The sequence below is a fragment of the Cheilinus undulatus genome, linkage group 3 (assembly GCF_018320785.1).
Source record: "Cheilinus undulatus linkage group 3, ASM1832078v1, whole genome shotgun sequence".
Taxonomy (NCBI): domain Eukaryota; kingdom Metazoa; phylum Chordata; class Actinopteri; order Labriformes; family Labridae; genus Cheilinus; species Cheilinus undulatus.
The window spans coordinates 51,935,793-52,224,150 of NC_054867.1; the positions used below are offsets into that span (position 1 = coordinate 51,935,793).

The following is a 288,358-nucleotide window of genomic DNA, read 5'->3' on the forward strand; positions in this document are numbered from 1 at the left end:
ACAAGTCTTGTCTTGAAATTTCCTCACCCCTACATATTCCACAGTCAACTGTCAGTGGTATTATAACAAATTAGAAGCGATTGGGAACAACAACAACTCAGCCACCAAGTGGTAGGCCACGTAAAATGATGGAGTGGGGTCAGCGGATGCTGAGGCGTATAGTGCGCAGAGGTTGCCAACTTTCTGCAGAGTCAATAACTACAGACCTCCAAACTTCATGTGGTCTTCAAATTAGTTCAAGAACAGTGCGTAGAGAGCTTCATGGAATGGGTTTCCATGGCCGAGCAGCTGCATCCAAGCCATACATTACCAAGTGCAATGCAACTGGTGTAAAGCACGCCGCCACTGGACTCAAGAGCAGTGGAGACGCGTTCTCAGGAGTGACGAATCGCACTTCTCCATCTGGCAATCTGATAGACGAGTCTGGGTTTGGCAGTTGCCATGAGAATGGTACTTGTCTGACTGCATTGTGCCAAGTGTAAAGTTTGGTGGAGGGGGGATTATGGTGTGGGGTTGTTTTTCAGGAGCTGGGCTTGGCCCCTTAGTTCCAGTGAAAGGAACTCTGACTGCTTCAGCATACCAGGAGACTTTGGACAATTTCATGCTCCCAACTTTGTGGGAACAGTTTGGGGATGGCCCCTTCCTGTTCCAACATGACTGTGCACCAGTGCACAAAGCAAGGTCCATAAAGACATGGATGAGAGAGTTTGGTGTGGATGAACTTGACTGGCCTGCACAGAGTCCTGACCTCAACCCGATAGAACACCTTTGGGATGAATTAGAGGGGAGACTGAGAGCCAGGTCTTCTTGTCCAACATCAGTGTGTGACCTCACACATCTGCTTCTGGAAGAATGGTCAAAGATTCCCATAAACACACTCCTAAACCTTGTGGAAAGCCTTCCCAGGAGAGTTGAAGCTGTTATAGCTGCAGAGGGTGGACCAACGTCATATTAAACCCTATGGATTAAGAATGGGATGCCACTTGAGTTCATATGTAAGTCAGGGCAGGTGAGCGAATACTTTTGGCAATATAGTGTATCAAAAAAATGATTTTTTCTTAGGGCAGGGGGAGAAACGCCATCCTCATCTGTGGTTCTGGATACAATGTGGATATTCTAAGCTGCTCTTGCAGACATCCTAAGCCCACCTTTTAACCAAGCTATCACCATGATGCATTGAACAAACCTGAACAAACTTTTGTCTAACTGGAAGTAGCCCTGAATGGCCCATGAGAGGTGGTTCTGATTTGAGTGTTAATGGACAAATCAGCTGCCACAAAGGGTCAATTGCATTAAAGCAAAGATGCAGAATCTGTCCTAAATATCACAGTTTCCACATTTAATACAACAAATTCTGAATTCTTATTTGGATTACGTCAGCATGTAAATAAGAAGACAATGCTATATGAATTTAAAAATGCATAAATTGCAAGAACACAACTGAAGACATCACCTCATATATGTCTTACGTCTCACATACAATACATTCATTTTCAGAATGTGGACAATAAAATAGAGCACAAAATGAGAGTAAATTATGTTGACTAAATCCATTGAATACCCCTTTTTAAGTATCAGTAACAATCTGAATATTTTTCTGTATTAATCTTTTATAAAACTGGCTAAAATTTCCATTAAAAATAATTTATATTGCTAATTGGTAAACATTTAGTGCGCAGTATGCATTCTGGTTGTTTTTATCAGTATTAGATAAAATATGATCTCTCTAAGGATGTAGAGGTCTCAGAAATCGTCTATCAAATATAATTTATTTTGCTTTATTCAGTTCAGCTGATGTAGCATCCAGAATAAGCCTGAAACAGACTTAAATTGTAAGTGACAACAACAAACGTTACTGTTATACAACACGTGCAGAATCAGCTGCACAGACTCCTCACACTGTGTTCCTTTATTCCCAACGTCTCGTGCACGGCTGATCGTGTGCACACGCGCGTTTTAGGGGGAGGTGGAGGGGGAGGGTGTGCGATGGAGAAGGGAATGAGGAGGGTATACGTTGCCGAGAGCGCGCCTGAGAATCTGTGCGTGTGCCCGTCAGGATCGGTTAAGATACCAACCAACCAACTCGTGAAATGGGTGAGTGGGGGGGGACTGCCACTTTAATGCTCCTTAATGCTGCATTCAGGGACTCCTCGTAGATCTCCACATTCATCATGCTACACAGAAATATTGCACTGAGTCTTGGAGGGCTATTACTAGAAAGTGTTTGGAAATAAGGGGGCTGGAAATGTGTTGTTTTTGCAGAAGAAGGATTACAGGATACATATGTTGTGATACATTCAAATACAGTCTGGAATAAGAATATAGGATATAATATATACATTGAAAAATACATTGAATATGATGGGATACAGTCTGGTATGATGCCACAGTACAATAAGTTAAAAAACATGTACTATAGTACTATATGAAACAGTAAGATATGAGGCGATATAATATTAGAAGATACAATATAATAGAAAAATATAATAAACTATAATACAATATGGAATGATGCAAGTTCAACTCATCTTTATTGTATCTTTATTTGTTCCTCTGCTGCGTGATATGATTATATAAATGGATTAAAAATACATAAAAGAGCTGAGGGTGTGATATAAGTTGATTCTTTTTAATACAGTGCGGTTATATTTGAAATTATAGGTTATGACACATCATATATACAATACATTATTACTCAGTATGTCAGACATTATGCCATACGATACCATTGCATAAAATCTGAAACAATAGCATCAATATGATACAATTTTTACAACACGACGGGATAAATAAGATCTGAAACAACACAACATCACAAGTTTGTTAGGATACAAAATTGATACAGTACTATTTAACACCGTACAATACAATAGGATGCAATATGATACAATAAGATCCAAACGAAGTAGAGTTTGATAAGATACAATGTTAAACAATAAAATAAGAAAGGAGGCAATATGATAGGATACAATAATAATACAATAAGATATGAAATGAAACAAGATGTGATGAAATGGGTTACAATATGATATGGTATTATGACCTGTGCTGCTGACCTCTTGGCCAGGTCACCCTTGTGAAAGAGATCTTGATCTCAGTGGGTTTTATCTGGTTAAAAAAAAGGTTAAATAAATATGGTAGGGTATGATAAGATATGATGCAATGCAATATGATATGATATGATACGGTGCAATGTGATAGCCCTGTTGCCTAACAGCACAAAGGTTGCTGGTTTGCTTCTGGTCAGGGCCTTTCTGTGCGGAATTTGCATGTTCTCCCTGTGCACACGTGGGTTCTCTCCAGGTACTCCAGTTTCCTCCTACCACCAAAAACATGCTCATTAGGTTAACTGGTGACTTTAAATTGCCCATAGGTGTGCCTGGTTGTCTGTCTCTATATGTCAGCCCTGCGATTGACTGGGGACCAGTCCAGGGTGTACCCCGCCTGTCACCCGATGACAGCTGGGATAGGCTCCAGTCCCCCCATGACCCGGAACGGAATAAGCGGTATAGAAAATGGATGGATAGATGGACCATAATTTCCCCTTTTATGAGCAATATTTTTGACTTTGGTTGAATTGAATTTACTTGCATTATTTTGCAGTGCTGAATAAAAACACACCTTTCATTGCAGGCCTCTCAAGGACCCCTCCCTACTGTGGGCCAGGGTAATCAGTACCCCCCCCCGAGCTACACCCATGGCCATACCAGATGATACAATTTTAAAAAAATTTGATACTACAGGATACAATAAAACAGGGGTCATCAACTCCATTTTCACAAGGGACAGCGTTTTTCTGACCAATGCTGTGGGGGCCAGGCGTTGACATAAACATAAATATAGATATAATAAAAAATAAATAAATTCAACATTTTTGTCCAATTATATTCTTGTAAAAATATCCTTCCAAAATTAATGGAACTTAAAGCCTTTAACAGTGAGATCAGTCTCTATCACCTTTACTGCAGCCAGCAACAAGAGGGCGATTGAGACATTTTAGCTACATATTTCTGGAGCCATCTTGATGTCTGTCACTGAGTTTGATACTGATATGCTGTGTTATGATTGGCTAAAAACATGTGCAGGAAACAGATTGTCCGTGAAGGTTCTAAGATAGGAAAATGGCACTTTTAAAGAGCTTTTTGTGGAAAACTGATGCCAAAAACTGCAACTTTAATCAAGATAACAATGATAAGTATGTTTACTGTGCAAGATTACCGAAATACTATTGTGCTACTTGTCTGATAAGCCACTAGGTTAGAGGTTGTATTTAAACAAAAGCATGGCATATTTTGCCCTCTGAGGGCCAGATGGGAAGCGTGAGGGGCCTGATGTGGCCCCCGGGCCTTCAGTTGATGATCACTGCAATAAACCATGAAACAATATGTTATTTAGGATACAATAGGACACAATGCAAGAGACCATATAACACAATCAATACTTCATGGTAAAATACAAAACCGTCCAGTAGCACAAGTTATGACATAATATGATACAATATAAGACATCATAGAAAAATACATATAATATGATACAATAGTATTCAGCATAATGTGGAAATACCTGAAACTACTCACAATGCCACCAAAAACCAAGGTAACCCTCACTTCTTTGCAGCATCATCCACCTTTCCCAATTTTGCACAAAGTATTCATGCACTCTAGACAGTGCACAGCAGTTTAAGGGTAATTTTCATTTTTTGAAAACAATAAATTATCTACTATTTGATGTTTAGGACTTCTACTTTTGTTGCAGTGGTATCAGCATGTGTTCATATGATTTGATTTTTCTAATAATATCAATGCTCCTAATTAATAAGTTAAAAATCTTGACAGAGAAAACAAAGAGTCTAAGTCAAACGTTATGTTTAAGAGAAATACTAAAGCGTGAGAAAGTACCAAGAAACAAGGTCAATTTATTTTGGTGTTGTGGTGACATAATTTTGATTTTGTGATTGGAATTCTAATTTATGAGCTGGTATTAGGATTTGAGCAGCTGTCTTGGCCTTTTTTATCATGCATGTACAGTGCTAAACAAATTTATTAGACCACCTGTCATAAAACAAGAAAACATAAATATTATAGAAATATTTCAAAAACTTGTTTAAAACTAAAAATGTTATTTTTATTTATTTGGCAAATAACAAACTGAAACAACTAAATAGTCCTTTTTCCACACATAATAACCAAAAAACTTCACATTTTGTATGGCCTCCTTTGGCCTTGATAACAGCTTGCATTCCTGCTGGTATTGTTTTTATGGACTTTTCCACAGTCTCTTTTGTTTTTGAGTTCCAAATAGTTTCTAGCTGTTCCCACAGACTTTCTTTAGATGAAACTTCTGTGCCATCAATCTTTGAATCCACTAAATCCCAAATTTGTTCAGTAGGATTCAAATCTGGACTTTGACTTGGCCAGTCCATCAGTTCCAGTACTCCAGATTCCTTTTTCTTGGTCAAATAGTCTCTGCACAGCTTTGAAGTATGCTTGGGGTCATTGTCTTGTTGGTATATGAACCCACAACCAATCAGATTCAGTCCAGAAGGGATTCCATGATGCACTAAGATGTTGTGGTAGACGTTCTTGTTCATGATACCGTGGATTTGCACTCATTTGCCCACGCCGTATCCACAAATGGAACCCCATACCATAATGGAATCTCCACCGTGTTTCACTGTGGGTGCAATGCATCTGGCATCAAAATGTTCTCCAGCTTTTCTGTGGACATAAACACGACCATGCTGACCTAACAGTTCAAACTTGGACTGGTCCGTCCAGACTACCTTCTTCCAGTCATCAACAGTCCAGTGTTTGTGCTCCCTGGCAAATCTGAGGCATTTCTGGATGTTTGCAGGCCTCAATAATGGCTTCTTAGCAGCTATTCTTCCCTTTAAGCCTTGTTCCGTCAGTCGCCTGCTTATGGTCATTCTGGAGACTTTCTCAGACTCTGATCTAGAAGCATTCATCTCTGCCTGGACATCAGCAGTGGTCTTCCTCCTGTCTCTAGTACTTCAAATCTGCTTCAGTTAACTTTGGTTTCCTGCCTCTTCCTTGGCTCACTAAGTACCAGTCTCTGCAATTGACTCCAAAGCATACTTGACCACACTGTGAGAACACTTTATGTCTTTCCCTATTTGTCTCAGAGACCATCCAGCATCATGAAGTGCTTTAATGTGGACTCTTTCATTTTCAGTAAGCTCTCCACGTTTTACCATTTTGAACAGGAATGAGGAATTTCAAACTGAATTCACCCAAATTTGAGCCGGCTCACTGGGCTTCTCTGAGAAGTCAGAAATGAATCAAGCATAACGTCCAACCACTAAAACTCATTTTTCTGTTCGGGATTGCAAGTACATAACTATAATTTGACATATTAATCAAGAAATAATAATGTGCTTTACTATTTTTTCAGTTTTTTTTTGTAAATCAGTAAATTTGCAAATTGATATATAACAATAATAATTATATTTTAACATTAAAAATATCATTTGGGTTAAAGAGCTTCTACATATTGGTGTATTAACCATTGCAGAAACATAAAAAGTGGTTTTGGTGATTACCAACTCTGTTAATTGAGGGCAGCCTTACTTTGGGTGGTGGTCTAATAAATTTGTTAAGCACTATATATGATTTGCTACTTAATGTTTTGTGAAAATGGGGCAGACATTGTAAGATTACTCTTCATTCTAACTCCTTTTCATTCAGAGTTGAATAATTTATGTTTGATATGAATTGTTTTGTTTTATTGAATGGCTTTTATTTTTTTGAATCTCTGCTGGCATAAAACATATCGATATGAAAAATAATGTCTTACCCAATATTTCTTTAGAAAATATTTGAGGTAATCAACCTGATAAGCCAACATCCTCTGTTTGCATAGTTTGCACCCTCACTAAACCAAGTACGGTCTAACGGTGCTCTTTGAGAAAAATCCGAGCTTTTCTTGAGTCCTTGAACGCGTCAGACACACAGCTCTCCTGTTGCTCTGAGGGGAGGCAAGCCGGTGATTTTCCACTGCCGCTGATGTCTGTGTTCTCCCCGTTTTAAGAGACAAAGGTCAGAAAGAGAAGCTTATAAGCAAGCTGAAATCTAGACTACCGACGCGTCCAGCCCTCAGTCTCTCTCACGGACACCGGAGGACACGGACAAGACGGAACGGACAAGGGACCGAGCGATAAGGACATTAAAAGGACAAAATAAAAGAAAAAATCACATCAACAGAACAGGTAACGGGAAACAAATCGACATCTTTACGCACACCTTGAACGCATGGCACAGGGGGTGGATTCGCTTCCTTTTGGCGTTTTGTCCCTCTTTGTTGATTTTAATTTCTATATTAACGTCTTTATTTTTGTCTCTATTGTGCATGAATGACACGTCCGTTATTTTAATCATTTTTGCAAAGAAAAAAAAGGCTAATTTGCAAAACTTTAAGAGAGATTCACAAACAAATGCTAAGTATTAAGCCGTATTTTGCTGCCTTTTCTGGTGCTGCTGGAGGTGTGGATGCGAGGATGTTTGGTGTGGAAGCTGCGATCTTCTTTAGGATAAAGGCTCTTTCTCTGTGCCGTAGACGCGCTCTGGACAGATCACTGATGGATTTGCTATTTTTTTAACAGCTTCAAACGCAACATGATTAGATTTGAGATGTTTAGTTTACCTTATTTCTTTATTGACAAGTGTTTCCACGCGCAAGGTGCAAGTGATTTGCTGTTGCGCGCATCTTTGATTCCAAATTGACCTTTTTGGTCAGCTTTTCAGTCTTTATGTAAGGTGTGGGGCAGTCCAGATGAGACTTTTGTGTCTTTAAATTGTTGTTTTCTTTCCAAGGAGTAGTTTTGCAAATGTAGATCTTTCTGATACGGAAGCTGTAGCGGTGTATGAGATGTCTTGCCGCTTTAAATGCTGGTTTCCTTTATTTAATTCCGTTTTTAAACTCTGGGAGAAAAGGGAAGTGAGGCGCTCAGCAGTGAGAAGGTGGTGATGCTCGTCAGCCGCACGTTGCACATCGTGCGCTGCTTCCTCTCTCTCTCTCTCTCTCTCTCTCTCTCTCTCTACCTTTGTCTCGGTTACTCTCCCTGGCGTTCAGTCTCTGATGTGCAGCTTTAGTGACGAAACAGTGAGAAAAGCAGTTTCTCACTGTTAAAATGTTTACAGATGAGCTGATATGTGCAGTTATCTTAACCTTTGTGCCCTCCTTGGGCATTTTTGGCCATTTTTCTCAAGTTTTTTTTTTTTTTTAATTTGTCATCATTTTGTCAATTTTACAGCTTGTGGCATGAATTTTTACGGGAACTTTTCTTTCTAGTTAAATTTTTGAAATCCAACATGTTTTACTCGTAAATGTCATTCATACTCTCTCGATGAATTTTGTACCTTCTGGACACCTTCAAGGCCAAAAATGTACACATACAAAAACTGCTATTAAATTTAGCATATGTCAATATTTTGTTCTACTTTTTTTTTTTTTTTCAAAAATCTCTTTAACAACTTCAGACCTGCACAAAACTACCAAACATTCAACAATTTTCAAGATTTTAACCATTTAAATATATGATAATAATTTGAAATATTTCATTTTTTACAGCAAAAACACAAAACGTGAATTATTTTCCATAAAATTAATATTGGAAAGAAGAGGCATTGGTGCTGATGAGAGTCTTGGATGGGTCAAAGATTAGCAACAAAATTGATTTCATTGCCCTTGTATTTTTTTGATAATATTTCATAATATAACAGGCAAAAATACAAGAATTTCGTGCATGGTCCTACAGTGGGTAAATGGTTCAATCTGGTTGAATACGGTAAAAATGTCAAATTTCACTAGACTTCTTCACCTTGGAATGCTGACATTAAAGAATGCATGATTTTATACAGAAATGACAGTGAGATTAAAAAATGTGGTTTTAATGGAAGTCAATGGGGGCATTTTTGCATCGAAGGTGTCAGGAAGGTATTTCTGATATTACGTAAAAAATATTAATGCAATCAAATCAGTTTTGTTGCTAATCTTTGACCCATCCAAGACTCTTATCACACCCAAAGCCCCATCTTTCTACCATTTGTTATATGGAAAATAATTCACTTTTTGTGTTTTTTTTTTTTTTTTTTTTTTTTGCTGTAAAAATGAAATATTACAAATAATCAAACTGGCATTAAAAGGGTTAAAATTCTGAGAATTATAATTTTTTTTGTAGTTTTGAGCAAGTCTGATGTTGTTAAAAAGATTTATGAATAAAAGGTAGAAAAAATATTGATGTATGCTGATTCAATGGCAGTTTTTTTTAACATGTACATTTTTGCCTCGGAGGTGTAAGTAAGGTAGTAAATTTGAGGAGGGCGCACCTGTTTACCTTTTAACAGTTCAGTGCATTTATCATGTGTATCTTGGCTGAGATTAAAACAGGTTTAGGAAGAAAACACAGCTACCCAGCTTGTAGAGGTGTTGCTTTTTGCTGCCCGTCAGGTTGATTTTGGATGATTTTCAACCTTGGAAAATTACAGACTTGTTATCTCTTGGAGCTAAGCTTCCAAGGTATTTGTTCTCTACATGGAAACACTGAGTTCAGCTCTGAAACGGTCACGTTTTCTACTTCTTAATGGTTATTTTAATGATTTGTCTTTGAAGTAGATGAAAGCAAAGCCTAAAAAGAGTCTAATGGCACCAATCGCTGATCCCAGATGAACCTGCTTATTGTTGAACGTGCTGCAGAGTTGCACTGATGTTGGTGTTAAACTGCCTGATGTGTGATGGTGGAGAAATTTGGTGACCAACCACACTTAGTCAGCATTGTGGCAGTTCTCAGAGTTATCAGCACATTTAGTGGCCTAACATCACGGAATCTACAGTCATTTTTTGACTGTGTGCCCCTAAGCTGGCAACACCCAGATCCTAACTGGACATAAGGAGAGTTTCAAGTCTATCAGAGGTACCTTGACCTGGACATGCATGAAATTTATTATCCTAAATCAGGAGACTCCAACACGATATAAAGCCATAAAATAATCATATTGGCACCAGCAACTTCAGATTATTTGGACAAATAATTGTTTGCAGTAAGCCTCTATCAGGACTTGGCCTTATGGTTTGGGAGGGGGGGCTATGTGGATATGTCAGTGCACAAGTATGTACATCGCGTTCCACATTATTATGCAAATGATATTTTTCTCTGATTTTCCTAAATATTAATGCAAAGACAGAATATTTTTCAAGTCATCAGCCATTAGAGCATAATTCAAATGTTTTTAAACAAACTTCCTGACAAAAATAATTTTTAAAAAAATAAAAACCTCAAAATGCGCTGTTCCACATTATTAAGCACAACAGCTTTTTAAAACATTTTATAGGTTGTAAAGAACTGAAAATGGTCATTTGTAGAAATTGTAGCATCAGGGGGTCATATTTACTGAAATCAAAGCTATTTCAATCACAAGCATCTTAACAGGCCAAGTTCCATGTTAACATAGGAGCCCTTCTTTGATATCACCTTCACTATTCTTGCATCCATTGAACTTGTGAGTTTTTGGAGAGTTTCTGCTTGAATTTTTTTTGCAGGATGTCAGAATATCCTCCCAGAGCTGCTGTTTTGATGTGAACTGCCTCCCACCCTCATAGATCTTTAGCTTGAGGATGCTCCAAAGGTTCTCAGTAGGGTTGAGGTCAGGGGAGGATGGGGGCCACACCATGAGTTTCTCTCCTTTTATGCCCATAGCAGCCAATGACACAGAGGGATTCTTTGCAGCATGAGATGGAGCATTGTCATGCTTGAAGAAAATTTTGCTACAGAAGGCCCGATTCTCTTTTTGTACCATGGAAGAAAGTGGTCATTCAGAAACTCTATATACTTTTCCAAGGTCATTTTCACACCTTCAGGGACCCTAAAGGGGCCTATCAGCTCTCTCCTCATGATTCCGGCCCAAACATGACTCCACCCCCTCCTTGTTGACGTCCTGGCCTCACTGGGACATGGTGGCCATCCACCAACCATCCACTACTCCTCCATCTGGACCATCCAGGGTTGCATGGCACTCATCAGTCAACAAGACTGTTTGAAAATGAGTCTTCATGTATTTCGGGGCCCACTGCAACCATTTCTGCTTGTAAGCATTGGTTAGGGGTGGCTGAATAGTAGGTTTGTACACGACTGCAAGCCTCTGGAGGATCCTACACCTTGAGGTTGGTGGGACTCCAGAGGCACCAGCAGCTTCGATACTTGTTTGCTGCTTTGTAATGGCATTTTAGCATCTGCTCTCTTAATCTGATGAATTTGTCCATCAGAAACCTTCCTCATTATGTCTTTGTCTGCACAAACCCGTCTGTGCTCTGAATCAGCCACAAATTTCTTCACAGTACGATGATCATGCTTAATTTTTCCTGAAATATCGAATGTTTTCATTCCTTGTCCAAGGCATTACACTGACACTTTACAGCAGCAGAGATCCTTTTTCTTTCCCATATTGCTGAAACCTGTGGCCTGCTTAATAATGTGGAACATGTGGAAAAGTGCATTTTTAGGTTTTTATTTTAAAAAAATAATAGTTATCATTATGAAGTTTGTTCAACAACATTTGAATTATACTCTAACTGTTGATGACTTGAAAAATATGACTGTCATTTGCATTGCTATTTAGAAAATCAGAGAAAAACGTCATTTGCATAATAATGTGGAACGCGGTGTAGTGCCCCTGGTTGTGCAGCCCACTAAGTTGTACAGTCAATGCAAAGTTTAAGCCAAGATTTATCATTTTGTTTTGGTGTCACAGATGTGTTTCAGTTTGCAGAAGTTGCATGCCTTGTGTAATATTTTTTAAATGCATTGCTAAGAAGTAAACACATGCATAGGTAGCCTGTATCAATTTTGGAGACACGTCTCTACATTTGTCTTGTCCTGTGGTTGCAGAGAAAGAAAAAATAAAGCTACAGAGGGCTGAGTTTAACGGCTGTCAGCTGGTTGATTTTGGACCAAATTTACTGTGGAAAATTACCCAAATCGGAGCCAAACCTCCAAGGATGTATTTATCAGTACTCACTATAGAAGTCTTAAGACTTCTATAGTGAGTAGTTGGTAGAGCACATTTCATTGCAGGTGAGCTTTTGCTTTAATTTGTGAATATAACGTAATCTCTGAAATCCTGAAGAATATCTTGATATCTAATCCATTAATCATTAATGCAGCAGTCATCAAATCCACTGCAAACTAGACAGAAACAAACAACTGTAGGGGCTGCAGCACTTAGAAGTAGGGTTTCCATTATAGCCTGAAAACATTGTGTCTTTTATCCTGTTATCATCTTCTTTGGCTTGCTTCTGTTCACATGAACTCATGCCTTCATGAGTCATGAAGTAGGGACACGTTTGGTCCAGTCAGGCCCCGTATTTGCAAACTAAACTCAAGATACTTGGCACTACTGATTGGATAATTATCACATGAGTCAGGATGAAAATATTTGACCCAGCCCTGCTAGAAAAACAAAAGCAAAAAGTTTTTAATGTGGTTTTTTGGCCTTTAGTCTAATCTTATCTTGGCTACTTTTAAGTCCGATGTGTGACACTCTTTTTAACCACAACCATCACATCCAGAGGACACACCCCACAAACACGGCTAATTGACTGTGCGGAGTTGTTTCACTTGGTTAATTCTGATTTATCATTCTGCTTTGTATCTATAACATATGCTGTAGATTCCCATAGCTGTGAGTCTGCACACGTAGCCTGATGTGCACCTCTTTAAGAAAGTATCTTTGCATTGAAACGGGGCAGGCAGCATGCCAAAGATCTGATTATGAGGACATGAAATGCATCACTTCCATGGGAAGTGTATCCACTTGGAAGTGAACACAGTGCATATAGATTCCACCACCAGGGAGCTCTCATTGAACCAATAACAGAAATGACTGCAAGGTGGGTCTACCTGCTACTCCACCCAGTGGTAGAGAATAATCGCAGTTTGTGACAAGCAGAGATGCACGATGTTATTGGCATGATTTCTGCTGATACTTCTTTTTCCTTCCTTAAATCTGATTCCCCCAAATCCTGACCAGTGATTGGCTATTTGCCTTTTTAAAAGGCGGTGATATAGGCTTCTTTTTTCTTGTGGCATATTCAGGTCTTAAGCATACCTTGTGCTTTTAGTTTGACTATCAAAGTGGCCCCAATACTCTAACGTTTTTCCATATGTGGTTCTCAGTGAGTAAAGTTAAGACATTCCTGAGATACAGCAACAGAATGGCAGCAATCTGTGACATAACATTCTACATTTCCACTCTGGAAATTATATCAAATAGAAGTAGTAACTTTTGAAATTGCTCAGAAATTTCCATGCAAAAATTCTGAAACCGAACCTTAAAAGTTGTTGATTCAACCGTTTTCGCTGATTTTAACCCATGTGCCCTCAAATTTACTACCCCCTGGACACCTTTGAGGCAAAAATGTACGCATACAGAAAAATTGCCATTAAATCACCGTACGTCAATATTTTTTCTCCTTTTTTTCATAAATCTCTTTAACAACTTCAGACCTGATCAAAACTACCAAACATTCAATAATTTTCAAGATTTTAACCCTTTAAATGCCAGTTTGATTATTTGAATTATTTAAATTATTTTATTTTTTACTAAAAAACAGAAAAGTGAATTATTTTCTATATAATAGACGAAAGAAGGGACTTTGGGGGTGATAAGAGTCTTGGGTGGGTCAAAGATTAGCAACAAAATTGATTTGATTGCATTAGTATTTTTTATGTTATGTCAGAAATACCCTCCTGACATCTTAGAGGCAAAAATGCCCTTATTGACTTCCATTAATACCACATTTTTTAAATCTCACTGTCATTGCAGTATAAAATCATGCATTCTTTAATGTCAGCATTTCAATGTAAAGAAACCTAGAGATATTTGACATATTTTCTGTATTTCACCAGATTCAACCATTTACTTATTGTAGGACCATGCACCAAATTCTTGTATTTTTGCCAGTTATATTATGGAGAGTTTTATGTAAGTTTAAAAGGGTTACAATTCTGAGAATTACTGAATGTTTGGTAGTTTTGAACAAGTCTGAAGTTGTTTTTTTGTGTGGTGATTTAATAGCAGTTTTTTTTTTTTTTTGTACATGTACCTTTTTGCCTCGAAGGTGTCCAGAAGGTGCCCTAATGTTAAAGCTTGCACTACATAAAAAATACAAGTGCAATGAAATCAATTTTTTAGGCAATCTTTGACCTATCCAAGACTCTCATCAGCACCAAAGCCCCATCTTTCCACTACTAATTTTATGGAAAATAATTCACTTTTTGTGTTTTTTTTTTTTTTTTTTAGTACAAAAAAAATAAAAAATCAAATCATCAAACTGGCATTTAAAGGGTTAAAATCTTGAAAATTATTGAAGTTCTGAAGTTGTTAAAGAGATTTGTGAAAAAAAGTAGAAAAATATATTGATGTATGCTGATTTAATAGCAGTTTTTTTTGCAAGTGTACATTTTTGCCAACACGGTGTCCAGAGGGTGCCAAAATTCATTGAGAGAGTATGAATGACATTTAAGAGTAAAACATGTTGGATTTCAAAAATTTAACTAGAAAGAAAAGTTCATGCAAAAATTCATGCCATAAGCTATAAAACTGACAAAATGATCAAAAATTAAAAAAAAAAAAAGAGTTGAGAAAAATGGCCAAAAATGCCGAGGAGGGCACAAGGGTTAAAGTTGTTAGTGAATATAGTCCTGCTTTTAGGTCTTCCTGTCAGTTCATCAGAGCAGCTCTGGGGTTTCAGGAAGAGCAGCAGGCTTATTTGCTGGTAAATCATTTAGTGAGTAACCTGAGGTTATTGGAATGTGTTGGGGAAATCTCAGCCAGGGTCACAGCCACCGTCCCAGAGTGGTTTCTACAAATGAAAGCCGATCGAGTGACACAGTGAATAGAAACATCACCCAGTTACACGGCTGGAGCTGCTTTTGAACTTTTATGACTGCGTGTCCTTGACTTCAGCTCTGGCTGAACCTTCACTGTTACTTTACATATTAACCAGCCTGAGCCACTGACCCACATACAAGCCTCCCAGTATCGAACAGATAATTATAGTCAACAGCTTTTAGAGATTTCCTATGTCTTGCCAGCTGGAGGTGAAAGGTGTTAAAAAGCTGATTTATTGGCGGCTCTCTACTCAGGGTCAGGCTTCATGTTATGGAGAAGAATATGATTTAATTCTGCAGCAGGGTGCCAAGAGAACATCAACATGCACCGTCAGGATGATGGACGCCGATCACTGGGATGGAAAGTGAATGACAGATGGAAATGTCAGAGCGGCATCCCCTTGTGGCCGATGGACCCAGTTACCAAAGGATGATGGGATTGTTTGATGACTTTCAATCAGGAAAATCATCAGAGCATCTTAGGAAAAGGTGAGCGACTTTTATGTGGGAAAACAATCAAGAAAAAATCCTTGAAAGTGCTGCAGAAGAGGATGGATAATTTAACCCTGCTTTGCTGATGGATTGTCCAGATTCCGTATCGGTCATCAAGGAGATCCATCTTGCAAAGCTTCAATCTCATATGTTTGCTCCTAATCAGAGAACGCCCAGACCAATCAGCATCCATTTAGGAGAAAGAGGCGGTAGCTACAGGCAAGGTTTGCGACTTCAAACATAAAAAAAGGTGGTGGTGGAGAGATGAGCATGGATGCAGATAGAGCAGCCGTTTGATCAGAACTGGATTAGCATTTTTATTAGAAGAAAAGCAAAGAACCACACTGAAAGATTTTTGAAGATATTTTTGCTCTTATGTGACCAGCTTCAGCAAGAGTCTAATTCACCAGTTGGCTCCATTAATAGTGAAAAATCCTGGATTGACATTGCATTTTGTGGTTTACTCCTCTGTGGTGCCCATGTTTGCCCAATCACCCTCATCCGGATGGATGTGAAATATATCCTAGGCGATAAATATGTAAAGAAGTCTGTCTGGCTGTCAGGTTTAAGGAAATATTAAACATCCACAAATTGATGATGATTGAGAAAACTCAATCTGCTGGTTTAGACCTAGTATAGTTGGAAAGCTCCACAATAAGCTCAAATGTAGGTTTGGGGTGGCAGTAGCTCTTTCTGTAAGGGCTTGGGTTGGACCACATTCAAAGTCCTGGTTTGACCCTGTCTAGGAACTGTTCTGGTAGCTGGAGAAGTGCCAGTTCACTTCCCATGTATTGCCAAGGTGCTCTTGAACAATGAATCAAACTCCTGCTGCAGTAGCCCCTATCTCTCCATCAGTGCGTGTCCATAGGCTCCTGGTTGGGTAAGTGCATGCATTTCAGCCTATGTGTGCAGCACAGTCAATAACAGATTATAAAACATTGGATTTGTATGTTGAGGATGAATAACTGGAGTATGCATTTAGAGAAAAAGTTACTCTTTTAAAGTCATTACAGGAGGAAAACTCTAAAGATTCTAAAAGATGGAGCGAGATGTACACCTTATTCGGTTAGCCAAATGCTAACACATAATGGAAAATGTCTTTTTAGGGCTAGGAGGTTTAGCATTACTTTGTGCTTGTCCACATGAAAACACCTAGTGTTTAAGCTATCATTAATTTCATAATCAAACTCATGTAAAATACTGTTTTACACTTACACTGTTTTACACTCACTGCAAGTTTTACAAACGAGCCCATGCATTTCACTCTACATGCTAAAGAGACTACCTGATGCGCAAAACTCCATCATGAGACTAAATACTGGGGAGCCAAAACGGCTCATTAGCTGTGTCATGATTGAGCTGGACCTCGCTGATATCTCTCTTTGCCATTCCATGGAACCTCCCAGTCTAGCAGGAACAGAGATAAACTACATATCAAAAACATGTGAACTCAAATGAAAGCAGAGTCCAAATTTAGGACAGCATGACCAAAAAAAAGTTTTTTTATTGATGCATATTGACGGTTTGATGGAGTTATAGTTGACCTACTTCTCCTTTAATGTTCAAAGCTAAATGAGTCACACTTACAGGAAGCCGAGTATTTTGTGATCTGACTCCACAATGTTCATGTACTTCCCACGTATCTGATACGACATGAATGCAGGGTTATATGCAGGGATAAAAGCTGGCATTTTCTCTCAGCGAGCACATAATTCATGATAAGCCCCGGCTTAGTGCTAAACTGACTCACTTAGGATAAGAGCTGAAACCTCTGTCGGGGCAAACCTCCTCTCAACAGCCAATGAAACGCTGGATTTTCAGACAGATTTAGACCCGAGAGTGAATCAACAGCTACTATACTGTTAGTTATTGCTAATTTACTAAAAAAAATTCTTGGCTGAGCAACATTTTTAGTTAATAAAAGGTCATAAAGTATCCTCCTGAAAAAAAAAAAAAAATTATAGAACATTTATATTAGTAAACATCTGTCTGGTACAACAGCAACAAAGTGCAATTCCAGACGCCCAGTATTGGGCAATTTAATGTTTATTATGATGGAATAAATTGCAGACAAATTTCTACACACTGTCTTAATTAAGCAAAAACAAAAACGTTGTCAACATTTGGAAAAATGCATGGAACTTGAAGAGAGCAAGGGTTCTTCCCACTCCTTACCAGGTCCTGCTATTTTACCAAAAGTTGCTAATGCTTTTGTGCAATTTACAGCGCCCTCTATCAGAAGAACATTAAGTTTCTGTACTCGGTGATACCACGGATCATTAACCTTGCAAAGCAGATGAATATGCCAAGATCAGCTGGTTTATGCTGATTTAATTTTAATAAAGTGGGATTAGTGTTATGATGGAAATAATTAGCCCACAGTGATTACCTTTGAGAAAAAGACAGAAATAAAAATACTGTTCTTTATTATTGCACCAAGGAATATGATCATTAAAAGCAATGACCATTTTTGTGACTTTTTCAGATAAAAATGAGTTTTGCTGACAGACACAGGTCTGCGGTAGTTTTTTGGTATGTTACCCCTGATGATGACTCAATTACAACTAAGAACTGTGTCTTTTATATGCAACTAACTCAGGCTGAATTTGTGTTAATTATTAAATATTAATTATTATTGTAATAATATTTCATTTAGCTGGATATTTTGGGGAGATGGTGGTCTGGGGGGGGGGTGCCTCATATCCGAGTCTACTTAGGGCCTTACTTTGGCTAGGCGTGGCCCTGCCTGATATAAACAATAGTGACCTGACAGCATTTAAAGCATCTCATAGGAATTGCACTCTTTAGTCCTACTTTGCTCTAGAAAATTGGGATAAAGTTGTAAGTAGAACTGGCCACCCATTTTCCAAAAGCTGACAACATATTTGTGCAACTTAACTTTCTCCTTTGATGACACAAGATCTTGTCGTTTCTGTACATTTTATAACCACCACAAGTTAAAGTAAAGGTAAGTTTATCATTGGAAATACGAGCTGTAAATGAGCACATAAAATTCCTGTACAAATTAGAGAGTGAATAATTGTTTTTCTGCAACTTCTGATGAGTTTTAGGTGAGTAGGACTTCTATTTTTGCTGCCATAATGGAGTTTCGGTATTGTTTTATTTCTGCTAGAATCATATGAAAGTTAATAATTCTGGTAATTTGACAAACATTTATTTCTTTGCTGAAAAAGATAGATATAGTGTATCACTATTCAGTATCAAGCTCTGATTCTTGTTTCCTATCGCCTAGCCCTACATACACTACTCTAAATCGAGGCTAAGAAGCATGACGTGGTTGGTCGTGTGTGGAAAAAAAAAGGCACTTAAACCCACTGACCTGATTTGACCTGATGTTCATGAATGCAAAGAAACAAAGACTTCCTGTGAATCAACAGTGGCTGTTGACTTTAGTTAGATAAGACTGAAACCTCCGCTGTGTGGTTTCTTAACTTTTGCTACATGCTGGTGACTCTGTTTGAGTCTCTGTTTGCCACATTCAGTCTTGTTTCTTCTGACATTTCTTTCTGGAATTCTTTGCTGTCTCTAGCCTTCCCGGTTTCTTTTTACCTCACATCTATTTTTGTCTTTATCTGCATGTGATTTGCTTTGCTACAAGTTTGACATTTACTCTCCTCCTCCCTTTACATTTCCCTCTGTTTTGTCTTGATGCTCTCTCTCCCTCTCTCTCGTTGCTTTCCTTGTCAACTCTTCCCTCACACAATTATACGCTCTATAACTTCTGTCACTCTCTGTTTCTCTAAAATGAAAGTGAGAGGTGCAGGGAGTGATGTGGAATGATGCCGAGAGTATGATGAGGTCGGAGAAACAGGTCGGAGGAGAAGGAAGATAGAGAGCAAAGGGAATGTAGGAGAAATGAAAATATAAAGATAGAGAGGTCAAAATGAAAGCAATGATGGGAAAAAGTGAGGGCAGAAGGGATTGAAACCCCAGTGGAAAGAGGTAACAAGATCACAAAAACAAGTGAAAGTGGAGGAGGTGGAGTAATTGAGATCATGCTGAGTTGAAAGAGGAGATACAAGACATCACACAAGTACCAGCCATTAAACGCATGAAGCCTCAGTAGCATAGAGCATATGGCATCACTTCCTGTTTTTCTGTTTTTCTCTGTATGATTTCTTGTGTTGCTAGAGCTAGGGCTAAATTGCTTTATCTTCTTCACTTTTGAAACATGCAGTTTCATAAATGCATGACAGTTCCATATATCAGTTATCAGTCTCGTGAAGCCAGTTAATTGGTATCAGCACTGAAAAAGCTTTATTGGTCAACCTCTAGCATATACGTGCACAATTCACTTGCCTACGCATAGTGTGTGTTACTGGCAAAAAAAACCTTGAGGGCAAACCAGAGAATTTAGACCATGCACAACTACCTGACATGTGGGACGTAAACTACATTCATAAAAACTCTCTATGGGGTTACTATTAGGCTAATTCTGAGATCAAAACTCAACATTATATTAACATCAAAAATCAATAGTAACATCAGATCAGCTTAGACCAGTGACTAATGGTTTCTTTCTTACAACATGTTCTGCTGTGCATGGACATAACAGTCATAGTGTTTCGGTGCAATTGGTTTCTGTGTTACCTGGTGACCTTGAGCTGACTGTCATTAGATGCTATCAGTACAGAAATGATGACAGAGACAGGCATCCTTTGGATTTTTCTTTGTTTGCTTTTTCTTGATAATGTCAAAATATTTTCAGCAGATAGTTATTTAATGAAAAGCTACACAAATACAGACAATGACAGATGCAATCAGCTTAAAGATCATCAAAGAATTAATTTTTTTCACAGGCTTAACTGATAGACCTATCAAGGACCCTTTTGAAATGTAAGGAGTTACTATCGTTATTTTTGTTCCCATTTAGAGTTCTAGAGTTTTATTAAGTAAAAAAGCAAAACATGATCTTTTCAGATCATTTCCAGGGGTCCAAAAAAGATGAACTCCTCCAAGGGGGTTGGTCCAATCCAGCTGATATTTGGTAAACAGCTTCAGAAGACCTCAATAAAGGAGAACTTTAAATCATCAGTCACTTGTGTACTGCATTGCTTGTCTATGTTGCATTAAATTGTTGAGAATGTGCACAGCTAATGCATCAAACGCGGCCAGAGGAACTTTAAAAGGGACCCCCATTGAGGTAATTTTCATGTATCTCTTTGAAATCTGGTGAGATTGTGTGGCTTGATGAGATCTCCAAAAAAGCATCTTGGATCCATACTTTTACTTCAACAGGAAGTCTGCCATTTTGAGTAACTTTGCAAAAATGAGTCTTTTTAGATCTTTCCCAGGGGTCCAAAAAAGATGAACTCCTCCAAGGGGGTTCATTGAACACAGGTGATATTTGGTAAACAGCTTCAGAAGACCTTAGTGACAAAAAGTTATTAATCATTGGGAATGTTTGTCCTGCATCTCATGTCTTTATTGCGTTAATTCTTGAGGACGTGCACAGCTGAGTTGGCGAACAGAACTGAACTGTTCCATCCATGTTCCACAAGTGTAGCAAGTATATCTCTAGCCTTAGTCCACCTTTCACTTCATTAATAATTTTGACAAATTACACAAATTATTTTGGTCTGGCTCTAATAATGACATGCATTGTTGAAATCTGGACTTTCTGCTCTTGTTGGCCTTAATGGGAGTGTCCATTTTCATCACTGTCATGGTGTAGCTCCATTACTCTTTACCTAGGACACAAAAATTAAGAGTGAAGGTCTGTTGCTTGTTTGCTCTTGGTATTTAAGAGCCTCAATCAGCAAGCAGAAGACTGGTTTGATGTTGAACAGCAGAAATTTGTACAAATTTGTAGCTCTATACATTGCTTACACTTCGTATGTTTTCCTTTTAGTATAAATACTATGCAGGTTATCCCTTCATATTATGGTTAGCAGAATTTATTGCTGTGTGTCTTTGCTTATTTGGGTCAAAAATCCAGTATGGAAACTGTGGAACATGCTCAGAATGTCCAGTCTAGTTTTGGTTCAGTTGGGATGTAATTATGCAGGAGTTAATCCGTCTCCAGCCATGTTATCTGGTTGTGTTAGTCCAACTTTAAGGATATTGACTTAGGACAATGCCAGTCAGTTTAATATACTTCTGTGTTTTCTTTTGCATCATATTAATGTACTGAATGAAGAAGAGCAGATGAAGAAACTAAGCAAGAAAACAAGTCTGTTAAAAGAGCAGAGAATATAAGTGAAGTCAAAGATGGAGATGTCGGTGGAAAATCAAGGTTAGAAACACACTGATGGATGGGTATTTAGGACATTTTTAGGAGAACATGGAGAGTGAATGTTTATAGATGAGATAATGAGGCTAAATGGGAGTAAAGAGGAATGTGAGGTCATGAGAACATCGGGGGAGAAGGATAGGACAAAATGGGAAGGTAAAGGAGAGGATGGAAAAAAGAGGAGCAGGAGTGAAAGAAATATGGAGCAGAGGGGGAGGGGGGAGCAGGATTTAATAGGCGGTCAGCCCAGTGGAAATGTACATGGTCTTAAAATAGGAGAGTGTGTTATGTAAGCGGTTAGTGAGTGTGTAAATGGTGGCTGGGGTCTGAAGTCACTACATGAATCTTGGCGAGGCGATCACCGAACACAGAAATACTCACAGAGCGCTGAACAATGAGTCTCTATGTTTGACACCGAGCCTTTTGGCCTGAGTTTAGATCGGCCCACAGTTCCTGGAGGTTCCCATGGCTAGTCTTGATCTCTGGAGGTTGCTTTGTGGTTAGCAAAAACATTTCACTTTAATGCATCACCGACATGTCAACTCAGAGTTCAGATCAGTCAGTTAGAGGATGACTTCATGACTCCCTGAAGACCAAGGAGGCATTAATATCACTTCTTTGGACCAAGATTAACTGAGATACATTTGGGCTTTTTTGAATACCGATATGGCTTTTTAATGGTACCATTAAAACTAGAACTACTGGCTGGCTGTTGTATGCCTCTGGGAAGTGTTTACAGCCAATATGTTAGCTGTAAATATTGACAGTATATACACTATACGGACAAAAGTATTCAGCCATATGATTATTACACCAGCAGGTATTGAATTTTGGAGTGTTTGTGTGGGAATATATGCCCATTCATTCAGTAGAGCATTAATGAGGGCAGGCTTTGATGCTGGACCAGAAGGCCTGGCTCACAATCCCCATTCCAGTTCACCCCAAAGGTGCTTGCTGGGGTTTAGGACAGGACTCCATGTGGGCCAGTCAAGTTCTTCCACACTGAATCATGTTTTTATGGTCCCTGCATTGTGCATTGAGGCACATTGACGTTGGAACAGAAAAGGGCCTTTCCCAAACTGTTGCCACACAGTTGGAAGCATAGCATTGTCCAAAATATCTTGGTATGCTGAAGCATTAAGATTGGCCTTTACTGATAAGGGGTCTAGCCCAGACCCTGAAAAACAGTCCCATATCCCTTCTCCACCAAACTTCACAGTTGGAACGATGCAGTCAGGCATGTAATGTTCTCCTAGCATCCGCCAAACCCAGACTCACTCATCTGACTGCCAAACAGAGAAATGCAATTGATCACGCCACAGAGCACGTTTCCACTGCTCCACAGTCCGATGTCGATGTGCTACTCCATCCCATCTGTACTTGGCATTGGATTTGGTGATGTGAGTATTGCATGGTGCTGCTCAGCCATTAATGAAGCTCCTGTTGCATGATTTTAGTATTGAGATTAATGCCAGTAGAAGATCAGAGCTCTTCAACTCTGGAATCAGCTGAGCTTTGGAGACTTTTTCACACCATGCACCTTAGTGGTCGTTGACCCCTCTCTGTAATTTTACGTGGTCTTCAAATTCATGGCTGAGTTGCTGTTGTTCCTAAATGCTTCCCCTTCTAGTACTTCTCTTACAGCTAACTGGAATATCCAGCAGAGAGGAAATTTCACAAACCATCTTATTGCAAAGGTGGCATCCATCACAGCACCTTGCTTGAAGTCACTGAGCTCTCCAGAGTGAGGATCTCAAATGTTTGTAAATGGAGCCCACATGGTTAGGTGATGATTTTATACCACACCTGTGGCATCGGCTCTGATTGAAACACCTGAAGTCAGTCATTTACAGGTGTGGCCAAATATTTTTGTCCATATCACATATTGGCCTTGAATGTCAGTAGGAATATACAAGCGTACCATCAGTTGTAGGTGGTTGCCTAGGTCACCACATATTAAAGGAAGCACGTTGTGAGCCCTGAAAATTTTGAATGAAGCCTCAAATGCAAAGCAACCACCAGACTGTCTTCTTTTCTCCATCCTGCCTGACTCAGACACTCTTTGTAATAAAAAAAGTGAATATATATCAGTATCAGTAAAAATGAGATTAGAAATATTGGCACATTGGGTAGCTGCAGAAATCCAATATCTAGAGACATTTGTGCCAAGATGAAATTAACTCCTTATAAGCATTCTTGATTGCATTCATAGGCAGGAGATGCACACAAGACGATGGCCTCTGACTTTCAAAACAAAGTCAGTTCATCATGGGTTGAGGTTAACATTTGTGCAAAGTTTAAAGACAATCCCTTAAAGCATTCTTAAGATATTGTCTTACACTGGAAAGGTGGTTAGACGAACCAAAATCATAATGTTTTGATGCCGGTACTTAGGCAGAAATGTCATGAATTTCATGCATAACTCACTGGCTGTTGGATTTGGACTCTTACTAACTGTTTAACAGTACAGCTTTTGATTTTTTAAGTTTTAACCCAATCGTAAGATTCCATCTTTCTCATTTTACAACATTCATTTTGATTGAATTCCTTTAGTCTGAAAGGGGATTGGCATCTTTGGGCAAAGGACCCAAAGATGGTTGCTCTTATCAATGAATTCAAGCACAGTTATGATGACAGGTGAAAACATCTTAGCCAAAGCAATAAATGGTCTGGATCTAGATTTGCCAGTCTGTTAGACAACACAGGACTAGATCTCTGCTACTCAGTATAGTCTTATCTGGCCTTAAACCAGTGTTTCACTGTTTTTTTTCTGATCTTTTAGTTAACTTTTTACCATCTATATGTCAGTTCTCTCATACTGGAAGGAACAGAAGTATCACTGATACCCTCATCTTTTGTTAACAGTTTGTCTCAGACATAATGGAGTCCATTGTCTCTCAAGCAGGAAATACTTTCACACACCCACAGAGACACACTGAGAAAGAGGAGCTCATTCGGTTTCCTCTAATGTTATTAATTAACTATAGAGGACGTTGGTCATGAAGAGAAATGTCCCTGTGTTTGAGAAATCATTAACTTGTTGGAGGGATCATTAGAAATGACTGATAAATGCGAGATAAACTGCACATATGCACAGGAAAATTTGGCAAACAATCCTACTTTGGGGGTGGATTGGTACAAAACCCCACAAAATAGCAAATAAAGCTTCCATTGTACGGTTAAAGTAGCTTATGCTTTTCCTCTCTTCCTTTTTCTATACATGCATTCACTAGAAAAAGCCCAAATTCAACATCCCATTTTAGAAACAACAACAAAAAGCTGTTTCAGTAGGAGCAACAGAAAAAGCCAAAGGTAGTTGAAGATGTTTTGTTTGTCCCCATTGCCATCCTGTTTCACATCTTTCAGGAAGTCAGATAGGGATTGAGAGAGGCAGACAAAGAGTGAAGATGAAGGCGCAGCAGCCTGGCAGATGGAGAGAGATAAGGACATGACATTTTCCACCATGACAGACATCTGCTGACTACCAAGTATCTCTCTCTTCTCGCTCTCTCTCGCTCTCTCTTGGCCATTGTTGGGTGGAAATTTACAGCTCTGCATGTGTCATTGTGGCAGCGATAACAACGGCTAAATGTGCGACCAATTACAGAGCTGCTTTAAAAGACAAGAGATAGAGAAGAGGCTCATTTTTAAATTCAGCTTTCTGTTAGGCCAGTAGAAAGTTACAGATTCAGCAGACGCAGAAAGAAGGCTGAATTTGGGAGATAATTCTGGAAACCAAGTCGACTGATCACCCCAGACGCTCTGGCGTCGTTAGACAATGCATCATTGTAGATAAACTGTCTGTTTTGTGTTTTCAGATGAAAGGCAAAGGCACATTAGTATGTGCATCCATACAGTGATGACCCGATATCACTGTCCCTTCTTTTATTCAGCCCATACATCATTTTTGTGGCTGTCTTACCTCTGCTTGGTATCCCTACATGCTGTGTGCAGGGAAGCTGCTTCTGAATGGAGGTGAATCAGCCACAACCTTAAAGGTTAGCAGTGCCTCTTTAGCTGCTTTTCTCCCTCTTGTTGTCATAAAGGCTGTAGTAATGTATTATTTAGATACACTGATAGTTACAATCCAAGATGCTAGTACAGTGGGGACCAACCTCAACTTTGCAAGGATGATAATCTAACTAGCTTACTTTTTGTAGTGTTGGATGTTTTTTAATGGGTCACAGATCCCAAAAACACATTAAAAAATCACAGACTCAGTCTGAAAAAGGGTGGCCTAATTTTGCTAACAACTGGAGCCAGGGTTTCCCCCCCATTGTTGTTATTTTGAGTACATAAAAACCAAAATGGCACCAAATGAAGAGCCATTTGGAAGCCTGAAGACCAACTTTTAAAACTGAGCTGGACAAATAATCCATATCTCTAAAATGAGCCCTGATTCTCTTCACTTTGAGCAAGACTAGACAGACACAAGTCTATGCTTTTTGTTTCCTAGTGCAAAACCAAAAAATACAATAGTTCAGTCCTGCTCAGAACAAGCTGTTTCTGTGTCTGTGGCTTTAAATGTTACTGAGCTGTCTGACTCTGCCCCTCTCAGGAAATGGATGTGGCTCTCCTGATCCTCCTCTCAGCTGGCATCTGAGAGGAGGATCGGGGGGGGGGGGTTCCTTCCAAGCGGGGAGGGCCAACCAAACCTGGGGGTGGGGTTGACACCCCATATGACATCATCAGGGGAAAATCTGAGAATGGCTTGTTTCATTTTCTGAAAGTTCGGGGGGGTTCTGTTACTTGTGGACAGGCCAAGGGTACGTATTTTTGTTAGAATGGCCTGAAAAGAGATTTTTGCATATGTCCCCTTTAACCCTTTTTCAGTCCACACTGAGGTGGGTTCACTAAAAGCATTAAGCATTACCACTTGGGATTTGAATCTAGCCTGTATCCCTGTTGATGTGTTGTCTAAACAGTTTCTGCTAGCTACTCTGGTGTCTATACAAGGATATCAGTGTGTGAACATTTCTTTGAGCTGAGATGCATGCATGAAAACAAATGGCAAAATATTCCACCCTGCTTTTATCCAAACTGTTTAATCCATTGTAAAAGTTTTGTGTGAAGGCTAAGCCTCATCGTTGAAACCATGAGTAGTTCCATCTACACAAATCACACAAAAGCTGACTGTTTTCAAAGTGTCAGCTACCGTTTCTTTCACGTTGTCGTTTTGATGTTCTGTCTTGCTTTCTAAGACCTCCTAGTGTAAAACTAACGGTGAAAGTGTCCCACCATGAGTGGCATATCTACAGGCAGATATTTTGGAGCAGCTTGCCCTGAAATTCCCCCCAAAATTTCCAGGAGTGCATGTGTGAAACTAGCTTATATAACTTTGTGTATACACAGTTCTCCCACTTCTATTTCTCAATAAGCATGTTGGGTGGCTCTGAATGATTTAATAAAGTTTATTTGACTGTATTTGTAAATAAAGAATGCTGACAGTTATTTCGAGTGAGGGAAACCCTCCACTACAGTGGTTGTTTGAATTATGGAACAAAAGCAAAAGGCCTGTGTGTAGGTGGAGGCTTCAGCATGTTTTCTACCTCCTGAAATAAACTCTTTGATAAGAGATGTTTTTAAAAATCTGACATGAAGCCAACTCTGCCTAATGTTCAGAACCAAGCCTTCATCTGGTGCCATTTTTACAAACTGGGAACTGGGATGACTTTTTTGGGCCCCTTCTTTTGTTGAATGCAGACGGAAATGAAGCCATATGATCTCTTGGGGCATAAAATAACACCAAAACAATAAAAAAAAACAAAAAAACACAAAGTCAGCTTTCCTGACTCGGTCGACAGCCCCAGAATGGTGTAATTGTGTCCTGAGTGAGTACTGGTTGTTTTAGAGTCGATGTTGGAGCTGAGGATGTTGGCTGATTTGTTATGAGTTTGGCTTTGCGGTCGGATAATGATGTCGTGAAGGCTTGTAAAAGCCAGTTTACATGATTGAGAGAAGCCTGATGAATTCATGTGTGTGTTGCTGCTTGCACAATAAAAACTTGCAGGTATAAATCATGAGCCGGGCAAAGAACCAGCTTTCACACGGCCTGCTTAGAAGACTGTCATGAACGACTCACAGAGAGGACTAATTATAATGTGTGGAAGTCATTTAAAAACTACATTTACTGTGTTAAATATATCTTTATGCCAAATTAAGTCAAGCTTTGTTTATGCTTTGCATGCCAGGAGCCCTTTTCCCAAGAGGTCGAACATTTTGCAGTTTCTCCCCTTGTTTCTAAATGTAGTTTGAGATTCATGTGATATGCAGCTGTATTGCACACTTTGTCACATGCACAATCATTTAAATCCAGTCCAGACCATAGATCCACTATGAAACTGGTTGAAACTTGCAAGTCCTTGCAGTGGCTCGATCCGTGACGCTCTGAAAGCCTGTCAGTTCTCACCACTGCAACTGAGAGAGATGATGCTTTGTTTCTATTCTCCCTGTCACTTTATTGAAAGTGATTGAAGGTACTCTGCAAAAACTCTGTCCCTACAAGAAGAGCAGTACTGCAAATTCAGTTTTTTCTGTATTTTTGTCATGACAGGGCTGCATCAGTCCTGATTCACCACTATTTCCTCTTATGCTGCTTGCATGCTTTTCACCATCACCCTCATAGTGTGGCAGTTTTTACAGCAGGTATGAACCGAAAAAAAATCCTGATTGGCTGAAAAGAATAGTTTTTCCACTGCTGTCTAGTTATTTGAAAATATTTATTTGCCAGTGATCTGATGATTTCTGCTGCCTACCAAAATGTGCTACTTAGCATTTCTGCACGAGTAATGGGTTAGGGCAGTGTTACTCAACCCTGCTCAACCAAAGAGCCAAATTGTTGAAAAATACTTTTGCAATAGCCACAATCTAAGTGGTGAAAAGTAGCAGAAATGGCTTGAAGTACAAATGAAAATAAGTTAAAGATGGCAAAAATGGTCAAAAAGCAGCAAAAATGTGTAAAAGGGACAAAAATGGGGAGGAAAATGAGGAAAAGGGGTCAGAAAATAGCAAAAATGGGTGAGAAGTGAGTAAAAAAAATGAGTTACAGGTAGCAAAAATGGTCCAAAAGTGGAAAACGATTATTTGTCTGAGTAGTCTGCATGTGTGTGGTGTCAACACGATTAATTCACTGCTCCAACTAAAATACTAACCCTGAATCATAAATATCAAACACATTTGATATTTACCATTCTAGGTCGTAGTGCCGCTGATGGAGTACCCACAAAAAACAATGAGAGCGAGCACACCAGGTAGCGTCACCAGATGAATCATACAAACTTTCACTGCTCACACCCATAAACACAACAGTAACTTAATTCCAGCCAGGATTTCGTCCTAAGTCTTTCCCTTGTTTTATGATTGCTGCTGCACCTGTAACGCATGCCAGGACACTGTTGTGGAGAGACAGCAAGACGGTATCGACATTCATCTGTTTTTTTTTTCTTTCTGTAGTCAGGTGATCATGCGAGGTCGTAGGGAGGTTGGCAGGTGTGTGGTCTCTAGTGATCTGACAGTCTGGCTGAGTCATCTAGTGTGTGCGTTGAGAGGATTAAAGATGAAAAATCTTTGGAAATTGTCCTGAAGTCTGTGGTCTCTCACTGTTTTAAAATCGTTTCAGATTAAAAAATCGTCTAGTGTGTGGCTGGCCTAAGTGTGAACATTTTTCTTAAAAGTCTTTGTTTTTCTCTTGTTTCTGCAGAATGGCTCAAAAAGAGAAACTTCAGTGCCTGAAGGACTTCCACAAGGACACGCTGAAGCCGTCTCCTGGAAAAAGCCCTGGCACCAGGCCTGAAGACGAGGCCGAGGGCAAACACCCGCAGCGGGAGAAGTGGGCCAGCAAGCTGGACTTTGTTCTGTCTGTTGCTGGCGGATTTGTAGGTTTAGGGAATGTCTGGCGTTTCCCGTACCTCTGCTATAAGAATGGTGGAGGTGAGACATTCAGAGATTACAGCTTCTATTTCACATAAAGGATAAATATTAAGTATAAAAGTAATGGCTTTTAACTTTATTTTTCTTTAAAAACCTAGGTGCATTTCTCATCCCCTACTTCATTTTCCTGTTTGGCGGAGGTCTGCCAGTCTTCTTCCTGGAGGTTGCCTTGGGGCAGTTCACCTCTGAGGGTGGCATCACCTGCTGGGAGAAGCTCTGCCCCATCTTTACTGGTATGTAAATCCTAATCAAACCCTTTACTGAGTAGCATTACAGCCTGGGCAAAAATAACTCATCTGCTCGAAAAGCAATCTTGCAAAGTCAGTGGATTGGCCAGATCAGGTGGCTCCATCTTGCAAAGCCGTTTGCCCCTTTTCTGTCATGACTAGGAGGGAGTAGTGGGGAGTAGAGCATCAGCCTGATTCACCAGGAAAAGAGTTCTTGCATGGTAAACTGGTGTTAATACCATCACTGGTACAATGGATTTTTGCAACACCTTCATCACTGGTTTAAACACATGCATTGTGTTGCCGTGCATACACGAGGCTTAAAAAATGCTATAGATAGCTCAAACTATCAGTCACAGGAGTGGGTAAATAAAAATATCAAAGCAGAGTGAAAAATTTTAGACAAAAAAGTTCCCTTTAATTCCAGGCATCAATGTGTGTAATAACAGCAAGATGTAGTGAGTGTACTCACTTTGCAAAGCGTCTCAGTCAGCCTGTCAGGGGGCTTTAACATGATCTATGAGCTACAATGGATCAACTCGGTTTGACTTATCCCAGGCTAAACAACTGTTTAAAGGTGTGTTTAAACTGAGCAATCACTTGTTTTAGTTTCAGTGTTTCAGAAAAGAAAACTGTGGCATTAAAAAGAGGCAGAGAATCAGCTGTTAATGCTACCACTCTACACATCCTGTGCCGCTGCTAAAGCTAAGTTAAATCATTGAGAAACATGCTGACAACTGTCACATGAAAAGTCTATAGTTATTATTTTGCTGGAGTGCTTTTATCGTGAAAACCAATATCAGGAAATGTTGTGTTGCCTGTAGCAGCTTGGCACACCTCAGCAGGAGAGAAATGAAGTATTAGGTATTTTACTATCCTTTCATAATACCATTTCTGCAAAAAGCAAAAACATACCATGATATAAAGTTTAGGGCCACATTACTCAGCTCGACAGCTCCTTTAGACTAGGGTCAAACTGGGACTAACTGAATAAAACACCAGCAAAGGGAAAGTCTTAGGGACAACCGTAGTTTAAAGGCAGGCTTTTTGCTGCCCATCAGCCTGCAAGGTTAACTTGTGGGGGCCAATATTGAGGGCATGACTTGTTAACAAATGGTGCTAGCAAACAGCTTTCAGGGACAATACATCTAACATTCGGTGGTAGTACTGCATTGCACCTATTGAATATTCAGAAATCATTGCTTCCCTTATGTTTATATCATAGACTGTAGAAAGAATTGGACAAACCCTGTGAGACGTCAGTCGTCTGCTTACAGTAGGCGGGCCAGAACGGCTTTTGAAGCCCATTTGTGGAGGCTTCCATATTGAAATCGCAGTCTCAGCCGATTGTAACGCCCACTAAGCATAACTTCCTGTCAGCCTGCGAGCTAGCATTCCGGTTGACAGAAATGGAGCCTCTGCCTGCCGAGCTATCTGTCATTCAAATGAGACGCGCCAATCAGCTTTCATCCTAAATATCAGCCAAACGATCGTGGTACAAAAAAAATCCCCCGATACAGTGGGAGCTCAATAAGACACTAGCTAATGAGACACTTTTGATGTTTTGAACCAGGCTGTAAACCAGTTTATTTTGTGTCTCAAAACTGGCTGTTTAACATATGTTCAGACGGAACTTCTGGTTTTCTTGCAGCCAGCCTCAAGCGGACATTTCAGTGTAGCAATTTTTGGCACTTCTGCATTGGCTTCATTTTTTAGGACCGGAGGTTGCCGCTTGGTTTATATCCCTTTTTGTCCTATACTACCAAACTTAAAGACCCTATAAAGTGAAATCCAAACTTTGTGTCTTAACACTTTAGATATGTTGGATTATGGCTGAAGCTTCATGTGACTGAATTTTGGACTGACACCTTTACAAAGTTTTCCACCTCTTTCCTGGCTTGGTTTTATGTTGGTGGGGTCAATATGTGGGTTCATGATGTCACAAGCCCACAGTGGGGAATGGCTCCGCCCCTCTATCACTACAATATAAAATCACAGAGCAGTTCATCTCAGTACGATCTGTTGTTAGCTGATGTCACGGCCTTTACTGAAAGTTAACAGTCAGTTAAATGCTGTTTGTCTGTTCATTGTGAGGTAAATTTACCAAATCTGTCAGCCAGGGGGGTCTATAACAGAGATTTGAGCCAGAATTTGGACTTTGTCTCTTTGTCTGAGAGACAGGCTAATAGCACGAGTGCTTTCCTTCATTCAGATTGTAACATTTTTTCATTTGAGAGGACCACATTTCTCCAGAGTGGGCGTGGCTTCAGCTCATTCAACAGACACACCCCGCTCCCATTCTGGAGCAGCTTTTACTGCCTCATTTCTCATGATTTTGAAGCTTTATTTTATAAGCTTAGAGATGCTGTAGTTGACTGAAACTTGATTTGGGGTTCATAACAGTGATCTGTCAAACAACAAACCTAAATACAGATTTATTTTCACTTTACAGAGTCTTTAATATACCTAAAAGTCCTGGTGGCATAAACCTATTTTGTAACACCCAATACTGTTGGTGATTCTCTAATTTACTGCCTATGCTTCACTTTAAAGACAGCAAACCTACTTTATCGAACTGTGTGCATACTCACGTGTGCTAAGGCACAGAACAGTGGTCCTAATGTAAAAGTGGACAAACAGGGGCCATTGCTGGGCTGAAAGTGTTGGCATGATGGATTGATGCATTGAGGGGGGTGACACTGGGACCCTAACCCACTAACTAAAGAAAACACTGGCTTTTTTGCTGCTAGGTTTGCTAATGGGTTTAGATATTGCTTCACTCAGCATACATCCTTCAGTAAGGGACAGGGATCTTGTGTTAACTTTCAAATTCCAGGCATTACTGATTTCTTCTTCTCTCGTGAATTAATGGCAGCTAGCAAACAGCTTTGAGTTGCACCATCTGATGGTAACACTGCAACACAATCACGAGCTATATCATAACCTTACATCCTTACAATTCTACTTTTCCTCCGATACCACCAAACTTTAAACACCTAAAGCCCTGGTGAAGTCCTGGTTACATAAACCTATTATGTAACATCCCATACCTGTGGAAATTCTCTTATTTACTGCCCATGCTTCACCTTAAGGACAGCACAGCTGTGTCATAAACAATAGGAGAGTTAGAAGGCTGTACTCGTGACATTTGACTGATTCTATTCAGCCATGAGCACGGAGCGAGCCGTGTTCTCCTGCCCAGCTACCAGCTTTAAATTTTTCCAGACCTCTGTTGTTTTTCACAGAGGAATGGCTGTGCAACATAAGGCTGAGTCACACCAGACTCTCCTCCAATCACACGACTCAGACTTTACCCCGCAACTGTTACCAGGCAACCAGGCCCGCTCTAGTACACCAACACACTGAGGCCTCTATTCTGCTCCAACCTTCTGGAGCTCCCATCTCGTCTCCTGTGGAAACCTTCTCTTAATACCCAGGAAGAGTGTTTGGATTCTTAGACGCCTTTTTCTACTTTCATCCCTGCTTGTCTCTCGAAAATGTGCCCTTATTTTTCCTTCTTTACCTCCTCCATCGTTTCCCCTCTCCTTCTGCTCACTACCAGCTGAATCAGGTTAATGCATTCATCTTCATCTATTCATCTTTAAAGCTGCTCTTACTCCCTTTCTGTCCTTTTCTCTATCTTAATATTTATTTTTGAATCTTTAGTCGTTCTTTCTTTCTTTCTTTCAGACACACCCCCCTCTCTGTCTCGACTCGCCCACACGTACGCACACAAAAACGCACACCCAAGACGGTGTACAGAGTGTCCCAAATCACAGGTTGCTACGGCAACAGCGCGGCAACACATCAGAGACACAGAGATGGAGCGAGAGAGAATGAGAACAGAGATCAGACACAGAGAGATGATAAAATGCTGATAAAAACGAGAGAAAGTGGAGGAAATGAAGGCTGAGATGGAGAGAATGTGAAGGGGGTGAGGCGGAGAAGAAAGAAAAGAGAAGATGAGTGGACATAACAAAAAAAAGGAGAGTATTGTGGAGGGGAGAGGCAAATAAAAATTAAAGCATGAAATTAAAAGAAAGATGGAGCTGAAAGAGAGACCTTCGTGCCATTGTTTTACAGCTTTTAGTGGTTTTAAATGATATTTGCATTTTTTGCCATGCAAATTTACTTCAAATGTGCAGACTCAAATGAGGTAGGGCCTTTTCTGTGCATTTGAATACAGTAAAGGGAAGCCAATCTAATCTGCACATTTAAAGAGACACGAGACCATAAAAACTGGTCTAACTAAGACATTTTTGCTTTTGTAGTCATCACAAATCAATCATTATGCCCTTCAGCATGGGGAACCTGTATGGGCTGGATAATGGGGCGGGTCATAGGAGCAGGAAAATGTGGAGGTGATGTCCAGATCTGGGCTTTGCTGATGATGCTGTGATCCTTGTGGAGACTCTAGATATCCTTGAGGGGGCTCCTAACTTGCTGAGTGAGGAGGCTGAAGCGTTGGGAATGCACTTCTCCTGGGATTCCTTGGATGATCAAATCTGTGTCTATAAATGACAAGAGCAGACTTGGACTTGTGCATGGAGTGATGGGTTTGCTGAACAGGAGAGTGTGGCTTTCCCGGTATCTGAGCATGCAGAGGAAAGTTTAAGTCCTTGGTTCTTTTTGTTCTTACTATACCAGTGGTTCTCAACCTTTCAGCCTGCGACCCCCAAAATAAAGGTGCCAGTGACCGGGGACCCCCACTGTACCTCAAGGTGGTTGAACAGCCATGAACATTCTAGAATAGTCATGTGTAGACAAGGCTGTCCAATGGGGGGGGGGGCTTTCTGGGGCCAGCCAAATCATGGACCATTGTGAAGTTAAGCTGTGGTAACTTATATTTAAGCTGAATATAAAAAAAAAACAAATTTTAATTCATTTGTGTAGTAAGTAGCCCTTTTAAAAATGTAAATCCTTTTGTTAAAAACCAAGTTAAAATATGTTAAAAATAGCTAAAATGGGTTTATAATGGCAAGAAATGGTGGGAAAAGTGGTGAAATTAGATTTTAAAAGGAGAAGAAATGGGTTAGAAATGCCAAGAATTAGACCAAAGTGACAAAAAATGGCAAAAATGGGTGAAAGTGGCAAAAGAGGCATATTAAGTGTTAAAAGGGGATTTGAAAGTGGCCGAAATGCCATTAAATTGGCAAAAATAGGTGAAATTTGGTGAAATGGGATGAAAATCGATATAAACTGGCAAAAAAGGGTTAGTGGAGGCAGAATTAGTCAGAAACTGGCAAAAATGGGCATATCAAATTGTGAAATGTGGCTTAAAAAGTAGCAAAAGGGGTTAATATTGACGATTATGTGCCAACAATAGGCAGAGAGTTGCAAGATATATTTTAGAAGTCTCAAAAACAGGCAGAAAAAAGTGGTGGAAAGGGTTTTGAATAGACATAAAAATGTGTTTTAAGTTGCAAAAATGTGTTAAAATTAGGCCAAATTGGTGGGAAAACGTGATGAAAATTGGTTAAAATTAAATTAAATTAAATTGGTTCAAAAATGTTCTTAGTTTTTTTTAAGGCCTCTGGAGACCCTCTCTCAATGTCTCGTGACCCCCAGTGGGGTCCCGACCCCAAGATTGAGAACCCCTGTACTTTACTCTTGTGAGGCCTGGACGCTGTCCAATGGCCTGAGGCGATGGCTGGACTCCTTTGAGACGACTTCTCTGCGGCACATCTTTGGGTAGTGTTGGCACGCCCATGAGTCTGATGCTGACGTGGATAAAAAGGTGTTCAATTTTGAGTTTACTGGTGTGGATTTAATCATTAAAGTCCCCAAAAGTCACACGAGTTCCAGGCTCGCTGAAAATGCTGCCCACGGGATACAAAGGCATCAATAGCATCAATAGGAGGGCACAACAGCTAGCTTCAAGAGGAAAAACAAGTAAGAGGCAACGATTTATGGTTCAGAAGTTATTTAGCTTTTGATAAACTGTGTCACTTCTGGTTGAGTACGAGAGCGCCAGTCTGGAAGGCATCCAGAGAAAATTGTCACGCAGCCCCGTGCGTAGCACAGGGGGAAAAGGGTTTACCTGCAATGAAAAGTGTGTTTTTATTTATTTTTCCTTAGTTATTAGTGTCATTATTGAATCAAAAGTAGCTAAATGAATCAGTCAACAAACTGATATTTATATCAGATATTATGGTGTAGTCTGCACAGACTGCAAAAAAATGCAAGTACATTTTAAGAGGCTGATGCAGATGATGCACCCTGAGTTGATGCACTGTCTCATCCATTACCATATACACTCAGGAAGTGACCGACTTAGTGGACGACATTACTCATGGTGCAGAAGGGTTTAACACAGAAACAACACTAATTCAACAAAAAGCAAAGGAATGGCTACAATGATAGCTGTAGAACACACAACATCGAAACAACTCACCAAAAGCACAATGGGAAAACTCCGCCCACCAAAATATGACATGGCAGTGTCCCTCCCCCAATCTCCCGCTCTTTAAGAGACCCATTTTTCTGGAGTTTTAATCCAACATGATTATCTTACCTTCTAAACATGTTAAAAATGGTCAAAATTTTGGCCAAAGCTACATTTTTATTTCACATTTTTGAATGTTTTTATTTTCCATTTTCCATATTTATCATAACAAATATTTCACTTTCCAGTAAATTTATACAAACTGAATGTCATTTTTTGCACAGATTTTTACATATTGCATCCTTTTTTTTATAATATTGCATATTAAAAATTGTCTTTTTGGGGGTGAAAGCTACATTTTTCTTTTTTGTTTGGTTGTCTTTATCAAGATTCTCTTTATTTCCTTAAAATTTCAAAGCAAATATTTCACTAATTAGTGGATTTATGCAAACTAACTCACATTTTGAAATATGTTTTCACAAATTCTGCTCTTATTTTATTGTTTTGCAGATGGCAAATGGTCAGTTTGTGGGAAAAAATCCAAATTTATGCATTACTTTAAGCCTGTAATTTAAGTAAATTTAATTTAACCAAAGTAAAAAAACATTGCTCATTAATTTGTAAATTATGGTTCAAAAAACATCAAAATGCATAGATATTTCTAAAAATGATGCAACATTTGTTGCTTGGCTAGCCAGGTAAGGGGGCCTAGTGTAATATTCTTTCTAGGGGCCCTTAATCCCCAGCTACGCCCCTGCACGCAGCCACCAGTCTTTCCTGCTGCAGTGGATCCTTTAGTTCTGTGGGTCGTGTGTGCAGTGCTTTCAGGCAGCAAAGAGGAATTGATTTCCAGTTTATAGTGCTAACATTTAGCATAGCTGAACAATGCAAAATATAAATCTAAACCAAAAGGTATTGGATCGGTGCATAAACTTGTGTACTCACCAATACCAATACCTGCGTTTTAAGCAGTATTGGATATATTTCCGATACTGGTATTGGAATTGGAACAACCCTAATATGAATCAGTGTAATCAAGCAGCTTTTGTCACTGGCCCTTGCTTATGTCCAGCTGCACTGTTAAGACACCATTGGAAGAGCAATTTTTAAAGCTTTACTGTTAAAAATAAAAATAAAAATATAATAACATTAGGAATATTAAAACAGTTTTGACAGATGTAAAAGCTCACAGAGGTCATGGTTTAGTTTGTACCTGGGTTTTGGGGTCATGCATGGGCTGTAAATATCGACCTATATCACCTGAATATCACTGGAGTCTGGAATACACTTTGAAACTCACAGCTGTTTTTTGTGCAGGGATTAAATCCCATGTACTGCAGGGTTTTTCAACAGCTGTAGCCAAATGGCAAGAGTTGAACTTAAATTATGTTTTTAGTTTGGACTTTTTGGTAGATTTGTGATCCCTGAATGACCCCATAAGTGCATTAGGGTTGTGTTAGAGTGTACTGTGAGGAGACACACAAAGCCGGCAGAGACCACTCATCCAAATTAATGCCCTTCGACGTCATTGGCCATCTGTAGATGTGTCTGAGTGTGATGTCTTCTCATCGGTTTGAGCGTTGTTTTTTTTGCACGTGTTTAAAACTGTGAGAACAATTTAACAAATTCTCCTCGTCCCTCAGCTCCACCGTCTCCATCTTCCAAACACACACTCACTAACACACTCGTTTGCTCCGATGACATGGTACAGTGCTGATCAAACAAACAGATGAGACCTCCTCCATGATGTCATTTCTTGTTCTCGTTTGCTGACCTCAGCTGACCTCTCTCTATGTGTTTACATTCGCCATCGATCATTTCATAAAAGTCACGTGAGAAATGTGATTTTCACATGAGCTCATGACATGACTCCCACTGGAAGGATAAAGTCTGTTTGTGCTTCGGAAAAGTGACATAACGAGAGCGGCTGGGAGAACGAATTAGAAAAAACAAAAGTGAATGATAGACTGCAATGTCATTTAGGAGAGAGAGGCATTTATTCTATAATCCCCTTCATCAGGGTTTAAACCCGTCAGCCAGCACCCAAACACTTCTTCTCCAAATGGACCGCAGTGTTTAGGACAAGGACAAAGTGGTCTGGATTTCTACTTATGTTCAGTGAGAGTGTGACATCTGAAGCTGCAGTAGGAAAAGACTTAAAACAGATATTTTAGTCCTGCAAATGTATACGACTTTGCCTATAGCCACATGCCTGTTCATTTAAACTGGTCCTTCATCCTTTAGCTTATACACCTTTGCAGGGGGGTTTCCAGGCCAGCTTAGGGAAACTGTGAGCCTAAAACATCGAAGAACACATTCATTATCAGTTTCAATCAAGCAAGATCAGTAGCTGAATGTCTGAAAAGGTTCAAAGCAATATGACACCGGTAGACACATGCATATTTCAGCTTACAGCCAGCTGATCCCAATTGTCAGCTCCCACAGCCAATCACAGCTCTTTCTCTCAACATAGCAGTGTATCTAAATATGAATACTTCTCACTAATCCCTGCTTGCATTAATGTTGATACACCATGCTCCCACTGCTGTCAAAGCTTAACCTCCTCCACCCCAGCCTCCTCCTTTATAGCATAAGGCTTGTAGCACCCTCATATTCAGATTTATTAATTAATGTACTTCTGAACTAATTTTATTTTATTTATTATGCACTGAAATAAATGTATCTAGCCATATATGGGTTTCTAGCCATGCATGCTGCGGCTTGAAGAAAAGTTAAAAGTAGGTTTTCTGGGGGAATGTTATTTCAAATGTTATTTCAAATTAGGATATAAAAGAGCCACAGATCATCCCACATGTGGCTCTAGAGCCACACGTTGAGTATCACAGCTTTAAAATCTTCGATCTACCCATAAAAGCAGGTTGATATCCAAACAGGAAGTCAGTTAAACTTAGTTTCTCAGTAGGAAAATTCAAATTTCAACCACAGAAATTTGAGATTAATCCATATTTTTAGAGAATGTAATCGTTTGACAGCCCTAAAGCTGTTCGAGCCTTGTCCTGTGTTTATGTGAACCCGTTAAATGTTTGTTATTGGCTCATATGAGCGGTGATTTGGCACCAATAACCCCGGCACATGCTGTTCTTTAACAACTATGTGACCGCACACTTGGTAGATCATAAACACATTGATCCAGATTGTGGTTTTTCGTTTAGCTTTTTCTGATTTATTCCTTTTTATAATTTTGTTTTGCTCTTATTTTATTTAATGTTTAATCCTCTACACAGTGTATCGACTATCACATGGAGTTTGAAACAACACAAGATGGAACAAACTGGAACTGTCTCTACTTCCAGTTTAAACAACTCAATAAGACCAACCTAGAAATATGCAACCAGGACTTCTTCTAAGGTCTTTGAAGAAAGCCCACTGAACCATTTTTTAGGCTGGTATAGGCCAATATTTACTAACTGTAACTCAAATGCCGTAAGAAGGCTTTCTGTGGTAAAATGCCCCACCTACTGTCTTACCTCCCTTGTGTAAATCTTCCCACATCCTTGCATGTTTTATCCTCTGTAAAAAGAAGAACAAAGAACAGCAGGGAGTTGTTTTCTTTTCAAAAAACGACTACAGTCATGTACTGACATGTCTACAGTCGCCATGGTTCGCGTTATGCAGCTCTAATAGTGTTTTCTCCTTCGATAGGGGCTACGTCACGTGCTTTGTTGCTCTGATTGGCCCGTAAAGATGTGACAGACAAAACGTTCATCCGGTCACCCTCTGAGTTTTTTTTTCAAAGGCTCTGCCCTTTCCCAAACATTGTCTATGAGAGGTTTACCAGATGGATGAGTGAAACAAATCCATCTGGCGTGCCAGGTTATGCATCACATAACATGCTAGAGGGCCTTGATTTTTGCAGATTTATAGGAGATACCACTGAGCCATTTGGCCATGTCCACTGGAACAAAAAGGAATTGCTTACTCCTGCATGTCTGCCTGATTGGAGAAATGATAGGTAATTGAAGCCCTTTATATACTACTTCCTGTTTCATGGCAAGTATCATGCTACAGTAACGTTAGCTTCAGGCCATTGAACTTTACAGAGCTTGCTGCCAATGTCACCTACACAAAATCCTGTTCAGATATGATGATGCACAGCCAAGCTTTAGAGTTTTTATAGCAAATCAAGAATGTTGATTCATACACCTAACCCATTTTTATGGTATTTTTTATCTTATCTTCGTCCTTGTGTCAGAAACGAGGAATGTAAATGCATTCACACATTTCTGATCCCGTGTTTACCATCAGATTCGCCTCAAGGCCGGTACTGACGCAGTGAAATTCAGCTCATCACTCTCTAAACGTGTCAAATGAGATTCAAGAGCAGGGCAACGGCACTGAAGGTTAAAAAAGCTGAAACCTGATTACTGTAGACCTTGACGGAGCTAAATATACTGCAGGGGTGTTTATGATCTGAGCCCTTGGATCAACATGGATACCATAGCTCCTCTTCATGCCAGCTTTTAAGGAGAAGGAATTTGGATTGAAGCTGGGTTGAAGTAGATTAAGAGCAGTGTTTTACAAAGCAAACAGTGGAATAAATGTTTTGTTTTGCTGAAATCCACCGAGACAGCTGCACAGCTGTATTAGATGGAGGTTGTCCACAACTTTTGCATGATTTTATGCACATTTCCTTGTGATGTAGAATGCATGCTTGAGATGTTTGGACATCATTAACTGGTTTTGACATTTTGCAGTCATATGTGCTACTCTCAGACAATTAAGGCTCACTCTGACCTTTTAACGTTTACCCCTACCCCTCAGTCTTTAAGGGAGGACGAGGGATAGTGGTGAAATCTTGGCCTATGAAATGGGATGACGCTTAAAGTTCCTGATGCGTCATCAATAGTCACTGTTAACAGACTCATCTCGACAAAGTTTGACCATGCAGCGATCACTTCAGTCCATTTCTACTGATCTTTTGAAGTTGTTCTTGACCTCCACCCTCTCTCTCCTCCAGGTATTGGTTACGCCTCCATTGTGATCGTGTCCCTGCTGAATATCTACTACATCGTCATCCTGGCCTGGGGTCTCTACTATCTGTTCCAGGTATGTTTAAGTAAAAGACAATTATTAGGATAAATAGATCTACAAATCCAACCAAAGATGGCTGACATGAACAAGATTTTATCCAAAGAGCTTGATGGTAACACTGGCCCTTCCAACTTAGCCCGCGATCAAACTTAAATCCATCTTTTATTCTGGATTTCAGTGTTTTCAGCCGGAGCTGCCCTGGGCCAAGTGCAATCAGCCCTGGAACACCAACCGCTGCATTGAGGACACCTACCGCAAGAACAAAACCCTCTGGCTGGCCGCCAACACCTCCAACTTCACCTCCCCCGTCACCGAGTTCTGGGAGTGAGTTACATAAAAGCACACCTACATGCTTACTTGTTTAACCACGCACCCTTTTTCAGGTGGCTTAGTTTGGTTAAGGTTGGGACATCTTTGACTAATGGTCTGCAGTAGAGTTGACAACTCGAACAGTGCAGTGGCGGATCAAAACACAAAGAGGTGAATGTGTTTCTTTAGTTTATCCCACTGCCAGTTTAAGAGAAAGTAAAGGATCCTGTGCACATTTGTAAAATAAGATAAACCACAAACGGTAGGATTATGAGAGTTTATACTCTAGAGCTTAGAAAAGGCCCACATAATTCCAGCCCTATCCTACCTGCCCCCATGCACATTCTTGATGGACTCTGATTTTAAAGCCAACATTTAAAATCTGTCCAGATGAGATCTGAATAAAGCATGCATTACAGGCCTGGCCTTTGTTTATGATGATCAAAGCAGTGAGGATGAGGAGCAGACACACAGACATCACTGTGCACAGCATGCACAGAGCTTTTTGGCAATCACTGATCTGTTAACAAAGACTACAGTGTGCACTGTTCTTCACTCCATTGGCAAACTAAATTGCATTAAAAAGATCATCAGCTGAATTATTGTCCTGTCTCTCCTCTACCTGTGCACATTTGGACACCACGCCCCCTCTCTTACACAGTACCACTTTTTAACAGCTTTTCTCCCCTATCATGTAAAAAACATACATTTAAAGAAAGCATTGATATTATGTCTAGTAAATAAACCACTTTGAGTGTAGTTTTTCTGAGGGATGCACAGTTTAATGTCAGTATCAGCAGATATAAAAACTTCTGCAGATATTTACAGCCACTATATCGGCTGTAAATATAGGCCCATAACAGCTATTTGTAAAGTTTTAGGCCAGACCAATAGACCTACATCAGCTGTTCATCTTTATTCCTTAAGCTTGCTTCAAGGACTGACCTTTATAGTCTGCATTGCTATAAAATATTGGTATCTTTATCGGTGAAAAGAATCTTTAGATATCTGCAAATTGGCAAAAATCTAACATCATGCAATCCACAATTATTATTGAAAGACTATTTTTATGGAAGCATGGCCAGCAGAGCTGAGACGCATCTCTCTATCCATTATTTGTGCCGTTGGTCTGCATTGGAGGAAGTTTTCCAAAGTTTTTACAAGAAAATAAGACAAAATCTCAAAATTCTAAGGTAAAATAAATTTAAGCTGTTTCATCTGAAGGGGCATATTTGACTCCCCTCCAGCCCGACCTGGCCTGGGCCAGAAAGGAGGAGTAGGAATCCTGGCTCAACGCAGATCCAGGCCACGTGCCAGGTCAGGCTGGTTTCTGACTTGGGCAGTAAATCTGACTTCTAATAGTTACCAGGCAGTGAGACTGGTGCCCAGGAAAGGTCTAGTTTACATGCAGAATGTTGTCTTGAAATTCATGAAATGCCTTTGTCGGGGCAGAGCCAACATTCAAGGCTTTGGATGGTGCAGACACACACTGCACTGGGAAATTTCTGCTTTGCAGTCAGTTTTATGCATCATTTTTCACACCATCTTCAATACAAATGTAGATTTTAAATGCCAAACCAAAAATCATCCTTTACAGCTAAAGTCATTTTTTATATCTAACTGTTTTTCATCAGTGTGAAACCAACATATTTTCACTTCTGCCTTTTATAACGTTAAAAAAAGGTAGCTAAATTGTGTGATTTGGTCAGCATAGCAACAAGAATGAAATCATGCAGTTTCATTCGTTCTTGTCTTTTGTATTAACCCACCAAGACTGTCAGCACATATCTATGTTTTTAACCCAACTAAAGACTCTGGGCTTCGAATATTTAGGGCTTAAGCCCTGAAGCTCCCTACTGGCATCACCTATTGCCATTTACTGCTTTGACTTAGCGCACATTTAAGGGTTTCAGGTGAAAAAGGTGACCCTTTGATGTGTTTTGGCTGTGTGTTTACACATGAATAGAATTCTACGTGCCTGAAAAAGGCACAATTTCTGTCGTCATTTAAACTGGAAATCTGGAGTCCCTCTGAAAATGGAGACCAACGGAGAACTAGTTGGAGAATAGAGAATAGGTTCAATGACACTAATATGGGATACTGGAGCAAACATGGGCATTTAAAGTATTGCAAAGGGGTTAAAAAGTAGCAGAAACTGACTTAAGGTGGCAAAAATAGATTAAACGTGATGAAAAGCAATGAAAAGTGACCAGAATAAATAACATCAGAATCCAATAATAGCTCGACACACCTCATTGACATTCAACATTTTCTCCAAGTTTACTCTCGCTGTACTCTAGGCTGTCTATGAACCTCATCAACTTTCCATTCAAACTTTTATGTTAGTCATTTTTCTATGTTTAAATCTCACTGATCTGAAGAGGAAGAGTAAGTGTGCATGCCCTTGTCATGTTGTTACCAAAATACCAAACAGTTTATTTCCAGTCAGTCATTTCCACGTTAAAGTGTCCTTAGTTGGTCTATGTTGACCAGACCCACTGACGGCCCTTCCTCTCTGTGTTTCAGACATAATGTGCTGGGTATCACCAATGGTATAGAGCAGATTGGTACCATCAAATGGGACCTGGCTCTGTGTTTACTGCTTGTTTGGGTCATCTGTTTCTTCTGCATCTGGAAGGGCGTCAAGTCCACCGGCAAGGTAAATATTTGTTTCTGTCTCATGCCGTCCTGTATTTTTTGTTTTTCAAGGTTGATCCTGTCCAAGCGTTTCTTTGTTTGCCTCAAACGTGCTTAACTTCCTCTTATCTATTCATCATTTTATCATTGCTTAATCAAAATGCCTGCCAGATATCGTGACAGGCTGATGGTCGTATGATGTTTTCACTGCGGTCTGGCCATGAGAACAATAGGGGTAATGTTGAATGGGTGAGCAGAGGAAGCAGCGAGATAATGTGCTAGCAATGTAATGGGTTTAAATCTTTTTTAATGTGACTTAAATGTGAAAAAAAAATCAAGACCAAGCTTTCAGATCTAAATAAGGGAATAAAACAGACCAACAGAATCTGCACAACCATTCATGACGTGTCAACGCTGATGTGCTTCAAGTGCTCTTAAATAGAGCAGTTAGGTAAGACGTGGTGTGTTTGGTTGTGCAAATATTTCTTTAGCAGGGAATAATAAAATACTGTCAGGGCAACATCTGGTTTTACTTTGGTGTTGTTCTTCCTCCAGAGATACTTCGCTTGGCAGCAGCACTTCCTTATATAAATAAAGGATCATCAGCTCATGCATGTGTAAGACTTTTTAACAGTAAGAAAGGCTTTACAGATGGATGCAAGTTGAACAGTAGTGTGATAATGTAAAGCTGACTTTTGAATAGATTCCTGTAAAATTAAATGATTTGGCCAAATTCATCAACCTAAGATTTAGTTTTGTTGGATCAAAATATAATTTCCTCATAATTTCATTCATCTTTTATCATGACTGATTTATTACATCACAAATGTTATGTTGCTTTGGCAATCTTCAGCCTGATCTATTTTTCTTATTAAAATCCGTGCCTTAGCAAATGCTGTAGGTTTAACCTTATGCAAATGTTTAAGAGTGCCGCCACAGTGACACTACTCCAAAAAATAAATATACAAGAAAACAGTGCAGACCACAGGCTCTCTGAGTGGTCTGCTGGGTTGCATTAGTGCCCTCCGTCCTTGAATAATCTTCACAAAAAAGCCAGTTCTATCAGCCAGCTCTTATAAATGAAAGGAGCTGGCTCCTGTTTGGATCCCAGGTTTACTTCTGCCCATTTCTGTTATCGTTTGATTCACATTAAAATGCCAAACTGGTACCAAATGAAGAGCTGTTTGTGAGCCAAAAGACTGGCTCTGTGACGTTAATATACTGTAAGCTGTTCTTTATGATAGAGCCAGTTCTTTTAAATAATTGAGAGCAGCTGGCTCCCATTTGAGAGCCAGTTCCTTAAGCTAATAATGAAAAAACTGTTACAAATTAACCTTGTTGGGTTAACCAAGGTATGATGTGTTGTTCTGTTGAGTCTGTTGTACAAAACTGCCCTTTAATATGAATGACAGGAGCTGGCTCCTGTTTGAGAGCCAGTTTACTTCTGTCCACTTTTGTTATTTTTTAATACATATTAAAGAACCACACTGGTATCAAATAAAGCATTCTTTGAGATCCAAAAGACTGGCTCTGTGATGTTAATATACTGTGAGGTGTTCATGATAGAGCCAGTTCTTTTAAATGAATGACAGCAGCTGGCTCCCATTTGAGAGCCAGTTCCTTAAGCTAATAATGGAAACGCTGTTACAAAGAGTCACTACTTTTAGGACTCAAAAGTAGCTCAGGATTGTCTTTACCAATTTACCAGTTGGTGCAGCTATAAGTGGCACCAAACTTTGGTATTTTGATAGCACCTCTCTGTGCAGAAATCACTTCTTGACACCATACTTTGTCTGCTAACAACCAGTGCAACCACAGTATTCTGTTTTCTTTCTGACTTCTTCAGGTAGCAAAATTAGGTTTCTCAAAACAAGATAAGGACATATCTTAGTTTCTGATAGGATGTTTACATGCCTAAACACATAGTGGATACTCGGAAAAACCTGATCAAAACAGAGAGACACACAGGCCCATGCAAATGCACCATCAATAAACCGTATGTAAAAGCCACACTGTTAACAACCTCCCAAACATATTTAGACGTCAAATTCTTCTGATTTATTGCCTGACAGTGCAAGTTGTAATGGATTAGCCTCAAACAGGCTGATAAGTTGAGGATTGCAGCTTTATTTAAATTCTTCTCACCTGAGATCTGGTGGAGACGATTCTGTTCTGCTATTCTGCTACCTTGTTTGGTCTTTTTATAACAGCTGAAGCTTTGGATGAATGTACAGAGAGAATACTTAAGACCTTGTTCAATTGCTGGTCCAACAACAACATCTCCCACCAAGACCAGAGGCAGCTCAATCAATCCCAGACAGCTCATTTTATAGCCCCAGCACTCACTTATTGATTGGCCTGGCCTGATTTATGCTCTCTTGCTGCTCCAAGCTGTAACTCTTGTAATAAAGTTGCTCCTACAAGGCCAAGTGCTGTCACCGTTCTCTAAATAACACCGACTGATACTCTGCTATTGATTCCAGGAGCATGCTGTGGTCTTTTTTTGGTCATAATCGACAAATAATGCTCAGAGTTAACTCACTTACCACGCATTATCACTGCTTAGAAAGAAAGGCTGAATGCTGCTCTGTTTGTTGTCTCCTTCAGGTGGTCTACATCACCGCCACGTTCCCATTCGTCATGCTCATCGTCTTGTTGATTCGTGGTGTGACACTGCCAGGTGCTTATGAGGGCATCAAGTTCTACTTGTACCCTGATCTCGCTCGCCTGAAGGACCCAGAGGTAGGTACCATTGGACCGTCCCAGATCTGGCCCTGTTGTTAGGTCCTTGTCAGGGTCCCTCAGTATGTTTACAGGGTGTTTAAAGAAGGGGATTTAACCCGACTGTAACCAGACTTTTATATATTTTAAACATATGGTCTGACTGAAACGGTTTGAATTACTTCATGTTTATACCTTGTTTGACCCTTTGTTGAGTTCCGCCCTCCTTGGTTTCTATTGCGTGGTTAGACAAAATCTCCTGATGATGGGCTTCTTTCAGTTTTAAAGTCTGGAAAAATTAGTGCATTTAAAAAAGTTTTATCATAATTAATTGATTTGATTCTCTGACCTTGGTGAAAGAATTAAACAGCTATACAGTAGATTGTATAACCACATCTCAGAATCTCTAAAAACATACTTAAGTTGTGTAAAATAATACTGATGTCTTATTATAGTGATGCAGGTTAACATCAGCTGTCCTCTTGTGGTACATCAGTGCAGTGCTAATTTTGAAAACAAGGCAAGATATCTTAGATATCTTATACATTCTGGTCTGCCTTATTAGAGCAGTATTAACATTAACCCTCAAATTCCACATACTCCACCTGCACAGCCTTCAAATTCACCACACTTTCTGGAGCTAAATGCTTGTCAACCTTTGCAATTCTAGAGTATGCCCCACGATCCATCTCTGGTGTGTGCTAGAATCACAAATTCTCTCTGCTTTGCTCGAGAATTGCACCAATATCTGTAGCATTTGTAGCCATGTTTTTAGATAGACCTCTTTGCAAAGTATTTTCTTTTTTTTCAAAGACATCTCGCCAATAATCCTTTTTTTTTTTAATTTAACCTTTATTTAGCAAGGTTAGCCCCATTGAAATCAGAGATATCTTTTTTTTTGTATTCAAGACCTTCTAGCAAGCGTTTAAAAACATTCTGGTTAACTGAGTTTTGCAGCCTAAAATCCCTCTGTTCCAAGCAAATGTGCAGGGAAACTATAAACCTCTTTCCTAACTCTTCTCAGACCTTGGGAACAAGTTGTGCCAAGTCCTTAGAATGCAGGTCGTGCAATCCATCCTTCAAAATTAAAAGAGAGGCAAGGTGTTCTGAAGTTTAACCAAGATTGCCTTTATAAATTGGGATATACTTATGATGACGTGTACTTAAAGCAGTCTGGCTGACTGTAGGATATAGAGAACAACTATACGTATGAAATCCACAATTATTGTCAAATCTCCGAGCTCCATGGTGAACACTCTTCAACATGCAAAGACAACACATCACCATAATCTAGGACAGGGAATATAGTGGACTCTACTATCTTAACAACAAAGACGATACCAACTCAGTTTCTTGAGCGTCTTTAGTAACAATTCATCCAGAAAATGTTGTTTTTCTGCACTTAAGAAGTAAAGAATATGATTTTATTTTTATTTACATTTAGAACAAGTTGCAGTTGACAAAGCTGATCTAGGATGAAACCAAAATATGCTGAAGTTTGCAGACGTAGCTGCACAGCAGTAACTACCCATATCATCAGCATAAAAATGAAAAGAAGCATGTGGTTTATTTTGTCTAGCAATTGATACAAATGGTAAATAAGAGAGGTCCCAAACCAAACCTTAAGTACCCCCTTCTGGATTTGTAGTACCTCTGATGTATCACCTTGTAAATGGGCAGCCAGGATTCTCTTACTCAAACAGTTGGCAAACCACCCAACAGCATAGAGACACCTTTAACATACTTTTAAACGAGGGGTTCTCAACATTTTCAGCCCGCAACCCCCAAAATAAAGGTTCCAGAGACCGGGGACCCCCACTTTACCTGAAGGTGGTTGAACACAGCTATGCACATTGAAGAATAGTCATGTGCAGACAAGGCAGCCCATTAGGAGGGAAAATGGGAGAGTTTTCTGGGGCACAGCCAAACTGGGGGCCAGCCAAATCATTGTCCATTGTAAAGTTAAGCTGTGGTTTATGCTTATCAAAGAAACAAAGCTTTTTAATTCATTTGTGCAGTAAGTAGCCCTCTTAAAATGTTGATTATTTTGATAAAAACAGAATGAAAATATGTTAACAATAGCTAAAATGGGTTTATAATGGAAAAAACAGTGGAAAAGGTGGTGAAATTCAATTTTAAAAGTAGCATAAATGGGTTAGAAGTGCCAAAAATTAGATGAAATTGGCAAAAATAACGAAAAGATTGGCAAAAATGGGTTAAAGTGGCAAAACAGGCATATTCAGCGGTTAAAGTGGATTAAAAAAGTGGCTGAAATTGTGTAAAGTGGCAAAAATAGGTGGAAATCTGGTGAAATGGGATAAAAAATTGATATAAATGGGCAAAAAGGGATAGCTGAGGCGGAAATTGGAAGAAATGGGTGAAACTAGCAAAATGTGCATATCAAATTGTGAAATGTGGTGTAAAAAGTGGTAAATAGGGGTTAAAGTGGCAATAATGGTTCAACAGAGCCAACAATAGGTGGAGAGTATAAAGATTTGGTTTAGAAGTAGAAAAAAACAGGCAGAAAAAGGTGGTGGAAAGCATTTAACACAGACAAAAATGGGGTTTAAGTGGCAAAAATGTGTTCAAATTTGACAAAATTGGTGTATAGTGGCAACAGTGTAATTTTAAAAGTATTCTTTGTTTTTTAAGGCATCTGAAGACCCCATCTCAGTGTCTCACGACCCCAATGGGGTCCCGACCCCAACGTTGAGAACTCCTGCTTTAGACCATATTGAAGGAACTAGATCAAGGTCAAAATTTCACCAAAATGTGCTGAAAAGACTGCAGAGCTGAAGGTAGCCCAGCAACAGTTGCAATAAGAGAAGTTTCAATTGGAGAGCCAACAAAGGGTCAGTTGGTAAAGCCCACCAAGACACCAATTTTGGTGATAATTGACACCTTGGTTGGAATCATTCTGCACTTGATCTATACATTTATTTAAGAATCTCTCAAATGTTTTGGTTTTCTAACCCAATATATGACTTTTAGATTGTGCTAGACTTAAATAGACCCTCTATCTCGTGGAAGGGTTGCCCATGATTGTAACTCCCCAACAAGTTTCCCACCCATTTCTGTGTGAGTCATGCCATCAGCAGGCCTCAGCCTTTCTGTCCCATTTTATCCCCCCCACTCGGCAGGTCTGGATTGATGCCGGCACTCAGATCTTCTTCTCCTACGCCATCTGTTTGGGCGCCATGACGTCCTTGGGGAGCTACAACAAGTACAAATACAACTGCTACAGGTGAGGCGTCAGTTTTCAGTGAGGGGGTTAGCTACAGTGAAGGGATCCTTGTGTGTTCATTAACAAATCCTCCTCATGACATATGTGTGACATAGGGACTGTTTGCTGCTGGGAGCCCTCAACAGTGGTACCAGTTTTGTGTCTGGCTTCGCAATATTTTCCGTCCTGGGCTTCATGGCACAAGAGCAAGGGGTGGACATTGCTGATGTGGCAGAGTCAGGTACGAGGGTCCTGTAAGGGCGGCAGTGATGGTGGGCGCTGCTTCCTGGTTAAAAACTAAAAACAACAGTAATTACAAAGAAAAACAGCAACCGAAACCGAACAAAGCGATTAAGCAATGAATTGAATTGAATCACATAAAATGGATTCCTTTATTTTTCAAATGACGGCATCGCAATATGGAAGTTTCCGCAATCAAACACACCTTGACAAAAGCAGCATGAGAGAAAATAGTTGGCTTGTTAAAGAGCAGCAGTTTGAGGAAAGTCGGCTGAATAAATGCGAGGAGAAGACGATTTAAAAACAAGCCAGAGTTTACTCTTAGAGCTAACTAAACGGAGGTACACAGTGCATCTTGTGCCAGCTTTGCGATAGGAGTGTTGGTCCTGAGAGGCTCCTTTTGGCTTCCTTAGTGGTTACACCATTGGTGTGGGTTGAATGCATTATTGTGAAATATTGGCGCATGGTGCTATACATTGTTTCTGTTCTCTCAAAGAATGTTTTCTGGAGCTTTCATGCAAACTTGATGCTGCAATCTTTCCCATAGATCTACCTACCTACCAGTCTACCTCCTAGCATGCAAATGCTGCCTTGTTATTTAGAGGCAAGTCAGTTGAAAGTGAAAGTTAAGCATAGTGTTTAGATGGAACAACTCAAGGATTTCATTTATGCTTCTTGTTTAAATCCCTAAGATGAAGAGAGTACCGTTTACACTGAGATAAAAGATGCAAACAGAGAGCCGGAGGCTTTTTGGGGCTTGTTTGGAAAAACTTTTTTGGGATTTAACTTCTACATTTTAAGACATCTTGTTTCACAACTAGACAAACCTGAAAGTCATTGGGTTTTTCTCTGTGATTACAAGTGTAGATTTAGCATCAAATTCCACTGAGAACCTTCATCTTCTACCCCAAGATAAAGCAGTGTTGCAAAAGCATCAAGCATAGGCACTCTCCACTAAATTGAACCAGTGTTTCTGCTGCCAGCCCAGTTCTGCAGCCTACTTCAAAATACATGTTAGCCACTATTGCACAATGTAAGTATTTTTTGGGTAAGTAGGAAGATGCAAAAAAAAAGTGAATGAAGGACGTAGAGAACGCAACATTTGACTGTCCACGGCATGCAGAGGATCAGTCAACACAATGTTTGAAGAGCCTTACATGTAAGTCCAAACTCTGGCTCAGTAGTCTGCCAGTTTAGGACGCTATCAAAATGTCGAAAAGTCACAAGTCTGCCTCAGCTCTGACTGCTGGATTTTAGCGTAGCAGGCAGATGGATGCATGTTATTTGTGTTCAAGATTATGTGGACTTACTGTGCATAGATCACAGTTTGGTTTTCTCACTGCAGAATTAGCACTAAAGGCTTCTGCTGACACAACAAGTGTGCTTACAGGAAAGAAGAACAGTTCTACTTGTAAATTTCGGCTTAAAATGATTTCTACAGTCAAAGAAAGAGACTTCTCACACTCTGTGTGGATTCCACGATACTCCAAGTTTGGAAAAAAAGGTTTGGTCAAAAGAGAATCCTAGTATTTTTAAACCTGGGTCCTATTTTTTACACATTTATGGATCTAAATGATAAATTGGTACAGCTTTTTTTTTTTTTGGAATTGCTCCTCTGGTTTGCTCCAGACAGCAGCCAGGAACTGGCTATGTAAACGTTTGCATATGATGTTACATAATCCGTCCCAGTGTTTTCTTTTTAGTCCAGAAATTCCCCATTGTAGTCAGTGTAGTGCACATTCGAACATGGAAAGTTCAATAGAACCACAGAATGGGGGTAACACTTGCTTAAAAAAGGTATTTTTGTGGATGGCTACATAGGCATTTTACATTTCTGTGTGTTTTTAAAAACAACAATAATAGGAAAAAGATAATGGTGGCCCCAGCTCTCAGAACCGTTTTGCTGTTGTTACTTAATAAACATGACTACTTGCTCACTACAAGCTCCAAGAACAGGCTAAAAACCATGCTTGCACAAAACCCCTGGTCCTCATTTGATTAGTCGAGCATTTCCTAAAGAAGGGGTGTCAAACTCAAGGCCCAGGGGCCAAATCCAGCCCGTGGAACAGTTAAATCCGGCCCGCAAGATGATCTCATATTTCTGTTATAACTGGCCCATCAGTATGAGGTCTGCAGATATCCTCAAGTATAAAAATGTAAACTTATCCTTGATGATTTAAGATATCTTTGTTAAGTCATAAAATCTGAAAAAGTAAGAAGTCAGGAATATGGGAAAAGAAATAAATTTGTGTTTTAATTTCACATTTTCAATTTGGAACTCACAATTAGGACTCAAACTTAGGATTTTGACTTTTTTTCATACTTTGAGCATTTCAACTCATAATTTGGACTTCTTATATAATATTTTGAGCTGTAAGATTCATAACTCTAAATTTCAAGTCATATTTTAACCTTTTTAACCATATATTTTGTATTTTACTTCATATTTTCAACTCCAAACTTTTACTTCATAATCCCATAGTGTGACCTTTCAGACTCACAATTTAAAATTTTGAATCATATCTTGACTTTTAATTTCATGATTGGAAATATTACTTTAGACTTTGACCTTTTAAACTCATGATTTTTAATTCTTTCTAATATAGTTGCCTTTAAAACACATTATTTTTCAATTTCAATTTCATATTTTGACCCTTTGAACTTATAAATGTACTTTTCTCGGATTATGAGCCTTCAAACTTATCTTTTTTACATTTTAAATGTCAAAATCATTTATCATCAATTTTTTTTTTATATTTTATTACTGGTGAAAAGAGGTCGATGGTTTCTGGTTAAAAAGGTGACCCTGATAGGCCCTCAGGTTAGACCTGAATCCAGAATTCGGCCCCTGCTGTGATTGAGTTTGACACCTTTCTCCTAAAGGAATTGAGTCGTCATTTTAATCCAGCCTGTCCTCCATAAAGTTTATCTGCCGGTCAGATAACTGCAAACATAAGCAAGTAAGTACATTTACTATGTTTAGCCTCAGTGAAATGAGTTTGGACTCTTGTTTGCATCAGAAGCAGGATTATGAATGAGAGGTTGTTTTTGTAGATGCACAAGCTATGTGCAATCATCTTAGTATCTGAATGCCAGAAATGCATGTAATGTAAAACATTGATGACTCCATATGGATGGAAGACACTTAGATGAATAATCTGGGCCAATATCTTCAGAAACGAACACTCATCGATGTTCTTGATCGGGTGCACTCGAGGATAACATTTCTACCAACATTGCACGTTTCATAGCTGACCACTGAAGCAATCTGCTGTAGCAATTCCAAGAGTAACGGCACTTTTAAGCCACTTAGATGATAGAAATGATGAAATAGGCACAGGTTTAAATCTGTAAGATGCTGTCCTGTAACGCTCTGCTGGCTTTCCAGTCCAAAGGAAATGGAAGTTGTTACTATTTCTGAGTCAACGCGGTGTTTGGTTGGATGCCTCGTCATAATTTGCTACAAAACTGAACTTATTTACATATCTTCATACCAGCTGTGATGCTTTCTTGTATCTTGACCTCTTTTTCTCAGTTCCCAATGTAGCATCAATGTCAAATAAGACCTTTAAAACAGAGACCCTAGTTTTATTTGACATCTCAGACTCCATCTGCTGCTGTTTTGTTACGGCCATTTTGCATTTCTCATGGAAAGGATCATGCTCAGTTCAACTAGGGATGCAAAATGGCTGGAGTGATGAAATTAGTCTAAATTTCCTCTCTCTTTAAATTGGCTGATATAACACATAACTGTTTCATTGATTTAGATGTTTGGGTAACTTCACAAACACATAGACTAGCTTCATTCACCACACTTTTTATGCTTCCACTGATAAAATGTTTAACTTTTTCTTTCATGATTTCTCCTACAGAGATGCAGTTACTCTCAGAGTAATTTCCTATCATTACTTCTTCTTCGCTACTGTTAATTTAATCCTGATTGTTGTTTCCTTCAATTTAGAGCTCCCTCTTAACATGTTTTTGAAAATGTTTTGGATTTGTACCATGCATAAGAGCTAAAGTTAACATGTCTTAAATTGATTAAGTTAAAGGTAAGTAAAGATGTATTATAGAAATATTTGGAATCTTTTACTCATCAGCTTCATCCGATTACATAACATGCACACAAACATCTATTTTAGGATGTTCTATCATGCATGCACATCTGGTTCTGTACCTCCGCTGTTTGGGACCGTTTCCTCCCACAGGGATGCAGATCAGATGGAGCTTATCATGATACTAATGTTGCTTCCCCCCACCCCCTTCTCTCTCTCTCTCTCCCCCATCCCCCCTCCTCTGCAGGTCCAGGCCTGGCGTTCATTGCCTACCCCAAGGCTGTAACCATGATGCCTTTTCCTACAGTCTGGGCAATTCTCTTCTTCATTATGCTGCTGCTGCTTGGCCTCGACAGTCAGGTTAGTGGAAAGAAGAAATAACGTTGACACCAGACCCTGGCGGGGTTCTGATGAGAATAAGAGCTGTCAAATGAAATGCCAGAATGCATACAGGCAGTGAAAGCATGTGCACAGACTTCACGGGTTTTAAAGGATTGCAGTTAAAACAAAGTAAGCATTTCAATAAATTAGAGAATACCTGTTGACAACAGTATCAGCCATTTTAAAAGACATCAGCCCATCAGCAAATAATCTTGCATGAACCTGGCATGAACCGATGTCAGGAGCAGATGTTTGTCTGCTGTGTTGCATCAATTTAAAGCTGCCATCTGGCACGACTAACTCCTGATTCAGAGAGGAGGCTTTATATCAGGCAGAAGAAGTGACCTGTTGGACAAACTGATCTGTTTTAGTGGTCAAACATGACAGAAAAGGTTGTCATTATCGAAGATTTACATGAAATAAAAAAAAAATGATAAAAGCATCGGTATCAGCAGTCGGACCTGCCACAGTCAGAACTTCTGCATCGTGAACACAAAGGTTAATTGACATAAATATATAACAAAGTATTGAAAGATTAGGAATGCTTAGACCAGGGATGTCAAACTCAAACACAGCAGGGGCCGGATTCTGGATTCAGGTCTAACCTGAGGGTCTAACAGGGTTACCTTTCTCTGCGGAAACCAATGACAGCCCTCTTCTGGAGTTCTTTACTGCAAACTGATATTTATGCAAACAAGGTGTGTTTAAAAAAAAAAAAAAAAAATCAGTAAAATAGCAGATTAAAGAAATAGCCTGTACTTGCTGTCCTGGAGAAAAGAGAAAATCTCCATAGAAGCATTTATCATATATAAATGCCTCTTTTATTTTCACAAGCATGCCAGTAAAGACCTTAGAAATAAACCTTTTGTGTTTCATTATCAAGCCTTCATCAGGAAGTCAAAGCTTAAAGCCCAAAAAAGTAATTTCAAATGTTCCAATTAGTGATTTGTAGTTTTTTTCTAGTTTTTCTTTTTTTTTTTCAATGGCTTTCATTTTTGACTTCGGGAACCTCTCCTTCCTCTATTTCTGTCCAATCGTATTGCCTGAATTGGGCTTAGGGATGGGCTTTTATTCAGGCAAATCTGTGTGTTTTTTATTATACCATTCTTCAGGAAGGGAAAGTATAGAAGTATTGGGTGCCAGGCATATAAAAACATTTATTAGAGTGTTAAATACTTCAGTAGCTTATACTGTGGCCCAGACAAGTCTGGTCTCCAAGTCTGCCAATAATCCTCTGCTACAGTCTGCACGTGCGGTCATTAGCATGAGCGCTGACCCTCACGTGCCCCTGTGGGTAAAGAAAAGATATATTCAATGAAAATTTGCATTATCAACCTGGCTAAGATGAATCAGACCTCTGCATTGACCCTCAGATAGTGTAAAAGAAATTGTTACACTGAGGGTGCCAGTGACCCAGAATGGCAGCATACATGAATATGATGTAAAATAATAAACATTATTAATTTTCCAACTTCTTTTGCATTCATTTTTTAAATCAAGATCAGACCTGATCCAAAATATCAAATATTTGTCATTTTTTTGAGAATTTATCCCTTTAAATGCCATTTGAGTTGTAATGTAAAAAACACCTTTTTTAATTACTACGTGCAAATTGGATTTTTTTTAAGGGGATTATCACAGCCTTGAATTTTCAAATATAAAGCAACAGCTTACACAGCTCAGTGTGTAAGTGGCAGAAAATAAACACCATATATAAACATTCATTAAAAAATACCATTAATTCTAAAAAAAAAAAAAAAAAAAAAAAAAAAAATCCACTTTTTTGCATGATTCCTTTAAATCAAGATCAGACCTGGTCATAAATTTAAAATAGAGGTTTTTTTTTTTTTTTTTTAAAGAAATGAAACCCTTTCTTTGCAAGTTTAAGTGCAAAAGCCCTGATATGTGTACTGTAAAAAACACAAACATGAAATATCTTTTATATACAGCATGCAAATAAAAAATCCCTGTAAGGGATTATAGCAGCCTTGAAAATGTTAATAATGAACAACAACTTTTATTTCTATGTATTATTTATCATTAATTGTAAGATTTTAACAAATTGCTACACTCAGGGTGTTGGTGGACGTATATATATTAATAGGAATACAACTGTTAGAAATTTTAAATAAAATATCCACTTCTTGCATTAATTTTCACTCAAGATTAGATCTGATCATAACAATCAAATATTGGTAAATCTATGGAAATTTAACCCTTTTAATGCCAATCATACTGCAAAAAAAATCCTGACTAATTGTAATTTTAAAAAGAAATATATGCATGTTTTTCATACGCTACATGCAAATTGGCTTTTCGCAAGGGTGATATCACTGCCTAGACTATGTTAATGATGAGCTACAACTTTAATTTTTATTCATTGTTTTTTTATTATTTTATTTTTGGGCATTTTTTGTGCCTTTATTGGATAGAGGAGGACAGTGGATAGAGTCGGAAACAGGGTCAAGAGTGGGGGAGAGACATGTGGTGAAGGGCCTCAGGCCGGTTTTGAACCCGGGCCACCCGTGTACATGGGGAGCGCCTTTAACCACTAGGCCACCTGCTCCCGTTTTTTGTTGTTGTTGTTGTTGTTGTTGTTGTTGTTGTTGTTGTTGTTGTTGTTGTTGTTTTGTTTTTTTGTTTGTTTTTTTTGTTTGTTTTAAGAAATAAAAAAAAAAAAAAAAAAGTTACAACAGTGCCCCTACAGGGGAAAAAAATCCTTTTCCCCTCATGCCATATATTGAAAATGGCAACCATTTGATGCATTTTTTTCCTGGTTGTAATTAGGTGACAACCAGGAAAAACTGCAAATTTGAAGCAATGCCTCCAGAATGAAAGCCTTATATCATAAAATGCAGTTTGTTTGTTTTTTATTCAGATTGTTGGAGGATCAAAAGTTGTGGTTTTAATGGGTTTTGACATTTTTGGTCACCAACAGCCTGAGTGGATACAAAAAGTCTACTGAGCTTATTCTTGACCTGTTTACAAGTTCTCACATTAAATTTAAAAATTCTGTTGAAATTAAATGTACCCTCAAAATGTGCATTGCTTGCATTAACCCTCCAGACCCAACTGGATTGCAAACGAGGCTCAGCCTCCATAGTCATCTGAAGCTTCCTTTTTTGCAAATGTACAGAGGACTACTAGCATTTACATCAACTCTAGGACATTTTTAATCCAGGCAGAAAGTGCAGTATTTATTCAGAGCTTAAAAACTAAAACTTTAATTGCTTAATCCATGACAATATGACTTTTAAATATGTTTTTACGATGCAAATTTTAGCAGTTTTGCCAATCAGGGCCAGCAACACCCTCAGAGGTATAAAAGCAGATATGACATCATAGGCTTTGCTCCCACTGATGAAATTTAAAGGGTTGTAGCCAACAGATGTAAGCTTTAACTTTACTTTCTAGTAACCCTGCTGTGTTTCTCTCCCCAGTTTGTGGAGGTGGAAGGGCAGATCACATCACTGGTGGATCTGTATCCGTCCTTCCTAAGGAAGGGTTACCGCAGAGAGGTCTTCATCGCTATCATCTGCTGCATCAGCTACCTGCTTGGACTCACCATGGTTACCAAGGTAACAGCAGCATCACTAAATCTGAAATTAGAGAGGACTAGAACCAGCTGACCTGGTTTCAGGCTCTGGCTCCGAGTTCAGTGCAGTGGGAACAACAGCAGTGTTCAGACCGCTATTAGTGTTGCTCCCTGGGGAGAAGACGGGAGGATATTTATACAATCAAGTCATGAGAACTTCCTCTCCCTCCTCTGGTATTAATAGATACTCTAGACCTGACTTAGCTTTTCCAAATCATCCTCTTCCTCCTCTTCTGCTGCTATTCCTGTCTCTTGTCTGTTTTCCTTCATCTCTCATCAGTTTTACTCCTCTCCTTCATCTCCTTTTATTTGTCTCCTCTCTTTCTTCATCTTCTCTCTCTGTCCAAGTGTTGCTGTTTCCTACATCACCATAAAATCTCAAAAATTCAGCTGCTAACAATTTGTACTCTCTTGATTTATACAAACAAGCAACTTTAAGAATCAAACCACATGTCCTATGTAAAGAGGCGATAAGGCTAAAGGCTAACCATCTGCCATCACCTTGACTCAGGGCGTTGTGTGGGCCAGTCCAGTTCTTCCATACTGAACTCCAACTGTGTCTTTATAGTCCTTGCTTTGTGTGCTGGGGCACAGTCATGTTGGAATACAAAAGGTCATATAGTTGGAAGCATAGCAATGTCCAAGATGTCTTGGTATGATGAAGCATTAAGACTGGCCTTCACTGGAGATAAGGGGCTTAGCCCAAACCCTGACAAACATACTACTACTACAAACATACATACTATTATCCCTTCTCCACCAAACGTCACACTTGGAGCAATGCAGTCAGGAAGGCAGGTACTCCACAGAAGACATTTCCGCTGCTCCACAGTCCAATGCTTGGCATTGGATTTTGTGCTGCAAGGCTTGCAAGCAGCTCATCCATGGAAACCCATTCATGAAGCTCCTGCAACACGGCTTATGTGAACGCCAGTGCATGTTTAGAGCTCTTTTCTGAGTAGCTGTTGTTCCTAAACTCTTCCTCTACTAATAATATCACTCACAGCTAGGGGTGGGAATCACTAGTGGCCCCCCAATACGATATTACCGCGATACTAGGGTCAGGATTCAATATTATTGCAATTTTAAACATTTTGCAATACAGTGAGTATTGCGATACAATATATTGCAATCTATACCATTTTTCAACTGTTTAACTGATTTAGCATTAGTCTTGCCCTCATGTTTGTCGTATTTCTGCCGTATTTTATTTTCATGCAGCACTTCTTGCAAACCTCGTGTGTCATGTCAATCTTATTTGTGCCAAGCTAGCATTCCTAATGTCCTTTCCATGGTGCTGCCATTTTTGTTGTACTTTCTCCTGTTCTATGACTGTTACCTCTGCCAACCTCACTGGACAAAAAAATTGTTTTACTTTCCATTATCATAGATTTCAGTTCATATTAATTAATTTGAAAAAATTGATACTTGGTGGATGAGACGATACAATAAATCACCAGACAAAATATCACGATACTATACTGTATTGATTTTTTTCTCCCACCCTTACTTACAGCTGACTGTGGAATATCCAGCAGGGATGAAATTCCACAAACCTTTTGACAAAAGTAGCATCCATCACAGAACCATGCTTGAAGTCACTGAGCTCTGCAGAACGACTTTATAACAGTTATATACTCCTGTGGACACAGGTCTGATTAAAACACCTGAATTCAATAATTAACAAGTGTGGCCAAATACTTTTGTCCATATAGGGTATATCTGCCTGCTGTCAAACATAGAATTTTGACAGTCTAGCATCACTTTCCAAATGTTATTTTAAATAAAGCTTCCTTTTCTTCTTACTCTAAATAAGAATATCTAGAGGTTCAGTTGGTTGTTGGCAGTGATTTGCTCTAAATTTCCCCGTCTGATCACCGATCACCACTTCTTACCCCCTACCCCCACTGACCCTCCTTCCTGTTCTCACACAGCCTTCAACCTTCTCACCGTCTTTCTATTTTCTGCCCTGCCTGCCTTCTTCACCCTCTGTCGTTCCCATGGCAACATCTTTTTATGGCAGTAGTGGCCTGGTTCGAGTTTAGGATTCCCATGATTGTTAAAACAGTTTTTACACTGGACGCACACGTGAGCATTGCCACGTGTGAACGTGTCAGCTGCTCATGCCTGCATATTTTCAGCCTTAGAATAAACTTCCTAGGTCTCTTTATAAACATGACGATCGAAATATCTGCTAAATAATCACCACAATACTTTCATAGTTAAAGGAGAAGTCCCTGTAGGAAAACTACCTTTCTCTGCTTTAAGGTTTGAGTCTAGAGACTCAGTGTCTTAAATGTAATTGGATTAGCTGATTTGTTTTTTATCTGTTTGTCTCTGCAGGGTGGCATGTATGTTTTCCAGCTGTTTGACTACTATGCAGCGAGCGGTGTGTGCCTTCTGTGGGTGGCATTCTTTGAATGTATAGCTGTTGCCTGGGTTTATGGTGAGTATCATCCTTCTAGAAAAGACAAACATTGCAAAGCTTTAAGATTAACCACAAGTGCTTTCTGTTACTTTTCATGTACAAAACTAATAAGTTGTGTTCCTGTCTTCCAGGCGTTGATAATTTCTATGATGCTCTTGAGGACATGATGGGCTACAGACCAAATCCTTGGATGAAATGGAGCTGGACTGTTATCACTCCTTTACTGTGCATGGTGAGGCACCATTTTAGTGTAACAAGGCTTCAGCATAATCACCAGTGTGACTTCTTCTTCCTCTTTTTATTTAAACACTTCTGCTTCTAAGCTTGAACGCATGCCATCATGGCCTGTGGTTTGCCTTTTCTTCATGCTAAATAGACATGCCACCATTTTCATTATTAAACATTTTTGTCTCTGCAGCAGGCAAATGCAAATGGTGCACTGCCTAAAAAAGTATTAACTTGCTTAGATGTTTTAGTTGAGTCAGCTTTAACTGCAATCACAGCACTGAGTCTGTGTGGATGGGACTCAGTCAGGATCAAACATCTGAACGCTGCTATTTTATGCCATTCTTCTTCGCTAAACTGCTCAAGCTCTGTCAGGTTGCATAAGGACCAGGCGTAATAAGCCCTTTTCAAGTCCAGCCACATATTCTCTATTGGATTGAGTTCTTGGCTTTGACTCAACAACCCCAGAACAGTCACCTTGTTGTCTTTCAAACATTTCTGTGCAGCTTTCTCTGTAGGCTTCGGCTCATTGTCTTGCTGGAAATAAATCTGCTCCCAAGCTGTAGTATTCTTGCAGACTGAATAAGATTGTCCTCCAGGATGTTCCTATATTTTACTGCTTTGAGAAGCATCCTCACAGAATGATGCTGCCACCACCGTGCTCCACAGTGGGGGTTGGCGTGCTTGGCTTCTTGTCTGATAGCCAAAAAGCACCATTTTGGCCTCATCAGACCAAAGAACTTTCTTCCTCTTGAACATGGAGTCTCCCACATACCTTTTGGTGAACCCTAGTCCAGATTGAATCTAAGTTTTCTTCAGCAGTGTTTTTCTCTTTGCCACTCTCCCATAAAGCTTTGACTGGTGAAGAACCCAGCCAACAGATGTTGTCTGCAGAGTCTCTCCCATCTCAGCTGCTGAAGCTTGGAACTCCTTCAGAGTTAGGTGTCTTGGTGGCCTCTCTCACTAGTCTCCTTCTTGGACGCTCACACAGTTTGTGAGGATGGCCTGATCTAGGCAGATTTACACGTGATGGATTTCACTGAACTCTGAGCCTCGGAAATACATTTTCTCTGAGTTGCCTGGAGTGTGCTTTTGCCTTCATGGTTTAATGGTAGCCAGGATTACTGATTAACCAGTGACTGGACCTTCCAGACACAGGTGTCTTTATACTTCAGTCACTGAGACACATTTCAAATTGTGAGACTGCTAGCACCAATTGGCTGGACCTCTGTTGAATTAGGACAGCCACTTTAAAGGGGTGAACATTTATGCAGCCACTTATTTTACATTACATATTTTTATTCAATTGACATTACTGTGTAGAAATCTGTTTTCGCTTTGACATTAAAGATCAATTTTTGTCATAAAGGCCGAATCATATTAACCATTATCCAAGGTGGGAAATACTTTAAAGGCACTGTATACGGTTAAAAAAGTGTAACAGCTAGAAAGTCTCATTCTGAATGGACATCTTTGATTTAACATGTCTTCCTTTGTCTCTGCAGGGCTGCTTTATCTTCTCCTTGGTCAAATACAAGCCATTGACGTACAACAAGATCTACGAGTATCCTGACTGGGCCATTGGAATAGGTTGGACTCTGGCCTTGGCCTCCATGATCTGCATCCCCATGGTGGTCGTCATCAAGATCATCCGATCTGATGGGCCGCTCATTGAGGTGAAGAGCCAAGTCTGCATCCAGCACTTAAATCGTCTAGCTTGATGATCCCCACTAAGATATTAATTTTTCTTGCAGAGGATTAAGGCGGTGGCAGCCCCGGTTCGCGGCGGAGCCAGCTCCCGTCCCGCAGACCATCGTGGCCTCAAGGAGCTCTCCTGCCCCTTGGACCCCAACGGGAACAAGGGCCTGCTGATGAAGGCCCCCACCCACACCATCGTAGAAACCATGATGTAAAGGAGTGAGGCGGAGGCTCTCCATGAGATCGCTCTCCTCTCCTCTCCTGTCCTCTGAAATGCTTCTAAAGCTAGCTAGCTTTCTGTCTCTCTGTCTGTCTGGTGGACTGAAAAGGGTTTTAAGGAAAAAAATGTTCCCATTCAAATCTTTTAGGAATACTTTGGAAGTTGTTTGCTCTTGGTGGTTTTCTTCAAAGGGCCGCATTACATTTAAAATCTATTTCTGATTTACTCCCAGGCTGTTTGCTTTTCCCTTTTTTGAGACACAACGGGAAAAGCATTCCTCCATAAATCACTGACACTTGTTTATTTTGGCTGTTCTTGGAACATGTTCGCTCTTTGGAGAGGGTGTACAGATCTGAGGGTACTTGCCATAGGGGTCAACTTGGCTTAATCTGTTCCACTTTGCTCAGCTGATGCTTTCAAAGAAACAAGTGAAAGCATTATTTTATCCTTGTCAAAATTAAGGAACTTCAGACCAGCAGTAGAGCAAATATTTTATAAATGTCACATGCTAGCTTGACTGCAGAATCATCACTCAAAAGTGAAGTTAATGTATCTTGCACATTTCATTTGACAAGCATAGACTTATTGTGCTTTGCAAATAAAAGTAGGCGGCATGCATGTTAAAAACTTAGTGCATATCTGACTAGATGGGGCAAAATTCGAGAACATTTGCACCCCAAGATATTTCACCAATCAAAAGACAAACTAGTAAGTACATTTGCATCATCTTAGAAAAGGTTAAGCCATTGTCTGAATCCAAACTAAATTGGACTTTTAAAATGCATAGCAACATGTAAGTCCAGCTGAAATTGCACCAAAATGAATTTCTCAAAGCTGGACTAAGACATCCTGATATTGTACTAGGAGATCAATATTTTCCTGCAGATATACACCTGCAGACCCAAACTGGACTTTGTATTCTGGGTGTTCCCCATAGCCTCTGCACCAGGCAAAAATGCCAACTATTGCAAAAGTGGTATTGTGGTCTGCCTTTGCTTATCACAAGATAGGCACATGACAAGCATTGGAATTGTACTGAAATTAAAGCACAGGCCATGCAAGTAATTCACAGAGCTGTTACATTTTCCATATTTTCACCATTTCATATAGAACCAGTGAGGTGCTTGCACAATCAACTAGAAAATGGTTGAGTTTTAAGCTTAAAGGGAGCATGACATCCCCTACTAGAACATGCATTTTTCACCAATGCATGTGTACTTGAATAAGGACAGGAGTCCAAATACATTTTATTGAATAGAATTGGTTTTAAAGATTTTGAAAAACGACATCATGATTTAGATTTTAAAAGTTATTGGCCAGGCTTCATCTGGTCCGTCCACAAGGACAAGGTTACAAATTCCAAAACGTTTGTTTTATGGCCTAAATGTAAAGGAATGTTTTAGGACCCAGCTTCATGTAGACTTTCTTATTTTCTATGAATACCCAAAGAAGAAAGTGACTAAAGTTTTCTGTTGACTCTTCTGGTTAACTCGGAAACTTGCTTTGCTTCTGGTCTGACTCCCACCAAGCCCCTAATGGAACATTAACTGGAAGAATTAGAACAAGCTTCTTGTCAAGACTAGAAACTACCCAATGCTTACTGGAAAGTTTCTAGAGCATATGAGAAAGTTTCTGGTATGCATGAGTTAGTTTTGTGTGCAAGCACCATGTAGTTTCTAGTTGTCATGAGAAACTTTTAAGGGTGCAAAAGAAAGTGTTTTCTAATTATTGATCCCTTAAGTGCTCTGCAAAACTCACCTTTAGACATGTAAAGCAGCATGTCATCAGCAAAAACCATCCTGAAATTCATTTTATTGTTTTTCAACTGCACTTGACTATATTCTCAGTGAGCAAACTTGAACAGATTTGCCATTTTCTTTTTCTCAAATGCAACTTTTAATTGTCCGAAACCCTGGTTAGTTACAACAGGTTGATTTTAACAGCCCAACCAACCAAACTAGACGAATCACCCAAAGTAAGTCCCTACTCCTTCGCCGCTGCCTTCTCCCTTTTAATCACTGAACAGCCAGGATGGTAAAACAAGTGAAAAGCATCCATTATCTGACACAGCCATGATAACCTACCCCCCTTACCAAACCAGAATCCTGGTTCTTAAACGCACCTTAGCTTGAGTATCCCCATCGTCCGTAGTCGTGAGCTACGGGTCAAAGAGAAAACGAGCACTGAGACTGTGTCAGGGGAAACGGGCTCCTGCACAAAGAACGAGGTATCTGAAAGGATTTGAATTGTGGAGGTTGAACCCTTGAGTGTTGTCTGTGGCGTACTGTACAGTAGTAGCTAATCAGTCTATCTATATCTATCTATCTTTCTCTGTCCTAGACCAGTTTACAGTACATTAGTGACTGCACTAGGCACTCTTGGCTTACATTTTTGGATTGGATTTGTTTTATTTTCTACAGAGGAAGTTACATTATTACTAGTTTTTCCTCTGTCGATGTTTAGATTTTTTTTTTATTAAGACTATAATGTTATTGGTATTCACTATTGGTGATAATTGCTGTAGTTTTACATAGAAGAAGGAACACTTCTTTCATCTGGTGAAAATACTAAGCTATTATACAAATCATACATTTACAGTGGCAGCCATTGTAGTAAGAGACCTTTCACGCATTTGTCCTGCCAATTATTCTGTCTTTAGGCAAACAAGCAATGCAACAGAGTTTTCTCAAATACTTTCTCTTGTGGGGATGTGGGTCAAAGTTCAACAGGCAGTTCAATGTACAGTCAAAAATGGGAATTCTACAATGGCTCCATGTGTAAGTTTGTAGGTATTTGGGGGTTTATAGCTTTCTCTCTTTTGTAAATACCAGGGGACAGTATTTAATTTGGTTAAACTCAGCCTGGCACGGTGCTGTCAATGGTTAAACTACATCTCGATGACTCACTGACTCAAAGACACCAATGGTTGGGTCGCACTCCCAACGAATCAGTCGATGTAGACCGTCCACTCGTCTGAGAGTCAAGCTGCTCTCCAGTCACTGTGAAATGTGGCAGCTGGCTGCAGACGGGCCAGAGCCAATGAATGACTGAGTTTGGAAATGCAACAGACACCATGTTACCTTGGAAACAGAGCTAAAGAGATTCATTTCAACAAAGGAACCCCAGCCAAGTAGAGTTGTAGCGCTTAATCAATCACAAAGAATGCAGCATCATATTTTGTGATAATCATTTGACCAAAATGTGGATATTTTCAAGCAAAACGTCAAACTTCTGCTGGATCCTGCATATCAAGTCTGACAAATTTGCTCCAGTTTTTAGATTTTGAATTGTTGGTTTGAACATCATATCTCAACAGCATGCAAACGACAGATATTGCTTCATATCACTGTCAAAATTGCAACCCATAGTTCTCTTACCGGTTAAATTACAGTCTCCCCTTAAAGTATGACATCTACTGCTGTTTTTTCCAAAGATGGAGAAATAGAAGCATGGTGCTTTGTTCAACTGCATTCTCCAAGGCCAAGTTTTTTCTGCTGCCACCAGTGAATCTCAGTGAAAGAAGTTAAAATTAGAACCTGGAAAATCAGCTATAGGCATCCATGCTCATTTGGCCTTTGCGGGACATCGAGTCCAGTCTTGAGCCCTAAAGACCCCCAAGCCTGGTCATGTTTATCAAGTTCAAACTTTTTATTTTGTATATCATCACTGGCAACATGATTTGGAATCCAGTTCACTCTGTGCTAAAATTTTGCACAAGCACAGTGGGGGCCAATATGTAAAACCGCGACACTGCAGCTTGCACCACTGTTCATACGTAAAGCAAACCACTGTCCTATTTTGACATGTGTTGGTACCATCTTAACTGCCACTGCGAGTGCTGACGTTCAGGCCAGGTATGTTTAATTCACCAATCAGCTGGTCTTGGCACCATAGAGACCTACCTGTGTTTTCCTTACACGCCATACAATCCAAAAGAAAATAAAAATAGCTTCCCTATTTCTGTTTACAACCAGCTCATATTTGCAAGATAAAAAGAAATGATGAGAAAAGAAAGACCTGACGCTAACGCCATAAAACAGGAAGTAGGAGAGAAAGACGAATGCATTAGAGATTGATTGGTGTGAGCATCCCTTTTTGGTCAGTCAGAAAACAGCAACAAAAATAATTCTTCTAAGTCTCTGCTGTTTTCTGACCCCCTTCTGATGCTAGAAAAGGAAAGTAAGAACCAGGTGTCGGAGTAAAAATGGGACATTACATCTTGCTGCATGGCATCCGAACACGCCAATGGGAAACAATAATTTTGCCACCAATGCTTGTTTGCATTGCCAAGTTTCTCCTGACTTTATTTCTACAAGAGCTCTTGAATTTGTTGGCATCAAAAGGTTGCTTTTAAAGAAAAGCCTTGTCCAAACTCTATCAGTCATTGGTCCTCTGAGAAAACCCTCGTATGATACTTAAACAAGACATGTATCAACTCTGGCTGACTTTTTTAAATGAAACAAGACAACCAAACTCCATTTCCTTCTCCATGACTAAAGAGGGCCATAATACTGACCATGTGAACCATCGACAACAGAGCAAAGCAGACTATCTGAGAAGTACAATTACAGCTGTTAACTTCATTTTAATATGTCTGTGTAACAAGGGGTATCCCACGTGTATGTGTCACCAGCGACCATCCACTCAGGACCTTCTCTGTAGTGCTTTTTATCTACTGTAAAGCTGCATAAACCCAGCGTCCAAAAAATCAGACTCATAACTGTGGGTGACAAAGAGCTGACGTTAAACGGTAGCAATCAAAACTGATGTTTCTGCGCAGCTCGAAAAGCCACTAGATTGGTTCTTTGTCACGCTGAATGGAAAATCACACACCTTAACTGCCTAAGTTACCCACAATCGGAGGCAAAAACGTAGAGAGAGTGAGTCAAAGTGAGTTTTTATTGCACCTTATTTGTATAATTTGGACTTCATATCAAATCACGAGGCCAAAAATCAACAAAATAACACTGCCATCTTTTATTCAGGGTCCTCATTGGCCTCAATGGTGAAAAAATCTGAATGTTGTTTCAACTTTTTAGCTTTTGGTGCTTCTGTTCTCCCAAAAGCAGACATATTAAAATAGATCAAACCTCAATAAACATCAACCCACATCAAGTACACAACAATACAGACACATTTCAGGAATTTGACTAACAGCATCACATCAGTAGTAATTGTGAGACCAGGGCCTCATTTTGTGTGACGTGTAAGCTTTTTGTCTGTTTCTTTTCGTAGAACAATCTAGTTCATATCATTAAAAGGGATTTGTGAAACCAAATCCACAGCAGACATCTATTTTCATACAGTAACAAACTTTTCCTATATAAGTCGTCTTTGTACAGTTACGCTCCCATTGCAGACCTCCCATTTTAATACAAAGCTTGGTTTTAATCGTAAACTTTTGTACAGAGTCTGGTTCTCGGGTTTCCAGAATGATCTTTGCTCTGAGGTTTGAGAATGCATGAAAGCTAAAAGATGTGTCTTTACCCTCATTGATGGAAGAATGACAATAGACCATACTCCCATGGAAGCTCCTGTTGAGCGTCTTTATCTATGTTTGCTTTGGATCCAGAACCTTCTAAGGGGCGTTCATGTCCTATTTTGATTTGTTAGAAAAATAAACTTGGAGGTTGACTGGATGATCATTCTGCCACTGGCCAATCAGAGCCAAAAAACATATGATATAGTCGGTGTCCACCACCCTCAGGACTGCGGTGAACGAGTTTGACCAGTTGGTGAATGAACCAAACCATTGCTGAAGTCAGTCAGGAGAGGAGGAGAACATCTTTTCCACCCCCCCCACACACACACACACACAAAAAAAAATCATCCAGTGGGGTTCTTTGCTCTTCTTTTACTAAAGAAATGCTCAGATCAAACTGCTGCTGTAGCTGCATCCATGATGATCCCTTCACAGGTGGGGATTGTTTGCAAGCTTGCAGTCATTTCAACCAAACCACACCTGTAGCAACTGCTGCTTTCTCCTTGAATGATGTAGCCAGGACAAGTGGATCAGCTGAAACCCTTGCAAGATGGATCTGCCTGATGAAAGATTTGGAATTGGGCCAATCCATCAGCTTTGCAATTCTAGTTTGATATATAAACATCAAGATTCTGGCAACTTTATTCCATTGCTTCCTGTGACAATTGGAATGACATTGGAATCTCAAAATTCAAAGAGGGATTGGACCAGAGCTACCTGAGCTAATCAAGCTACAATATGGCACAAAGGTCAGCAATCTCATAATAGAGGCTGCAATGAGCTTTGACTTCAAGATTCGTTCACCGTTCACCTTTAAGTCCAAGTGTGGGTTTGCACCAAACTTGAGGAAAATCCATCAGTGCATTCTTGAAGTATTGTGTGCACAAAATTTTGAGCTCATGGTGACCTTAGACATCCCTCAAATGAAAGAAAAAGTGCTCTTGAGGTATCACATTCAGAAGCAGGGGATGAATATGAGGTGTAGTGACCTCCACATTTTGACTGGTTCATCCTGGAGTCGGAGTGAATAGTTGGGCAAAGTTTGTAGAAAGTGTAGAAAGTTCTTTAGATATGTCTCAGGGACATGTCTGCTGTGGGAATATGGTCTGTTTTGTAAAACAAATGAAAACCTGCCATCTGATTTGTTCATGCCGGTTTTCTAATTTGTTGCATCAATGAAATTTGAAGTTTTTCCTCTGGAAATTCTAGAATAATGACTATCGCATGGTCCTAAACCAAAAACTGGAAACTGCAATGTCTGAAATTAGAAATATGATTGCAAAAAGTGAACACAAAATATTTTGTTCAGCCGTATCAATGATGTTTTCAACCCTTGGACTGAATGCAATCTTTCCCTCGTGCAAAGATCCTTCTTTAGTTGGGGAAACATGGACCAGAAATAACTAATGCAGTCATTTATCAGATTATTCTGCCTCTTTGTGTGTATTCCCACCGTGTACCAGTCCTTCTGCCTTCTTACACTCCCCATCAGTTAGCCTACGTAACCCCTCCGTCACCCTAAGCTAACCCTTTTTTCTCAGAGATGATGAATTTGCAAGAGAATTGAAGCATTACCCATGCACAAGTTTTTACCGCCGAATGTTGAAATGTGAAAGCCACTCCCGGGGTGGATGTAAAAGTCTCTGAAGATTTACCTTTTTAGGGTGAAAAAAAGAGATGATTTCTTTTTATTTTCATGATCTTGTTTTATTGAATTCAGCAGTTTTCTTGTCTTATTTTGTTTTTGATTGTCTGTCACATTGCCTTTTGTATTCCAAATATTTGAACCTCTGTCATTGGAGTAACATGTACAACTATCAATCAAAAAGCAAACAAAAAAAAGCTACAATTTGTTACGTGCAATACTTTGTAGGATACTTTTATTTTTCATGCTGAGGTAATTTTTGAAGGATGACGATAGCCTGTGAATTCTTGAAGAAGAAAATTTGAATCTTCAGGGTCCAGTTCGATTAAAAGCTGCCACAAAATGCTCCGCAGTGTGGGACGAAACCAAACTAGACCACTATTCCATCAAAGATCGTGTGGTTTGAAATGCACTGAGAATAAAATGATTTGTAAACTTTGTCACATTAAACTAAATTGCTTTTGAAGTGAAGTTTTTTTGATTTTTGTGACAGACTTTGTGGAGGGGGATGAAACACAGTAACACTGCCAATAAGCCCACCATCTTTCTACCTGCTGATGCTGATCTCAGTACTGCTGTTGTGCTAAAAATTCAGGCAGCTTTCTATGAGCATGTGTTCACCAAAGTTCACATATTTCAACCAAAATTTCAGAGATTTGTGCAAATGATCCAAAGCCAGGTTCAGACCAAAGATCTGCTGTAGCTGTAGCTCCAATCAGGCTAGATGATGGTGAAGCATGCAAATCCGTTTGTCAAGTCCCTGTCTGCTGGTATTAGGATTTAAGGGATACATCTTATGCAGTATATATTTATCAGTAGTTAAGGTCACCTTTTACCAAGAAACTTGGTGATATAATCAGCCAGTAAAATAGTCTCCATCGTCAGTGTCTGCTCTGCTTGTTTTTGATGACACCAGTGCCTCTAAATCAGAGGTTTCTTGTCACGAACCAACACTGCCATCTTAATAAAAATTTGCATCCCAAATTTCTTCAAATTTCTTCAATCATATCAAATGTTTTAATGTAAAATGTTGCAGTTTGGACTTGAGATGTAACAAAAGGTCTGATGGAACAAAGAGATAGAGACAAATCCTTCAAAATAAGAGCACGTAATAGACCTTTTGTCATATATTTTCATCCTGATCAAACAGTTAAGAACAAAGGATCTAAATGATGAAACTGCTGCAGGAAGAACCAGAGGAATTCAGCTATATTAGCCTCCAGCTCATGGCATAAATTTGCATAAGCTACCTTGGTAGAAACCCTAAAACCCTCTGGATCCTCTCGTTCTTAACACTAGAACCACTGTGGATCTCTATATATTTAAAACAGCCAACGGGCCAAGCTTACCTGTCATTGAAGTGCCTTGATTTTCATATATAGCACTGATCAAGGACTGTTAATTAACTCCTGACATTGAACAGCTTATTAACCACAGATAGCGAACTAGATCACTGTTGGAAGATGGTCCGTCACGTAGAAAATCGTCTTTGGACCGATTGCCAATCCCGAAACTTCTTCATCACCGGATTCGTATTTGTTAAAAACACTGAGATTACCTTTTGACATTTATCAATGGTAAATTTATTTTTTCCCTGTTGTATCCACGGTGAAGGTTGATTTATTGACTTCTGATCGTGCATTGCTGCAATAGAGAGATGGTATTTCCATTACGCCATCTATTTATTGCTGGTGGGAAATAAAACTGGGAAAATCAAGGCTTTCTTCTAGGGTAAAATTGACCTGCATGGTGGTTCTAGATGTAAATGTCCATTGACAAAATTTGGGTTTGGGCAAAGATTTTTTTTTATGACACCAGGTGCTCTAAAACAAACTTTTAGGAAAAGTCAAAGACTGACAGTCTTTAAAATTGTATACACATCAAGTAAGATCCAATTAAAGAACAGCCTTAGGTAAATTTTACCTATTGGCAGTTCTAGTGTTAAATGTTTTCACTTTTCTGACAAAAGCAGAATTTCAGTCACAGTAGGAAACTCTGTATTGTTGTCTACATTCATATCATACTCTACAAGTTATATGTAGCCACAAAACAGGCATGAAAATCAGAGGTGAAGTCAAGCTCTGCTGCAGTGTGAAATGACAGACTTTCAGGATGTTGCAGAGAAACCTGTTGCAAGCAGTTGCATGTTTCACCTCGTCTTGTTGCAATCTTTGGTCTGAACCAAGCTCTTAATAAAGTCTTATTTCCCTGTTTATGCAAGCTGCTTTGAAGAAGCCTGCCCCTTAGTAACAATGCAGTTAAACCCAATACAAATCAGATGACACCATATCGAACGTGGGCTTTGCTTTAAAACCTTGTATGCTATTTCGACATTCTGCTTATTCAGACATTCTTATAGAAGTTCAACCTGACTCTGCCAAACCATGCAACCTTTGTGCTTTACCAAACAAGAAACCAAACTATATCTTCACAGGAACAGACAGCCTGCTGTTAGGCCTCATGCAGCCTACATCATGCTCTTTAAAATGCCGACATGCAGGATTCACTGTCAGACTGTCTCTTTCTGTGATGCAGGTACAACAGATCATACAGATGTGATCTTTGGGCTAAGTAGAGGTGATACAAAACCTCTCCTATCGCTCACTATGTTTACATGCAGCAAGAAAAGGTTGAGTTATTGTCTCAGATGTAAAAAACTGGACATTTTAAATCAGTAGTGTAACTCAATTTATACTTGATCCAGTTTCTCAAAGTCTGATCTAGACAAAAGGGTGGGAGATTGATTTATTCTAGAATAATTACACTCAAATCTGACCCAAAGTGGACAAGACTGTGCGTGCTCTGCAGTTTCTGTGCCGGGCTTTGACCAGGAAGTTAAGTAGAATAAATGCTAAGCATAAGTGATGCCTATCACATAAGGTGAAGGCACAGTATGCATCGATTTAGCACTGAAAGTAAAGCATGGAGTTTTGAATAAAATACAAGAAGCTGCAGAGTCAGCAGATGTTTTCATGGCTCAATTTACAAGCCGCTCGCTGTTTATGGCCAATTACCGTTGCACTGTTGGACATATTCACATCAATTAATCTCCCACGTTGCAGAAATGCTAGGACAAAGACAGTAGAGCTGTAACTCTGACCTATCTTTGCATGTAAACTTACTGGCTGGCATTGCTCTCACTCTCCATAGCTGCAAAGGAAAATGACCGGGGCTCCATTTCCTCAACCATCTTTGGTTTGACATTCAAAGAAAGCCGTCCTAACTCAGAGAAACAGAGTTACAACGTGACCACAATTACATTTTCTGTTTTGATTCAAGGTTTAACCTTCAAGGACACTCTTCAGCATCAGAAAACAGCTGCAAAAATCACCTTGACTTTTCTCTGAGCATTCTGGGAAATGGAGTCCCGCTCTTCTTCCCCATCCCGTCTCATGTCAGACTCTCTGGTCATGGTCTCCAATGACATTGCCTCTGTCTTTCCTGCATTATACTGTATACCAGCCCTTCCTTTTTGAGAATGTACATGGGAAAATGTTTTTTAATTCTTGTTGAAGAAAAAAACATTTTTAAAACGAATTTGAAAGCTTTTATTTTTTATTTCTATTGCCAACCTGTAAGCTAGAAAAAAGAGAAAAAAAAATATGTGTTTGAACAGGTTTTACAAAGTGTAAAACTTTTTTTATTTCTTAATAAAAAATTTGTCTTCAGAAGTGTGTTCTGGGTCTTTATTTGATGTTTTAAAGGTAATATAACTGAGTAAAGTGTACAGACAGAAGCAGCTGAAACATTTCAGACATCCCTTCATTCAAGTTCAATTTCCCAACTGGCAGGACTCCTGTACCTAAATCCCCTCGACAACATAATAAAGTCTAATCCTACAAAGCCTGTAATACAAGATTTAAAGTATTCAAACAACACAGGAGGCTACATTCCTGCACGTTCAACGCTGCAGGCTTCCCTAGAATATGGGAAAGCAATCAAAGATCTGCTCCACAGGAGTCTGAATAAAAGATTTAATGTCCACTGCAGTGTGTGCCTTTATCCTTAGTAATACTTAATGTGGACTGTAAGTACAATAAGAATCAAGGCTGCAAGCAGTGATAATGGGCTCTTGCAACCCCCTGCATGTCGAGGTGTTACGTGAAAGCAGGTATGTGGCAACCATTGCATGCCAGCAACAAATATGAAAATGGTCTCCAGCAGCAAAGATTATCACTCATGGAGATGTGCAGCTCTAGTATGAAAATGGTCTTCGGCAGCAAAGATTGATGGTCGTAGAGATGTTCTACTCAAGTATGAATAAAGTTTTCAGTAGCAAAGACTACCACTCATGGAGATGTGCAACTCAAGTTTGAAAATGTCTTCAGCAGCAAAGATTATCACTCATGGAGATGTGCAACTCAAGTTTGAATATGTCTTCAGCAGCAAAGATTATCACTCATGGAGATGTGCAACTCAAGATGGGAAAATGGTCTCCAGCAGCAAAGATTATCACTCATGGAGATGTGCAACTCAAGATGGGAAAATGGTCTTCAGCAGCAAAGATTATCACTCATGGAGATGTGCAACTCAAGATGGGAAAATGGTCTTCAGCAGCAAAGATTATCACTCATGGAGATGTGCAACTCAAGATGGGAAAATGGTCTCCAGCAGCAAAGATTTTCACTCATGGAGATGTGCAACTCAAGATGTGAAAATGGTCTTTGGCAGAAAAGATTGTGGATCATAGAGATGTTCTACTCCAGATGTGAAGCCTTAGAGAAAGTGCAGCTAGCTTTAGCCTGTGTGTTAACTCAGTTGGACAGGTATCTGCCCTGGAGTCATGAGGTTGTTGGTTCAAATTTGTGGATTTTTGAAGCTGCTGGTGTAAATCGCTGACTCAGGAGTAAAGAGGACGTAAAGAGGAAGGTTGTGGGTTTGATTCTTGGTGCATTTTTAAGTCCAGTCCCCAAAAGCAGAGATCAGATCCCCTGAGAAGCATGAACAGCTGTGTGTCTCAGTGGATTAGTGGAAAAGCCAACTGACTGTGAATCAGGAGGTCACAGGTTCAAATCTCACCATGGGTTCATCTATTTTAAAAGTCTGAGACCAAATCTAGACTTCAGGAGACCTGGACAGGAGGTGGCCTTTCAAATCCAACCAATGTCTTTAAGTTTTCAAGATTTGAGTCCAAACAAAGAAAAAGAAGCCCCTCTGAGACTTTGCTGCATGTCTGGCTCTGTAGCCTAGAGAGATAGTAGACTAACCCACAGTCTGGAGGTTGCCAGTTCAACTCCCATCTTGGTCTCAGTGAATTTTAAAACCACATCCTGAACAAAAAGGATAAATGCGCCAGGAGAAGAGCTGGTAGTGTGAAAGGTATGGCGGCGGTGGCACAGAGGACTGGACTAGACCAGTTCTGCAGGGGATGCTGGGGTTCAAACCCCACTGTGGCCGGTACCTGGATCAAGGCATGCCTGATGGAGGAGGGGGGACGCGGCGCGGCGCCCCCCTGGGGAGCCGTCAGGGATGTAAGTAGGGGGTTATGCAACAAAAACGCAGACACAGCTGGAGTTTTACAGGATGGAGTCTTTATTTGCATGCATGATCGATCACTGAGCCCCTCATGGGGACTTCATCTCCTCTGCTGTAGAAACAGGAAATACTTACCTTATCCTCCAGGGTCAGGGTACCAAAGTATCATTTATTTTGAAAGGGCATTTGAACGTACGGAAATCAAGAAAACGGCCAACTTCACTCGTTTTTTGATTCGTGTCCAGAATCGAAAAACAAGTGAAGTTGTCCGTTTTCTTGATTTCCGTACGTTCAAATGCCCTTTCAAAATAAATGATACTTTGGTACCCTGACCCTCCAGGCCCTTCAGGTCCTCTCTGGCCTGCTCCCTCTGCTCATTCAGCAGCCTGCAAACAAAAAACACATGAACTTACATCCTGCATAAATAAACGTACGGATGAGTCCTTTACTCACATGAGTTTCTGCAGCTTGGCGTCCTTCTCCTGCTCTTCAGTCTTCAGGTTGTCGTAGTCTGACATCAGCCTCTCCTGCTCCAGCAGCAGACCCTGGTTCAGATTGAGAGGAGACGCTTGCTAAGCTCTGATTGGGCGCTTTTTAACGGCAGAATAACTGTCTGGAGAAATGTCAACAAACCACATCAACAAAGATTCATGTTGTTCATCTGCTTTCTGGAAATTTCTCCAAACAGTAATTTGGCTTCAAAAATGGTACAAAGCAGAACATTTCTGAAATGACAGACCTTTACATCAGTGGGTCCTAACCTTTTTTTGTGGTCCCTCTACTCTAAACACTCTAAAGCCCCCCAGGACAATCTCTGAGAAATTAAACATCATTTTTATTGTTTTACTGACAGAATCCCAGCATAACAGGCCTGCATTAACAAGTTCTTCATAAATATCTGCATATAAACTATCCATCATTACAACAGCATTTAGAGCCACCATAAGAATACCAAAATGAGAGGGTTTAGTCCATTTTTAAGTAAAATCTTAAAAATTTCTAATTTAACAAGTCATTAATTTACTAGAAAAAGAAAACTGGAAATTTATGTCAACTAAAAGGTAGAATTTTTTGACATTATTAAATCCAAAAGAGCCGTGGAAAAAGAAAATGACAAGAGATGAAGCTGTTGTCCTTCCATAAGTCCTACAGTTGGTGGCCTAATCAGGAGATTTTTCTTAGTAGGATTGATCAGAGAGGAAATGATCCAAGAATGATCACATGATCATTATTCCCCAGACTCTGAAGAGACATTTCTATTCACTGTTTTCAGTTTGGATCCTTGTAAATTCACTAGTTTAGGATGTTCAGTTCTGACATTACAAACTTGAAATTTTAAAGTGGATGATGTAATAATTTAGGACTTTGGACTAGAAAATTCTGAGTTCAGGTTCTTGAAAAAATACGACTTTATCATCTCAAAAATGTACTTTTAAATGTCACCTTTTTCCAAGAAATCTAGAAATGTACAGATCCTCTTTATTTTGTTGGACCTTTTAGAGGGCTCTAATACTTCCTCTTACATTACATTTTCAAACATGACTATAAATAAATGTTCATATAGGCGCCCCCACTAGGGGTGCCCGGACTCCAGGTAGGGAACCTTCACATGACAACAATGTAACAGGTGTGTGTCGACTTTTAGAGCCAGTGTAAAGCCAGACTACAGTCGTATGCAGCTAAAAGTTCCTGGCTCAGTAAAGAGGAGTGGTATGAGGATTTTACATCCTCCCTCATGAGGATCACACACAGTAGACAGGCGTAATGACTGTCACTACTTTGGTTTGAAAAAACAATAAAAAACAAACTTTAGGATCATTTAAACCAGCATAAAGTGGTTCCATGAGAACCAATCAAATCTGTGGAAATATCCTAGATCTAAATCCTAGATCTGCTTCATTCGTCTCTGTGGACTTAAAGTCAAAATTTTAGGCCCAGTTTAGACAGTTTTAGACTAAATTCCAGATCCAGTTCAAGTCTTGTCACAAACAGCTATTAGTCAAAATAAGTAAAACTCAATGTGTGACTTCATTTGGATGGTTTGTGGCTCTTTTTGTCAACTTTTACTTTTTCTCTTAGTTTTTTTTTTCATTATCCTTATTTCTAATTCTTCTCCCTTTTTTTTGACACTTTTAATCCATTTTTGCCTCTTTTAGCCCATTTGTGCCACTTCTTCTTGCCAGTTTTGTAGTTTTTGCCACTTTCATCCTTCTTTTTGCTATTTGCAATTCTTTCCCCTTTTTAGCAATTTTTTGGCCACTTTTCACCCAATTTACTGTAAGCAGCTTCTTGCCATTAAATTACATTTTTTACGTTTTTGTCACTCTTTGTAGCATTTTGCCCATTTAGTCACTTTTCACCAATAATTTACCACATTTTTGCCACTTTTTGCCCCTTTCAGTCACTTTTCACCATTATTTCACCCATTTTTTGCCACTTTCTAACGGTTTTTATCATCCGTAACTCCTTTTTATGTCAATTCTCACCCATTGTTGCTACTGTTCGCATAGTTTTTGCCATTTCCAGTTTTGCACCTTTTCACCATTTTTTGCTGCTTTTGGTCATTGTAATCACTATTCATTCATTTTTACCATATTTCTGCATCTTTTTGCCCATTTAAGTCACCATCCACAATTTTTTAACCACATGCTTTTTAGCTTTTGCCATTTCAGTCACTTTTCACTATTTAAGACCACATTTTTGCAGCTTTTTGACCATTTTAGTCACTTTTCAGTCATTTTTACCACATTTTTTGCCGCTTTTTGCCCGTTTTGCCCGTTCACTTGTTACTATTTTTTACCACATTTTGACAGCTTCTGATTATTTTTATCATCCATGACTCCTTTTTTTTTTATATCACTTTCCCCTATTTTAGCTACTTGTCACCTAGTTGTTGCCATTTAATGACTATTTTTTGCCTTTTCACTAATTCTGTTTCCACTTTTTGGCCATTTTAGTCACTTTCACTATTTTTAGCACATTTTTTGCTGCTTTCTTACCATTTTTGTTATCTGTAACTCCTTTTTTTGACACTTTTCACCCAGTTTTTGCCATTTTATTCCAATTTTGAACCTTTATACCATTTTTTTCTGCTTTTTGACCATTTATGTCTCTTTTAAACCATTTTTGCAACTTTTCACTACTTTAAATGTGGGTATTGCAAAGGTATTTTTCAACAATTTGGCTCTTTGGTTGAGCAGTTTTCAGTAACACTGGTCTAAATAATTAGTGTACTTATTTTACTGCAGACTTTGATTCAAATATCTCATGCCATGTGTTTCTTCTTATGTCTGTGCTCTCTAACGTCTTTAAAAATGTAGTTGGATTTAAAACAGTCAGACTTACTCTGTGCCACACAGACAGAAAAACAGCTTTTTCACATTTGTGTAACAGAGATTCTCAGTGACGTGTTTCCTCCTCACCTTTATGTCCCCGTCCCCATTGTGTCTGCCAATACCCTCCTTCTCCTTCTCTTCTCCTGACATCTCATGTGTCTTCTCTGATGAAAAACAAAGAGGAAAATTCCTTAAAGTTTACCTGTTTTTACTTGAGCTAAGATCTTTAAATGGTTCATTTAAACCGTGAGCCTGCAGCTTACCGAGGTCCTCGGTCAGAGCGTCCTGGCTCTCCTCCAGCTGTCTCTTCTTCTGCTCCATGTTCTGCATGTAGTCCATCAGAGACTTGATCTTGGCCTGGTGCTGCACAGACCACACAAAAATGTGCTGTTTGTTTATGCTGCTCACTTCCTGCCAACGTTTATATCTTCCCATTTTTTAAATATCTATTTATTTTGAGGTTGACTGTCACTAGGAAGCAACCCAACTTCATCTGTCCACACAAACATTTCTGTGTCAGCCATGTTTGTCTGTTGACACCACCATGAGGAAGGAAAGGTGTGCATGCATGTGTTTCATTGTCAGTCACACTGCCAACTACTGGCCTGGCATGCATACTACAGCAGTTTCAGGCATATTAGTGGATCTGATTGACATTTAAACACCAAACCTTAAAAAACAAGAAGACAAGGGATTCTGTTCTCAGAGGATAGTTTTTGTGTAAAAATGGCTGTAGTGATAATCATGCTAAATGTGCTGTTTTTTGACCACAAAAATAAAAATGGCTGACTTCCTGCTTGTTTTACAGCATGGGTCCAAAAGGCTTTTTTGTAGAACTTAAAATAATGTATAAGCTCAAGAATTTTCAAAATCCTGGGACAATCCTGCTGCAGGGGCTGAATTTTCAAACTACTGTAGGGAGTGTTACTGAGCCAAAAAGCCATGCCCACCGACAATCACCCTATCGTTCATCTCATTTTACTACTGGGTGTTTTTCTGCCAAATTTCATGGCTTTACAAATTTTGTAAGCACCAGATAATTCTTCTTCCTGTTAAATGGCGAATGAAAAATTGTCACCGCCACACCATTTTAGGTAAGGACTCCTGACCTTCAAATTTGAGAAAAATAAACCCTGAGGAATGTGCCTGGGTGGATTTCAGCAGGATCTGGCCAATCTTGTAATAAATGGAAATTTTTTAGTGAGCACCAGCCACTTTTATCACATGATGAAGCATTTCAATTTAAGGGGCCACCATGGCCTTTCGACTGATAAGAAAATCCTGAATAACTTTGGACCTAAGAAATCTCTTCTTGCTCTGCACCAAAGATCAAGTAGTTTGGATGAAAACCCTATTTGAACCATATTTGAACGAACACTAGTTTGTTCAAATATGACCCCTAAAATATGGCTTGTTTTACCAAAAAATTCAAAATGGCCAACTTCCTGTTTGACTTACGATAAGGGTCCAAAAGGATTTTTTTTTTTTTTTGCGTCCTGCTATGACACATCTGCCCACACATGTTCAAAATCCTAGGCCAAACCTGCTGGGGGGGCTGAATTTTTGAAATGTTCTAGGGGGCGCCATTGAGCCAATAGGCCATGCCCACCTACAAAATGAACATCAATCATCTAAGAATGCCAATGAGATTTTTTTTTTTTGCCAAGTTTCATTGCTCTAGATGTCTTATAACCATTTTAAAAAATGTACTTCCTGTTTCATGGCAAACAAAGTATCACCATGGCCACGCCTTTAAACATAGACATTTGACCTTTGCATATGTGTAAGGCCAACTCCTTGAGAACCGCCTGAATGAATTTCAGAATGATTTGCCCAACCATGTAGGTGCGGCGATGTGAAATTCAGGAGTAGTGACTTTCTGTTGCCAGAGGGTGGCGCTGTACAATTTTTCAAAATTTCAAGTATGGATGTGTTCTGGCCTTGACTGCTATCAAACACATGAAATCTGTCTCAGATATGACCATGTATACTAGATTTATGACTGTTTTAACATTTTCGGTGAGACAAAATGGCGACTCTTGACTTTGTCGCCCCGCCGAGGCCACGCCCTGTGACGAAAAGTCAGTTTATTTTTCCACAAAGCTAAATCCACTTCTTTAGTCCTTCCTGACACAAATTTGAAGTGGATATCTTGGATAATTTTTTAACTGTAGCTTGCTCCATAAACCTTGACATTTCCCGTCACCACTAGGTGGCGCTTTGATCTGTAATAAATCTGACCATATGAATGGGTGCAGGCCATGACGTCAATATTCCTGAGCAATATTAGTCCAATTGGACAATACACAGCTGAGCTATAAACTACTTCCTGTTTACCAAAGAAATATGCAAATTTAAGGGCTCACCATGGCCACACCTTTCAACTAATGAGAAAACCCCGAATAGCTTTTCATCATCCATGTCTCATGTAGCTCCGTGCCGAAGTACAAGTCGATCGGATGAAATCCCTCAGAGGAGTTAATCCATATATGACCCCTGGAAAAGGCCAAAAACAGCCCCTTTTTTGCATATTTATTTAAAATGGTGGATTTCCTGTTGGAGATAGAGTGTAGGCCTAAGAGGCTTTTTTGTAGATCTCCCAAAGCCACAACTGCACACAAAATTTCATAAATCTACGACAAAGTCAAAGGAGGGGGTTCTCACTTTGAAAACTGTTAGGGGGCGCTGATGTTGCAAATCTGAATTTTCATGTTGGAGACCCAAAAAATATCAAAATTTTCACAAGACCGGATGTACGTCCAAAGTTTCCCGTGAATTCAGAAATGTTAAGGGTCTCAAAAGTCCATGCAATGGTGGCAAATGCGTAAGTAAAATAATCTTAGCAAATACAGTTAGGTCCTCGCACCACTCGGTGCTCGAGCCCTAACTAGAAAAGTACTCAGAGAGCGCAGACCTCCGCCATTAGCTCTACCTCCCAATAGTAAAGAATCCTTTAAAAAATATTCAGTATGACCCAAACTTTGTAGTAAATTTGTTTGAGTTTGAGTAAATTCAGTCATGTAATTTGCATATTCTGACATCACCAGGCAGCCTCCACCACCATTAGCTGTGCGTTGGCTCCCATGGCTTCTACTGTAGGCTTCTACCATGTCTCTACCTCCGCAGTGTTTGTCATTCCTGATCTCCATCACTATTTGCAGTGTTTTGAACATGGATCCAGACTGTGATCTGGATCAGGCTAATGGAGTGACTGCTTTCCTTCATTCAGATTGTAGCATTTTTTTTTTTTTTTTTTTTTTTTTTTGAGAGAATCATTTTTCTCCTGAGTGGGTGTGGCTTCAGCTCTTTCAACAGACATGCCCACACCATCCTGGAGCAGATTTTACTTCCTCATTTTTCATGATTTTGAAGCTTAATTTCATAAACTTTGAGATGTTTTATTTGACTGAAGTTTGATTTAGGGGTTCATAACACAGTAAACTGTCATACAACAAACATAAGTAAAGATTAATTTTTACTTTACTGGGTCTTTAACTGACTGTTAACTTTCAATAAAGGCAGTGACATCAGCTAACAACAGACTGTACTGAGATGAACTGCTCTGTGATTTTATATTGTAGTGTTAGAGGGGCCAATATTTGGGCTCATGACAGTGGAGGATGGCCCCGCCCAAATTAAACCCAGCCAGGAAAGGTGAAAAACTCTCTAACAGTCTAAATCCATAATTCAGTCACATGTAGATCTCAGTGTTTTCACATGTTTACAGCAGCCATATTTCAACATTTCTAGGGTATTAAGACAAAAACTTTGGATTTCATTTTACAGGGTCTTTAAGCCCTGGTGGGCTCATGCACTGCACATCTGATGCAGTAGGGGTTCGGCGTTCAGGCTTTAGGGTGGAGAACAGGATTAGCCTGATGGAGAAAAAGAAGACTGGGGTTGATGTTTAAGTTGTGTTTGCTGGAAATAATCTGATTTACAGGTCTCTGCAGCCTTGCCAACTTTCTGGATGAGTAGGGTGTTTTTCACTCCTTTAGGAATGTGTTTTTCTAATGTTTAGAGCTCCTGTTGGCATTATGGCAGCACTGCAACCCACAGAAAATCCAACCTATGCTTACCTAACCAAACAGAAATAAACCCAAAGAGAAACCACTTAGTTTAAGCTCCTAACTCCTAAAAAACAGCATAAAAACAAGACCCAAACCCTGCTAAGGTAAGCTGCGTGCTCTGAAATAAAGACCCAGTAATGCTGCAGGATATCTGCTGAATATTTTGACCCAAACATCCGTTCACAACATGGAAATAAGAGGCTCAGACGTACAGATGGGTACTGAGCACAGCTAATTTTCCCACACTGTTATTTCCTTCAATTGCTGTACTTACATATGACTTAAATCAGCTACATCCCATTAAAATGTTGACAAAAATCCTGCACAAAACAGTCATTTATGAGACTTTGTTTATACATAACAGTTAGTAAAGATGGACGGCACTTTAATGGACAACAATCAGTCATGTCCTCGTTTAGTTTGGATTCATAATTTCCTCGGTAAAGCCCTCCATGATTATCATCATCACTAGGATTGTTCTGTTTCTGTGAGCTGACAATGCCATCTTTATTAAAGATGTTAGTGTTTGAACCTGCTGTTGGATGATAAACGTTAATTTTCTGTTTCACTGCCATCACGATCGGAGCTTTAAATAACTCAAAAAAAAAAAAAAAAAAAAAAAGAAAGAGGAAAAACAACGCTGACAAAAATAGACTTCAGTGCTGAGAATTTTTCTCTGCTCCATCCTCCTGACAGTTTTTTGGCCTTCACACAACAAAAATGTGAAAAAAGCATGTTTTTGAGATATCATGGGACATTTGCTTTTGTTCTGTAGTCCAAAATAGAAATGAACAGGAAGTAGCGGGATGTCAAAGAAAGAGGGATGATGTGAAAAGCTGATGTTTTGATTCCAGGATGTTGTGGTTTCTCAGACCGGGCCACGGGGATGGAGTTTTTCCACTTGTTTTTTTGAGATTTTTCCCTCTTTACCCCCAAGTCACCAGATCCCGTCCCTCTGCACTAAGGGCATATTTAGTCCTTACTACTGTTTTTATTTTCCAGTAGATGTAGGCTGCCCTTTTTTTTTGTTTTTTTTTTTTTATACCAAAGATGTGCCCTAATGGACTACAGAGGCTTACAGCAGTACCGATGGCATTTTAGGGGCAGAACCAGTAGTAGCCAGGGCTGACCTGGGCCTCCTGAAATCTGACTGGAAATCCTTTAAATGACTGGCTATTTTCCTTGTCAGCCATTAACTACTCATTTAAGACAATCACTGAGCAAATCTGAACCATCATAACATTGCTTTTACGTGAAGAATGAGGCTCTTTGTCGTCCTTGTTTGCCTGTATATACCTGAAGAGTCATTTCTCTGTGAAGAATTTGGGCCGAATTTTCTGCAAAATCTCAACAGAAGTGACGTCAGGTACTACGTAATGCGCGCACCCCCTTGCTCTGTTTATACCTGACAACAGCGTGTTGAATGGAGAAGGCTGCTTCCGCGAGTAAACGACCGGCTAGCTCAGCCCAAACACCCACACAAACTCAGCGAAAAGCTTAAAAAAAAAAACCAAGATAGTTTTATCTGCTGAAGCCCATCAAGCTAAAAGAGAGTGTGACCGATGCTGGGGGAAATCAAGGATAAATATCGGTGGAGCATTGAGAAATGGCGGGAGCTTCGCTTGGCGCTCAGGATAAATACCGATCCAGAGATGGCCATCTTTCTGTTGAAAAGGTAAGGCATCACCATGAAATACAATGTAGTGTTTTATGTTGTATAAACCATATGCTACATCACGTTAGCTTGCTTATGAAGATGCTATCCAAACAACGCCAATGTCACGTTGCTCATTTAGTGTTTTCCGGATAATATTTCATCTTTTTCTTGCTTCTTGGCACTGGACTTAACTTACTGAGTTTATTTTTTGATACTTAGTTCTTAAAATATCTTCAACACATAATTTCAGCTATCTGATATCCACGGTTGAGGCACCATTATCAGAGCAATGTTTGCCCTGTTGCTTCGCTCTAAAATGCGTCCCATTCAATACACATTACACACGTAAAGAGACATTAAAATTGGTCAATGCTGCACTAAGTAGCGAAGTTGTTCATTCATAGAAATGGTTGCAAAAATATCCTCCTTTTTTAATCGCCTCATACGAACCAATATTTAATTTTGTGCCGTATCTGCACTAGAGGTTCAAATATACTTTATTCATTTTCATTTTTAGTTTGTGGAACTAAGTAAAGTGTTATTTCACTTACCTCCTCTGTATACATGATGTTGGTAAATCACCTTGGCCTGCGTGTGTATCAGCTGATAAACTGGAAGCTCCTTCATGAGCAAGGAGCGCGCCTTCGTGGAGAGCAACACAATGTTGTTGTAGTTCACCTAATGGCCGGCGGTGTCGCTACACTGATATTTTTCTAAATCTTGCATAGAGCCCCTTTAAGGTAGCCACATAAACATTAGAAATAACTAAAATGTTGCTTACCCTTTTCTCCAATAAGTTAATATTTGTAAGGTGGTCTATAAGAGACATCAAGCATTGGTTTCAGGTGCAGTTCAAAGACCAGATTTATAGTGGTACCTCTAGAATAAATAGAATCCCCCCCACTTCTAGATAATCCTGTCACTGGTCTGAATGTGCATAAAAAAGTGCTTCGGCTGCTTAAATTCTTTTCCACGTGTTACTGTTGTGCATGTGTGTATTTCATGTGTGCTGTGTGTATTGGGTCTGTTATGTAATGTAGTAAACACTAGGGGATAATTAAGTCAGCAGCAGCAGAATGTACAGTAACTGTATATACACAAACTGGACTCTTGTTAGTTTGAACGCTATTTACCCCGAAGATACAACATCCATGCTGTCAGAGCTCTTTTTAAACACTCTAGAGCACCACAGAGCAGTTTTAAGGTTTGGGACAGCCCTGAAGATGGAAAGAAGGTCAAAGTTCCAAGAGATGAAAAGCACAATGACCTTGACCTTTGACCTCCGAAATCTGAATTGCATGACTTACATGAATCAATAAATGCGAAAAATAATGACAGACCTCAAAAAGTCTTAAAATTAGATGTTTTATTTTTCTTTTGGATCTTTTCTCATGTTCTTCTCGAAAAGAGAAGTATAGCAGTACAGTCTTTATTTCATAGAAAATGAATAAAACAAAACGACAACAACAACAAAGTTATACATTTTTTCCCCGTTCATCATTTTGTTTTGTATTTTCTCCCATGTTTCGGAAGAGTAATATTGTCATAGAAAAATACTATTTTACATAGAATAGAACTTTACACAATTAAAAATAAAAATACTACACAATATCAACGCACACGATAAAAGCCCAACACGGGAACGCAACAGTGTTATATTTGATGATGCTCTGGACACATATTTTTGATCGTCATTAAATAAACAGGCCACATTTGTTAAAGGTCTGCATGGATACAGTAGGCTTATGAAGAAAGGTTTCATGTGATTTATCAGGAATGTCATGAGAATATATGAGACATCATGACCCATACATTATAAGATAAAATATAAAAAATTATGCATCAAAGTATTATTTTTTCCCCTTTGCAATGCCACATTTTTTCTGGAAGCACATTTTTTGTTATCTGGGGACTAGAGCAGGTGATTGGATGGATGTTGTGTCTGTTGCATTCCTTACAAGCCAATCAGGGTGACCGTGCATGTGACGCAGTGGGAGTGCACAGCTCTGGAGAATGAACATGCCACGGTTGCCACTATGGTTGCTACCAATCACTAGAGTCAGTTATCATGCTCTTCTTTAAACAAAGAAATGTGCTCCAGTTCTGATCAAACTGACAGTAGAACTAAATCTGAGCTAATTGCTTCACCAGCAGACATGGAATATCAGCTTACAGTACAAGCGAACCCCAGCGCTAACTATCATACGCTCATGCTGGACCTGATCAAGAGCAAAAACATACTTTCCACAAGGAAAGCTTTTAAGACGCATTCACACCAGAAGTGTTTGGTCACCTTTAAACGAACTCTGGGCCGTTTTCCCAGATAGACCGGCTCTTTTGGAGCGGTGTGAAAGCTCACACGAACTCTGGTGCAGGCCAAACAAGAAAACAGGGGGTCTCGGTCTGCTGGTACGGTTCATTTGAGGTGTGAAAGCAAAGCGGACCAGCTTGTGAACCAAAGGCAGTAAATTAGATTTACTAGTACTAAATAAGTAACTAGTAAGTACATTTTAGTAAGTTAGAGGCACAAAGCATAATGATATAGATTTATATGTGATTTAATACACTCAGATACATGTTGGTACCTTGCTTGGCATCTGTGTAGCCATAGCAACACATTGTAGTCGGTGCTGATTGACCCGTCTCATGTAAGGAACGACATGCTGGACAGCTCACCACCTCACTGGCTGCTTGTAATGCCCCAATGCAAAAGCAGAAACCCCAAGACAGAGAAAATTCAGTGTTTTTTTTTTTTTTTTATTGTTGATGTGGAAAAAAGACCGGCGGCAGGAGATAGCATTCCAGATTTGTCTTCTTCTATGCCATCTTTTTTTCTTGGTCGCCTTTTGTTTGTGACAACAGCGCCCCCAACAGGCAGAGGTTGAAGGTGTTTAGACGGTTTGGGCCGTTTGACCAAGAGCAATATGAATGTGAACCAAACCAAAGGAAAGTGCAACAATGTTGCAATTTCCATTCCAAAGCAGACCGAGTCCCCCGCACTATCAGGTGTGAAAATGACCTTAGTGTGATCTTGAAATAAATAACCTCTGTACTGTAGCTACATCTGAGCTAATCACCACACTGGTTGCCATTGTTTACCAGCTTGCAGTATAACTAAACCCGCCCATAGCTACCACCTCACTCTCCTTAATTAACACAGACTAATCAGGTCTGGTCTCAGGCTGGGTACCAATGTTCCAGGTTGGAGATCTGCAAGACAGATCAGCCTGATGACCGACATGGAATCTGGACTATCCATCAGCTTTGCAAGGTAGCATAGAGCCCACCCAGGTCTCAGTCCCCACTGATGCACATCATTCAGCATTATGCTGTTTTTTCCCTTACTTTGCTCCTAGTTGGACAAAGCTTGTTAAACACAGACAGAGTAGGCTGGGCCATGCATTGTGGTTCTGTGGGATATTGAGCAACACAAACTGAGCTTGAGGCACTGTTTTTTCCTCCAAAAAAAGAGTAACGCCACATGTTGCAACCCAACATCATCAGCCATTCATAGAAACTTTTGTGTGATAGCCAATTTTGTATGTTTACACCTACACTTTATGAACAAAAGTATTTGGCCACACCTGTATATTTCTGAATTCAGGTGTTTCAGTCATACCCGTTGCCACATCACCTAGCACTGCAGTCCCAAACATTTGAGATCCTAAATGGGTCGTTCTGAAGAGCTCAGTGACTTCAAGCGTGGTACTGTGATGGATGCTACCTTTGTAATAAGATGGTTGGTGAAATATCAATCCTGTTGGATATTCCACAGTCAACTGTAAGCCACATCATTAGAAAGCGTTTAGGAACAATAGCAACTCAGCCATGAAGTAGAAGACCATGTGTAATCACATATTTGGGTTGACAACGGCTAAGGTGCATGGTGTGAAAAAGTCTTCAACTCTCTGCTGATTCCATAGCTTAGGAGCTCTAAACTTCCATTGGCATTAATGTAACAGTAAAGGCCCATTTATACTCCCTTTACGTATGAAAATGTATATGTCCTTTTCAAATGATGTTACTGTCACTGCTCACATACTTCCATGCATCCTTTATGTTGGCATGGCTGTTAACCAATACATCCACCGGGGTGGCAGCCCAGAGTAAAAAGTTTATGACAACAACAAACTCAAAAACAAACATGGCGACTGCGGAGGAGGTATTGATAATGTACCTCTTGCATGAAAGACAAAAACTGAGGCAGCATTTCTAACCAACTTTTCCTCAAGAAGTTCCGCCATTGTTATTTTTTCTTTGTGTCTCACTAGAGCTACATATTGGGTAGTGACAGCAACACTGCCCCCACAGTTTCCAGTGGTACTGCTCTGTTTGGCCCATATCCGTAAGCTTTATGGAAACGTGCAGAAATACAGATGAAATGAACGCGGATCCGTATTTAACGTTGAGCATGAATGGGCTTTAACACTGTGCTGTGGGAGCTTCATGAATGGGTGTGCATGGCTGAGCAGCTGCATGAAAGCCTCACATCAACAAGTCCAATGCCATGCACAGATGGAGTAGTGTAAAGCATGCTGACACTGGACTGTGGGGGAGTGGAGATGTGTTCTGTGGAGTGATAATGTTATGGGGCTGTTTTTCAGCCCCTTATCTCCAGTGAAGGCCAATCTTAAAGCTTCAGCATAGCAAGAGATTCTGGACAATGCTATGTTTCCAACTGTATGGCAACAGTTTAGGGAAGGCCCTTTTCTATTCCAACATGACTGTGCCCCAGTGCACAAAGTAGGGACTATAAAGACATGGTTGAAGTGTAGTGTGGAAGAACTTGACTGGTCCACAGAGAGGTCCTGCCAGCCAGGTCTTCTCTTACAACATCAGTGCCTGTCCTCATAAATGCTCTACAGAATGAATGGACACAAATTCCCACAGAAACACTGTGAAGAAGAGTGATGGCTGTAAATGCTGTAACAGAGGGGTAACTCCACATTAAAGTACAAGTATTTTAATACAGTGTCATTACAGTCCCTACTTTTGTAATGGGCAGGTGGCCGAATACTTTTGTCCATATGGTGTACCTGCTATGTAGAGGGAATAGGAGGTGCAAATGCATGTGTTGTTTCATCACAAAGTCCAACAAACTACTGGCCTGGCATGTGTACCGCAGTGATTTAAAGTCTTTTTTTTTTGTTCTGTTTGCGTGAGGATTGTTTTGAAAATGTCATGAAGGTAGATTTTTAAAAAAGCATAAATATAAAATGAGGTAATGATTCTGTTTTAGCAGATCACTTCTTGTAAATGTAGCTCCAAAAGCCTGCTAGATTTTGTGATATTTGCATGTATTGTGCAAATATTTGCACGTAAGTTGCCGTCTTGCCTCATCCTTCAGTACCTAGGCTGTTTGCTAAATTTATACCCATTTTACAGCTTAGATGTATTGTATTTGCCTACAAATCATCGCTTATTGTAAGGATTTTTGTTGCGTTTCCAGGTTGCGTTTCCAGGTTGGGCTTTAAACTGACCTTTGACCCAGAGATGCATAGGGAGTATGGATGACCACACACACATACATGGAAATTAACAGAACATTAAGAAGGCTTTTCTCTGTATTTTCACCTTTTTTGTTGCATTACAAAACTTTTTTTGGCCACTTGACATTTGGTAAAAAAAACACTCAGACATGTTTGTTCCGTTGTACATGAAAATACTTACAGTGCATGGTATTCAACAGTGTGCTTCTTTTCTCAGAGAGGAGTTCACGTCCCTTTTTTTTAGTTATGAAAAAGTCTCTTCTGCTTGCTCACAATAATTGAGTTTACTCTGTTTTCACTCTCATCAGGGACTCATGGAGGGAACAAACCACATCCCTACAAATAAAAAAAATCACCACTGTACAGTGAAATGTACACCACCTGGCTCTCACGCTCTGATGCACACTCACACACTAACACATGCTCATACATGCTCCGAATGAAAAAAACAGACATCCTTAGATACATACATGTAAACACACGTGTATAGTATACATAGAAACATCACACACGCACACAGTCTGCCTCGTTCTCACACACGGCTGTCTCCAAGGGGGCAGCTGGATTCTGGCTGTGTGTTATGTAACAACGTGAGGAAAGAGCGAGAGACATACAGAGAAAGAGAGAGAGAGAACAGAGGTTGTGATTGTTCCTGTCGAATTATTTTCCATCCCTGCAGAGGACAAAGGTTATTCTCTGTTCCCTTACTTTCACACGTACATTCCCACATGGATTAATCCATCAGACTCTGCTTTTTATTATTTGTCTCTTTCTCTTTTTTTAGACCGGCTACACACCAGATGGCTCTCAAAACTTCATTGATTTATAAATGTGGGAGTCAACAGGGATTTTTTTGGCCTTACGATCATAATCACTGAACCGCTGGTTCCCAAAGGGGCGGTCAGGACCCCTTGGAGGGTCATGACATGTTTAAAAACAATATACTCAAATTAAATGATTTCAAATGGTGATTATCAACCTTTATTATAGAATTCTATTCATAAAATTAATTCAACTGAAAATAAAGCTGTAGTTATAAGGTGACATTTAAGGCCTTTGTACACCAGATGCTTTTCATTTATCCATTTTAATATGCATTTAATTCAGTTGTAATTATGCTCTCATAAACCTGTAATCAGTCAGTGCAAACTTTCACACCAGCAGTGTCATTTTGTTGAATGAAATTACTGCTTTTATTTTTTTTTGGACCAAGCACACATCTGACCAATCACAACGCTCATTGTTGCCTCCTGTAAGAGTTTAGAAGCATAACATAGTTGTAAATACTTCCTCCTCTCCATAACACTAATATTAATTTGACCTTTTCATTTAAGTATTATTCTCTAGCCGGTACGGCTGTGTTGTTTCAAACCATGCCACAGTGAGATTGTTCCCTCTCCCGTACTGATCCATATATGCACTGCATGGATGTATTTCAGGTCTGCACAGTGGTGCAGGGGTTATGGCCCAAACATACTCGAGCGGAGCAGACTCCGCGCAGAATATATGCAGTCATCAGAGCTTCCATAGTCAAGCACACTGTTGCATAGCAGTTTCCTGTGAAATTTCTGTGAAATCCTACATTTCCCAAAATCCTTGCGCGCTGTTTACATTTTGCTGGCGTCCTACACTGACGAAGCCTGCTGGCTTTGCAAGGCAAATAAATTAAGAGACTGTGGTACATACGGCCATTAAATGCCACAAGAGACGAGGAAGGGGAGTATGCCATGTTGCTGAAGGACATTTTCAATACTTCGGAATCACACGTGAAAAGTTTGATGATCTAGCTGGGCTCAATATGCATCTTGGTGTCACATTTAATGTGGATCGATGTGAAAACTACATGCTGAGCAGTGTTTTGTGTGACACCAGTACGCAAAACGGAGTCCGCGCGGTCGTAAAACTTGAGCTTTGCGCGCATGGGCCTTGCGGACATCTACTTTGAGTCCGGGCGGTCCTCCGTGGAGTCCGTTCCGCGTACGTTCCACCCGAGTATGTTTGGGCCTTTAGCACTGCTGCTTCACAGCAAGAAGGTCCGTGGTTATCTTCCTGGTCAGGGCCTTTCTGTGCATGTTTGCATGTTCTCCCCATGCATGCGTGGGTTCTCTCAGCGTGCTCTGGCTTCCTCCCACCACCAAAAACATGCTTATTAGGTTAATTTGTGACTCTAAATTGGCTGTAGGTGTTAGTGTGAGTTGGTTGTCTGTCTCTATCAGTAAGCCCTGCGACTGACCTGCGACCAGTCCAGGGTGTACCCCGCCTCTCACCCAGTGACAGCTGGGATAGGCTCCAGCCCCCCCTCAACCCCCAACAGGATAGGCGGTGCAGAAAATGGATTGATGGATAAATTTCATATTCATCTGGGAAAGCTCCCATAGGGATGAAAAGCATGAAAAGCTCTTCAAAGATTCTCGAAAGGTGATTGGAGGAATGCTCTGTCTGTCACATTTATGATGGGCCAATCAGCGACAGTGACAAGACAAAATAAGCATCTTGGAGCAGTGAAATAATTTTATTGACACCAAAATTTAAGGATTATTTGGGAAAAAATAATTTGCAGCAAGCCTTAGATCAGGTCATGCCTCCTGATTGCTGTTGGGGCGAATTGGGTGGAAAAATGGAGCCTAAGATTGTCTAGTGTGTAGCCAGCCTTACACTCAAACCTTATCATTAAATCTCTTGTGCTTAGTCAGTAAACACTGGAGTCAACCCACGAATGCCACCTTTCCAACCTACTTGCATTGTTTTCTTCTTAACACACACTCTATGAAGTCGTCTCACTTTGTGGAAACGTTAATGGTTGAATGGTTTCTGCAGAGCAGAAATTCAAAACCAGTGAATAAATGAATCTCTGCTCAAAACTCAAACAGGAAAATAAAAACAGCAGAGGTGGGAGGATTAAGAAAAGTCATGAAATGGCGGGTTCAGATTTCTTTAGGTTCGTCTCTCTTAAACGCCTTCATGGCGGAGCTGCAAAGTGGGTGAAGCTATTTCAGAAAGAGTGAGAGTTAAAACAAACCTGTGTGAAGATTAACAGAAAGATTACTAAAAGTTGTTCTTAAAAGTCACCTTTGTACTAAATGCCCAATCAGAGATTTAAACACAGTTATTTGTTTACAGATTAGGCTGTTTAGAGCAGGGGTTCTCAACGTTGGGGTAGGGACCCCATTGGAGGCCATGAGACTCTGAGATGTGGTCTCCAGATGCCTTAAAAAACTATGAATATTTTTAAAATTACACTGTTGCCACTTTACACCAATTTTGTCAAATGTTAACACATTTTTGCCACTTAAAACCATTTTTTTGTCAGTTTTAAACCCTTTCCCCCACATTTTTCTGCCTGTTTTTGCCACTTCTAAACCAAATCTTGACACTCTCTGCCTATTGTTAGCTCTGTTTACCCATTATTACCACTATTAACCTCTATTTACCATTTTTTACTCCATAATTCAAAATTTGATAAGCCCATTTTGCGAGTTTCACCCATTTCTTCCAATTTCTGCCTCAGCTCACCCTTATATCAATTTTTCATCCTATTTCACCAGATTTCCACCTATTTTTGGCACTTTACCACCATTTTACGCACTTTTTAATCCCATTTTACCATTTAACATGCCTGTTGTTGCCACTTTAACCCATTTTTTAAAATATTTTTGCCACTTTTATCTAATTTTTGGCACTTCTAACCCATTTCTGCTACTTTTAAAATTCAATTTCACCACCTTTTCCACTATTTTTTTTCATTATTAACCCATTTTAGCTATTGTATTTATATTCTGTATTTATCAAAAGAATTTACATTTTAAGAGGGCTACTTACTGCACAAATGAATTAAAAAGATTTTTGTTTCTATGATAAGCATATACCACAGCTTACCTTTGCAATGGACCATGATTTTGCAGGCCCCCAGTTTGGCTATGCCCCAGAAAGCTCTCCCATTTATCCCCCCTAGTGTGCAGCCTTGTCTGCACATGACTATTCTTCAATGTGCATGGCTGTGTTCAGCCACCTTCAGGTACAGTGGGGGTCCCTGGTCTCTGACACCTTTATTTTGGGGGTTGCGGGCTAAAAAAGGTTGAGAACGCCTGGTTTAGAGAACTAATGATGCCTAAATAGATTCAGTTCTGGAGTTTTTATTCAGTTTGGATGATACCATGTGTATTTTTACTCCGGATCTTACTTTGCATCTTTAAGTCCAAGGCAAATGCAGCTAATAACCATTAGTATTGAAGTAACTAAGGCAAAAACTTGATACAGAGAGTTTAAAAAATTACAATTATTTTCTAACATGGTTGCAAAGATTCTCAGCGACCATAGATTTGTTCACACCTGGGTTTAGGGATCATGCTTTAGTAGGGTGATATGTCTAGCTCTGCACGTCTGGGTGATTCTGTTAAATATTCATCAGCATTTTTGTCATGTTTGGCATGCAAACTGCAAATTTCCCTGTAAAACTGATCTGAAGAAGCAGCTGGATCTTCTTGCTCCAATGTGTACTTTTTTTCTGTATTTTTTGTCAGTTCTTTGTTTGAATTTAATGTCAGTTATTGAACAATTACAAGGACTATTAGTGCCTGGATTGGGGTTAAGATGCTGCTCTGTATTATTGACTTTTATTTTTCTCCTTTGGGACATATTTGTGGGTGACTGCATGCACTTAAATGTGACGTGCAAGTACAAAATCACATCTCAACCCAAAACCGTTACACCTCATCATGATCATGATTAAAATAAGACTATTTTGCTGTTACTTTGGCTCTACAAAACCATTTCTAAGTGTTACCGAGTGTGCCCAGGTAAACTTGATCCGTGCCAGCAGAAATCACAAATGGTCTGTGAATAATGCATGCATCTGTTGACAGTAAAGACAAAACAATGTCATGTTTATACCGACCTTCTGTGTTTTTTCTTGTTTCCTTTCATCAAAAACTTTTGAGCTTTAGCTCTGTTTGTGGTGGAGGATCAATGCTTGATTCTTGTTAAGTTTCTTTGTTTGTGGTAATTATATTAATGTCTGTGGCTTAATGTGTCACTGATGATCTCAGAAGTGCTACACAGCATGACCAACGGCATAAATAGTTATTATTTGTAATTAGACTGAAGACAAATCATGAAGTCTGCTGTTAGAAGTGCAAACATACTGGCTAATGTCAGAAATGAGCAAAAGGAGGGTGAAGTCAGACCTCTCAGACATCTGGCTACACACTACATGATTTTTATAAGAACAGTTTCAACTGATTTTAGCACTATAATCCACAGAATGCATACAAGACCGTTCAGCCAGTCCACTGGACCACACATTGCGATTATCGCAGTTTCAACTGCATTTGTCGATTTTGATTAACTTGAATTTTCCTAACAGATATTTAACAGCACACTGTAGTGTATTGTGTGGTCTGTGATCATTAATTAGAGCTAGGAGTAAGCTTCAAAGTGATTATTCTGTCAAACACATCGTTCAACGCTGTTATACATTAAGATAATGATATGCAGGAGCGCATCTACAAAATGACTCACTCACGTCTAATGATCCCTGACAGCCCTCAGACCAGGGGTGTCACACTCAAGGCCCAGGGACCAAATCCGGCCCGTGGAACGGTTGTATCAATTATATCCATGTCATTTTGTCATTGTAGACAAACTTGAACTGTTTCTTTCTCTTGGACCATCAAGCACTGGAGCTAGCTAGGTGGAAAAGGGGTAACAGAAACTAACATGATCAGATGTGACCTCAGAATAAAAACAAATATGAAGGATGGCAGAAGTTGTCCTGCTGTGGTACGTCTTACATAAGGCTTTATAAAAGGCACTCATGTTGTTTCCTTCATTGCAAACTGGTCTGATTTTTCTGTATTCCACTTGGCTTGGGCCCTATGCTCTGAGAAAGAAAAGCATGAAAACGTTGCAGTATATTGTTCGCAGGCATCACAGTTTTCCAGGGGCAGAGCTGCTCAGCAAATGTTGCACTGGTAAATAAATTTTATTCTGGATGTTTCTTTTTAGTAGAACCATAATGGGATAAGTGGAGTAGATAATGGATGGATTTCTCAGTGGAAAAAGAAAGTCTTTTTCTTCCTTTTGATGAATGGATAAAAAATACAAGAGCTTTGCAGTTGAATTAGAATCTAGCTCCATCTAGCTCATTATAATTGCACAGATTTTTTTTTTTTTAGGATCACTTTGCAGATTGTTTCACGTGAAGATATGTCTGATTAAGAAAATTCTCTTGCCTGGGGGAGAAAAGATCTCTCCTCTCTTGGAAACTGCAGACAAGCAGTAGGTTTTAAGCAAGATTGTAGCCGCAAAACAGACTTCTACTATGGCTACATCTATGTAAACCAAAGTTAAACACTATTTCTTTATAAACTGTCCTTCAGATCTCTTACTTCTTATTAAAAAACATGAAAACTTCTCTAACCAAACATGACAGTCTCCCAGAATCACCCACAAAATTATGTAATAAGGCAAATCCCACTGGTACACCAGTCATTTCTATAAATCTGTGGTCGGGCATTAATAACAGCTGAAATGACCTCACCCAAATTGCAGGGTCAAATTCATTTGTTTTCAGAAAAAGCATGATTTAAAGAGTCAGAATCGGTTAAAATGGAGGGTTAAAGTGCCAAGTGAGTGGTTGTTTATGTTGGAAAGACACCGTGAAGTCTGAGTCAGCCTTTGGGGGGGCGGGGTCTCGGGGTCTGTTTCAGAAGTGAACTAGACTGAATGAGAGCAGTTCAATTGTGAATGGGAGGGAGAGACCATGTGAGCATGCAGTGATGTGTAAGAAGAGTCTGTGTTCAAGGAGAATTATTGCCAGCCGGTGGAGTTTGTGTGTTGGTGTTTTGGTCAAATCAAGGAATATATCTTTGCACTTCAGCCACAGTTAGATTATCTAGGTTTTACAGTGTTTGTGCGTGTTTGTTACAGATCTGGCAGATGGTCCAAAGTGTTGTTATTGTCCTCTATGTCCTCATCGTCATCGTCGTTGGCCATCGGGTTTCTGCTAATGACCAGCTCCAGTCTGTCCCCGGCCTCTGTGATGAGAGGAACGGCCAGGCAGCAGTCAAAGTCCCTTGTCCTCACATGGTTTACCTGGACAGAGATGAACAGACACAAGTAATCCCTGCTCTGCTAAAGGATGCTGCTGTCTGGTCAGTTACCCCGCTAAAAACAGGAATTCTCCCAGTATAGCAACATGGCAAAGTGTTTAAATCCTCTCTTTACACTTTCTTAAAAAAACAGCATGGCAACAGCAAACATGCCAAACATAGTGCCTCTTTACAACTGCTGAATGAACCAAAGGACAAGATTTTAGTGGATGTTTTTTGGAGACATTATTCTAGAAATATTTGGAAAGCAGCTATTTGATGTATAGTTTCTTACTCTGTAGTCATGATGAAGTGAAAGAATTTTAGACTTTTTTTTTAATCCATAAAAAACTAAAGAAAACTGAAATATCACATTGACAGAAGAATTCTGTCAAGGTTTGAGTCGACCTGTGGTAAAAGACTGGGCATGATTTGGAAAGGCACATACCTCTCTACAGAAGGCCTCACAGCTGACAATGATATCAGAGCAAATACTAATTCATGAAGAAAGTCCCTGCAGAACTCAGAGACAGGACTGTTGATAGGCACAGATCTGGGGAAGGCTACAAAAACATTGTCGCTGCTGAAGGTTCCCCAGAGCACAGTGGCCTCCTTAATATTTAACAGAGAGAAGTTTGGCACAACCAGGACTCTTCCTTTGTCAGATTTTGACTCGTTTCCACCAGGGTCGCAATAATCTAGCAACAGGGAGGCAGTCATGTAACCTTGCAAAGCAGATGAGAAACACCCATTTCCGTGTTTTTCACTGGCAAATCCATCTTGCAAAGCTCCCGTCTGAACCGTTTGGGCCCATTTAGAAAGTGACAGGACCAAGCAGTGTCGAGGGGCAATACTTCTGGGCCCGGCGGAGTCGTGACGTAAGCAAGTAGCAACAAGAGGCCAGTGCAGTTATGGCGGAAGAGATTAGCATTGATGCTGCTAAAGTGTATATTTTTATCAAAACTTGACAACATTTCTTCTTTAAAAGAAGAACAAAAAATAGTATTGAGTTGTTCTCTATTCAAAAACTGCAAAAGTCATGTACTGACGTGTCTACAGTCGCCATGGTTTGCGTTAAGCAGCTCTCTATGGAGTTCTCGTTAGCAGTGCATGTCAGTTTGGGACTATGACGTCACGTGTTTTGTTGCTCTGATTGGCCCGTAAATATGTGATAGACAGAACGTTCATCCAATCACCCTCCCGGTTTTTTTTAAAGGCTCTTTCCTTTCCCAAATGCTGTCTGTGAGAGGTTTTCCAGATGGATATGTGAAACAAATCCATCTGGTTTGTCAGGTTAGCAGTCATGACTTTAGAGTCAAATTTTGAATAGTTTCTGCTGGAGTTGATGTTTTGCTCAAATTTGGCGACAGGTCAACTGTCATGACTTTTTGGTTGTATTTTGAGTTGTTTCAATCTGGGTCATTGTCTTGTTTAAATTTGGCAACAGGTGTGTATCCTGATCTTGGTCAAATTCCTATTTACTAGTTTTTCTCTAACTTGGGGACAGGGTCTAGTCTTGAATTTTTTATTTTTTTTTTATTTTTGAGTCATTTCAGTCTGGGTCATCTCACTCAAATCTGGTGACAGGTACACTTAGAGTTATCATGCTGGGGTTGGTTTTTTACTCATATTTGGTGACAGGTCCCCAGTCATGACTTTTTGGTCAAATTTAAAGTAGTTTTGGTCTGGGTTGATGTCTTGCTTATATTTGGCATCAGGTGCAAATCATGCTCAAATTTCTAGTTGTTTCTACCAATATGTCACCTTGCAAAGCAGATGGATTCGCCCATTTCCGTGTTTCTCACTGGCTAATCCACCTTGCAAAGCTCCCATCTGAACAGTATGGGCCCGGTTAGAGAGTGACAGGACCAATCAGAGTCAAGGGGCAGTACTTTCGGGCGCAGCAGAATCGTGATGTATGCAAGCAGCAAGAAGAGGCCAGTGCAATAATGGCAGAAGAGATTAGCGTGAATGCTGCTAAAGTGCCAGTTTTATCAGAACTTGACAATAATTTTTTGTTAAAAGAAGAACAAAGAACAGCAGTGAGTTGTTTTCTTTCAAAAACGACAAAAGTCGTGTTCTGACATGTCTACAGTCTCCATGGTTTGTACTATGCAGCTCTCTATGGAGTTTACTCCTCAGTAGCGGCTACGTCACGTGTTTTGTTGCTCTCAACGGCCTGCAAAGATGTGACAGACGGAACGTTAATCCAATCTGGCATGTCAGACTATGACTCATTTCCATCGAGGTCGAATTTTTACGAGAAATTTGTTGACAGGTTAACAGTCATGACTTTTTAGTTATATTTTGAGTCATTTTAGTCTGGATCATTGTGCCACTCAAATCTGGCATCAGGTACACTTTGAGTCGTTTGCATGGAGGCTGATTTTGTCACTCATATTTGGCAATGAGTCCACAGTCATGACTTATCTGTCAAATTTTTAGTTGTTTTGCCAGGGTCCAGTTTTTGCTAAAACTTATTAACAGTACACTTTCATAAATTTCATGTCATATATTGAGTCAATTCCATTGAGGCCAAATTTTCACTCAAAGTTGTCAACAGGTACACAGTCGTGACTTTTTGGTAAAGTACTAAGTTTTTACTGTCAGGTTGATTTTTTTGCTAATATTTGGCAGCAGGTCCACTTTCAAACATTTTTGGTAAAATATTGTCTTGTTTCCATTAAGGTCGTATTTTCAATCAAATTTGGCGTCAGGTCCACAGTCATGACTTTTTAGTCCAGTTTTGAGTCATTTCCGTCTGGGTCAATGTCACTCAACTTTGGCAACAGGTGCATATCATGACCTTTTGGTCAAATTTTAAGTTTTTGCAGTAACGACGATTTTTCCAGGATTTCCCCCTGGGGGATTAATTAAGTATGATCTTATCACTCGTATCTGGTGACAGGTATACTTTGAGTCATTTCCACTGGGGGTGATTTTTCACTCAAATGTGGTGATAGGTCCACAGTCTTTCTGATTAAATGTGAGTCGTGTTAGTCTGGGTACATGCCGTGCTCAAATTTGGCAGCATTTGTGTATCATGACCTTTTGGTCAAATTTCTAGTTGTTTCCAATGAAGTGGATTTTTTGCTCAAATTTGGCAACAGTTACACTTTGAGTCATTTCCATCGAGGTTGGGGTTTTTTCACTCAAATTTGCATCGGCTCTGCAGTCATGGCATTTTAGTCAAATATTGACTCATTTCCATTTGGGTCATTGCCTCACTGCAGTGATGGCGTTCTGAAACTCTGTCCCATCTCCACACAGATCTTGGAGCTTTCAAGTGTTGTTGCAAAGTCTGAATACTTGTCATTGTAATATTTCAGTTTTTCATTTTTAACTCATTTGTAAAAAATTCTAAAATTCTGCTTTCACTTTGTCATGATGGGATACTGAGTGTACATCAATGAGAATACAAATGATTTTAAACAACTGAAGCATCCAGCTGCAACATATGAACATTAAAAAAGAAAAAGATTCAGACATAACTCAATCAGAGTTAAACACATTTTGTTTCATCTCATTACCTGCAGGATTCTGTCGTACGGTCTGAGCCCAGAACGGTCAGCAGGCCCGTCAGGTCTGATCATGTTGACGTAAACTCCTTTCTCCAGGAAGCCGTCCGATACACTGAAGCCAAAGTCATCACTCTCAGGGTCCTTTATCACTGTGACCTACAGAGGACACATACAGATCAGTGGATTGTATTTAACATAATTTAATTTATTTGGATTCAATTTAATTCTGAAAAAATGAATTAAACATGAAACCAAATCAATCTGTGTCATTAGCACTGGTCAGATTGCCGATAGAATATAATGAAGGTGTAACTTAGCTGTCACATGTCTCTGCTGGCATGAACAGACATATTAATGAGGCAGAGCAAGAAAGATGACCAATGTAGACACAATGTAATGTGAGATTATGTGATGTGTCGCAATGTGATGTGACGTGAAAGGGAGAAGTGTCTATTACTACCTCTATTACTTGTGTGCACATGACAACACCATCAGAAGAGCAGACTTTTTTAAAACATGTCAAAGGCCTGAAATATGGAGGGTTGGAAGTTTTTGCACCACTGGACGAGATCAGCGATTAGAAAATGGGACAGTTAAAGAGAGCTGAACACATTACAGAAGCAGAGAAGTGCTAAAAGGAGCCTAAAAAATCTAATATAAATTCCATAAAATCTCCACTACTTCATTCACCACAGTGGCTGGAGAGTGTGGCAAGGCTGGCCTTCAGTAAACAACACTGAGGCTTTGGCTCCTGCTGAGCCTGCAGCTGCATCTCCATCCTGCTCTGCTCTGATTAAAGAGGCACTCATTAATCAATCTAAAAATAAAACATGCCCTTAAAAATGGCTACCATAGGTTGTTCTCAAGGGTGCTAATCTGTCAGGACCAACGCAGGAAGAGATTATAATCCCTGACTGTGTCAGTCAATAAAAAAAGACATCAGTAAAGAAAACTACTTCATGGTAGTATTTTTCCTCAGTCTCCTTGGACAGAGCATGGACTGAAAATAGGACAAAACTAGAACTACAGCCTGGTGGTTTTATGTCTCTGTGAGGTGTCCAAATGTAGGACAGTGAAAGTACAGAGGTGGGTTAGGAAACACTGTGGTGTTTTCTGTGATTTGTAGACATTTTGAAGATAAGAGAAGACCATGAAGTCCAATGATCTTGACTTTATGCCTCCAAGGTCTAGTTCAGTCATCCAGTTCCTGGTCATCCTTTAGTCACAGTGGATATTTGTCTGTAGTCTGTAGCAGATCTGCCAAAGTATTCATGAGATATCATCTTCACAAGCAAGGGATGAGGATGAGGCCCAATGACCTTCATCTTTTTTTGTGACCTTGAAACTCTCATTGATTCATCCTTGAGATATTTATGCAAAGTTGTTTTTGAGATATCACATTCACATTATGTAATTGTGTTAGTTGAAGTGGAATTAGTCACATCACTTTTGTTTGACCAGCTTACTCTCTTCTAAATGTTTGGCCTTCAAATTATGTCACCAGTGTAATATGTCATATCCTGGAGGGATTTCTGGCCTCACTTTATTTAAATGGAGGGAGACCCGGGAGACCGATCGATCAAACCAAACATTTTCCAGGGTTTGTCATTTCTCCATTCCTTCCTTTATATAATATATGGAAAAAGCACCTGTTAGTTATTGAATTCAGGTGTTCCATTGCCACAGGGGGATAAAATCATCACCTAGCCCAGTGTTACTCAACCAAAGAGCCTAACTGTTGAAAAATACCTTTTGCAAGAGCCACAATCGAAGTAGTGAAAAGTGGCAAAACCGGGTTAAAGAGGTAATAAAAATAAGTTAAACGTGGCAAAAATAGGTTAAAAGGGGCAAAGTAGGCATTATATGGCAAAAACTGGTAAGAAATGACAAAAAATAAGTTTCCTGGCAGGAAAAACATGGCAAAAAATGAGTGAAAAGTGACTAAAATGGGCAAAAAGCACCAAAGGTAGGTAAAAATGTGAATAAAAAAGTGGCATTCAATGGCAAAAGGCAGCTTAAATGGGTGAAAAAAAGACAAAAAAGGGGTAAAAAAATTTGCAAATAGCAAAAAGCAGGTGCAAGTGGCAAAAATGTGGCAAAAACAAGTCGCAAAAATGAACTTGTAGCTGTAAAACCGATTAAAAGTGGCAAAAAAAAGTGCAAAAAATGTAAATAAGGACAATGGAAATACACAGACAAAAAATTAAAGTTGACATATAAAGCCAACTGTATAAGTGTGGGAAACAAACTCATTAATGTGACCTGCAATGGATAATTTCTGAGGTCAGAGACCTTTTTAAAGGTTTTTTTGAGTATTGTCACATTAGGCACGATTGCTAACCAACCCCAGCATGGTATTCTTGTGTTCACACTAATAAAATCAACGTAAGTTTGTGGTCAAGTCTACTCTGCTTGTTCCAAGGCGATCCTAATTTCAATGCTGTTTCTTAAATGGGCTCTAATAAGTGGAATATACTGTAAGATATATAACCCACACTGCATACTTCACTTAATCATGACTGAATATAGCATAAAGACTTCGCCAGCCACTCCTACAAAATCTCTTACTGCGTCATTACAGGATAAATCTAAGAAGGAGATTGTCTTAATGCAGGCCAGATGTTTCTCTTAAACCAACTGCTCAACAAAAACAGAACGGGCATTGTTGTACTAAATATACATAATGTATGATCTGTTAATGAGGCACCATTAAGAGGCGGTTACATTTTGGCTGGTGGCCATTAAACCAATCAGACTTTAATGTTTTTCTCCCTGGGGTTAAATATGTATTTTTTGTTCTGGCTCTGGGCCGTTTCAGACTCTTATATGAAGTCAGCATTGCAAATCAACAAGGGATGTTCAGACACGTAGCCCCCAGCATAACAGGAGCCCTCAGGGGACGGACAATCACACTGTACATACTATACTGTATTATATAATAGCTGCACTGTACAAATGTAATGTCCTTTTAAACTGGTTATATAAAGGAGGCATTGGGATGACTTTTATACTGGCAAAGACCCAAAGAGAACCAATTCAACAGCAGGATAAGTGACATTTTGTCTTCTATTTTTCTTTATGTACAGAGAGAATCAGAGCAAATCAGAGTTTAATGTTTAGATTTGTTGTTCATAAGCAATGACTTCCTGGGCTCTGTGCTCCACATGTGGCCTAATTTATTCAATCAAGGTTGGCAAAGGCAAAATCAGCCTATTTAATCCTATGCTGCTAATTTCCTTATGTTTTTAGAAGCAGTTTGAGGATTTCACGTTATTTAGAGGAATGCAGTCTCAAATACTTGGAAACGAGAAGATAACAACCAATAACCAATCCCATTTGATTGTTCCTCTGTCGTCATGGAGACGTTGCTTTACTCACTTTGTGCAGCTCCAAAGGCGTGGGTGACAAAATCCCCTGCATCTCCTCTTTGATTCGACGAGACTCCCACGTCCTCTCCGACACTCTCAGCGAGGCTTTAGGCTTTGGGTCGTGGTGCAGCAGAGGGGACTGGTTATCTGGGTGGAGGTGGGACCCTGGATGCAGGTGGGCCTCGTGGTTAAAAAGGGCCTCCTGGTGCAGGTGGACATCTGGGTATAAAGAGTGATCCCATTTATTTTTCCAAATATGATCGAACTTAACATTTTTTATGGCTAATCTCTCCTTTATCTGACATATGTTAATTTAAAATTTTCTATCAGATTTTTCTTTGTGATTAGTTCATTAAGGGCTTGGAGACATTTGCCTCTGAATTACCTTGATGTAGCTGGGCCTCTTCATGCAGATGGGCCTCCTCGTGCAAGTGGGCTCCCTGGTGGAGATGTGTGTTCTGGTGGAGGAGGTTGGCCTGGTGTAACAGATTATTTCTCCGTAACGGGCTCATCCTGCTGTGGCTTAAGATGGGCTCAGGTGGAGGTTTGCTGACACCGTCTACACCCAGACTGATGGCTGTTCCAGTCATGATGGAGGCCTGCACAAAAACACGGACCATAAATCTTCAGCTTACTCTACGGATGATTTCATAATTCAAATAAGGCTGCAAAAGAAACTGCAGTTTAATTATCATTTAATGTAAGTAACTGCAAAGCTCAAATAGAAAAATTTTAATATGTTACATCAAAAAGAAAACAAGTATTTGTACACATTTTTACGTTTTATTTTATGAATATAAACCTCAGTATAAGGGCCAGGCTTTCATGCTATTTTGGTGCAGTCTGAAACTTCATTTCAGTCAGGACCACTCTGTCAAGAATCACAAATGAATTGCAATTACAAATTTCGCTCTTTATTAACTTTGTACTCATTGCTTTTATTTATATTTGGTATTGAGGCTGCTCTGGGATCACAGTTCCCCTCTATGCGCCTATGTGGAAAGCAGGAACAGCAGACATTCCTGGTCTTCCTGTGCCTACAAGGAAAGCCTGAGGCAGGGAGAGAAGCAGCAAAAAAAAACAAATCAGAGCAGACATCAATGACATTGAACTTTCAGAACTTTCTTCCAAGCAGGGAGGGCCAATCAAACATGGGGGCGGGGCTTAATCCCCACATGACATCATGAGGGGAAATCTGAGACCAGCTTGTTTTAGCACACATTTTCTGAAAGGTGGAGAAAGAGGGAGGGAGGGAATGGACTTTTCTGACTCTTGGGGGTATTGTGGACAGGCCAGGGGCAAAAATATATTTGTTAAAAAAGCCTGAAAAAAGTATATTTTGCATAATATGTAACCTTTGAAAAGAAATCAAAACTTTTATTCTGAAAATATTAAGTTGTTTTGAAAGCAGTTCTGTCAAAAACATTACGTTTTGTATTTTTGTAAGTTCATGAATAATTTTGTTTGTTTTGAATTGAGATAAACATTTCAAAACTATTAATATTCTTTGCATTTCCTTGAAAACCACCAGGCAGACTCATGATGCTACTTATGTACAGTTTTACTCTGCAATCACAAATTACCAAACTGTACAGCACTAGTAGATGGTTTCTAACCTCTATCTCTCTGAGGAGCTCCGACTGGCCGCAGGTCTCCAGGTCCTCAAGCGCCTGGCACCAGAAACTGTCGTCTGGATCCAGCAGGATACCGTCTGGTTGCTGGCCTATAAATCTGTCACACAAACATAAAAACACATTCGTCCTTGAGACAGCTTTGGAAACAAGTGACCACAACTGTTGGTGATCTCAAATTTGCCTTGAAAATCCTGCATACATTATGCATACTGCTTTTTTTCTCAACATGTTTTCTGTCGTACTATAAAGCAGTGGTTCTCACCCTTAGGGAGACACAGAGAGGGGGTCACCAGATGCCTTAAAAACTAAGAATATTTTTAAAATTACACTGTTTCCACTTGACACAATTTTTTTAACCAAATGTCAACCAATTTTCATCACTTTCAAACACCAATTTTGTCAATGTTAGAACATTTTTGCCATTTAAAACCAATTTTTGTCCATTTTAAACCCTGTCCATCACTTTTCTGCCTGTTTTTGCCAGTTCTAAACCAATTCTTGCCATTTTCTCTGTATTGTTGCCTCTGTTGACCCATTGTTGCCGTTATCGATCACTTTTAACACCCTTTTTTGCCCATTTTAATCACAGTTAACCCATTTATGCCAGTTTATATCAAATTTTCATCCCATTTCATCTAATTTCCACCATTTTTTGCACTTTATAGCCATTTCAGCCACTTTTTAATCCCTTATTCCCAAGTTTTGTGCCCATTTTTGCCACTTTAACCCAAATATTCTTTAGAAATCTAATTTCACCACCTTTTCCCACATTTTTTTACTATTATTAACCAATTTTAGCTATTTCAACCCATTTTTATTATGTTTTTTAAAAAAGTTATTTCCATTTAAAGAAGGATATTCACAAATGAATAATTAAAGATATGTATTTCTTTAGTAAGAGTGGTTATTATTCAGGCCAAATATAAAATATGGTTTTCACAGTGGACCATGGTTTTGCTAGCCTCCATGGGACCTCAGTTTGGCTGGGTCCCAGAGACCTCCCACTTTATCCCCTCTTATGGACAGCCTTGTCTGCACTATTCTTGATTATGCATGAATTAACCACCTCCAGTCTCAGGCGCCTTTATTTTAGGGGTCATGGGCTGAAAAGGTTGAGAAGCACTGCTATAAAGCAACCTGATGGTGCACATCTCACTGTGATGTTAGTATATACTGCATAAAGGAAGAAACTCCCTTGAAATCTATAACTAATGTAGTGGCATCATCAGAAAAACCCTACGAGAACCCAGAGCGGTGTCATTACAGGACAAGCCTCTTGGTTTGCTTAAATCCAACATGAGTAATCTTTTAACACTGGCTGTCCTCCACTGACAAGATTAATTCACTTTCACCGTACAGCTGATTTTTTTCTCACCATCCTTCCTCTTATCTCTCCACCCCCATTAGTGTTATATAACCCCACTGAGTGTTGCTATCCTCACAAGGCTTAACCTCCTGACTCATCACAGAGACATAAACACACATGGATATGTGGAGTAAGTCTCACTGGCTTCAGGATTCAACCCCCACACTCAGATTTACACCTCAGCAGAAAATACTGGTGCTGATTCAGGCACAAGGAGCCATTATATAGAGTTCAGAGTTTGCTAAATAGAAACCTGATCAATTAAGACACTCAAAATGAATGCTTTCACTAATGAAAATTAGAATTAAAAAAAATGATGACCCTCTTGCTTATGGCCCTTTTGTGCAGATACAGCCTCAGTTTACTGCGTTTATCATCGTTACTAAAGTTGTTTTTAAAAATCCAGTCTTACCCCGGTGGTTTGTCCCAGTCGTCCTCACTGAAGCCTCCATCACTGAAGGGGTAGTTCTTCCTGCGTCCAGGAGGGGGCGTGGTGCTACGCTGCTGTTTGGCGCTACGCCACTCATGTGGGTGGAGGGCGATACCGGCTGCCTGGTGACTGTATGTACCTGCAGGAGGAATGAGAAAGTAGAAAAATAGCTCCTTCAGATTACAGCTGTTCGACTATTTTGGCCTGCAGCTTAAAGCTTTTTGGGTTTTTCTTCAAAACAAGATTGAAAGACTTCACATCCAATGCCACAAGCGTTAATCCAAATCTCACCCTGGCTGCCGTAGCCGGCGTCCAGCCCTGAGCCGTCCCATGACTCCATGGCAGAGTCTACACTTGGGATGGTCGTGGAGTAAAGCTCCGACAGCTTATTCGTCTGTTGGCTGTCTGTCAAATCGTCCTCCTCTGTGTCACTGATCTCGTTCTCCGTTGTGTCTTCGACTTCTGCTGCCTTTCTCTCTTCTAAATCTTTGGGAGAAAAAGCCTGCTTAAAGTTTGTCCAATAAAAACAGCATGCAAAAACAAAAGAAGTAGGCCAGTTTGCAGAAATGGTGAGTGTTTTGGTCATCAAATTTGATTGAACCACTGGCAAAAATATAAAAAACACTGAAGAAATGGACACAATAAAGACAACATGGGAAACAAATCTTAGGAAATGATTGGAAAAAAAGTGTGCAATTAAAGGTGTATCCCAAAAACAGTTGAAGATACATGCCGCAGAGTAACACATTAACATCTACTCACTGTCCAGCTGTTTTTTGATCTTGAGGGTGACCGTCTCTCCAGCCATCTGCAGCAGGTGAATGGCTTCACTCAGAGGTTTACCTTTCAAACTGACGCTGTTGATAGCCAAGATACGATCGCCTACATGAATGGCCCCCGTCCTGGACAAAAAAAGGCAAAAATGGCCAATCAGACACTGAGGTGCACAAAGGACAAGCTCCAATTCTTAAAAACAATGTTGTATGTTGCGTTAAATGTGAAGTTTAATTCAATTTAAAACAGCACAAAGACAATGTTCAATATTCAAACTCATAAACTTTGAATATAATGCCTTCAACATATTCCAGAGACATTGGGTGAAAAATGCAATTTCGGAATTTGTTCCAGGCATCAAGTTTAAAATGTGTGTATATTTCCAAAAAAAAAAATACATTTAATCAGTTTAAACATTTATTAAATCAGGGGTTCTCAACGTTGGGTTCAGGACCCCATTGGGGGTCGCAAGACACTGAGAAGGGGTCTCAAGGTGCCTTTAAAAAACTAAGAACATATTTGAATTACACTGTTGCTTATTTACACCAATTTTGCCAAATTTTAACAAGTTTTTGGCACCTAAAACCCATTTTTGTCAAAGTTAAACCCTTTTAAACCCTTTTTTCTGCCTGTTTTTGCCACTTCTAAACCAAATGTTGACACTGTCTACCAAATGTTGGCTCTGTTGACCCATTATTGCCACTGTTAACCCCTTTTACCACTTTTTACACCACATTTTACAATTTAATATGCCCATTTTGCCAGTTTCTGACTTTTTCTGCCTCAGCTGACCCTTTATGCCAGTTTATATCAATTTGCATCCCATTTCACCAAATTTATGCCATTTCAGCCCCTATTGAATCTCCTTTTAACCACTTAATATGCCCGTTTTTGCCCCTTTAACCAATTTTTGCTTTTTTGGGGGGATTTTTGCCACTATTATCTATTTTTGGCATTTCTAACCCATTTCTGCTATTTCTAAAATCCAATTTCACCACCTTTCCTGCCATTTTTTTGCCATTATTAACCCATTTAGCTATTTTTAACATATTTTAATTCTGTTTTTAACAAAAGGATTTACATTTTAAGAGGGCTACTTACTACACAAATGAATTAAAATTGTTTCTTTGATAAGAGTGGTTATTATTAAGGTAAAATTTAAAATACCACAGCTTAACTTTACAATGAACCATGATTTTGCTGGCCTCCAGTTTGGCTGGGCTCAAGAAAGCTCTCCCATTTTCCCCCCTATTGGGTGGCCATGTTTCCACATGACTTGTCTTGAATGTGCATGGCTGTGTTCAGCCACCTTCAGGTACAGTAGGGGTACCTGGTCTCTGACACCTTTACTTTGGGGGTCACGGGTCGAAAAGGTTGAGAACCCCTGGATTAAATGTATTTTTTCTGTATTTAATTGAATATTGAGAATTAACTGCTTATTCCTGTTTTCTGTTTTTCACTTGCATTTTACACTATTTATTTAAATTAAAGATTGTAATATGAAAGACAGAACTGTTAAATAAAATGTGGTCATTTCAGTAAATATGATAATTCTTCCCACATCGCTGCTTAATCATTGTTCACAGATGTCAAATTAGCATGCTCTAAATGTGTCGAAAAGTATTAGTGTGTTTAAAAGAGAGGCTTTATTTTAGCTTATGTCTCTAGTTTCTATCACTGAACTGGTTTATCGCGGTCACATCTCTTAAATATTTAGAAAAGACGAAGTGGGTCAGCTTTATCCAGCGGCCTCCCAGATGCAGTGGCGTTGATATCATCTGGACTCCTGCACTTTCTTCTGTGTCAAGCTGAGCGCGGTTTATTTTTAGAGTGCTTTTAGCCAACAGGTCGGAGGCAGAGTGCTTTATCGACAACAGTTTAGGACAGGAAATAGAACAATTACATCACAGACTCCAAGAAACCAGGCCACCCTGTGTGGATGTGAGTCTACGGATGTGTGAGCCTCCCTGGGTGTGCTTAGATTATAAAATCTGACATTTTATTTTGAAACAAACACTGCCAGCGGACTGGATGTGAGTTGAATCGACCAGTGGACCACTGTGACTGAGGAAAAGCGTTATGTCATCTTCTGCCGTGGCCTCTCTGGGCTGCTATCCCGTCTTTCCACGGCATCGTGTTTCTCATTAACTCATCTGTCATCACTGCATGTCACACAGCAGCTGCTGCACACTCAGCTGCAGGCAGGGAATCCCTCTATTTATTGCTCCAGGCCTCTTCGATTGTTGTCCTAATAAGGTTTTTACCTCGCTGGAGGAGAGAACCAAAAAAGGAGAGAAAATCTTGTCTTTATTCTGCTCTGTTGGGTTTAACTTCCTGCATGTAGAACAAAATCCTAGAAGGGAGACATCTTTAAATCCTCTCTGTCTCTTTAGATATTGATATGGATCTTGACGTGGTTTCACACTAGGAACCTGGGCCTGGATCTGATAACACTTTGCTCAAAGTCTGGTTCATTTGATCAGGTGTGAACACCAGCGTGGGCACTATGCCCGAGCCTGCAGAGATGTTCTAGCTCATGATTGATGGATTCTCAGGAGATATGAATGAAACCGGGTTAGCATCAGGGAGAAGAGCTGTTAAAGCTGCTTTAATGGCTGTTTCAGACTGGCTGCATGGTTGCTGCATGACAGCTGTGATGCATGTCCACTTTGGCTTGCGTGCTGCCTGTTGGCTGTGTTTTTCCTGCTGTTACAACTGTGTCTGTCTTCATAACTTCTAACCCCAAAAATCTTTATACAGGGGATTTAATTCACGTATAATGGAGCTGCGCAGTTTTCTTCTCAGTAGTATTACAATGATTAAGGATTTTAACACCACACAAATAAACAAAATAACAAAAACAACATACCGATAAAACAATTTTGTTGAAAATTAATAAATAGATAACAAAAAGTTAAATCCTCCAATTGAATTCGAACCACTTTCCATGACAAAAGGGGCTTTTTTGATTCAAGTATTTTATAAATCTCACACTATAGCCTTTGCTAAACATGAGTATGCTGAAACCTGAAATTCTGCTGATTCAACCATGGATTTCTACACTGGATTTATATTTTCAACAAACAGGACTTTTCAGCATTTATCTGAGCAGCTGAAGAAGAAAACTGTCCTGAAGCAGCTGAAGAGAGTGGTATGATTGCATGCTGAAAGTTGAAGGTACATTCTGGTTTAATGTGATGTACGATACTGATGTGCTTTTAGTTTATTTTCCCCTTGAAAGAACCGATGTATGTTTTAACACCAGTTATATCTTAAAATGACGTTAAGTCAAAAAGCCTTTCAGACTCAATAGCAGTATTGATGAGCTACAGTGTTTTTATTTCCAGGTATTTGAAAAACACAGAACCGGGTCCAGAACAGTACTTCTGGGGCCCACCTGGGCTCTGGCCTAAACTTTGGGGAGCACTGGACTAGAATAAACTTCATCAGCCTTTCAGGTAAAAATTTGACTTATGTAGGTTACAAACTAAAAGAAAATCATTTCACTACTGATTCTTATTGGTTTAAGTTTCACTTTCGGTCTGGTTATGCAGATGGGGGTTGCATCATCTTGAATTAGGGCGCTTTCACATTAGGCCCAGCTGTTTTGAACCACGCAGCGGCATGATTCCTCCCTCTCCCCCTTCCCCCCCGTTCACACCAGCAAGATCGAACCGTGCTAGGGCGCACTTGCGTATTTACTCAGTCTGAAACAGCAGGTGGCGGTATGCACGTAGCTGGTTTACAACCCCGCAAAGGAGGAGAAAGAAAAAGAAGCTACCATGGCAATCACTGGGGTCATGACCTGAGCGAAGATTTTTGTTTTGACCCGGCAAAAAGTCCATCCTGCAGCCATGGATGATTAAAATCACTTTTAAGATGCCAGCAACTTTGCTCTTCGAATCTGCACATCTACGTGCAGCTCAGAGGATAAAATGGGCTCACGCTGCGCAGATACAGCGGTTTTTGAGGTGACAGGAGACTTTCATTGCCTTTGCACCTCCTCTCACTGACTCCAATTTGTGTTCATCAGTAAGGTGAGTAACAACAGACAGTTTATTGGCTGCATTCCAATGGTTTCCGTCCTTTATTGAGGAAAAATGTGAACAAACTGCTGCGCTGTGGAAAGAAGTTTAGTTTTTACAACGATGTCATAAAGCTGATACGTTGCTCTGTCCCGTATCCGAGTGCGGTTGCATTTACATCTCATCCGAACTGTGCCAGAGTCCACTTGAATCGCACCTGAGAGCACCTCCACAGGCGGGCCCGGTACCCATTTGCGTTCACACTACCAAAACGAACCGGACTTTGGGCTCAAGTGCACTTGAATCCTGGACCGAGCCCCTAGTGTGAAAGCACCCTTAGTTAGTCATTGCTGCTGTCCCTGTTATGCCTCCACATTCACTCGTGTCTTCAAAGGATACAAATGTTTGTGTCGTGGTCCCTCTGGCGTAGCAAAGCTAATGTAGCATAGCTGGAGATGCTATGCTGCTAAAAGGAGTGCTGAAGGCAGCGCCGCTGTTGGTGTCACAGTGTTTCATTTCCATGCAGCTTGTGTCAAACATAACTTTCTGCCCCCAAATAACAAGTGAGATAAAAAAAGACACAGTAGCAAAGCCTTTAGCATGAATTCACCATGACCCTGTTTTGACTGTGGCTAACCATTCACAGTATAAATGCCTCATCCATACTCCACATTGTAGGCAAGCCTTCTCTTCTCAAGATTCTCAGTGTGTGAGATGCAACACTCATGCAGGTGGTCTGAAAGCCCTGACTTGTTAACATGCATGCAGAAATGAACACCCAGAGGTCACACAGCCATTCCACAGCTTCCATGCACCCAGTCTGAAATAGCTGTTAAGGCCTTCTCTCTATTCAAATGTTGGCCCATCTCATCCTCTGAGCTCCTCTGCAGATGTGGGAGAAGAAAAAGGGTCATTGTTGGCATCTTAAAAATGATAGGAAGGATGGACAAAGCATAAATAAATAGAAACCTAAGAGGCTGTCTCTTCTTCGTGGCAGATCAGCAAACCAGCTACATGCATCTCTGCGACTACTGTACCAGAATATATGCACAAGTGGGCTCTGGCTCAGGACAGTGTTATGAAACAATCATCCTTAATGTAAAAAAAAAAAAAAAAACCTAAAACACACGGGGAAGAAAATGTGGTTATTCATGACAAAGAGTCCTTTTAAATGGGCTTGACCTTTCCAGTGTGTTTCTAAATCACCTCCTGCTCCCAGAGGAATAAATAGACAAATGGTCAAGGCCTTTAATCTAGGGTCATGACCTTTGACACCAGAGGAAGCAACTGTTATTCCAACCACAGATTAGACAGCCACAGCCAGGGCTCTTTCTTTGATTTATCACTCATCCCTACGTTCTTAAATATCCCTGTTCTGAGGGGACCCTGTCAGGGTCAAAGTTCACTGCAACTTCACATATTGTGACTGCATTAAGCATGCACATGTAGCTTTTCAAGAGCGATACCGTCTTTATGCATGTGAGCAAACACAATCTCAGCCTTTTCTAGACCAGTGGCTCTCAACTGGTGGGTCAGGACCCAAAAGTGGGTCATGGAGCAGTTTTCAGTGGGTTACGACTAGGTGTTTGAAAAAATAGGTGGAAGAAGTTCTGAAGTCCTTTTTGGACATGCATCAAAACTTTTTTATTTTACCCTGTTTTACTGTGAAATAAAATTTAAATGTTTGATCAGTATTTCAACTAACTTATCTCCTCTTCTTGCAATAAATGGCTACTTTTCCCATGACAATTCTCTGGAAAACTGGTACAAATCAACACATGATGGGTCCCTTTTCTTTTTTATTATTCCATAAATCCGACTCCTCTCTGACACAAATATGTGTAGTGTAATGCTGTCATGAGGATTTATGATGTCAAATATCAACTGATAAATGCCACACATTTATAGAAATAAGGATAATAGTAAAGTACTTTAGATCTATTCACATTCTTGATGCATAAAATTATCTGTTAGGGATAAGGGTTATTTATTTATGTTTCAGTAGAAGCATTGTAGAAATGTGAGCTTACCTGCTGCACAAACACCCACCTGTCTCTACAGAGAGAATCAGTGGAGCTGCAGGTGAGCTGCTTCATGCTGTGTGAGATGTTGTGCATGTTAATCCTCATCACTGATGGCACTCTGAGTGTGATTTTAGTGTAAAAATAAGAACTTTAATGAGACTGAATCATAACATTAGCATAACGTGGTGAGTTTTGTTGAAGAGAAAGTCCTTAATGCATGAATACAGAGCTGTTTGTTGTCAATTAACTGTTAGAGGTGTTTTCACCATGGATAGATATTTTTTTTACTTTGTATGAACAAGGATCTAACCTCTAGATGACTGATTCTGTGACTGTGAGTTGCAGCTCCATGGAAGGTTCTGGACAGCGTTACTCAACTCAGCTCAACCAAAGAGCCAAATTGTTGAAAAATACCAACACAAGAGCCATAATCCAAGCAATGAAATGTGGCAAAAATGGGTTACAATAGCAATCAAAGTGGGCAAAAACAGCAAAAAAGGGTGAAAAGTTGGCATAAAATGTGAAAAAACTGTGTGAAAAGAGACACAAATTCAGAAAATTTGGCAAAAAAGGGCAGAAAGTGGCAAATTTGGATGAGAAGTCACAAAACAAAGAGTTACAGGTGTCAAAAATGGTCAAAAAGTGGCAAAACCATAACAAAAAATTAGTGAAAAGTGACTAAAATGGGCAAAAAGCAGCAAAGACTGGCAAAAAAAAAAAGGAAAAATGCAGCTTAATTGGATGAAAAGTGGCAAAAATAGCAAAAAGCAGGATAAAAGAGTCAAAAACTGTGGAAAAGGGGCAAATACTGGATAATGTTGGAAAAATGGGCAAAAACTTGTAAAAAGAAGTGGCAAAAGTGGGCTTAAAGCAGTATAAAAGAATTAAAAGTGGCAAGAAATTGCAAATAAGGGCAATGGAAATATATAGAGAAAAATAAAGTTTGACAATTAAAGCCTACTGTAACACTGTGGGGAACAAACTAAGTAATGTGACTTGCAATGGATAATTTCTGAGGTCAAAGTTTCCCTTTCTTAAGATTTTCTGGGGGAATAAAATTTCAAATTAAGACAAAAAGAGCCACATGTGGCTCAAGAGCCACACATTGGGTATCACTGGTCCTGGAGGTACTGCATGTGAGCAGGGAGAGGTCATAAACAGAAATAAAAACACAGTCTTAGATTTGAAATTGCATTCCCAATAATCATTAAATAAATGTTAACATGTTCAAAATCAATTTTGAAAAGTCCAAGAGCAGTCACAGATGGCATAGCGATTAGGTTGAAACCCATGTATTGAAAGATAATCTTCCAAGCTGGCAGGCCAACTCGAACTGTCACTCCCTCCCTGATTTCCATCACCGTGCACTGTGCAGTCCTGTCTGTTTAAAGGCAAAAAGGCTTGGAATAAATTCCAAGAACAAACACAACATAGCACGTACTGTGTTTTGTTGTTGTGTATTGTATCTTGTTTCCTTGCTGTGCCTGCTGTGTGTGGTGAGTGTATGTGGTGAGTGTGTGTGGCGAGTTTGTTGCCTATCTGCTTGATCAGGTGTGCCATTGCCTGTTGCTGATTGGCTGCTTCAGGACAGGTTATAGGCTGCTGCGGAGCTGGTCCTCGATTTAAGTGGAAAAGTGACCTCACCGCAGCGCAGGGGGAACCTCATCTCATTCATCTCCCAACCGGCCACGCCAACGCATTGTTTGGGAGTCAAGTTCGCATAACTGTTCATTTAATCATTGTTGTTAACTTTGGTAAGTGACATCTATTTATGTAATCTTTTCTCGCAAAATCCCATTTCTACCCCTTAGCCCTTATCTTAGCCCTACTCCTTGGTTTTGCGCACTCATGTCAGGTGAAGTAGTGTCCCAATTCTCTTTTAAATCAAGGAGTAGGGCTAAGGGCCAAGGTCTACATAGCCCTTGAAACGAAGATTTTTCAGGACCACACTTGAAACCAAGGAGTATGATGAATTTCCCCTTAATGCACTGCATTCAGTTGCGAAATGGCACAACAGACTACGAAGGAGGCGCATAAATGAAAAATGAAATATATATGTGTATATATATATATATATATATACACACACACACACACACACACACACACATATATATATATATATATATATATATATATATATACAGTGCTTAACAGCATTAGTAATTACCAAAATCATTTTTTTTATCTTTCTGCAATGGTTAATACACCTATATGTAGAAGCTCTTTAACCCAAATGATATTTTTTAATGCTAAAATATAATTATTATTGTTATCCATGAATGTTCAAATTTACTGATTTACAAAAAAACTGAAAAAATAGTAAAGCACATTAATATTTCTTGATTAATATGTCAAGTTATAGTTATTTACTTGCATTTCTAAACAGAAAAATGAGTTTTAGTGGTTGAATGTTACGCTTGATTAATTTCTGACTTCTCAGAGAAGCCCAGTGAGCCGGCTCAAATTTGGGTATAAAAAGGTGAATTCAGTTTGAAATTCCTCATTCCTGTTCAAATTGGTAAAATGTGGAGAGCTGACTGAAAATGAAAGAGTCCACATTAAAGCACTTCATGATGCTGGATGGTCTTTGAGACAAATATGACAGGTAGTCTAATAAATTTGTTAAGCACTGTATATGTACATACATAATAAATAATAAATACCAATTAAAAAAAAAAAATCCACTGTCTGGCCCTCGGCTTTCTGTCCTTTAAATATTTTGGACCTCAGGAAAAAGTAATTGGGAACTCTGGTCTAGGGTGTCCATTCTCATGACTATAATGTGAAACAGTTGAACCTGTCCTCCTGTCTGTGGTCTCCTATTTTTTGAAAAAGCAGTAGAGATTTAAAATTATTTATTGTGTGGCCAGTCTAAAAGCTTTTAGTTAAGCCACAGCACACTCACACGAAAAGAAAGGAACCACCACCACCAGGAAAACCCAGCCTAAAATCTGCAGCAGCAGGGCTTCACCTTATGCAAACTGTAACCTAGATTTACAGGAAAAGGCTTTTGTTTGTGTGTGTTTGGGACTGAGTGAAGAGTGTTTATGTGTTTGAGAGAGAGAGAGAGAGAGAGAGAGAGAGAGAGAGAGAGAGAGAGAGAGCTGTACCTCTCGGCCAGTCCTCTCTTGGTCAGGCCGGATATAGTGATGGGGTCGAAAGGCTCCTCGGTGCCTGAGATGGTGATACCCAGAGGGCCTCCATACCGCTTCAGCTCCACCGTGTAGATGATGCTGCCTGACGTCTCCTGCTCATCTGAGGCACACAAACATGTTCTTTTCATTCCAACATTCGTGTAACAAAAAGCAGTGAAACTACCTCATGTATGCTGCTTTTCTTAGAGCACTTCAGCTAAGTGGGTGTAAATGCATCACCATTTCAACTGTTTATTCAATATTCACACAAACACATTTCTCCCAGAAGTAGGTCAAAACTCTCCTCAAGACAACGCTGGGGAGGAAGAGCGAGTTTCCATGGTAACCAGGGAGAAGTGTGCATCGTCATCATGAGGCATGACTGCATAATCTCTGCGTTTCGTACCCATGCATGAGTGTTTATGAGCGTGTGTTTGTGAATACATCCTCTGAGTCATAATCTAGCACCCTTATGTAATCCCATCACATCAAATGCACACTGGAGCAGGGTGACATCCAACTGCAACAACTTTATTTCATTTAATGGACAGGATTAAAACTCTACTATTTAAGAGAGTGGCCATAAAATTGATGAATGTAAGTGGAGCCTGCAGCTGAAATTATTCCAGTTTCAATGTTTTCTATATGTCACAAATGAAATGATTTTACCCAAAGGGAGCACTTTTTACACCTTTCCTTCAATTTTCCAGATTTTTCTCAATTTTTTCTTTCTTTCTGGTAAAATGTTTTTTATCAGTTGGTTGAATTGCTTCATGTTTCCCTTAGGATCAATACAAATGTACGGTTAAGCCTCTTAGAAGACTGTTTAACAGCAGCAGGAGTCCATAACCGTTGGACAACAGCGCCACTATGTGGATGAACGCCATTATTGCAGCTTGAACTGATTTCTCACGTTGATGAGCTGATGATGTCTATTACCCCACGTTCCATGCTCTGTTTGGAGCCAATGCTTAATCTAGCACCATTTCTTTGTTTTGGCAGAAGGCTGGCTTTGAGCTTGGAAAGCTGGTTCCAGCATGGCACCAATTCTTTGTCAGTCCAGAGGAACCAGTTTACATCTGGGCGACCAAGCGTGGTTCATTTGGTTCACCCTTACCAACCCGAACTGGACTTTTGGCTCAAGTGCCCTTGGATCTGGTCCTTAATGTTAAAGCACTCTTTAATTGAATAAACTACAAACTGGGGGCGACAGCCTTAGAACAGATTTTGTGGAAAATGGGTAAGTATAGAATTTCATCTGATTATAAAACAAAAAATGCTCAGAGATTACAGGTAAAAGCAATAATAATGTCTGTGTAAGATATACCAATACATCTTCAGGGCAACTTCTGAAAAAGTGTTCACTGCACATTCACAACATCAAATGTCCTTCACATGGATTTTTTGCTTGATTTTGATTCAGAAGAACAAAATGATGCATTTTGCGATTTTTTCTTGTGTATTTTCATGTTCACACCGCAAGTTGTTGTTACGTCATCTTGGCTCAGTCCCATTTCTGATTTTCACCCCTAACCCTTATTTTTAAGTTCCCCCTCACCCTGTAGTCAGCCAGGATTCACCGTGCCTGAGTGCAGGGAACTCATCAACGAGAAAAACTATTTTTACTGTACAGTACAGGCCCATTTCATCCTCTGAGCTGCACAATGAGTGTTGAAGTAGGAAGAGGGTCATTGTTGGCATTTTAAAAAGTAATCAAAAACGTTCATGGTAGCAAGATGGACTCAATGCAGGGAGCATAATCACATGGATCTAACTGGCTGCCATTGTTGTCTCTTCTTCTGTCATCTTCTTGGGTAATTTGCATACCAATTATTTGCAAATCAACTATGTGCAGCTATTTGTGCAAACCAACGATATGCAAACCAACAACCTGCAAACCAATTACATGCAAACCACAACATGCCAACAAATTAGGTGCAAACCAATTATGTGCAAATCAACTATGTGCAAACTGACTATGTGCAAACCAACTACCTGCAAACCAATTGACATGCAAACCAGCAACGTGCCTACCTAATTAGGTGCAAATCAACTATGTGCAAACCGACTATGTGCAAACCAGCTACATGCAAACCAACAACGTGCAAACCAATTATGTGCAACCAACTACGTGCAAACCAGTTACATGCAAACCAGCAAATGTGCAAACCAGCGACATGCAAATCAACTATGTGCAAACCAGGTATGTGCAGACCAACTACGTGCAAACCAATGGCATGCAAACCAGCAATGTGTAAACCAATTATGTGCATACCAACTACATGCAAACCACTACACACTGTATTAAAATTGCCGTCAGGCTCAAACCAATGGTACTAATGTAAAGCAGACCAGCAGAGATGGAAGTGCTAGAAATCAGGCTCTTGGCACGATACAAAAAATTCCACTAGGGATGTAAGACAAGCAGTATATCGGCTTTTAATGTCAGCCTATATCAGCTGTAAATATTGGCTGTATGCAAATAAGTTTGTAGATATTTAGGCAGGACCAACAGAATTAAATCAGCCAAAGTCTTTTTATTTGTTTATCCTCACTCCTTAAACTTCCAAGTATGTTTTAAGGACTCAAGTTTGCCTTTATGGACTGAAGTTTGGTTTTAAGGACTTAAGCTTCAGGTCTGAAATATATATTTACTCCTCAGCGTCAACATTGGTATCAGCAAAAATCTATCAGTAAAATACAGCATATCAACAAAAATCCAAAGTTGTGCATCCCTAAATCATGTCTGGTGAAGAAACGCCCTGAAAGTTCCTCACAGGAGCCTCAAAGAAATCAGAAAAATGGTTCTCATATGTGTATGACAGATATACCTGAGTTATCTTCATCTTTGCGTATCTTTAGTTTGACGAGCTCCTCACACTGCTGCAGGATCTGCTCTGCATCCTCTCTCGAACAGTTCTCCAGTCGGATGTTGTCGATAGCCAAAAGTTTATCGCCTGGCTCCAACGTTCCTGTTCTGAAGGAGACAAAAAAATAACAGTTGAGTTCAGTAAATCCAATATGTTTCTTTACAGGTTTCACATAGCCCTGCCTCTCTTATTCAAGTGTCATTATCCTGGTTTTGATGATTGATTGGGTACAACATGTAGTCTGCAAAATCTCTGTCAGTGAAGTCACATGACATCCTAATCTGGCTCAGTGACTACTGGAACAGACAAAATGTAGTCTGACCTCTGCATTAATGTGCAGATCAACTGGCCCAAATTAAAATGATCACACACTTGTCATCTTTTTTAAGAATTTGCCAGGCTAAATTAATTTGAGATGTCCATTTACAGATTGTCAGTGTGAACAACCTTAAACCACACTTGAACTCTTTGTATCAATTATCTATTAGTGAGATTCCCTAAATTTTATGCTGATATTGCTGTGTCAAATGTTTACATGTTTCTTTTTTGTCACCGAGCTGATTTAACATGTGCGAGCAGATAATACATCATATAAATAAAATGCAGTATAACTTTGCAGTATAAATAAGCATGTGCACACCAACAAAAGAAGAATGGGCGATGTACCTGTGTGCCATGCTGCCTTTCTTGATGTCTGAAATGATGAGGGGCTCTCCCTGCTTTTTACTGGCTGTGGAGAGAAACAGTATGATATTGAGCAACAGCAGCAACACAATGCAGTAATTATTTAACACCATTACTATCATTACGACTACCATGTAAGGCTGGGCGATATGAGGCAAAACTTATATATAGACTTTTTTAAAGCTGCAATATTTAATCTGCATATAAATAACGATGGTTGTCACAGTTCCTCTGTTATCAACTTTGTTATGATTATAACAAAAATGAAATCAGATTGGCACCTGTTTGATGTCACTGCTGCAAAAATAGAAACCCTAGACATGCATTATGTGGCAGTTTGTCATTTTTGATATACACGAATTGCTAAAGGACTCCTCCACATCATCTAAAAAATTCAAACACATTTGCAACAGAACCAGAAAAAAAAAGATTGTCAAAATTGTTTCTATTCTTGTATACCATGTGTTTCAAAATACTATTTTTTTTCCAATTTTTAAAGACCCTGTAAAGTGAAATTCAAAGTTTTTGTCTTAACACTCTAGATATGTTGGAATATTGTTGCTGTAAACATGTGAAAACACTGAGATCTACATGTGATCAAATTCTGGATTTGGACTGTTAGAAAGTTTTTCCCTTCTTTCCTGTCTTGGTTTCATGTGGGTGGGGCTAATATGTGGGCTCATGATGTCACATGCCCTCAGTAGGGAATAACCCCGCCCCTCTAACACTACAATATAAAATCACAGAGCAGTTCATCTCAGTCCAGTCTGTTGTTAGCTGATGTCACTGCCTTCACTGAAAGTTAACAGTCAGTTAAATGCTGTAATACTTTTGTTCATTGTGAGGTAAATTTGCCAAATCTATCAGCCACAGAGGTCTATGGATCATTTAAAGCACGGGTGTCAAACTCAGTCACAGCAGGGGCTGGATTCTGGATTCAGGACTAACCTGAGAGCCTAACACTGTCATCTTTTTAACAATAAACTGTCAACCTTGTTTCACCTGTAATAAAATATAAAAAAAAATCTTAGCACTGATGATGAATGATTTTAACATTTAAAAAGAGATAAGTTTAAAGGCTCACACTCTGAGAAAAGTAAAGAAATTGAAATTGAAAAATAATGTTTATTTAAAGGCAAATATATTAGAAAGAAAGTCTAGACCATGAGTTTAAAAGATTAAAGTATGAATTGAAATCTGTAATCATGAAATTAAAAGTCAAAATATGATTCAAAATTTAAACTGTGAGTCTTAAAGGTCAAACTATGAGATTATGAAGTCAAAGTCTGGAGTTGAAAATGTGAGGTAAAATACAAAATAACTGGTTAAAAAGGTCAAAATATCACTTAAAAATTTGAATTATAAATCTTAAAGCTCAAAATATTATATGAGAACTCAAAAACATGAGTTGAAATGCTCAGTGTATGAAATCAAAGTCAAAATCCTAAGTTTGAGTCCTAATTGTGAGATGCTAAATTGAAAATGTGAAATTAAAACACAAATTAATTTCATTTCCCACATTCCCGACTTCTTATCTAAATATTTTTACTCCTTACTTTTTCAGATTTAAGACTTAACCTAGGATATCTTAAATCATCAAGGATAAGTTTACATTTTTATACCTGAGGAAATCTGCAGACCTCATACTGGTGGGCCAATTACAACAGAAATATGAGATCATCTTGTGGGCCTGAAGTAACTGTACCATGGGCCAGATTTGGCCCCCAGGCCTTAAGTTTGACACCCTTGGTAAAAGGACTGATCTTACTTTCAAAGGTTAAAAATCTCATACATTTGAAGTAAAATAAAATATTTAAAATGTTTTAATTAGATCAAAATGTCTCTTAGTTTAGGTTTATTTGGGAAGTTCACCCCCCAAAGCATCCATCAAGGAACAAACCTGGCCCTTGTGAAAATGCAGTTGATGAGCCCTGCTCTAGGTCTTTGTTGGTTATAGTTTTAATCGTGCTGATGATGCTGCAAGAACACTCCTGGTTCTAGGTGATGTTGAAGTAACTGAAAGTGTAGGGGACCAATGAGAGAGGCCTTTAGATCATCTCAAAGCTCTGACTGAGGTTACGTCAGACTTATTAGGAGATGAGAGGAGACAAATCAAAGCTGTGTATTTGATCTTTATGTAAAATTACATGTTACTGTAATGTTTAATCGAGAGTGTCTTGCAGTTTGTAAAAATCTGGTGCTCTGGTGCTGAGGAAAAAAAAAACATGACATAAACTAACAATATGAATGATACTGTCTTGTTTGTTTATTGTTTGATTAATATAAATCTTAAAATATTAATAAATATTAATATACAGCCCGACCCTACTACTGCAGGTAATACTCATAATAGTAACATGAAATCATCAACCTGAGCTGCAGAAGTGACAATAAAATCTGAATTAATTTGAAGGTTTATTTGTTTTCTTTAACTCAATATCAACTCACACCTCTTAAGTTAAAATATTCTCAAACAGGCAGAAGGACTGAGGCAGAAAACTGTTGGAAAGAAACTGTCAGAACAGTTAATTATTGTGAGCTGAAATGCTTTTCTGTGATCAGTAGAAAACTGCCCCTGCAGCCTCTACATCACTGATCATCAACTGGCGGCCCAGGGGCCACATCAGGCCCCCTAAAGCTTCCTGTCCGGCCCCTGAAAGATTATTAAATCCAGAACAGGAGGAAAAGAAGATTTTAAAAGTATCCTTTGGCTTTAAATGTCTACAGCTGTTAAATCCATCCCACAAACAACACTGAAATAGTTTTAGAACAACTTACCATTTGATCTGTATTTACAGAAATGTACTGTCATAATTAGTAGATATTTAAAAAAAGGGGTTAAGGTTGGCAGAAGTGCTGCAAAAATTGGCAGAAAAAAGTTGTGAAAAGAGGTTAAAATATGGTAAAAATTGGTAAAAGAGGAAAAAAGGGTGCAAAAGGTATCAAAAATTGGTTACAAATGACAAAAATAGTGCAAGAAACAGGGTTAAAACTGGCAAAAATAGAAGAAAATTGGCAGAAATTGATAATAGAGTGGCACACAGGGGATAAAACATGCAGAAAAAGTGGTTTTGAGGGGGTTAAAATCTTTCTAAAACTCGGTTGAAGAGGCAAAAAGGGGCAAAGAGTACCAAAAATGGGTTAAAAGTGGGAAAAATTGGTTTTAAAGTTGCAAAAATTGTTGAAAAATATAATGAAAAGAGGTTAAAAACAGTAAAAATAGAAGAAAAGTGGCAAAGATGGAAAAGAGTGGCACAAAGGGGATAAAACATGCAGGAAAAGTGGTTCAAAAGGGGTTAAAAACATGCAAAAAATGGGTTAAATAGGCAAAACATATCAAAAAGAAGTTAAAAGTGTAAAAAATGGGTTAACATTGGTGCTAAATGACAATTAGGGAGGGCCATTCTCTTGGATTTTCATGGGTCCTGTTGTCAGGCCTGTCTCCTTGTGTCCTGCTGCATTATAGATAATAGAGATAGATCTCAGTGGTAATGACTAAAGATGTTCTGTAGTTTAAAGAAAATACAAATACTACTACAATAATATATAATCAGACCAAAATGTAAATTTTTGTGTATTTGAAAGTCCGGCCCCCAGAGTTTCTGTTGAGACTAAATCTGGCCTGTGTGCAGATGTACTTGATGACCCCTGCTCTACATTTACACTCATGCCGTCTGTCCGGTCTGAATCTGAGCTGTGAAAACTGACCAGCAGATGGCGCTACTGTATCACTCCACACTGACTGAAGCCTCCTACTCATTCAGCATCAAAATTTTTTTTTTTTTTTTTTTTTCTTTTTTGCCAAGTAGGTTAATATATACGAGGATTTTCTCTTCATGCATTTTGGTGCATGAGAATAAAAATAGAAAAGCAGAGAAAATGCACAGGAGGTAAACAGCAGCTCATCTTCAGGCAAGAAGCTTTAAAAAAATGAATCCAATTCAAAATAAGAGAGAATATTTACCTGATATATGCATACTACATTTATTGTTAGCATGAAAAAAAGGCAGAGTTTTTACAGGGATGTTTGGAATTAACACACACAACAACAGCTCATAGTGTGAAATATAGTCAGAGTTTGCACTATTTAAATAAAACAATCAAGAAAATGTGCATTAATGTGGCACCATGTGGTAGAATTGATTGCACATCAGTGGTAGAATTGATTGCACATCAGTGTTATTGTATTTATTATTAATTATTCACACGCTGAGTTTGCATTCTGATGAAAAGACTCTAGGAGTAGTTGTCTCTACATAAGGCATGAACATATCTATATTGATTTGTTGTCTTTTAAACTGTTAAGTCAGCTGAAGCTCTTTACTGAAATTAAATAAAAAGAAGACACATTTTAATCTTAGTTAGCTGAGCTTTAATGTGGCGTCTCACTCATGGACTCGCCTCCAAAAGCTTCCTACCGCGGACAACAGAGAAGCTGATGGTCTTGATATAGCCTACATGTTTTAGTCTGTTATATTTTTTTGAGTTCTCGAATTTAAAAAAAAGTTGTTCTACTACTAGATGTACTAACTGATGAGGAGACAAGCCTGTGGTCCTACGCCATCAGAGACAGAAAACTAAAGGAGTAAAAAAAAAAAAAAAACAGTACTATTAAATACTCCACTATTCCTTTAGGGAGCGATACACCATGGAACCAACTACTCCTAATCCTGACATCAAATATTGTTTTGAAAGTCACATATTTTACCCCTTTAAGACAAGTTTATATTGGTCTCAGAGGTCCCCAAAACATGCCCATGAAGAAACCCCTCTGTTTCAGCCCTGCTCAGAATGAGCTGTTTCTGTGTCCGTGGCTTTAAATGTTAATGAGCTGTCTGACCCCGCCTCTGACCCCGCCCCTCCCAGGAAATTGATTTGGCTTAGGCCCCGTACACACTGAGACGAAAACGATATATTGCCGTTTCGTTTTGAAGAAGTTTTCTGTAAAGACGGAATCATTTCAGGAAATATCCGCGTCAACATGGAACCACTAAAACGACTGAAAACGCTGCTGAAATGCCGTTTCCATGTGGATGAAATGCCCATACGACAAGCAACCTAGTCTTTATCCGAGCACTTTAAAGTGTCTTTTAAGTCTTTTTTAAATGTCTATGATTCACATAAACGCAAAGGCAAAAGTCTTTAATCCACCAGTCTCCTCAGAAAAAAAAAAACCACAATAAATCCACACAGCAAAAACCCCAAAAACCAAAAAATTTGCGATCGAGCACTAATTACTGGTATACCAGGTAAAAAATACAAAAACAAGATGATCTCACCCAAATCCAGGAGGCATAATCCAGCAGGGAAAACTCTTTTTCTTCTCCCCGACTCCCCGAGGGCTTCTTTGCTGTAGCTCATTTAAGTGTTTATTGGCTTTATCCATCAACTCATCTAATTCTGTAAGGTCCAATTTCATTTTGCGTGTTCGGCTTTAATGCTGCAAACCATGAAACACGCAAAACCCTCATTTAAATAGGTGTGTCTCCAACACGTTTGCACCAGTTGTCATTTGTGCATTCACTCTTAGTAAATCACCCGCAAACTGCGGTCCACCCCTAAACGCAAAATTCTAGATTGCACACGCAAATCAGTACACACAAATTGGGATCATAGTAGATCTTACCCTTTATCTTTAATATTAACCATATCAAACTAAGCTTTTTTACTATTGTAGATAGATTAAGAATTAATAAGCAGAATAAAGTGAACAGAGAAAAGTTCAATTTTTTTAAAAAGACCAAAACAAACACCTTACAGAGTTTTTGAGCATCTAACAGAGTTGACAATGGGGATTAAAAAGGATGGCTTCAACTAGCAGTTGAAAGCAAATATCTTAATCGACTAGATTATAAGAAATGATGACTAAGAAAGGTGAAACCATGGTCTCTGCATGCTCATTAATACCTATAATTCAGTAATTATTGGATATGCACCCCCAGGTTTGGATTGTGGCTCTTGTAAAGATATTTTTTCCACAAAAAGACACAGACCAGGAGACCAACCGAAGTTGGCAAGGTCACTGAGGGATATATAAATGTCTGGTGGTAGTTCTAGGATGTCATATGTACTGATATGTTCATAAATCTGTGCTCCAAATATTTATATAGGCTGATCAGTCTACCTATCTCTACATATAATATACAGGCAGACTGAATCTAAACAGACTTCAGTCTAACAATAACTAAACTTTTAATGTAGGTCAGTCTGACTGCAGGGAGAATCTCAATCACTTTCTTCACAAAACCTAGATAAGCTTTAATAGGAAATATATAAATCATAAATGTATAAATCAGTACATTACACCATTCCTCTGCAAGAATATCAATACATTATTTTTTTGAAACCTAAACTTTACAGAAATCTATTCTTGTTTGACTGTTTCTGCTGCTATGAAGGCCTCCACTCCGCTGGGAAGATTTCCTCTTAGATTGAGAAATCTAGCTGCAGGACTGTTCTCCTTTTTCATTGATAAGTTACTGAGACTAATCTGAGATTGGTATGAAATCAGACCAGCTCTTCTACAGCACAAGTAAAACCATTTACATCGCCATTTACGGGGCTAAGTTTGTGTGCCGGAGCATTGTCATGAAAAAAAAAAACAGGCAAAGGGAAAACAAAAAGTGTTACCAGAAAGTTTGAAGAACAGTGTTGTTTTGGTATGACTCTGTTTTGCAGCATTGACATTTGCTGAACTGTAACTATACAGAAAAGAGCAAATGTGAGAAAAACAGCCTCAGGCCAAACAGTAAACATAAAGATGAACAACTGCATTTGTTTTCTCAAAGCAGGGAGGGATGGATGTATCATCGGAGCAATGTTATCTTTAAAAAGAGTCCGGTTTAATGATCATTTTCTGAGGAGCACAAATGCAAAGCAAGAGTGAGCTAAAGTAGAGCGACCTCCTGGCTGTTTCATGACTCTGCATGGTTTCTGATTGCTGGATACTGAAATAGTGTTGGGTGAAGAATAAGGGGTGTGATGGTTTCTATGGTGACTGAAAATCTTATGAACAAAGGGGCAAGCACCACAGGGCTTGACCTTTGACCTCCAAAAAGTTGTCACTTCATTCTTGAGTCAAAGTAGACATATACGCGACTTAGAAGGAAATTTCTAAAAGCTTTGGAGAAACTGTATTCACAAGAAAGGCCCTGACGGATGTACAGACGTATAGATCCAGGGTTCTCAAACTTTTCAGCCCGCGACCACCAAAATAAAGTTTCCAGAGACCGGGGACCCCCACTGTGCCTGAAGGGGTTGAACACAGCCATGAACATTGAAGAATAGTCATGTGGAGACAAGGCCGCCTATTTGGAGGGATAAATGGGAGAGCTTTCTGGGGCCAAATCATGGTCCATTGTAAAGTTAAGCTGTGGTATATATCAAGGAAACAAATATCTATTAAATTCATTTGTGCAGTAAGTAGACCTCTTAAAATGAAAATTCTTTAGATAAAAACAGAATTAAAATACGTTAAAAATAGCTAAAATTGGTTAATAATGGAAAAAAATAGTGGAAAGGTGGTGAAATTGGATTTCAAAAGTAGCAGTAATGGGTAAGAAGTGCCAAAAATTAGATAAAAGTGGCAAAAATTACCAAAAGAATGGCAAACATGGGTTAAAGTGGCAAAAACAGGCATATAAAATGGTAAAAGGGCATTAAAAAGTGGCTGAAATGGTGGTAAAGTGCCAAAAGGCGGAAATTTGGTGAAATTGGATGAAAACTTGATATAAATGGGCAGAAGGGGTTAGCTGAGGCAGAAATTGGAAAAAAATGGGTGAAACTTGCAAAATTAGCATTTCAAATTGTGAAATATGGCATAAAAATTGGTAAATAAGGGTTAAAAGGGGCAATAATGGGTCAGCAGAGCCAACAATAGGCGGAGTGTCAAGATTTGGTTTAGAAGTGGCAGAAACAGGTAGAAAAAAGTGGTGGAAAGGGTTTAAAACTGACAAAAAAATTGGTTTTAAGTGGCAAAAATGTGTGGAAAGTGGATGACTGGGACAATCCAGAATAGCATTATCCCTCTACAGGACCTGTCTGTTACATACAGACATTACCAAAGCCCGCTTTCTACCCCAGATTTTTACAGCAGTTTTAACAAGACTACTATATGAGGAAGCTTGAGTGATGTCAGTGATGTGAGGTAGGCTGGATGCACGTTTGCTGTGTGTAGCTGTTGCACATGTCAGCAGTAGCTCGTACCAACATGACTTTCAGACCAGGCACATAAATGTCTCCTTGCCATAGAGGCCCACTTTCTCTTAACAACTTTAACCTCAATAAATCAACCTACAAGTGACTTGATCCATTGTATAAGTGTCTGGAAAGACTTCTAGAAGTCTAGTTTTACTGCGATAATCTTATCTAAGCTATTCTACCAATTTGGAAACAAAGAAAACTCTACAACAGTTAAAGTTTAATTACATTACAAATACATTAGCTAGATATATTTAGCTTGTGACATTCCTCAGGGTTGCCAAGAATCACACTGTGAAACATATTTTCCTGATGTTGTCCAGTTTTGATTTTGAAAAGTTTTAGTCTTGTGCACTGATCATCAACTGGAGGCCCAGGGGCCATATCAGGCCCCCCAAAGCCCCTAGAAGACCATTAAATTCAGAGAAGGAGTAAAAGAAGATTTTGTGGCTTTGAATGTCTGCAGTTGTTAGATGTGCTCCAAAAATGATTAAAATTGAAATAGATTTAAAATAATTTTCTTTATAGAAATTTACGTGCCAGCCATCAGTAGTAAATATTTTTAAAAAAAGGGTTAAAGTTGGCATAAATGGAAAATAGGTTGCACTGTGGCACAAAGGGATAAAAAATGGCAGGAAAAGTGGTGGACAGAGGTTAAAACATGGCAAAAATTGATAAAAGGGGAAAAAAGGAGGAAAGGAGTATCAAAAATGGGTTAAAATTTGCAAAAAAAAGTGCAAAAAAGTGATGAAATAGGTTAAAAAGTGTTAAAAACAAAAGAAAAGTTGCAAAAATGATTAAGAGTGGCACAAAGGGGATAAAACATGCAGGAAAAAGTGTTTATAAAGAGTTAAAAAGTGGCAAACATTTGGTTGAAGTATCAAAAAGGGGCAAAAAGTGTTTAACATATAGCAAAAAAGAGGGGAGCTTTGCAAGATGGATTTACCAGTGAGAAACATGGAAACGGGCGAATCCATCTACTCTGCAAGGTTAGGAGAAACCTGCACTGGGCTTCACTTTTTGCTGTTCTTCCCTGCATCTCATTGCAACAACTTGTATTTCTTGTAAAATTCTTCTGTCAGTTTCTCACTGTATCAGCGTAACAAAAACATGCCAATTTGCAGTCATATCAGCCATGCACATAATTATTAATGACTCAGTATTCCTTTTTAAACCAAAATATACGTTTATAAGTTATTTAACAATTCTACCCCTTGTTCATTCAGCAACAACACAATGAACTATTCCTACCAAAATGTTATTAAACCAGGCTGTTAACGTGTTTATTTCTGCTCTTAGAAATGACTTTTTATTTTGGGATGTGGCTGTGACTTCTGCTGCTTCTGCAGACAATAATCTGCAGGTTACTGCACACATAACTGGCTTCATTTTGAAACTATTGAGGTTGCTGCTTGGGATGGATGTGGACAACCTTAAAATATGTCACTGGTGGCGATGCATACAGAGAAACCAAGTGGTAGGGAAAGTGCTGCAAGAGTTCCTCACATTCTTGGTTTTTGGGTGCAGCCTCGAATTTCAATACTCTCCATCTTTGGTTTAAACTCCCTGAGTAGCTAAGGTCGACAGCTCTGTTTAATGAAGGGTACCGACAATTCTGACTCCATCTTTACACTTAATTAGATTTCATTGTTATTTTTTATAACTCCAGTACTTTTTCTAACTTCCTTGTTTGCCGCGTGTTTCTGAACCCCTGCAGAGCCCTTTGAATGCATTGTGTCTCAAAGGAGCTGCAGAAATAACTCACTTCTCCTCACCTAACTTACCCTGCAGGGCTGGAGGTTTGAGATGAATGTCAGCGGAGTAAAAGCAGCCTAAATGTTTGGCCTGGTATCTATAATACTTTATAAACATTGCTGGTGTTTATAGCTGAGTGTTCCTGGAGGCTGCAGATAGAAATGTATGTGATTGTTGAGGAGGTGCAGAGTGGTCTCATGACATTTAAACACTCTGCCAGCAGCGATTCAAAACAAAAAACTAGATCTTATGAACTCTTTTATAGGTATGTATGCGCGCTCTTACCGCTGATGGTGAGCCCCAGCTCCACTCCTCTCTTTTTGGGCAGTTTGACGTGAAACGTACCACTGCTAGGCACCACAGACTCTGCAGAGACACAAAGTTAAACACAGTCAGAGAAGCTATTACACTAAAAGCAACAAATAGTCCCTTTCATCCTACTTAACATTTGTAATTAGAAGACATTTAGCCCTGGCTCTTATCTCGTCTGAATGGCTCGACTGCAGGGCAAACAGCCTTTCTGTTTGCCTGCATGAGTCACAACACTAATAATATTTATTCCAGCAGTGAAACAACTCTGCATTCAGGCACAGACACGTGGAGAGAGATGTGAGAAGCCACTTCAGACTTCTTCTTTATGATCAGCTCCTCATTACAGATTCCTGTAAACACACTGAGATGCTCTTATCGTGTCTTCGCACTGCAATGATTACTTTCTCCTGAGTGAGGAAAAATCAAGGTGAACAGAAAAATGTCAAATGTAGAACTACCACCTGGTGGTTATATGCCTCCGTAGGGCAGTGGTTCTCAACCTTTTCAGCCCAGGACCCCCAAAATTTAGGTGCTAGAGACTGGGGACCCCAGCTGTACCTGAAGGTGGTTGAACACAGCCATGCACATTGAAGAATAGTAATGTGGAGACAAGGTTGTCCATAAGGAGGGATAAAGGGGGAGGTTTCTGGGACCCAGCCAATCTGGGGGCCCATGGAGGTCAGCAAATCATGGTCATGGGGGTTAAGCTGTGAAAACCAGATTTTATATTTGACCTAAGTTTTTAAAATGGGCTAAAAGCAGCAGAAATGGATTAAAAGTGGCAAAAAATGTAAGAAAAAGGGACAAAAAAATTTGCAAATAAGGGCAAAGGAAATTTAGACAGAAAAAAATAAAGGTTGACAATTAAGTTTGACCATTAAAACTTCCGTGTAAGTGTGGGGAAACAAACTGATTAATGTGACTTGCAATGGATAATTTCTGAGGTCAAAGTTTAAAAGAATAATATGGCAAATTAAGACATTAAAAAAGCCACAAATAATCAAAAAAAGAGGCATGCGTGGCTCTTTGGCCACAAGTTGAGTATCACTGCTCTAAGGCTCATCCACACAGAGACGAAAATTATGTATTTCTGTTTCATTTTGAAACGGTTTTCTGTAAACACAGGATTGTTTTAGGAAATTTTTGCTTAAGTAAGGAAAACGACTTAAAACGTTGTAGTATATATGCCAATCCTGTAAGTGGTGCTGTAACACTGGCATGAAAATGCACCCAAAAAGAGAAGAACATTCTAGAGCATGCGTATAAAGTGGTGGATCAAGGAACATCTGGTGTACGCTGTTCTTGATGGTGGTAAAGAAGCATCAGATTTTGCTGTAAAAGCCTTCTCAGTAGCTTCTGCAGCACTAACACCCCCCTGTAAGCTGCCATTGTTGTTTTGGTTGGACCTGCGCCTGCAGTTTAAGTGAGCTATGCTATGTATGATGTAATCATTTTAAGAAAGATGCAGTTGGCTAAAAAGGAAGGGGTATACAGATTTGAGTTTTGGGACACACATTTACGGCCTCACAAAACACAGATATGACAAAAAAAATTTGTCTATACTCCTGAATTTGTCTCTTTGTGGGCGGGGCCTTAGTTGTCAATCAGTGTGATTGTGAGCATACCAGGTTCTGAGGCCCACAGTTACACACATGTGGAGGAAAAGCATGCAATCACTTCAATTAATCATCTATTCTAATACAACTCAATTTTCCAATGAGTTGAGTGAAGAACAGTGCAGACTGTAGTCTCTGTTAACAGACTGATAATCTCCAAAAACCGGCGCTTTAAAAAAACGCCTGGTTTGACCCTCCTCCACCACAGCTCCTCCTTTATTATACCTCTGCTTGTATCAGTGTCATTCTGCTGTCATTGATGCCTGCTTTGCTCTGGTTTAGTTTTGCTGCTTCTCTCCCTTTCTCATGGTTTCCTTATAGGCTAGGAGGAGCAGGAATGTGTGCTGTTCCTGCTTAATGCTTTCTGCATAGGCTTGCGGAAGGGCAGGAGGATCCCAGGACAGCCACAACGCCAAATATTGATAAACAGCAATGAGAGCAAAATTAATAACTGCTAATAAAGAGATATTTATAACCACAAATTAGGTGTGTTTCTTGACATGTGGCCATGACTGAAATATAGTTAATGGGATCAAAAAGGAGCACTGGGCTGGGATTTTGGTGTTTGAGTGGACTTTTGTGCAAAGTTTGAGGAAAATCTCTTCAAGCTTTCAGGAAATATCACATTTACAAGCAGGGGATAAACATAAGGCCCCGTGACCTTGACCTATGACATCCAAAAGCCAACTATTTAATCAGTTAAATAGCGTTAATGTTCCACGTCCCTAGAGCCAGCTTCTGAAGTGGAGGATTGGACCGCCAAGGTCCCTGTTCACAATGCACCCGAATGAGATCCTGCCCTGAGTGGAGGAGTTCAAGTATCTCGGGGTCTTGTTCACGAGAGAGGGAAGAATGGCGCGGGAGATTGACAGGTGGGTTGGTGCGGCGTCGGCAGTGATGCAGTCTCTGTATTGGTCTGTCGTGGTGAAGAAAGCACTGAGTTGAAAGGCGAAGCTCTCGATTTACCAGTTGATCTACATTCCTACCCTCACCTATGGTCACGAGCTGTGGGTAGTGATCGAAAAACGAAATCGCACATACAGGCAGCTGAAATGAGCTTCCTCCGCAGGGTGTCTGGGCTCTCCTTTAGAGATAGGGTGAGAAGCCCAGCCATCCGGGAGAGACTCAGAGAAGAGCAGCTGCTCCTCCACATCAAGAGGAGTCAGATGAGGTGGCTTGGGTATCTGGTCCGGAAGCCTCCCTGGTGAGGTGTTCTGAGCAGGGGAGGAGGCCCTGGGGAAGACCCAGGACACGCTGGAGAGACTATGTCTCTCGGCTGGCCTTGGGATCCTCCGGGAAGAGTTGGATGAAGTTGCCGAGGGAAGTCTGGGCTTCCCTGCTTAGGCTGCTGCCCCCACAACCCGACCTCGGATAAGCGGAAGAAGATGGATGGATAGAGTTAATTTCGACTTCAAGTGAATATTTATATTTGTGCTAACTTTGAGGAAAACACATCCTGCTCACCGGAACAACCTGGATACATGCATGGACAACCTGATAACATGATGCCTCATGCTCTGGATACTGCCAGTACAGAGGAGGGACTGATGCAAAATTAGAAACCAAGTGCTGGGGCTGGTGTTTCAAGAGTTCAACACATTGGTGGTTTTTGGGTTCATTTCCAAATGCAGCCTTTGATTTCAGTTCTCTCCACTTTCAGTATAAACTCTCTTAATACCTTAAGTTTGTCTATTAACCTTCCAGTAGTGATTATTCTTTGTGTATCATAGTTATTTCATTTAAAGACCAGCATTGTTTCTGATAGCTCCAGAGACTACATCAAGTTTATTTCATGAGGTGATGCCAAACAAATATCACAGCAGGGACTTTTCTGCATTAGCCTTCAGGCTTAATGATAAGAAGTTCTAATTTCCCTGTGGAATTTATCAGTGGATAAATGATCTTTTTTTCATCGGCAGGAGATATAAACTTATTTAGTGATGCAACGTTATGAAAGGGAACAGCAAAACAGAGGAAAATGCATAATTAGTAACATCAGAGAGCTACACTGCTGAAATCAAATTACATCAAATCAATCAGAGGCAATATTGAGGCCAACAGTTTCTGCAAAACAAATTAAAGAAGGTAGAAGAAAGGAGTGATGGATGTACTTCATTAGAGGGTGCGTTTGATGTTTGAGTACAAAAATCATTAATCTGATAAAATAATTTTATGTCTGAAACCATTTATTATAAGGTCCATGAAATGAGAATAACACATCACGCTTAGGCTGTCTACACTGGATGATTTTAGGATCCAATTTTAGGCCTGATTTGCCCCTTATTTGCCCACATTGACTGTCCTCCATATTTGTTTTCTGAAGTCATGTTTCATCACGGGAGTTTCTGTGAGATTTTTCTTTTATGATTTTAAAGAAAAAAATGGAGCAGTTTGGACTTGAGATGGAACAAAAGATGTCACAGAACAAAGAGATAGAGACATATCCTTCAAAATAAAAGCACATCAAAGGCTTTTGCATCATATTTTCTTTCAGGCACATCTGCAACCAAGAGAAAATGGATTTGTGGCCCTCCTCTTGGTCCCATCCCACCAGTTGAGAACGAAGGGTCTGCATTTGTGTCTGGGGTCTTCCATCTTTTAAAAGTTATCTTTTCAGTTAAGATTTAAGAATAGTCTGGTGCAGTGATACTCAACGTGTGGCTCTTGAAATATTAGTCCCCCAGAAAACCCTAAAAAGGGAAACTTTGACCTCAGAATTTATCCATTGCAAGTCACATCAGTGTCCCCCGCACTGTACAGTAGGCTTTAATTGTCAACCTTTATTTTTCCTCTATATATTTCCATTACCCTTATTTGTAATTTCTTGCCCCTTTTTTCATTTTTTTTTTTACCATTTTAAATCCATTTTTACTGTTTTAAGCCCACTTTAGCCACTTCTTTTTGCAACTTTTTGCCCATTTTTGCCACTATTATCCAGTTTTTTTCCCACTGCTTTTGAATCTTTTATCTGGCTTTTTGCTATTTTTGCTTTTTACCCATTTCTTTTTTAAAAATTTATTTTTGGCCTTTATTTGATAGGACAGCGGATAGAGTCGGAAACAGGGAAAAGAGCGGGGAGAGACATGCAGGAAGTAGTGCCACAGGCCGGATTCAAACCCGGGTTGCCTGCATACGTGGCGCGCGCCTTAACCACTCGACTACCGGCACGCCACTTTTTACCCATTTCAGCTGCATTTTGCCAATAAATTGCCACTTTTTCCCAGATTTTTTGCCACTCTTTGCTGCTTTTTGCCCATTTTAGTCACTTTTCACTCATTTTGTGTCATGTTTTTGGCACTTTTTGACCATTTTTGCCACCTGTAACTCTTTGTTTTGTCACTTTTCACCCAAATTTGCCACTTTCTGCCCTTTTACGCCACATTTTCTCCCCATTTTTGTCACTTTTCACCCAGATTTTGTCATTTGATGCCTACTTTTCACCCTTTTTTGATGTTTTAATCATTTTGCCCCCTTTTACTGCCACTTTAACCCAATTTTGCCACTTTTCTTTCTTAAATTGTGGCCCTTGCAAAGGTTTTTTTCAACAGTTTGCCTCTTTGGTTGAGCAGGGTTGAGTAATGCTGGTCTAGTGCAATCCAAACTTTACTGTGCAACTTTCTAGAGCAGATTTCAAACCAAAAACAAATGCTGTCTCTGATCACACATCCCTCATCCCTCAGCTAAGTGGTTCTTAAATGGTGTGACAAGGCACAATGGTGCACCTTGAGCTGAGTCTGGGATCCCCCTGCCCTTCCATGAGTCTACATGGGAAGCAATAAGCAGGAACACCACACGTTCCTGCCTTTCCTGGGCCTACAAGGAAGGCCTGGGACAGAGAGAGAAGTGGCAAAAAAATCAGGAGCAAAGCAGGCATCTGTGACAACAGAATGACACTGATAAAGTCAGAGTTAGAACAAAGGAGGAGCTGGGGTGGAGGAGGGTGGAGGAGGGAGCAGCAAAGCATAACCAGGCAAGAGCAGCATAAAAATGCAAGCATGAGTGTGATTTCCCAATAACGTAGAGTGAATCAGCTGGCTGTCAGCTCGGCTTGTATGAGATCAGCTGATCTCAATTATATGACACATTTTTTTAAGCAAAAAATAACCTTCTAAAATAATGCTGACTGTTTCAAAAAGCAACCAAAGCTCACTTCTTCTAAAAGCAAGCCTTTAAAAATGATTATTTATTGACATAAATGGAACCTGGACTGCTCGTAACTCTTCATCAAGTAATGTCAGTGTCAGTGGACGAGCAGAAAACTTAGGGAGGCAGAAAAGGAAGGATTAGAGAATCAACTGCAAAGGCATTTAAACCAGACAATTGCTTGTTTGTTAAAAGCTGCAAAACCTAATTAGAGATGGGCCAAAGTGTTGATGTTAGCAAGGAGTACTGATTTATCATGCTTACACTGACGGCAGTGAGCCGGGGCCATTTCATCTTTCCTAAATAGCATCAGGGCTTACAATGGAGAGGGATTCACTTAAATAAAAAATAAAAACATAAAACATTTTTAAATTGGGGCTGCATGGTGGCGCAGGGTTAGCGCTGTTGCCTGACAGCAATGAGGTCGTTGGTTTGCTTCCCAGTCAGGGCCTTTCTGTGTGGAGTTTGCATGTTCTCCCCATGCATGTGTGGGTTCTCTCCGGGTACTCCAGCTTCCTCCCACCGCTAAAGACATGCTCATTAGGTTAACTGGTGACTCTAAACTGGCCGTAGGTGTGAATGTGAGTGTGCCTGGTTGTCTGTCTGTGATTGATTCTCGCCCAATGACAGCCAAGATAGGCTCCAGCCCCCCCCGAGACCCCCAACGGCATAAGCCGTATAGAAAAAGAATGGATGGACATTTTTAAACCTCTGAGTGAAACATAACCAAGGTCAGAGAAGTGCCATCCAATAAGTGCAAACATAGAGCTGAGATCAACAAACCCATAACGTATACAAAGGTATCCGTCTGCTGTAACTTAGTCTGTTTTGTTGGATGGCTGTGACGTGCTGATTCAGCAGACTACAACTCAGGCAACCTCAGTGAACTGACTTCAGTTTATCACAAGATAACCCCCCAGAAGGCTCTGTCCACAAACCACTTTATCACTGCATATAAACACAAAAGTGATCAACAATTCACAGTTCAATAAGAGAGAGAAATAAATCAGACAGCATAGGCATTTATTCTGAGCTTCGCTGACCTGCTACATCGAATTCGATCTCCAGTGTGACCTTATTGGTCAGCGCTGCGTCTCGAAGAAGCTGATTGGCCTCCTCCAGTGTCCCGTCTTCTGTGGGGATTCCATTGATTGACAGGAGGCGGTCTCCCACCTGCAGCAGGCCACACCTATAAAACAAGAAACCATGACTTTAGAAAGGTTGGAAATTAGTGATCCAAGAACAAGCGCCTTTTTTTTTCTTTTTTTTTTTTTTTTAGCCCTTTCATGCTTTTTGTTTCTAATCGGCGCTTTCTTTGAATCATCTAGTCTGGTAAAAGAGTTAACCTTAAATCTTTATTACATGGAAGAGCAGGCCTTTAAGTGACTTCCACTTTTTTACTTCATGCCCAGGTATAATTGCACTGCAGTCATGTTAAAGACAAATGTTTGTCTTGTACAATTAGGTAACAGTTAGGTGGGAATTTCAACCATATCAGCTTCTTTCTTAAGCATGTACATAAATTTATATGCTCTTACAGTGTATCTCCAAAATGAGGCACAATCATGCAGCTATTCCTGTGCTTATTAAAACAAGATCGTGGTTAAAGTGCTCCCAGAGGAGAGAAACAATCATCCATGTATGTGTTGCTATCGCCTCCATTCTACTGAGGGTGTTGTTCTTTACTTCATTTTACATCCAGGGATGGTACCAAGGAGTTTCAGACTCCCTGCTGAGTTACACATAGCTTTATTTTTAGCCCTTGGTGCTGCTGTTGAGGCATAAACATTTTGGTTTCTATTTCTAAAACATCCACTGTAAGATACCTCCAAACTTCTCCTTGTATAGCAAGAACTGAAATAAAAGAAGAGCAGAAGAATTGTGCCGTCATGGCCGATGACTTCCCTCCATTCCCTTCCATTTGCACAGACTTGTTCTCCCATCTCTCAGGGACACAACGGTGAAAAAAAGAAACATCCTGTGACTAACAGTTTTCAAAATATCTACATATATACAAAAAAAAGTCCATCCACTTTTTTGCGGTTAGATTCATTTGTGCCATTCCTCGAAGCAGTAGAGACACAACTGGTTGACTGCAACTCCCACAGTGCATTGCAGTAAACATCATGGTGATGCCCTGGGCGAAAAGCCAAAGTGATTGAAAATGGTTTAAAAATGGATAAAAAGATGCTTATTTTTGGATCTAACAATGTGGATTCAATCTGTAAAGACCCCAAAAAGTCCCCAAAGTTCCGTGCTTGCTACAACGACATCCTTTAGCGCTACTGAGACATCAAGGGTAGCAAAGGAACGACAAGAAAGTCAGCTTTCAGAGGAAAAAAAAGAGTGTCTATGACTTATGGTTCAAAAGTTATCAACGTTTAAATGAACTTGTCATTTCTTGTTATTTATGAGTCCTCAGAGACCCAGAAAAGTCAGCCAAGTTCCAGGCTCACTAGAAAATGTTCTGTAAGAGCTACGAATGCATGGAGAACATAATCAGAAAGGCACAATGGAGAGCTTTCAGATAAAAAAAAAAAGGTTCAAACTTTGCCAAGTGATTTATAAAGGAATGTGCCCTAATTGTAAAGTGCAACTGAAACCTGACGAATCAATCATAAAGGAACACCTAAAATGCATCATGTAAAGGCTAAATCAAGGGGGAACTGTTGAAAAGAATGGTCATAATTTCTACACAAATCTTGCATAATAATACAAAATTTGGTGATTTAAATTCAGTTAAATAGAGCAATTTAAAGAAAGACCATTCCCATTACCAATAACCGCCATATTGGTAATAGTGCTGGCACCTGTACATGGCGGCTAAATCATATTTAAAGATGTTTTTATGGCATTTATTGGTTGTTTTCCTTCATGACATTCCAATATTACAGTGACACTACCAAATATATTAGCTTATTTTCAAAAGAACGGTTTAGATTTACTCTGGGAAGGTGAAAAGTTGATTTCAGGCACAGTACCAAATAAAAAAGTTAGTCTGCATCCCTGTGAATGATTCCCTTTATTCTCCGTACCAAAGAGACCTCAGAGAGGAGAAATGAAGATGAAGCGATCCATCTCCCTTTAACTACCCCTCACCTTCAAGCAGTTCATTTCAGGGCAGTTAAGATTCCCACATGTCTAGATGCGACACACTCACATTCACACACACACACACACACATACACTCACACAGCTGATCTATTCTCCATTAAGCCACGAGTGGGTGACCAGTATTAATATACAGTCAGACATCTTCATTATCATCTGCTGAGGATTTAAAGGCCTGCCAAGACTCCGCTCTCTGTCTCACTGACCAGGAAAAATATTCTTTCATTTCTCCTCTCTACAGCCCAGTTTATCATTCAGGATTCCTTCCACCGTACACTGTAGGGAAGTTTATGGTTTTAGTTGCAACCTATACTTGTTTTTGTTAAACTGGATCCATTAACTCAGCAGTTTCCAAACTGGGCCTTGGGCAAAAAGTGCCAAAGAGAAGCAACACAAGTGGGCTTAAAGCAGTGAAAATGGGCAAAAAGTGGCAAAGAGAAGTGACACAAATGGGCTTAAAGCAGTGAAAATGGTCAAAAAGTGTCAAAAAGAAGTGACACAAGTGGGCTTAAAGCAGTGAAAATGGGCAAAAAGTGTCAAAGAGAAGTGACACAAGTGGGCTTAAAGCAGTGAAAATGGGCAAAAAGTGCCAAAGAGAAGCAACACAAGTGGGCTTAAAGCAGTGAAAATGGGCAAAAAATGTCAAAGAGAAGTGACACAAGTGGGTTCAAAGCAGTGAAAATGGGCAAAAAGTGCCAAAGAGAAGCAACACAAGTGGGCTTAAAGCAGTGAAAATGGGCAAAAAATGTCAAAGAGAAGACACAAGTGGGTTCAAAGCAGTGAAAATGGTCAAAAAGTGGCAAAGAGAAGTGACACAAGTGGGCTTAAAGCAGTGAAAATGGTCAAAAAGTGGCAAAAATAAGTGACACAAGTGGGCTTAAAGCAGTGAAAATGGGCAAAAAGTGTCAAAGAGAAGTGACACAAGTGGGCTTAAAGCAGTGAAAATGGTGAAAAAGTGTCAAAGAGAAGTGACACAAGTGGGCTTAAAGCAGTGAAAATGGGCAAAAAGTGTCAAAGAGAAGTGACACAAGTGGGTTTAAAGCAGTGAAAATGGGCAAAAAGTGTCAAGAGAAGTGACACAAGTGGGCTTAAAGCAGTGAAAATGGGCAAAAAGTGTCAAAGAGAAGTGACACAAGTGGGCTTAAAGCAGTGAAAATGGTCAAAAAGTGTCAAAAAGAAGTGACACAAGTGGGCTTAAAGCATTGAAAATGGTCCAAAAGTGTCAAAAAGAAGTGACACGAGTGGGCTTAAAGCAGTGAAAATGGGCAAAAAGTGGCAAAAAGAAGTGACACAAGTGGGCTTAAAGCATTGAAAATGGGAAAAAAGTGGCAAAAAGAAGTGACACAAGTGGGCTTAAAGCAGTGAAAATGGGCAAAAAGTGTCAAAGAGAAGTGACACAAGTGGGTTTAAAGCAGTGAAAATGGTCAAAAAGTGGCAAAAAGAAGTGACACAAGTGGGCTTAAAGCAGTGAAAATGGTCAAAAAGTGGCAAAAAGAAGTGACACAAGTGGGCTTAAAGCATTGAAAATGGGCAAAAAGTGGCAGAAAAAGTGACACAAGTGGGCTTAAAGCAGTAAAAATGGGCATTAGTAAAGCCTTCTCCGTAAGTGTGGGAAACAAACGGATTCATGTGACTTGCAATAGATAATTCTGCGGTCAAATTTTCCCTTTTTCTAAGGTTTTCTGGAGGAATAATATTTCAAATCAATTTAAAAAAGAGCCACAAATCATCACAAAAGAGCCACATGTTGAGTATCTCTGGTTTAAAGCCTTAGATGTTGTGAGAAAAAAAAGTCTATTTGTGCTCTTACCCTCTAAGGTGTGTCTACTGACCCAAGAGTCTGTTTCATACATGCAGGCTGAACCCATCTTCACTTAGCTCATTTATTCTGATCAAAGCTTAGAATAAACTCATAGTTACAATGACCAAATGAGGGTGAAATGATTACAAAAAAAAAGTGGCACCAACTGCAGTCAGTCTGTCTGTATCGCTATGAATCACAGCATGTTATGAGCAGTGAAGCAGACACTTGTAATGTACAAGAATGGGTATGCAATTATATCAGCTTGGCTGCTCTTGTTACCATGAAGATGCATGCCTCAGCATTTTATACTGACATATTTGTCGTATGCATATAAAGGACACAGCCAGCTTCCTTTAATGGAAGGGCTGCTGTTACAGTCTGTCTTATAGACTGGATTTTAAGGTGAGTTTCCCATGCCCCTCAGCAGTGTGGGGGTAATACAGTACAAAGCAACAATCCAGTTTACTGGGTTGAATTTTTGTTGTCTTTGCCATGTGAGAAGAGAGGATTTAGATGTGAATATACTCTTTGGCAGTGGCTCTCAACCTTGGGGCGGGACCCCTTGGGGGTCACGCAACACTGAGAGGGGGTCTCCAGATGCTCTAAAAAACTAAGAATAATTTCAAAACTAAACTTGTTGCCACTTTGCACAAATTTTGCAGATTTTAACCCCTTTCATCATTTATGTCTAGCAATTTTAACATTTAACAATTATTTTCGACCCATTATTGCCACTATTAACCCTTTTTAACCACTTTTTACACCCACTTGTTCCCATTTTAACCACATTTCACTATTTTGTATGCACATTTTTGCTAGTTTGACCAATTTCTGCCAATATCCCTGTATTTTCTTTGTCAGTTAATCCTATTTGACCATTTTATATAAACTTCTCATCCCATTTCACAAAGTTTTCCAACCATTTTTGCCAGTTCAAAGCCATTTAAACCATTTTTTAACTCCATTTTAAATCTATTTAAGCCAATTTTGCCACTTTAACCCATTGTTGCCATTCTTTTGTTCCATTAAATCAAATTTTTGCCACTTCTAACCTATTTCTGCTACCTTTAAAATCCAATTTCACCACCTTTTCAACCATTTCTTTGCCATTATTACCCATTTCAGCAATTTAACCTATTTTATTTATTTTCTAACAAAAGGGATTTCGATTTAAGAAGGCTATTTACTACACAAATAATTAAAAAATGTATTAGTTTCTTTGAAACTAAGAGTGGTTATTTTTCAGGTTAAATATAAAATATGTATGTACCGCAGCTTAACTTTACAATGGACCATGATTTTGCTGACTTTCTGGGTCTCCCAGTATGGCTGGATGCCAGAAAGCTCTCCCAGTTATCCCCCGTATGGACAGCCTTGTCTCCACATGACTATTCTTCGATGTGCATGGCTGTGTTCAACCACTTTCAGATACAGTGGGGGTCCCCGGTCTCTGGCACCTTTATTTTTGGGGTCGCGGACTGAAAAGGTTGAGAACCCCTGCTCTATGGAGAATGGAAAATATGTGGATATACCCTTTACACCTGCGTATTTCCTGCTACTGCAGCATGTTGTTACTTTAAACTAGCCTGCAGTGCACTGTTTACTTTGTTAAAGAGTGGTACAGTACTGCAGCATTGTTCTGTGAAGGCTTTGGCATGCTCTGATTGAAAGCAGCTCCATGCCGTCTATCTGTGCGAGCTGCTGTTGGCGGTGTATTTCCAGCTCTGTGTGACGTGTGGGTGTAGGAATATTTTAAGCCTTTGCTGTACAAGCGTAGGTGGCGTTTATGTATATACATGGGCTACTGTATAACCTGGTGGATGTTCTTTCATTCATGCATTTTTCCTCACAACCTCATTAAATCTCTCTACAGGAATTCTTGATTTTTTCTGCATTGTTTTTGTGAGTGTGTGCATGTGCTGATTTATGTTCCTGCTGTATTAACAGCCTCTCTAAGTGCTGGGTGTGTTTCTGTACCCTGAGGCCACACTCCTTTCTCCATTAGCGCCCACGCTAACAACACTAATTAGCTAGCTTCATGGCGCCCACGCTGGAGGAATTGATAAGCACCTTCCTTCCTGTTTGACAGGCAGAATCCAAATAAACCCTGTCACACCGCCCTCCATTACACCACAACTTATAGCCTTTAAAACCATAAGCATGTGCAGCAACATCCTTCCTAACCTGCAATTAGCATGCGTTAGTGCTGCTGGACATTTGCCATAAAGCGTTTTAGTGTACCAGTAGTTTGTAAAATACAGTCTCTGGAAAACATCAGACACTATAGTGGCAAATGTTTGTTTAATTATCTCCAATAAAGTTCAATGAATAAACAATCAACCTGGATATACTTTCATTAAAGGTTTCATTCATTGATGACCCCAAATTGATATTTGAGCTTTATGAAATGCCTTTATTTAATTTCTCTCTGTTTCCCTGTGACTAAAATGGAATTTTTTGTTGTTTTTCTGAGATCTTGACATATTTATAATATTATCGTAAGAGAACAGTGTTGGTTTTCCAGTGATAAGGAATTAAAATCTTGAGATCTTTGAATAAATTACCTAAATTTTCATGGTGTCATGGGGGATTTGGCCTCTGTCTGCTCTGACATTGTCAAAATAAATGTACATATAGATATATTTTTTTCAAAGCATGATTAGAAACGTTATGTATAAGGGGAATGATGAAATATGAATAGAAACAGTTAATTTTTGTGCAAAAAAGTGAAATAAATAAGTAAATAAATAAGAATTAAGATTTTAAAGTAAGATATTTACAAGGAACAAAACTTGGAATTTGAGAGTTTACAAAAAATCAGAAATGTACAAGAAAAACATTGACATTTCCACATTTAAAAAGTCTTTTACCACTTTGGCGAGGAGCGCTAGTGACGTCACACTACCAGTGTGGACCAAAACATGTCGGCCTCCTTGTGAGTTTATAAACTCAAATTACTCTATATGCATATGAGAGATACAAAAACCTATCCAACAAGATGAACTTGTCTGATCACGCAGGGCTCCTTTTAAGCATTTCTGCGCAGAGTCTGGCTCACACTTGTCACCAATGGTGACAAATAATGACATAAAACAGTTATAATTTGCATTCATATAGTCTAGATCAGGGATGTCAAATTTAATCATGCCATTTGGGCCCAATTTGGCCCAATTTGGCACTGCCTCTACCATTTGAAAAATCTCAATTTTCAAACTTTGTTTTTTTTTTTACTCATATGCCATTATAGGTGGTCACTGCATCATTTAACCCCCCCCAATCAACCAGACCTCCATATAGTTCCCTTTCAAAGGAAGTATTACAAAGGAACTAAAGTTTGACACCAGGAGGAGCAGATTTATTTTCAATGGCACAAGAAAACAACAAACAATAAAGTGCAGAAAACTAAAAGAAACTGTTGAAACAAGTGGAAACTGCACAAACATGACTAGAATTTTCAGTAAAGGCTGGGTTTTCAAATGAGGCCATGTTTGTGTCTGTAGTACCAGGCACCATCCCATAGGGGGCAGAAGTGTCTGGCTACATAGCACTATGGTCACTTTGATATGTGGTCATTGTTTTGAGTCCTTTTTGACTTAGATGTGGTGTAGCTGAAAATGGTTTAATTTTTTTTTTCTTGTGCAACAACCCCTCGGTGAATGCATTCCTATTTTTAGATTTATTTACTCTCATTTTAGAAAGCATGTGGACTATAAATAGAATTCCTACAGATGAAGCTTTACACAAGTGGCCTGTTCATGTTCAACAGCATGGTCTGTTCTGCTTAAAAAAATGTATTATTGAGTGAATGATTCGTCTTCATCCATCAAGAACAAAAACTATTGGTCTGAAGTTGAGTCATGCCATCTGTCATCAAGCCCTTTTATTTTCCAACAAACAACAACGAGTACATCAGTTAGAGTTTTTAATTTTTATTGGTTTGTATTTTAAATTATTTATTATCTCTGCTGTTTTATCCTGTGCAGGCTAAAACCAATCCAGAGTGTCCCTTGTGTCTTACTGCTGGTTGACTCTGAGCTGGTCATCAGCCAATCACAGGACAGACATACAGAAAAAAAAATGAACAATGCACACTCATCTATGGGCAATTTAGAAGTACCAATTCAAGCATGTGTTTGGACTGTGGGGAGAAACTAAAATGCCTCACAATGACTGTGTGTACATGGACTTGAGTATGGCAGTTACTGAATCCCGGTTTTAAGGAACCCTGTTTTGCTACCTGGAGAACTGCAACCTGGAGAGGGCAATCCACTGTTTTCCAACTGAGGACCGTGGCCTCTGATTTGGAGGTGCTGATTCTCATCCCAGCCGCTTCACACTCGGTTGCGAACTGTTCCAATGAGAGCTGAAGGTCGCGGCCTGATGAAGCCAACAGAACCACATCATCTGCAAAAAGCAGAGACCTAATCCTGAGGCCACCAAACCAGGCCCCCTCAAAGCCCTGGCTGTGCCAAGAAATTCTGTCCGTGAAAGTTATGAACAGAACCGGTGCTAAAGGGCAGCCCTGGCACAGTCCAGCTTAAAGCTTAAGCTACCTTTATTTTACGTAACGCTGCAGGATAAACTTGTTGTGTGTTGGTACGGCTTTGGTTACATCTACGGTGGTTGCCTTAATAATTTTAAACAAAAGACGAAGGCCGTCTGTCCGTATGTATGGCAAAAGCCACATATAAGGGCAGAAGTATGATGTTAAGAAAAGTCTCATCTCCTCTTCTATCCACACATACCGGGCCATGTTGTCTCAGAGTGACTGGTCATGTGACACCGTACGTCACGCCCCATGACTTGTTAATGCGGAGAAAGTGTTTCCATTACACTTTTGCGATATTTTCTATAGGCTATTGAAACGCCTGAAAAACCTCCTCATGAAAGCGTGAAAACTTTTTAACGATATTTTAGGTTTTTTTTTCGAAATTCAGGTGTTTCCATTACCAGTTTTTTATTGCGCTATTTCAATTTTGCACGTTTCCAATTGTGATAGAAACCCAGCTAGAGAGAATTAAGTTGGCACATGAAAAAATTTATTTTCGCCTCATGGTTGTTGCAATTTTAGCATATATATCCCATAGAAATAATGCAGGTGAAGTCCAAATATCTCCAGTAGGCCAAAACACCACATTTTGACATTACCTCTTTCAACTTTAATGCCACTAGAGGGTTATCAAGACAAAATAAGAGAGATTTTAGTAAAAAATATCCAGGTGAAATCCCCTTAGGGGCCAAATTCTAAATTTGGGTCCAACCTGAGGGCTGAACAAGGTCAACATTTAACCTTTAACTGCCAACCTCATTTTCACCAGCACTGAAGTTTAAATTATGATTTTTAATGGTCAAATTATGAGATAAAAATGTGAAATCATGAGTTTTAAAGGTTAAAATATGAGATATATTTCAAAATCATTGGTTATAAATGTCAAAAGCTGAAAAGAAAAATTAAACTTTGAGTTTTACAGGTCAAAATAGTACTAAATATTTTAAACTGAGGATACAAAAGGCCAAAGTATGAAATAAAAGTCAAAGTAAGGAGCCCAAAATGTCAAAAGATAAGGGAAAAAAAAAAAACTAAATCTTGAATTTGAAAGGTCAAGTATTACTTAGATTTTTGTTTGAGAATCTTAAAGGAAAAAAATAATATAAAAAGTTAAAAATGTGAATTGAAAAGGACAAAATCTGAAATTAAAAGTCAAAACCATAACTGCGTGATAACTGTGAGGAGCAAAATCAAGAATATGAAATGAAAAAGAAATGTATTTTCCCACATTGCTGACTTTTTATCTAATTATTTTAACTTTTTACTTTATTATTTTTATGACAGAACAAATATATTGTTATACGTTTTTAAACTGGAGGAAATCTGGAGACCTAAAACCAGTGGGCCAGTTAAAATAAAAATATGATATGACCTGGCAGGCCGGGTATAACTGCACAACGGGCCAGATTTGGTCCCCGGGCCTTGAGTTTGACACCCCTGGTCTAGATTTTGACATAGTGTAAAAATAATTGGTAAAATCCGAAGAAAGAGTCTTTTATCTCTGTGCCCACATTGTTAAAGGACATACAGATGTCTGAAATTGTGAGCTCACCTCTCTGCAGAGCTGTCAGGCTCTATGAATCTGATCAGCGGCGGTGCAGACAGAGTTTCTGTGGCGAATATTCCTCCCTGCAGCTGGACGCCGAAACCGTTCAACGGATCCCCTGTAAGGACGACCTCGCTGGTCTCTACGTGAACCACCTGACCACCTGGACCCACAGAACTGGACGCTAGGGACACTGAACACAGATGAAGACTCAAGATTATCTTTTTTGTTCATTCTTCTCTGTTTAAAAAGCTGAGACATGCAGGTCGAGCTTACAGGAACTTTTGTGCTCTTTCTTCCTCTGCCGTCGTTTGAGCAGCGAGTTTCGTGGACTCATGGGGACTGAAGGTCTCGGGAGGGTGCTGGAGCTCTGACTGCTGGGGCCCGATGTGGTCGTAGAGCCTGGAGAGAAACTGGCAGACACCAAAGCTGCAGAAAGAGAAAGAAAGACAAGCAGGTGAGTCTTCCTATGACCTGTGACATGGCAGAGAAGATAACACTTCCTGTGTGTTTTTGAGTTCTTACACTTGCAGTAGTCGAGGCTGTTGATGGTGTTGTTATTGGAGGCGGTCCAGGACTTGTTGAGGGTGGAGGTTGTGTTGCAGAGGGTGGAGTTAGCGGTGTGACAGTAGTTGACACAGGGGTCCCAGGAGTGGGGGTGGTCCGACTTCTGAACTTTCACTGGAACACAAACAAATCTTACATTAGTCACTAAGAAAATTAGCCTCTCCCAGAGCATAGACGTTATTTCAGGCCCTGAACCAGTGTTACTCAACCCTGCTCAACCAAAGAGCAAGATTGTTGAAAAACACATCTGCACGGGCCACAATCTAAGTGGTAAAAAGTGGCAGTTAAAATATGTTAAAGGTGGCAAAAGTGGTCAAAAAGCAGAGAACACTGGGAGAAAACGTGGCAACAAAGGGCAGAATGGGGCAAAAATGGGTGGGAAGTGACAAAAAATAAGTTAAAGGTGGCAAAAGTGGTCAAAAAGCAGTGACTGGTCAAAGTGATCAAAAACCTGACTAAAATGGGAAAAAATCAGAAAAAAAGGTGGAAGTATGGAATTAAGTGGAATTTAAGCATAAAAGGCAGCTTAATGGGCAAGAGGTATCAAAAATAGGTGAAAAGAGACAAAAAAGAAGTGGCAAAAATGGGCAAAAGCAGCAAACACTGGGACAAAAGTGGCAAAAAGGGTAGAAAGTGGCAAAATGGGTGGGAAGTGACCCAAAAAAAGTTAAAGCTCTCAAAAAATTGTCATAAGTGGCAAAAATCTGAAAAAAAGGTGGGAAAATGGGTATGAAGTGGCATTTAATTGCAAAAAGCAGCTTAAATTGGTGAGAAGTGGCAAAAATAGGCAAAAAGGAGCAAACACTGGGGTAAAGTGGCAAAAAAAGGGGCAGAAATTGGCAAAAATAGGTGAGAAATGGCAAAAAAAATGAGTTACAGGGGGCAAAAATGGTCCAAAGTGGCAAAAACGTGGAGAAACATGAGTGAAAAGTGACTAAAATGGGCAAAAAATAGAAAAAAAGGTGAAAAAATGGGAATTAAGTGGAATTATCTGTAAATGGCAGCTTAATGGTTGAGGGGTATCAAAAATGGGTGAAAAGTGACAAAAAGAAGTGGCAAAAATGGGGAGAAAGTGGCAAAAATGTGTGAGAAGTGGTAAAAAAAACTGATTTAAAGGTTCCGAAGATGGTCCAATAGTTGCAAAACCATGGCAAAAAGTGAGTGAAAATTGAGTAAAATGGGCAAAAATCAGCAAAAAGGTGGGGAAATGGGCAAAACGCATCATAGAGTGGCAAAATGGGAAATGGGTGGCAATTAATTGCAAAACGCAGCTTAAATGGGCGAGAAATGGCAAAAAAATTGAAAAAAGGGACTAATTTGTGCAAAGCAGAACAAAAGTGTCAAAAAGAAGAGGCAAAAATGGGAATAATGTTTTAATTAAGACATGATAGAGCCACAAATCATCACAAAAGAGCCACACATGGCTCCAGAGCCACAGGTTGAGTATTACTGCTTCAAACACAACGCAGTCATGTGACCCAAAATGTCCATTGGGGTCAGGGAGTAGGGACAGCTGTTAGAAGTTGGAACTGTACCGCTCTAAATGAACCTGTATGCTGAGATTATCATCTGAAAATTTCTATATACAATGAGTACGATCCCTACACTTTACAAAAAAGTGATTTTAACCACAGTTTAACTGATTTATATAGCATAAAGATGATCAATTTCACAATTTACTCAGTCTTGCAGACCTCCTAGCCTTGCCTAGCCAGATGAAGGGTTGCAAGAGTCTAGAGGAGTCTAGGGCTGAATCTCAGTCTCCCTAAACCCTAAACCCTGAGCTTTTATTGACTTAACTGACTACACCTGAAAAGGATTGAGCGTATGAGACTACAACGGCTGGAAGTGGTACAAACAGGAATGGGACAGCCCTTTATTTTTTGTTGAGAGTCGGCATCTTGCAGAGCTTTAAACAAAGATAAAAACAAGTGTGCCACACTTTAAGACCTACTTTCTCAGTGGATGAAGATGGTTTCATATAACATACTTACAGGAAAAACACTTTTTATTTTTTGCAACATCAACCCCTTTTGCATCTTCCCTGTTTTTTGTTTACAGTTTTGCTCTTTCCTCTTCACTTTAAAGGGTTTTCTAGCGGGCATCCCCCGAGAATCCCTGTCATACTGCACAATGCTATGAACGATGGGTAAGTCCTTAATTGTTTCATTCTGTGATGAAAAAAGCAGTGAGGATGAGCCTGTGGCTCTGTCACTCAAAATCACTCTGAATCCTTCCATCCTGACAGAGCGCTTCATACGGCGCCAGCTGTGCCAAGTTTGAGAGATGGAGAGCAACTTTTAGGACACAGTTACACTAGACAGTCCACATTGTGCCTTAATTCAGTCTCTGTGAGGTGACTGAGCGAACAAACGTGTCCCTTTATCTACTATATTTCCATGGTTGATATCAACAAATCACGGTTTTTAAAGTGAGGATTCAGTACGAGAGAGAGAGGGAGGGAGGCGAACGAGCAGAAACCAGCGGGAGCCGATCAGCCATGCTTGTTTTGTTGATTCACTGAGCTGCTACTGACATCATAACTCACGTGCATGCAATGCTGCGTTTGTGTCCAGCATGGAAAATTGACTACTCTTCCACTCTCTTGCTGTCACATGGATACGTTTAGGTACCGAAACATAGTACCATTTGATTTTACGTGAATTGGTACTCGGTGGTACCGACGGAATTCAGTCGGTGCCTATAAAAGTACCAGATTCGGTACCCATCCCTACTGTCCTCTACGTGTCAGCCTTGTGATTGACTGGTGACCAGTCCAGGGTGTACCCTCCCCACCTCTCACCCAATGCCAGCTGGGATAGGCTCCAGCCGCCCCACGACCCCCAACAGTATAAGCGATATAGAAAATGGCTGGATGATTTCAGACCTTTAAGGCCTTTTTTGCTGCTGTTATTTGCAGCTTCCAAACACGATTGGCAGTTCTACAAACTGAGTCACAGGCAACACCATCAGCCAGCTTGGTATAAGCTGTCAACAACTCAGTCACACTGCTGCAGCTGTTTCCTGCAACGCTCTAAATTTTTAGTGTGCGGTGAAATTTGGATCTGAATTGGGGAAAAAAAAAGGTTTCTCAGAGAGTGGAAATAAACCAGGTTAATTTATGTACGCCAAAGGATATGAGCCAAGTGTCTGTTTTTTTCTTCTAGACATTTAAATTGGGAACATTTTCATTGAAACATTGATTCTAAGTTTAGTTCAATTTCAATGATACATCTGCTTTCGTCTAAGTTTCATCACAAATAAATAAGAAGTGATTTTATGGATTGTCTATGTGGACAGTGCATCTGGCTCCTGGCTATCAGGGGCACAGAGGGAATCTTTTTATTCCTCCTGATGTCTTTTGACTGGATGTAAATCTATGAGGTCAATTAAAAAGGACAAAAACACCAAATAATGCTGATGACTCTGCCATCTGTTCAGAAGTCATTTTCCCCCAGATGTCAGGGGGGAACCTCTTCTGGGGAAAGTCCCACAGCGAATACCATCAGAGGATCAAGGTTAAACTCTGCTGTGAAGTTGATCCTAAGCTGCTATATCCATCCTTTGTTTCCTGGATATGTGAGTCATCTTATCTAAAGCGCTCTGTTGGCTGGAGGCCTGAGAGGCAGGAGCGTTGGGCAGCCTCAGGGTGATATCAGAGAAATGTGGAAACGTTTTCCCCTCTAATCCTCCCCGAGTAAAAATAAAGTCATTATGACTGGAGAGAAATGCTGCAGAGGCAGATCTGCTGAAAACGACTGCAGACACCAGAAACACAGCACGGAGACTTCTGCTCACCTTTACACCTTACATACATGGAAAGAAACATAAAGCACACATGGTGACTCATCACTAACTCATTAACGACTGACCACAATCCTCCAAAACCCTTTAATCAGAATCTTTATTAACAAATTAGCTAATGGAGGGCTGAAAACCTGCTGCAGGCAGCAGGATGATAATGAGTTGTGTTCACACACAAACTCAGAGAAGGCCACACAGTCATGATTAGAGAGAGAAAAGAATTAATACACAGTGATAAATGAAGGTGATGCAGGATGAGACTGTGACCTTTGGATTCAATGTTTGTAATCAGTTAACTATCTAGAACTTTCTACAGGTGAATTTTACCACTTTTAAAAGTCTGTTTTTGTTGTTTCAACCAGCATTTTCTCACTTTGTTGGTCTAAGCTTGAAAACATTTTCAAATCTTGACCAGTTTAAAAAGTGAGGGAGCATATGCTGGTTCGGCACTTTGCCACATCAACATTGGTCCTGTACTGCTCAGGCCTGCACCCATACCCATACCCCAATCCTCCCAGCTGACCCATCCACGACATACCTGGCTGCCCCCACAGTCTGAACCAATCCACAGGGTCCTGGGGCACTCAGTCCGTCCAAATGTTGCTCATTCTAGCTACGTTTAAAAACAATGCTTTAATTTAAAATCACTTTCATCCTTTTTTAGACCTATAGCATTTTTGTTAAAGGTATAAAGGAAGTAACTGTAGAGGTGCACTCTGCTGGTTGTCATTGCATGTGCACGCCAGCATGCGCTTATACAATGAGGTTTTTAAACTCCAGGCGGTGATACAATATACACCATTAAAAGCGGCAGTATTAAACAGTGAATACCACCCAATCCAAATCTGGATCTTGGGAACTGCACCAGGTCCCATAGAAGCACAGCTGCCACTGCTGTATCTATCAGCTGACCCATCCTGTCCCCGCTCTCCTGAGCATGTCAGCATTAGACACACAGTCTTGTCTAGGATGCCAAAAAATGCGCCAAAGAGAAGATCTCGAGAACCAGTCCAGCTGGAAGCTGTGGCCAGAGTCCAGGCCTCACAAGAGTATGGTGGGGGGATGAAGGACCAAAAAACTGAGTTTGGGCTGCTCAGATACCAGGAATGCCACACTGTCCTTACCCAGCGATCACTCCATGTGTGTTTAAGCTGTTTTTTTCTTAACTATCCCTAAAAGTAAACACTAGATGATTCATCAAGAGTACAAGACCACAACCTTCTGCTCTTCTCAGGTGAATGAATATGAAATATACCCCATGCAATAAAGCACATATCTGACCTATCAGGTTGAAGCAGAAGCTGATAGATAAGTAGGAGCAAGATAAGAAAAGAAGGGATGAGATAAGGTGAGGTGTCATCTCCTTTTGGATATCGCCATAAGACAGAGTTTTTATCTCATTTCAGTCAGAAACACTCTTGTCATACATTTCACCATTTTATTGCAAAATGGATCTACAGTTTGACTTGGTGGTGAAGACTCTGCTCAAAAGATGCTCCCTGGGTTAGTCAAGCAGCATGCTTTGACTTTCCATGTCCAATATGGACTGATACATGCACTATATTGCCAAAAGTATTCACTCACCCATCCAAATAATTTAAATCAGGCATTCCAATCACTTCCATGGCCACAGGTGTATAAAATCAAGCACATAGGCATGCAGACTGTTCTTCAAACATTTGTGAAAGAATGGCTCGCTCTCAGGAGCTCACTGAATTCCAGCATGGTACTGTGATAGGATGCCACCTGTGCAACAAGTTCAGTGGTGAAATTTCCTCGCTCCTAAATATTCCACAGTCAACTGTCAGTGGTATTATAACAAAGTGGAAGTGACTGGGAACGACAGCAACTCAGCCACCAAGTGGTAGGCCATGTAAAATGACGGAGCGGGGTCAGCGGATGCGGAGGCGCATAGTGCGCAGAGGTTGCCAACTTTCTGCAGAGTCAATTGCTACAGACCTCCAAACTTCATGTGGCCTTCAGATTAGCTCAAGAACAGTGCGTAGAGAGCTTCATAGGATGGGTTTCCATGGCCGAGCAGCTGCATCCAAGCCATACATCACCAAGTGCAATGCAAAGCGTCGGATGCAGTGGTGTGAGCGGCGAGGATTATGGTAAAAGGAACTCTTAACGCTGCAGCATATCAAGAGATCTTGCTGAAAACAGACCTGGCACATGAAACTGCAGATTGACTAGAAAGGGAGCAATTTGCTGTGCAGTGAACTCCATGAGAGGACTGTGGCACAGAAGGAGTATGTGGAAATTAGAGGTAAAGCTAAACCCAGCTGCCCTCTAAAGGAAACTCATTTCAGCTGCTTGTATCGAGGATCTCGAAGTTCGAGACCACGGGGGAGGTTTGGAACATGACTGACCGGTAAATCAAAACCTGTGTGTTTCGGCTCAGCTCCTTCTTCACCGTGACAGTCCATGACGTCACATGATGGCAGGAATACTGCTGATGCTGCACCATTCTGCATGTAGATCTCACACTCCATTTACTCCTGAACTTGACCTCCTTCCCTTAGAGCACAGACTCACTCCACCAGTGAGGGGGGCAAACCAGTGCTTTCCAGCAGTGGACCCTGCTCTGAGACTTGGAGATGCTGGTCCCCATCCTGCCGGCTCTCCACTGGGCTGCAAACTGCCCCAGTGCCTGGCTGAGAAAGCCAATATGACCACATTATCTGCAAAAAGCAGAGCTGAAAAGCGGACACAGAATCGGACGAAAGGGACAGCCCCGGCAGAGGCAAACATGCACCGGCACACGTCAGCTGATGTATGGCCTCTACCGCCCCTGGACCCCATTATCCTGCAGGAACCTCCACATAACCCTCCTCATCATTGTTACAACTGTCACTCCAACATTTCCACCTATCAGTGCTGGCTGCAATGCTCTGCTTTTAATCATTTCTAACTTGAATGCTTCTAAACACTTCTTGTGTGCAAGCCGTGCATCTGCAGCCTGAAAATTGGTGCCTGCTTTTTATTTTTTGACATATTTAAAAAGTTGGTAATGAGAACCTCCAGCTTATGCTCTGGTTAAAAATGATTGTATTAAAAGGAGATAAGAGGAAAAGGAGAGAAGACAAGGATAGATAAGTGGGAGCAAGATAAGAAAAGAAGGGAGGAGATAAGGTGAGAGAGGAGGGCGAGAAAACATGAAAAGAAACAGAGGAGGAGAGAGGGAGGAGATGAAAGAGAGAGCAAGTAGAGGAGAGTAAATCAGGAGAGGAGGAGGTGTCGGCTGTAAGCATCGTCTGACAGCAAACGAGAGCGAGGTGTAATGACTTTAATTAAATACCATCCTGCCTTCACACTGGCTGTCACTCAGCTCTCATTGATCCACAGCTCCTCTATTCAACTCTCTCTCTGTCTGTCATTATCACGCTGAGATGAAGCTCCCGCCCCACACGTTCAGCAGAGAGTCGAGCCGAGTTTATTTCAGTCCGCCTTTATTTCCTGTCTATCATCTCCACTTTTTAATCCTGTCAATTTAAACCTCTCACATTCGTCTATAATCAGGTCGAAGAAAAAAAAATGCAACATGATTAAGAAACAGATTTTTCTCAAAGCTTGTTTCACGCCTGCTAGCATTCTGCAGCTCTCCAGGTTCTTCATATGTGTTTGTGTGCTGTACATTTGTCATCATTAACCCCTCAGCTGTGAAGTATTAACCTGGATAATAAAGGCAGCTGCAGGAATCAGCGTTTCTTGTAAATCCACTGGCACTAATTCTGCTGCAGATGAGAAGCCGTCACTCGGATGCGGATGAAGAAACACTCCTTCAGCTAATTAAGCACAAAGATGCTGTCGAGGCTAAAATATTCCTCAATCTTCCAGCATTAACAACGACATCAGGAGGAGAGTAATCTTTGTCTTTTCCAGTCTGGTAGCTGTGCAAATTAATGTAAATAAATCTTTGTTAGTATTATTTCCTGCGCCCTAATTCTGGCTCTTCAATTTCCCTGGTAGAGATGCTGTATTGACATGGAAATGAGGAATTTAACCCTTGAAGTTCTGCAATAGAAACACACTTTTTAGAGCATGCATTGCTTTATTTTGCTCTATGTGATGGCATTTCTTTGAGTATATTAAAGCTTGAGATCCCTAGAGCAGGGATGTCAAACTCAAGGCCCGGGGTGCGAATCCGGCCTGTGGTGCAGTTATACCCAGCCCACCAGATCATACATTTTCATTATAACTGGCCCACCAGTATGAGATCTGCAGATTTCCTCCAGTATAAAAATGTGAACTTAACCTTGATGATTTATAATATCCTTGTCAAGTCATAAAAATTAGAAAAAGTAAACATAAAAATATATTTTATATTTAACATTTTGCATCTCCCATGACTAAAAGTTATGGCTTTGACTGTTTATTTCATATTTTAACCTTTAAACTTATAACTCTGACTTTTTCTCTCATATTTTTACCTTTTAGATTCAATATTTTACATTACAAATCCTATTTTGACCTTTTAAGTCATGTTTTTGACTTTTATCTCATGTTTTGACCATTTAGAACTCCTAACCTTGACGTTTATGTTGGTTATTTACCTTTAAAACTTGTGATTTTTAATGTTATTTAATATTTTGACTTTTAAAACGTATGAATTTTAAATAAAATCTCATAATTTGACATTTTAAACTCACGATTTTGATTGTTAAATATCATGATATTGAATTTTATCTCAGTTTTGCTGACCATTTCAACTCCTAACTTTGATTTTTATCTAATTTCTTAACCCTTAAAACCCATGATTTTGAATTTTAATTCATATTTTGACTTTTAAAACTCTTAATTTGACATTTATCTCATTTTTCAACTGTTAAAAATCATGGTTTCAGTATTCTATCTCATATTTTGCCTTTTACAAACATTGTTTTGACTTTAAATGTCACGTTTTTATCTTTAAAACTTATAGATTCGACTTTTTACCCCATATTTTGACTTTTTAACTTATCATATTGACCTTATGATCTCAAATTATTTAGGCTGACACTCAATGGTTAAATGTTGACCCTGTTAGGCCCTCAGGTTAGACCCAGATTCAGAATCCGGCCCCTGCTGTGATTGAGTTTGACACCCCTGCCCTAGAGTGTATTCAACTCGAAGTCAGACTAGAAAAAGTGGTTTCAACTTGATTTACTCCTGCATGTAAATCAGACCCAAACAGGACTTGGCATTCTGCACATGCTCCATACTCTCTGTGCTGGGGTTTGACCCAGAAGTTGAACTGCATAAATGCTAAGCATACAAGACTTCAGGTTGTCGTCTCCTTTTGGATATCGCCACAAGACAGAGCATGGCGTTTATCTCATTTCAGTCAGGAACACTCTTGTCATACATTTCACCATTTTATTGCAAAATGGATCTACAGTTTGACTTGGTGGTGAAGACTCTGCTCAAAAGGTACTCCCTGGGTAAGTCAAGCAGCATGCTTTGACTTTCCATGTCCAATATGGATAGATACATGCACTGTATTGCCAAAAGTATTCACTCACCCTCCAAATAATTGAAATCAGGCGTTCCAATCACTTCCATGGCCACAGGTGTATAAAATCAAGCACCTAGGCATGCAGACAGTTCTTCAAACATTTGTGAAAGAATGGCTCGCTCTCAGGAGCTCAGTGAATTCCAGCGTGGTACTGTGATAGGATGACACCTGTGCAACAAGTTCAGTGGTGAAATTTCCTCGCTCCTAAAAATTTCACAGTCAACTGTCAGTGGTATTATAACAAAGAGGAAGCCATTGGGAATGACAGCAACTCAGCCACATAAAATGACGGAGCGGGTCAGTGGATGCTGAGGTGCATAGTGCACAGAGGTCGCCAACTTTCTGCAGAGTCAATCGCTACAGACCTCCAAACTTCATGTGGCCTTCAGATTAGCTCAAGAACAGTGTGTAAAAAGCTTCATGGAATGGGTTTCCATGGCTGAGCAGCTGCATCTAAGCCATACATCACCAAGTGCAATGCAAAGCGGCAGGGATTATGGTGTGGGCTTGTTTTTCAGGAGCTGGACTTGGCCCCTTAGTTCCAGTGAAAGCAACTCTGAATGCTTCAGCAAACCAAGAGATTTTGGACAATTCCATGCTCCCAACTTTGTGGGAACAGTTTGGGGATGGCCCCTTCCTGTTCCAACATGACCGTGTACCAGTGCACAAAGAAAGGTCCATAAAGACATGGATGAGAGAGTTTGGTGTGGATGAACTTGACATCCAACATCAGTGTGTGACCTCACAAATGCACTTCTGGAAGAATGGTCAAAAATCCCATAAACACACTCCTAAACCACGTGAAAAGCCTTCACAGAAGAGTTGAAGCTGCTATAGCTGCAAAGGGTGGACTGACATCATATTAAACCCTATGGATTAAAAATGGGATGTCACTTAAGTTCACATGCGAGTCAAGGCAGGTGAGCGAATACGTTTGGCAATATAGTGTATCACAGAGCTGATAAGCATTCAGCTTGTGATAAATGTATAAATCTAACCTGACTTCACTCGCTGCCGCCTTCTTGTTCTTCTCTGAGAAAAATAAAGACCTTCTATTTCAGAAGATACAACCCAAATTTTTCCAAAAAGATTTAACAACCACAGAGTGAGCTATCTACAGATTTACTCAAGTCATATCAAGTCACCACCAATAAAGGAAAACAACAGATACTGAAGTTTGTAGGAATCTAAAATGTCAACACTAATGAAGTTTCACATCTGTCACAGATAAACAGGGCTGATTTGTGCCTCCAGGTGATGCTTTTTGGACTTGAAATCACGTCTTCACACTACGGGAAACTTAATTAATGGCACATACCAGTGCCCACTGTCTTAAGTAAACAGTGCTGACCTCTGCTGAGTCCAAATATCCCTAATTGAAGCAGGTATTAGTCCATGTTCCTTCCATTATTAATGTCAGTTCCCCATAGAGCAGACAGCTCTGTTTCTGAATATTTTACCACTCAGTTTAACTGATTAGGCATGTTGCGTGCTGAAAGTGACGTCAGTGTACACTCTTAGAAGTAAAGGTGCTGAATAGAACCAAAAAATGTTCTTCAGCCCGCCCTCATAGGAGAACTCTTTTTGGTGCCTGTTAGAACCCTTTATAACCCTTTTCGGGGGGTTATACCCAGAACCACCTGTGAAAGGTTCCACCCAGAACCCTCTATGAGAGGTTATACAAAGAACCCTGCAATAGTGTAGTGGTTACACTGATAACCCCTACTGAGAGTTCAATCCAGAACCCTTTCCTTTCTCCCTCTAAGGGTTTCATCCCACACAGGAAGTTCCACTGAGAACCCTTTTTATATTTCAAGGGTTTCATCTAGAACCCACACATGGACCACTTTCTGAGGGTTTCACCAATAACCCTCTTGTCTTCTAATGGTTATATAAAGAACCACATTGTATTCTACAGATCAGGCAAAAACATGAACTAATAGACTAAACATGCATAATAACAACTTTGCAATGAACATGAACATTATAAAAATGATGCATGTTTAGTTTATTAGTTGATGTTTTTAGTGAGAAGTGTTTTTTTGAAGTGTGACACCATGAGTGAGGGGGTCAATGTTGCAAACCACCCTGTTTGTATGTGACAGTATCTTCAGTTCAGAATAAATAATAGCGGCTCATCCTTCGTGTGAGTTTGTCAAAGCCATTCAAGTTGTCTGGAAGCCATTCCTCATCACAGCTCACCACAATATGAAACTAGAAAAGCACCCAGAGAACGTAGACTTCCACCGTCGGCCCTATCTCCTAATAGAGAGGAGTCCTTTATTAATATTACTGGATCCAGACAGTGATCCGGATCAGCTGATTACTCCCTCCCCGGTGGGGCAGAGGCACGGTGAGGCAAAGTATTGGCTTCGCCACGTGAGGAAGTCATGATGGAAGCATTGCCTGCCGGTGCTAACGGATGCACTGACAGTCTCACCCATGGTTTCTTGAAAATTCTGAAATAGCCCCTCCTCTTAAAAAACTAAACATACAAAGTTATCTCAGCTTAACATGATCATTGCATTGTATCTTTCAGCTGAATAGTACAAATGGCTAATTTGATTTAGTAATGTCAACGTTTTTTGACAAAACATAAAAGAATAAGTAATGATTGCTAAAAAGTTGAAGTAGAAACAAAATCCAGGTTTACAGTGTATTCTGTACTAAACGTTGAGTACTAATAACTTCCTTACCTAAGTACTCTACACAAAGGAATTTTAGTTATTTGAACTGAAGTGCAATTGTTCTTTACTTTAAAAGCCTTTTAAGTACAGTGCAAAAATTTCTATTTTACTCTACTAGGGTCATAAAGTTACAGTTACTTGGTTTTTTTCAAGGCAATCGATTTGCATGATTTTTTTAAGTGAGGTTAACTAATTGGATTTTACAGTGTACTAGTAGTAAACATGGGCAAGCCCAGGGGCCAACATGGAACCCATGGACAAACCCACATGAAACCCATATGGGTGCCCACATGGACATGCTGGCTGGGACTGTATGGCATGAAATGATGGAAAAGACATTTAAGACTGTGGCAGAACAAGTACAATGAATTGAGAAAGGTATTACAGATACATCTGCATTAAAAATACTATTTGAAACAAGGCTAAACATTTGAATATTTGAGGGTGAGGATCTTCTAATACCCATGTTTTCAACAGCCCTCGAAGAACTCCTTCTTCCAAAAAAGGTTCTCTGTATTGAAACGGTTCTTACAGGAACCCTTAGTCTTAACAAAGAACCGTTAAAGAACTCTTTTTTCAAAAAAAGGTTTTTCAGATGCAAATGGTTCTGGGTAGAACTTCTGCCCTTCAAGAAGAACCCTTTTGGAACCCGTATTTCTAAGAGTTTAAACGCTCCATTCCCTCCACCACACTCCTAAGAATATAAGGGCATAACAGGACAAAGACAGAGGTCGATCCTGATCCCTAAGATAATTCTATTTCCCCTTTTTTCAAATATATCTGCTACTTGGAAATGAAAAGCTTCCATGTTAATGGAATGATGATGGACAAAACTGGAACTGTGGTTACTGATGGTTCAAAATACTCAATAAGATGAATCGAGAAATAAGCATTCATATATACCATATTTATGAGGACGATCATGATCTGAGTCTGGCTGTAGAAACCAAACTGACAGCCCAAATCTCAAGTCTCATCATCAGATTATTGAAGTCATTAACTTCATCACATGTAAACTCAGATGCACACATGCACACAGCCGGATTAGGGAATATACACTCTCTCTCTCCATTTATCTCCTCACACATACAAACAGACACTGACTTCTAAATCAGACTAGTTTACAATCCCCTCCATGCAGATCTTTGTGGTCACATCTCTGATCAAACACTGAGAGCAGCTGCTGTGGAGGACAGTAAGGGGCGTCAAAGAAAACATGAATTTGAATTTGGCCATGAAGCCAAACACACCATCTGGATGACAGCAGTGCAGATGTTAAAGAATTACATAAAGCATCTGTGAGGAATGGACGAGGATTATTGTTCAGTTTTAATCATGCCATGATGACACTTTGTTTCCTTGGTAAATGCAACCAAAAGTGTTGACATCATTGTATTCTTCACTTCCTGTCAGGACAACATGGACACCTCAACCTTCAATTTGACTTATTAAAAGGTCTGGGAAATGTTTTAAACGGGTGCAAAGCGGTGACTTTGGTGTCACACCCACACCTGCCTGCTCCACTCTGAATGGCAGAACAGAAATCTGCAGACTGAGATCGCTGTGAGCAGCATGCATGGAATTAGATACATGGAAATCAATGATTATACTACCTAAAATATTCTTTTACAATAAAGATTGAAGTCCTGACCTTGAACAAAGCTTCACCTCTATGGATAAAAAAATTACAGCAGGTAGGTCTTGTATGGTTAGGCAATGGAGCTTGTTAAAAACTTGGTAAAACAATAAAAGAGGCGAATAAAGTCGGCTGTAACTAATAGCCCTTGTAGCTCACACAGCATGTATCTGTGCCACAGGCACAACCCTTGTAAATTGCTTGGTAACTTTTGAATTGTAAGTCGTATGCACTTAGTTTTTCCTCTGAAAGCTCTCCCTTGTGCCTTTCTAATGATGTTCTCCATGCGTTTGTAGCTCTTACAGAAAGTTTTCCAGTGAGCCTAGAAATTGGCTGACTTTCCAGCGCACTTTACAGGGTCTTTAAAATTAAATCCACACCAGTCACTCCGATATTGAACGTCTTTATATGAACTTATAATCATTTTTTCAATCTTTTCTGCAGTTAGCTGTTTAGCCCACAGTCACATTGACTGTTTGTATACCAGAATGCATTGCAACTGGGCTGTGACAACCAGTGGGAAACTGTTCTGTTATCATGTCATGCATTGCTGAACAACGCATGCAATGATTTGACCCTTCTTAAACAGACTAACATCTTTTCCATGACCACAGGATGTGTCTTTCGACATGGTTGTTAAAGAAATGAGAAGTTACTCATTGCATCAGCTGGGGTTAAATAACTTGTTTCCAGCTGAAAGATAATCGCCCATGCAGTAATTATCCAATAGGAGGCTTGTATCTATTTGCTTAGTTAAATCCAGGTAGCAACTTTTTTTTTTGGCCAGGCAGTGTAGTTTTCACTTTCTTTTTTCAATTTCAGTTTAGTTTTTAATTAGTTTCCACTGCTGGTTTGTTAGTTCAGTTTTGATTTTGCAAAAATGCTTCGTTTAGTTTAGTTTTTATTAGTTTTAGTTTTTTACGGATAGATGTCGGGGCTGAGGGAACGTCATACATTTTCAAAAACATATTCAAACAGGCTACTCTTCACTTTTTATTTTATTTGTTTAAAGATGATGTTTGAATACAACTCCAGACATAAAACTGCCACTGTGTGAAGTCTTAACCAAACAATTCGGGCAATTTTACACTCCCCAGACTCTGGTGTAGGTTCAAGTCAGTCTGGTTGTGTCAAAGACTAAAACTATGGATATTTTGTCTTCATTTTTATTTTATTTTAGTTAGTTTTGGAAGCGCACTATACAGTTTTAGTCATTTTTCTTTTTCTGTAAAGCTTAGTTTTGATTTAGTTTCAGTTAACTACAATGATTTTTGAATTTTAGTTGTAGTTATTTAGTTAGTTTTAGTTAACTATAATAACCTTGGCACAGACTCATAAACTGTGAGTAATAGACACAGGGAGGCTGTTATTTTTCCATCGGAGTCACTGCACTTTCAATAATAACTAAAAATCCCAATAGTGCAAGGACTTATTTTTTTAAAAACGTGAATATTTTGAAAATATTTTGTCACATTATTATCATTTTTTAATTATGTAGTAACAAAGACATGGAAGAACAATTATGTGCAAAAAAACCCCTCTTAGTCATTAATGTTTACTGTGTTTGATACATAAAAATTAATTAATTTATGATTTTTTTCTTTTGACTTTATTACCCTATAACTTTTTAAAAAGTCAAGCGACATTGCTACAACACACATACTCGTAAAGCCAAGGTTGTTCTGGAGAAAAGGATCTTTAGAGTTTGACTGTGCACCACAGGGTTGATGTTTTTACAAGCTTTTGAAGACAAAAAGTCAAGACGAGACACAATGGTGAAAAAATAGCTGTGAGCTCTAAGGTTAAAAAACAGGATTAAGGCTGAATCCCACTTCTTCCCTTAACCCTTGATCTTATCCTTAAGCTCAAGCCTCGGTCTTAACTGGCCCCTCAAAACCAAGTGTAAGGGCCATCTCATGACTTAGAAATGGGACACCCCTTAATAGCAGTTACCATTTCAGACTGTAGAGGGCAGTAATGTGCCAAAAACTGTGCCAAAAGTGCGTACTCTGTTAATTCAGAAGAAGAAGAACGAGAACGTGATAATATTCAACCAAATAACACCAACCACAAACATATTCAGCTGAAAGTCTCTGTATAACACAGCCATTAGCTAATGCCAAACACCAGTTGTAACTCGTAGGCTTGTCCACGCGGCACGGTTATCGGCTTACGATCATAAAAATAAAAGTAAATGCTATGCCACAAAAAGGCAAATAATCCAAAAAATAATATCAAACCAAGATATTGGAGTGTTTTTGTAAATTTCAGATCTCTATTAACCCTTAGAGCTCACAGCTATTTTTTTTCACCATAATGTCTCGCCTGGACATTTTTCTGAAAAAGCTAGTAAAACATCAGCCCTGTGGTGCACATTCAAGTTCTATGCATCTCTTTTCTCAGGACAACCTGGGCTTTAAGAATATATCTAATACAGTAATGTCTTGAATTATGAAAAAGTTATAAGACTCTAAAAACAAAATAAAAAAAACAAATCTGAATTTGAAACTCAAAGTTTTTCATTGATAACACACAGTAAACAATAGTGACAAAGCATTTTCTTTGCATAGACTTATTCTGCCATCTGTTGGGGACAAAACAGTGAAAAAATAAACATTCTGTGACTAACGTTTTTCAGAACATCTAAATAAGTACAAAAGAAAGTCCATGCGCCTTTTGCAGTTAGATTCATTTGTGCCGTTCCCACAATCTAAACGTTGCCCTCAACAAATATGGCTCTGCCCACCGAAGAAAGCCAAAGTACATGACTGAAAATGGATTAAAAATGGACAAAAGACGCTTATTTTCAGATCTAACGCCATGGATTTAATATTTGAAGACCTGCTAGAACGGCTTCCTTAAGGGCTATGGAGACAGTGATGGTAGCAAACGAACAGCAAAATGGTCAGCTTTCAGAGCAAAATAAAATTGTCTATGATGTATGGTTTAAAAGTTATTAGCGTTTTTCTAAACTGTGTCGCTGTTCTGGGCTCACTAGAATATGTTCTGTAAGAGCTACAAATGCATGAAGAACATATATAGAAAGGCACAACACACGGCTTTCACAGGAAAAAAAAAGTTAGTGCCTATGACTTACAGTTCAAAAGTTACCAAGCAATTTACAAAGGGGTGTGCCTCCGGCATGGATCCGTGCTGCTGGAGCTCTAATGGTTAACAAAGAAATTTACATTTGTAGCTCGATTTCTTCACCGCATTCGCCGCCTTCTTTCTTTGAGTGATAACCCTCAATACCAAGTGAGCTCCAGGAACATTTTAAAATCGAGGGAGAAAAAGCCCTCAAACTCGCCCCTCAACTCAACTCTCGGGAGAATTGGGACAGGCCTCGCACTTTGTGGGAACGCGCATTTGGAAACTGAGGGTTAAAATTGAGGGTTAAGGGGAGAATTGAGATTCAGCCTAAATCTGCCTCTGCCTCAATCTCGCCTCTGCTGACTGCAAAGTGTCTGATTTTCCTTGCATCCCAGTGAGTAATCATTCCTAACTATTCGGCTACTAGCAAAAGTTTCAAGTTCAGCAAAGTTAACTGCAGTCATGCAAACAGCATCTTTAAAAAAACCTATGCTTCTGCTGCAGTGCCAGAGACGTCTTTAAGGCCACATTCGCATGAAAAGGACCTGCTATAAACAGAATCTTTTTTTGCATATGCCTTTAAAGAACATTCTTAAAACACCTGCTATGCACACAGATCTGAATAAAGATCAGCATAGACACAACAGGCATGAACCTCTGAATCATCCTCGTTATACCAAGAGAGATGTGTTAACATGTCAAAGCAATGCATATGGTATATATAATATAATGTAGATAAAAATAAAATAAAGATATGACACAGAGAATAGAGTAGTCATCTTCCACTGTGTCAGAAGTTCCTGGGTTTGATCAATTTCATTTTGAAAACATTCTCTGTTGATTTGTGGAGCTGAATGACTCATCTTCAGAGACACAGGCAGCTTTTCCACCTACCTGTGTCGTGCTGCTTCCCAGTTAGCCGTGTCTGATGGGAGGGTAGGATTTCTAATTTGACCAGTTCTGTCGTGCTCACTAGCAGCTGCATCGCCTCCAGGACTGTGCAGTGTTCTGTCGACGTGCCGTCTATGGACAGCAGGTGATCTCCAACATGCAGCGCTCCACATCTGGTCAAACACAGAGACGGGGAGAATCAGAGAAGAACGGTAACGAAGTTAAACACGCAGTAGGTAAATGGCACCACTAGGAGGGGCTTAAAGACGCCACAAATGTCCAAGCACCCAGTAATAAATCCTGACTCCAAATGGTCCAAAGTTGAGAGGAATGGGGTGAGCTGAGCATATTTTGGCTGTTTCAGTTACATTTCTGTTTGAAATTCCTCTGCAGGTTACAAATGGTCAGACGAGCGTGCATCAGAGCTGGTCAGCACGGTGAGTCTGCATTTCAAACTGTGTTTTTTAAAAAGTCTAACCATGTGGGAATGAGTAGTGACAGAAGTCACAGCTCCACATTCATGCTGAGGTTATTTCAGAGCTCCATTCAGCTCTGACACACAGTTCAAGTGCTTCATGTATATTTTAGATCCAGACTGGAGCCCCGGGCGGAATCCTGTCTCCCACTGTCTGCAGTACCGGGCCGGACATGTTTTAATGTCTCAGTGTGTTTGTGAATCTTTACAGAGGGGTGTTGGGGAGGGGAAATGCTGCATAAACATGAATCTTATTCAGAAAAATAACCCAAATGCATATGTTTATATTCAGGAGGAGGAATTTCAAAGTCAAAATAAATAAAAATCTGAATACAATTGTCCTTCCTCTATTTATAGACATCCAGAGTGATGAAGCAAATAATTTTACTGCAGCAGTTAACCTCCTGACCAGGAGAGGGCGATCCACTGTTTTCCAGCAGAGAACCAGAGAACCTTGGATATTCAGGTGCAGACACTAAACCAGGGATGTCAAACTTAATCACAGCAGGGGCCGAATTCTGAATTTGGGTCCAACCTGAGGCCGGACAAGGTCAGCATTTAACCATAAACTGTCAACCTAATTTTCACCAGCAATGAACTATGGGGGGTGGGGGGAGCCTTAGCATTGATGATAAATGATTTTGAGATCTTAAAGGGGCCCAATGCAAGATTTAGAAAAATATCAGTGTAGCAACCCCGCCGGCCATTAGGCGAACTACAACAACATTGTGTTGCTCATCCACGATGGCACGCTCCTTGCTCATGAACGAGCCTCCAGTTGATCAGCTGAGACACACGCAGACCAAGGTGATTTACTGGCATCATGTATACAGAGGAGGTAAGTGATGTAACTCTTAAAAGTTCCACGAACTAAAAATGAAAATGAACAAAGCATATTTGAACCTCTAGTGCGGACATGGCACAAAATTAAATACTGGTTCATATGAGGCGATTAAAAAAGGACGATATTTTTGCGACCATTTCTATGAATGAACAACTTTGCTACATAGTGCAGCATTGACCAATATTATTGTCTTTTTACATGTGTAAAGTGTATTGAATGGGACGCGTTTTAGAGCAGAAGCAACAAGGCAAACATTGCTTAGCTCTGATAACGGTGCCTCGACCGCGGATATCAGATAGCTGACATTATGTGTTGAAGATATTTTACAAACTAAGTATCAAAAACAAAATCAGCAAGTTGAGTCCAGTGCCAGGAAGCAAGAAAAAGGAGAAAAGGATTATCCAGAAAACACTAAATGAGCAACGTGACGTTCTCGTTGTTTGGATAGCATCTTGGTAAGCAAGCTAACGTGATGTAGCATATGGTTTAAACAACATAAAACACTACAATGTATTTCATGGTGATGCCTTACTTTTTCAACAGAAAGACGGCCATCACTGGATCGGTATCTATCCTGAGCGCCAAGCGAAACTCCCTCCATTTCTCAAATGCTCCACCAATATTTATCCTCAATATCCCCCTGCGTCGGTCACACTCTCTTTTAGCTTGACGGGCTTCAGCAGATAAAACTATCTTAGTTTTTTATGTTTTCGCGGAGTTTGTGTGGGTGTTTGGGCTGAGCTAGCCGGTTATTTACTCGTGGAAGCAGCCTTCTCCATTCAACACGCCGTTGTCAGGTATAAACAGAGCAAAGGGGTGCGTGCATTACGTAGTACCCGATGCCAGTTCCATTCATATTTCGCTGAAAATTCAGCCCGAATTCTTCACAGAGAAAAGACTCCACAGGCTTATACAGGCAAACAAGGAAGACATAAAGAGCCTCATTCTTCACATCAGGATAAAGTGCACACCATTATATACTTAAAAGTGGGAAGTTTTAAAGCAAAAATCTTACATAGAGCCCCTTTAAAAAATAAAAAGTAAGTTTAAAGGCTTAAAATCTGAGATAAAAATTCAAATTATTCGCTCAAAAGGCATTTAAAGTCAAAATCATGTTTTTAAAAAGAAAAATAAATAGGAAAGAAAGTTTAAATTATGATTTGTAATGGTCTAAACATGAGATAAAAAACTGAAATCACAAGTTTTAAAGGTGAAAATATGAGATAAATTTCAAAATCATTGGTTAGAAATGTCAAAAGCTGAGAAAATAATTTAAATTTTGAGTTTTACAGGTCAAAATATTACAAAAAAAAATTCTAAATTGATGATACAAAAGGCCAAAGTCAAAGTAAGGAGCCCAAAATGTCAAAACATGAGAAAAAACAAAATCAAAATCTTGAGTTTCAAAGGTCAAAATATTACTTAATTTTTTTATTTTTTGAGAATCTTAAAGCTAAAACATAAAAAGACAAAAAGTCAAAAAATGTGAATCGAAAAGGACAAAATATAAAATTTAAAGTCAAAACCATAACTTGCGTGATTACCGTGAGATGCAAAATCAAGACTATGAAATGAAAACAGAAATTTCTTTTCCCCCCATTGCTGACTTTTTATCTAATTATTTCAACTTTTTACTTTACTTTTATGACAGAACAAGGAGATTCTTATTCAGTTTCAAACTGGAGGAAATCTCAAACCAATTATAATGAAAATATGATATAACTTGGCAGTCCAGGTATAACGCACCATGGGCCGGATTTGGCCCCCAGGCCTTGAGTTTGACACCCCTGTACTAAACATTAAAATGTGTGTGAATATGTGCGTACCTGTCCGCCACGCTGCCAGGTTTAACCCGGTCGATGACGATGACCTGCTTGTTTTGGTGATTGGTCGACGTCAGCATGATTCCCAGCGTTGCTCCGGGCGACTTGGCAATTTCCACTAATAGCGGACCGGAGGCGTTCGTTACTGTGTCTGATCAGGAGAGATGGATTTGTATTTTTTATCACTTGGCTCTCCTGTGATCACAAACATTACAGTAAGCTCAAGTGAAGAGCCTGAGGCTCAAAGTGCCCTTAAAATCAAAACCCAGCAGATATGCAGACATGGGGATTCTTTGCATTGCATTATGGGAGAAGTAAAGAGGGAGAGCTCAGCCTGAGGCGGTGGATGTGGACATGCCACTTAAAGACATAACTAAGTCTGCATTTTCCTGCGTTTCAGTAAACTCTACAAACTTTGTCGCCTCAGGTCACATTATACTTCTTCCTGTGCTGGTGTGTGTTTTAGTGTGTGTTGTTTTCTCACCTATGATGGTGACGTCGTACTCTATCTGGAACAGAGCTTCCTGCCCACACTGAGCCAACACGCTGAGGGCGTCGCTGTGGTTGGCGTTGTGCAGCGGTACGCCATCCACACTTAGGAGACGGTCACCGGGACGCAGCGTGCCTTCTCTGAACACACAAAGAACACAGACGAAAAGGTGGCATCAGATGTGAATGCTCTTGAATGAGTAAAAAAAAAATTCATAGTCTGGGAATACGATTGTCGATACCAGCGGCACTCAACCTTATTCCACTCAAGAGCCACGTCGTTTTCTGCCAGAGCCATAATCCAAAACCGGGGATGTGATAATCGATCTATCCATAGTTGAAATGAAACAGTGAATTGATGAATTACTGTGCGGTTCAGTGGGATGAAAGAGGCTACATACAAATGTCAATAGTGTCAGAAGAAAGGATCTTCCACCAATAATAAGCCTATGTTTTTATTTATGGAAGTTCCACCAGGACTAAAGTCTTGTTAAAATATTAGAATATGCCGACTAAGAGTATTTCAAAGAGCTGATGAATAATGGGTGTCTGTTTGGGTGTTTATATTTCATATGTGGACATTTACTGTAGTTCTGTGACTCTGTTAACTTAAAGGGATGCTTTCTATTTTTTATTCCTCTCATTATTGATGCTTTAAGCTAAAGGGGGAGGGTCCCCATATTGGTCTTTGCCCTGGGCCTCCAAATGACTAAATCCGGCCCTGCATCACACCTGCAGCTCCCCCTCACAAATCGTTCTGTCCTGCCAGTTTGTTGCTTTCATTTTTCTGTTTCTGCCCTTTTGACAGTATTTATCAGTACATTAACCATCAGATACAACACCCACATTTGGACAAGTTTTACTCAATTTTACATTATTTGAAAAATGTGATCAGGTGTGTTTGGCACGTTGACGATGATGCGCATCGCAAAAATCATAATTAAATACAAGTATGGGAGAACATTGGCAGGAAGTGACTGAAGAAATCTGTTTAAATAAGGGCATTAGAAGCTTCAATTTAAACACAAGACAGTATACCTCAATGAATGAACTTAATGAAGAGATGCACCGTCAGTGGACTTCCTCTATGCTCTTTTACCACGTTCCTCCCTACAGCGTGCATCCGATGGTAATGATATACAAGTTTTCATTTGAATTTGGCAGTTAAAGTCCGTCTTCTTTCGAATTAGGTTTATTGATATGACTTGTTGCAATGAGTCTTCACTCATCAACAGTTTTCACCTTTATAAAAGATTTCAGGAGGATTTTTTTTTTTTTAAGTAAGCCTTAAAAGAGCCACAACTGGTCACCACATGCGGATTGAGAGCTCAGGTTGAGTATCACTGGTCTAGGAGATTGATGATCAAATCCCAGTCAGTTCCTTAACTTTGGATAAAAGTGTCTGTAACATTGTAACATCAGGAGTGCCACATCCATTTCCTGAGAGGGGTGTGGTCAGGGGCGGAGTCAGACAGTTCATTAACATTTAAGGCCACAGACACAGAAATGGTTCGTTCTGAGCAGGGCTGAAACAGAGGGGGTTTTAAGGCATGCAAAATCCTAGAGGAGTGTTTTTTTCAGCAACAAACTTTACAAGCACTTTATGGGGACCTCTGAGACCGATATAAACTTGTCTAAAAGGGGTACAATATTTGACTTTTAAGAGATCCTAGGGGCATTTTGTGCCTTTCTGTTTATTTCCAAACCATTTTGGCTGTGCTGAATGAAATTAGCTCACATTTGCCAGATTGTTCATTTTTTAAAAACTCTCCAATTGTTGTCTTAGTTCCTTAACCTAACCTAAAATGGCTAAGCTACACAAAAACCGACACAGCAGGACTTTTGGGAGATGAATGTGAAGTATATCCATGCAGTGGAGATAAGGATCCGCCTAATGACGGACGTGAAATCTGGACAATCCACTGCCTTACAGGTTAACTTTTACTAGCAGCCATGGTTATGTGTGGCTGAGATGCTGAGGAAGCTTAGACTGGCTGCACATTAAGTGATTTTGAAGCCTTAAGTCTTGTTTTACACTGTTGTATTCATCTATTAATTACTGATTAAAACTGTGGACTTTTAGACAGGCAATAATGTTCTGTAGTGTGACTCTTGCACCTCGTTTTATACATATGTGCATGTGCATTAATGTGTTGTTGGTGTGTGTGTGTGTGTTTTCAACTGGACTCAGTTAATTTTACAGTACACGGGACACTGGACTGACTGCAGTGGCAAATGGAGAAAATTGCTGTTTTTCTGCAGACCACAAGACAGCCAGTAGGTCCTTTAAATGTCAGCACAGTCTACAGATACAACAGGGATATGCAAAAGAAGCTTGTCTGCTAATAAGTCAGAGATGAAACTGTTTCGTTGTCCTAAAAATACAGGGGATGTGAAATCAAGACCTCTTTGACAAACTGCATTTATAAAAGAGAGACCTTTGACTGTCAAGTGTGCATTATTATCAAACCCTAAGGTCAGATTTGAAGATTTTTCCATCGATTCTTGCAGAGATGCTGCATTAATATAAATGGAATGAATGGACAGACAACCTAAAGCAGTTTTCTGCCTCCAGCCACAGCTGTCAGCCGCTCTTATCATCTGTACTTCTCTTATTACAACTTATTTATCTCCTCCCTTACCTCCTTTTTCTTTTCTGCACCTTTTCATTCCAGCCATCTTTTGAAAATCTTATTTTTCTATCTGACTCATTTCCATGCTGTCCTACTTGTTTCCAGCTCTGTTTCTTCTCTGCTCTTCTCCATCCCTCTGATCTCATCCTCCACTCGTTTCATCCGTCTGACTCTCTTACAGTATCTCTTCTCCTCCAGTTCAAACGGAGGACAAACACAGTGGAAACAACACAGAGAGACAGTGACTTCAGATGAAACATCATTTCATGAGATGTGGTTTCATCTAAGTCGTGCTAATTTTTTAAAAAAGTCATCCAGTGACTAAAGCACATTCACACTGTGGATGCTTAGAGCTCTAAAAAGCGCTCCGCAGCACATTTCAGCCAATTATTTATCCCTCTCCAAAAAGATACGCAGCCTTTATTTTAATTTTTAATGCACAGCGCTGCATTGAGGAGCCGATGGATGCTTTATGCATGGTGCTGGAGTGTGAGTAATGCAGAGCTGTCATCAGGGCAGCCAAGAAGGCAATGATAGCCATGAAGCTCTTTGAACTACATGATGCAGCTAAACAGGGTCAGAAAGGCTTGTTCAGGCAGAAATCAAGAGGGACATATGTTTAAACTCAAATGTAAAGGTTAAGAGAAAGTCTTTCAGGATAAAATGATAGAGAGATTTGCTCTCTGATTGGATAATGCAGAATAAACATGCTTTATCTCCAATAAAAGCCATTCTTAACCTGTTAAGCCCTAGCCCCTTTTATTTGGCTACTACTTGAAATTTACAGTCCATCTTTAAATGAGTATAACTCTGTAACTACAAGTTCTATTTGAATGATCAAGGTACAATACTGAGAGGGCCCTTGTGAAATTTGTTCAGGAGTGAAAATATGGGTATACAGTGCTTAACAAATGTATTAGACCACCCTAACCCTGACCAAAGTAAGGCTTATGCCACAGCTGCCCTAAATTAACAGCATTGGTAATTACCAAAATCATTTTTTATCTTTCTCAAATTGATCTCAAATTTGGGTGAATTCAGTTTGAAATTCCTTATTCCTGTTCAAAATGGTAAAACGTGGAGGGCTCCCTGAAAATGTTTCAGTCAGCTCTCCATGTTTTACCATTTCAAACTGAATTCACGTTTTTATACCCAAGTTTGAGCTGGGCTTCTCTGAGAAATCAGAAATGAACCAAGCATAACATTCAACCACTAAAACTCATTTTTCTCTTCAGGAATGCAAGTAAATAACTATAATTTGACATATTAATCAAGAAATAATAATGTGCTTTACTATTTTTCAGTTTTTTGTAAATCAGTAATTTTGAAAATTCATGGATAACAATAATAATTCTATTTTAGCATTAAAAATATCATTTGGGTTAAAGAGCTTCTACATATTGGTGTATTAACCATTGCAGAAAGATAAAAAATGATTTTGGTAATTACCAATGCTGTTAATTTAGGGCAGCTGTGGCATAAACCTTACTTTGGTTAGGGTTAGGGTGGTCTCATACATTTGTTAAGCACTGTATACACATATGTATGAAATAAGAATAAAATATTTTAAAAAAGGTAACATTACTGTCCATTAAATTGCCAGTACATTAACAATTTACATTATTTATCACACATAGTATATAGAGCATTTTTACCTATTATAATACTGTAAAATTCAGTGGATGGCCCTTATTTTGACATGGAGGCTTTTGTTTTGAAAAGCTCACCTTTCCTTTTGACCCTTTTGGTCAAAAACGAATAAATGGAATAACAAGAGTTCCTCCCAATATTTTGAGTCTGGTTTCAACCAGGAAATGGATCTGCCAGAAAATACACTGACCCATTTGGTACCAGAAAAGTCTCAAGTGTCATCCCCGTCCCGAGGAGTTCACAGCAGTGGAGAACTGTTTCTGGCTGAGATTTCCCACTCTTGTCCTTTTCCCACATCAGCTTTAAGTGTGCAGATCCTAAAGCCTAAAAAGATGTCTTGATTTAAACTGCTCTCTTATTTCCATTTTCCAAACATTGCATGAGTTGGGTGAGTGTTGCATAAGAACTTATAAAAAGGGACGTTTGATTTGTATTTCTGTCCTCTTGTCATGTAGAAACCAACAGTTCAGAAACTTAAAGTAACAGGATAATAGTTTAATTTGTGACTTACTGGAGTTGGCAACAGTAATGCATTTCATCACTGTGTTACAGACACATGTACAGCTATGCATAACCTCCCACACTGGTTTTAGGGAAGAAGATGTCTCTAATTGAAGATGTTGGTTAAGAAAAAGGCTTTAGGATTTTGCTGACATTTTGCCGGCTCTGTAGCCCGCGGGCTCTCGCTGTTTCTCTCCTTTTCTGCTTCTGTGATGAGGCTGTAAAATCAGCTCCTTTGTGCTTCTGCATAAAACATCATGACTCTCTAACACTTTCAGAGTTGTTGCTTTAATTCCCAGCGGGTACGGCTAAAAACGTAGGCACTCCTGAGACCGTATGCTGCTGTGGATTAAGTTTTCTCCAATTGGCATATAAATGGGATATAAAGCAGCAGAATATCTCATTCGTTTTTGCTGCGCTGACCCACATTTTCAAGATGATTTCCTTTGGAATGGCGTTAGACGAGCCTCAGGGCAAAATAACTGAACAGTAGGAGAATTTTATCTGGGTTTTGTCCCAGCATGAGCACCTATATAAGCATCTGTGAAGGAAGAGGCCATGCATGATCTGTAATATATAATCTGTTACCATCAGTTAGAATGTGTCAGAGACCACCTAAAAGCATTCATAGGGAAAATTACACGAGCAAACATAACTGCAGATTTGAATGCAAGTGTTTTGCAGCTGCCCTATTTTGTCTCTCCATTCAATTCTTACCTGATTATTGCATCCGGAATAAAAATAGCATCTCAAATTTCAGAAGCATGAACTGATTGAAGATATTTTAATTCTAGAGGAGAGGGTTACAGGTTTGTCCTTTTATTTAGTCATTTTTTTGCCTGTCAAAGCTGGAGAGACAGTGCTTTACAGCAGTTGTTCTCAACCTTTTCAGCCCGCGACCCCCAAAATAAAGGTGCCAGAGACTGGGGACCCCCACTGCCCCTGAAGGTGGCTGGACACAGCCATGCACAATTAAGAACAGTCAAACTGGTGGCTCATGGAGGTCAGAAAAATCATGGTCCATTGTAAAGATAAGCTGAGAAAAACATATTTTATATTAACGCAGGTAAAAAATAGCTCAAACGGGTTAATAATGACAAAAAAAAGTGGAAAAGGTGTTGAAATTGGATTTTTAAAGTAGCAGAAATGAGTTAGAGATGGCAAAAATTGGATAAAAATGGCAACAGATGACCAACAATGGCAAAAATGGGTTAAAGTGGCAAAAATGGGCATAAATAGTGGTAAAAAGGGAGTTAACAAATGGTTGAAGTGGCTTTAAGTTGGCAAAAATTGGTTGAAATTTGGTGAAATGGGAAGAAAAATTGACATAAACTGGCAAAAAGGGTTAACTGAGAAAGAAAAAAATACGCAGATATTGGCAGAACTGGCAAGAATTAGAATATCAGGTAGTGAAATGTGGTTAAAAATGGGGAAAATTGGGTGTTAAAAGTGGTTAATAGTGGCAATAATGGGTCAACAGAGGCAACTTTAGGCTTAAGTGGCAAGAACTGGTAAAGACATGACAAAAACATGCAGAAAAAAAAGTGGTGGAAAAGGTTTAAAATAGGCAAAATAGGTGTCAGAGGGCAAAAATGTGTTAAAATTGGTGGGAAAAATAATGATAAGGTGTTCAAATTTGGTAAAATTGGTGCAAAGAGGCAACAGTGTAATTAAAAAATATATATTCTTAGTTTTTTCAAAGCATCTGGAGACCCCCTCTTGGTGTCTCGCGACCCCCAAGGGGATCCCGACCCCAAGGTTGAGAATCACTGCTTTACAGTACTTTAGATCTGCTTTTTTGCTCCTGCTATTTCTCCAATCTTTGCTGAGCTGTTTCTACACCTTGACTGGAGTCCACCTGTGGTAAATCAAATTGACTGGACATGACAGCTGACAATGTATATCAGAGCAAAAACCAAGCCATGAGGTCAAAGGAACTGCCTGCAGAGCTCAGATACAGGATTGTTTGGCACAACCGCGACTCTTTCAACTCTTTCAACTCCCACTCATACGATCGTGGGAGAAGGAACTTAGTAAGAGAAGAAACTAAGAACCCGATGGTCACTCTGACTGAGCTCCAGAGATCTTGTGTGGACATGGGACAAAGTTCCAGAAGGACAACCATCACTGCAGCCCTCCACTGATCTGGGCTTTATGGCAGAGCAGCAAGATAGAAGTCTCTCCTCAGTGTAAAAACACATTAAAGCCTGCTTGGAGTTTGGAAAAAAGCACCTAAAGGCCAGCTCAGACTACACAAATTCAGCCAGATTTACAGCCCGACTGCAGCATCACAGCTCATCATCAAAACTCAGATGCACCACGACCACGACGATGAATGACAGAAGACCTGTCAGTTTTGTCCCTTTTCTTTTTCATTTCATCTATTTTGGTCCAAAATTGCAACATATCCTCCTGAGACCTGAGCCTTTGATAGGAGAGCATTTTTAGTTCCTCCTACTTATTTGGGATAAGTTCAAGTATCGTTGAACAGGAAATTTCTTGAAAATTTTCCTATCCAAAACCCAAACAAATTATATCAAATAAATCCATATTAAAATCAAAATATACCCAAATATTTCTTAAGATAGTCCTCAAATCTTTCAGTGAAACTTTCTTAAAATTTCAATAAAAATATCCCCCCAAAATTCCATGCAAATTCATGAAAAATTTCAAGTAAATTTGCCAAATATAAAAGAAAATTCCCCTTTAAATTTCTTGGCAAATTCTAGAAATGTTCAAAAATATTCTCCAAATACCATGAAAATGATGGAAGCATCCAAAAAAAAAAAAACCCAAAACCCAAATTCCAAATCCAGTTCTTGGATAATAAGTTTCCCATATTCCCCTGAAAATGAGGAAAAAAAGGGAACTCTCTGAAATATACACTATCCTCCTACCATAAAAAAACTTGATAACTTCCAAGCAAATTCCCTAAAATATCTAAACAGCAAATTATCCAAGAATTTCAAGCAAATACCTTAAACTTGAATGTTCCTTATTTTGTACCATTATCTTATCAATTCTAATACCAAAAATGATTACTATAATGTAGAGAAGCCAAAATGTAAAGTCCTCATATGTGGATGCAGGGTCTTAGGAGGATATTCAATTAACTAAACGTGTTGTTGAAAATTTTTGAAAATGTGGGTCGCGATTTGTCGTAAGAGAGACCTGTTGGTCCTGAGGCTGGACCAGTTGAGAACCACTGCTCCAGGAATAAGAAAGTCACATGCAGGATCATACAGTTGGCCTCTTTATCATACTGCTGTATATGATAGGCTTCTAAAGGAGAGCATGCTGTAAACAGAGATACACACTCTGCACTGATTGGGTATTTTATGGTTAATAGACTTGTGTGCAACTGTGCAGAAATGAATAAAGTGAAATTAATGTGCATTTACTTCACTGGAAGAAAAGTAATGGAACTATTTCCCCCCCGTAGAGAGCAGACGCTGTGCTGCCAGCCCCAGTTTAATACAATCCTCACCACTTTAAAATAACCCAAAGTAAAAATCATCAGACTCTCTGCATCCAATCAGCCCTGAGTACAGTCAGGAAGATGAGATTTTTAATTGGCTGCATGGTAAATAAAACCAATCAGAAATGTAGAAAATTAATTCAAATGTATTCCTGTAACATCTCCATTAAAACCTGAAAGGACACATACTATTAAAAAGTCATTTTTACCGTTTTACACATATTCTGGGCATCTCAAGTGTCTACCCACCTACACAATGTGAAATATACAAACTCAGCCCTTTGCTTGTTGCCAGTTGATGTTGGAAACATGAAATATGAAGGTATGTTCAGAATCAGCTCTCCTTGTGACATCACATTTACAGTCATTATAAAAATGCCTGCAACCTCAACTGGTACTTCCACCCACAGCCTGGAAGTAGCCAAAGGATGCTAAACAAGAGGGCACAGTTTAGAAACAGCTCATGCTACATGTGTTTTTGCATCACTGTCTAGAAACCTAACAGTGAAGTGGCTGGTCTTTATTTTTTAAGGACACACCCTACTCATAATACTTCATGCCCGACTGCTTCTTTGTGAAATGCAAGACTGGAGGGTTAGTGTGTAAATCTACTGATGTAGGAAGTGTACGTTTTTTAACCCCCAGGCATCACTTTGATTTACAACACTTTAAAGCCATTAAGGACAAAAATGTCCACTTCCAAAAAACTGCTATAAAAACTTAACAGATTAATACTTTTTCTGCTTTTTTTTTTTTGCATAAATCTCTTGAACAACTTCAGGTGTGCCCAAAACTACCAAACGTTCAATCATTTTGAGGATTTTAACCCTTTAAATGCTGGTTCGATTACTTAAAGTCAATGTTGTTATTTATGAAAAAAAAGTGAAAAAATGAATATCTTCCTTAAACCAAATGTTGAATGGCTGGGGCTTTATTTCTAAATCCATCTTGGACATGTCAATGATTAGCCAAAATATTGACTTTGATGCATTATTAGTTTTTCTATGGCATCTGATTTAAAATTTACTACCCTTTTGAGTCATTAAGGACAAAAATGTCCACTTCAAAAAAATGGCAATAAAAATAGTATAAATTTTATTTTATTTTTTTGCTTTTTTTGGTCACATCTTTTGATCAATTTTAATTCTAATCAAAACAATCAATTATTGAATAATTTTCAGGATTTTAACTCTTTAATTGCCAGTTTGATTACAGGATCGTCATATTTTTTTCTGAAAAAACACACAACTCAGTAATTATTTCCCAGATAACTAATGTTGGGGGTGGGGGGTGTTTTTTAAAATCAGTCCTGGGCATGTCAAACATTAGCCAAAATATTGACTTTGATGCATTGTTAGTTTTTGTGTAGCATCCGATTTAAAATGTACTACTCTTTCGAGTCACTTGTTGACAAAACGTCCCATTGACTCCCATTCAAACCACATTTTTTGATCTCGTAGCCACTGCATGGTAAAATCATGCATTCTGTAATGTTACGGTTTCATTTTTGAGAAAAAAGTCAAATTTGTCATTTTTACTGTTCATCATTAGAATCAGCCATTTACCCATTATAGGCCTATGCATGAAAAGCCTGTCATTTCATTAGTTTTTGTGCTTGTGTTATTGAGCTTATTAGGCTATTTCATGATAGTATTTGTATGTGTGCATGTGGGTGTGCATGTGTGTGTGTGTGTGTGCATGTGGGTGTCATGTGTCTTTGAATTAGACAGATTGAAAGCATGACCTCAACCTTACCCATATCACGCATGTACTACAAAGAGTTGACTGCGGAGAAAACCAAAAGTTTGTAGGTGAGCAATGTTAGCATGTTTTAGTGGGAGGATAGTCTGAATACAATGCCACATTAAACAGTTACTTAAGCCATTGTAAGAAGAATTGCTGCAGTGCTGGGCTTAAGACACACCAATGCAGCACACAGCAAGTGTTACAGCCCCAAAGTAAATACACTGCCTGTATGTTGCTGTTATTACAGCTATTAAACCTGGAGATAACAGAATACATGTTTTACCTGATGACTGTGATTAACTACAATGGCATAAATGGGTGAAGTTTGGTTAGCTACCCAACAGCTCATAATGCTTGAGTGAAACATACTGAATGGACTCAGATTGAGCTGTTAAACCAATGATGGTGCTGCAGAAATCTATTCTGTGGCAGAAATTTTTGCAGTGATGTAACTGATTCAGGTTTACCGCCTGCCACCACTGAACTATGGCAACTATGAATAAGTATGTAGAGTTGTCCAACAATCACAAGGTATGGATGTGCATGAATGGATGGCTATTGGGTGAATGGATGTGACCTGTGGCATTCAAGAACATAGTCCATTTACCATCACTAAGACTATTACTGCAACCAAATTTCAGTCAATTAGGTAAATTCCATGAGTTACATTTACTTTAAGGTCACATATTATGCAAAATACACTTTTTCAGGCTTCGCTAGCAACAATATGTGCCCCTGGCCTGTCTAAAATCCCCCCAACAATCAGAAAAATCCTTTCCCTCTCCTTCTCTTTCTCCACCTTTCAGAAAATGTGTGCTGAAACAAGCCGTTCTCAGATTTCCCCCTTATGATGTCATGAGGGGAGTTAGCCCCACCCCATGGGTTGGTTGCCCCTCCCCGCTTGGAATAAAGTTCCACCCTCCTCTCCTGATCCTCCTTTCAGATGTCAGCTGAGAGGAGGATCAGGAGAGCCACATCAATTTCCTGAGAGGGGCATGGTCATGGGTGGAGTCAGACAGCTCAGTCACATTTAAAGCTACAGACACATAAACAGCTCGTTCTGAGCAGGGCTGAAAGAGAGGGGTTTTTAGACAGGCAAAATCCTATACTCGAGTGTTTTATCAGCAAAAAAGTACACAGGCATGTTTTGGGGTCCTGCGAAACCAATATAAACTTGTCTCAAAGGGGTAAAATATGTGACCTTTAGATTCTCATAGTCTGACAATTTTATTGTTTTTTATTACATAAGAGGTATTTTTTGGTTATAGTTAAAATAACTGAATTCAGTTGGATGGAAATGTGTCATGTCATTAAAATTCGTCAAACTGAGCAGTGATACAGGTGGTGAATGTGTGTCATGCACCCAGTCTGACACGGCCATTAGATAGCGCAAAGCACAATAAACAAAGAACTAGGCCAAAAAAAAAAAAAAAAAAAAAAATGCTCATAAAGAACATCTTTACAGAGGCACTATGAGGCTCTCTATTTACTCTGCTAATTGAAGTTTTGGTTGTTTTCCAGAGATCATGAGGAATGATTCGATTATCATCATTAAAGAGACAACTAAATAAATGAGTCAAGATCTTAGAAAAAACAAGTAAAAACCTAGACCAAAGCAGACTGTGTTCAAAGGTAAAAGAGGGCATGATAAGTCTCCTTTTACTATCACCTATTACATATGTCGAAAACACACCCCCTTTGATTTGTGTCCATCAAAAACCGGAAAAAAGCATCATCTTTTCCAGACTTGACTCATGAGATCCACAGAAGGGTAGAATCCCTGCTGATCAGTTTAACAGTCACAAAGCTGACATCTACATGAAGCTGTCAGCGATTATTTCTCAAACATGAAGACTCAGACAGACACAGGATGACAACATTAAAGGGATACGAGGTGATTCATGCTGCTGCAGCTCTGACTAACACATTACTGTCAATGTACCAGTGACAGACACAAGAAATGACACTGTTATCCTCTGGGTTTACTCCCATGAAGACACGGGAAAGCTCACAGAGTCTGGACTGGATCTGGCCGAGCTGCAGCTGATAATGCCAATGCGGTGTTTTTACATTTCATAATACATAAGGTTTACTGGGATGATTTTCCCTTATGACCTCAATAAAGACTGATAGGTCGATTTAGAGTAGACATCACAATTCAAGCCAGGACTAACTCTACAAAAAACACAAACATGCAGCTCTTGTTCCAACACATGTCAAAAAGCCAAAACATTTAAAACCTCAGCCAAAGTCTCTAACAGCAAATCATGACATATATTACAGTGCTGGGATGTTAAATTTGTGCAGGGAGGAGTTTTTATTGTAAGCTGTTTGTGTGAGTATACATAAAAACATGTGAGGATTTGAACAATTATGCACTTGTGATTGGCTTTATGGTTAGTAATGGTTACCTGTCTGCAGGACCTCCCGGCCTGACGTAAGTAACCACTAGGGGGCGAGACTTGTGCCAGTCTTCATGGGTACCTCCTGCAGGAAGAAGAAAGACTTAAACTCATGCAGCTTGACACCGTTCTTCAAACTTTCGCTTTAGAACTCAAAAACACAGACATCAGGCAGCGGTCCCAGAGCGTATGTGCACTCTCTGAGTACAGGTGCATTTCTCTCTCATTATGATACATTTATGCATTCAAACAAAACTTTCTGTTCAGTAAATACACTTTTTGAGGTGCCGTTTTTATTGAACAGAGTCCTCGATTCAAGACAAGAACTAGTACAGAGAATGAGGCTGCAGAGGAGGGTGGCGCTGAGCAATGCTGGTCTTAACCTGATGAAAATGCTGAGTGTGTGTGGGAGGGAGTTCATATTATGGAGGTGAGTGTAAGCAACTGGGACTCGCAACCCTTGCAGCCACCATGACAAGACATCCTATAACAATTAAAAAAAGTATATATAATAATAATATAATATAGCAATGGTCATGGGCTGCACGGCGGCCAAGGGTTTAGCATTGTTGCCACACAGCAAGAAGGTTCCGGGTTTGCTACCCAGTCAGGGTCTTTCTTTGCAGAGTTTGCGTCTTCTCTCCGTGCACATGTGGGTTCTCTCCGGTACTCCGGCTTCCTCCCACCACCAAAGACATGCTCATTAGTTTAACTGGTGTGAGTGTGAGCATGCCTGGTTGTCTGTCTCTACATGTCAGCCTTGTGATTGACTTGCAACCATTTCAGAGTGTACCCTGCCTCTCGGCCAATGACAGCTGGAAAGGCTCCAGCCCCCCCGCGACCCCCAGCAGAATATACGTTATAGAAAATGGATGGATGGAGGAATGGTCACTTTTTACATCAGTGTAGATATTTCAGTGCAGAGATTCAAAAGGGAAAAACACCCAAGTCAAAGAAATAATGTCAGTATAGACTACAATGCCATGCCTATACAAACTAGGGCTGCAAGCAGCACCAAAGGGTGCCTGGTGCATGTCGGGGTGTGTCGCAACCGCAGGAGTGTGGCATTAGCAGGGTGTTGGCAAGCTGTGCAGTGAGAACATCTAAATCCTTCTAGACTGTCACTCAGAAAATCACAAGCATGTTGCACTTTGGATATGAGGTAGTACTGGCAGTCAACACAAGGTGGAAGTATGACAAAGCAAGGGGCTCATTTGTAGATGTGATCTAGGCAGGACTGATATCAATAATCATATAAAGTTAAATGAAGATGGGAGAATATACTTCAGTGGTGTTACTGGCTTCTTACACTAGGTGGGGCTGCAGCAAAATGGCTAAATGAGCCTCTGTATATGCAGAGAGACAGACCCTGATCACACGTGTGAAATTAGAGGCAGATCAGACATTTCGTCATAGAGATATACCAACTTCCTGTGATATCGGCCAGATATCAAAAATGGTCAGCACTAAAGTGAGGCATCCTTTAACAAGATATGTCAGTTTTTTAAAGAATTACAGAGGCCTTTTAATCAAAATCTGAGCTTGATAGGTTCAACTCAGTAATAAAAATAAAGATATGGCTCAAGTGTGTAGCTCCCTGTGGCCAGAAGGGGGCACTATGGCAAAACAATAAAATCTCCCTTTGAATGTGTAGAGAGGCAGACTTTGATCATGCATGTGAAAGTTGAATCAAATCCAATATTTCATATGAGAGCTAGGGCAACTTACTGTTAAACTGGCGAGATATCTAAATGCTCGCCATTAAGAGTGAGGTGTCATTAATGAAATATGTCTGTGTTGTGGAGAAATATTGAGGACTTCAGTGAAAAAAAAATATATTGACATTGATAGGTTAAGCAAAGAGGAATAAACAAATGGCCCAAATGAGCCACTTCCTGTTGGCTTTAGGGGGCGCAATTTTGAGATTTTTGTTTGTGGGCGTGTTCAGTGTGATACTGTTGTCTTGCCAGAAACTGTAAAGGAAAAACAGAATGATGTATACAAAACTTACAACAGGTCAAAGTCATTTGGCACAGTCAAAAATATATTATTTTGAAATTAAGATGCAGCTGGTGGACTTCCTGTTGGGATTTGCACAATGGTCTAAGAGGCTTATTTGTAGGTCTGATGATGGTCCATATACAGACCAAAAAACATAGTCCTAGGCTGAATGGTTTCCAGGGGCTGAATGTTTTTAGTTGTTTTGGAGGAGAAAAAGAGAAATCAGAGGAAATTTACAGTTGGCAGAAGGGGGCACTGTGACACAGTAATGATATTTATGTTTGAATGAATTCAGGATTAATGTGTGATCATCCCTGTGAAGTTTGGTGATGGTAGACATAAGTACTAAAATGTTCTATAAGGTTAAAATTGTTTGCACACCTAAAGAAATTATAGAAAATCAGTTTTTCCAGTTTGGGCCTCAATTACAGTCCAACCCTCTGGTGAAAACTCACAGCTTGCACAACTTTAGACGTCCATCTTGGCTAGAATAAAGACAAAAAAACTTGGAGACAATCCGCTGCAATCTGTAGGCAGAGATCCTTCAGTTGTGACATCACAGATGATGCTCCAAAACAGGCTAAACTGCCCCAGATTTGACCTTGAACTGTCTGTAGTGCGCTTCCTGTTGATTTTAGAGGATGGTGCCTGGAGACTTTTTTTTCCTGTCAAACTATGATATATAAGTGTACCAATTTTCATGCATGTAGCTCTTAACCTGTCCCTTATCTCATATTTATGTTCAATAGACTTGCACAATTCCACTATGTGGTAACAATATTGCTGGAAGGATTCTGGGACTTTCGGACATGATAAGGTCCCACAAAAAGCCACAAAGGGCCAAAATAATAACTAAGAATGCTGATAGTTTCAATAGGGTCTTTGCTCCAAGGTTGGTAGTAATGTTTACTAAATTCTTCTTATTCTGCGACACCAACAGTATGCTGCCATGTTCCTACAACTCCAAACATGCTGGTAATTGTCTCATTTTACTGCTGCTTACCTCTCATAACGAAGCCAAAGCTGCTCCCTTCTTTGTGCAAACAGATGTCGATTGTCTTTGATATTACCCCTGAGCTGCTGTCTGGTGCTTGGATAAGAGAGAGGCAAAGAGATGAGAGAAAAGAGAGGCATAGAGAGAAACAAAATGAGGTAATTTTCTCTGAATTTCTTGGTTAATGTACTTCTTTTGCTCTATAATCAGATCAATTAAAGATAGGATCAAAAACACTTAATCTGACAGGATGGAAATGAAGCACTAATGTTTAATTACGGCAAAAGCCCACAGTATGTATGATGAAAAAGTTAAAGTACCATTCAAACATTAAAAGAAATCCACATCTTTTATTCATTAACACATGTAAGAATGGATACACTTTAATAAGGCGTTAAACTAGTCTGTACCTGTAGGAGGAAGTTCATACTCCACCTCCAGCAGAACTCGTTCTCCGACGTTCTTCAGTAAACTGATTATCTCTTCGTGCCTCAGTTTGGTCAGATTGATGCCGTTTACTGATTTGATGTAGTCACCAACATTTAGCTGGTCACTCCTGCACAAAAAAGGAATAAAAGCATGTGAGTAAATAACCCTTGGATTAAAATAATGCTTGTTAACTGTAAAATGGTAATGATTACTTCAGTTCTCCTTTGCATTCCAACTTTTATGAAAAATATACCTTTTACATTTAGGCTGGTTTGCATAGAATTGGTCATATTTACCCCAAAATGACCGCATAAATACTCACAAATGACATTGCAACACTCACCAACAGCACTAGCATAAAGATGCTGTTTGCTCTGCAGCAAAGTTAGGAGTGTTTTTAACCTTTTGTATATGTTTTGTGCATAAGACAGCATCTTTTGGACTCATAAGCACAAGTTTATCCTTTGTAAATCAGGGAACATATTCATGTATTCCTTCCTTTCCTCACCATTGGTGTTGGACCCACCTGGCTGCCAGTCCTCCAGGCCGTAGGTTCGATACTCTCGGTTTGCCATCCTTGTCGGTTCCTCCTGAGATTGTGAGGCCCAGCGTGCTGCCTTCTTTCTTCACCAGCTCCACCATGGTTACCCCCCGCAGAGCTTCTAAGCAGAAACACACAGACATATAGACAATACACAAAACATAGAACAAGGACAAGACGGACACAACCATAAAAACGTATATGAAGACACAGACAGACACTCAAAAACACAGAGTACAGGAGATAAGGGGTTAGTGGCTGAACTCTCCCAGATGAGGACAGCAGTACAAGAAAGATAGACCTCAATACTTTTGCTGCTTCTACAGCAGTGGTTGTCAAACTTTTTTCGCCCAAGGCACACCTAAGGTTAAGCCAAAATCTCAAGGCACACCATAGTTAAATCGATACAAAATAGACTTTTTAAAATAATGTTACAGTCAAGGTTGTCTATTAGGGGAGATAAAGGGGAAAGCTTTCTGGGGCCAAGCCAACTGAAGGATCATGGAGATGGCGAAAGTGGGCAAATAGTGTCAAAACAAAGTCAGAAATGTGCAAAAATTTGTAAAAGCAAAAAAAAAAGTCAGTTCAAACAATGGGTTCAAATTGGTAAAAACTTGCTGAAAGTGTCAAAATAGTGGCAAAAATAGATTACAATTGGCCTAAAAGGATTAAATGTCGTAAAAAGGTGGTAAAAATGGGGTAAAAGTGATAAAAAAGGCAAAATTGGGCAAAAAAAGTGGTCAAAAAAAGGCAAAAGTGGGCAAAAATTGGCAAGAAAGTTGCATAAATTGGTTGAAAGTGTCCGAAAGGTGGCAAAATAAATCACAAGTGGCAAAAAAGGCTTAAGGGTCGTAAGAGGTGGTAAAATTGAGTCAAAAATGATGGAGAAAATGCTGAGACAATAACAAAATTGGGCGAAAAGTGGCAAAGAAGTACCAAAAATGGGTTCCAAAAAAAGTGGCAAAAATGGGTCAAAAGTAGTAATATGAAGTGGCAAAAATGCTAAAACAAACAAACAAACAAACAAACAAACCAAAAAAAAGCAGCTAACTGGTTCAAGTTGTCAAAAAGAAGTGGCAAAGGTGGGTAGAAAAATTGGTTAACTTGGTTAAAAATAGCACGAATTAATAATTTGAACCCAATAATTGCTTGCCATGCTTTTCAGCTCTTAATGAGGTAACTGTTAGCCAGGATGCTAGCATCAACGCTACTAATCCAACACACATGCACTGGTATCATCAATAAATTCCAACTGGGGTGGTCCCATTATCTGGGGTTTTTCAGGGTCCAGATCTGTGGGCAGGCCTGGTTACAGTTCTTGCTATAAAGTTGTAGTAATAACATAGCGTACAAATTCCCATGGCACACCTAGACTTGCCTTAAGGCACACTAGTGTGCCTTGGCACACCATTTGAGAACCACTGTTCTACAGTGAGACACATTCAGAACACATCCAACTTGAAACGACTACTTGTAAAAAAAAGTCCTGTGGTTTCAAATACTGCTGTTTATGTCTAAAAGTTCCCATCAAGGAGGAAACGCCTCGAAAAGACAAAGCAAAATTAAAAACACGAACTATGTACAGTCGAACCAGGACCTGACACACATAAGAGAGTGCCAGTGCCTTTGGTTTTATGAATGTATAGGCATCCAAAATGACTTAAATGTGTGCCACAGTCCTTCTATACTATTTATTGATGTACATTATATGGACAACAGTATTCTACGCCTGACCACCACACCAACTGGGGATGTGATGACATTGTATTCAAATCAATGTACTTGTAGTAAATGGAGTTGGCCCCTTTTGCAGCTGTAACAGCCTCCATTCTTCTTGAAAGCTTTCCACAAGATTTTAGAGTGTTTCTGTGGGAATTTGTGCCCATTCATTCTGCAGAGCATTTATGAGGTTAGGCACTGACCAGAATCTCCATTCCTGTCCATCCCAAAGGTGCTTGATGGGGTTGAGGTCAGGAATCTGTGCGAACCAGTCAAGTTCTTCCACACCAAACTCATCAAACCTTTTACAGTCATTGCTTTGTGCACTGGGGCACAGTCTTGTTGGACTAGAAAAGGGCCTTCCCCAAACTGTTGCCACACAGTTGTCCAAAATGTCTTGGTATGCTAAAGTATTAAGATTGGCCTTCACTGGAGATAGGGGGCCTAGATCAGTTGGAACAATGCAGTCAGGCAGGTAACGTTCTCCTGGCATCCGCCAAACCCAGACTCACTCATCTGACTGCAAACAGAGAAGCATGATTGGTCACTCCACGGAACAGGTTTCTACTGCTCCACAGTCCAGTGTTTGTGTTTTTTACGACGCTCCATCTGACGCTTGGCCCTGGACTTGGTGATGTGAGGCTTACATAGTTTGTCCATGTATATGTGTTCCTGTAAAGCGTCCTTGGGTTTCTTGAAAGGCGCTATATAAATTCAAGATATTATTACTATTATTATTGCATGCAGCTGCTCAGCCATGGAAATCAAATGCCAGTGGAAGTTCAGAACTCTTCAGCTATGCAATCAGCAGAGCATTTTACCACAATGATCCTTAGCAGTCCTTGACCCCATCCTGTGATCTTACATGGTCTTCCGCTTTGAAGGATATCTGGATTTTTGCTTTTGTGAAGTTAGTGTGTAATGCTGCTGATCTTGTGTCTAAAACAATGCTGCTTTGTAATCTTTAGGAGCACAGGATGTTCTGAATAACAGGAGATATCTGTATCTACTAAAACTATGCCTCCTCCACTGCTCGTTAGCTACACGTCTTAAAACCAACACACACACACACACTATTTTGATACATAAAGGAGTGATACGTGGGCTGACAGGTTGGCGCAACCCATGATAGAAGACGGCCCTAGACCAGTATGAACTGGACCGCTAAAGACCAACCCATTGTACGGGGCGCAGCCCAAGAAGACAAGTGTTCATCTCTTTTGTGTATCAAGGTTCACTTTTCTGAGACCTCAGTGCTGAGCACATGCTTTACCTGTGACCAGAATAAATGCTGTTGACTTGAGACCGATCCCTCTCTTGTCTTTCTTCAGAGCTTCCAACAAAGAACATTCTTTAACAGCTTCATGGCTGAGTTGCTGTTGTTCCTAAACGCTTCCACTTTCTATCCCAGTTGACTGTGGAATATCCAGAAGGAATGAAATTTCATTTCACAAATTCCCATATTCCCTTATGGCATCCATCACAGTAGCCCACTTGAAGTCTCTGAACTCTACAGAACAACCATTTAGGATCACAGATGTTTGAGACTGCATGGTTAGGTGATGATTTTATACACCTGTGGCAATGTGTTTGATTGAAACACCTGAGTTCAATGACGAACAGGTGTGGCCAAATACTTTTGTCCATGAAGTGTATTAGATGCAGGCTGTGCCCTGTTTGCGGCCCCCATGAGTGCTTCCGTGCTGTCGGGTCATATCATGGCATGTTGCATTGTGCCACTTTGAATTGTGCTGTTTTGTGATGCATCATGCCAGATGGTATGGTGCTTTATCTTCTGTATTGTATTTGGATGACAGTTTTTGTACTGGCCAACCTATAAATAAGACTCTTCTGGCACAGCTGTGTGTAACTAATGAAAACCGTAGACCGCGCTCTGAACTCTCTGTGGGTATTTCCTCTGGACTTAGGTTACAGGATCAAGGAAGAGTACACCACTCTGACTTTTTCAACAGAAGGACAAAAAAACGATTCCTCAGTTCTAAATTCCCCAAACACTTCATTAAACCAGAATTAACAAAGGAATCACGATATCAAGAAAAATCCATTGCAACCTCTTTCCTAACAGCCTTTAACCACGGAAGCACAGCGATTCTCCGGCTGAGTCGAGGCTCCGCGAGGTAAACAACTTAATGGGTTGACTTGGGAGCTGCAGAGTTCAGTTCACCTTCATCATTCTGCTGCTTTGTAGTTTAGAGTTCACGACTAAAGTTCATGGAGAGCATTAGCTCCTCCAACACTGTGTAGTTTTATCTGGGACTTCTACTACAGGCACTCTGATTTGATCAGGAAGCCTTTACAGGAGAAAAACTCAAAATACATCTAAAAATGATAAAAAAAAAATGTTCACTTTAATATTTTTGTATTAAACAGCCACAAGATCCTTGGATGACTGAACTGACTGAGATTATTTGATATGTGATAAGCTGTTTTCAGGCACATCATCCTGAAAATATTTGAAATACAGGAGATGTGGGGTGTCTCAGTGCACAGGACGATATAAATAGAAAGATGCTGAAGTGTGTCAAAGTTTCATTTCTAACCTGACACACCAGATAGACAGTTTCACATATCCGTGGTTAGGTCAGATCAGGAATGGGAGCATGTTGGTCAGGTACTTCCTCGCATCAAACTTTGCCCTGGACCATTTTGGCCTCCTGGTGGCCATGGTCCAGGCCTGCTCCAGGCCCATTCCCCATCTCGTCAGGTATCTACCCAGCTGACCCATCCTCGACTTAGCGGACGCCCCCAACATAAGATCTAGCCCAGTGGTTCTCAAATGGTGTGGTGAGGCACACTAGTGTGCCTTGAGACAGGTCTAGGTGTGCCTTGGGAATCTGGCTGGACCCCTGAAAAAACCCAGAGAATGGACCCTCCCCAGTTGTGATTTATTGATGAGTATGTGTGTTGGATCAGTAGCATTGGTGCTAGCATCCTGGCTAACAGTTACCTCATTTGGCGAGCTATTAATGAGTTGAAATTGGTGTCGAAATTATCATTAATCATGCTACTTTGTAGCAAGTTAACCAATTTTTCTACCCATTTGCCACTAATTTTGTCACCTTAAACCATTTTTGCAGCTTTTTTGCAATTTTGCAACTTTTTGAAAATACTTTTGACCCATTTTTTGCTACTGTTGTAGAACTTTTTGCCACATTTAACCCATTTTTGCTACCTTTTTCTACGGTTTTTGCCTACTTTTGCTATTATTTGGACATTTTTTGCCAATTTTTTCATCCCTTTTTACCATGTTTTAGCAACTTTAACCCTTTTTTGCCACTTTTCTGCCACTTGTAAACTATTTTGTCACCTTTTTGACACTTTCAACCCATTTTTGCCATTTTTGCTAATTTTCACTAACTTTGCCTTTGTTTGGCCACTTTTTTGCCACTTTTTTGCCCATTTTTTTAAATCACTTTTAAACCATTTTAACCACCTTTTTACAACATTTAACCCTTTTGGCCACTTGTAACCCATTTTTGTCACTTTTTTGACACTTTCAACATGTTTTGCCACTATCAACCAATTGTTTGGCCCCTTTTGCTAATTGTTAACCATTTTTGACTTTATCTTGCCACTTTTTACCCGATTTTGCCATGTTTTATCATCACTTTAACCAATGTTTGCCACCTTTCAGGCACCTTTTGCCCACTTTGCCACCCCCAATTGTCTGGGCCCCAGAAACCTCTCCCCTTCATCCCCCCTTATGGGCTACCTTGACTGTTATATTAGACCAATAGCTGAAAGACTCTATCATCATTATGTACAGACATAAGCATCTTACTGCCTTGCCCAGCAAACCCATTACCCCATGCGTGAGGTCAAGTCTGTGGCTGATCACAGACTCATCTGTGGCATGGGATATACACTATATTGCCAAAAGTATCCACTCACCCATCCAAATAATTAAAATTAGATGTTCCAATCACTTCCATGGCCACAGGTGTATAAAATCAAGCACCTAGGCATGCAGACTGTTTCTACAAACATTTGTGAAAGAATGGCTCACTCTCAGGAGCTCAGTGAATTCCAGCGTGGTACTGTGATAGGATGCCACCTGTGCAACAAGTCCAGTGGTGAAATTTCCTGGCTCCTAAATATTCCACAGTCAACTGTCAGTGGTATTATAACAAAGAGGAAGCAACTCAGCCATGAAGTGGTAGGCCACGTAAAATGACAAAGCGGGGTCAGCGGATGCTGAGGCGCATAGCGCGCAGAGGTCACCAACTTTCTGCAGTCAATCGCTACAGACCTCCAAACTTCATGTGGCCTTCAGATTAGCTCAAGAACAGTGTGTAGAGAGCTTTATGGAATAGGTTTCCATGGCCCAGCAGCTGCATCCAAGTCATACATCACCAAGTGCAATGCAAAGCGTCGGATGCAGTGGTTTAAAGTATGCTGCCACTGGACTCATGGCAACTACAGACATGTCTGTACACGACTTTTGTCGCTCATGAAAATAAAACAACTCACTGCTGTTCTTTGTTCTTCTTTTGTCGAAGAAATGTCAAGTTCTGATAAAACTGACGCTTTAGCAGCATCCACGCAAAGCTCTTCCGCCATAATTTCACTGGCCTCTTGTTGCTGCTTGCTTATGTCACGACTCCGCCGTGCCTGAAAGTACTGCCCCTCGTCGCTGATTGGTCCTGTCACTTTCTAACCAGGCCCAAATGGTTCAGATGGGAGCTTTGCAAGATGGATTCGCCAGTGAGAAACAAGTAAATGGGGTATCCATCTGCTTTGCAAGGTTAGCTTTTAACTTGTTCGTCTTCTGACTCATCTTTTTGTATAAGTTCTGTGCATGAACCTAAAACACGACATATTTGGCGCCCAACGTGGGGAGATAAAACGTTTCTCAGAATATAACAAAACGCTTCCAAGTTTTATCTCGCCCACAGTGTCACATTAATCATTGACTGGTCCAGTAAACATCTGTCGACCTAGGAATGTCGCGGTAACCTTATCCCAGAACAGAGAGTCAAAGGCTGAGTGAGGACAGTCAACCACTGTACAAGTATAATAGTATAAAACACTTTTATGAAAAACACAGTATACCTTCACTATCAGCCAAGTCATTTACACATTGGTATCGATAACTAATTTACCAACGGTCCATTGAGATGTGTATCACCACTCAGCTGAAAAATATCAAAATATGATTTTGCCCAGCCCTAATTGAAGCATGTTGTTTCATGATAATATACAACAAGCATACATAAAGGTGAGTTGGAGCCTCGTCGTGATCCCTGGTTAGATCAGGTAAATCCCTGAGGCTGCACAGAGGCTCAACGTTATCTCCGTCAGATAATTTAACACACATCTCCCAACAGGAAAACACACAAAGACACTTGAGCACGCATTATATCCGCAGAGAGGCACTCGTTCTTCACTCATTCATTCATTTATCATCGTGCCGCTCAGATTTGCATAAAAGCATCAGAGCTGTTACGAATGCAGTCTGATGGCGTGAATATTTCCTGAACTGAATCCAACACTAAATGAGTTTTTTTTTTTTTTTTTTCCCTCGAACACTGTGCTGCTCTGGGGTTCATAAAGTTTAATCTACCTCTTCATTTAGACGCTTCGAGAAAACATGAGGAGAGTTTTACAATGCAAAGGAGGAAACTCACCAAATAATGTCTATTATGTTCAACAGAGAAAAGAGGAGGATATCATACCCTCAGTGGTAATCAGGCAAATGGAAAAAGTACAAATATATTCAGTCCCACGAACACAAAGAGATAAAAACGGATGATTACGTCAAACAATAGCAATGAGGACTCAAACTCAAACTGAAAAGTGGAAGGAGAAAAATGTCCAGGAAAGTGGGCACTAGAGCTGAGGTATTCAGCTGTGCACGAAGAATGAAGACTGATGAAAAGAGAGGGCAAAGTGAAAATAAAAATAATAAGAAAAACAAAATATTGTCACAGAGAAGAGGAGTACCCATGAGATTCGACAGCTGGAATGGGATTAAATGATAAGAAAGCAGAGGAGGAGAAAACCTTATGAAGGAGAGGAACAACAGGGATTTATTTGATGAGTCAAAGATAGAACTCTGCAATGAGAAGGACAAAGAAACCAAAATATAACTCACATGCTGTGTTATTTTTATATGATACCGACTAAACTGGAAATATTTTTTATATGTTTATGAACCGATAATCATAGATGTGCATTGTTATGCAGTAGGATGCAGTTTTAGCTTCTGTTTCTATTCATATTCATATTTGCATTACTGAATCTGGCCTAACTTTAATTTCATTTTGCAGATCTGGAATCAGATGTATGTGGTCTGTTATGCAGACTACCTTTGTCTGATTCAATGTTCATATTATAGATAATTAATTCCCCCCCCCCCCCCCCAAAAAAAAAAAAAAAAAAAAAAAAACAAAAGAGGATCTGGCTGCAGACCTCTACACTGGGGTGATGACCAGGGCTGCCAGGTCTGTGTGACAAAACCAGCCCAACGGCTGATAAAAACTAGCTCAAAACTAGTCCAAAGCCTACGGTGGCTGTTGCATTCACTTGAAAATAAAAGAAATCACCCTGTTTTTACAACATAACTATCTCGTAAAAACAGGATTCCCCTTGGTGCTCTTTTGCATGACTGGTTGCTGCATTTATCAGCCAGTAATTAGAGGTGCGGGGTTAAGAAGTAGTCAGAATCTTTCAAATCCTGAAAGATGTTGATCCAGTGCATACTGTTTCCTCAAAAAACAGTTCTCTATGCGTTGGTTATGATTGCTTGAGCCATACAAATAGAATCTGCGTGAAAACTCATCCACATGATCATGTCTCAGGAATATCTGCATCTGCTCCATGGAACAGTTCTCTGTCCCTAGGTCTGATGGAATTCTGTTTTTACAAGTTACTATCTTGTAAAAGCAGGAAATTCAAAAATAAATAAATTCCCTAAAAACAGGAGGATTTTTTTTTATTTTCAAGTGAATGCAATATGCCACCATTAAAAAACAAGCCCAATGCTGAAATTCAAAATAATACAGTTAAACCGCTGCCACACTGCATATATTGCTTGATTGCCCGCAGATATTCTGCTCCTCTGGGGGTGGCGTGTATGTCCCTGTGCCATGTTCCAAGTTTTCCTGCCTCTCCGCTCGTTGTTTTAGTTGTACTTGAGTGTAAATAGAGTGGTTTGTTCTGCTACATAAATTAAATACTCATACACAAGACATAAAAAATTGGTCTGCTCAACCCGCAGACAAAAAAATCTACCCGCGGCAGTACGTTGAAAGTAGCCCAATTCCGCAGGAAATCCGCGGACCTGGCAACCCTGGTGATGACGTATATTACCAGAGCCAAAATTGCAAGACTTAATAGATTTTCAATCTTTTTTTTCATAAACTTTGCTGTTCTGTAAAATAGCCTATTACCGTGGCTGCGTTCAAAACCACACACTCATTCCCTACTCCCTATCCACTCTATAGTGAGCAGCATATCGTGGACTATATAGTGGACTCAACTACAAAACAAAAAAATGATTTGGGACACTACTCCGGCCACGGAAAACAACGTTGTTGCCGTCTAACAATTAAATTTAGCAACGGCTGAGGATTGAAATTAACGGTAGAAATTCACTGAAAACTGATACTTAACTTATTTTCACAAAAAATAAAAATATTCACAGATGATAAAGTTTTGTGTCTTAAGTGGTAAAATAGTATACATTTTTGTATTATCACTTAGTTTTGCATAAAGATGATAGTCTCATGTCATCTTTATGAGTGTATGGTGAAAAAGAATTTGCTTTTTATGACACAGGCAGTGATTGATCCTCTCCAATTCGTGTCAACCTAGGAAAGGGGTAGAGGATGCTGTGGCGACCCTGCTGAATTTTGTTGCTAGGCACCTGGACAGTAGGAAAGCTCATGTGCGCCTATGTTTTGCTGCTTTTTCATCAGCATTTAACTGTATGCAGCCTCATGTTCTTGCCCATAGGCTCTCTTGACTTTTGACCGTATGTTGGCTAGTTGATTTTTTAACAAGACTAGAGAGAACTCGTGTTAATGAAACCTTGTCTGAGACCCTGTTGTGCTCCACAGGCTTGCTGCAGGGATGCGTTTTGTCACCCCAGTTGTTCATGCTCTACACTAATGAGTGTAAGAGCATGTTTGAGTCAAGGTTCATAATTAAATTTGCTGATGACTCTGTGATAATCAGCCTCTTGCAGAAAACACAAGGTGGGACATGGACCAGTCCTTGACTATTTTGTTAAATGGTGTGATGATTTTTACCTGCATCTAAATGTGGAAAAAACAGAAAACCACCTGTTAGAGCCCAAACCTTTGTTAAAGGGACAGCTGTGGAAATGGTCAGCCATTACAAGTATGTAGGCACTATCCTGGACGACATAATGTCTTTTGAGATTAATTCAGATGCTATCTGCAGAAAGACAAACCAGAGGTTGTTTTATTTGAGGAAACTGAGGTGTCTTAATGTTAATATAAAGCTTCTTAACATGTTTTATTCTTCTCTTATTGAATCCATTTTAACCTTTGCTATAATCTGTTGGTTTGGTAACCTTAGCATTTTAAACAAAAATAAGCTGAGGAATGTGGTCAAACTCTGCCCTAGCCTAATGATCTTGACTCTGTCTGCAAAGCTAGAGCCACCCAGAGGGCAGGGGTCATTCTGACAAACCCTCTCCATCCTCTTCATGCAGAGTTTCAGCTTCTCTCTTCCAAAAGAAGGTATACTTATTCCTGCAAGACCAAATCAAACAGGTACCTTAAATCTTTTGTCCCATCTGCCATTGGTTTCCTGAATAAGCTGTAGGTGTGCCTAATGGGATTAATCCACTGATGAAATTGTGATGACTCCATGTATGTATTTACTTTTATTGTGGTTTTATTGTGCAGGAGATTTTATTTACTGGGCTGTATGAGTGGAATGTAGCTTTGACTTCTGCTGCAAACCAGATTGCCCCTCAGGGACAATAAAGTTTTACAAATCCAAATGTCTATTAATCCTCACAGGGTAATATATGGGTAATATACGTTATTGCCCTAGTGTAGAGGTCTGCTGCTGAATGCCCCACCATAGAGGTCTGCAGCCAGATTCCTCTAAAAAAATCCCAGTAATATTTCATTCTTTTTTATACCACTTGTTTTAAATCATTAGAATATTTCTAAAGGATCATTTCATTTCTGTTCTACATGCGGATGAAGATAGATCAGCAGGTTTTGAACTTTACAACCTTCAGTGCCCTCATACTGACCTGTGTCTATTATGTTGGAGTGGTCATTAAAAAACTATTCCACTAGGGGTTGCCATCTCTCATCGAGTTACTTTGAAGCTGCTCCATCTGTCCCATAGAGTGAAGAAAGAAAAGTCCGTCTTCTGCCCAGGTGTGATTTTGTAACCGATTGTCTTTGTGCCCAGGTGAGCTAAATTAATGAATATATTTTTCTAATCACTAGGTCATTATTTATTTATATTTCCTCAGAAAACTGGATTAAGCCCTTCAAATGTTTTTCTTCATTGTGTCTGGGTCTGAACTGTTGGCCACATTGCTCAACAGTGCCCCACGATTTGCAGCAGAATTGCAACGTCTGTATCCATAAGCTTCAGATAGAAATAGGCCTATCCGTCCATATCCATATGCACCAAATATAGAGCAGTGTTACTCAACCCTGCTCAACCAAAGAGCCAAATTGATGAAAAATACCTTTGCAAGAGCCACAATCTAAGTTAATGAAAAGTGGCAAAAATGGGTTAAAGTGGCAATAAAAGTCAACATAAGGGGGCAAAATGGTCAAAAAGCGGTGAAAAGGGTGAAAAGTAGGCAGAAAATGCAAAAAACTGCATGAAAATTGACAAAAATGGGTGGAAAATTTGTGCAGAAAGTGGCAAAACTGGGTGAGAAGTGACAAAACAAAGACTTACAGGTGGCAAAAATAGTCAAAAAGTGGCAAAAACATAACAAATTAGAAAAGCACTCAGAGAGCACAGACCTCCACCATTAGCCCTATCTCCAAAGAATCCTTTAAAAACAATCCTGGATCCAGATGGATCAGTCCCAAAATCTTATTCATCGATTACTCCCTCCCTGGTGGGGTGGAGACATGGTGAGGCAAAGCACTGGCCTCGCTACATGTGGACTGTAATGGTGTAAGCACCCATGGTCTCACTGGATGACTGGAAGTCATGGCAGAGGGTGAATATTCCTCTATTCCTCCCAGCATTGCACTGGATTCGCTGTCTTTCTCTCTGTTATGCTCCGAGTCTTCTCCTTGACTGGGCACGCGTCTTTCAAACTCTATAAACTCCAAAACTTTGAATAGAAACACACCAAAACACATGCTGCTGGGATTGAAGTTACTCATGCCCGCCATCTCCTGGTGTAAAGTGGTAACAGCACAGACCACCGCCATTAGCCCTATTTCCCAATAGTAACAAACAGACAAACCTACCTGATCACATAACCTCCTTGGCGGAGGTAAAAATGATTGAAAAGTGACTAAAATGGGCAAAAAGCAGCAAAGAGTGGCAAAAATTTTTGAAAAAAAGTGGCATTTAATGGCATAATGCAGCTTAAATGGGTGAAAAGTGACAAAAATAACAAAAAGCAGGATAAAAGAGTCAAAAACTGTGGGAAAAGGGGCAAAAAACGCAAAAAGTTGCACATAAGGGCAATGGAATTATATAGACAAAAATAATAAATGTTGACAATTAAAGCCTTCTGTAACAGTGTTGGGAACAAACTGATTGATGTGACTTGCAATGGATAATTTCTGAGGTCAAAGTTTCCCTTTTTAAGGTTTTCTGGGGAATAATATTTTAAATTAAGACATAAAAGAGCCACATGTTGAGTATCACTGACATAGAGCATAAATGAGCCTTAGTGATATATAGCATAAGAAATACACACCAAAGCAAGAAATAACAATTTAACAGGATGGATATAAAAATGGCCATACCTGGTATACTGTGTCTTCTCGAGGCCATGTTGTGCTCTGGTCCAGAGATATCTTTTGTTTTCCCATAAGGCCCGTCATCTGCAATGAAGAGACACAGCCAAGATTCAGAAACATTACACCTACTGTTCACATCGATATTTCTACAAAGACAAAGCAAAAGAAAAAGTCTGTATGGCCACATCATTTTCTTCGAAAAGGGTGTAATAGGTTAAAGTGTCCGTTTGACCACTCCCTCATTGCTGTGGTTATTCTCTGTTTACTGGCAGCAGGTATCAGATGGAGGGGAAGAGAATGAGAGGACCATGAGAACTGTAAAGTCCCAGCAGGTAATAAATATGAACGTTCTCTGCAGTTAATGCTTTTAATATTGTTTTGCCTTTGATTCATTTCAGATCGCTGCATTCTGCATCAACGACTCTTCTCACGCAGCTCAGCCATTCATGCCTGAATATCAAAGGACACATTTCAATATAATACATGAAACTTGCGGCTAAATAAACCAGATATGAAATCAGTTTGAGTTTAAAAAAAAAAGGCTGTCAGAGGTAGAGCAGAAATGATGCATGAATCAAGAGAGCAGAGGTACGTTTGGACAGATTTGTGAAAATTCATGGAGAAAAAGCACAATCATTAGCCTTCAAACTTTGTTTACAGTGTCCTCTGCTGCACTGGCTATTTTTGCGTCCACTGAAGGGTTGCACAGTAGTTGCACATCAAAGTATTTTACTTTGACTGAATATAATATAAAACTCACTGAAGTCAATCCTCTGTGTCCACATTTCTGTCTTCTCTCTTGTTGTGCTGATGAAAACTGAAGACAGTAGCATTCTTTACAGGCACAAAACCCCTGCTACCTGACCTGTTACCCCCATGACAGGAAGCATGAATTTGTGCTGTACCATGTGCACACTGTAACACACAATTCTGTTGACATAAAGTTAAAAAATAAGTGATAACTTGACAAAAATGCTGCACATACAATATGTTGCAGGTTAAGATAAACACAGTACGAAAACAATTCTGGTCTGTGCTTTTCAAAGTAAAAGCATGCCTTAGCATTTCTTTGGATAAACTCCCTTCGTTTATAGATGATCTTTTATTTTGAAAAGCTGCTGGTATGGTTCCATTATACACTGAATCAAGTCACTCGTCGGGAGGTTAAATGTGGTAAAAATGAGGAAGAAAGACAAAGCTTTGATAGCAGGGAAACAAAGCCAACATGCTGTGGCGGAGCTGGAGCAGAAACGTGCAGCAGCTGCAGGCTGCAAATCACACTGCCAGTCTGAAAGGGTAGGTGCAGTGCAGACCAAAACATATCAGCTTCATGGTGAGGTTACAAGCTTAAATGTAATCAAAATGAAAATATCCAGTGAGTTCTTTGGTTCGATATACATAGAGATACAATATCTATCCATTAGGTGACTTCGTCTGATCATGTCTGACTCTTTTTTAATAAACAATGCAAGAAGTTAATACTGACAAACACCTACAACAGCCGCTAATAAACACCAGTTATGGAGTGATTTCAGTTGACGGTTTGCGATCATATTTTGCTTTAAAGAAACCGCTTTGTGACTTCCTAATGATCCCTTCACTGCATAGCTACAGATCAGAATTCTCTCTAGTCCATCATATCCGCACTATCTTGCTCAGACTGCCTTTAATTTTGCTCCTTTTTATCTTTAATCATTTTCTTAACCATCCCAGACCTTGCTTGTCTCCTGCCACAGTTGTGAGCCTCCTTGCATTAAAAGCAGCACAACACTTTCTTAAAGGGAATGTCCTCCCTGTAAAATATGCATGAATTATACCTAAATACTGTGTTTATACCTAAAAAGCTCCCTCTTGTATAATCTACTTAACAGCATCATAAGCACAAGTGGCTCCTGCATGTGAACCCTAAGAAGCTGATTCCATTCAAGGCAGTTTTCCTCTCTTTCTCTACTCCTGATAGTTTTTTAAACACGCCGAGACTGTTTGTGAAGTGTTGATGAACTTGGGCAGTTAAAAAGAGGCCGTCATTGTTATGTGTCACAGGGGGGAACAGATGTCCTGGTTTATAGTCTCTGGCAGACATGAGAGAGTACTTTAATATTTGATTAAGTTATAAATCCATTTCTACCCAAACCTCCACGTCTGTCCACTTTAAACTGCTGAATAACTGCATAGGCCACAAAAAAGTCATTATTTTTAGCCTCCAGTGCCTAATTTTACTGGTTGGCAAGGACTTTTGGAATTGGCAGAGGAGCGTTGAGCGTCCTGAATATAAATTTTCTAAAATCAGGCTGAGTAAATAAAATCAGATAATGAGGACAGCTGAGTTAGTTCTGCAGCTGTGGATCTGTTTCACTGCAACAGTTCAACCTCATGGCAAGAAAAGCAACAGTGATGGGGTAGACTTGGACAAAGGTGCAGCGTGCAGGCAAACAACTGAAGAGTTTTCAGGTATTGCATCATGAAACCTGCCTGAGACAAAATAAGATTCCTTTAGACAATATTCATCAGTCCCACTTGAATTTTATTTATTATTAGGGCCCGAGCACAGACCTTAGCAGGCGAAGACCCTATTGAAATGCAAGGGATTCTTATTTTTATTTTGTCGGCACTTTGCAGCGTGTTTTGGGGGCCTTAACATGCTCAAAAACTCACCAACCTTTCCCCAAAATTGTCCCCCAGGAGACATAGCAAACTGGTGGTGGAATTTCGCAAGTCCATCCCACAGTCGCCTCTGGGGTGGGGCGCCAAACGTGAGATAGGGCTGTGGGTAACACCTACATGCATGAAAATCGGTACACATATGTATCATGATGAGACGGGAAAAAAATTACATAATGGCCATCCCTTATAACATACAGGAACCAAACTACAGATATCAAAAGGTCAAAATTTGGCATTTTTTGGCCTTTTCTGCTGACAGACACCTTGCACATTTGAACGAATTATTGGAGCCCAAATTTTGCCTTTTTCTGCTGTCAATTTACACCAATATTGCCTTATAACTTTTTAGTGGTTGTTTCAATCATCACCGAACCTCATATGTATAATCATCAATTGGTTCTGAACACAACCAAACATCAATATCTATATCAATACTTTGTCACAGCGCCCCCCTCTGCCAGTCCAACATTTACTCCATTGATTTTGGGTTGCCACAAAAAAAATAAAAATCAGCCCCTATGATTTTTGGTCCTCATAAGGATCATCATCAGGCCTACAAAAAAGCCTCTTGGACCCATGCCAAAATCCCAACAGGAAGTCCACCAGCTTCTCCAGAATTTCAAAATAAGGCCTCTTTTTGGAAAATGATTCACTGAAAACTTGGGTCACTCCGTGGGAGATCATTCTATGGTCTTCAGATTTTTATGGCAACACAACAGTATGTGTACTCTTTTTTAAATAAACATGATAGATGGTCCTTCCCCTATCACTTCTATATATCAGCAAACACCTTTGTCACGCCAGCACACAAGGCACAGGTGTTATTTAAATTGAAGTCTCCATAATCCAAGGGCAGGAGCAAGGGGCATTTTAAACCATGTGGGACATGTGTTCATATTTATCAGACATCATGCTGGTTTATATGAAGTTCATGTTTTTCTCTACAAAGAAACTAGGATTTCTTTTCTTTGAGTTTCCTGAATCTTCTAACAGTAGTTTGATATCCTGTTAAAACAGGAGGAAAGTGTGGTAGCTCTCAGCCCCACCTGCCGCCCATGCCTCTCATATTACTCATGCCTCGCTGTGTTTGATAAGCCTCTCTCGCCTCTCTTGATGACTACTTTTTCCACAGGCTGACTGCTCTTTATATAAGTTGAAAGCTCTGCAAATGGCTGTGTAAACTCCAGTGTCATATTTAGACAAAACAAGCCACAAGAGGCTTTTTTTTAAAAACAGGAAGTAAAAGGAATTTCTTTCACAGAAAAAACAACCAAAGAAACCAGTGTGTGGGTTTTCTATATGATACTTGATCAAAAGCGCGAACAAGGCGAGGCTGTAGGTGGAGGATGAGCTGCAGGTATTTCTTTCTCAGTAAAACCCAGCGACAGCTGCAAAGATGCAGACTCATTGCTCCTTAAATTATCACTGATTATCATTTATTTTCAAACACACTAATGAAAAGTATTCATGCGCTGTGTTAAGAGTCCAGGATAGAAAGCTGTGGAGATAATCATGCTTTAATTTTGTCTAACCACCTTTTTTTTCCAAGCTATCTAACCGGGGTTATATGGGCCTTTCATTTTAAAGAAATGTTGAAATATTACATTTTAGTGTTTTTTATTCTCATCGCAGCACCCTTTTATTTTATTTTATCTTAATTTTTTTTTACATTTCATTTGCTGATATTTTATTCTAGGTTTTACTCTTTAACCTCACCTTTTATTATGATCGATATTGCCAATATTGTGTATTGATGAGGGGGTGGGCGGGTTAGAGGGATGGGTGGGGTGGGTTTGGGTCATATTTTCTTTTATATAATTTTACAGGTACATCTAAAAAATTAGAATATCATGAAAAAGTTCAACATTTTTTGTCACTCGTTTCAGAAACTGAAACCCATATATTATATAGACTCATTACACATAGAGTGAAATATTTCCAGCCTTAATTTCTTGAAATGTTGATGATTTTGGCTTGCAGGTAATGAAAACCAAAAATTCAATGTCTCAGAAAATTAAAATATTGTAAAAAAGTTCAATATTGGAAAGTCATTGGGGCCACATCCTAATCAGCTAATAAACTCCAAACACCTGCAAAGGTCTCCTGAGCCTGAGCCACAATCAAAGTGGTGAAAAGTGGCAAAAACAGCTTGAAGTAGCAGTAAAGATAAGTTAAAGGGGGCAAAAATGGGAAATAAGTGGTATTTAGTGGCAAAACGTAGCTTAAATGGACCAAAGATGGTGAAAAAATGGAAAAAAGGGGCAAAAATGGACCAATAGTGGCAAAACTGTGGCAAAATATGAAAGAAAATTACTAAAATGGGCAAAAGCCGTCAAGATTGGCAAAATAGGAAAAAATCAGTATTTAATGGCAAAAGGTAGAGTAAACGGGCCAAAAATGGCAAAAAAAAAAGGTAAAAAAAGAGGGCTAAAAATGGGATAAAACTGGCAAAATGGGAAAAAACTGGCAAAAAGAAGTGGCAAAAATAGGCAGTAGGGACAAAAGTGGTCTTTAATGGCAAAGGTAGCTTAATTTGGTGAAAAGTGGCAAAAATGGTAAAAAGGCGCAAAAGTGGGTTAAATGGGAAAATTAAGTTTGGCAGTTAAAGCCTTATGTATAAATCCAAGGTCAAAGTTTCCTCTTTCTCAGGTTTTCTGGGGGAATAATGTTCCAAATTAAGATATAAAAGAGCCACAAATCATCATAAAAGAGCCACAACAGAGCCACATGTTGAGTATCACTGTACTACACCAAAGCTATGCCTGGATTTAGGGTTGGCTGTATATGACGGCATTTATCAAAGAAAGGTTTCTTGATCGTGGATGATGGGAATTTTCATCTGCTGAGGCACTTTCCTGGGAAAATGCACTGATGAAAAAGTCAGGTTTCTAATGGAATTAAGAGTGAGTGACTGACAATGATTTTCTGAGGAGAATGATGCTGGGGTTTTACTGCAGTGCAGTCTGAGAAACAATACATCCCAGAAACAATTAATATTGAAATAGTTTTAGAATGACTTAAGGTTTGATCTGCTTTTACAGAAATTTACTGTCATAATTAGTAGATATTTTAAAAAATGTCAAGGTTGGCAGAAGTGCTGCAAAAGTGGCCACAAAAAGTGGTGAAAAGGGGTTAAAGAGTAGCAAAAATGGGTGATAAGTGGCAAAATGGGTTGTGGAGTGGCACAAAGGGACAAAAATTGGTAAAAAAAAAAGTGGTAAAACAGGTTAAAATGTGGCAAAAAATTGGTTAAAAAAAAGGAAAAAGGGGGCAAAAGGTATAAAAAATTGGTTACAAATGATAAAAAATAGTGAAAAAAGTCTTGAAAATGGGTTAGAAAGTGGCAAAAATAGAAGAAAAGTGGCATAAAAGAGTGGCACAAAGGGGATAAAAAAATGTAGGAAAAGTGGCTAGAATGGGTTAAAGAATGACAAAAATGTGTTAAAAAGTGGCAGAAATTGTTTTTAAAGTTGCAAAAACTTTAAAAAGACAGTTGTGTTTAGGGGTTAAAAGTGGCAAAAATGGATAAGAGTGACAAAAAGGGGATAACACATGCAGTGGTTCAAAAGGGGTTAAAATCTTGCAAAAATTGGGTTAAAGAGGCAAAGTGGCAAAAAGTATCAAAAAAGGGTTAAAAGTAAAAAAAAAAAAAGAGTAATTACTGGTGCTAAATCACAATTGTGGAGGGCTTGTTCTCTGGGATTTTCAGGGGTCCAGCCACATCTGCTGTCAGGACCGTCTCCTTACGTCTGCTGCATCGTAGATAACAGGGATAGATCTTACTGGTAATGCCAAAAATGTCCTGCAGTTTGAAAGAAAACACAAATACTACTACAATAATATTTCAATCAGACCAAAATATTTGTCTAATTTTGTGTATCTGAAAGTCCGGCCCTCAGAGTTTCTGTCAAGACTAAATCTGGTTCTTGTGCAAAGGTACTTGATGACCCCTGATGTAGAGGAACATTGCACATAAACTGTTGAACTATTTTCCCATGCAGTCTTTTACAAAGTGGAGAAGCTTGCACCATCATAGACGGTGAATGACAGCCTTTCAGGAGAACTTCTCTTATACCCAAACAATAAAGTTTATAAGCTTGAACCTTACATCTTGCCTTTCTGCTGTGTTTGGCTTGAAAAGGCTCTGCAGATCACTGTACTGTGTTTTTACTCACATTTTACACAGTTTCCCCCACTTTTTTTAAAGAATTGGGGTTTGTAAGTCTTTTGCAGAGCGGCACTCTTTAACAGAGTTTGACAGCAGCTGTGGAGCTGATCCTGTTGTTGTTTGGGCTCTGGGGGGAGAGGATGTGTCCTACTTTACAACCTCTGCTCCAGCACACAGGAGGGGGAACTTTAACTATTCATAAAGCCATTCTCAGAGACTTCCATGTCCTACTCCAGAAGTGTCATTAAGTTGTATTATATTCAGGGACAATTACAGCACGGCTTAAACATTACCGTCACTGCCAAACTTGGCTAATAAATGTGTTTGTAACGCTTCTCAGCACCTCCAGCTCACTATCACCAACACGGCACAGAAGAGGAGATTTATAGAGCATGTTCTAGAAAATCCTGTGTCCATTTCATGCTGTTTTTAATTCTTCTTTTAATTACCTTCACTCCATTCCCCCACACTGCCTCCAAGTCTAACTTTAGAAGCAGGAGAGAGGCTGCAGTAGTTAATTTAGCCCTTTAATGACTCATGCTGCTGTATCAGGGACAAATGGCCTAAAGCTCGCTGGTTAAAATGGTCACCAGCTTTTCTCTTCTCCCACCTACTTAAGAAAAGCTTTATTTCCTGTGGTCTGGTGCATTTCTATGAGCTAAACTGTCATGAAAATTGTCTTTCTTTATGTGAAGGTCAACTCAAAAACACTTATTTCATAGATTCAAGAAGATTCAAGATTTTTTTATTTATTTTTTGATGGAGAGAAAGTGATAAAATGAAGAGTAGGAGTCGTATCAGAGTGCTGTCCTGTCCTGTGATTCTTGGCAACCTCACTCCTTCATGCAGCTCTCATCTCTCGTGCACATACGTGCACACAGACACATGAATCAGGGACAGATGGGTTGAAATTATATAAAGTTGTAAATTGTCACAGAATGACATGATTCATACATGAACTGGCAAATTTAGCATCCTCAGACAAACATGAATGAAGCTATGAACAGGCTATGAGGGCTGTGAACATTAGTGCTGAAGGAGTTATAAATAAGAAACTAGGAAATGAGCAGGAGCAGGCCTGCCAACAGAACTGTCTGGGCCCCCAGGTAAACTCAGACTATGGGTTCATTGATGATATCAGTGCATGTGTGTTTCATCATTAGCATTGGTGCTAGCATCCTGGCTAACAGTTACTTTATTATAGAGCCGAAAGAGGTGTCAAAATATTATTGGGTTCTGATGTTTGAACCATTTATTTATGCCACTTTTAACCCCTAGCCCATTATTTCCTTTCCTTCTTTTTTGCTGTTTTTTCCTCTTTCAGCATATCTTTACACTTTCCTCTGTTAACACATTTTTTTTTACTTTACATATGTTTTCCGAATTTCTGCTGTATTTGTTGCCAATGGCAACAATTCTTTGCAACTTAAAACAATTTGTTTTCGCAATTTTTAAACAAATTTTTGCCTCTTTTAACCAATTGTTTGCCACTTTTTTGTCCCATTTCATCACTTCCTCCATACATTTTTGCCACTTGTAAATCCTTCTAAATTCAAAGTCATATTTTCACCTTTCAAACTTATTATTTTGACTTTTTAATCTCATATTTGACCTTCAAACTCATGATTTTAACTTTTAAATCCCATATTTTGACCTTTTAAACTCATTATTTTGATTTTTTAATCCCATATTTTGACCTTTAAATTCACAATTTTTACTTTCTCATATATTTGCTTTTATAAAATCCTTTTGCCTTTAAATTTTGTGTTTTGCCTTTTTGAAATCATAAGTTTGACTTTTTCTCAGATTTTGAGCCTTTAAACTTTTCATTTCCACTTTTATAATCTTAAAATGATTTATCATAACTTCTAAGTTGATTGTTTTTATATTATATTGCTGGTGAAAATGAGGTTGACAGTTTACAGTTAAATGTTGGCCCTGCTAGGCTCTCAGATTAGAGTTAAGTTCAGTACCGGCCCCTGCTGAGATTGACTTTTACACGTCTGGACCAAATAGTTTTGCCCTCAGGACGTCCCATTGGAGCAAATCTGGCCCTACACTCAATAAGAGTTTGACACCCCTGGTTTAGATTATACTGAGGAAAAACTTGTGCACTGATTGGCACATCTCATTTGACTGACAGATAGCTTGACAGGCAGAAGCTACGTTTCTGTCAACCAGAATGCTAGCCAGCTAGCTGACATGAAGCTCAGTGGGCGGGCCGTTAGGTTGATCCAAAATTTGGTTGAGACAGCGATTTCAATATGGAGCCCACCTGGGATTGGCTTTTAAAGCAGTTTGTAAGCAGATAGCTGACGTCACACAGGCTCTGTCCAATTCTTTCTACAGTCTATGGTCAGAAAATACAGCAGTGTATGTTGGTACAGCTTTGTTTGCTATTACTTTTTAACTCTATCTACTTCCTCTTCATCTGTTGCAAGCTTTTAAGTCCAAACTGTGACAGCTCAGGATGCCTAAGGCATGGATGTAATCTTTTCAAATTGTCCCTCACATAAAAAACAACTAAATTGCACAAATCAGTCCAACACCTAGAGAGAGCTCTTTCCATTCAGACTACTTCTCTATGTAAGTGTTTTCCTTTCATTATTTGACACGTGACACCTCTCCTCCTCATCCTAAAGCTCCTGAATGATGCAGCCGTCCCTCTGCTAATGCTCACAAACCCCGTCCTTCTCTCTCTCCAGCAGTGACAGCAGAAAGGAGGCCGCTGCTGTTGTGTTTCAGAGTTTAGCGATCTTCACAGAGGTGTAATAGCTTTAATTATTCATAAGTTGTGGATTCAGTTTTGCTTTAAACGGCGTTAATAAGTTATCTGGCTGGCTGCTCTGCTGCTGTGGGGCTGTCACGGGCATAATGGACCCCAGAGGCTGCTCATCAACACAAACACACACAGAATCAGAAAAACATGCACACAAACGAACACGAAAAGCCTCTGGCAGCGGCAGGAGTGATAGACACACAGAGGGATTACGCACCAAAACGTACACCTGCATGCACAGACACGCAAACAACACGAGTATGGATAAACACATACGATATTAGACAAACAGGAAGTTTTACACACATGCAGTGAGACATAAAGAAAGCTTGGCCGTCTCTGTGACTCCATCTACGACAAACTCTTTTAGGTGTTTTATCTCCTCCCAGCGGTATGAATCCTCCAAACACACAAATCTCTCGTGCCAGAGTTTGGGATGTTGAGACATCCACTCACAACAAACATGTTTGTCACAACATGATTTTAGAAACAGTAAACATGAAGCCATAATACTAATATTATATTTTGAATGGATAGACTTAGTCTGACACATCTTCTTTTTAAAGTCTCTTTCTGTTACCGTCTCTCCCTCCCGCTGCCTGATAAATTAGCGTCTGCTGGTGAATAATTTGAATGTGATTAGGCTAATGAGTCCTGGCGCTGTCGGCTTACTGAACAGGTTGAGTTATAGACGAGGCGTCAGGCCAGATTTTCCACCTGCTGCAGAGACACGGGCATAATGCTTACAGCAAGAGCATCTTTTCAAGCAGAGACAGGGATGAGTTCACATGCAAGGCAGGTGGAAAGGAGAGATGTCTTCATGAAGATTGAACTAGTTCACCAAAAGCTCATGCTCATCATCAATTAGCACTAAAAATAAGGCTGTGGGTTCTTTATAATCCAAAAGAATTTAGGATACAACAGAGGATGTTTGACAGAATTTTCAGAAAAGATAAAATACAAAATTATATCAAAACCAAAGTTTAATTTAGCTCTCTGAGTTGTTTTCCCTCAGGCTTTAGGAAGTGAATCAAATACTTAAACTGTATGTTAAAAAAGCTTCAAGAAATACTTTCCCTGGAGTTTTCTCACTGTCGTTTCTAAATTTGATTAAAAAAGACTATATGTTGCAAAAAAAAGTATGTGAACCCTTTGGGACTTCTTGGATTTCTGAATAAATTGCTCATAAAATGTGTTCTGATCTTCATCTAAGTCACAACAATAGACAAACACAGTCTGTTTAAACTAATACCGCATTAAAAATGATATGTTTTCATGTTTTTATTGAACAAAACATGTAAATATTCAGAGTGCAGGGTGGAAAAAGTATGTGAACCCCTAGGCTAATGACTTCTGCAAGAGCTAAGAGTCAGCCAACCTGCAGTCCAATCAATGTGATGAAATTGGATGTGTTGGTTAAAGCTGCCCTGCCCCTATAAAAAACAAACACCAGATTTAAGTTTGCTGTTCTCAAGAAGCACTGCCTGATGTGAACCATGCCTTGCACTAAAGAGCTCTCAGAATTGTTGACTTGCATGAAGCTGGAAAGGGTTACAAAAGTATCTCTAAAAGCCTTGATGTTCATGTGTCCATGGTAAGACAGACTGTCTACAAATGGAGAAAGTTCAGCACTGTTGCTACTCTCCCTAGGCATGGTTGTCCTGCAAAGATGACTGCAAGAGCACAGCGCAGAATGCTCACCGAGGTGAAGAAGAATCCTAGAGTGTCAGCTAAAGACTTACAGAAATCTCTGGCACATGCTAACATTTGTGTTGACAAATCTACAATAAGTAAAACATTAAACCAGAATGGAGTTCATGGGAGGACACCACGGAGGAAGCCACTGCTGTCCAAAAAAAACACTGCTGCGCATTTGAAGTTTGCAAAAGAGCACCTGGATGTTCCACAGCACACCAACATCAAAACCTCATCCCAACTGTGATATATGGTGGAAGGGCCATCATGGTTTGGGGCTGCTTTGCTGCCTCAGGGCCTGGACGGATTGCTGTCATTGATGGAAAAATGAATTCCCAAGTTTATCAAGACATTTTACAGGAAAGCTTAAGACCATCTGTCTGCCAACTGAAGCTCAAGAAATCCCAAAGGGTTCACATACTTTTTCTTGCAACTGTATGTTATTTGAATCATTGCATTACCTCAAATACAACCCTGACTCCCAAAAAAGCTGGTGCATTGTGTAAACAGTAAATAAAAAACAAAATGCAATGATTTGCAAAAGTCAGAATGCTGATGCTGTATGTGGTTTTGCATTGTCTTCCTCTAATATCCAAGACCTTTCCTAAAAGAGACATTGTCTTGATGGAAGAATATGTCTAGAGCACAGGTGTCAAACTCAAGGCCCGGGGGCCAAATCCAGCCCGTGCAACAGTTAAATCCGGCCCGCAAGATGACCTCATATTTCAGTTATAACTGGCCCATCAGTATGAGGTCTGCAATTTCCTCAAGTATAAAAATGTGAACTTATCCTTGATGACTAAAGATATTCGGTAACACTTTATTTGAAGTTTTATGCATAGGACTGACATTATGCTGTCATAATCATGATATGACACCTGTCATTAACATGAATAGGGCTTAATGAATGTTGCCATTAAGTGTCATTTGCTAAATTATGACTCCTTTACCACAAAGTTGAAATTTTTTTGGAAGGCATAATCATGATAACTTGACAACTTGACCTGGACCTCAGGTTTGACACCAATGGCCTAGTAGTCAGCAGGATTACACTGCAAAAGTAAGCGAACTGCTCCTCAACTTCCACACTCTCACCATTCACAGACACAGATTTGATGGAAGCAAACAAGGCATCCCCAAATGCCTGGATCTTTGTTTTGGCCAAAGAGACGTGCATTCCCAATGTTTCAGCCTTCTCACTCAGCAAGGTAAGAGCCCCACCAGAACATCCACAGTCCGCAAGGATCACAGCATCATCAGCAAAGTCCAGGTCAGTGATCGTGACATAGCCAAATGACAATTTTCAGTGCGCTGGAAAAGGAAATCCTAACTGAGAGAGTTTTTGATAACAGCTCTGATAAGAGGAGATTTTTATTCTGACTTGGGACGATGCACTTAGTTGCACCAATGAGATTGTGAAAAAAGGCGTTCAGTTTAAGATGTATGACTCTGAGGTCAGCAGCAGAACCTATAACAGCATACCAATCATTTATTAAAGGCAAACTTGTGCATTCATCGTGCACTGTGCATGATGAAAGATTTCCTCACAGCTGTACCCCAAACTTCCTATAGGACAGCATATTTTGGTTTCAAATACACCAAGGCAGCTACAACATAGTTTCTCCATCAGAAGAGGAACCAAACTTCAGTCAGCACACCAAAAAAGGGGATTTCTGTATCTGATTCACCTTTTACAGAGCAACACTTTCTCTTCTCTCTAACATAAAATCACATAAACTTGTATAGGCTGAGGAACAAACTACAGGAGCTGAAACTGTGGGCTTGTTCTACAGGGATGAGGGTGAAAAATTCAGCCTGTCAGATTAAAAGCTTTACACTGAAACACCTGCTAGGCCATCAATGTGTGTGTGTATGCAAGTGCGTGTGGGTGTATGTGTAGCTGTGTTTGTGTGTGGATGCATGCATGAAGGGAATCCTAACAGACATTACTCTGTATGAACTCGCAGGATCCCCTCCAGCTTTCAGCAAACCTTTGCACAAACATGAACGTGCAGACAAATATGATGTGTGCTCTGTAATCACAAACACACACACACACAGAAAAACACAAATAAACACACTTTCACTGTTCGTCCTCGGTGCAGGCTAATGAGGACGAGGCTCGTCTTATAAAAGATGACTGCTGAAAAGTTCCCCGCTGTTTCCTCACAATCTTTCAGCAGATTCAGGCTCTTTTTCAAACTTTACTTCAAGAAGTTTGTTGAACAGAGTCACACCACTGGGGTACCATGAAAGGTCAAAGTCAAACTATGGACTAGAAATGACTAATATGCTTTTTTTAATCATGCAAAGACCATAAACTATCATGGGATCAGGGCAAAAATGCTTCTTTAACAACTGTCCTCTGGCTGATGGAGTCCATGTCTGTCATCATGCCCACAACCCCCAAAACAAAAATGACAAAGACTGGGGACCCCCACTGTCCTTGTAGCGCCACATTATGTAATAACACCGCATTATATAATAACCCTAACCATAGGACTTAGTGTGGGCTCCAAGGTATGCCCTACCCAACTACCTTGCCCTAACTCTAACCGCTTAGTGACTTATGCCTAAACCTAACCCCCTTTCAGGGCTCTAGACTAAACACCTAACCTTAACCCTAGGACTTAAGGTGGGCTCCAGGGTATACCCTTCTACCTTGCCCTAACCCTAACCGCTCAGTGGCTTACAAAATGCGGCGTTATTACATAATTATTACATTACTACATAATATGGTGTTGTTACATAATTTGGTGCTACAGTCCTGAAGATTGGTTGTGGCATAGTTGAATACAGCCATGCACATTCAAGAACTGTTTTTATTTTTAATGGAACCAATTTTATGTTTATATTCTTACAGAAATGGGCAAAATATACCATTTAAAACCATTTGAAAATACACTCCTTTTTGTCGAAGGCCTCTAGTGACCCCCACTCAGTGTCTCTGGACCCCCCAGGAGGGTCCCGACCCCTCTTTAGGGACCACTGATGTAGAAAACTTCATGATCGCAAGCACCAGTACTACATTACCCACAGTCCTATGTCACAGCGACATCTCTGTTTGGTGGAGACATTAATTCCAACTGTCGGCTGCTATGAGTGAAGTGAACAGTGAGTTACTGTTGAGCTCTGTGGTGATGACGAATGGCCCCACATACATCGCGCCAACTCAGAAATAAGAAATTTAAAGAATTAAAAACTGTGGCAGCTAGGCCTGGGCGATATGGCCTAAAAATCATATCACGGTATTTTTCTTGCCTTTTACGGTAACGATATTATATCACAGTATTACAAAACTAAAAGGAAATAATGATTTTCTATCCAAAGTCAAGTGTTATTAACCCCCTTCTCCCCTTAAAACAAGCCGTTGATGGCATACTCAATTCATGTCTAAGCATAGGAGCACAGAAAAATGTTTTTTTAAGTGTCTCTAGGTTTACTTCTGTCTGACTGCGCTCTAAGTTTCACATTTCATCTCTATCCTGATGAGGTGTGTTAAGCTGCTAATGACTTGAACATGTTTCCTGGTGAAGGCCTTCACAATAAAAGCCTTTCAGAAAATAACAGCCGTGGACTTTTATTGTGAAGAACTTGACAGAAGTATTTTGTTTAGCATTGAGTTAGCTTAGCTTTGGCTGCCGTACCGGAGAGTTTTTGTAGCTAGTTTACAGGAGCTTTTCTGACCTCGTTTAACATCGCAGCCTGGATATTTGAGTCATTGTGGACTTAGAAAAGAAAGTCAAAAGTTAAAACAGATATTTAAACCTTTGTTTAAGCGGTTGTAAGATGAATAGCTGCAGTGCTGGGCTCTCACCAAACTGAGACCAGCCAACAGTACTTAGCTTGTGTTAAAGCCCCAGGCAGGCTGACAGAGACGGCACACTGACTTTGTTGTGGTAAAGTCATCACACTTTGAGAAGAAAGAACACGTGTTTCTGCCCGCTAACCGTGCTTAGTTTCAACAGCAAGAGTGGGTGACAATTGGTTAGTTACCCGGCTACATGTAATACTAGAGCTAAATGTGCTATTGACTGCTATTGAAACAAATTGCCCTTCACAGGGATAATAAAGTGACCTTGAACCTTGAATTGACTGGACTCAGCCTGAGCTGTCAGTCACAAATCACTCTCGCTGCCAGCTGTGGGAGTGGATATACCTTGCGCGTGCATCACAGCACAACGTAGGCATTTAAACCGGTGATGACAGTGTTGCAGAAATCCATTCCGTCGCAAAAATTTTACCGGTTATGGTATTAATATCAGTTTACTGCCTAGTAACTAGTGGCAGCAGAACATTCCAACCTGTATAGGTTGGTAGCAATGCGCATTTCTAACAGAAATGTTAAATTGATATAACCTTGCAAAGCAGATGGATACACCCATTTCCTTGTTTCTCACTGGGGAATCCATCTTGCAAAGCTCCCATCTGAACTGTTTGGGTCCGGATAGAAAGTGACAGGACCAATCAGTGACGAGGGGCAGTAATTTAAAGAGTGGTGAAATCGTGACATAAACAGGCAGCAACAAGAGGCCAGTTCAATTGGCGGAAGAGCTTAGCATGGACGCTGCTAAAGCGCCAGGTTTATCAGAACTTGATGATATTTCTTTGTTAAAAGAAGAACAAAGAACAGCAGAGAGTTGTTTTCTTTTCAAAAATCACAAAAGTTGAGTACTGACATGTTTACAGTCGCCATGTTTCACGTTATTCCTCGGTAGCGGCTACGTCACGTGTTTTGTTGCTCTGATTGGCCCGTAGAGATGTGACAGACAAAACGTTCATCCAATCACACTCCGAGTTTTTTTCAAATCCTCTGCCTTTTTTCAAACCTTTCCTATTGAAGCTTTCCCAGATGGATGTGTCAAACAAATCCATCTGAGTGTCAGGTTAAAACTGATATACTTTGAGCTAAAATATCAACATTTTGTGCCTAACTCATCAAGAACATTGCTAAATTTAAGGTTTCGTCTGGAAAAAAAGTAATCCAAGGTTTAAGATACTCTGTAAATTTGTGAATGAAAATCAAATTAGCATTTCTTTTCTACTATTCAGTATGTGTTTCTGAACTATATCTAATCCAGTGGTTCTCAAACAGTGTGGTGAGGCACACTAGTGTGCCTTGAGACAAGTCTAGATGTGCCTTGGGAATCTGGCTGGACCCCTGAAAAAACCCAGAGAATGGACCCTCCCCAGTTGTGATTTATTGATGAGTATGTGTGTTGGATCAGTAGCATTGGTGCTAGCATCCTGGCTAACAGTTATCTCATTTGGCGAGCTATTAATGAGTTGAAATTGGTGTTGAAATGATCATTACTCATGCTACTTTTAACCAAGTTAACCAATTTTTCTACCCATTTGTCACTAATTTTGCTACCTTAAACCATTTTTGCAGCTTTTTTGCAATTTTGAAACTTTTTAAAAATACTTTTGACCCATTTTTTGGTACTATTTTGGAACTTTTTGCCACATTTTACCCGTTTTTGCTACCTTTTTTATGGTTTTTGCCTACCATTGCTATTATTTGGACTTTTTTTTGCCAATTTTTTCATCCCTTTATACCACGTTTTTGCAACTTTAACCCTTTTTTGGCACTTGTAACTTATTTTGTGACCTTTGTGACACTTTCAACCCATTTTTGCCACCTTCTTGCTAATTTTCACTCACTTGGCTTTGTTTGGTCACTTTGCCTAATTTTGCCCATTTTTTAACCACTTTTAAACCATTTTAACCACGTTTTTACAACATTTAACCTTTTTGGCCACTTGTAACCCATTTTTGCCACCTTTTTGACACTTTCAACAAGTTTTGCCACTATTAACCATTTTTTGGCACCTTATGCCAATTGTTAACCATTTTTGACTTTGTCTTGCCACTTTTAACCCAATTTTGCCATGTTTTATCATCACTTTAACCAATTAACCCACTTTTGCCACCCCCAGTTGTCTGGGCCCCAAAAACCTCTCCCCTTCATCCCCACTTATGGGCCACCTTGACTGTTATATTATTTAAAAAGTCTGTTTTGTATTGATATAAATATGGTGTGCCTTGAGATTTTGGCTTAACCTTAGATGTGCCTTGGGCAGAAAAAGTTTGAAAACCACTGATCTAATCACCAAAACATACAAAGACCAAAATGGCTTCTACTCTGACACATATTTCCTGGAGAGACCCGAAGAACTAGCATGAAACTGCCCCACACACTTTATATTGATCCCCTTGTATTATGTATTTCTCCTCCAATCATTCCCTGCCAAAGTTGTATGTAGTTCATCATGTCTGTTGGTCAAGGAAAGGCTCAGATTCTCTGAGAACGCCACTCACCATGACGTAGCAGAAAGATAAGTTAGCCAGACCTCAACATAAGTTGTTTTCCTTTTTCCTGTTTGAAGCATTTCTCACTTTTGTGCAAAGTGAGGCTAAATATAATCTCGACCTAGTTTTCTTCTCTATGCAATCTTAATCTTTGAGGCTTTCTCCTGACAGTTAATGTCCAAAAGAGTTTGGTAATTCCTTTAATGTTTATGCCTCCACTCCATCTGGTTTGTCCTTAAGGACCACCGTACCTTTACACCAGGAAAACCGTCCGCTTTGATTACAACAAAGGCTGCTAACGCACACAGAGAGGGGGAACACTGACATGCATGCACATCAAGTTATTTCACAGTTTCCCTCCAGGTCATTAGAAACCTACTAGAGCCAGACAGAGAGAGAGAGCGAGAGAGACAGAGAGAGCGAGAGAGAGAGAGCGAAAGCTACGCACACACAATTTGACACGGACAAGTCAGATGAGGAAGCACTGTTGGTTACTGAGAAGAAATAATTACACAAACACATTCAAACACACTCTCTGTGCTCTCTTTTCATCTGTCTCTTTCATTCACAAACACACTCTGCCAGAGGGCGCTGCTGTGCCCGCTGCAGCCGCGGTGACCTTACATTAACCATCAGGACTGTGGACTGTTCCAGAGCCAGTGACGCACGCAGAAGACACACAAATCTTACTGCATTCTTTCATAACAAGCAAACACAGATGCAGAGCCAGAATGCACATAGAGAGATGTTATTATGAATGAAACCTCCAACCAAAGACACGCTGCCCACATGCACACGGACGATTCATCCACCAAAAACAAATGTTTATCATACCAAACAGCAAAATCACACGCAAACATGGACAAACATGCTTTTAGTGATACTCTGTGCTTTTTTTGTGGATGGGTACGCTCCATTATCTTAGATATCTCATTAAACTGGATGGGACACGCACTAAAACGTACAAACAGAGAGAAGCACACACTAGCAGCAGGAGAACTGTGTCACTCTAGATCACTGTTTGTTTTGTTATGTTGTGTTTATGAGAACATAAAATCAGACAAGTGGTGCGTAATGACTGCATTGTAGTAAAATTAAGTTACATTAAATCTGAGTTTACAGTGGATGTTTTCAACCTTGAAGTCACAGGGAGTAAGGGTCGAAGTATTTTCTAAGGTTAAATTGAAAGAAAACTGACAGAATTAATGGTCAGGAACCAACAAGACACGCAGCAGCTCTAAAAAAAAATCTGAACACCACTGTTAAACGACTTACTGGTGTAAAATAAGGCAAAAACACATCCATGCATTCCTAATATATGCTTTATTGCCAAAAGTATTCAGTCACCTGCCTTGACTCGCATATGAACTTAAGTGATCCATAGGGTTTAATATGACGTCGGTCCACCCTTTGCAGCTATAACAGCTTCAACTCTTCTGGGAAGGCTTTCCACAAGGTTTAGGAGTGTGTTTATGGGAATTTTTGACCATTCTTCCAGAAGCGCATTTATGAGGTCACACACTGATGTTGGACCAGAAGGCCTGTCTCTTAGTCTCCCCTCTAATTCATCCCAAAGGTGTTCTATCAGGTTGAGGTCAGGACTCTGTGCAGGCCAGTCAAGTTCATCCACACCAAACTCTCTCATCCATGTCTTTATGGACCTTGCTTTGTGCACTGGTGCACAGTCATGTTGGAACAGGAAGGGGCCATCCCCAAACTTTTCCCACAAAGTTGGGAGCATGGAATTGTCCAAAATTTGTATGCTGAAGCATTCAGAGTTCCTTTCACTGGAACTAAGGGGCCAAGCCCAGCTCCTGAAAAACAACCCCACACCATAATCCCCCCTCCACCAAACTTTACATTTGGCACAATGCAGTCAGACAAGTACCGTTCTCCTGGCAACTGCCAAACCCAGACTCGTGCATCAGATTGCCAGATGGAGAAGCCCAATTCATCACTCCAGAGATTGGTCTCCACTGCTCTAGAGTCCAGTGGTGGCGTGCTTTACACCACTGCATCCGATGCTTTGCATTGTACTTGGTGTTGTATGGCTTGGATGAAGCTGCTCGGCCATGGAAACCCACACCATGAAGCTCTCTACCCACTGTTCTTGAGCTAATCTGAAGGCCAAATGAAGTTTGGAGGTCTGTCGTGATTGACTCTGCAGAAAGTTGTCAACCTCTGCACACTATGCACCTCAGCATCTGCTGACCCCGCTCCGTCATTTTATGTGGTCTACCACTTTGTGGCTGAGTTGCTGTCATTCCCAGTGGCTTCCACTTTGTTATAATACCACTGACAGTTGACTGTGGAATATTTAGGAGCGAGGAAATTTTACGACTGGACTTGTTGCACAGGTGGCCTCCTATCACAGTACCACGCTGGAATTCACTGAGCTGCTGAGAGCGAGCCATTCTTTCACAAATGTTTGTAGAAACAGTCTGCATGCCTAGGAGCTTGATTTTACACACCTGTGGTCATGGAAGTGATTGGAACACCTGATTTCAATTATTTGGATGGGTGAGTGAATACTTTTAGCAATACAGTGTATTGTGTGCTTATCCTTTTAGAGGGTTACAAGTACCTTGTGTTCACCTAAATTAATGCATGTGAGCAAACACAAAGCTTTTTGGTCCGTTTTAATGATTTTAAAGTAACGTTAACATAAAGAGACATAAAGCAGAACACCAGCAGTAGTTAGAGATGTCCCAGAGACATTGCCCACTTGTATGTACTCCTTATACATCGATTTAAAAATAAAAGCATTCCCCATTAACTTCACCTTGAAAAGCTTTCCCCATGTTCATTCTGTTACGTTAAATCAACAGAATCACTGCAAAGGTTTTCTTGAACAGTTTTGGTGGCTTCTTTAGGGAAACATTTCAGAGTTCAAGAATCCAAAAGTGCTCTGCAAATGTCTCAGAAAAATAAATAACAGGAAATGTCTTTCATTTTGAATGTGAAGCAGCAACACAAAAGGATACAAACTGCACTTTTTAAACTAAGTGAATCTTTTGTGCTCCTCCACATCCTGGGTTTTCTTCTGCAGCAACAAAACTGTAATGCTTCTTATAAAAACAGCAGCGCTAATTCCCCTCTCTGACAGTTAGAAAGTGGGTTTCCTTTGAGCACAAATCATAACTCGGAATAATTCTGAGATGAGCCAGAGGACATAACAAAGTCTTCATATTGTGACAGCAATTCTCCAAATCATTATTATTTTGAATGAATGTCCAGAGGGTACTAGCACTGTACACAATAGTATAAATTAGCATAACAATGCTCCCTGTTTGTTTTTGCTTGTTCTGACTTAATATGCAGATGACACTTGAATGAGCTGAGACTACAGGAGCGTGCGGTGTTTGCTGGTCAGTTTCCAGGTGCTAACATCTGCATTGATGGAAAAAAAAAAGAGCAGCGATGCTTATCAGAGAAAATTCAAGACCACACTAGATGCCATTCACAGCAGCTGAATAGAAAGGAGTAATGCACTCAGCCCATTCCATTCTGTTGAATAAGGTATTTAAGCAGACACACCATTATAATCAAGCAGCTATTCAGAGAAGCAGCAGGTAGGCGTCACAAAAGAAAGGAGCAAGCAAGCTGCTGAAGACTTCAGAAACAAACACAAGCACCTGTTCATTTAAAGTTACACAAAGAGAGTCAGCATGAAGAACCCCTGTGATACTAAACACCAACATTACCTACAAGAAAGACCTCACTTTACAGTGCCTTATCAATACCTACTGTTCTACAATTTACTAGTTTACAACAGAAGGTATTTAAACTCTTCATGCATATTGCCTATGACGCAAATTTTAATTGGATCTTGTTTCAGCTCACAGACTTGAAAGATATGGATGAAACTGTTATGGTTTTAATCTTTAGTTAAATACCATCGACTACTAAGCCATTTATCTTCGTACCTTGGATCCATGTTGTTTTTTTGAACCTGAAGTAGAAAGGAGAATTTCATATCCAGTAAAATGACAATTATATCTGCATTGACAACTCCAATTCTGAAAAGCATATTTAAAGTGTAACAGAATGCAATGATTTTCAAACCTAATGAACCCAGATTTTACCGGATTATTGGACTTTAATGCAACATAAACAACTTAATCAGATGTTAAAACTGAGACATTTTATCATTTCATAAAAAATAATACTGATGGCAGCAACATGTCTCAAAAAAGTAGTCCAAAGGCCTTTGCACAGTGAGTCCGTTTTTTGCATTCAAATTTTTCACATGATAAAAAAAGAAAATCGAGCTGATGTTGTTATAATAATGTTTGCACACTGACTCCGAAATTTTCGTGCGTCTTTTTTTTTTTTTTTTTTTTTTTTATTGAACAGGTTCGATTTTATGCGAAATTTCGCATCAGTCCAAGTCATTTAAATGTGTGACTGATGATTCAAAACAATACCCACTGCTTCCTCCTCGCTTGCTCACCCCAACCGGACCCCTCCTCCCTCTCTCTCTCCTCCCCTCTCTCTCCCTCTCTCGCAGCAAAACCTCACTTTAAAGGGATACTTCAACATTTTGGCAAATTCACCCATTGCCATAATCCCTATAGTCTTAGTAATAGGTTGGTTTCCTTTAGGTGTCAGTGCAAGCTGTTTTTAGATCTGGGGGGCTGATATGCCAGCTGCTCAACTTACACTATTGAGACCTCCGGTATTTCCGGCTTTCCCTCATCAAACTCATCAAATACACAATCCAACAACTCCAAAACGCTCTGGACAATGTGTGGCCTGCACATTCACTACACTATGAAATAATCATGGAACATTACGAAACGAAGTTGTTTTTAGAGGCAAATGCAAAGCCGAAACTACACTCCAGGCATGGCTGCTGGGCGGAGTGATTTCAGAAGCGCACGTTTAGTGCAGGTACTTCCCTCATCAAAACTTGAGAAGAAGCCGTTTTTGCAACGTCCAGCCAGTGATACTCAAGGTGAAACCAAGTAACTACGGCACTGCTTTAGGTGCGCACTGTGTCACTCCACCCAGGGGTTTACTCAAGAAAGAAGTTCCAAGTATTTGCTCCATGTGTCTTAATGTTACATAATTATATGTTATTATTTGAAACCTTCCATAGATGGTGTTTGGGAAAGGGCAGAGATTTTGAAAAAAAAAAAAAAAAACTTGGAGGGTGATTAGATGAACGTTCTGTGTGTCACATCTTTACAGGCCAATAAGAGCAACAAAACACGTGACGTAGCCGCTACCGAGGTGTACCCTCCATTGACAACTGCATAACACGAACCATGGCGACTATAGACATGTCAGTACACAACTTCTGTCATTTTTGAAAAGAAAACAACTCACTGCTGTTCTTTGTTCTTCTTTTAACAAAGAAATGTCCTCAAGTTCTGATAATACTGGCGCTTTCGCAGCATCCACACTTATGTCTTCCACCATAACTGCACTGGTCTCTTGTCGCTGCTTGCTTATGTCATGACTCCACCGCGCCTGAAAGTACTGCCCCTCGATGCTGATTGGCCCTGTGACTTTCTAACCGGGCCCAAATGATTCAGACTGGGGCTTTGCAAAATGGATTCGCCAGTGAGAAACACAGAGACAGGCATATCCATCTGCTTTGCGAGGTTAAATCATACCAGTACATCCCTAAAAGGTGGCACTACACAGACAACAGTAAAGGGTTGCACTGATGTCACATCAGCTCAAGACACAACCGCTCGGCTCTGGGCTGCAAAACAAAACACAGAAGTCTGCTCTGTGAGGTGTGAGCAAAAATGGGAGAAACTCAGACTCATCCTTAAATCAGTATTTAGACTCTTCAGAGATCCAAAATGTTTCCTTGTCTTTTGGATTTTAAAATGTGGGCACAAATCAAGTTTCCTGACGTTTATCTGGACCTGATTTTAAGAACACAAAACAGAGCCTGAAGGCACTCATCAGCCTGGTCTATCCACGATGGATGTGAAACTAAATAAATGCTGAAGTTTTATGAATATAAAGCTGCAGATAAGTTGCTTCTCTGTATTGTAGCTATCTATTCATCTACTTCTTACTTTAGGTAACCTGTGAAAAGAAAAGATTGCTCTGTGGTTGTTGAATGTGCTTGTAAAAGTTCGGGCTGCAGCGTATTTTAAAATGAGATCAGTGCACCCAGGATCTCTGTCTTCATCTAGTTTGATTTTAACACCAGCTGAACCTTTATTTACTTTTAATGTGACAAATTCTCATGGTGAGCTCTAAGCTTTTATATTATGTCATATAAACTGTTATAGACTAGATATATTCACGTATTAATGTATCATTACGACTCAAAACCTTTCTGTACACATATTCCATCATGAGGATCTGTACTGACTGTGGTTTACATAATTAAGATGTAGTTATTTTTAAAAAAAAACCACTTGAAATAAAACTGTTTACTGCTTTTCCCCTACTGATTTCTGTCAATTATCCTTTCAACAACTCCGCGACTGGACCAGCACACATGCATACCTTTAAAGCCCACCCACCAAGTGAGGGCAAGGGTGTCTGTGGAAAAGCAAACTATTTTTTTTTTGTTTGTTTGTTTTTTAGGAGGGCTGGGCAATTAATTGCGAATTAGATTAAGATTAGATTTCTTCAACCTGAAAAGTGTCAAAATACCAGTTTGATACAATCTGTTTTATTTTTTTTTCCGTTATACCAGTGTCACTCACCCTGCTCAACCAAAGAGCCAAATGGTTGAAAAATACCTTTGCAAGAGTCACAATCTAAGTGGTGAAAAATGGCAAAAACAGCTTAAAGTAGCAATAAAAATAAATTAAAGGTGGCAAAAATGGTCTAAAAGCAATCAAAATGGGTAAAACGGGGTGAAAATGGGGAGGAAAAGTGGAAAAAGGGTCAGAAAGTAGCAACAATGGGTGAGAAGTAACAAAAAAAATGAGTTACAGTTGGCAAAAAATGGTCCAAAAGTGGCAAAACCGTGAAAAAAAATGAGTGAACAGTAACAAAAATGGGCGAAAACTAGGAAAAAAGTGGTATGTAATGACAAAAGGTAGCTTAAATGGGTGAAAATGCAGAGAAAAAAGGGTGAAAAGGGTCAAAAATTGAATAAAAGTGGCAAAAAATGGGTAAATAGTTGCAAATAAAGCGTCAAAAGGGGCAAAAAAGTAGGGAAAAAGTGGTATTAAATGGCCAAAGATGGCCCTTATCGGCAAAGATGGGATAAAAGTGGCAAAAATGTGCAAAAAAGTAGGAAAAAAATGGTTTTCAAAGGCAAAATGTAGCTCAAATGGGTGAAAAGTGGGAAAAAATGGTGAAAAGGGGCAAAATGATGAAGACATAAAAGAGCCACATGTGGCTCTAGAGGCACGCGTTGAGTATCACTACTTTATACATTATTCAAACCTTCAAGTATCTTTTTTATTCTATTTTATTTTTTTACAGAAATCCTAGTTTTCTTGCTCATGCATTTATTTTTCTTCATCAGAATGTGAATAATATGAGAAATGATCATCCCCTTCAATAAAGCAATTGATATCATAATTTCTATATGAGCCAAAATGGCAGTAATATATTTTGATTCTAAATTTAGCCCTAGTTGAACTTATCTAATATTGTACTTGTTATAATATAGAGTGATTCTTGCTTATTTTTGTTGAACAACAGAAAAAATGAGGAACCTAAATAATCACATTTCAAATCGCAATCGCAATATTGCAGGAACAAATTGCAATTAGATTATTTTTGCATATCGTTCAGCCCTAGTTTTTAGCATACCGAGCCATGCCAAACTGTACTTAATCAAACCGGATTACCTGGTAGAAACACAACTTATTTCAGCAAGACAAAGCTAAACCACATACCACATCCCTCACAACAGCATGGCTTCACAATAGAAGAGTCTGGGTACTGAACTGGTCTGCCTGCAGTCCAGACCTTTCACCAACAGAGAACATTTGGAGCATCAGAAAAGTAAAAATCCAGCAAAGAAGACCCAGGACTGTTGAGCAGCCAGAATCCCACAACAGACAAGAATGGGAAAACATTCCTCTCCTGAACTCCAGCAACTGGTCTCCTCACTTCCCAGATATTTAGAGGCTGTTGTTAAAAGTAGAGAGGATGCTACACAAGAGTTTGATCTACCAACTGGCTCCTGACAAATCGTGTATTCACATGACAGTGACCTTCTGTTTGTTGAATGCCTACTACATTTTGCTGCTCTGATTGGCCTGTAATGACTGTGACAGAACATTTATCCAATCATTGACATTCATACCATCTTCATTTCACTTTTTAACCCCAGAGTTGCAGAAATGATGAGATGATAGACGAATGAAGTGCTATTTTGCAAAGCAGAACCTAACCTGGACATAGGAAGCACAGAAAGAAACAATTACTTTAGTCTGCTAGATTCAGAGCCTGTGTGTGTGTGTGTGTGTGTGTGTGTTAGTGAGACACACAGAGGAACACACACCATCTCTGAGTAAGTGAATGCCAGGGCAGCTGATTGCGGTCATTACGATGCTGAAGGCGGTGAAGATGTGTAATTAGCCATTGTCCGAGACAAGGCTGTCAGACAGAGCGACTGTAGTTAACACACTCCATCACACACTCTTTAACCCTCATGCCACACACTGATGGGCTGCAGCAGCTGAAGACACGATGCACACAAAAACACCATGTTCACTTTATTCATACTCACACATGTAATCAAGATCAGATGAACTTCTTCACCCCTGACATGTGGGTTTTTTTTTTTTCCCCCACCAAAGGCACGCTCACAAACATCCATATCCCGCCCCCTCACATAGCATCGACGGAGGAAACAAGCGGTAATTAGTGTGCTAAATGCTTTCTCTGTTGTGGTTAATTGCAGCCTGTATGGATCTGGTCGGGGCGGTCGCAGAGGGGTGTCACCAATGCTTTAGCTCCAATGATCTCATGTTGTTTTTTTCTTCTTCTCTCTATCCTCTCATCAACTCTTTTCTCTCAAACTTTACTTTTGGAAAACTTTCACAAAGCTGATGAGATAAAGAGCTCCCTCCCTGGAGGAGGAGTGGAAACATGGCAGAGTTTTTAAGACTCAGCTTTCATATTTAAAACAAGTTTTTTTTTTTATTATTTGTTACATTATTCTTTCTTAGACCTGCAAATTAAAGAACTTGTGTTTTCTTTTGCTGCACGGTGGTGCAGGGGTTAGCGCTGTTGCCTCACAGCAAGAAGGTTCCTGGTTTGCTTCCAGGTCAAGGCTTTTCTGTGCAGAGTTTGCATGTTCCCCCCATGCATGTGTGAGTTCTCTCCAGCTTCCTCCACCAAAGGCATGCTTGTTAGGTTGATCGGTGGCTCTTAATTGGCCGTAGGTGTGAGTGTGAGCGTGCCTGGTTGTTTGTCTCTATATGTTAGAGCTGACTGACTGGTGACCAGTCCAGGGTGTACCCTGCCTCTCAGCCAATGACAGTTGGGATAGCCTGCATCCCCCCTATGACCCCCAACAGGATAAGCGGTATAGAAAATGCATAGATGGGTGTTTTCTTTCTTATTTGCATCCTTCTTGAGAGTGCACAAGGAAAGTCCAGACACCAGAAGACTCAGCCAGGCGATGAGACCACAGCGCTGCTGTTTGTAACAGTTTCACAGAGGAGAGTTCAACGACTCGTCAACTCTCAGAAACAAGCAGCAAAGACAATGAAGAAAAAAAACTCAAGTACAATCTAGAAAGGCTGTCCGATAAAAGTATGTTTTAAAAAGAGATTTACCAGGAGTTACTGACTCAGCCGATATAATTTCCTCAGGCAGGGTGTTCCAGCACCTCAGGGCCGGACTGAAAATGTTCTGTCCCCTTTAATTTTCATCTGGTAGATAAAAGACCTCTGCCTAAAGGTTCTTAGAACACATGCTGGCTCATACAGGGTTAAAAGCTCCAATATGTAGGTGGGAGTAGGCATGGGTGATATGGCATCATAACTTGAGTAGTCTGTCTAGTTAGTCTGTTTTAAGGCTATATGTGCCATTTGTATAACATATAAACACGTCTAAAGTGCCCTCTAAAACACGCAAAACTTAGTGCCCTCTGCAGTGGCAAGAACGCGCTGTATGTGCCCTTTTTTCTTGTCGCCCCTGCCCTTGAAAAAGTCTGTGCACGCCACTGACCATCCGTGTCAGCTGCAGGTCCGTGGGTAGGTGTTATTAGTATTACCTGCATTCCTTTCCATTTAGAATGATGTCTGACAGTTTACAAAGGAAAAATCCTCCAAATTTGTTTATTTTGCTCATGTTTCTGCTCTGACTGTGGGAGTGTCCTGGAGTCGTACGACCAAACTATCAAATATGTCAAAAATCCATCTGACCAGCCAGTCGGCGTGTGATTGGATCATTGTAAGCCATCGTATCCCCCTGTACACAGCACGACAAACAACACCCAATCCGACTGAAAGTTGGTGCGACTTCCAAGTGAGTCGTGTGACTTAAAATTTATGGCTGAATCGGATGAAATTTGTCCAGTGTATGCCCCACTTTAGAGAGAAAAAAGTTAATGTACAGGTTATATCAGGCCTGAGATTGAGGAATCTTTGTAGACAGTGTTACAGTACGTGTCTAAATTTTTAAACATCTTGACCTGTATAAATTTGTGTGAAGTTTTCGTGAGAACAAGACCATTTATCCTTCTGAAACTGTGGCAACTTAAATGAAGAAAATATAAACACATGAATGAATTTTAAAATGATAAGTCCCAGTCTGTATAGGGACTGATCCCCTCCAAGTTCACGGCACACCTGCCCCCACACACCTGTGAGGGACCGTGCGTATTTCTGCCTGCTGTGGTGAGATGATAAAGAGACTTGGTTTTCCTGCGATACAAGTGTCAGACTTGTTGTGAGAATTTAATAATTTGGGTACAATTGCTGCAATCTCGCGCCGAAACTCTGCACTTGTTTAACTATCTGGGATGTAAAACAAGCAGGACATCTGTTCATACACAATAAACCAGTTGCACTGGAGAACTCTCTTAGGCTACGTTGACACCGCAGGCCTTAATGCTCAATTCTGATCCTTTCTAAGATCTGATTTTTTTGTTTGCCTGTTCGCACTGCAGTCAACTTCCAAAAGATCAGAATACGTATCTGATTTAGAACCACATACGAAAGTGGCCTGAATCTGATTCGAAACAGTCAGATTCAATGTGACTTGCGCTGTTCACACTGTCAGAAAAAAATCGGCTTCGGGTCACCTTAAACTGCAGTGTGAACATAGCCTCAGATACTGAGTCAAAGCATCCCAGCACACATGTGAGCCCAGCTCTGACAGGGGGGAGGAGGGTGTGGGTCTCTCTGGTCAGTGAGCATGTGGGTTTGCTCAGCTCAAAAAAGCACCTTTGACCAAACCTTGACTCAAGCCTTCTGCAGAAACTTTAGCTCTAAAACTTTGGGCCTGTTTGCTCTGAAATATCAGCAAAAACAAACCAAAAATACCCAACTGTCCAATCAAAAACCTGAGAAGCAGTATTGTTTTTTTATGCATTCTGTTTTTCCTTTCAGCTTTCAGACACATACATCTCTGAGGCTTCTTAGAGACAGAAAATCTGTCCTGAAACGTGAAATACAAAAGCGAGGCTACTGCAGAAAGCAGAACGTCTCACAGCTGAAATGGAGCAGGCATGAGGAGTAAACAGCTCTGCAGGAGTAGGACGGTGAAAAAACATCAGAAACAGCTTTGAAGTTTCATTTAGTTTTTTTCTGCAAACATTTCTAGATCAGACGTGACGCTCGGTTTACTCTGCTGACGAGGTTCAGAGGAGGCTGGAGAGGAGAGACAGAGAAGAAGAAGAGGTAAAAGGATTTAAAATAAGACTGACAGACCCTCTTAGTATCTAATATAGTTTGGACCACATCAGCTGCCGTACTCACTCCAAAACATTGTCTGTTAGCTTCTCATGCTATATTCCTGTTTACATAGATCAAAAATAGAAATCTCTTGGTGGTGTAAAGATAATCCGATATAGATCGGTTGACTGATCTTGACATCAGCGGTCTGAGTGCATCGGTCCGCGGAGCCCTGGATCGGGAAAAATGCGGCACAAACTGGTCTTTGGACCAGTTTTAATGTTGTTGGTTCATTGAGGCTCTGCTGTTTGTTTTCATAGCCCATTCCACCGTGCTCTGGCTCAGCGTCTGTAATCTTGCATGACCCGCGGTGACCTTTTACCTTTAAACGGGGGTTCCGTTCGCCGTAGGTGCTTGCTAGGTAGCTGGATGTGTTTCACCGGTCGTCCCCTAAACGTCTTTCAGTTCTGCACCTCAGGAAAAAGTCATGTTAACTTTATATGAAGGAAGGATAACTTTCTAACTGTCTGCCAGTCTGTATGCTTTGGACAAAAGCGAATAAGAACTACGGCAGCTCCTAAATCTCACCTGTTGAGACGGCGGGGCTAAAGTTTAGCTAAGATGCTAACGCTTAATGCAGCACAAACAGACCCGAACATAAACACCTTTTTGAGTTAAAACTTTTCAGTTATCACCGTAACAACAGCCCCTTTATTCACGGGGTTTAAAACCATAATGTGCTGTTTGGAGTGATTGATTTGGTGACATAATTAATACATCTGAGCCCACTGATGTGATTTTAAACAGAGAGGACTTTACTGAGCTGGAGATCAGCTGTTCTCCAGCGAATTAATTCAAGAATGAAAACAATCAAGAACGGTCAGATACACAGAGAAAGAAAATAACAAAATTTTTGCAACATGTAGAGTGAATACTCACATTAAGAGGAATTATGAAAAGAAAAAAATATATAGAAAGCTGTTTCAATTTAACTGTTTTCAATATTATTTTAACCCCTTGTTCTCCTGTGCTAGCAGACACACAGAGCTCTGTCAATCCAAATCTCCTTGTGACTTTAAATTCATTTAATTTGTGCTTCTTGGGAAAATTTAATATTTAATTTGTACTATTATTGGGATTAATACTGCTATGGAAGTTACAAGTACAGAAGGACGAACATGTACCAGTAAAAACTCATTTTAATATTTATCTCCCAATTTAATGTCAAAGTAAGACACCTGGGTGTGATGAAAACTTTCTTAAACATAATTTCAGAATGTTAGCACAGGAGGCCTGGCATTTAGTCTGTTTTATAAATACGATCAAATAAACTTAGATTGCTATGAAATGATCTTGTTTTCCCCTTTTTTTGGTATTTTTGTTGATGCAAAAAGTTATTTTGATCCTATAATCAGATTGTATTGAATCAAATTGAATATTTTAATGAATCATCAGTGAATTGAATCGTAGTCTGTGAATGGAGATTCTGCAAAATTTACATTGAAACTACTGAAAATATACAGAATAGTATACAAAAAATTCCATGAACATTTTCAAGAAATAATTCCAAAATTATTCATGGAAATCCCTGAAATTTTCATTAGAATTTCCCCAGTATTTCAAGTGAATTACTAATACTTCACTGGACAGTCTGGGCAATTTTCTTAAAAATTCTAATAGTAGAAAGTATTACTGTGGTATGTTGTGGGAAAGCCAGAATGTAATGTTCACATACGTGCACGCAGGATCTTAGGAGGTTTAAAGGATGTAGAATCAGCATGTTTTGGGGCAGACTGGCTGCAGGGGGCTGCAACGTGGCATTAGAAAACAAATGTTTACATAATCCTCAAACTGCACTAAAATGAAACCCATTTAGACCATGACCTATAAAACCTTAACCTCCAGGCTGTGCAGATTTAAAAGGATAAAAGGATTTAAACTACTAAAAGCCTACTTCATTTAAACTGTCTTAAAAAACTTTAACTTCCATACATATTGAGTATATTTCTTCTGATGCGCCTGCCCTGAGAAATTTGATGATGGACAGTGTCAATAAAAAGTGTTCACCCATGTGGATGTTCTATGCTTTTATAGAACTTGGCTCTTTAATGTCAAAGTGAAAAAAGATTTCTGCAAAGTAATGTCAAAGTAATAATGGCAGCCACTCTTATGCAGACTGGAAGAGAACTACGGCTTGGGAGAAGATTTATTTTTCAGTAAAACAATGAGCCGAAGCATACAGACAAAGCTACACAGAAATGGGTTAAAGGCGACAAGGGGAATGTCCTGGAGTGGCCGAGTCAAACACCTCAATCCAATAGAGAGTAGGGGTGTAACGGTACGGAAAAATTTAGTTTCAGTATGGACCTCTGTTTTGAAGTCACAGCTCGGTGCATTTTCGGTACGAAATTAAAGCAAATAAATTACAGATTGTTTTTACATTTTATTTTATTAAATTGTAATAAAATAAATATGCTGAATAAATTACATTTAAAACTACTGCAACCTCCTTCCAAAAGGTGTTCAATGAATAAAAATATTTATAAATGAATAAATTTTTGAATTAAGAGGTTATCTTAATTGATATATTGACATATTTGTACCCATTCTTTAAACAATAAAATTTCCCAGCCAACTTGAATGCATCATCATAAAACCGTAAGATAGCTTGTTAAGTATGCTAATTTGTGTCTATCCTGCCAATTTCAGCATTGACTTCAGCACTGGATTAATCTTTTACCCAATAGGACCTACTACAAAGTTTGGGAGAACAACCCATCTCACGGATAAAGAGGTTAGAGCTGAGTGAAATCTGAGGATAACTTTACCTATGATGCAGCTGCAGACATGATGGTGTCCCCTCTCCCCCTCCTCTGAGGCTGACAGTTGAAGGTGCATGCTTAGAATTAATTTGATTCACAAAACCCTAGCACCAATGTTATTAAAAAAAGGTCTTAAATCATGAGAAATGCATAACCGGCTGGTGAGACTTTTCTTGTTCCTCCTCATTAGACGTTCTTGTTTGAATAGTGCCTTCTCAAATGCTTTGATTGATCCGCTGGATGACGTGCTGTCAGCAACACAGCTGCTGAATAATGTCAGCGCTACTCTTTTTGTTTTTGTCCATTGTTGTATTTTACCGGGAAACAAAGAGTTCCTAAACAGGACACTTTTATCTGGGAATATTCAGGCTGTTGCTGTCATTTGCTGTGGTTGCGTGGTTACTAGGCAGTGTGACAGTGAGTTGCGCTCTGGTTTTCTGTCTGTGTATGAGCTTCGTTCTACATGTATCCCTATTTGGTACACATCTATACAGTCCCGAGAGGCCCGTACCGAATGGGTATGGTAAAAATGCATGCATCTTTACACCCCTGATAGAGTATTTGTGTGTTTGTATGTATTTTTTGGTAAAACACCCAATGGGGGTGAATACTTTTTATAGGGACTGTATGTTCAAACTGCAGGTGATGCCTCTGTCGTCACAGATACACCAACATGACACTCGAGGCAGAAGCTCAGGAACATCAGGCTGGTCTTAAGTGAGTGCATTCCTGCTGTCAGCAGCACCTTGTCACTTTGCCTGCTAATGCTAAGACCACATGTAAAGGCATGCTAACATCATGGACATGTTGCCATTGGTTACATTTGCAGCAGGTGAGCACATGACAACACAGGAAGCTTTCATTTGATCAGATGTTACACTTTAGCATGCATCAATAACAAACTCAGGAGGATTTCGGGGCCAGTCTGTCAGCTTGAATTGTTCGCAAAACATCCATTTGTAGAAAGGCTTTTGCTATCTGCAAGTGCATCAGTAGTAAGTTGACCAAGTTCACGGAGTTTGTGAGCTGTTTTCCTGCATCACCGTCATGCTCGTACCCACAGAACAGACGCTCTCCTGCAGGATTATGGTTGCAACATGCTGAGCCAAATCCAGTTTGTAGGGAACAGCAGAGAAAACTGCACGCGTCATGCACAGCTGATGATAACATCCAACACACTCGCTGCCTCACAGCAGTCACTATTAAATTCTCACTGCGGTCAGCTCGGTAATGCCCAGAAAATGAAGTGGATCAACGCAGCAGGCAGAGAGCCGAGCCGGTGATAAAATCCTCATCATTCATTTGTTCTCCATCTCTCCTTCATAATGGTGATAGAAAGATTAAATCAATCTCAGAAACACTGCGAAAAATGCAAGATATATGCCATGGACTGCATTTTTAGATTCCCATGTACCCTAAAATATGGAAAATGGCTTCCTGGAGTACTCGATGGTGGTGATATTCAAACTCAAATCATCTTAAATACATCTTTAATTGCTGCTTTTCTCTCCACTAACTGCTTGACGTTTTCCAATCAGTCCCTCCAGACGATGAAGCCAAAGACCAGCGGCGCTCTAACAAAGCACGCAGTGAAATGTGAGCCCTTTAAAGTGTCTTCATCTGCATAAAACTAAAAGAAATAAGAGGTGCTTTCAGAGTTTCTGCACAGCCACAGAGCTGCTATCAGCCTAGTTAGTCTCTGAGGCCATCTCAGACAATGACGCTCCCACTATGCTCACCAGTGCATGAAATAGGATGCAGCTCACCTTATTAATACCCCTGATGCAGCCCTCTAAATACAACAGTGTAGTGTATTAGAAAGGAACATCATAAAATCAGCACTGCGCTGCTGTCATATCTGCTAGTTTTACTCGTCACTCGAAAGGGGGAAAAATTACAGTCAGACATGCAGCAGTTTTGTTTAGCTTCAAGTCTGCAGCAGAGAGATCTTTATTGAATCCCTGAATATACAGTTACAATAATGCACATAGATTTCGAATTCAATGCACAACACTGGTGATCTGTGCCTCTGTTGAATGGTTATTTGAGCCAATAAACACACCAGTGGAAACTAGAGATGTCAGACAAAACATTTGTTAAAACTGTGGCACATTTCTCAAAAAATGAGTATATTTTATGGGAAACACTGCAACAGAAACAGGGCCTAGGGCTGTGATTAACAGCTATTTTGAAAGCTGACAAGTCATTAAATAAAACCGTTTATCGACTAATCAGTCAGGACTGAATCAGGGACGTTGACCACTTTCATCTGCAGCCATGAGGATAAAATACTTTGAGAATTAAGACGTTATAACATGCACTCTGTAATGGAAAATTGTGTCTTAACCTTGTAAGCTTGTATTTACCCAACCTAAACCTTTGCCGCATCTTGAGAGTAATGAAACAATGTCTGACCAGGTGTTCCCTCTTGGGGAAGTTTTGGGGGCAATCAAGTGTGATAAACAAAAGAATCTTTGATCTGAGGGTTTCTAGCCCAGAAGGGGTTCAGAGTGGCGATACGTATTTGCCCAGTAGGGGTTAAGCTGGAAACAGGATTTTTATGACATATTTTACAATCTGTGTGTAACCTGAAGTGTAGGCATGCAAATGAGTGTTGTAAACTTGAATAAAAAAGAGCACTGGACGAAAGGTTGTGCCACTCTGTGGACATGGTTGGTGTGTCCACCTACAGGTGTCAAAATAAATCCAGAAAGTTTCTCCTTGCTGATTGTTGTTGGTGTCTTAATTTTCCTGTCTTTTCAGAAATTTCCGCCACAACTCCATCTGTGCAGCGTTCCATTTGTGCCGTGCACCCCAGGACCAGAATTGCAACTCCCCTTTAATTATGGATTTAACTGCCACAGTTAAACTCTAAGAAAGAATCTCAGTATCATAATTCTTACAACTACTTTGCCTCAATTTCTGAAATCCAAGGAATCACATGAGCCCTCCAACGTGTTTGTGTTGGTCACTCTGGCACGCAGCGAAATAAAATCAGTATATTAAAGGAGACGTGCAACAGCGGACGGTTCCCTCTCTGTTTGCAGCCGTCTGCAATAGACAGCACTCGTGCTACTTTAACCGTAAAGAGCCATAAAGAGAGGAGGGTGGGGTTTTCATCTGTGAGTGACCTCTTATGGTGATGCATTGATATAGATCGATGGATCATTACGCTCCTATAAGCTTCACTACTGTCACGTTTAGTGAATAAATGAGGGAAACCTGGAATTAGGCCTTTAAGTTCTGGTCTTTAGGTTTCTACTTTATCAATGAACCAAACCAGTACTGAACCATGACCTCTGTGAACTGTTACACCCTTACTATACCCCAGTGGTTCTCAACCTTTTCAGCTTGCGACCCCCAAAATAAAGGTGTCAGAGACTAGGGACCCCCACTGCACCTGAAGGTGATTGGACACAACCATGCTCAATTAAGAACAGTCATGTGCAGACAAGGCTGCCCATAAGGGGGGAAAAAGGGGAGATCTTTTCTGGTGCCCAGCCAAATGCCTGTGGAGGTCAGCAAAATCATGGTCCATTGTAAAGTTAAGCTGAGAAAACTATATTTTATATTAACCCAGTTGAAAAATAGCTCAAATGGGTTAATAATGGCAAAAAACTGTGGAAAAGGTGGTGAAATTGTTTTTTTTTAAAAGTAGCAGAAATGAGTTAGAAGTGGCAAAAATGGGATAAAAAATGGCAAAAAAAAAGGCAAAAATGGGTTAAAGTGGCAAAAATGGGCATAAATTGTGATAAAAAGAATTTAACAAATGACTGAGTGGCTTTAAATTGTCAAAAATGGATGGAAATTTGGTGAAATGGGATTAAAAAATTGATGTAAACTGGCAAAAAAGGGTTATAGGAGATATTGGCAGAAATTGGTGTAACTGGCAAGAATAAGCATATCAAGTAGAGAAATGTGGTTAAAATGGGAAAAAATGGGTGTTAAAAGTGGTTAATAGTGGCAATAATGGGTCAACAGAGGCAACTTTAGGCTTAAGTGGCAAGAACTGGTTTAGACATGACGAAAACAGGCAGACAAAAGTGGTGGAGAGGGTTTAAAATAGGTGTTAAATAGCAAAAATGTGTTAAAATTGGAGGGGAAAATAATGATAAGATGTTCAAGTTTGGCAAAATTGGTGCAAAGGGGCAACGGTACCATAAAAAAAAAAAGGGGGGGGGGGGGGGGTTGAGCATCTGGGGACCCCCTCTTGGTGTCTCGCGACCCCCAAGGGAGTCCCGAGAATCTCTGATCTACACAATAATAATATACACAAATTAGATATATCAAGGTATATATTAAATATTGCCACTGAGCTTAAAATTATCACGATATGATTGTTGATCCACATCGCCCAGTCCTAGTTGAAAGCCCCTGCAGTGGGTGAATTTCAACACATTTAGGTCCTAAAACTCACTCAAATAAAAATCAATACTACTTATGCTACTAAACTCTGACTACTGAGCTGGGCTGAGAGTGAAATTCCCTCAGTGGGGGATGAAAGTTTATCTTCAACTTCAAAGAACAAAGAGAGACAAAGCAGAGCCTAAATGATTTTCCTGTGCATTCTTCAGGAAACTTTGTGCTGATTTGGAGCAGTAACACCGTAACAAATTATCCTGTCATCTTTCCTTTCTAAAGCAGACAAACAGACATGAAAACATGATAAATATAACATAACGCTTCTTATTGCATTTGAACTTTTCACCCTGCAGACCTGCAGATGATTTAAGACATCAAACAAGAAGACGAAGAAAGGAGGCATCCTCAGTTCAAACAGCCCGAGGGTGAAACTCACACAAACGGGTCGATGTTCAGGGAGGGTTGTGAGGCTGTGTATTTCACTCTGATTGAACATAAACTGATTTATTTTGATTGAAACAAAAGGACTTATTGCTGCTTTGAGCTAACATAAACAGTCTGCAGAGCATTTGGGCATTTTGCTGCTCTGTTTGGCTATTTTTTCTTCTAACCTCCATTAAATATGACGCCTGATGTCTCATTCAACAGGATATTTAGACTACTTTTGCATCGTTGTGGTTTGAGTTGTTAATTCTGTGAAATACGGTGCTATAAATCTGTGCTTCCATTTGATCAATGATGCTTTGGGTCTCCAACGTGTGTTTTTAACGCTAGAATGAAGAAATAAATGAAATAAATCTGGATTCAAAATGTAAATAATCCTTATCAAACATTAAACATTAGCCTTTTGAAGCCTCTAATACAAAGTGTTTGGGAAGTTCTCAAAAAATTCCCAAAAAAGTCAGAGTGTTAAAGCAAAATGAGGTAGTCAGTCTAGCTCAAGTCAATGGTGGAGCCTGTTGGTGGATAAAACTCATGCCGAGGCTGGATGAGAGAATGCAAAAACATCTTGGCATGCAAGAAAGATTTCCAGTGAGGTTCTTTGCACTTAAAAAAACACAACAACAAAAAAAAAGCTGTCCAGATTTGATTAAAAAAACTACAGCTAAAGCTACATCTGAGCTAGCCGCTCCACCAGCAGAATATACCGCTTTTAAGTACAACTAAGTACAACCCATAACTATCGCAAATTTATGCTAAAGCAGGCCAGGAGAGGAGCGGGAACATCATGTCCACCATAAAAAGCAATCACTGCTGATTATTGTTCTTATTTCAGTAAAGAATTGTGGTCCAGTTCTGGTAAACCGCTGCTATACTATAGCTACATCTCAGCTAATTGCTAACAGCTTCAAGTACAACTAAATCCTGCCTGTAGCTACTGCCTCGTTCCCTGCAAATGACCCTGAAGGGCCAGGTACATTCTTAGACCAGGCACAATCTTTCAGACTGGAGGTTTGCAACCTGGATCAGCCTGATGACAGACATGAAACTGAGACAATCCATCTGCTCCGCAAGGTTAATAAAGTAGACTAGAAAACATACTCATCATCCTGTCAACTTCAAAATAAAACACAATGCATGGACTCCTGATGTAAATCTCATCACTACATCAACACTGTGTCACAACCAGCTGCCGAGGTCACAGGGTTGGTGAGCATAAGCTTAAAAAAAAGTGGGCAGGACAGTTTAATGGCGTCCACCCTCAAAAAATATGTAAGAACATGTCATTTCCTACTTTCGAGTACGGTATAACATCTTGATTTTTCTACATCTAGATTTAACATGAGGCATATTTGAAAGGTGATAATGGACAGGTTTGAGGGACGATTGAATGTGCCTCATTAGTGATGTAACTGAATTATTTATTGGGCTGTATTTTATTATTCACCATTGTTAATAAAAGCACTTAACAGCAAGTCCATTTCCATCTTATCCGGTGCTGAGTCGCAGTGGCAGCAGGCCAAACAAGACAACCCAGACATCTCTCTCCATACACTTCCAACTCCTTCTAAGGAATCCCAGAGTGTTCTCAGACCAGACAGGATATCTAATTCCTCGAGCACATTCTGGGTCTACCTAGAAGTCCCCCCCAAGCTGGACATGCCCAGAAGACCTCCAAAAGGAGGGGCCTAGGAAGCATCGGCTCCACTGGCTCCTTTCAATGCTAAGGAGCAGAGGCTATACTCCTAGTTCTCTCAAGCTGTCCGACCTCCTCACCCTATCTCTAAAGCTGAGCCCAGCTACCCTCCAGAGAAAACCCATTTCAATCATTACCCAGAATTCATGACCATAGGTGAGGATTGGAATAAAGATCCAACGATAGAATTGAAAGCTTTGCTTGTTTGCTCACTTTCCTCTCCACTACAATGGACCAGCACAACGCCCCCAGTACTGCCAATGCTGCACCAATCCACCCATTGTCATAGTGGTAGAAATTGATATCATGGCATCAGCAATCATGTTGTGAACCAGTCAGGCTTTGCTGTCAGCTGACATAAACCAGTTCACAGTGAGTACAACTTCCTCTCCTCTTCTTTAAAACAAACTAATAAAGTTGTCCTCTAAACTACAAATATTGGAAGTTGACAGTATGATTACACTTCCAGTTTACTTTTCAAAGTAAAAGCCCAGTTTGGTAACCTTACAAAGCAGATGGATACCCTGTTTCCATGTTTCTCTCTGGCGAATCCATCTTGCAAAGCTCCCGTTTGAACAGTTTGGGCCCAGTTAGAAAGTGACAGGACGAATAAGCGATGAGGGGCAGTACTTTTGGGCGTGGCAGAGTCTTGACGTAAGCAGGCAGCGAGGTGAGGCCGGTGCAAATATAGTGGAAGAGATTTAGCGTGGATTAGGGCTGGGAAATTAACCTTTAACCTTAAAAGTGTCACAATACCAGTTTGATATAATCTTTTTTCTTTTTTATGCTTTACCCATTATTCAAACATTCAAGAGTCTTTTTCTTTCTTTCTTTTTTTTTTTTTTTACAAAAATCCTACTTTTCATGCTCATGTATTTATTTTTTTTCATCAAAATGAGAATATGAGAAATCCCTTTCAATACAGTAATTGATATCAAATTAGCTATAGGAGCCAAGATCGCAAAAAATCTTTTTTTCTTAAGTGTTTATCTCTAGTTTAACTTATCTAATATTGTTCTTGTTTTATTATAGAATGATTTCTTGCTTATGTTTGTTGAGCAACATAAAATGAGGAACCTAAATAATCGCACATTAAATCGCAATCACAATATTGCAGGAAAAAATTGCAATTAGATTAGTTTCAAAAATCGCTCAGCCCTAGCGTGGATGCTGCTAAAGCGGCCTGTAAGATGTGACAGACAGAACGTTCATCCAATCACCCTCTGACTGTTTTTTTCAAAGGTTCTGCCCTTTCCTAAACGCTGTCTACGAGAGGTTTACCAGATGGATGTGTGAAACAAATCCATCTGGCGTGTCAGGTTACCAGTTTGGTAATGCTGTGGCAAAATTCAACTTATTTGCACTGAATGCTTTAATTTCTAATTTTCCCCAGCTCATGTCTACAATGAACCAAGTCACCATGGGGAGATTTATGAGGTAAAACTGATGAAGAAAGGCAGGGCAGTGACAGCAAACAGGCAGCACAAATATACATGGTAGACAAACTGCAGCCATCATGCAGCAAACATGCACCCAATCCTAAGAGGTTAAATTCTGACTTTGGATCATGAAGTTTTTGTACTTTTTGATTCCATTGATAATTGAAATAAAAAAGATTTGATCATTTTGAGACACATGAAACATATTAACACCATTTTATTTCGAACTCAAAAACAGAAATGTTGCAGTTGTCTTTGAACAATTTCGACAGTTTGTAGACGTTTGTGCACACTTTTTGATTATTAATAGTATAAAATTGACCAATACTGGGTTTGTTAGACTTTATCTTTGCTGACTTGGTATCAAACAGGTTTCACTTTGCTTTGACTTTTGCTAGAATTATATTAAAGTTTCTAATTCTGCAACATTTGTCATTGCATTTGCAGGAACCTGCACCAGAATATACATTGTGCATTATCATTAAGCTAAAAGCATTACTATATAATTTTTGGACCATATTGCCCAGCCCTAGCCCACACATCTACAGTGAGAAAAATTCAGCACCAAATACAGAATTTTGCTTTTAATCTTTTCTTAAAAATCTAATTCACAGTCAATATTTCAATGTCCCCCATTTCTAAAAGGTTTAGGAAAACTGCAAAAATAAAAGAAAGGACATAAATAGCAATAAAACAAAAACCAAAAGGCTGAAGACAGACACGATCGCCACCTTCACAAGCCTAAATTTAATCAGCAGATCATCCCAAATTGAAAATTCAAACCTTTATTAACCCTTTCAATAGGTTCAAAGCAGCTTTCATGACCACAAAAAATAAATCACAGCGGTGCAAAATCAGCAAAGAATTATAGCTCATATATATATGACATAGAGCATTAAAGAAATACTGATATTGAGTAACCTAGCACAGGACCTTAATTCAATGCTTGATTGACAGGTGATTTCTGGGAAATGTAGTTCAAAACAAACCATACCACTGAACGTGTTGGCACCAAATTGATAACTCAGAACTACTGACTGCGACCGAATCCCCCCCGAGGGCTGAGCACTCACCGACACTGTTTGCCCCGACGTCCCTCCTCAAACCACAAAACATGACAGCAGACATGAAGGAGTTTTCTAAATCAGAGTTACATCCACAGAGGAGAGACAATAAAAGAGAAGAAGAAGAAGAAGACAGAGAGAAAAAGAGACAGAGAGGGAGATGTGGACTGCCGCGCTCTCTGGGAACACAGTGGCAATGATAAGAGATGACGGGCGCTTACGTTACGACCGCTCAGCCCCCGAGAGGGAGAGAGAGAGAGGGGGAGAGAGAGAGAGATAGTAACACATAAAAAGGGAGAGGGTAGGATGAGCTTAAGGGGGTTGAAAGTGTGAGGGAATGAAAGAGGTAGAAAGGGGAAGAAAAGGGCGAGATACTGAGAGTTTATGTTGGAGAGTCAGGAACAAAGAGTGAGCGTGATGGAGATTTTATTTTCTATTTATTTTTTTTTAAGGAAAAGCAAAACGACAAACTGTATGTTTATATACATTTGGAAAAAAGTGAATTATTGTGGATGTACAGGGGTGCCCAAACTACAGCCTAAAGGCCAAATGTGACCCAGTTTTATTGGCCTGCAGCAAAAAGAAAAAGAAACAAGGCCAACATTAGAACATGACACCTTTGATGGCATCTCTTAGTTTTGACAATCACCAGTTCTTCTTGAAACAAACATTTTGACAAGTAACCATAACCATCAATGGGGGCCATAACAATATTTTCATTCACAACATTGCCATGTTCAAACAAAAGGAGGCAACAAATAGCAGCACCACCAATTCACCTAATGAGCATGTTTGTGGTCTGTGGGAAGAAGCCAGAGTACTCAGACAGAATATGCAAACTCTGCACAGAAAGGTGGATTCAAACCAGGAGCCTTCTTGCTGCATGCCGCAGTCCATCAGCATCATGGTTTTTCTACATCTGACAGTGTGAGCCCTCTCCTGTGGAGTCTGTTCGATGCAGGGTTCAGCTCAGAGCAGCTGGATTTACAAGATCAAAAGACCACATATACTCTCTATAAGAGGGGTAACATACAAACATGTTACTTTGCCTTTCTTGGGTTGATTTTGTGGTCACTTAGTGTCTGTGTTGATGAACCGCTGTCGTAATAACGGGATAAAAGATTGAAAGTTGTTGCATTGTGTTGTATTAAAAAATTGACCAGATGCTATGTTCCTTTGTCTGACTTCCTGTCTGGGTCGATCTGCTCTGTTCGTCTGGACATGAGCTGGAAGCAGCTCCACTGACTTGGCTTGAGCCTTGAGCGGAGCAGAGTGGAGTGGTGCTTCTGGCATGTCGGTGATGTTTCACAGCGTGTGGTGTTGGTTTGCAGCAAGCCCAGATTGGGATGCAGTGAAAACATGGCACACATGGATCTTTGGAAATTGCAGGACAGGCATTCACAAGCTAGTAGGAGGAGTACTTAGCCATGTGGACTGCAGGAGATGTGGATCACTTTCTAGTTTGGAAATAAACAATTCAATCTCGGCAGCACTAGGTGTTGTGTTAAGTACAATGAAGCAGAAGACAAAGCTCGTTCTGTGCACTATATATTAAGGAGCTCTATGGAATTGATTAGTTGGAAAATCACATGGCTTGTAAACAGAAAAGTTAACCAACCACCAAGCTAAAGCCACCTGTTCTAGTTGTGAAAATTGTTGCCTACTATAATTTGCCTGTTGCTCATTAACTTGTGGTTCTTTTTGAATATCTTTCAACCACATTTAGGGTTTTGTTTGACATTTTTATTTTATTATTGCGTCATACATTAGGGATGCAACAATTTGTCGCTGTTGTCGACAGTAATCAATGGGGGCTTCCGTTGCACACAAATGTTATTGTTGATTTTTTTTTGCGCCTGGGCAACCTTTCTTTCATGCAGCGTGTTGCTATTATGTTTGCAAAACGTTATTTTCTCCAGCTGAGATGCTTGGGAGTGAGCCATCTGTCCTTCATACTATCTCTGTCTAGAGTTGTGCATGCTCAACAGTGATCGACAAGAAAAAAGAAAAACAGAGAGAAATGGCAGTGCCTGATGCAATGTCCTAAAACTTGGAAAGTCTAGGAGTATTTCACTCTTGATGGTTTAAAATAAAGTTTGGTTGTAAATTATTTAAAGCAGACTTTACATGGGAACACATCGGCAATGCACAAGCATTTAAAAAGAGAACGTTGGTCATCCACTGGTGATGGCAACCTTACTTCAACACTAATTGTGTTATGAGCCAAGACTAAATTATTGCTTGAAATTGAAGTTTAATAGTATTTCTTGAGCTTAGTTCAGTACTCTTTAATAAAGATTTACAATATATATATATAAAGCCATCAATGGACTTTTTCAGTGTGAATGTTTTTTTAGAATGTGCATAATTGAATCACAAAATTGCGTTGCTCCTGATGTGCACAAAAATTCACCTCCAAATTAATCACATTTTCGTGCTGTTTATTCGTGTCGCCCTTAACGTGTAAAGGCCTTAAGAGTCTGAAACCAACAGAGGTGAACAAGTACATTCTAATCTGGTTCTAATAATGGATGTTACTTGTAGGGGCCAGCTCTCTGTGGCAGATATAGCCTTAGTAGTCTGTTTATGGTATGGTCACATACGGGGATGCGAGTCACATGGTGGTGGTGGTGGTACGTCAGCTCCGGAAGCAGTAAAGTCAGCTGTTCACTTGGCAGGTTTCGTGTTTTAAACCAAGAGGGGAGAACGGGGAAGTCCTGCCTTTTGCTGACAAATGTAGGCGACTATCCTGAGCAACTTAGCCGCCGAGAGGCTGAATAGGGGAAAACAATACCTTTATCACCAATAAATCTACAAAAAGCAGTACTTTGAAGTAGTGTTCATTGACAATTCAACAGCCACCAACGCCAGGGAAGGTATTGGTTTTCCCTATTCAGCCTCTCGGCAGCTAGGTTGTTCAGGATAGTCACCTACATTACTGAATGAATATGGTCGATACAGGCTCACTTTTTTCTCATTTTGCTCATCTGCATGTTACTAGCTGCTTTCATTACCCTTAGAGATGTGTAAAATCCAAATAGGGCAATAAAAAGCTGGTAATGGTAGTGATGGGAATTGTGGCTCTTTTCAGTGATCCGGATCGTTTGGCTCGGCTCAGCAAAAAGAGCCGGCTCTTTCGGCTCCGAAACGACTCTTCTTTCCGTTACCAGTTTGTAGTGTTGTAGTACTTGAGACTTGTCTTGGTCTCGAGACCACATTTTAAAGGTCTCCGCTTGTCTCAGACTACAGAGCATTTTTACTAGGTCTTGTCTTGGTCTCAGACTGGCTGGACTGAGGATTTTGCATCAAGACTGGTTGAAACCAGCACTGAGCTGCTATTCTTCGATTTCATTAATGTAATAATAAGGAGAAGCACTTGCTAAAACAACAAATACCTGCAATTTGTGTGTAATGTTGAGAGATGGAAAATATGGTGTGTTCAGGGAACCTCAGTAAATTAGACGACTTTATCCATATGGTGTGATATGTTCAAATGTCCCATAAAAGATAAGAAAATTTATTTTCGACGAGAAATTTCAATAAATGCAGCTTTGAAGGACACTGTTTGTATTTCAGGGATATGTAATAGTTGTTATAGACTGAATCATGACATTTCAACTCAAACACTGCTCAGTCTTTACCACTTCTATTGTAAGTACTTGTCCTCATTTTGTCTTTACCCCCAAATTATAGAAAAGTATCGTTAGCGGTATCCATAAGGACTCGGATTGATAAAGAGTATCGATAACAGTACCAATTTCAATGAAAACTAACGACCCCCATCCCTCATTATAATGAGACCCCACTATGCAGGTTTTGGTCACAAAATGCTGCAGTCTCTTATGTTTTTTAAACACAACCAGGCTTTTCTTAAAATCTTCATTTCCCATGAAATGGGACTTTTGAGGACATGTTTTGTGGTCTTTGGCAACCTTTTATCCTTCAAATTAATTATAATTAATTATAATCAATTATAGAAAAAATTTTTTTGATGGTTTTGGTCTCGTCTCGGTCTTGACTTGGTCGCGATTCCCAAAAGTCTTGGTCTTGTCTTGGTCTCGGTGCACTCTGGTCTAAGGCAAGTCTTGGTCTCGGACAATGTGGTCTTGAGTACAACACTACCAGTTTGGCTTAACTCTTTGGGCGCCACAGTTTTTTCAAGAAAATATTCAATTGTGATATCAAGATTTCAAAAGGCTGTAGCTTGAAAGTGGCTAGAGATAAAGGCATACTGTAAATGAGAAAAATCTTCAGTATGACCCAAAGTTTGTGGTGGGAGTAAATTCACTCATCTAATTTGCATATTCTGACACCACCAGGCAGCCTCCACCGCCACTGCTTCTACCACATCTGCCCCTATCTCCGCAGTGTTTTGTTTATTCCTGTTACCTCTGTCAATATTCGTGTTTTGACCACCCCTGCAACCCCCACCATGTCCCCACCCCGGCTATTGTTAGGAAAAGCAACGGCTTCAGTATGTGCTGCTTTGTGGATTCTCATGGCGCACACACTCGCTATGGCTGCTCACAGATTCACGGCAGTTTCGGTCTCACTGAACAACTGAACGTCGTGTATTGACCACACCTGAAACCCCCACCACGTCCCCTCATCAGCATTCGCTGATTACTCCCACTCCGGCCCCGATGAGGAAAAGCATCGGCTTCGGTATGTGCTGCTTGTGGACTCTCATGGCACACGGAGTCACAGTGGCTCTGACGCACCGCTATTACCGGATGACTGAATGTCATCGTCACAGGGGTGAATATTCCACTATTCCTCCCTGCATTGTGAGTATTCTCGCTACAATTTGCTCTCTTTCTCTCTTTTACGCTCCGACTACAACCACTTCTACCACTTCCTCATCTCCTCGACCGGCCGTACGTCTTCAAACTCTCTCTCCAAAACTTTGAATAGAAACATGCTAACTAATGCTGCTGGGATTGAAGTTACTCATGTCCGCCATCTCCTGGTGTAAAGTGGTAACAATATTAGGCACCATACTTGCAGCTACAGCTTTACAGTGGCTTTCTTGACATGACTTAAATCCATCTGCAGAAACATTTGCATATATATGTTCATTATAAATGCTTCCTCCATCCGTTGTGGTTTCTATAAGGCATGTTAATGATCTTTCATGTGAATGAACACATTTTCAAGAGAAATGGTGGCAAAATTCTCATTTAAAAATCATCATTCTTCAGTATGAGGCATGGCACCAGTGGAATTCTATTAAAAGGATGCATGTATACGTACTTCTGATTTGATTTCTATAGGAAACATTCTTTCTCTCTGCACGTTACCATAAACAAAGCTTGTCTGCTTCACTTTCTCGAATCATTGCTCACTTTCATTCCTCCTGCTCCTCTTTTCTCTTCTTCTTTCCCATCCCTCTCTCTCTGCTCATTTAGAAGCTGCTTTATCTTTTTCACTTTGTCTGAAATCATCAAAGCGGAGCACAAACCTACAGTAAACACATGCAGATCCAACATGTTTGCACACACTCTCTAATGCGTTGTATGCGCCCACACACACACACACACACACAGAGTAATCTGTGTGGCTGACGCGCTAATAACCCTACTTATTACTCTCTCTCTCTTTTCCTCATGGTCAGTTCATTGTCAAGGTCTCTCGCCCTGCGCTGCCTGACCTAGATTCATCCCAAACAGCTCAACATCACATCCTTTACATCAGCAGAGGCTCTGAGTCACAGCGCTAAGTCTCGTCTAGCCATAAAATCACCAAACAGTCAAGGCCACCAACGCACGCAAACGGCCGCGCTGAAGCTATGCTTTCTGACGGTCTGACTGTGGTCCGCTTTTTATCATGTGGAAGTGAGCAGTCCTTTTGAGTTCAGCTGATTCGGTTGGTGGCCTTGACTCTTTGGTGACCTTTGAGCCGATCATCAGGGAAGAAAATAATGTCAAGAACCTGCAAATAGATGATTTAGCATACTAGTCCATACTTTCTGCTACAATATTTAAGCATTTGATCCACATTTTTTGTAGAACTTGTCAGTATTCTGGTCTTGTTTATGAGTGTAAAATGGATTAAGAGATGGGCAGGTGGGTTGGAGCAGCATCAGCAGAAATGTTGGGTCTTATTCTGTGGCAGCTGGCTAAAGAAAAGCTGAGCCTGAAGGCAAAGCTTTCAATTTACCAGTTGCTCTACGTTTAAATCCTCACCTGTAGTTATGAGCTTTAGATAGCAACTGAAAGAAGGAGATAACGTATAGAACAATGAAATGATCTTTCTCAAAAGACTCACAAGTAGAAACAGGAGAAAAGCTGCAGGAGCCAGTCTGTACCAGTGGTTCAGACATCTGCTCAGGATGTCCACTAGCCGTCTTCCTCTGGAGGGTTTCAGGGTATATTAACCCGAGTGTAGAACCTGGGGTAGACCTGCTGGAGGGGTTACTGACATAATAACTGGCGGGGGAATGTCTAAAGCTCTATCTTTGAAATGCACAAGCATATGATGTTTGCAGAGGACGTCAGATCACAGAGAAGAGCTCCACATGGGCGGCAGGAGGTGATTTCTACACGGAGGAGCTCAAAATGCCAAAGTTTGTCTTATTTACGGCAGTTTTAACCAGTCAAACTGTCAAAAAATGTTGTAAGCTTCTTTTGTGTCCTTAGAGGTGGTGACACATTCAGAAATAACTTAAAAATCTCACAGTAGCTGGGTTTCCATTAAAGTTTCTCACAAAATAAAGGCGATATGACTTCAATTTTGATTAAGTACAATTGCGCTTTAAATGCGTTTCCATTGAAGGGAGTTTTGGGCATAGGCCTTGAAATTCTCGTAAAATCTCATCTTGTGTGAATTCCCTGCAGGAAAGCTTGACGCTCACAGCCTGTTGGGTATTGGTACGGTTTTGGTTACATCTACAGCGGTTGCCTTGATAATTTTGAACAAAAGACAAAGGCAATGGATGATAGTTCAGAGGTAAAGTCCGTACGTTTGGCAAAAGCCATGTTTAAGGGTATAAGTATGATGTTAAGAAAAGTCTCGTCTCTTCTTCTGTCTACACGAACCGCGCCATGTTGTCTCGGAGTGACTGGTCATGTGACACTGTACGTGATTGGATGAATGTTCTGTCTGTCACATCTTTACGGGCCAATCAGAGCAACAAAACACATGACGTAGCCGCTACCAAACTGCCAAAAGAGTAAATTCCATAGAGAACTGCATAACCCGAACCATGGTGACTGTAGACATGTCAGTACATGGCTTTTGTCGTTTTAATGAAAAGAAAACAACTCACTGCTGTTCTTTGTTCTTCTTTTAACAAAGAGATGTTGTCAAGTTCTGATAAAACTGGTGCTTTAGCAGCGTCCAGGCTAATCTCTTTCACCATAGTTGCACAGGTCTCTTGTTGCTGCTTGCTTATGTCATGATCCGGAGCCCCCTTGTTGCTAATTGGTCCCGAGACTTTCTAACCGGGCCCAAATGGTTCAGATGGGAGCTTTGCAAGATGGATTCGCCAGTGAGAAACATGAAAACGGGTAAATCCATCTGCTTTGCAAGGTTAGCAGCAAGAAAGGTCCACCAGTGTTTAAAAAGCACAGATCTATTTTTTGCATGTAAAGGAAACATAAAAGGAACTGTGAAATGTTGCTTAGCTTGAAGCCACCATGAGTTGACTCCAGATAAGTGGACAAAAAAAAAAGAAAGAGAGATGGATGGATGGATGGATTCAAAATGTATTTTAAATGCAGGGAAATACTGAGGTTTAATCTTAAAAATTCAGTCAGCAATGAGATTTGTTTTCAAAATTTACTCGAGCAGTGATCTCCAGGAGGACATTAACCAATCAACTAATTTATCGAGCCAGATCATAACTATTGTTTCAACACACTCCAGAGAGAGAGAGCAGGTCAAGACTTAGCTCTGTGTTATATTATTTACAATTATCCAACATTAATTTCTCCCAATGACAGCAACAGTCAAGGAGAAAAGATGGTTCTTTTCCACAGGACAGCTGCAGTGACTGGTCAAATAATCCAGGTTTCCAACAGGTAATGTTGATATGAAATATACTTGGACTAAAATACAAAGGTTTGCCTTCATGCCAAGTGGCATAAAAAGAAAACGTGCCTGTGCACACACTTGCTTTACTGTAAATATTGTCTACTCATATGCCGAGTTCAGAAAGTCAAGTAGAACTCTGGAGAAGCTATTTCAAACCTACTTTGACTCTCTCGTGTATTTATTTAATCCATATCTAGGTATAAACACCCTCTCCGTCAGTGATGCCAAACAGCATTCCTGTGCGTTGTAAGACTGAAAATACAGAGCAGCTTCTTCTAATGGCCTCTCAGAGATAAAACAGGGGAAGAGGATGACACGTTCCCAGGCTGATGACTAAAAATACCTTCAAGTCATACCTCATCTTCAGCTCTGTGGCTGTTCAAAAAGAAGAAAAGTCTATGCGTCATATCTCACCAAAACACGGTCAAGTTCACTTCAATCATGGAGAGACTGTCTTTCAGTTATTTTTTCTTTTTTAAGATTGTTAAAAGCAATTTTACCTTTTTAAATGGGTGTTAAACTTGACTTTTAGGTGGTTTTATGGTTAAGTTTGCACAAATGTGGACAGAGGTGGTTGTCCTTGAACTGGGCGGTAACATTTAAATGCAACCTACGGCTCCTTTCCTGCATATCATCTCTCCACAGTTTCCAGCGCTATCCACTGTTCTGTCTCAGTAAAGGCAGTGGGTAATGCTCTTCAATAAATCTTTAAAAAATTACTCCATTTGTCGAAGACTGTGCTATGCATCTACGTTTAGGAAGCATGTATTTGCAAGATTGATGTGCAGTATCGCTTTAGCGCTAATCTCTTCCGTCATAAATGCACCGGCCTCTTGTCACTGCTTGCTTACATCTGGGAAGTGCTGCCTCTTACTCCTCAAACTATGCTGATTGGTCCTGTCACTCTCTTACAGGGCCCAGTCTGTTCAGATCGGAGCTTTGCAAGATGGATTCACCAGTGACAAACACGGAAACAGGCGAATCCATGTGCTTTGCAAGGTTACAAGTTTAAGGGATCAAGTCTGAAATAACTGACAAATAAATGACAAGTTTTACTCTCTAATCCCTCTGTTGTTTTCATGTTTTAGTCATAAGAATTGTGTGATAAATCTCTTGTGACATTGGTAGAAACTAAGTCTTTGTGTTCAAGGACAAACAGTTATGAAGACACTAATTATTCTTTTGTTGTTAAGCTCAAAATCTTTAATAAACAACAGATGCACTTCATGTTAAAGCTTTGTTTTACTCATAAATACTCCGACCAGTGTGTAAGCCTTCATGGTGTTACTGTCTGCATGTGAGGAAATCAGGAACCTTTACTGTTTCATCTACGAGAAAGAAAACTGATAAGTCTGTGCAAGGAGTTTTAATCTAAAAGCATCTCAGAAATATCTTTGGGCTCCATCTTTGCTGATGCACAAGAAACCATGAAAAGATATGCGTAGCTTTTTTTTTTAAGACCAGCATCAGGCCAAACAAGATGACAGATTTGTTGAAATTTAATGTGAAGACATCTGAATGCAGAGATTGCAATCAGTGTCGTGTGAATTACAAATACACACCATGAAAGCTGGAATATTAGACACATTAGTATATGGGCAACTGTTTCCTTTATGGCCGTGGTACCAACTACACTGTTTTCACTGTAATATACTGTATTTTTCTGTGAAATGTTAGGATGAATGAGCTTGATAACAATGCTAATGGAAGATACGAACCATTAGGGTTGGGTATCGTTTGGCCTTTTTTCCAGTACTGGTGCTAAATCGATACCTTTTATACACTGCTGGTGCCTAAACTGTGCCTGAATCAATACAAGGGGAAAAAATGTGTGTTGAAATTCAGCAACACACAAAAATAATGTGCAGAAATATCTTCATAAGGTGCCCGTCAAACGTGGGAAAATAAAAGGAAACCGGTGTAACTTACATTAACAACACAACTTCCATTAAGCATTTCTTGCCTTTCATTGGGTGGTAGGGTATCAAAATGAAGTACTGATACCTGTGTTGTAATGTGGTCTGGCAGATATTGGATGTGTTGGTACCGGGACCATGTCTGTACCAGTTTTCGATACTCATCCCTATTCATAATTAGGTCTGTAGTCAACCAAAGAAAATTGTGGTCAACTAAAATCGCACCAGATCATCAATTAATCGATTGGTCGTGAGATGGACAAAAAAAAAAAAAAAAATCACTGAATATGTAGTCAGTATATTAAGGTGGTAATTAAAATTCAAAATGAACCCAAAATGAACTTAATAATCTTAAGATTTTTGCAGTATAACCACCTTATGTTGTAATTAAAAAATCCTTTTTAACGAACGTTGCCACAACGCTGACTTTTTCAACTTGTTGTTAATTAACAGGAAACAAAGTATGAACGTGCTTCATGGGCTTTGGTGAGAGGGTCCTAGTGACGTTGTTTTGACTTTCTGGGTATTTAACCGGTAATTAATTACCCTTAAAGGCACGGGTAAATTATATTTGAATAGTATATTCATAGATTTTTTTTTTTTGTAAATTATAATTTGTAACACTAGATAACTTAAAAAAAACCACATGACATCTCCTTTCTCACCCCTGCAAAAAAATAAGACTTCTTGTAAAAAATAAATCCTTGTATGTATTTAAAAGCCACTGACAAGTCTGGAATTATTTTAAATATCTGAAAATGAGATGTTTATCTAGATTTATTAGGTGATTGAGGCCCAAAGTAAGTGTTTAAGAGGTATTTCTGACTAGAAATAAGATGGACTGATGTTTGACTTTTTGCAGGTGTAGCTACTTGTTTTAGTGAGTGCTTCTCCTTATTATCACATTAATGAATTCTTGATGGAAAATCCCGAGACCGAGACAAGACCAAGACATTCAAAATGGGGTCTTGAGACCAGTCTCAAGACCAAGACTTTTCTTGAGTACTACAGCATTAATCTGTTGTGGTCATCCCTTGATGCCACATTAGGCTGTGTGTCTATAGCCGGCTTTTTTTTGGCACTGGCAGCGTTTATTTCTCATTCTAAACCAATGTAGTTGGGCGCTCTGAGTGCTCAGCGACCTCAGTGTCAGCTATTTTTGTTGCTGCACTTAACTCACTCTTTTTTGGAAAAAGTTCAACTTTTGGGACAGCGCTGTGCTCGTCAATGTCAGTTCTCTCTCACTTGCCAATCAAAATCAAAAAGAGGCAGGACTTCTGACAAAAGCAGAAGAGAAACCGATCTGACTCATCCTATTCTGAGTGTAGTTTTAAGGTCTGCAGCTGCTGTCTGCATCAGCATCAGTGCCTGACCTCATAAATGCTCGGCAGAATGAATGGGCACAAATTCCTACAGAAACACTCCAACATCTTGTGGAAAGCCTTCAAGGAAGAGTGCATGCTGTTACAGCTGCAAAAGGGGGCCAGCTTCATGTGAAAGTACATGCATTTGAATACAGTGGCATTACAGTCCCTGTTGGTGTCACACAGCTGAATACTTTTGTCCTTACAGTGTGTGTTTGATAGGAATGGATGGAAAGACAATCAATTAAACTTAAAATTAATCCAAAGACATCTCACAGCACCAGTTACTGTATATCAGGCTAATTTTATTTTGCCATTTGGTTTGTAAACTTCATGAAAGTTGCAAGTGCAGAGCATTCTGCTCTTATTGGTCAATGTAAATGATATTACTGTAGAAGGCTGAATATGTGTGGTCTGATCTTGGTTTAAGGTTGTAGGAGCTGCTGGCTCAGGACTTACAAGTTGCTTCATGGGATCAAATCCTGTGACCAAGTAAGTCTACTGTGACACACAAACACACATTTAAATATTTATTATTAAACCATACACACATCAATCAATCACAAGGCTGCAACCAATGAGTTAAAGGATGAAGACGTGATCGGGGCTGAAGCAATTCAAGCATTAGAACTTGATAAAGGGTGATTTATAATGAGCAGTTGCATGCTTATATCCAGTGATGTGGTCATATAAGCTGAGAGCTGTAAGCGTGTGCATGCATGTTTGTGTTTGCATGTTTTGCACATAAAAATAGCATGCTTGTGTTGCTCTGCTACAGTCTCAGGAGGATTTTTTTGCATGCTGTATGCATGCATCTCTATTTTAGTCTGCCTCTGTCTGAGTTATTAAGTGTGATGTGCAAGCGTGCATATTTGTGCGTACAAGTGGGTCAGATAGAGTCTGTGTTTGTGTGTATTTAGGCATCCCTGTGCTTTCTTTCCTCAAGGCTCAAAAAGAAGAAAAGATGGCAAGAGAGGAAGAGAGAGACGAGAAGACAGAGAGAGAGACGAGAGGTGCAAGGAGGCAAAATAAGTGGTCAGGATAATGACTCATGTCAGCTAGCTCCTCCAGACACACACGCTAATATACACAATCAGAAACACACACACTTACATACACACAGTCTGGGGACACTTGAGATCATATTTAATGTTTCACTCGGTCAGAGTGTTTCTCATCTCGTCTCTGTGTCTTTCTCTGCTCTCATTTTCGCCCTCCTCTCTATGGCTCATTCTGTGGGTTTCAAGTGCAAATGAATCCACACTCCGAGGATTATGGGTAAGTACTTTGAAGTGGCAAATGATGGCCTCCTGTGGTTTGGTGCAGAAAACACACATGCACTCAGACACATGGAACACAGGCGCCCACATTCAGACGTGTGCATGAGCCGACACAGGAGCTTCTGCAGAGCAGTCCTCTCACACAGTCACTGTAGGCAGCTGGTTAAAAGAACATCTGCACTCATGTCAGTCTGTCTAGACGAGGATAGACCAGGCAGACACAAACATAGTGGCTCCTTTAGCTGTAATCCTGGATGAACTGAGCACACATATTGCTATGAAACCTAAAGTGTGATCATTCCTTTCAATGCAAGAATACACATTGCATCTGCAATGTTAGTAACAGAAATCACAGTTCGATTTCCTTTTTTTTTTTTTTTTTTTAAGTTTCAGCCTTTATTTTAAGGCGTATTGATTGGTGTAAAGCAATTATCATCAAGTGGCAGCTCGGGGGCCACATCAGGCCCCCAACAGCTTCTCCATCTGTAGATCATTAAATCCAGAAAATGTGTAGCGGAAACATATGCTGTGGTTTTCGGGGTATCTTTAAACATACAGCTATTAAAGCAACCCCAAAAATATTGGAGACTGAAACAGTTTTTGTCCAGATTATTAGCAAATATGCATGATAAGCACATACTCATTCAATTCTGTCGTTTTCTGTGTCACCTGACCAGCCAAGGTGCTTTGAGTGTGTATTTTTCTTCACTTGTTTCCTGCTTGTGTTTTTCACTAATCAGGGCCGAGCATTTTTGCATCAAACCAGGTAATGGGCAACATGACACCCCAGCAATATGTAGCTGAAATATCTCGTTGCAGCTTTGTGGCTGGTTGTAGCATAGGTGATAGGGACTGATTATACTGCCAAAAGCTAAAAATTCAGTACATTTTAAAGGAAACAAAAAAATGTATCAACAGGGCACGCCAGTAGTCCAGTGGTTAGGGCGCGCACCATGTATGCGGGTGGCCTGGGTTCAAATCCAGCCTGTGGCACCATCTCCTGCATGTCTTTCCCTGCTCTCTTCCCTGTTTCCAGGTCTGTCCACTATCCTCCTCTATCTAATAAAGGCACGAAAAGGCCCAAAAATAAATCTGAAAAAAAAAAAAAAAAAAAGTGGATTGCTCTACAAGTGTCTGGAATATGGTTGCTGTAAACATTTGAAAACACTGAGATCTACATGTGACTGAATTTTGGATTTAGACTGTAAAAATGTTTTGCCTCTTCCCTAGCTGGGCTTAATGTGGGCGGGGCCAAAATGTGGGCTCATGATGTCACGCGTCCACAGTGGGAATGACCCCGCCCCTCGAACACTACAATATAAAATCACAGAGCAGTTCATCTCAGTACAGTCCTATGCCCCTGGTAATTTTCAAGGACATTCAGAGCACTACCAGAACTGTCAATCCTCCTTCCCAACCAATGGTGCCCTAATGTGGGGTTACTTGCCATAGCAAGCCTAACTCCAGCCTAAATTTTTTTGCTTAAACATGCCTAAAAGTTCTGCACAGAACTGTTTGTATTTCCCTAACATTTTTAAATCATTATTTTATGTGACTCAGAATTTGTATCTGTCTAATAAGCAGTCAGACAGATATATTTTATCATAGAAGGTGGACAAAAACAACATTTTAAGCACTTTACTTGCCATAATATAAGCACTTTTCAGACCTTGATAACACACCAGTGAATCCTATGAACCTGGATTATAAAAAAGGAAAATGATAAATCTAACAAGAATATATCCAATATTAAAACCCTCACCTTCTATGCACCACAAGTATGAAAGAGGAGCTTCTTTAGACTTTATCTGTCTTTAATGTATTACACTGATGGCTTGAGGGTCTCCATGATTTTTAAATCAGTTGTTTTTTTCTGCTGTTGCAAACGTCTGTGCCTCTCTCTAACTTTGCTGTAGCTCTTCCCTTTTCTCTCTCCCTTTAGTTCCCTAATTCCTCTCTTCTCTCTGAGTCTACGTCTCCCCCTGCTGTGCATCTCCATTCCATCACTCTAAACGCTCTCAGCACCGCGGGACACAAATGAGGACAGATGGAGACAAAAGGGGAGTCTGACAACAAAAAAACTGAAGGAGAAGGACGACTGAGGGGAACAGAGGACAGGAAGATGGAAATATGCTGAGGAAGAACGAGAAGGGATGAAGCAAGGAGATCTGGGATGGTAAGGAAGAGAGGACGGTAAAATAAGAAGGTCACATCTGCTATGACTGATTTCATCTGTAATGTAATGCAGAGAGATAAAGTTTAAGACATCTCATGAATCTGAACATAACCACTGATATTACATCTCTTTAAAGGTTTTGCACAATACATCTCCAAACTTAAATTAAACAGGGTTTTTATAGTACCAACACTGTTTTTGGCCCTGCTTTCCTGTGTGACTGTCAAAAGCTACAGAACATTAAGTTAATTGTCTACGGGTCTGGGTATAAAAGGAGTATTATAGAGAGGCAGAGTCTCTCAGAAGTAAAGATGGGCATGACTTCACCGATCTGTGAAAAACTACATTGAAAAATTGTGGAACAATCACAAAAATTATGTGACAACTCTGAATATGCCACTATCCATGGGCGTAGCACAGGGGGGAAAAAGGGTACTGATACCCAGGCCCACAGTAGGGAGGGGTTCTTGAGAAGCCTGCAATGAAAAGTGTGTTTTTATTTATTTTTCTATTAATTTATGTCATTTTGTATGAAAAGTAACTAAATGAATCGGTCAGCAGACTGAACTTTGCATCAAATAGAGTAAAATACAATACTGGGGGGGGGGGGGGGGGGGTGCTCCTCCCTTAAGAATGTCAAAATTGTGTAGGACAGCGCTGCAAAATAATGCAAGTAAAATTAATTTAACCATAGTCAAAATATTGCTCATAAATGGGGAAATTATGGTCCAAAAATACATTTAAATGCATAGATATTTGTAAAAATGGCAAATCTGGAGAAATCTGGAGAAATCTCTGTGAGCAAGGGACAAAGCTGAAGGTCAATATTGAATGCTTGTGATCTTGGGGCCCTCAGGGGCCACTGCATCCAAAACAGGCAAGATTCTGTATTGTAAATCACTGCATGGGCTCAGGAACACTTCCAGAAATTATTGTCTGTCAACACAGTTGGTCATGCCATCCACAAATGACAGTTAAAGCTGGATCATGGAGAAGATGCCATGTGTAAATAATGTGTGAGAAATAATGGAAAACTGTTCTGTGGACAGATCAATCAAAATCTGAAACTCTATTTGGAAACACCAGACTCCATGGCCTGTGGACTAACGAGGAGAGGCAGCATCCAGCTTGTGATCAGTTATAAAGCCTGCATCTCTGATGGTATGGGGTTGCATTAGTGCCTATGGCGTGGGCCCCTTAAACATCTGGGAGGAAACGGTCAATGAAGCAGAAGTGCAGGTGAAATCACTGGCGTGTTTTTCAACTGTTTCACTTTTATTGTGCATTACTTCACTAGCTAAACAACCAATAATAGAATTTTAGCTCACAGATGAGCCATGCTACCCTTTCAGCATACTCCATCCACAAAGAGAGAGGCGGGTGATGCACACTTAAGAAGGACAAGCTGCAGAATCAAGGACCTCAAAGGCTCATTCACAACTGGAAACTAGCAGAAAAATGCCTGTCAGGCTGAAAGTTCACATCCCTCAGTGTGATCAAGAAAAGTTGTAGCATAAGGAGCTGAATATCCATAGCTTCTTCAGGATGTTGTTTCTGTTTTTATGATAGATTTCTGTAGTTATAAAAGAATAAAGGCTGTTAAAGAAATGCTGAGGATAGTGAAATACAAAGAATGACACATGACAAACAATTTAACCACTCTTCAGAAGAGAAGAAATAGTCAAATGACAGACTAACCCATGATAGAAATAAACAAAGACAGAGAGCTAAAATAAGACAGAAGTGACAGAGGAAAAAATCAACGTGCAAATCAGCAGGTTTCTGGCGTTGTTGGCTGGCTGTCGGCGGGTTTGAAATGCAAATTAACCCCAAATCTGTTCCCCGGCTCTTCTTCTGTAGAATCACAGCTTTCTGCCGTGCCAGCCTCCCTACCTGTCAGTCGGCTCATAATTCACTCTCCCACATCTCCCTCTGCTCTGCCTCTTTCATATTCCCTTTTCTGTCACTTTAGTTTGATGGCTTCAGGACGCCAAATCTGAATCACACACAGAGCCTTTGTTTTAAAGTCTCGTGTTAAGAAAGATCTTCAACACAAGCAGATGTAATCAAACTTAGTTATGCTTTGTGCAGTGATTTACCGCTATAGCTTAATGTCAAACTTACACTCCATCAGCTGAAAACTCCTAAATGGGACGTGACACTTGATATGATACTAGTGAAAATGAGAAACACAGACCTGGTTTAATACCATACCAGACAGGCCTCTATGGGGTTGGTGCTGATCCCTGATGTCACTGGGCAGGAGGCAGCCACTTACAGGGCTGACCCAGGCTCACATCTATGGGCAATTTAGAGTCTTCAATTAACTAAATGAGCATCTTTGGACAATAGGAGAAAGTGAGAATACCTGGGGAGAACCCTCTTGTTATTTAAAGGTCACATATTTAACTCCTTTAAGACACATTTATATTGGTCTCAGAGGTCTCCAAATGGCCTTTTTTAGAGTTTCTCCATGCAGAAATCACTACCTGCCCCCCAAGTGGAGTTCTGCTCTGATGCATGACATCATCTGCAATGTTAAGGTTTTCTCTGGCTTGAAAGCATGTTGGAAATACACTACATTGCCAAAAGTATTGGCTCACCTGCCTTGACTCAAAAATAAACCTAAGTGACATCCCATTCTTAATCCATAGGGTTTAATATGATGTCGGTCCACCCTTTGCAGCTATAACAGCTTCAACTCCTCTGGGAAGGCTTTCCACAAGGTTTAGGAGTGTGTTTATGGGAATTTTTGACCATTCTTCCAGAAGCGCATTTGTGAGGTCACACACTGATGTTGGACGAGAAGACCTGGCTCTCAGTCCCTGCTCTAATTCACCCCAAAGGTGTTCTATCGGGTTGAGGTCAGGACTCTGTGCAGGCCAGTCAAGTTCATCCACACCAAACTCTCTCATCCATGTCTTTATGGACCTTGCTTTGTGCACTGGTGTACAGTCATGTTGGAACAGGAAGGGGCCATCCCCAAACTTTTCCCACAAAGTTGGGAGCATGGAATTGTCCAAAATCTCTTGGTATGCTGAAGACTTCAGAGTTCCTTTCACTGGAACTAAGGGGCCAAGCCCAGCTCCTGAAAAACAACCCCACACCATAATCCCCCCTCCATCAAACTTTACACTTGGCACAATGCAGTCAGACAAGTACCGTTCTCCTGGCAACTGCCAAACCCAGACTCGTCCATCAGATTGCCAGATGGAGAAGCGTGAGTCATTACTTCAGAGAATGCATCTCCACTGCTCTAGAGTCCAGTGGCGGCGTGCTTTACACCACTGCATCCGACACTTTGCATTGCACTTGGTGATGTATTGCTTGGATGCAGCTGCCCGGCCATGGAAACCCATTCCATGAAGCTCTCTATGCATTGTTCTTGAGCTAATCTGAAGGTCACATGAAGTTTGGAGGTCTGTAGCCACTGACTCTGCAGAAAGTTGGCGACCTCTGCACACTATGCGCCCCAGCAGCCGCTGACCCCGCTCCATCATTTTTCGTGGCCTACCACTTTGTGTCTGAGTTGCTGTCGTTCCCAATTGCTTCCACTTTGTTATAATACCACTGACAGCTGACTGTGGAATATTTAGGAGCAAGGAAATTTCATACACCTGAGGAAATGGAAGTGATCGGAACACCTGATTTCAATTACATGGATGGGTGACTGAATACTTTTGGCAATAAAGTGTACTTGTCTTAATGTTAGAATGTGCATAATATAGAGGTAGTTATATTCTCTTAAAATAGACATTTCAGTGCAAAGCAATCTACATACTGTTGCTTCAAAAGGTGTAACATTACCAACCATTTTGACATCCTCTTGTTTGGATCTTTATTTAAAAACTTTTCCAAACAAGCTCATATCCATGTTCTAGCACTAATGGCTCAGACAGACTCTCTTTAAAAATGTCTTTGGTCGTTTTTCCCTCTCATCCGTCTCTTACTAATTTATTTTCCACTAAATATGACTCCCTCTTTTCTCAGTTTTAACCCGGTCTTGACATAATGAGGCCAGCGTAGAGACAGTGTGAAGCCTCCGACTCTCTTTCTCTTTGTCCCTCTTTCTTTTATCGTCTTCCTCTTTTGACTTCTGTTAGTTCTGTATTTTTTCCTGCGGACTCATTGTTGTCACTGACAGCTAACTAAGGATGGTGAGAAAGGCCAAACAACAGTTTTTGAAAAGGTTTCTGAAGTGTCATCCCAGCCTTTATCTGCCTCATAGCAGCGAACAATACAGGCACTTTTCACTGTGATGGGTTTTTTTTACCCCAACATGTAACACTACCTGTCATTACTCTATGATTCTTCTCTCTCTTTTTCTTTTCAGTGTTGCTGCCTCTTGTTCTCCCTCTCCTTCCTTTTCTGAAGCCTATTTTTTTTTCTTCTGTAACATCTCTGTCATTTGTTCCACCTCTCAAAACTCCTGCTTCTGTCAGTCTGCAGGTTGATGGAGGCAGAAAGCAGTGGTTTTCTTTTTTATTCCTTACTTTCTATTTTACTCATCCAACAAGCTGTTCCAGGTTTTTTTTCCATCCATGTCCTCTGATCTTATTTCCAAAATTTCCCTCCTGATATGCAGAATTCTCTATGGTAAAAGCTTCCCTTTCCATTTAGGGGTTGCTGGTTTGAGAAAATAGTTTAAATGATAAAATAATGCTTGTTGGTCAGTCAGGTTATTTCAGTACACCATGCTGTTTTCTGCCCCTCATTAAGGTCACTAAGGTCAAATAGGGGGCAGAGAGTGAAAATGCTGGTTAGGAATCAATGAAAATCTTGAAAATTAAGTGCGTTAAAGCTCTGGCGGATCTGCATGCTGCAGTTATCACCAGATGATTTCTACATACATCTGCTATGATCCCAACACTTTACAAAAGAGATTTTTAGCCTGTCGTACCTGGTGGGGAGGTGATCAGTATCTCTAATGACTTGAAGGGAATGAAGGGAGACGAGTCTTAAAATGAGGTGAGAGGAAAACTGCGCCATTTTAACCACTTTTCACCCTCATTCTGTAATGCAGGGGTTCTCAACCTTTTCAGCCAGCGACCTCCAATATAAAAGTGCCAGAGACTGGGACCCTCACTGTAACTGAAGGTGGCTGAACACAGCCATGCACATCCTAGAATAGTCACGTGCAGACAAGGCCGCCCATAAGGGGTAATAAAGGGGAGAGCTTTCTGGCACCCAGCCAAACTGGGGGCCCATGGAGGTCAACAAAACCATGGTCCATTGTAAAGTTAAGCTGTGAAATCCTTATTTTATATTTAATCTGAAAAAAATAACCACTCTTATCAATGACATGTTTTTTGTTTTGTTTTTTTTGCTGATAAAACACTCCAGTATTACATTTTTGCATGTCTAAAAATGTCTCTGTTTCAGCCCTGCTGTTTCTGTGTCTGTAGCTTTAAATGTTAATGAGCTGTCTCCACCCCTCTCAGGAAATGGATGTGACTTAATAGATGTGACTCTTCTGATCCCCCTCTCAGAGGATCAGGAGAGGAGGGCAGAACTTTCTTCCAAAAAGGAGGGCCAACCGAACTTGGGGGCGGGGCTAACTCCTCACATGACATCATGAGGGGAAAATCTGAGAACGGCTTGTTTCAGCACACATTTTCTGAAAGATTCTTCTGATTCTTGGGGGGATCATGGACAGCCCAGGGGGCACATATTTATGCTAGAAAAAGCATGAAAAAGAGTATTTTGCATAATATGTGACCTTTAATGTGTTCACCTCGACAAAGTCTCCTCCCTGAATGAAGGAAAATTTAAGAAAGCAACAGTAAAACTCACATCCTGCTCATGTGTAATTATGCCAGGTAGATAAAAATGCAACTGGGAGTCTGTCCTGGTTATGGCTTATTATTAGCAAAGTCAAAGTTATATTTACCAACATTTTTTTACACATTATGTATTCTTAAGTCATACAGAGGTGGAATTGTTTCCTGATCTCTAGAAAGTCTGAGCTTCAAAAAAATCTGCAGCGCACTTCCATCACGTCTCCCAGCCAGTTGGCTAATCTTTACTCTATTGATGCTGTTACCAACCTCTTCAGATGCTTAATGCAAAAGATCAGACTAGATTGGGTTAGAGATACTTTATTGATCCCTAAGGAAATTCCATAAGGCCAAATTACATGGAAATAGATGTTTTCCCCAAGTATCTGCATAATGACTCAGCGTCTCCACGTACAATAAGGGTGAGCATTAAAGCTGTGCCTGTTAAATTATTATCAAAGTTTTAGAGGATGCACTTTATTGTGGAGCTTTAAAAAGCACCACAGAGTTTGGCAGCACAGAGACAGACCAGTATTCAAACAAAGCAGTACCGCCAACTAACAAATAACAGCTAATTAACTGTGATTTCTAACATGTGACACATCTGTGTGATCTTGTCTAATACGAGCATGGATAAGTGCTTTAAAGATAGCTTATTTTAATCAGGGATCATGGAGCAGGAGTATCATCACATCCAGGCGTGCCATACGTTTCCTTGTGGGTGTGTTTCAACGAAGCCAATTTATTTTCCAGGTCTGTATCTTTCTCTCTCAGTTATAAAGAAAAAACAGTGAAGGAGTTCAAGTATCTTGGGGTCTTGTTCATAAGTGAGGGGAAAAGGAAGCGTGAGATTGACAGGTTGATTGACACAGCATCAGCAGTTCTGCAGGCGTTGTGCCGGATCGTTGTGGTGAAGAGGAAGCAGAGGCAAAGCTCGCAATTTACCGGTCGATCTACCTCCCACCCCTCACCTATGGTCATGAACTCTGGGTAATGACTGAAAGAATGCGGAATCACGGATACAACAGCCGAAATGAATTTTCTACAGAGGGACAGCCTTAGAGGTAGGGTGAAGAGTTCAGACAGAGGGGGCTAGGACTAGAGCCGCTGCTCCTTCACACTGAAAGAAGCCAGTTGAGGTGGTTTGGGCATCTGATCAGGATGCCACTTGGTTGCCTCTACATGGAGGTATTCTGGGCACGTCCGCCTGGGAGGAGAGCTTGGGGAAGACTCAGAATGCGCTGGAGGGATTACATATCCTGTCTGGTCTGGGAACGCCTCAGGATCCCCAAGAATGAGTTGGAAAGTGTTGCTGGTGAAAAGGTGGAATTGCTGAACCTGCTACCCTCATGACCTGGCCCCAGGTAAGCAGAAGAAGATGGATGGATGGAACCAGACTCATAAGCCTGGTGTAGTTTTCACCTTTTAGCATGAGTCTGAGAGGAATTCTGAAACCGTCAGTCGGATATGTAAACAAGAATGTGCCCCAAACTCTGAATTCTGACTCATAAAGTTGGAGCAACAACCTGTACCCCCAGTTACAAACTCCTAATGAATGGAAAGCATTCAACTCAGCTGCTCTCAGCTCCCACATGCGAGGTAAATGGAACACAGCATGAGCGTATGTGTTATACAGGGGAAAGAATGTAATGGGGATTTTCTATGGCACCAGTTTCGAACCAGTACACACAAGAGGTCCTCTGAGAGGTATCAAGGACAACTGGAGCAACAGTGTGGCGTGCAAATAGAGACAGACACAAGGACAGAAGGAAGGACCTGTCAGATGAGGATACAGACCAGTGATCTTCTTACTATGAGGCCATAACTGCAACCGCTTCAGTGCACCTTCTTGTCTCAGTGCTACTTTGTCCCTTGTTTTTCCTTTAGAGCTCTCATTGTCTCTATTAGACTTCCACTATCACTCTCTGGTTCACCTTCTCTGTACTTCCAAGCAAATGTCAGAGAGAACACACCCCAGCAGTGAACAAACGGTGCCACTGATTTACTTTAAAAAATAAATGCAGCTTCTGTTGTTTGTTCCCAGAATGTGACCTGCAGCCAGTTTTCACCAGCTCGGCCAAAAATCGTAGAAACTGAACGTCCTGCTGCAGCTTGTTCCTGACAGATGGATGCAATTTTGATGCTGGCACGCCCTGATACCCCGCCGTCATCTCTCTCAATCAGACGTCAGACATCGATAGGATGTTGGAACAGAAGTGATAATTCAGCCAAAAACCACATCAGTGAGTTATTTCAGTGTTCTATCCAACCGTCTTTGATTAGATGATGAGTCTGATGGCTGTGATCAAATCTGTGCTTGTTCACCGTTTCACACAGAGAGGCTGGGAAAGTTTGGCTGTAGACAGAACATTTTATTTTAATGTGTTTGTCATTGCTGAAGGAGACTGAACTGCACTGATTGGTTAGATGAGCATCATTCAGGCATGAATTTAAAATTAAATAAGCTTGTGTATTTTCAATTAAAAAATATTTTTATGGTTTATTGAGTACAGAGTGAGCAATCTCGCCATCAAAAGTATGATTGATGTCTCTTCTGCGGTGTATGATCATCATAGAGACATCCTATGTCCATGTCAGAAACCAGGATTTGTCCCGATCCTGATTTTGAGAAATGCAGTTTTGCAACATGCAGAACGAGAACCCCAAGCCAGGTTTTGCTTTTGGGCTGCCTGTATTTCCTATGATAAACTGCCTATAAAATCTCAACCCTCTAAACCGCAATCAAGTTACAGGCATCTGTTTATTCAGGACAACCTAGACTAGGAGAATATGTGTGCTGCAAGGATGTCGGATGCATGTGTCAAAGGTTATATGGCCAAAATGGCCAATGCGGAAGTGCAAAAAAAATGGAGTACGGCGAGTGTCCACTTCAGGCTGGCTGCAGGAACACCAGAAGTCCCATACACAACACGTGAAAAAAAAGAAGCTGTTTTTAACACATGAAATAACTAGTTTACAACCTGGTTCAAAAAACCAACCACGTCTCATTGGCTATTGTCTTCATGTCCTCTCACTGTTAGGGGCTGTCTTCTGCAGTTTCTAAATTTGTGCACATGCTCTGTTCAGCAAAACATGACGTGACGATGGAACAGCCAGCCATTTGTTGTCACAGCTCAGTCACAATGCATTCTGGGATATAAATAGGCAATATAGTGGCAGGCTAACATCAGAAACAATCAAAAAATGGATTATACATGGACAAAAGACGTTCAATATTAGAGTTACAGGTGTGGATTTAATCTTTAAGGACCCTGGAAAGTCAGTCAAGTTCCAGGCTTGCTAGAAAATGTTCCGTAAGAGCTACGAAGGCGAGGACAGAGTCATTAAAATGAAACAACTGAGAGCTTCCAGAGGACAAAACAAGTAGTGCCTATGATTTACTGTTACAAAAGTTATTTAACTTTCACCAACAAGTTTCTCTTCTTAGAAATAAGTTTCACTTTGGCTCCTGACACCCGTCTGCTACATAGTTGGAGGGAAAGGGAAAATTGCTCTCGCAGTATATGCTGATTGAACCCGTGTGAGAGATGAATTGGTGTCTATGTCCATAATCCTTACAGCACAGTTTTGTGACTATTCTAAACTGCCTTGAGACCATGTTGACAACGCTGATAACAGCCTATTGAGCTGTCAGCGGCGGAGATTTCACCGCAGCTATTGTTAGAAAACAGTGAGACGTTGTGCTAATTGGTGCCCTGTTTGACGCTGGAGTGAAGTGTTGCAAAGATGACACTGACTTTCAGGTAGTTTATAGAAATCCTAAAAGTAAGAAGTGCAGCGTCTCTGCCTCATGGATGGCACAGTTTGTGCTGGTTCTCTTATATTTTATTCAACCACAAATCAATAACACAAGCTGCTTCTTCTCATGTTTGTCAGTTTTGTCTCAAAGCCTGAAGCTCTGCGGGGATCAGAGGAATCTGAGGGGGATGTGCTCGCTTTTTCGGTTTTAGTTCAATAATACATCTTGTTGGAAAAATGTGTGGTTCTTGGAAATGTTAGTCATGTAAGTACACTTCCTCCACATCCAAATGCCTTCTATACTCAACTCATGGTCACTTATCCCCCTTTCTTTAATAACAACAAACTGGAAAAACTTGAACAGTCCACGGGACTACAACTTTATTGATCCATCACATATCTACGGCATCGATGGAGAGATCTGACCCATCCTAGATGGAATGATTTTGTTTGTATTTCTCTAACAAACTTTTTAAATTACACTAACGAGATGCTATTGACATCATCTTTCCTGAAGTTGGCATTCACAGCAAAGTTCTTATGGAGAACAGCTGCTTCTCTGACCTTGTTTAACGCCACAGCCTGCTTCTTCGAATCATCATAGACTTAAAACAAGCGAGCCATCTTTAAACACATATTTAACCAGCTGTTTAAGCCTTTATTATATAAGCTGCTGCAGTGCTTGGCTGAAGACGAACCGAGTCTATCCATTGCAGCTCACAGCTTGTGTTAAAGCCCCACTCAAACTGACAGAGACGCTTTGCAAAGCGAGCACACTCACTGCATGCTGCTGTTATTAAACCTGAAGGGAATAGAACGCAGTTCAGCTGTAATTGCTGTGCTCTATGTTGTTTGCACTGACACAAACCTGGTATGCCTTGCTTGATTCTTCACTGCTCTTTAGTGCCAGAGTAAAACATGCTGATCCGACTCTTTTTATGTAGATCTGGATCAGTCATTCATCCAACGCCTTCAGCTCATTCATCTACCAAGATCTACAACTGCTTCTAAATGTTTCAAATCAATGTTGAAGACCCATCTCTTTGCTTATTTTCTAGAAAAGAACAGAACAATCCCAGGAGATTTGCTCCCTTTTGAATATTAATATAGATCGTGAGTCTTTCCTGCATAGATGCACAGTGAAGTTGGTGTGAATTTGGAAATGTAAAAATAAGAAAAACAACTTTAGTAGGTCAAGTTTTTGGCTCTATATTTATATTCAAAAGCTGGTATCAGAGATGCGAGGTTACTCAAGGTCCAATCTTGTCTATAAATGCAATTCAAAATAGAATCTGTCAAATGTCTGTGCTGTTGTGCATCTTTTTTTCTTTTTTTTTTTTTTGTATTTCTGGTGTAAACAAACATATTTTTGTTCATTTATTCCAGTTTTGCTCCCAATCTGCCCATCCACACATGTCAGATCTTCGCTTTTTTTACATCTTCTGTTTCTATTTCTCAAACTCATCCTCAGAGCAAATTTCTTGATTTCCATACAGGTTGTCTTGCTTGACAAACTCGATTTCTGTCCCTGTGAAGTAAAGTACTGTGTTTCTGACTTAGACAAGTGATGTAGTGCTTGTAGTCTGCAGTGATGTGATCCTGATGATGCAGTAAAGTCAGATGGGTAACAGGCAGTGAAGAAGAGCAGTTAGGAAATGGGGGAAAGTTAGTACCGTAGAGGTCTAGGTGGACCTGCACGCTGCAGTAATGATCAGATAATTTCTATGATTCTCACACGTCAAGTCAAATGAAGGGAGAGAAGAATCTAGGAGACTTGTACTGAGCTAGGAGACTAACTGTTCTGCCCTCTAAGGGCACTTAAGGTCATTATAACAGTTAAGCTGTGTCTTTTTGTTTGACTTTTTTGGCCTTTCACGGCTACTGTAGTTTGGTTCAGGGAGAAGCAGGAGAACCCGGCCAAGATTTTTTTTTTTTTTTTTTGGAAATAGGATGACAGGTGTCGCAAAGGACCACAGGCCGGATTCAAACCAGGGCTGCCCGCATACATGGGTAGCGTGTTAGACCGCTAGACCAGCTAACAGTTTTAAGTTCACTTTTAAAGAGTGTTGGAAACATATGCCTGTAAGTATGGTGATCTTTGACTATTTATGAGGCTGTGTGTTGAAAATGTGTGATTTAAGTTTATGTTTTTATCGTTAGAAAATTACCACGATCACGATGCTAACTTCCGTTAGCCCGTAAATAGGATTTTCCATTATGTGTTAGCATTAAGCTAATGGACCTTTTTCAACTTTGTGTGAGAAGATTGCAGATGGTATGCTAGCTTTACAGAGCATCAAGTTAAGACATGTGATATAGTTTGCTTACAGTGAAAATTTTATTTTAAGTCTGTATAGTGACAAATTATAATCTCTGCTATTTTACAGTTTTACAAAGAAAGTGCCTTTGTGTCTGAGGTCTAAAAAAACAGTCAAACCAAGAAGAAACGGCCTCTCATTTCACAAAGAAATGTTTATCTATCTGACAAACTAAACTGGAACGTTCAGGGAGGGCAGAATAATATCTGTACCTCTTTAACGGCTTTTCTCCCTCATTTTGTGCTTAAAATGTTAAACGCTGATGAATTATTAAGAAAAAACCTTGTGGGTTAAGTGACTTATGATATGTTCTTTAAACCACTCACAACATATGTAAGTGTTTCATCCTCTAATGAATTATCAACGCTGCACAGCAGCACAGCTACAAATCCTTACAAAATGTGTGCTTACTTCTTTATTCAGTCAAACCAGGCTACAAACAGCCATGGATCACTGGGCCACCTTTTCCCTCTTTCTTTGTTTTCTCTGTGGGTCATGAACCTGAAACAACTTTACACATCTTTGGTTCAGACCAACTAGTAAGTAAAGAAAAAAAACAAAAAACTGAATATTTGACATTCTTTTTGAAATTTTTCTGATTCTTGCTAAATCTGCGAGTCACATGCATTTTGATCTGCACAAAACTCTCACGTCAGGCATGACCTGACCTGACCTTTCACCCCCTCTCATTTTTTTAAATCAATGAATTAGAATACACACAAGTGGGAAATGAGGAACTCTGCAGTGAAATACAAAACGAAATACAGTCACAGTTGATGAAATTCAAATTGACAAACTTTAACTACTAGTGACAAATATGGTGCTGGATCCAATTAAATAAGTGCCCATTCCAATCCTGGTAGTGCCGAATCATTTTCAATCAGTGTTCAGTGTCCACATGTCATAAACTCCAAACTTTACAATCCTGTGGCAGTTTTCCAATCTGTAGAGAAACTGCAAAAAAATCCCACATGAAAATACAAATTCAGTTCTTTAGCGCATAGAATTTTGTATTTAAACTTGGAGACATGTTGTGCTTTTTCAAGCTTAACCTTAATGTCCACACTGTCACAATTTAGTACATAAAGTTTATGAACTTTTTTAGTTTCCTGTGTATCTGGACACATTTAACTGCTCATACCTGCTTCTCAATGTGTTTCAAACACACCTCAAACATTTGATTTTATGTAAGCCTCGTAGGACTCTGTCTCATAAAAACCATCCATTGCATGTGAGTGCAGTTCTTTCTGCAGACTGGAGTGCAATTCTCCACATTTCCTCTCGTCTTGTAAAGTGCAGTGCAATTTTTTATGCTGACAGCCCTCAGGATGAGAAAGGGAGCTTTGTGTTGAACATTGCATTCACAGCTGCATATTTGTTAATATTAACATCAGCTGCTTTTGCAGTGAAGACATCAGGGTGCTGGAGTTGTGGTGTTTCTTGCATACTACACTTTTGTCTTACAAACTGCAAAGTCTCTGTCAAGTTTGTTTGCCCCTTTAATGTTGTTGAAGCTGAAATATCACGCTTTAGATTTAGACGTGGCTGTGGCATCTGTCTGTGGACTTTCCTTTGTGCTGCCATCTGTCATTTTAACTGTAAACTTCATCATTTCTGCCTTTTAACTTCCATCCAAGTTTCACTCATTCAAGTGCTGAGTAGGGCTGCATGATTTGCAAAAATATTTTAATTGCAATTTTTTTCCCCCTCAGTAATGTGACTGCAAGTTGATATGCGATCATTATAGGTTCCTCATATCATGTATGAAATCCTTCAGAAGCAATTCATTCATAGTAGCATGAATCTGAATAGGAGGGAACAAGCTTTAAGCTATAAAGGAGAAGGCTGGGGTGGAGGAGGTGAAGATTCAGCAGCAGCGTGATGCATCAGCATTAATGCAAGCTATCTCTTGTCATTTTTAATTTAAATGGACTGCTGTGTTGACAGGAAGAGCTGTGATTGGCTGTGGGAGCTGGGAGGCAATAATCTGGGTCAGCTGACTATCAGCCAATTATGGCTAGGGGTATGACATGAACTAGTGCTAGGCTTCATCAATATTAGCATGAACTAGGGCAGAACGATAAGAAAAATATATTTAATGGCAATTATTGTTGCTCATATTGCAAATTTGATATTAACTGCTTTATTGAATGGGGATTTTTGTTTTTATGTCACTCATTTTAATTAAGAAAATGTACATAAAACATGAAAAAGGACAATTTTTGTGGAGTATTTAAAAAAACACTTGAATTTTTGCAAAATGTGCCTAAAATCTCTGCAGCTACAAAACCATGAATGTATTAAACTGGTGTTTTGACACAGGTCAAGTTAAAGCAATATTGCAACGTCTGCGATTTGTTAATTGCAGTATGCCATATTGCAGTTTATTCTCATTTGCGATGAATTGCCCAGCCCTAGTATAGTGTTGAGCCATAAAGTAGCAACGCAGGACGACAAAACAGCAGCGGAATCTGTTTAGGTAAGCATATTTTATGAATTAACGTATTGATATTTAGCGCTAGCATCAATTCTCATATTGTACGTGGAATGATGATTATCACCGTATTGATTTTTTTGTCCCGCCTCTGATCTCGATTCAGTCAAAAACATGATTTCACCTCCCTTATTCCTCCAAGGAGCTCACAAGGAGCACTGCAACACAAATCTAGTACAAGTAATCAAATAAAAAGAGATTTTTAAAAGAAAAGATTTAATTTATTGGAATGAAGCAGAAAGTGAAAATGTTTTAAGAGCTGTTTTAAAGAATTAACAGATGTATTAAACCTCAATTCTCTGGCAGTTTGATCAACAGGTAAAGATGCATCACCCTGCTTGGTTCTGGGACCAATTAATGGACCTGTCCCAGAGGACCTAAGGGGCCTGGATGACTCACAAGGATCCAAGAGTTTGTACCCACAGAAAGATTTCTAGATCTGACCCACCAACCATGTGTTTTTAACTAAAACTGACCAGGATTGATCCATTTCCGATCAATCAGGCTTCTCTAATTCTGTTGCACCTTAATGGCCTTGCATGAAGAATACAAACAGTTGTTTTATCCTTATGTTTCTATCATAAATCCTCAACCTTAGGGAAGCATTTTCTCAAAATCCATTGCTCTTTTTTCTCATTATTTTTTTCTTCTACCTCTGCTTTTTTCCCTTCTTTCCGTTTCTCCCCTCTCCTCCCATCTACTCCTCTTCCTCTCCTCCCTCTCTCTCTCTCTCTCCGTTGCTCCTCTCAGCAATGCAGATGTGCTTTCTTTGATTTTGTCACCAGAGATTAATTAGCACTTTATTAGGAGTCCTATTTATACCTCCAGCCGAGAGAGAGAGAGAGAGAGAGAGAGAGAGAGAGAGAGAGAGAGAAAGGAGGTAGGGGAGGGGAGGCTGTGTGGGAGGGAGAGACAGATAGACTGAGGCAGAAATGGAAGCCAACGTGGTGAAAGATGGGAAAAGAGAAGAGGAAAGATGAGACAGATGCGGAGCAAAAAAGACAGAAGCAGCGGTGAGAAAAACAGACACGAACAGAAATGGAAAGAGTCAACAGAGACTGAGGGGAAACAGAAAGAGGCGGTGAAACAATAGGGAGAAAAAATGACAAAGGAAGAGAGAATAAAGGCATCCGGGAAGACGGCTAGAACAACAAGTCCTCCGAACTACTAAACAAAACAGGTCATTAGTTGCACGTAGAAATAAGATGTGAAACTCAGGTGTGCCCGTACATCTTACAGCAGGGAAATGTCGTCAGGATGTAGAATAATCCAAGCAGAAATCTGTCTCCTGGAGAAGCTGCATCACCTCAGGAGAGGTAAAGGTGTTTGAACTTCCAACCACTGTTGTCAGTTTTCACATGAGGCATGCTCGGTGAGTTGGACAGAAAAAGAAGCAAGAGAGAGCGAGATCAATGAATGTGGGTGAAAGGTTCCAAGAGAGCAGCAGAAACGGATGAAAGGGAAGACATTGAAGGTAAAAGAGAACAAGAGAGAATTAAAAATGTACAGGTGGAGAGGAGGTAACGGAACAGGTTCCGTCACAGAGATGACCTCCAGATAGGAGGCAGGATGAGATTTCTGTACAAAAAGCTTTATCAAAGTGACAGTTGTGAGCTGTTGACACAGCCAAGCCTTCAAATTAAACATGCCTGATAAATATGAAACAAAAATGATCAGCCAATTTTTCAAATACACTCCTGATCAAAATTGTTGAAAAATTGCAAGAATTTACATTTGCACTGTTGGATCTTAAGAAGGTTCTAAGTAGAGCTTCAAAATGCAAAAACAAAACAAAACAAACAAACAAACAAAAAAAAAAAACAGAAATGGGAGTGAGAAAAAAAATTGAGTTAGCAATTTATTGAAAAGAACAATTAAAGTGAAATAGGCTGTTCATCAGCTGATCAAAAGTTTAAGAGCACAGCCTTTAAAAGCCAAAATCTGCTCAAAAATGTGGCTTCAATGTCATTTTCCGTCAGGTGTTTTCACTGTCATGACCTCTTGATGGCAAAGGCAAAAAGCTTTCTGTCTTTGGTTGGATTGTTGAGCTGCATAAGCTAGGCCTCTCACGACGCGCCATTGCTGCTGAGGTTGGCTGCAGTGAGACAGTCATTTTGAATTTCTTAAAAGATCCTGAGGGTTATGGAACAAAAAAGTCAAGTGGTAGACCCAAAAAAGTTTCACCGGCGTCGAGCCAGCGGATCCGATTGGCTGTCCGTCAAGACACAGGACGATCCTCAACCCATATTAAGTCCGTTACTGGTGCCGATATATATATCATCACATATATATCACACAAATTCTGATGAAAACATAATAACCGCTAAAATCCACCGGTTATAAAGCTGTTCTTGAACTTCCTCACAAGATTGCACAGACGATTTCAGTAGTAATGCATCTGTATGTGTTCTGCTTTTAAGCACAGAGAAGGAGAACAGCAGCAGCTGCAACAACCATAAGACAGACTCAACATGGTGTCACTGGTGTGGGTGTTTTTCAGAGTTTCAGGATAACAAGAATGTGTTTGTGAAACATGCTCTGCAAAGATTCAGAGGGAAGGAACAAAGCCCTCCAGCTTTAAAACAGCACATCTTTTAAGTCACGTAAACAGTCATCATCATGAAGGAGTATTAACAAAGCAATATTGGCTGCTAGTATCGGCACCAAACTGAAGGCTAATGCAGGCAGAGTCCTGACTCAGGAGACACTGTCAAAACTGTTCACACCCACATTTGCCTAGATTCATACGTACACCTGCTGATCTTTGAAGGGGCAGGGAGGAATCATGAAACAGTGAAATAGTATCAGCATAGGACTGATCACATATGGTGCACAAAGGGATTAGAAGTCACAGAATTCATATAGTCTTGAATACCACCTACCACTCACCTGGCAAGTACACCACCAATGCAGAGAGCCGCCCCCCTTAGCCAAAGACCAGCCGTGCTGAACTGTTTACAGCAGAGATGCTCAGATAACTCTGCGACAACTTATGAGCTGTCTTAGTGAGCCACTATTGTACAAGACTAAAAGCCTCTCTCGTCTTAATGCATGCTCTCACTGGAGACTTGACTTCTCTGGTAATCTTTAGTGTAATTCTCTAATTGTATTTATTATCTCTTTTACTGAACCCTCTTGGTGTAAAGGGGTGTTTCTGTGAGCGTTTATTTCCCCCCAATATGAATCTGAAATTCTCCCCAGGGAGTGATCTTTAAGGGATTTCAAACTAGGGATGCACAATATTATCCGCAGTATATTGGTATTCCTCCGATAACAAAATTTACGACGATCTGCACAGCTGATAATTGGGCGTCATAATTAAGCACATGCGATGACGCCTGACGTGCGCCAACAACAAACTCAACATGTCGGCTGTGTCGGAACAAGACAGCAAAGTAGCTGTTTGCATCGCTTGTAAAGTACATGTGATGCGAGGAAGAGCACGACAACACGCCTTTAACACCACAAGTTTAATTTTACATCTTAAAAACTGTCACCCTGATGACTACAAGGACTTTCTTCAGATAAAGAATGTCAAAACTCTGTGCCAGGGAAAACTCATCAACCACCTCTACTTATCTCATTCAACAAAGCTAAAAAATACAGCAGCAACCACCCAAAGGTAAGGAGCTGAACAGGAAAATCATTATCTCTTGATAATCAGCCTTTCAGCGTGGTGGAATATACGGGCTTCTGAGGGCTGATGATGCATTTAAAGCCCCTCTATGTTTTACCTTACAGCCTTACCTGAACTGCAAAACCTTGTTTCCAGTCACACAGAGAAGCTCTTCGTTAAAGCTAAACATACTGTATTAGCTTCACCACGGATATATGGACATCAAGTGTTTGTCCTGTTAGCACGTTGAGCCTCACTGCCTCAGCGGATAGAAGAGGACTTCACTCTTAAAAGGCCTGTCCTGCGCTCACAGGAGTGCTCAGGTTCTCACTTTTGATAACATGTTAAGGATATGGCAAATAGAGAAAAAGAATGTGCATGTCGTGACAGTGCGCAAAACATGGCAAAAGCAATGACGGACTTCTGTATGCCAAGTCTCTCGTGCATGGCGCACACTCTGCAGGTCTCCTGTCTTCATCATTGGAGATGTGGGTGTCACTGGGTTGTTACAGAGCTGTTTACAGTGAAACACCCATTAAAATTGGTTGCTTAGTTAGTTTGTGCTGTTTAAAGCAGAATTAGGAGAACTACTTCAGTTGAAGTTTTATTTCTGTTCATCTTGTGTCTCAAAAATTTAAAATCATATTTAAGCTCTGAACTGTAGCTAGATTTTTTGCATTTAAGAATCTGTCTTGTTATTGTTGTTTTTGAAGCACTTTGTCAGGAGTATCTCAGGGAACCATCCTGCAAACTGGCTGAATAATAAGGAGAATCAATCTAAATTTGCACTGTGGAGCTCAGTGTCAGCAGGTGATTTTGCTGCTTTTTGTTGCCCTCAAAGATGCAGATATTCATTGTTGTCTGTAACTTTGACTGTGCTGCTGCTGTCTTGGCCAGGACACTCTTGAAAAACAGATTTTTAATCTCAATGAGGTTGTTCTCTTCATTAAATAAAAGTTAAATAAAAATAAATAAAAGATGACTTTGGCTGTACTGTCAAAAATATACATAGCATGTAATACACATGTAACCCAAAGACATTACTGTAAGTTTTTCATTAGTGTATGGCTGTATTTGAAAAAATAAATAATAATAATAATACATACTTCATTTCCGATAAATATCAGATGTTTTGTCAGTTTCTAAAAAAAAATAGACTACCAATATTTAAAAGAAATACTTGTAGTACAGGATGGAATTGGTGTTTTTTACAGTTGAAAAAAATCTAATTAAATATCAATATCAGCCAAAATGAGTTTTAAAATATCAGCATATCAGATATCAGTGAAAATCCAATATTGTGCATCCCTATTTCAAACTTAACTGACCACGTTCTTTATCTACATGTGTGATGATGAGATCTGTTGTTCTGTGTTAAGCTGCTGAGAAAAACAGAGGTTGGGGGGATTTGAGCTACTTTTGAGTCAAGGAAGTAGTTACACATTCAGGCAAAATACTCAAAAAGCTTACAGAGAAACGGTGAAGCCTCAATCTAAAGTCTGGAGGGGAAGAGTCTGCTTCCAGCAAGTGGAACAGTTTGGTTTTGACACTCTAATCTTGCTTGTTTTTTTGCAGTCAACATCTGTCCAGCCTTGCCCGTTGTGAGATGGGAAATGGGTCTCTTTTTAAAGATCTGGATCATTCTTCTCAGCTCAGAAATTTAAGCCTGTCTTAACAGCTCTTCATTTGGTACCAGTTTGACTTTGGCTCTCAAATGGGAGCTACCTCCTGTGGTTCATAAAAAAAAAAAATAAAAAGCTTTTAAACATCTCTATATAACTTACTTTATAATTATTGTATGCCCTCCTGTGTATGTGTAGGCTTTTGTGAAATGTCTAAGTTTCAGTGTTGGGGCTGAAAACCAGCTGAAAACTGCTAAATGAGCAAAGATTGACACGGTGCTGTCCATGGTGCTGAAACAGAGCAGACAGGCAGATGGACAGCTGTCACTTAGGGAGAATGGAGATAGATGTGCACCATCAACAAGTGATTCCACAGGGCCCCCACCTGCTCATTTTAAAACTTATTGTGATTGGTCCATTTGTGCATGAGTACATTTTTGCGGTGTTCTGTATCTGCTATAAAAGCACTTAATCTGTGTTATGGGGCAGTGATTTTCAAACTTTTTTTTTGTTTTGTTTTAGGCACACCTAAGGTTAAGCCAAAATCTCAAGGCACACCATATTCATATCAATACAAAATAGACTTTTAAAATAATATAACAGTCAAGGTGGCCCAAAAGGGATGAAGGGGAGAGGTTTCTGGGGCCCAGACAACTGGGGGTGGCAAAAGTGGGCAAAAGGTGCCTGAAAGGTGGCAAACATTGGTTAAAGTGATGATAAAACATGGCAAAATTGGGTTAAAAGTGGCAGGACAAAGTCAAAAATGGTTAACAATTGGCATAAGGTGCCAAAAAAATTGGTTAATAGTGGCAAAACATGTTAAAAGTGTCAAAAAGGTGACAAAAATGGGTTACAAGTGGCCAAAAGGGTTAAATATTGTAAAAAAGGTGGTTAAAATGATTTAAAAGTGATTAAAAATTGGGCAAAATTAAGCAAACAAAGGCAAAGTGAGTGAAAATTAGCGAAGAGGTGGCAAACATGGGTTGAAAGTGTCAAAAAGGTGACAAAATAGGTTACAAGTGGCAGAAAAGTGGCACAAAAGGGTTAAAGTTGCTAAAACATGGTAAAAAGGGATGAAAAAATTGGCAAAAAAATGTCCAAATAATAGCAAAAGTTGGCAAAAACTGTTAAAAAGGTAGCAAAAATGGGTTAAATGTGGCAAAAAGTTCCAAAATAGTAGCAAAAAACTGGGTCAAAAGTATTTTTAAAAAGTTGCAAAATTGCAAAAAAGCAGCAAAAATGGTTTAAGTTGACAAAATTAGTGGCAAAATGGTTAGAAAAATTGGTTAACTTGGTTAAAAGTAGCATGAGTAATGATCATTTCAACACCAATTTCAACTCAATAATATCTTGCCAAATGAGGTAACTGTTAGCCAGGATGCTAGCACCAATGCTACTGATCCAACACACATACTCATCAATAAATCACAACTGGGGAGGGTCCATTCTCTGGGTTTTTTCAGGGGTCCAGCCAGATTCCCAAGGCACACCTAGACCTGTCTCAAGGCACACTAGTGTGCCTTGCCACACCATTTAAGAACCACTGTTATGGGGCTTTAAGATTTACAAATTAAGCACATGTCCTAGTCCACTACCAAGCTAAGTAGACTGACCAGCCTCTTTAACAGCTGCTTTAAAAAAAAAAAAAAAAAAAAAAGAACTCACAGATGATCAGGATGACATAAAAAACCTGTTTGAGGCATCCCCACAGAGTAGATGTGGGAGTCAAAGGTACTGCAAGGTACTGCAAGGTACTGTATATGAGTCTTTAAGGCAGGGCAATTCTGGGCCAAAAATATAACGAAATTCTGCAAATAAGAATTTTGGTCACATCTTACCCAGGCATATCTTAAAGTGAATAAAAACTCAGTTTGCACAGTTCTAGCTACAGTTGAAAAGGATGTGTTTTATACTCTGTATCTTGGGGCGGCTTTAGTCAGCATCACTAGCCACGCTTCAAAACAACGCAGTGCACTGTAGGTAGACTGTTGCCAGGCTACGCAGAGTGTTGCATTCGAGGTCTGAAATACTGTGGGAATTTATGAAAACTTGCAAAAGAGATTGCCCTCTGCATCTTTGTTGGACCAGAGGCTGGGCCATTTTGGGGTTGATTCTGTGCCTTGGGCTGCTAATTGAATAGACCTGATGTAAGGTATGGGCTGTTTTCTGTGGTAGTGCAATGCTCGTATGAAATGTTATATGTTATTTGGGAAAACTGATTGTGATCGCTAATTGAGTAGGGAAGAAGGGGTAGGTTTAAATAAGCTTATGCTTCATCCTACTCCTTTTCGGACATGTTGGGTTCATATTATTTTTGTTGTTTTGACTATTCTCATTGGTTTTGTTTGTTTGTTTTTTCTGTTTACTTCCTTGTGTTACTCGCACATGTTCAAAATAAAGCACTCATTCATTCATTCATTCATTATAGATAGCGGATAGCTCTGTGGCCCAGTAAGCCTCGGCTATCACCAGCATGGGGGCATGAAAATGAGGGGATAAATGATACAGAAGAAAATGACAGACAGAAATGGGTTACGTGATGGAGAGGAGCAGACACACTCTGAGGGAGTAGAGACTGTAATGGTCATTAGAGTCATTGAAAGATGTGATGAGAGAAAGGAGAAATTTAAAACTCTCCAAGATGATGTACAAAAAAGATTTTGCAGCATAATTACGAGGAACATTTGTCATTTTGGCTCAGTTTCCACTCAGACGGTTGGACACTCGGCTCGGTCGTCAATCAAGACCGTTTCTGCTGCTGAATAATTTAAATCTTCAACTCAACCACGAGTACAACCGCCGTCATCATGCTGTCAATGCTGCACCTAACTGTACTCTGGATGTCCCGGATATTCATACTTAATGCTTCACTGTAGAGCAGAACCAGGGCAAAGCAGAACGTTTCAGAGCCAGCAGAATCAGACCGTACTCACACACTGAAACCTCTACTTTAACTCATGTTAAACCCATGTTATTGTCATTAAATTTAAATAAACAGTGGCAAAATTTAATGCTCAGATCATTAAGTCTGACCATCTGTGAGTATGATGGAGCACCAACATAAAGGTGTAATACATTAAATAATGCACTGAAATGTCCACTAAAATAGAGACTAAATCTAAGTTAATCATTTTTAAACCTTTAATAACCTTTTAAGAAATGGCACCAGGCTTTTCACCAACTACTTTCTAGAATTTCATAAAGCCAGTGTTGTCCAGGTTGTCTTCAGTCCTACAGTCTTAGTTAAGTCCCTGTAGATCCTGCTGTGAAACCAAAGCCCAGGCAGGCGAGCGTTGGCGAGCTGAGGTTCCCGGTGGACGAGCAGCTAATCTGCAGAACAACCATCGGCCGTCTGGAGAGAAGAGACGGCATTTTTCAAAGGCACCGCCGGTTCGCCCTCCCCGGAGGTTTGGTGTGTAATAGGTTTGATGTCACTTCACAGGCAAACCTGCCGGCTCTGGATTTATGGAGCTTCAGAGAGACTTTGAGAGAAATCAGAGACAACCTGTAGCCCTGCAGCGGTACAAAGCAGATCTATAGCCAGGACTCAGACCCGCTTTACACGATGAATAGAAGGACTCGATGTGTTTGAGGCTGAACAAAGGAGCGGCTCTGACTAGGAGGGGTGTGACACCAGGTGAAAAGGGTGACACATTTTTTTCTTATGTAGGCAGGAGAGCAACTTAGTCAAAGAACTAGAGCTGCCATGATCCAAAATGTTAAAACTCAATGATACTTGTAAAAATCAAACGGTGTCTATACCTGTTTGATACCATGGCAACAAACATAGAAGTACTAGGTAATCAATATTAGGTACTTTATTATTTTCAATCATCAACAATGTAAACATTTTAATCGACTGATTTTCATCCAAACACACCTGAAATAGATCTGAGATATAAAACAGATATAATCGTTTTCAAAAAAGTTACTGAGGAAAACTCAATGTGTCTGGACGACCAGGGCTGCCTCACATCATACTAGGGCTGGGCAATTACTCACAAATGAGATTAAATCACAATATGGCATGCTGCAATTTACAAATTACAGGTGTTGCAATATCACTTTAACTTGAAATATGTCAAAATACCAACTTAATACATAGATTTTTGCAGCAGCAGAGATTTATGCACCTTTTGCAAACATACAAGTGTCTTTTTTTTAGATGGGGGGGCCCACCCCACACCATAACCCCCCTTCCACCAAACTTTACACTTGGCACAACGCAGTCAGACAAGTACCGATCTCCTGGTAACCGCCAAACCCAGACTCGTTTATCAGTCGGTTGAACTAAACCACGCCTCTTTCTCCTCAAATGATGCTGATTTGGTTTGATCATTCTGGAAACAAACCTATTAGCTTGAAGCCTCATGACAGATTTGGGATCTGAAAATTCATCTGCTTTGCAAGCTTAAAAAAGCATGATGTTTGAAGGAGATTTCATTATGGAGTATATTGTGTCCCTTTTGGAAAATTCATCCAATTTCAAGCCAAAGTAATGACATGAAATTTCAGATGTTTTTTAAAGCTGTGAAATGTCAAAACATGAACACTGCATACAAAAACATTGCTGACAGATTCACTTCTCTCGGCAGACTTCCTGTGGAGATGATTTTTACTCCTCGTACTCGACCGTGTCGCTCTGACCGTTAACCTTTTCACTTTAATGTCACTGAACTTTACTGAAGCAGATCTGTCAGTGTGCAGAGAGCAGATCTGAAATGTCACTAAAGTGAGTCCTTGTGTCATGGAAGTGTGAAGCTCACATATTAATGTGCACTGTATAAATGTTAACAAGGTCACGTCTTCTCTATTTGGATAATATTCAAATAATTTATCCATGCAGTTAACAATCATATTTGGCATTTTTGCTCTATATCGCTCCCCCTTTAGAACCTACAGGACTGGCATCATTCTGCTGCTTGTTTATTACACTTATACATCCCAGTATGTCTTATTTTTCTATTGAAATATTTCTCCCTTGCAGTGTTGAAGCCTATTTTCTGCATAAACACATGAATTCATTGATTTATACAAACTCCCGAAAAGAAAACAGGTCATTTTGGAGGCACTGCTGCCATAGTTGAAGCTCTAAAGCAGCATTTCTACTGCAGCAGCTTTTCCCCAGAGACTCCAAACTTCTGAGGTACTCAGTGCATTTATACAGCACTACAGGAGTTTAAATAAAGTCCAAGAGTCCATATTTTACCCCCTAATGGTCCCTACTTCTGGAGTAACACTCTCTAAAAGCACCAAAGCTCTGGGGATTGGACTTGGAGTGTTAAACATGTCTGATTGATTGAGTTCATGCAGCATTCAGATGACCGGCACAGCAGCAGCAGCAGCAGCAGCAAGTGGTTTAACCATCTGTTTGAGATGCTGCACTGTGCTGAAATATTCGCAGTATTTTGAGGATGTAGTGGCATTTTTTTATCCGTCTTATTGTACCAATTGAAATCATAACTCTTCATTTTTCCAGCAATGAAGAGGCGGGGTTAAAGGGAGGAATAAGAAATGGCTTTCAAGCTTGACTGCAGACAATTTGTAAATATGATGAAGTCCATCCATCCACCCATTTTCTATACCGTTTATCCTGTTGGAGGTCACTGGGGGGCTGGAGCCTATCCAGAGTACACCCTGGATTGGTCACCAGTCAATTGCAGTGCTGACATATAGAGACAGAGAACCAGGCACGCTCACATTCACACCTACGCCCAATTTTGGAGTCACCAATTAATCTAACAAGCATGCCTTTGGTGGTGGGAGGAAGCCGGGGCACCCGGAGAGAACCCACGCGTGCATGTGAAAAACATGCACTGCACAAAAAAAGCCCTGACCAGGAAGCGAACCAGGAACCATCTTGCTGTGGGGCAACAGCTCTAACCCTGCGTGTGTGTGGGGGGGGGGGGCTTTGGGACTAAAGCTTACTGTCTGCACTGTGTGTTTTAAAGACTCATGGGCTTTTTCCTCATTGATTTAACTGACATCATAGTGGGTGAAGTCTAAGTCCCCGTCCACAAGGAGACAAATTCAGGAGTATACACAATAGTTTTTTTGTTGTATCAGCGTTTCTCTTTTTTCTTTTTTCTTTTACTTAAATTTTATTGTTTTTCAAACAAAACATAACATCAATAACAACACCAAAATGTAACAAGACATTGCCGGACATAAAATATCAAAAATACAGATTTCAATACAAGTTATATGAGGATTTTAACACATTCAAGTAATCAGAGTTTATAGTAAAGGAGTGGTACATGCATTACAACAATATGAGTGTCTAGGGCAGACCACCAGGGATGTTATTTATTCTTCCAAAGTTGTATCAGCGTTTCATCCACATGTAAACCGCATACATCTCCATGTGGACAGCCAGCCGCATCTTTCTTTAAAAGATTACATCACACATTGCATAACCCACTTATGCCGCATGCACATGTCGAACTGAAACAACAATGGAGGACTACAGGATTGTGTTCATGCTGCAGAAGCTACTGAGATTATTCTGGCTTTGACAGCAAAATCTGATGCTCCTTTACCACCACTGAGAACAGCAGACACCAGATGTTCTTAAATCCACCAAGGAGAACAACCAATTGGGAAACTAGGAGGAAGTTTGTATCAGTTTTTCTGTGCTCTTCGTCTCTCTTTTGGTGCATTTCCGTGGCAGCATTACAACGCCATTTACAGGCGTGGCATATATACTACAACGTTTTCAGTCGTTTTCAGTGGTTCTGTGCTTACGCGGACATTTCCTGAAACAACCTCGTATTTACAGAAAACTTTTTCAAAATGAAACGGAAATATAGCATTTTCATCTCCGTGTGGACAAGGCCTAGAATAAAAAGAAGAGGGAGAGAGAGTGGGTGACATGGGCAAATAACCACAGATCAGGCCAGCATCCTGCAGGACTACAGTCTCTGTACATGGGTTAAACTTCTATCCCACTGGCACCCTAAATTTGTGGAATTTCGAGCCAGAAACACTGACTTTAACTTAATTCACCAATGCAAGAAGGGAAACCCTCATAATGGATGGGGGAAACTCAACAAGTACCATTGATGGAATGGACAAACAGAAATGGAGGAGGAACGAAATCCTCAGCTGGCTGTCCCGGCATGCATTACAGTTGCAGCGACGACAAAAAAGTGAGGAAAACGCTCTTATCCTCAGTGCCTAAAGGAAAGTCTGCCACGTATTCAGACAAGTGTGTGCCGGGATTAATCCCAACTGATTTAACCTCTCATTAATATAAAACTATAATTCAAAAATAATGTCAACTGAATTAATTTATGATTCAATTTTATGTCAGCAAGAATAAACCCTGTGGGCTTGATGTTTGAGCGGGACATCGTCTATAAATCCTGTGGCTTATTTACCTTCAGCTCTCATCAGATGGTTAAAATTCCTCGCCATGGTGAAAAAATATTTTTATGACTAAAGATTTAATCCTAATCCGGACACAGGCTGTCCTATGACATGAGAGGTCTGCTTGTTTGGTTGCAATCAAGAGAGATGGGCAAGTTTATAGCGTGTGGACGGTTCAGAAAGTCTACAGACACACTGAAGAAAGACTTTGGGATTCATACAAGCTCAAAAATCTGGGTTTCATTCAGCAGGAGAAGACTGGGACTCTAAATCTCAGCAAGAACCTCTCTCTCTCTCTCTCTCTCTCTCCCTCTCGCCTCACTGGACTCTGCACTGATTTTTAGATCAGGTGAAATAATCCCAGCGTCAGATCAGATATCCTATAAATGGGTTGCTATTTTACAGCCATAAACAATTTTTAATGTATACTTATGGTGAGTAATGAAGACTTACACATTCATCAGCAGTGGATGCTCCATGTGACGATGTTGGTGCGTGACGTATCCATGCTCAGGCCTTGTTGAGCAGTGTGAGTGCAGGCCAAAAGGACGACTGAGGTCAAAGGGCTTCAGTATGAGTGCAGACTGATAGTGTGAGTGCGCCCTCGGTGTATGAGTAGCAGCTGGAGAGGCACTGTGATAAAAATGGAGGTTCTCTTCACCTTTGTGTTTGTAAAAACAGACATAAATCACAAGACATTTTCTGAACCTCTGTTCCAAAACAACACTACATAAAATGCCCTTTGGCCACATGCTTGCATCCACTGCTGCTCTAAAACCCTTTTCTGCTGTGTCACATGTATCCTGCTGATGACATTGCAGATTTAGTGATGTCTAAAGTCACATTTTCACCACAGAGTGAGCCACCCACTGCCAAACGTCAGGTTTGTTCTCCTCAGCTGTCAGAAGTCACTCTGCATGCTGAGAGCTTTTTAAACACGGGGTGGAAGTGGGGCACATTCATCTCTAAACACAAAATAAAGTGCAATAAACATGGCTGTGATTCATCTCTTTAACTATGTGGTAATATAAAGAACTTAAAGTGGCCCTTCCTCTGGGTATTCACACTGTTGTTATTGTGATAGGAGTCTCCGAGCAGCTGCAGCGTGGATCCTGATACACCGATAGGCGGCGTTTTGTCCCCATTTGCCTCTCTTTCCACTGCGTCTCCAGGCTGCACTTCAAAGCAATAGATCCCCAACTTCATAAATAAATCAGCAGGAGGAGGAAAAGAGAAAACTGCACATTTCTCTCCTGCAAACACAGGCGAAGGCGACTGAAGGAGCGCCACATACAGACTGCAAGATCAGCTGAAGATATCTCAAGATCATCTACACAAAGAAAGGAAGAAAGGGTGCTGGAAATTAGAAACTAAAGTACAAAGACGCACAATCCAAGCTCCTCAAAGACCATCCTGAATGAACAGTTTAGCTCTCACAGTAACGTCGCCATGTCTGCTGAAGAAATATGATCAAAGAGACGTTATGAAAGAGCTGCAAAGTTTCAAACTCAATATCAGAGTCCCCAGTTCTCTCAGACTTAGTGAATATTAAAGTGAAATTCTCCTCATGTAAAACATTAAGTTTGTTTTGTTTTAAACTGTTTCTGCAGAGAAAAATCATTTTTTCCTTATCCTTTAATTGAATGTTATATTGCGGCACACTTACATCCCATTTATCGGCTAAAAAGAAAGGGGAAAAATGGTGAAAACAAGCTCATTCAATGTGCACATTTTTCTTCTGCAAACACAGGGAGAAAGGATTGGAGGGCACCGAAAGATGAGCTATCATAGCTCAAACAGATGCTGCAAATGATGCACAAAGGCTGAGAACTTGACTCTTTTACATCACCTTTAAGCTCAGTTTCAGTAATTAACCTCAATCTTGCAGCAAAAGTTTAGGAGAAACAAGAGACTGCACAAGACGAGAGATCATCAAGGTGGCCTTCTAAAAACTTTTCATATCAAAATAACACTGCTGCTCCAGAAAACTCTTGCTTCGCGCTTCAGTTTTGGGTCAGTTTTAAAGGCAAAAATCATGCAGTACTTATTATTTGAATAAATCCCATACTGCACATTAATCAGCCGAAAAAATCTTTGCAAAAGGAGTGAAAAAAGTAGTTTGAGAACGGCACATTTCTTCTCCTGCAAATGCAAGCAAGAAGACTGGAGGAGCGCCACATACAGACTGCAAGATCAGCTATATAGGACAAGCAAAAGAACCAAGAATAGATGCTGCAAAGTATGAAAAAAGCTTGAAAAAGATTCAGAGTTACACTAGCTACAAGGCCTGTTTCGGTTCATAATTTAAATCTTCCAGCAAACCATCCATTTCTGCAAAATAAAGTATGACAAGATCGTAGAAAAGCCATGAGATGTCTTCTGAAAGAAGTGCAAGCCATGAATCTTTCAAACTCCACATTCAATCAGTCATTCCTGTCTCAAAAACCATGTGATTAGCTTCAGACTGAGGTTAACTTGGATGACAAAAATCTCACAGGACTTCTTCATTGTTAGGACTGTCATAATGTCAGCACATCTTACACTTAATCAGAGACAAACTTTTCCAAAACTGCTACAAAAGTGCACGTCAAAACTGAGATCATTAACACACGAAACAGAAAAGATGCCAACAGTAACAAACAGACTCTTCGCCCTTCGTTTTATCAAGTTCAACGTCAGAGCATCAGCAAAGCAATATCTTTGTCAGTTATCTGTATAAAATCCTATTAAAACACTTGATTGGTATCATTTTAGGGTCTCTTTAGAAGTCAAAACTCATGCAGCCTACATCATTTAAATAAATCCCACACTGCAGCACAAAACACTGTACACTTAATCACATATCTTTGCAGACACAGCAAATAAAGCATGCCAGAATTGTGCATTTCTCTCCTCCAAACACAGGCAGGATCGACTGGAGGAGTGCCACATACAGACTGCAGAATCAGCTCAAGAAACGATAAGATCATTGGCAGAAAAAAAACAGGAGTCACTGCTGGTTATGGTGCATTTTTGACATGTTAGCATGTTCTCACTACCTAGGGCTGCTTTAAATCCTATTAAAACATCATTCCTGCCTTAGGAAACACTTCAGTAGTAATGTTTTGGGGTCTCTTTGATGGTCAAAAGTGGAGTCTGAAACATTTCAATGAATTCTGCATTGAAGCCCAACTCTTCTCATTCATTTCCTTTTATCAGCCAGAAAAATGTGCAAACAGCACGAAAAAGGGATGCTATAACTGCACATTTCTTTTATTTAAACACAGACTGAGGTGTCTGAATGTTACCAGCTTTGAAACCAAAATTAAATCCTGTTAAATGTGTAGAAATTAACAAACATTTCCTAAAAGGCATTTAGGGCTATTTTCATTTTTTTTTTCTAATTTAACTTAAAAGTAAAATATTCATGTTTGTGAAAGAAAATATGGCAAAATCAGAAGATAGTGCAACAGCGAATACCAAAAAAAAATCACCTGGTCTTTATTGAGTCATGATGGAATGTAATTCCTGTCCTCAGATACTTGATTAGCATTGTTTTGATGTTTCTGTTGAGGTCAAAAGTCATGCAGTCCAAGTCATTTCAATAAATCCAGCAATGCAGCCCAACTCTCTACACTTGACTACATTTTTTTGCAAACACGGCACTAAAAAAGCATGTCAAAACTGCACATTTTTCCTACAAACTCAGGCAGAAGCAATTAGAGAAGCGCTGTATACAGACTGCATGATCAGCTGGAGAAGCCATATGATGATTAGCACACAAACCAGGAAAAGACGCTGTTCAGAGTGCAAATGTTCACAGACATGTTCACACTTCTTAAAATAAGGCCAGTTTCAATTCGTTAATTACACCTAAACGCAAAATCTCCAAAAAGAGTTTGCAAGTCAACATCTCTGTCAATTATCTGTATAGAATTATTTCAAAGTAAGTCTATGCAAGTAAACATTTCTTTCTCTTACACTCAAGTAGAGGCAATTAGAAAAGCACCATATATAGACTGCAAGATCTGCTGCAGGAACCATAAGATCTTAACTAGAAAAACCAGGATAGGATGCTGTTTCCATATGCAGACGTTAACATAAAAGCACATTAATGCTCCCTAGAAGGCCATTAGGGCCATTTACCACTAATGAATTCAGTTTAAAAGCAATTTCTCCATGTTCATGGAAGAAACTATGACAAATTCTATAACAAATTCTTAAAAAAATATAATTCCTGCCTTCAGAAACACTTGATAAGTATGTTTTGAGGTATCTTTTCAAGACTCATAATCCCAATGAATCCAGCACTGCAGCCCAACTCACATATTTTTGCAAACACAACACAAACAAGCACGTCAAAACTGCACAACTGTCTCCTGCAAACTCAGGCAATTGGAGGAGCGTCACATACAGACTGCAAGATCGGCTGGAGAAGCCAAAAGATTAGCACACAAACACACTGTTCAGTATGCACACATGTTCACAATCATGTTCGCACTTCCTAAGGCCATTTCAATCCCTGCAAACTCTGTTGGCATTGTTCTGTTTCTGTTGACTTTAAGAGTTATGCACTTGGAATCATTTGAACGCATCCTGCATTGCAGCCCAACTCTCTACACTTAGTCCCATTCATCAGCTAGAAGTCTCTGCAGAAATAGTGCAGACGAGCATGTTCAAACTGCACGTTTAACTCCTGCAAACCCAGACGGGGCGCCACACAGATTGCATGATCAGCAATCAACATGTTAACCAGAAAACTTAAGCTAAAAATATGTAAGTAATGCAAGGAAATGTCAAATTTAAATTCAATTTTTGAAAATTTGGATTTTCACGATATCATATTGCTTGTTTTTGAAAGAAAGTAAAAGTGTTACAAGTGTTTAACTTTGGTGAAATAATGTGATGCAGATGTTATAAATCCAAAAGAAAATGATTGTGGTTATCACTTGGCATATCTGAGCAGCCCTAAGGCTTGAAAATGAGACAGGCTTGCTCTACCTTTGAGCCAATTTCAATTAATAATGCAGATCTCACAGTAATATTCCTTTTCTGCAAGAGTAGCTCAAAGAAATCCATCGAAAATTTAGAAGACACTTTTAAAAACTTCAGTAAAAGGCATCTTTGTCAAGTATTTCATATCAAACATGTTTGCCCAAGATAATACCTGATTAAATTCCATTTGAGGTCAGTTTTAAAGGCAAAGATCTTCACCAGCCAGAAATCTCTGCAACATATGATCATGGAGAACAGTCAAAATGCCATAGCAAACTGCAGAAGCAAAAAGCACACACTTTTTATCAGATAAGAAATCTGATACGATCTGTATTGATTCTTTGGAGAGCTAAAGGTGCTCACAGCAAGGAATAAGGTCAGACTACAATAATCAATAATCGACAAGCTCTAAACCCCACACGGTACCTTAACATTGACTTAACAGCCAAAACAAAGCAACCTAAAGTCTTAAGAGACGTAAAACAGCTGATTAATTGTGTCAAACAGGTAAAGAAAGGCCTAATTTAAGCGTAAAATCAAGACGTTTGATCTCTGAAAGTGTTGGAATTGCGCGTAAAGATCGCCGTTTTACGCACAGAGACGCCTCTGTATAAGGCGATGTCTCCTGTCTGAGATGACTGACAGAACCTGCAGCTCTGTCCGTCAAACCCTCGGCTGATTGGGGAATATGGATCAAACCTGAGCCCGCGTGTAGAAAAGCGCCACAGAGAGGAGGAATCAATCAGACGGTGATCGATGTCAGCAGAGCAGGAAAAGTAGCCCGGAGCGGTTTTTTTATTTTCTCCAAGAGCTGAAATGAGTGCCAAAGCGAGGAGAAGTAAATCTATTTTCAGATCTTTTACCTTTCAGCAGCAGCCTTCTCTTCAATATAGTCTGAAGAAAAAGCATTTTCCCCCAAAGAGGCTCCAGAGTGGACGGGTAAGTGTTTCCTCATGAAGAGAAAGCGGAGGAGGAAGAGGGAGAAGGAACTTGAGTCTGTCTGCTCTCCTCTCGCTCGATCCTTCTCTCTCTCCTCCTCCAGCAGAGTCTCTCTCAGAGGAACCCCCCTCCCTGTTGACACCAGCTGAACTGTAGGCTGCCTCTGTCTGTGGAGGAGCTTGCGTTTTGACACTCCTCAGAAGAAAAACAGGAAGATTGTCTCTAATACCGACTTTAATCAGGTCATATCTGGGGCAGGGCAGTGTATCGAGTTTTGAAGATGGATTGAAATATTTTTAAGTGGTAATTTCGTATTCATGCACCTATTAATCCAGTAATCTTTAACAATGACCGTCATAGTAATAATTTATCACTTTTTGGAGCTATTCCCTTTATTTTGATAGGATAGCTAAAGAGAAATATGTGGAATCTAAGGAGAGAGAGTGGGGCATGACTTCAAAACCTACACAGCAAAATCACTAGTGTTAGATTAACACTGATAGTGTTACATCTAACACTAGAAAAGTGTTTATACCTGTCCACACTTTTGAGTGTTAATTTAA

General features: G+C 39.8%; 2 protein-coding genes across 3 annotated transcripts; one reads left to right on the forward strand and one right to left on the reverse strand.

The window, feature by feature from the left end:
- Positions 1–7,006: 7,006 nt before the first annotated feature.
- On the forward strand, positions 7,007–70,565 carry LOC121504004 (sodium- and chloride-dependent taurine transporter-like). The gene is made up of 15 exons (XM_041778632.1): positions 7,007–7,225; positions 29,347–29,576; positions 29,675–29,809; positions 41,167–41,255; positions 41,419–41,564; positions 44,076–44,208; positions 46,794–46,928; positions 50,048–50,151; positions 50,247–50,371; positions 54,673–54,785; positions 58,247–58,384; positions 60,745–60,847; positions 60,961–61,061; positions 62,560–62,730; positions 62,809–70,565. Exons 2-15 carry the CDS (start codon positions 29,348–29,350, stop codon positions 62,965–62,967), a joined length of 1,881 nt encoding a protein of 626 aa, XP_041634566.1. The 5' UTR covers positions 7,007–7,225; position 29,347; the 3' UTR covers positions 62,968–70,565.
- A 24,854-nt stretch (positions 70,566–95,419) lies between these two features.
- On the reverse strand, positions 95,420–199,009 carry grip2b (glutamate receptor interacting protein 2b). 2 transcript variants are annotated; one of them, XM_041782992.1, is made up of 24 exons: positions 198,937–199,009; positions 186,245–186,380; positions 185,700–185,845; positions 185,299–185,379; positions 182,304–182,379; positions 169,880–170,025; positions 169,399–169,546; positions 166,257–166,426; positions 148,607–148,762; positions 148,358–148,510; positions 148,088–148,274; positions 138,115–138,260; positions 131,286–131,366; positions 121,029–121,092; positions 120,324–120,469; positions 117,469–117,613; positions 108,295–108,434; positions 107,824–108,018; positions 107,515–107,671; positions 105,719–105,833; positions 104,488–104,701; positions 104,113–104,321; positions 100,744–100,890; positions 95,420–97,217 (listed from the first exon to the last, which is right to left on the reverse strand). In XM_041782992.1, the coding sequence occupies exons 1-24, from the start codon at positions 198,962–198,964 to the stop codon at positions 97,047–97,049; spliced, it is 3,357 nt and encodes a 1,118-aa protein (XP_041638926.1). In that variant the 5' UTR covers positions 198,965–199,009; the 3' UTR covers positions 95,420–97,046. The 2 variants fall into 2 exon arrangements, with proteins under 2 accessions (XP_041638926.1, XP_041638925.1); XM_041782991.1 differs by having other exon boundaries at positions 185,299–185,385.
- Positions 199,010–288,358: the final 89,349 nt, after the last annotated feature.

Coding starts and splice junctions, on each gene's coding strand:
- LOC121504004 (XM_041778632.1), top strand. CDS start 29,348: ATGGCTCAAAAAGAGAAACTTCAGTGCCTGAAGGACTTCCACAAGGAC. Junction 29,577..29,674: donor CTGCTATAAGAATGGTGGAG/GTGAGACATTCA, acceptor TTAAAAACCTAG/GTGCATTTCTCATCCCCTAC. Junction 41,256..41,418: donor GTCTCTACTATCTGTTCCAG/GTATGTTTAAGT, acceptor TCTGGATTTCAG/TGTTTTCAGCCGGAGCTGCC.
- grip2b (XM_041782991.1), bottom strand. CDS start 198,964: ATGGCCTCGAGAAGACACAGTATACCAG. Junction 121,093..131,285: donor GCTGGGGCTCACCATCAGCG/GTAAGAGCGCGC, acceptor TTCTCTCCACAG/CCAGTAAAAAGCAGGGAGAG. Junction 97,218..100,743: donor CGTACGACAGAATCCTGCAG/GTAATGAGATGA, acceptor ATCTCTGTCCAG/GTAAACCATGTGAGGACAAG.